This window comes from Choloepus didactylus, chromosome 7, assembly GCF_015220235.1.
Source record: "Choloepus didactylus isolate mChoDid1 chromosome 7, mChoDid1.pri, whole genome shotgun sequence".
In the NCBI taxonomy this organism is placed as follows: domain Eukaryota; kingdom Metazoa; phylum Chordata; class Mammalia; order Pilosa; family Megalonychidae; genus Choloepus; species Choloepus didactylus.
Genome location: NC_051313.1, coordinates 114,281,352 through 114,569,709, shown reverse-complemented (window position 1 = coordinate 114,569,709; position 288,358 = coordinate 114,281,352). Strand labels below are relative to the sequence as shown.

The 288,358-nt window shown below is 42.6% G+C and overlaps 5 protein-coding genes and 3 pseudogenes across 8 annotated transcripts in view; 5 read left to right on the top strand and 3 right to left on the bottom strand.

Annotated features, from left to right (window-relative positions):
- Positions 1–4,510, top strand: part of FGD2 (FYVE, RhoGEF and PH domain containing 2) — a 19,287-nt gene extending 14,777 nt beyond the window's left edge. Inside the window, exons 13-16 of the mRNA XM_037843524.1 lie at positions 34–165; positions 2,514–2,660; positions 3,661–3,807; positions 4,178–4,510. Of these exons, the coding sequence (XP_037699452.1) occupies positions 34–165; positions 2,514–2,660; positions 3,661–3,807; positions 4,178–4,390 (639 nt within the window). The 3' untranslated portion in view covers positions 4,391–4,510. The remainder of the gene's footprint in view (positions 1–33; positions 166–2,513; positions 2,661–3,660; positions 3,808–4,177) is intronic.
- Positions 4,511–108,485: 103,975 nt separating this feature from the next.
- On the top strand, positions 108,486–113,739 carry PIM1 (Pim-1 proto-oncogene, serine/threonine kinase). The gene is made up of 6 exons (XM_037844438.1): positions 108,486–108,954; positions 109,051–109,157; positions 109,248–109,298; positions 109,395–109,761; positions 111,288–111,464; positions 112,226–113,739. The coding sequence occupies exons 1-6, from the start codon at positions 108,873–108,875 to the stop codon at positions 112,381–112,383; spliced, it is 942 nt and encodes a 313-aa protein (XP_037700366.1). The 5' UTR covers positions 108,486–108,872; the 3' UTR covers positions 112,384–113,739.
- A 26,918-nt stretch (positions 113,740–140,657) lies between these two features.
- On the bottom strand, positions 140,658–141,338 carry LOC119539158 (transmembrane protein 217-like). Its single transcript, XM_037842394.1, has one exon. The coding sequence runs from the start codon at positions 141,336–141,338 to the stop codon at positions 140,781–140,783; it is 558 nt and encodes a 185-aa protein (XP_037698322.1). The 3' UTR covers positions 140,658–140,780.
- Positions 141,339–142,853: 1,515 nt separating this feature from the next.
- LOC119540446 lies at positions 142,854–143,409 on the top strand (annotated as a pseudogene).
- An 11,395-nt stretch (positions 143,410–154,804) lies between these two features.
- Positions 154,805–194,728, bottom strand: LOC119539866 (transmembrane protein 217-like). 3 transcript variants are annotated; one of them, XM_037843702.1, is made up of 4 exons: positions 194,645–194,728; positions 194,373–194,453; positions 193,431–193,556; positions 154,805–155,895 (listed from the first exon to the last, which is right to left on the bottom strand). In XM_037843702.1, exons 3-4 carry the CDS (start codon positions 193,489–193,491, stop codon positions 155,219–155,221), a joined length of 738 nt encoding a protein of 245 aa, XP_037699630.1. In that variant the 5' UTR covers positions 193,492–193,556; positions 194,373–194,453; positions 194,645–194,728; the 3' UTR covers positions 154,805–155,218. The 3 variants fall into 3 exon arrangements, with proteins under 3 accessions (XP_037699630.1, XP_037699631.1, XP_037699632.1); XM_037843703.1 differs by lacking the exon at positions 193,431–193,556; XM_037843704.1 differs by lacking the exons at positions 193,431–193,556; positions 194,373–194,453; positions 194,645–194,728 and adding an exon at positions 162,591–162,616.
- LOC119539867 lies at positions 172,844–173,450 on the bottom strand (annotated as a pseudogene).
- Positions 194,729–194,868: 140 nt separating the features above from the next.
- On the top strand, positions 194,869–277,741 carry TBC1D22B (TBC1 domain family member 22B). 2 transcript variants are annotated; one of them, XM_037843598.1, is made up of 13 exons: positions 194,869–195,054; positions 212,082–212,138; positions 220,759–221,066; positions 224,672–224,851; positions 225,418–225,488; positions 226,871–226,999; positions 228,384–228,449; positions 231,360–231,474; positions 257,464–257,570; positions 258,053–258,128; positions 260,434–260,561; positions 260,829–260,924; positions 275,745–277,741. In XM_037843598.1, exons 1-13 carry the CDS (start codon positions 194,999–195,001, stop codon positions 275,871–275,873), a joined length of 1,518 nt encoding a protein of 505 aa, XP_037699526.1. In that variant the 5' UTR covers positions 194,869–194,998; the 3' UTR covers positions 275,874–277,741. The 2 variants fall into 2 exon arrangements, with proteins under 2 accessions (XP_037699526.1, XP_037699527.1); XM_037843599.1 differs by lacking the exon at positions 220,759–221,066 and having other exon boundaries at positions 194,927–195,054.
- Positions 277,742–286,074: 8,333 nt separating this feature from the next.
- On the top strand, positions 286,075–286,812 carry LOC119540180 (annotated as a pseudogene).
- Positions 286,813–288,358: the final 1,546 nt, after the last annotated feature.

The window sequence follows — 288,358 nt, the reverse complement described above, 5'->3', positions numbered from 1 at the left end:
CAACCCCACAGCTCCACACCCCTCCTCCCACAGCTGCAGTCGGAGGAGCTGGGCCTCCGGGCGCCGCAGTGGGTCCGGGACAAGATGGTGACCATGTGCATGCGCTGCCAAGAGCCCTTCACCGCACTCACGCGCCGGCGCCACCACTGCCGGGCCTGCGGCTACGTGAGTGCCCCCCACGCCCCCAGTCCCTCGGGCCTCACCGGCCCAGTGCCTGTTCCGCACCCACCCCCCTGTCGTCCTCGCCTCTTCACTGACCCTACGAACGGTCCCGTCCAGCCCTTGGCAAGTCCTCGGACCTCGGGCACCTGGTCAGAGTCCCTGTAGAGGGGGGATGCAAAACCTGCCTCCAGAGTGGTTCTGGGGTCTCATCTGCTCCCCAGCCTCCTGCTCAGGCAGGCCTCACTCTCAGGGAGCCCGTCCCCAGCGTGCAGAGGAAGGAATGCGGAGCCCCACTCCCCGCTCTTCCTCAGTGCTGAACTTGGAGCTGTTTTCTGTTGACATCATAGCCCCCTTCACTTACTCTGCACACAGAGAAACCCTTTCCAACCTGTCTTTCACGGACTTACCAGGGGACAGGAGGGACGCAGCTGGGGCAGGTTGGGGCCGGTCAGGGAGGTGTCCCCTAAAGGTGTTAAATGGAAATCAGGACGCCAAGTTTCTAGGACTGGGGACACGCCTGTGATCAAATGTAAGTGATGAGTTACTCCCCAAAGCCTGGTGGAAAGGATCTGGCATTAGTTCCTGTCCTTGGCGATTCACACCTGTAAATAAGAGTTGAATCTATTTACATTTGTGACTTTGTAAGTAGTTCCTAAAAAATTATTTAAAATAGTTAAGAAACACAGTGAAGCACAATGAATAATACAACATCCATGTATCTACCTTTTCAATAATAGAACATTCTGACAACTGTATGAAATGTGTGATCCTTGATTTGGATCTTAGATAGAGAGGAAAAAAAACAACAAAAAACAGCTCAAAGGTCTTTATTGGGACCATTGGGGAAACTTGATTATGAGCCATATGTAGATAATAATACTGAATGCATGTTAAGTGTCCCAAGTATGATAATGACACTGTGGGTAGGTAGGAGAATGCCCTTGTTCTCAGAAGATGCTGGCTACGTATTTAAGGTGAATGTTATGATGACTGTAACTTAAACACTTCAGGAGAAAAAAGGTACATGTATATATAGAGAGGGAAAGCAAATGTGGCAAAAATGTTAACTATTGTTGAATATGGGTGGAGGGTGTCATTCTATTATTCTTTCAACTTATCTCTGGGCTTGAAAATTTTCAAAATAAAAAATTGGTAAAGGAGAAAATGAATATATTCTAATAACATAAAAAGCTTTAGAGCTTTAAATAAAAATCAAAGAGAGAGAGAGAATAAAATATTCCCAAAGTGATTGCAGCCCCCTGCGTAGGGCCTGTGGAGGTAAGCTTGCTCCCGGTTTTTGGGGTTTCACATACGCATGTATATCTTTGTTCTTTCTGAGTCAGCCTTTGGGTGGTTCAGGTGCCCAGTTTTCGTCTGTCCTGCCAGACCGGAATCCTGGTAAGGGTGGAGCAGGTCAGGCCTTCTCCTGCGGGTCCCTCCCAGGCCACGTGCTGGACTGGGCACCCAGACAAGCTCCCCAAAGGCAGGTTCTGGCTGACGAATAGCCCCCCTCCCTCCGTCTCTCTTCCCCTTGCCTCTCCCTATTTCCAGGCCCACACCGTGGACTCATTGTGACACTCCCAATCTTCCTCTCTCCACAGAGATGGAGGCTCCTCTCACACCTCTTTCACCCTGTCTCCCCAGTGTGACCCACATCGGCCTTCTTGGGGGGTTCTCCCATGTGGGCCAGGGGTGGAGTACATATGGCATGTCTTCCTAGCAAAAGCAACCAACCCACTATCTTTATGTTAGAACATATCTGACTATATGATGGAGTGGAATGCAAAATTTGCGTGAGTCTTAAAGCCAAACATTTCTTAAAGAAATGTCCTCTTTGTGAAGGACCAGGAGCTCCCAGTTAGCTGTGTGGCCCTTGGCAAAGCACTGACCCGACCTCACTGGGCTTCCCTTCCCTCTTGTTTACCCAGTGGGAATGTTGGGACAGACAGGTGAGATTACAGAGGGGAGAGCGCTTGGAGCAAGTCACGTGTTGAAGGCTAGCTCCTCCTCCGAATGTTACAGCCCCTGAGAATAAGGGCTGCCTTGTATGGGGCCTGATCTCTGATTCTTAAACTTCCTACAATGCAGGGTTATCATCTTATTCCCCGTTTCACAAAAGGAGAATCTGAAGGGGAGAGAAATTAAGACATTTATGGCGGGTGCCAGGTCTCAAAGCCTGGTCTGGGGGAGCCCCGAGCCTGAGCTCTCTCCCAGCACCCCATGGCCTCCAGGTGACCTCCACTGTTGTGCGGGACACGCCCGCTCTGCCTCCTCTCCTCTCCCGCAGCTTTCCCTTTCTTCCTGCCTTCCTGGGGTGCCTTCACGCCCACTCCCGGTCCGTCCTTCTGCAGGTGGTTTGTGCCAGGTGCTCCGACTACCGGGCTGAGCTGAAATACGACGACAACAGGCCCAACCGAGTCTGCCTCAAATGCTACACGTTCCTCACCGGAAACGTGCTCCCCGAGGACAAGGAGGACAAGAGGCACGGCATCCTGGAGGTGAGGGTGCTGTCCCCACAGCGTCATCCCTCTGTCTGTCTTTCCATCCATCTACCCATCCGATTCCTCCCTTCAGCAAAGCCATGCCGCACGGGTACCATGTGCTGGCACTGTCCTAGGTGCTGAGGAATGGGGTCCCTCCTGCTCCCTCCTTCTCTCTTCACGCTGCCCCTCCCTCTGGCCTCTGCCCCCAGCCCCGACAGCAAACAGGTGCAACTGTTGGCTGCAACCCCGTCGTCCAGGCCCGTCTGCCCCTCCTCTGTGTCGCCATCCAGCAAGAGCTCCGCCCCGATGGGCAGTTCCTGCTCACATTCCCACACCCTGCCCCGGGACAGAGCGGGTATCACCGATTCCATTTTACAGATGGGGAAACTGAGGCTCCAGGTCAGGGTTCCACTGGAAAGAGGCAGCCTGGAGACTCCATTCTAACTGCCAGGGACTTCAGGGACCAGTTGGTCTCACCCCTCACCCATGGGAGGCCCAGAGAAGTGACTTGCCTGAGGTCACACAGCCAGTTAGGAGCAGCTCTCTGTCCTCTGCTGCCCTCGGGGCCTCACCTCCCACCTCCCACCCCCGCTGCCAGTCAGCACCCATGGGGCACCAGCTGTGTTCAGCTTTGCTCCACAAGTATAAATCAGTTATCATCACCTGCTGCACTCCCTCGTTTAAGGCCAGGTTGACATCCCACTCTCCTGGGAGGTGAAAGAAGCCCTCAGCCTATTCCAGCCAAGCTCAGCTCCCAGGTTCAAGCTGCCCAACTTCTAATTCCCCCGTCTTTTCCAGGCCCAGCCCCTGCCCAAGCTCCCTTGACCACATCACCTGCTCCTGGAGACAGGAGACAGTCAGCCCCTTCTCAGGACCTCTCTGAGCCTCAGGGACAGATAACCCCTCCTGGTAGGGTTGCTGCAAAGACTAGAAATAGGGATTGCCAACCCCTCAGACCAACACCCAACACAGTGGGTGCTCTGTTCCCTGACAGTCTCTCTCTCTCTGGTTTTAGAAAGGGTCCTTGGCAGGGTCTGAACACAGTCTGATGTGCAGCTTCCTGCAGCTCCTCGGGGATAAGTGGGGCAAGAGTGGCCCCCGGGGCTGGTGTGTGATCCCCCGGGACGACCCACTCGTGCTCTACGTCTACGCCGCCCCTCAGGTAGCACTGCCAGCCGCCCACCCAGGTGTTCGCCTTCCCATGGTGTGGGTGGGGGGGAGGTTGGGAGTGGGGGGTGATATCACTGGCTCCATATATCAGATCAGGAAACTGAGGCACAGTGAGGACATGACACCCATGAGTACCAGGGTTAGTGGTTTCAGAGCTGGGTCCAGGCTCTAGGCAACAACTGTTTTGCCCTCAGTGGTCAGCCAGTTTTTCCCTCCTCTTCCTCACTGCCTCCCACCAGCCCACCCCCCTTCATGAGTGTTTGGGGTACAGCTGTTACCTTCAAAATAGCTGTCTGAGACGGTGGGGCTAAAAGTGGGGCTAAAATGGGAGGCCAGCAGCCCATGCTCTTTCCCCCCTCCAGGACATGCGGGCTCACACCTCCATCCCCCTGCTGGGCTACCAGGTGACAGCTGGGCCCCCAGCAGACCCCCGGGTCTTCCACCTGCAACAGTCAGGCCAGCTCTACACCTTCAAGGCCGAGACAGAGGAGCTGAGGGGCCGCTGGGTGCAGGCCATGAAGCAGGCAGCCAGAGGCTGGAGCCCTGGGGACCTCCCCGGGGACCTGTCTGACTGAGGCACAGCAGGTCACCCCCCTGCCCACATCCCCTCACCATGCTGCCCACTCAGAGCCTGCTCCCGTGGCCTCCATGACCCCCCCCCCAAGCTATGTTTTCAAATAATCCATTTCCAGTCACCTGTGCTCAGACCATGTGTTCTGATTTGGAATTCAGAAAATACGGGTCCATTCCCATGGGGAGGGGGTGACCAAACATCCGTTTTTCCCAGGACTGAGAGAGTTCCTGGGATACAGGCTTTTCGGTGCTAAAACTGCAACAGTCCAAAGTAAAACTTCTCTCCTCGGGCGGTTCTCAACTGGGGCTGCTCGTTAGAATCACCTGGGGAACTTTAAAAAAAATACTGCTGCCCGTGCCCATTGCCAAAGATTCCTGATTTAACTGGTCTGGGATGGGATGATGGGCATTTGTGGGAGTCCCCGCATGAGTATAATGGGCAGCCCAAGTTAATCAGGTGAAGAAGAAAAAGTAAACTACCAGTGGTCAAGCACTATCAACTGCCAGGCATGATAATAATAATAGTAGTAAATAATAAACATCTAATAGGCCAGGCAGTGTTTTGGGTGTTTTCCGTGGATTATCTCATTTCACCCTCAGGAGTTAAAATCCAGATGAGGAAACCAAGGCTCAGAGAGGTTTAGTAATTGGCTCAAGGTCACACAGCTACTGGGTGCCAGAGCCAAGTTTTAGCTCAGTGAACTAAGTCAAAGCTTTTTCCTTTAGGCAGCAAAGCAATAGGGCAAGCAGAGAGGGGAGGAGTGGGAGAGGAAAAGGGAGGGGGGTTAGAGAATGAGGAAAAGGGGTCAGGGCTGAGACAGAAGGGAAAAGGTTAAGTGGCCCCATTTGGCCCCTACCTGGTGGGTGAGGCTGCTTTTCCATGATGGACCACCAGGGGGTGGCAGTGGCCAGCAGGCCTCATCCAGTGGCCCCAGCCTGGGCTCCGGGACCTCAGTGGTTCCCAGCAGGCCCAGCCACTGCTGGGCTCTGCCCTCCAAGGAGGGAAAACAGACGAGCTGTAGATTTTTGCCTCATTCCGTGCCCGGCAGTTTGCCTGCCCCAACCCAAGGTCGCCTCCCTCCTGTCAGGTGTTTTAAAAAGCCCAAGAAAACCTCCTTGCACAATGTGGGGAACAGTCTGGCCATGAGTTCAGTCCTTTGTTCATTCATTCAACAAATATTTATTGAGCACCTACTATGAGCGAAATCTGATTATTGTTCTGAGGATACAGCAGTGAACAGTGAACGAGACAGACAAAAATTAGCCCTCGTGGAGCTTATTTTCTTTTGGTGGAGACAATTAACAAAATAAGTAAGTGAAATATAGAGCATTTCAAGATAAATATGGCTTAAATATGGTGAAAGTCTCAAGTCCCAGGAAACCCCTTGGTTTGCAGGCAAATAGGGATAGTGGGTCACCCTGGCAGAAGAAAAAAACAAGAAAAGTAGAGGAAGAACGGGGAGGGGGGGTGTTTTTTGATGGAAAATCAAGGAAAACCTCACTGAGACGCCAATATTTGAAAAACAACCTCAAAGAAGTAAGGGAGGAGCCACACAGATATCTGGGGGAAGAGTGTCCAGGCAGAGGGAACCGCGTGTGCAAAAGCCCTGGGGCAGGAGTGTAAAGCCCAGCGAGTAGGTGAGTGTGGCTGGAGCAGAGTGAGCCCGAGGGGGGCCACAGAAGATGGCAGACTGTCTCTAGGGGTGTGGGTAGAGGGAGGCAGAGGTTGGAGGCCCTCAGGGGGCAATGTGTGAGGTGGGGGAGGGGAATCTGTGTTGTTTTAGAAGGCTCTTTCCTGCTGCTTTTTTGAAAACAGACTGAAAGGGGCTGAGGGTGGGAACCAGACCAGTTAAGAAGCTGCAGCAAAAACCCAGGCAAGAAGGCAAGAGAAGGTGATGGCTCAGACCAAGGTGTGGCGCTGAGGCGGTGGTGAGAAGGAATCGGATTCAGATTCTGGGTTTGTTTTGAAGGTAGAGTGGACAGGGTTTCCTAACAGAGTGAAGGTGGTGGGAGAGAAGGTGCGGAGCTGAAGATGGCCCCAGGGTCCCTGGTTGGAGCACATCGAGGAGGGAGCTGCCGCCAACCGAGACAAGAAGACTGTGGGAGCAGCAGGGCCATGAGCTGGGGTGCACCGGGAGCTGGGAACCGGCTGGGGTGAGGTGACGGCTCACAGCCTCATGGACGCATGGAGTCAGCTGACGGGCTTCTGAGTGTGGAGTTCAGGGAACAGCACCGGGCTGGGCACGGAAGTGGGGGTGCTGCCGTCCTAGAGATGGGATTTAAAGCCCTGGGCGGGACCAGATCCCGAGGGTGTGAGTGAGGCAGGAGAAGGAAGGGTCCAAGCGCTGAGCCCCACGGACCCTGACATTCTCGCGGCTCAGCCCCTTGACCTGCAGTTACAGTGCTGATAATTCATCCCAAGGACACAGCCAGGCCAGTGCGACAAGACACGTATCCAAGGGCACTCACCACACATTCTTTACAATAGCTCCCCAAATTGGAAACTACACACATACCCGTCAAAGGAGGACACGTTTGATAAACTTACGCCCATAAGAGGTAACTCATTAAATAAAGTCTGACATATCCGTGCAAGGGAGAACTATATGACCATTCGATGAGAAGGCTTAGATCTTCATGTGTTGACCTGGAAAGATATTGGTGGCATATGCAGTGAATAATAACCACAGAAGGAGCTAACATTTTTAAACACTCACTGTACTGAGCCCTTTATGAAGATTATTTTATTTAATTCTTAAAAACATGTATTATGGTCCTCATTTTATAGATGAGGAAACCCAGGCACCAGATATTCTAGTGGGGAAGACAATTAGCTGGCTTGTCGTCACATAACTTTGGGTAGAAGAGGCAGCTTTCCTGGTCACTGGGCTGTGGAATGTTCCAATCCTGCTTGCGTGAAGGTATTTTATATCTGCAAAATCTAAAGGGATATGCAACAAACTTTGAGTGGTTGTTTGACTTTCTTCTTTAGATGCGTCTGTGATGTTTGAATTTTTTCCTTCAATATCATCTATTACTTCTATAGTCACAGGAACAAAGAGGGCCTTTTCCATGTTAAGGGGAAAATAAAGGGAGGCTCACCTGCCCCCTCCTTCCCTGCAGGGTCACTGCTGCCTCAGCACCAGACGCCAGAGGCTGTGCATCCCGGAGGCCACTGCGAAATGCCGCCCAAGTGCTGACAGGAGGAGGTCACTTATTGCTCCAGGGACCAGTGTGGAGATGTGGAAACGTGCAGGAAGGGGGTTGTCAGAACTCACGGCCTCTTCTCCTGAGAGTTCCTGAGGTTCAGGCTTAGGGGTCTAAGTAACCAGGAGCCCTCACCCCCACCCTCTTCCCTGGCAGCATCTCACCCTGGATTTGCTCACCCAGTGACACTGTGGTCCCAGGTTTGGACAGTGCCAGGCAGTGAAGAATCTTAGACAGAGCCTCTAACTCTTCTTTCCGGAAGGCTGGAGGCCTCACCAGCAGGCCAGTGCAAGAGGCTCTGGAGGAGGCGAGCACCCGGAGTGGGGAGAGCTGGCATGTGCCCGGCGGGCACCGGAAGCATCTCCTGAGGGCTTCCCCCTGCACAGCTGCTTTCCCTCCTGGGAGGTCTCCATCGTGCAGCCACAAGGAGCTGGCCCTGCCATGAGCACCCTGAGGCTCTGGGAATGGGCTTTCTCCATTCATTTATTGATTTCTTTGTTTATTTCTTCCTGCGTTCATCATTGCTACCATTTATTGAGTGTTTACTATGTATGAACACTCTGCATGCATCATCTCATCTCATTTGGAAGCAGCCTTTTGACATCAGTTCATGTGTCCACATTTTACAGAAGAAGAGGGTGAAGCTAAATAAATAAATTGTCCGAGGTCACACAGCCTGTAGGTTATGAAGTCCAGATTCAAACCCGGGCCTGTCTGATCCTGAAGTCTGGCCGCAGCTAGTTCTGGGGGGCAGTATCTCCCATGGTTAGTGGGCCCAGGCTGCCATGCAGCTGGGCGCAGACCCCACCCAGCTCTGCCAGTTACTGCCTGTCATCTTAGGCAAGATTTGTCACGACTCTGTGCCGTGGTTTCTTGACCTGTCCAGGGGGGCTCACCATGGTCTAACCTCCTCGGGAGCTGCAGGTCAACTGAGTGCATGTGGGTTCAGTGCTCAGGACCGGGCTAGGCCCTGTCAGCACCAGTTAATTGTGTGCCACCTGCCTCCGTTCCCCGCACTGCAAACATTCACTGACTACCTGAGGATACAGACTTGAATAAATCATACTCTTGTCTTAGGGAGTGCAGAGTCTAGGCTACTAGAATCACCTGGGAAGCTTTTGGAACATTCCAGTGCCCGGGGCACTCCCCAGGCCCATTAAATCAGAATGCCCAGGCTGGGGCTGGGGCATCAACCTTTTCAAAGCTTCACCCTGGTGATGGGCAGCTTCCTCCGTCGGGGCAGGATGTTCTTAAACCCAGGACCCCTGGCTGTGGCCTCCAAACCTTTCCCCAGGGATTTAGCTTTAGCCTGAGTGGACTTATGGGAAGTGGCTTCGCTTTGGGGCTACATGAGGTGGTGGAGTGTCAGAAAAGGAAGCTGGGGCACACAACCATTTTTTTAGTTAGGTTCATTGAGGTATAATCCACATGTAGGAAAATCCACCCTTTTGTAGTTTTGACAAGTCATAGAGCAGTGCCAGCCCCATAAGTTCTGGGTTCTGCCCCTTTGCAGTCACTCACTACCCTTACCCCACCCCCACCCCAGCTCCCGGCAACTACCAATCTGTTCTCTGTCTCTATAGTTTTGCCTTTTCCAGAATGTCATATAAATGGAATCATAGCCTTTTGAGCCTGGTTTCTTTCACTTAGCATCATGTATTTGATATTTCCCATTTTGTTGCATGTATCAGTAATTTTCTCCTTTTCATTGCTGTGTAGTATTCTACTGCATGGCTGTATCTTGGATTGTTTATCCATTTATCAACTGAAGGACATTTTTTTTTTCCAATTTGGGATGATTATGAATAAAGCCACTTTAACTATTCCTGTTCAGGTTTCTGTGTGAACATAAATTTTCATTTCTCTGGGATAAATACCTAGAATTGTGTCAGTAGGTCATATGGGTCACTAGGTCATATGTAAGTGCATGAATAATTTTATAACTCTTTTGTTGAGTGGCTTTGCCATTTTGCATTCTCATCAGCAATATATGTGAGTTCCAGTTGCTCTGGACTTCATCTGCATTTGGTATGGTCATTTTTATATTGTTTTGTTGTGTTTAGTTTTAGAAATTCTGGTGGATGTGTAATAGACACAACCTTTTAAACGTTATGAATGTATCATAATAGCAAAAAAGTGGAAACAACCCAAATGTACGTCAGTTGATGGATGGATAAAGAAAATGCAGCTATATCCATACAATGGGGTATTATTCTGCCACACACAGATGCACAAGAATGAAGTTCTGATACATGCTACATGCTACAACTTTGTATTTAGTGAAAGAAGCCAGACCCACAAGGCCACATATTATATGATTCCGTTTATATGCTATGTCTACAATAGGCAAATCCATAGAAACAGAAAGTAGATTTGTGGTTGCAGGGGCTGGGGGGAGAGGGAAGTGGGGAGTGACTTCTAATGGGTATGGGCTTCCTTTTGGGGTGATGAAAATGTTCTGGAATTAGATTGTGGCAATGGTTGCCCAACTCTGTGAATGTACTAAAAACCACTGAGTTGTACACTTCAAAATGGCAAATTTTACGGTATGTGAATTGCATCACAATTTAAAAATGTTTATGAACATAAAGAAATAGGGGCTTTCCCTCTCTCTCTAAGCCCACTCGGCAGGTGAACACACTGCCCTTCCCCCTACGTGGGACGTGACTCCCAGGGATGTGAATCCCCCTGGCAAGGCGGGAAATGACTCCTGGAGATGAGCCTGAGCCCAGCACTGTGGGATTGAGAGGATCTTCTTGACCAAAAGGAAAAAGAGAGGTGAAGCAAAGTAGGGTTCCATGGCTGAGAGATTTCAAATGGAGTCGAGAGGCCACTCTGGAGGGTATTCCTATGCACCATATAGATATCACCTTTTAGTCTTTAGTGTGTTGGAATGGCTAGAGGGAAATACCTGAAGCTGTCAAACTGCAGCCCAGTGACCTTGATTCTTGAAGACGATTGTGTAACTATGTAGAGTGCATAGTATGACTGTGTGACCGTGAAAACCTTGTGGCTCGCACTCCCTTTATCCAGTGTGTGGACAGATGAGTAGAAAAATGGGGACAAAAATTAGATGAAGAATAGGGTGGGATGGAGGAGATGGAAAGATTTAGGTGTTTTTTTTTTTTGCTTTTATTTTTACTTTGGAGTAAGGAAAAGCTTCAAAAATTGATTCTGGTGATGAACACACAACTGTATGACGGTGCTGTGAATAATTGTACACTGTGGATGACTGTAGGGTGTGTGACTATATCTCAACTAAACTGTGTTTAAAAAAAGTAAATGAACAATGAGGGGAGGAGGGGAATGGGATGTTTTGGATGTTCTTTTTTTTTTTAATTTTTATTTTATTTTTTGGAGTAATGAAAATGTTCAAAGTTTGTGGTGATGAATGCACAACTATATGACAATACTGTGAACATCTAATTGTGATTATATCTCAATAAAATGGCATTAAAAAAAGAAACAGGGGCTTTAATAGTAAAGATTTTGCAAACTGGTGACCATTTAAGCACCTCCTATGTGCCAGGTAGTGTACTAACACTTTCCAAGTCCCAGGAGCAGAAGGGGTCCTGGGGGGGCACCCTCTCAGCGGTCCGGAAGGCCTGTGTTCGAATCCTGGCTCTGTTGCAGACTTGCTGTGGGGCACGTCACCCAATCTCTCTGACCTCCGTTTATTCACAGTAAATTGATAGCGCAATGCCTCCTTGCAGGACTGGGTGTGAAAACCAAATGAGATAATAGCTGGGAAAGCTCCTGGCCCTCAGTAGGTGTAGAATAGCTGGGAATTGTTACTGTCTATGCCCTTCATGTAGCTAGCTTCCTGGGATAATTCGTTCCCAGTTGCTTCCACCTTCACCGTATATTTGAAATTGATGCCCTGCCTCCTCGCTGCCCCTCACATCTCTCACATGCCACTACCCTACCAGCTGCTATTCCGGTGCCCACGCTTGCCCCCTAGGGGCCACTCTGCACGCAACAGCCCAAGGGGTTCTTTTTTTTATGCAATTTTATTGAGATATAGTCACATAACATACAGTCATTCAAAGCGTACAATCAGTTGTTCACAGGAGCATTATACATTTGTGAGTTCATCGCCAGAATCAATTTTTGAACATTTTCCTTACTCCAAAATAAAAATAAAAGCAAAAAAGAACACCTAAGTCTTTCCATCCCCTCCATCCCACCCTATTCTTCATCTAATTTTTGTCTCCATTTTTCCACTCATCTGTCCATACACTGGATAAAGGGAGTGCAAGCCACAAGGTTTTCACAATCACACTGTCACATTGTGCAAGCTACATAGTTATACAATTGTTTTCAAGAATCAAGGTCACTAGGTTGCAGTTCGACAGCTTCAGACATTTCCCTCTAGCCATTCCAACACACTAAAGACTAAAAAGTGGTATCTATATAGTGCATAAGAATGTCCTCCAGAGTGACCTCTCGACTCCATTTGAAATCTCTCAGCCACTGGAACCCTACTTTGCTTCATTTCTCTTCTGCATTTTGGTCAAGAAGATCCTCTCAATCCCACAGTGCTGGGTCCAGGCTCATCCCCAGGAATCATTTCCCGCGTTGCCAGAGGGAGTCATGTCCCACATAGAGGGGAGGGTAATGAGTTCACCTGCTGAGTGGGCTTAGAGAGAGAGGCCACATCTGAGCAATAAACGGGCTCTCTGGGGGGGACTCCTAGGCACAATTATAAATAGGCTCAGCCTCTCCCTTGCAGCAACTAGCCTCACAAGGGAAAGCCCAGAGGGGTTCTTTTAAATTTGAAACCCCGTCCAGTCCTATCATCCTGCAGACAACCTGCCAATGGCATCGGGGTTAGAACTCCACCTGATGTCATCTTTTGTATCTGGCCCCTGGCTGCCTCTCAGAGCTCAACTTTTCCGTTTCCCTGCCTCTCCTCTCTCCCTTAGCACACTCCCGCCTCAGGACCTTTGTACTTGCTATTCCTTCTCCTGGAACATTCTTCCCCCTAGAAATCCATGCAGCACGCCCCCTCACTTCACTCAGGTCTCTGCCTCAGTGTCCCTCTTCAGAGGTGTCCCTGTCCTCCCCATCGCACCCAGAGCACATTGCTTTGTAGAAATTACTACCCAACATTATACTGCATTATCTATTTTGTTTCTCCCTCAAACATCCTCCTTGCCACAGTGGACCCAACGAGAAGGAAGGGGGAGTTTGGGAGATTGGGTCCCTCCATATTAAGGCCAGGGACATTCTCTGCAGCCCATTTCTGCAGCCTCAGAACACATATGGTGCTCACAACAGGCCTACGAAGAGGTGTGGGCACTGAAAAACTGGGCAGCAAGGAGGCAGTAGGGAAGATTAGATGCCATGGGGCTCCCACCCCAAACTGCCCCCCAAAGTCAGGATGCTGAGTCCAGCTTGGGAGAAGGCCTCTGTAGAATCCAGTGAGCCTGGAGCATCGGGGGCAAGTAGAACCTCAGACCTTAAACATTCTCTCTCTCTCTCTCTCTGACGGTTTAGTGCTAAGCGCTTTGCTTCCATCATCCCATTTTCTCCCCACGACAGTCCCTGGTAACGAACAGCCCCAGACCCCCCTTCACAGATGGACCCTGAAACACACAGGGGCCAGCTGGGCACACCTCTTTCCAATCCCACATTTAGTGAGGTCACATTGGTGGCTTGAAATTGGCCAGGGTGGGGACATTGACAGCATGGAAGTTGGCAGACAACACTACAGATCAGCCCGTCTGATCCCTTGCTTTCACCGCTCCCCTCTGCAACAAAGAGCTGGTTGTTAAATGTTTACTAGCACACCACTGGACACGAGTCTGACGTTCTGAAGACACTAAGTAGAGTCGCCTCTGTTTACCTGTCCATGTCTTAAACTTACAACCAGACCAGAATCCCCTCGAGGGTAGCCAAGGTCCAGCCTCCTTCTCCCCTGCCTGTCCACATTCTCTGTCCACATTCTCAGCCCCGGCTGGATTTAGGCCTATGCAAGCAGTGAGCTCCTGCAGGTCACAAGCCGAGGTGGGGGTGAGAGCACCTTCCATGGGTGCACCTGGCCTGACCCTTAGCCCCGCTCTCACCCCTGCTGCGCAGGGACCAAACATTGACGTGCCAGAGCCACTCTTCTGAGTTTTTCTTCTCACCCTCTTTTCTCCATGTTTCTCTTATTTCTCATCTTTGCCATTTTGTTCCTGTCTCACTCTCTTATCTCTGAGAATAAAAGCACGAGTTATCTTTTGGTGAGCATTCACTATGTGCTTTCCAGGTGTTTGCTCATTTAATCCTCGTGCCAGCTCCCTTTTTTAAAAACTCGGTTTTATTGAGATATATTCACATACCATACAATCATTTCCATGGTGTACAATCAACTGTTCACAGTACCATCATATAGTTATGCATTCATCACCCCAATCCGTTTTTGAACATTTTCTTTACAATAGAAAGAATGAAAATAAGAATAAAAAACAACAGTAAAAAAGAACACCCAAATCATCCTACCCCCTCCCACCCTACTTTTCATTTATTTTTTGTCCCCATTTTTCTACCCATGTGTCCATACACTGGATAAAGGGAATATGATCCACAAGGTTTTCACAATCCACTGTCACCCCTTGTAAGCTTCATTGTTATACAATCATCTTTAAGAGTCAAGGATACTGGGTTGGAGTTTGGTAGTTTCAGGTATTTACTGCTAGCTATTCCAATATATTAAAACCTAAAAAGGTTATCTATATAGTACATGAGAATGCCCACCAGGGTGACTTCTCCACTCCATTTGAACTCTCTCAGCCACTGAAATTTTATTTCATTTCATTTTGCATCCCCCTTTTGGTCAAGAAGATGTTCTCAATCCCACGATGTCGGGTCCAGATGCATCCCCGGGAGTTGTATCCTGTGTTGCCAGGGAGATTTACACCCCTGGGAGTCGGGTCCCATGTAGGGGGGAGGGCAGTGAGATCTCCTGCCAGGATGTGCCAGCTCCATTTTACAGGTGAGTGCAGGGAGGCACGGAGAGGGTCCGCCACTGGCCTGAAGTCCTGCCCACGGCTGGTCAGTCAGGGAGCCGGAACGGGCTCCAGCTGCTCTGCCGCCTTTCTGGGAAGCAGCAAAAGCACATCCGACTTAGAATGCTACAACAGAGTCCCGGCTTTGTAACCTCCTCGTGACTTCACTTTCTAGGCCTCAGCTTCCTTCCTCATTCATAAAATGGGACAACCAGCATGTGCCCTGTCCACAACCAGGGGGGTTTCGAGGTCAAATGATAGAATGGATGTAAAAGGGCATTGAAAATGGTAAAATGCTCAGCAAATGAGTGGGTTGTTAGTATCTGGTTCTGTTTTCCAAGTTTTATTTTCTCTCTTGCCTCTCAATGTTCTTCCTTGCCTTTGACTGACTCAGAAGCAATTCTCAGCCTGCCTCTGTTTTTCTGAATGTGTGACGCCCAGCAAGCTCCCGGGGGCCGATGTGCTCGGTGAACCTCACTTCTGTTCTCCTGGTCACCGCTGGGTTCTTTTTTCCTTCTGCCTTTTGGGGACACTCAGCTCACCTGTCCCCTCCTCTCCCTGACTCAAGCCCAGCTCAGGGAGGGGCAGAATTCTCCCCAGCAGCCTTCTAACGCTAAACCAAGACCGGACACTTTTCACTTGACGGAGACTGGCTTGAGTAAACTTTTATTTTGTGGGGCAAAGCAATAAATGCTGGTCTGACTTTGTCTTTTTATAAAAATGATTTTTTATTTTACTTACTCTTTTCATCAAGACATCCCTTTTTTCTGAAGTGTAACTGACAATGAACTGCACAGATCTTAAGTGTGTAGCTTGATGATTTCCCATGTGTTTGCTCACGTAAACACCACTCAGACCAAGACACAGAACATTTCCAGCATCCCAGGGGGCTCCTTTGTGCGCCCTCCCAGTCACTACCTGCTCACAGTACTGATTTATTTTCAAATATGTAATACATTCACATGGTACAAAGTTCAAAGGTTCAAAGGGTAATCTGTGAAGAATCTCCCTCCCATCTTGTTATCTGACACTGACTTTTCCTCCTATGAGTCAATATTATTTGTTTCTTTCAAAGATAGGATATATGTGTGTGAGTGTATAATAGTTTATCTAATATGCATATGTATGTGTATATACAGATAATATGTATATATTCCCCTCCTCCTTTTTTAAACAAAAAGTACCTAACTATTCAGCTGTTCTGCACCTTAGTTTTTTCACTTAGCAGTATATCTGAGAGCACTAAAATCATTAGCAAATCATAATAATTAGCAAATCAATCTCTTCACCAAAAAGCTGCCCCTTACAAAAAAAACTTGATTTATAGAAATCCAGACTTTCATTACCAAACAATTCTATGCTCTAAGCACCAAGTCCCACTATATACAATTCAATTAAGAAAATGTGATTCATGTAAACGTTCGGCCGCTTTCCCAATAAACCATTCTGCAAGATTCTATCTTACTGGTTTTAGCATTTCTTTTTATAGCTCTTATCAATAACAACAGCATGGGTTTATATTCTCAATAATTCATGAGTGCTAAAGACATGTCTGAGACTCAAAAAAAAAGTGACTAAAATTTGGAGCATATGTTGTGGAGTGTCTCAAAGATCTAAATTACTGGCGCTTATTAGTTTGCGGTGAACAGAAGAGGAAAGAAATATTTTGCACTTGCAGATGTATTAAGCACTTTTCCTGGATCAAGAGAATCCATGGGTGTTGTGTAAACTTCCCCTGGGGGAAGGCAGGATGGCCTGGCCAGAGGACAGCTGGAGGGGCTGGGCTTGGCTGTGGCTTCCAGGAAGCAGACTGGGGCGGTCAGGAGCTGGAAGGCTAGAAGTGTGATCCAAATCAAAGTCCTCAGATGCATCAGCAAGGCCAAAGGGCAGCAACAGGGCCCTACACCGGAGGCACAGCCAAGAAGCAGGGCTTTGGAGCTGGACTGGCTGAGACTGGGGTTAGGAGAAAAGTTTGGAGGCACTGGGTGGCGGCCAGGAGTGAGGCCAAGTGTCACTGCTCCCCAGTGCACGTGTGGGCCGTGATGACCCAGCACGGGGGCGCCAAGTGTGGGCCTGGCACACGGTTCCTATGCAGAGTTGTTACGGCAATGGTCCCCGTGATTCACAGCCCTGTGACCATGGCTCTCTGCCATGTGACTGCCACTTCGGCTCTCACCTCCCTTGAATCTAGGTCGGCCTTGTTACTTGCCTTGGCAATAGAATGTGGAGCAATTCAGTAGAATGTGGAGCAAAACAGAGGCTGGGCTTCTGTTCTCCCTGCTCTTTCGGAATGTTTCTATTGTCATGTGATGAAGTCCCACATGAAAGACCAGGAGGAGAGAAAGACCCAGCTTCCTGGTCATTCTAGACCACCCAGCACCTAGTCAAGGGAGCGGTGAACTCAGGTAGCTTGCAAGTGGAGAACCAGCTGCCGTGTGCCATGAGGACGATCGAGTAGCCCTGTGGAGAGGCCCTCAGGCTATAGCCAGTGCCAGCCTGCCAGCCATGAGGGAGCAACCTTAGAAATAAATCCTCCAGGCCCAGATGAGGCTTCCGAAGACTGCAGGCAGCGTCTGCCGGCAGCCACAGAGACCCCAAGCGCCCAAGCGGGAGATGCCCAGCTGTCTCCTTCCCGAGTTCCTGACCAGAAATCACGAGAGAAAATAAAGTTCTATTGTTGTCTTGAGCCACTAAGTTTTGGGGGAATTTGTTATACAATCATACTTAATGCTGATACACAACCTACATGCCCATTAATAAAGGACCAGTTAAATGTATTACAGTATATCCACTTAAAAGAATATTATGCAGCTGTAAAAAAAAAAAAAAAACGTAGAAAGTTCTGTATGTGTGACATGGAAATCTCTCCAAGATAATTTGTTAAGTGAAAAACGAAGAGTATACAATACTTTACAGTGGAAACTACCATTTGTGGGTGGGGGGAAAGTATATATATACACATGCAGACATGTATACACACATATATATGCATACATAGATGAAGAGAACAATATATGCACAAAATCAAAATATCTCTGGGAAGAACATAAGACTCTTGGTAAAAGTGACTGCCCCTGGGGAGAGGAACTGGGTGACTTGGGGATGGGGGTGGGAAGATGCCTTTTGAATTTTGAACCATGTGAATATATTGTCTATTCAAAAATAAATTAATAAAAGTTAAAAGTTTCTCAATAGTGCTTTCTCATCCAACTCGGAAATTTCATTTCTAGGAATTTATTTTTAGTAAATAATCATGGCAAAGTTTTACCTGCAAGGATGTTATTGCAGCTTCATTTAATATCTCGAAAAAGGTAAAACAAGCCAATTATTTAACAATAGGAAATTTGCTGAATAGCTTTCGGCATTCTCATCCTCTGCCACCATCATAAACAGTGTTACACTATCGTTCAAGGCTCTGTGATGTGTTCACGATACAGACAGTGGTAAAGGGAGTTATGAAATGGTGTCATAACCTTATCTTCAAAAGAAATTTAATTATATACATATAGATTTACATGTAGATTAAGACGCATAAAGTGATAGAGATAGATACAGAAACCAGAATATTAACAGTGATTATCTCTGGGAAGTCTGTTGATTTCATTTTCTTCTTTTTCATCTGTTTTCTTCTTTTTCATCTATCTGAGCTTTCAACAATATGCATGTGCTACTTTTGTAAAAAGAAACCAGGAACACTAAAAGTTTTTTTTTTTTTTTTAAGGATTCATAGATGATCCTATAAATAGCAGCTCAGGGTTGAGAAATTGAAACTTTGTTAAAAGAAGACAGTTTTTCAGGGACTAAGTTTACCAGACCTACTTAGCTGGTTAGAGACAGCTCCCCATCCTGCTCTGAGAAATCCCAGCATTTCAACCGTTGACACTGACCTCTTCCCAGCCTGCTGGCTGGGGGGGCGCCACATCCGGCAGGGCCACCTGTCTGCAGGTGGTGCCTAAATTACTTCTGGTCACATGTGGTGGGCAGGAGAGGCTCCAGAATTTCTACAGAGGAAGGTGGTAATCACTGGGGAGTGGTCTTAGGACCAGTCTCCCAGCCGTATTTCTAAAGCCAGCACATTGTTTTTATGTACACTGTAGGTTTAAAAACCACCAAATTTCCTAGAGAGACTTTCATTGACACTTTACATTAGACTGAGAAAATGGCTGTTGTCCATGGCGATGACTAATATCACTATCTTTGGTGGTGGCGCTGTGGTTGTGGGGTGGATGGCACCCCCGGCCACCACTAGGCGTGCATGCCAGCCTCCCTGGCCCTCCCGGAACGCCGAGGTCTAGAAGTCATCCCGTCCCCCCCGCCGGCCTGAGGAGAACCCGGGCACGCGACTGCTTGTTGAGATTGCAGCCCTGAGTGGAGCTGCGGCCTGGCTTGGGAACTCAGCCTGGTCTAGCCGGCCCCTCCCAGGGTCCATTTGGGACCCGCTTTAGCCTGCCTGACACTCTTCACAGAGGGGGCATCCCCTGCCTCCCAGAATCTCCCCCATCTCTATCGCCAGACTGCCTTAAAGTTCACCCCCTCAAGCCCACCCCACCAGGTCTTGGAATACAGTTGCTCCTTTAGAATCACTGCCTCCTGTTCCCCCGGAACACAGACCAGGGCTGGGGTCAGCTCCTCGGAGGTCCTGAGCATCTCACTCTCAGAGAACACATCCCTCTGCATGCCAAATACCAAGGCACCTGCCTGCTGCACATCAAAAATAATTTACAGAAGCTACAGGGGTTGAGCTGCCATTGTCTAGTTTACATTTTGTAGACATTTACTAATTACATTCTTGCAATGTGCTTTTCTAATTTTGGAGCTAGTAACCATCCCCTCCCCACTGTAGCTGAGGTTTCCACCAGCTTTTGAATAGCTGGCTGACCCTGGGCACTACAGCTGTGCACTCAGCTATGGGTTATCCCCAGAGCCCCATTGCTTCCAGCTGCCTTCTATGGAGGTCCCAGCTGGGTGTGCCCGACATGGTGTGTGTGTGTGTGGGGGGGGGGTCAAAGCCCCCGGCATCCCGTCGCAATGCCCAATCCCTTTTCTATGCTGTAGGGTAGGAAGGGCAACACTTTCCCAAGCGGAGCTGACTTCCTCCTCCTCTCTAAACTTGCTCCGTGGCCAACTCACACTTTCTCTTGCTCCCAACAGATTCTCCGCCAGGCCAGAAAAGCCGAGGGCTGGAGGGCCCTTCGTTATCATAGAACCCAAACCCGATTACAGAAATAAGAAATTGAGTCCCAGAGAAGGAAGGGTCTCATTCAGGAATACCCATGCATTATCTATTTGAAAGCGGGACCCTGCCCTGGGTGGGCCAACTTTTTGAGATTGCTCAGGGAGAACCTGAAGCAGAGTGTCTTCACCCTTCTCTGATTACTGAGACTCCACAGGGCTGTTTTCATCACAAGGCGGTGGTTTTCTCCCCTCTTTGCTTTCTCCACAGCACCCTGCTGAGGCCTCAGGGAAGGCTAGAGCTCTGCCCCAGGGGTGTGCTGAGTTGCCAGCCAAAACACAGAACACCCAGTTAAATTAGCATTTCAGATAAACCACCAACAATTTTTTTTTTCAGTATAAGGATGTTCCGAATGTTGTTGTTTATGTGAAATGCAAATTTAACTGGGCTTCTGCATTTTTATTTACTCAGTCTGGCCATCCTCTGAGTGTCCCTTTTGCATGAGGCCTGCCTCCCTGCAGCTGTGAGTTCTCTTGACACCCCCCAACAGCATGAGTCACACAGCTGTGGACCTCTAGGCAAATTTTTTTCTGAAGGAACAGCGCCATGTCTGGGGAATCCCCCCCACTGTCCCCTTAACACCTGGGTTGGCAAAACAGAGATGAGATGATGAGAGTTTTCCAAGCCTGGCCCCCTCCCCCGGCCCCACCTCCACCTCCGTGCTGGGGAAGATGCCCTAACTCTGCCCTCTTGCTCTTCACCTGAGATGCACAGCTGGCCCTGAGAATCTCGGGGGTGTTAGAGACCAGACTCTCCCAGCCAACTCCTGAAGGTCTGATATACTTCCTTCCCAGCCTTTCTGAGAAGGGATCTACTGGGAAGAAAGGGCCCCCTGGGCTGTGAGCTTGCTTAATTTCTCTGACCCTTTTTCCTCATCTGTAAGATGGGGATAACGATTGTATCTTCATCATGGGGCCGTTGTGGGGATTATAGGAGGAAACCAATGCAGAATGGTTGGCACACAGTAAGCTCTTGTGATCAATGGTGGCCATTGTTTTGAGAACGTTAGGACGCTAGCTTTATCACCATGCTGTGTGTCTCAAGACGGCAGGTTGTCAGTTCTCCAGGCCCCCAAAGTTTGTCGTCTTCAAGAAGCCTTGGGTCTCCAAAATGGGCATGGTCCCTGGAACGGAATCTGCATTAACAATCTGTTCTTCCTTTGGGTTAATTTCAGTCACCCAGCAGAGCCCTGAGGAAGCAGGACTCAAAAGGGGTGGGCTTTAAGGGCCGAGGAAGCAAGTTTTCCACTGGGGATGCCCCAGAGGGAGGGCAGGCCACGCTTCATGTGTGTGTTGGGGATGAGGAGGTCGTGTGCCTGGAGGAGACAGAAAGGAGGGGGTGTGGGAAGGTGCCTGTAAAACACACACACCTCATTTCCTCTTCTGGACTGTCCATTACGTGGCCCAGCAAATGAGTTTTGGATGGAACTGAGGGGGGAAAGCCCCTAAGTCGAACCTCTCCCTTCCATTAACACCTGGTGGCTCTGCCAGGGGGCCCCAAGGTTGGGACACTCCACCTTCTTAGAAAGAAACTGAAAGCCCTTAGGAGAAACTCCACCACTTCCCCTTCCTCAGTAAGAGGAACTTGGAGTTGCCCTGACAGGAAAGTCTTGGTGGGGCTTCTCGGAAGCCACCGCCACTGCTGTGCTGGGGAAAACCGCAAGCCGGGGCGGTCAGGGGCCGGGCTGGTGGAGAACCAGCCATTGACAAAGTCGTGGCCTTCATCTAAGCTTATGGGCACAATTGGGAACGTACCAATATTTTTATCTTCAGCACCACCTGTCACCTCCTTTTGCTGCTCCCCTCAGATGCCCAGGGTTCCCTCCCCACTGTCCACAAGCCCCCAACCGGAATTGTTCTCATGTCAATGTTCTGGATCCCCCTTCTAAATTCACCACCCACCAAAACTTATTCACCCAGTTTCCCATCCCCTCACAGATGCACTGACCCACCCCCTGCACTGCCTCAGATGGGCTAGTAAGTTGAAGAGGGCATCTGCAGGGCACCCAGGGTGCTTGACTTAGCGCCTGCTGTTCACTTCATTCATTTCTGGACCACATATGGGCTTCTCTCTGGGGGTTGGGGTTGCCCTGCTCCATCCCGGACAGATCCGGGAGGAGACAGGGACAAATCACATCCAAGGCCCAGTCTCCGAGGGAGGGAAAGGGGACTGAGAGACCTGGATCCTTAGCTTTAGTACAAAAGTATCGGGATGGTGTGGCACCAGAATCTGACGATAGCACTCAGCTGCCATGGCCCCCCACTGCCTGTGGGCACTCTGCAGCCCTTGCCCCAGTCCTTCGCCAGCTCGGCCCATCTCTCCCTCCCAGGTCCTCCTCTGGGCTCTGCTCTGATGGGCCTCTGCCTCCTCCACCCAGTGATCTCCTGCTCACCCACTAAGACCCAGCTGAGGCATGGATTTCCTGGGAAAGTCTTTCCTGCTCCCAGCCCCAGTCCAGATGAGTGAGGGGCTGCCTCCCTGACCCTCCCCCGATGCATCCCTCCAGGACCCTCACCCATACCACCTCATGATTGCCTACTCCTTTGACTGCCACCTCGCCTGATGTCTCCCGGGTGGCAGTGGGATGGGCTTGGCATATCTCATTGAACATTTATTTGATGAGGAAATGAATGAATTAAAGTGCATTTAGTGCTATCCTCCAGGCTGTGTGGCTGGGGGCCCCACGTGCCCAGACATCCACGTGTGGAAATGCACGCCCGCGTGCAGCCGGAGGAGACACGTGCACGCCTCTCGTGGGGTCCCTGAGATGTGTGACTGGGGATGCGGTGCCTATGTTTGTCTGCGAGTCCCCAGTGCCGCCGAGGGCCTCCTTCTGGCCAGCAGGTGGCGCTGCACCCCTCCTCTGCGGTGCTCACCCGTCCCTGCTACCACTGGCTGTCAACGCTGCAAGGGCCTCAGCTCGCACAGACTGGGCCGCCCCACATCTCACGGAGGCAGCCGGGGCTGGCTGTGTCTCGTGGGGAGTCAGTCTGCTCTCCCGACTGGGCAGCCAGGCTCCGACACTGCCGTGCCCACATGCCAGTTCGGTCCCTGCCTGCGGCACTCTGTGCCCAGGGTCAGGCTAGACCCAACAACACGAGAGACCGAAGTCCAGGCAGCTGTAGAGCACGGAGGCTCAAAGCACAGGCTCAGCGACCCAGCTCTGCCTCTGGCCGCTGTGGGACCTTGGGCAAGTCCCTTAACCTCTCTGAGCTCATGGCCTTGTCTGTTAAATGGGAATCACAGCCATCGGTAAAATGAAATAATCACTGTAAAATATGGACCACACCGGGCTTTACCAACCAGCGGTTATTCTTAAACTTTAGCCTGGAGGGCTTGTTGAAACACAGATTGAGGGTCCCACCCCCAGAGGTCCTGCTTGGGTAAATCTTAGGATAGGGCCTGAGGATCTGCATTTCCAACAAGTTCCTGGGTGGTGCTGATGCTGCCAGCCCAGGGACCAAACTTTGAGAACTAGAGGATACAGGATGCTGATAGTTAGTCAAAGGCTATTCACAAGGCGAAAAAGCAGCAAATCTCCAGTAAGGAGGTGGTGGAGGCAAAGGAGGCAGTCGGGCAAACTCCAAGGGCTGTAGGAGGCCAGGGGTGAGTCGGTGGGGGGACACACCCCTCCCCCCATGCCCTGGGAGGTAGGGGGAGCAGGAGGGGAGCCTTCGCTCTCTCCTGGCATATCTGACAGCACAGCCCTGACCCACCCTGCTGCGGGGCCTGCAGTGGGGGAGGGGGGAAAATAGAACCCAGGGGCTGGCCAGGCACGGCCAGCAAGGGCTGGCCTTGCTCCATGTGGCTGCAGAGGAGTCGGTGGGTTCTCTGCTCCCTGCTGGACTTTAATACTAGATTTTAATCAAATTACCTTAAAGGCAAAACCTGCCCATCTCAAACGATTAACACAAGGCTGAAAAGTGCAAAGGAGGAGATAAAAACAGTGATCCAAAATCTAGCCTCTGTTGGTCTGTTTCCTTCCTTGTGCATGTCTGCCTCAGGTACAATATTGTATCCATTTGACATGTTGTCCTTTGCATTAAAACGCTAAGAAAACTGAATTTAAGAGCAGCATAATAATCCAGTATAAGGTACAAGGTTGTATCTGCCTGATTTCAATACTTCCCTATAGTTGAACTTACTGGTTGTTTGTTTAGTTATTCCATCTAACCCCGCAGGGAAGGTCTGGCTGCATCGAGTGCTGCCTGCATTTCAGGTGCAGACCCCAGGGGAACTTCCTAGAAAGAGACTCACTGGGTCAGAGGGTATGAAAGTTTTAAGACTCTTGATAGATATGGACAAACTGCTTTCCAAAAAGGTTATGCCAGCTGACAGGAGGGCGATGACAGCCGGCTCACCAAGCCTTGCTCGATCCATGCACAACTTCTAAGATGAAGTGGGGAGACCCAAGCTGCCCCAGTGAGGGCGGAAGGGCCAGCACTGTCCAACCTGCAATGCAAGCTGGGCAGCCGGGCAGGGCCGCTCCCACCCCATGCTCCAGGCAGAGGACACGGTGCCTAGGGCCAGGTATGGCCAGGGCAGAGCCATCCTCCAGCTCTTGGAGCCAGGGTCACTCTTGACCCCTCACTTTCTCTGGTCCCCCACGTCCAGTCTGTCTGTAAGTCCCATTGGCACTGCCTTCAGAACACACCCTGCATGCAGCTGCTCCTCACCCACCTGCCCCTGCCCTGAGCTACCAGTACCTCTTGCTTGGCTGATCTCAGTAGCCCCTTCGTGTTCTCCCTGCTGCTCCCCAACCCTTGCCCCGTTATAGTCTATTCTCCACACAGCAGTCAGAGAGATCCTTTTAAAAACCAGGTTGAATCAGGTCACTCCTCAGCTCAAAACCCTTCAAGGCTTCCATCTCACTAAGGGTAAAAGCAAAGACTTAGCATGACCTCAAAGCCTCTAGGACATGTGCCTCTCCCACCCCCGACATCATCTCCTACCACTTGCCCTCTTACCCGCTCAGTTCCCTGAGGTCCCCCAGAATGCCCAAGCACGTCCCTGCCTCAGGGCCTTTGCACCTGGTGATCCCTCTGCCCGGCACAGTATTTCCTCAGATACCCCTATGGCTTCTCTGCTCAAATGCTACCTCAAAAGCAACTGCAAGCACACATCACCCGCTTTGGAAAGGCCCTCCCTGACCTCCCTGTCTAAATAGCACCCTTCTTTCACAGTCACTCTTCATCTCCTTACTCTGCATTGTGTTCCTTCAGAGAACTGCTTGCCCCCTACATGACGTCTGGTATTTGTGGGTTTGGTTATTGTCAGCTTTCCCCCACCAGAAGAAAAGCTCCAGGAGGGCAGGACTCTGCCTGTTTTGCTCACTGCTGTATCCCCAGCCCCTGATGTATTGCCTGATTCACAGCTCTGTGAATCTCTGTTGAGTGAATAATTGAATGAAAGGCTGCACTGTCTAGGTATGTGTGTGCAATTTTCCCTTCTAGACCATACCTTACTATCTCTAGATCCCGAGCTTGCAGACAATGCCCGGCACATACTAAGTATCCACATGGTGTTTGCTGTACAGATGAATGCACCAACAGAGGAAGGAACGCGGGGAAGGGTATGGAAGAATGCTGCCCAGGAATTGGGAAACTGGAGCTCCAGACAAGCTTCTGCCACTCGCAGTCATCGAGGCTTTACACCAGTCACTCTGCCGCTCTGAACCTCGGTTTTGTCATTCATAAAATGGGCATGGTGATGCCTGTGCTGCTGACATCACAGGCCTGCTCTGTGGATTAAATGACAAATGTAGGTCAGCAAAGCACAAAGGCATCCCTGCTCAAGCTGCAGCTCCTCCACGAGGCTCTGCCCAGCACCTGCCTTCGTCAGACCCACCCCGCTGCTCCTTCTCTGAGGTTCCCCCCACTGCCGTGGACCCCCACATGAAGATGTGTGTGTCTATCAGAGCCCTGCTGGTCTTTCATGGGACGTTTACTCGCATGACTGTCTTCCCACCTGACTGCACGCTCAAGGGACCAACTTTGCATCTGCTCACCTGGCAGCCAGGAAACGCTTCAAAGATGTCTGATGACTGACCAACGAACACGTTCATTGAAAGCTATGGACATGGTACTGTGATATGAATAACTCAGGAGGAGATTTTGGACCTGGACGGAGGGCTGGGGTGAGGCAACCCAGCCCGTGGCTATTGGGGTTCTGGGGCAGGAGGGCCTGGGGGGCCTTGAGTGCCCGTCATGGCTTCCTCAGCATTCAGTTGCTTCAGACACATGCAGGTACGGCCGGCCTCAGGGTCAGACCCCACTGGGGCGAAGGAGAGCAGGTTCTTTGCCCACTCACAGGGTCTCCGGCCCCACCACACCCCTTATCCTCATTCTCCCAGCTGGGGGCAGTGAGAGACGCAGGGGCTGCCCTGCTATTCAGTGCCCACTGAGAGAAAGGGTGGCAAGTGCTGCTGATCCGCCCGAGTCTACCTGGGACAGGGCCTGCCGGCGTCCTCCCCAGACATCTGCCACATCTCCTGGGCGACGGGGGTGGGAGGGCAGAGGCCTGGCTCCCCACCTGCATTCCCTGCTCTGTGTACCCATGATCTCATCCGGGCCCTTAGCTGCCCACGGGGCAGGAGGCTTTACCCCCACTCAGTAGGTGAGGAAACGGAGGCTCACGGAGGCTGACACCCTGCCCTGGCTCGGGCGGGCCCTCCGGTGGGCCTGAGGCTCCAACGGGGCAGGTGGCACGTAAGTCACGGGGGTGAGCTCCACGTTGTCTGGTCTGGTTTAATAAGCCCCACCAATCCCACCCACACGCACGGTCGCCATAGCAAACCTCCCCAGGCCTGCCCGGGGGCACCCAGTGCGGCTCAGTGACCCAGACAGGGCAATCTGACAAACATGCCCTGCCCAGGAGGGGTGTGGGACAAAGCAAGCGAAACTCCTTTTAGGAAGGAAATCTTCTGGGAGCCAAGTTGAGAAACCAGAGACGTGCCAAGACCTGAGGGGGTTGGTGGGGAGCCCAGGTGAGTCGACTCAGTCCTCAGGAATGGGTGGGATCTCTAGGGGAGGCAGGTACTTCCTACTGCCCCAGCCCGGGGTCCTCTTCAGGCCTTACTGAGGTGTTTCCTGGCGACAGGCAGTGACCTGTCGGCCTGCGTGGGAAGCAGCTTGGCGTGGCCCTCACCATCTCATTAGTGGTGATTCACCCAGGACTCACCTGTCCCACTGCTGCCGGAACCAGCTCGGCCAGCGCCCTGGCGGGGCGGCAACTTCGTTCCCTCAGCTGTCTGTCCTCCAGAGTGGCCAGGACAGAGCCTACCTGGCACGCAACCAGGACTCTGAAAATACTCATTCAACCAACAGATATTCAGTGGGCATCTATGGTGTGGTGGCCGTATGCTAAGTGCTGGGGACACACGGTGAGCCGGTAGACCCAGATCCCTGCCTCCCGGACCTCATATTCTCATGGGGGAAGACAGACAGTAAACAAATAAATAAATGAATTGTATAAGCTCTCAAAGATGGTGAAAGCTGTGGAACAAAATAAGGCAGGGAAGATAATGAGATGGGGTTGTGATTTTAAATAGAGTGTGAGGGTGGACCTCTGAAAATGTGATATTGGGTAAAATCTGATGAAGGTGAAGATGAAGATGAAGGAGGGAACTGTTCAGATTAGGGAGAAAAGCTGTAGTAAGTGCAAAGGCCCTGGGCTAGGAGTGTGTGGGGAGTGTTCAAGGCTGGTGTCCGGTGTGGCTAGAGCAGAGTTGGCAGCAAAGGGGATAGAGGCAGAAGATAGGGTCAGAGAGGTAGGAGCGAGTGGGGGGGCAGGTTGTGAAGGTCTTGAAGACCTTTGTAAGAACTTTGGCTTTTACTCTGTTGAATTCTGCCTGGAGACCAGCTCTCCAGATGCCTTCTGCCCTGCTCAGGACCAGAGCTCAGAGAGCCAAGTTGAGGGTCAGGGGCGTTTTCACCAGGGATGCAACCTTCCGCCCAGTCTGGAAATATGTCTGCCGGGCAGGGGAGATGCCTGTGGAGGATGAGCAAAGAGCAAGGCCTGTTCAGGAAACAAGCACCAGCCTCGGGTGGGGGTGGGTGGCGGTGGGCGGAGAGGAAGAGAGGGGGGCTTCTTTATCCTGTAAAAGAAAGATGGGGCCAGTCAGAGAGCTTTTGCCAGCCCACCCAGCCTGTCCTTCCACTCCTCTGGGACCATGCCCACCCTATGCTCTGTGTAAACCTCTCTCTGTGCCGTTCCGTCCTGCCACTCCACTCCTGTGCCTGACAAACTCCCAGTCTTCCTTAGAGTCTTGGCTGAAAGGTCCTGATATCCATGAAGGGGTGCCTGAGTGCCCAGGGCTGGAGACCCTCCTATGTGCCTCATGGGCCCACCACATCCCCCATTGGAGCATTTTTTATTTGCATTATAACTCCCTGCTGAGGGGTTTCTCTTCTCCGTGAGATGACAAGACCAGCTGGGCTTGGACCATGTTGGGGTTAGCTCCCCTTTAATTCCTGAGCCTAGCACAAGGCCTGACACAGAGCAGTTGCTCAAGACAGATGAATGACTGACTGCAAGGCAAATGAATGATGAACAAATATTCACTAGGATGTGGATCCCTCAGAAGTTTCTGGTAGGGTCACAAGATCAGATTCTTGTTTTAGAAAGATGACCCTGACTCTAGTATGAGTGTTGGGGGTATTGGAGGAGGATGACCACCAAGCAGCTACTGCAACAGTCCAAGTAAGAGGTGAGGAAGAACAGAAGCAGGGTGCCGGCTACTAAGAGCTGTCTTGGAAGAGACAGCAACAGGACCTGGTGAGCGCTGGTCCTGGGGGCGGTGATGGCGAGGGAGTGGAGTGGAGGGTGGGATCCAACTTTCACTCTTTTATTTTGTGTCCTTCCTGATGGACAGACGACACCTCCTGAGACACAATAGAGCACAGCAGTTACAAGAGCAGGCTTTGGAGCCAGACCGTGGGTTCAAATTCCATCTCCACTAAATACTGTATGACATTGGGGCAGGTTTACTCAATTGCTCTGTGCCTCGGTTTCCCCATCTGTAAGGCAAGGATAATTAACTACCCACACCTGACAAGACTGTTGTTGGATTAGGTACTGCATTTCATAGATCCTAAAATTCACATTTGAATGTTTCTGAAACAAGGGTGTGTCTGAAAGTCAATGGTATGTCGTGGGTTAATGGACAGCCTACTTTCCGCTTGGTACATAAATAATGGTCCATCTACTGATTGAAGGAGACTTCAATCTGATGAAACACAGAAATACGTAGGACAGATCTGGCATGTCATAAAGGCAGAATTAATGTCAGTTTCATTATTACCGTCATTATTTGCTTTCTGGAGTGTTCTTCATCCCACAAGGTAACAAATGCCAAAGCAGAATAAAGAGACAAATGTTATCTGGAGCTAAAAGAGAAAAGAAGCTGATTCATAAATAGATACAAAAGTGAAAAAATTTTAGTAATTTCCCCCAAAACTAACCCTTCCTCTGAAAGATCCCCACAGAATCCTGCCAAAGTTCCAGGGAAAACACTGGAAATTCCTCCTTTAGGACAGGGACCAGAACTCCTGGCTCCCTGACCGGCAGGGGGAAGCAGGGCCTGTCCCTGGATGACTTGGGGGGTGTTCCCTGTGTCCTTGTGAGTTTCCCTGAGTCACCATTACTCACTGCCCGCAATCAGTGCTCTGCTACCTTCCGACCCGGAGACCGATACCCGGGGATTAAGGGCCGCCCTCGAACAAAAGTGCGATTATAGCGTGTTCCACGCAGGCCATAAAACATCTCCTGCTCAGGAGAGCAGGTTGACCCTTGCCAGCGTCTTATTTTTGGCCTCCCGGGTTGTGTGCCTGCCGACTGACTTGGCAAATCCTGGGCGACTTGCCTTGTTTTCTCTCCTCACTTAAATACATGTCTGGAAAAAGCCTCCACCCCCACAGACCCTGCTGTGTGTGGAAATGGTGACAGGCCTGGAGGAGGGAAAACCAGGCGGCTGGTTCGTGGGAGCCTCCCTCTCGCTCAGGGGGAGAAGAGCTGGCCGCGGGCAGAGGCTCTCAGGCCCCGCTGCTGGGGTCAGGCCCAGCGTGAAGAAGTGGGAGGTAGCAATGCTCTCCGGAGCTGATCCTGCTTTCTTCACGCTCAGCTGGGGCCCCCACACCATCTCTCCTTCTCTCCTGGTCTGTCTGTGTTGACAAGAAGCATCTCGGCCACCCTTGCCCTGCCATGCCCATGTACCAGTCTCTGGTGACTGGGGTGGAGGGTCAGGAGGGTTGGGAGCCTGGAGACACAGGAATCTGCCCACACACAGGCATCGTGCACTCACACACCTACCCACCCATTCTGGGTTCAGAGGAGGTGGAGACCATGATGGAAAGCAACTCTCCCCACCACCCCAGCCCCCCACAAACAACATTCCTGTCCCCTCAGGCTCTCAACTGAATGGAAGGCAGGACAGGTGTCCAAGAACACTTTTCCAGGGAAAACGAGGCACAGAGTGGTCAGTGGTGGGACTCTTGGCAGGCTCTTCGGACACGGCAACTGCCCTCTCTCCTGGCCCCTGGATGCCAGGCTGGCTTTCCTCCAGGACCACAGCTCAGCCTGATGGAGTCTTTAGCACCAAGAGCCAAACCTGCGGCAGATCTGTCTACTCACAGGTTCTATTGAGCCTCTCTCTGGGCTGCAACAGATGCAGGAGGTTTTCAAAGCCTTGGGAGACCCATCTCTGCTTCACAGAAGCCCCCATTTGCATGGGGTGATGGAACTGTCAAAAAGGAGTGCAGGGCTCCTCTCAACCCCAAAGGCCGTGGGAGTCCAGAAAAACAGCGGTGACACCAAGAGAGGATGGAGGCAATGGCCCCTCTCCATCGGCACCACTGTGGTTTGATATGAACCCTCTTTATTTTTTGTAAAGGGGCTTTGCAAATGCAGCTTCAAGCCTCTGCCTCCAACTCTCCCCACGCCAAGTCGGTGCTGAAATGAGCTGTTTCCTTGCCTGTCTCATCCATTAAAGTATGAATTCCTCAAGGCAGTGTGGTGTCTAATTCATTCTTAATTGCCTGCCCCCAGCACAGTGCTGGCACACAGTAGGCATGTCATCAGCATCTGTGGAATGGAAGCACGTGCTCAGTACTGCACAACACCTCACCGATGCCTGTGTCAACCTGAGGAGAAACAGGTGTTATCATTCCCATTTATCATCCCCATTTCAAAGATGAGCAGAATGAGGCCCAGGGAAGTTAACATCCTTAACTATGGTCCTACAGCTAATAAGTAGCAGATATGGGCTTTTACCAAGGTCCATCTAACCCAAGAGCCTTCACTCTTGACCACTATCCTATGCTGCATGCTTAGAAGGTGCTTAATGTAGTCCTGGACACACAGCAGGCCCTTGACCAGCAACTGTTGTGATAAACAATACTAATCTCACAACAACTCACTGATGTTGTATTTTTATTTCCATTTTCAAGATAAGGAAACTGAAGCTCAGAGAAATTAGTTAACTTGCCCAAGACCCCGGGATTAGAGAGTGGAGGAGCCAGGTGGGGTTTGAGCCCAAGTCCCACCTGACTTTACAAGCCATCCTCTGACCACTGCACACCTGCCTCCCTTCAGGAAGCACGGCCGACCTGCAGAGCTGGGCTCCTAACAGTTGGCTGATGTTCTCTTCCCAGAGGGCTGCACATCTGGGATTTTCTCCTTCTTTCCTCTTTCTCCCGGGTAGCACCTGAGCTACTGATCCAACTTCACAACCATAGGCATCCCACTGCCCGCCGCCTCTTTACTTTGGCCCTCCACGGCGCCTTGTGGCTCTTCCCCCAAAGTTGTTCAACAGAGCCAAAACAGCCCTGGCTTTGAACTTCGCAACAACAATTTCTTCACCAAGGTTAACCTTGGAGGAGATGTCAGGAACAAGAGAACAGCGGTGAGAAGCTTCTGAGTAGGGTGACTGGGCTGCAGTGGGGGTCTGGCCTGTTTCCTTGGTGCCATCCATCGGGCCAAAGCAAATATTGTGGCAGTCTTGGCCAGCCCTTGCGGCTCTTGTGTGCATCCCCCTGGGTCACAGGCCACGGGCCATGGGTGGACAGCTATGGGCAGGCCGAGGATGCTGGCATCCCCACCCAGCTTTGCTTGGCTCTCCAAGCATCACAAAGAAAACACAGTCCTTTGACTAAATGTAGGGTCAATCCCTTAATCAGGCTCATTAGTAAGCATTGCTGGAGAGGTGAGAAGAAATTATAATAGTTTTGCAAAAAGGAACCCTGTTGATTTGCTCACTTTGGAGGTATTTATAATCCTGACTGAGTTAGGCACTTTATATACATTATTTTCTTTAATTCTCACCGCAACCTAATGTGGTATGTGTCAGTTCTTTTCTTTTTCACAGTTGAGGAAACTGAGGCCTGGTGAAAGAAATTGACTTCCCTGCAGTTTCATGGACTTTAGTGAGGCAAAGAGCCCCAATTTGTACTCAAAGTTCATCTATCTCCAAATTGGGGACTCTTGCTGCCCCCTACCTGAGTGCCCCCTGATTTAAGCTCCCTGGCATTGAAAGAAAAAATAATTGAGTTTTAATGTTGCTGTTCCATGTCCCCAAGTCAAGCAAAAGTTCTTGGTGACAAGAATCATATGTGTCTTACAGTTCTTGAATTGCTGGGGGCATTTAGCACAGTGCTGGGCACACGTTGGCAAGTGGGTATTGAACACTTAAGAACTGGTCAGGTTTTTTTAAACTTCTCAAAGTGCCAGAATGGGTTTACACAGAAAATATCATTTAAGCACTTTCAGCTCACAAAGCATTTTCACATATATTGATCTATTTGCTCCCGATCAAGTCCCTGGATAAAAGGGATCATTATCATCTCCATTTTACAGATGAGGAATGCAAAGCTGGGAGGGACATATTCGAGGTCACACAGCTGGTATTATAATTATTGGAGACCTGATTCCATGGGGGTCTTAGAACACTGAGATCTGAGATTCTTTTGCAGGTGGCACTACAAAGTTGGGACCAGGAAACCTAGCTCACTCATGGTTCTCTGTTGATCTTGTGCTGTGCTCCCCTCCTGGCTGAGGGGGCAAGTCTTGACCCCCCACAGCCAAATAAACTCTGCATGTCCATGTGAGGCTGGAGGTGCCTTTGTTGAGATTGCAATTGCAACCCTGGGGTATTCAGCCAAGTACGGTTTGCCAGAGAGTGTCAGGCTGGGCATTCCTGGCCCCGGGAAAGAGCTGGTCAGAAGGTGTCAAGCCAGAGTCCAGCCAAGCGGGGAGGCCTGGCAGCTGGCACAGGACAGGCAGGCACAGATGGGGTCAAGCTTGGGAAGACAGCTAGGGAAGCCCTTGATGTCTAGATGAGCCGACAGGATCTGCCACCCAGGGGGTCGGAGATTTGGCCAGCGAGGCCCTATTGGGTGGGGTAGAGGAAAGAGGCTGCCTGCTCTCTGCCCTGTTTCCCACCCCATGCCAGTGTGGGCAGCTGCAAGCCCGTGGATTCTGGCCCTAGGTTTGAAGGTGGAAGTCTGCCTGCAAGTGGGGGCAGCAGCATGGTGAGGCTGGCACTGCCTCCCAGTGACCAACCACATCTCTCTACTCTTTTTGTCACGACATTTTTCCCTGATTAAAAAAGTATCTCGCGTTCACTATAGAAAAATTGAGGACTAATAACCCATGTAAGTACAAAATAAAAATCACCCATAATGCCCTCTTACTTTCCTACTATGTAAGGTATAAAAGTTAAAAAGCAAATGCTCTCATCTCCTGTTCCTAACCCCTTCCCTCTCCCTCATACACACAGGTTACCACTGGTGGCAGTTTGCTAAGTGATTATTAAAGCTCCTTTTCTCTTCTCCAAAGGAACGTGTTCCACTTTGCTACAGCTGCCATTATGCAAAATACCAGAAATGGAGCGGCCTCTGCAAAGGGGGTTTTCCTGGTTACAAATTTACAGTTCTGAGGCCACAAAAGTGTCCAAACCAAGGCACCAACAAGAGGAAACCCCCACTGAAGAGCAGCCAATGGCATCCGGAACACCCCTGTCACATGGCTGGTGTCCGCTGGTCCCAGGTTGTGTTTCAAAAAATGGCATTCTCCACCTTCTAGACCAAAAGGGGGGATGCAAAATGAAAAAAAAGTTTCATTGGCTGAGAGATTTCAAATGGAGTCAAGAGGTCACTCTGGTGGACATTCTTAGCACTATATAGACAACACTTTTTAGGTTTTAATGTATTAGAATAGCTAGAAGTAAATACCTGAAACTATCAAACTGCAACCCAGTAGCCTTGACTCTTGAAGACAATTGTGTAACAATGTAGCTTACAATGGGTGACAGTGTGATTGTGAAAATCTTGTGGATCACACTCCCTTTATGCAGTGTATGGATGGATGAGTAGAAAAATGGGGACAAAAACTAAATAAAAAATAGGGTGGGATGGGGGGGATGATTTGGGTGTTCTTTTATACTTTAATTTTTTTATTCTTATTCTTTCTGGTGTAAGGAAAATGTTCAAAAATAGATTGGGATGATGAATGCATAACTATATGATGGTACTGTGAACAGTTGATTGTACACCATGGATGATTGTATGGTATGGGTACAATCAATTGTTCATCCATGGTGTACAATCAACTGTTCACAGTACCATCATGGGAAGTGAAAATTCTCTAAGAGTTTTCTTCCTGAGGACACAGTTTGTTTTTTTTTTTAACGACATTTTAGGTAGGTTTTTTTCCCCCTCATTATGAAAGTAACACATTTGTGGTAGAAAATGTAGAAAAAAGAGAAAAGCATAAATAAGAAAATTTAAAAATAAACATGCTCATAAATAAAACTGAATTTAATTAAAAAAAATGGCATTCTCCAAAATGTCTCTGGGTTTCTCTTAGCTTATCATCTCCAAATGTCCTTCTGTCTGCATCTCCAAACATCAGCAAGTACCTCGGTCTCTCCCAAAGTCTCTCTCAGCTGCTCTTGAGGAGTTTTGTCCTCTCTTAGCTTCTCCAAAGCAAACTCTGGGCTAGCATCTCAAAGCATTAGCAAGGGTCTGGGTCTGGGTCTGGGTCTGGTCTAGCTCTTTTAAAGGACTCCAGTGCACTAATCAAGGCCCACGCTGAATGGGCAGGGCCATGCCTCCATGGAAAAAAATCTAATCACAGTATCACCTACAGTTGGGTGAGTCACATCTCCATGGAAACAGCCTAATCCAAATATCCCACAAGACTGGATTAAAACATGGCTTTGGGGGGTACATAATATATCCAAACTGGCACAGAAGGGTGTCGGGATTTTCCCAAGAAGGAAAACCAAAACTCTTCACTATAATGATTGAAAACATAGATGTCCACTTCTCTCTGATTCCCTTTAAATATGTTCATTGGTGGCAAGGTCCTCTGTCCCAGAAGTGTCCTGGCTCTGTCCACTCTGGGCTCTTCCACCTCCCCCACCTGTGGCCACCCTTACACCTTCCCACGAGCAAGGCCAGAGGAGGACTTTGGAGCATGATTCCAAGGCAGCTGGAAGGCTACGTTGCCTTCCAAATACCTCCCTATCGGATGGCTGATACCTGAAATCCCACCCTTAGAACATCATACCTATAACAGAAAACTTCATTTCCCTGAAAATACAACTCCTGCATGGCAAGTGAGAATCCTTTAAGAGTGAGCAATAATTTTCTTCCTGAGGACACGGTTTGGTTTTTTTTAATGACATTTATAGGTAGGTTGTTTCCCCCCTCATTATAAAAGTAACACATTTGTGGTAGAAAATGCAGAAAAAAACAAAAGCATAAATAAGAAAATTTAAAAATAAACGTGCTCAAAAAATTATCCAAACATAACTGCTACTAAGAATTTGATATAAAATCTTCTAGTCTTTTTCCTCTGAAAATCATATATAAATACATATACACATATACAAATTCATCTGCATACAGATTCATAAATGATACCAAAATGGCACTTCCCTTTATTATGATACCACGTCACTGATTTTCTTTGATTGCATAACCTTAAATGCGTACATGACGCACTACCACATAAATATACCCCAAGTTAGGCAACCAGTCCCCCCACTGTTGGACACATAAGCAGGTTCTAAGTTTTCTCTATTAAACCTGATACTGAATGAACATCCTTATACAGAAATGCTGAGAGCAGGCTTCGATCAAGGAACTGGGTAGCCCACACAGAAACACCAGGGTTAAGGGGCAGGGTGGGCAGCAGAGAGTGTCGTCACCAGGGAACCTGCAGATAACCTTCCCGGATTGCACAACGTGACCCGCGACCGCCAGCCCTCGCTAAGCAGCACTGAAGGATGACAAGCAGGTGCTGTTTGCTGGTCAGATTAGCTGCCTTAGCACTGGCCTCCCCCTATAGAAATAGCATGCATTCTGCAGTGGACCTTCTGGACTGCTCTCTCTGAGGGCAAGCTGTGCCCACAGCTCCCCCAGGCACTCCCTTGCTCTTCGGCGGCCCTGCTGTGGGGCATAGGAGCCCACACCCTGGCCACAACGTCTGGGCCAACGTTTGTCCCGACACAAAGGCAGCTATACAGAGGCTGGAGCTGTGGGAGGGACAGCCTGGCTTTAAAAGTCTGTCCAATGGGGAACTTCTATATTGGACAGTGACTCACCACAGCAGCTAGGCTCTCTCATGGGAGAGCTTGAAAATCAGATGACCATAGAGTGGAGGAAGGTGAGGGCTACATAAGAAGGAAGTGGGCAGGAACCATGGTTGGAGGCCAGGAGGTCACAGAAGCCATTAGGCAGAGAGAAGCCATAATTGGGCTGGGCCGGAGCATCCAAGGACTCCAAAATGAGGTTCTGGTCCTCCAGGAGGGTTGCTCTTTGCCTGCTGTGGACCCTCCCAGGCTTCCGGGCTAACCTGCACAGCCTTACAATAAAGCCCTTTTTCTGGAGGTAACCAGAGTGGGTATGCATTGCCTGCAGCCTGCAGAAGCCTCACTGCACACATGTAGATAGCACTTTACAGTTTCTATGGTACTTTCCCATGCCTTCTCCCATCACCACAACCCCTGGGAGGGAGAGGGGCTTAATCCCAGGTTACAGATGAGGAAAACGAGGTTCAGAGAGGATATAAGCCAGCTGGCAGGTCAGGGAGCCAAAACTCAGAGACAGGTTTGCTGACCCCATATCCAGGTCAAACTCACCAGATCACACAGCCTGCCTGTCCTCCCCTGTGCTGTGTACCGCTGACACTTACCTTGTCCATTGCAAAGTGAACTTGTCTCAGACTTCTTCATATGTTCCACCTAGTCCACTCCACTCCATAGTGTCTCAGGAGGGCTAGTCTCAGAGGTTTTCTTGTCCGTAGTGCCTTTGAACACATCGCAGGTGCTCAATAAGTGCTGATGTTTCCAAGTGCAGTCCCTCAAGATGCAGAGGCCACTCAACATCATTATTCATCAGGGAAATACAAATCAAAGCCATTGTGCGATGCCACTTCACACCCACTATCATTTTTTAAATGGAGAATATAAAGTGTAGCGAGAATTTGGAGAAATGGGAACTCATGAAACGTTGGTGGGAACATAAAATGGTGCAGCTGCTGTGGAAGATAATTGGTGGTTCCTCAGAAAGTTAGAATTGAATTACCACATGACCCAGTAATTCCACTCCTAGGTATACATCCAAAAGAATTGAAAACAGGGACTCAAACAGATGCTTGTATTCTAATGTCCGTAGCAGCATTATTCACAATAGCCAAAAGGTGGAACCAATCCAAGTGTCCAGCAACAGAGCAATGGATAAACAAAATGTGGTGTATCCATACAATGGGATATTATTCAGCCGTAAAAAGGAATGAAGTTCTGAAGCATGCGACAACATGGATGAACCTTAAAATCATTAGGCTAAGTGAAATAACCAGACTCAAAAGGACAAATATTGCATGATTCTACTTATATGAAGTATTTAGAATAAGCAAATCCATAGAGACAGAAAGTAGATTGGTGTTTACCAGGGATAGTGGTTGGAGGGGGTGGTGGAAAAGGGAATTATTGCTTCGTGGGTACAGAGTTGCTGTTTGGGGTGATGAAAAAAATTTGGAAATGGATCATGGTGATGGTAGCACAACATTATAAATGTAATTAATGCCATTAAATTGTACACTTGAGCAGGGTTAAAATGGCAAATTTTATGCTGTATATATTACCACAATAAAAAGTTTTGTTTGTTTTGTTTTTTATAAAAGCAGAGGTCCACATCCCACCTCCAAATGCTGAATAGGATTCTCTAAGGCTCTGAAAAGTTTCCCCAGGAAGCTGGTCACATTCTGTTTGAAAATCATAAATCTAAAGGATGTTTATCCAGCCCCCTCAACTCTCAAAAACACAGCCATGAACCAGGAAATAAGCAAAAATACATAAATGAGCAACCAAACTGAATCTCATAAATTCCATGCACAAGAGCTAAAGCAAGCTTGTCTCAAAGACATTATCCACACTCTGAACCTATATACTCTTACTTTACACATAATTCTAAAGAGCTTGGTCACCTGGTTTCTCAGCCTACAATTCATTGGAAGCATGCACAAAGAATAGCTGTAGAAGCTGAATGCTGGCAGTTTTATAATCAAGTTAATTAAGTTAAGTTAATTAAGTTATAAACGTAAGTAAATCCATATTCATAATGAAGGACTTGCATTATCAAGAAAAGGTTATAGTACGTACTGCAGGAAGATGTGTAATCCATTCTAGAAAGAGCTTCTAAAATGAGCTTTCTAAAAATCAGTTTGGGTGCTCAAAGGAGAGAGTTCCAGTTACCCAGAAAATTCACCTTGTGCTAAAAAAAGAGCTTAGCCCTCTCTTAAGTGCTCTGATATTACCAGTCCTGCCTGCAATGACTGCCTCATCACACTGCATTGAGAGGGGCCAAACCTCCAACTTGTGTGTAGCATAGTGGTTCACAGCAATGGACTCTGGAACAAGGCTTCCTGGGTTCAAATCCTGGCTCTGCCACTGTGAGCTATATGCACCAAAGCAAGTTTCTTAATCTCTCTGTTCTTGTTTCTTAGCAACTACCCTCAGATCAGACACACGGAGAACCCTTGTACATGAGATTTACAGGACCAAGTCTGATTCCAAGATCCTTGCCCCTTGAAGTGGGGGCCAGCTGCGCAAGGAACTTATTAGGAATGCAGAATAGCAGATGAGACTTATTAACTCAGAATCTGCCCTTTAGAAAGTGAGAAGCCCTCCATCAAATGAAATGAGGTGCTACTGTATACAGAATTCAATACAGAGAGCATCAGGAGGACAGGGAGCAGGGAGGTTGGATTCTGAGGAATGGAGAGGAGCTTGGTACAAAGGGGACAGAGTATGCGAGGCTTGGCACCCAGAAGGACCTAACCTGGGCACCTTCCCAGCTGTGTAAGCTTGGATCTTGGTATCCTCATCTGTGAAACGGAGAGGATAGCACTGTGTGGGGTTGTGAATAGGATGAGAGATAAGGACATAAAGTGTCTGCATAGGGTGGGATCTCAGCTGTCATTATTGGGGGCTCACAGCCCCTTGCCAAGATGGATTCGGGTTTTCAGAACTTTCCAGATTTCAGAAAGGTCACATGGTGCATGTGCTGACTACTACATAAAATCCTAGCAGGGTCTGGGGCAGTACCCTTAATTAAACCCAGAAAAGTCTGCAGTGAAAGTTTGAATTTTAATAGTCAGAGACATAATAAAGACTTTATATCCTCATGTCAGTTTGGGTCAAGACTGTGGCCAAACGCATTTCTACCATGAAAAATGTTTTTAGAGCTCTTGGATTTCAGAATTTCGGATAAGGGAGTATGAACCTGGATGACAGACAAACAGGAGGCAGTCTTTGGTGAGGATTGGTGGGGAGACACACCCGGGAGGCACAGCCAGCAGTTGTTTGCCTGTAGGCTGAGTCTACATGAAGTCTACAAAGGAGGGGACAGAAAAAGGGAAAGCAAACTGTTAGAGGCCTTAGTGACGGGAGTGACCCTGACACAACAGGCATAGGAAGTCCCCAAGGTTAGGGTCTGAGCAGGAGCATGACCTTATCAAAGACAGAGAGCAACCGATTTGTCAGGCATGCAAACAAACAGGAAGAGGGCATCCTGGAGTTACCCAATGCCCCTGGGCCCTACTTCTGTTTCCCAGCATGGGAGGAAGAACCGACTTACCCCTGCCCCACATGCACCACCCCCACCAAAAAACACACAGGGAAAAGGTTTTAATATTCTATCAGACTGTCAGGGACAGCCCATAGAGTCTTATCTGTTACACAGGCACATGCAAAACAGTAATAATATTAACAAAAAATAAGCAGAATAAGAGTTCTACAGTGTCCCAAGCATTATGCACATTTGTCTCTAATTCTTACAGCAGCCCTCTATTGTAGGAGTTGCCCAATAAATGAGTCTAAGGTCACAGGGTTGGTTCTTCTAATGCCAGTGCCTGAACGCCTTCTGTTAAATCACACGGCTGGGCAAGAGTTCACTCACAGGATGACTGAGGCCAACAAGAGAAAGGAATGAGTTGGAAGGCTGAGTCTGGGAGAGAAAGCACATTTGTAGTCTCAGAGACCCCTGGTTCAAACCTTGACTCTGCCGCCAACTGCATCCTTATGTTTGGATATATCTCTTGCATATTGCAGAGAGTTGAGATTTGTCCTTTATCCATTCTGACAATCTATTTTTTGTTTTTTTATTAAGGAAGTTGTAGGTTTACAGGAAAATCATGCATAAAATACAGAGTTCCAATATACCACCCTATTATTAACACATTGCTTTAGTGCGGTAAATTTGTTATAATTGATGAAACAATATTTTTAAGTCTACTATTAACTATACTCCATGGTTTACATAAGAGTTCATTGTTTCTGTTGTACAGTCCTCTGGTTTGTTTTGTTTTGTTTTCATTTTCATTCTAGTAACATACATACAACCTAAAATTTCCCCTTTTAACCACGTTCAAATATATGTCAGTGCTGTTAATTATGTTCACAATCTTTATCTTTTAACTAGAGCATTTAGTCCATTTATATTTAATGTAATTACAGATATATTTGGGATCAAATCTACTCCATGTTTTCTATTGGTCCCATCTGTTTTAAGTTCCTTTTTGTCTCCCCCCACCTTTCTTTGGATTAATTTTTTTGTCATTGCATTTTTCCTTCTGTTAGATAGGAAGTTATACATCTTTCTCTATTCAACCCTGCCCTCAATATTTGGGGGATTAAATAATGTAATATACATAGATGTGATAGTGTTTTGTATCACTAGTCTTCAATAACTTGGGGTGACAGCTTTGGAGTTAGCCTGGCTTGGAACCCTGGCTCTGGCATTTTCTGTTCGCTCCTGCCTAGCTCCTTTTCCTGAGTCTCAACATCCCTGTCTGTAAAATGTGGTTAAATGGAAGCCATCCCACAGCTTGTTGTGGTGCTTCAATGAGCTAAGGGATGCCAAGTGCCCTGCCCAGAGGTTGGCACAGAGAAGGGCCTCAATGAATGTTTGCCTTTCCCCTCTCTAGTCTTTGCATCTCTAGGTCCGGGAAAATTGTCCCTGGATGAAGGCTGCCCAAGAGCTGGGCTTGGCCATAGGAAACCTTCCCAGAAGGAGCCCTCTGGAATGAGATGTTCTCAGTGTGGAGCCAACCTATAGCAATCTCGGTGGACAGCACGGCCTCAGTGTGGAAAAGGGGAGGCTGTTGGGAAATTCTGCTGAAATGGACAAGGGGAACAGGTGTCCCAGTGGAGCCCAGGAAAGGGGGGAGGGTTGCCTAACAGCGTGTATGTCTCCAACCCTGCCCGGAAAGAGGGGCCTGATGGCCTCCCCTCCTGGGAGGCAGGTGTGTCCTCTCGGAGAGCACAGCAGTGACTCACCAGACTGCCACAGCTTGTTATAAATATCCCTCGAGACACCTAACTCCCTCGGCCCTGATTCTATATTAACACAAGCAGCACTCCATAATTCCATAATTAATTAGGTTTCCTAGGCACCTCAAGACTGGGAGAGGGTGTCCCAACCTGTTGTCACACATATTAGGAACCACAGGGCAGCTCTTGCCCCCACACTGTGAATCAATAAATCAGTTCCCTCTCTCTTATCTATTTACTTATTTACAAATCAGCCTTGGATGAGGTTTGTTGGTTTTGGGGGTTGTTTTTTTTAAAAAAACCTTTTTATCTTGAAGTACTTTCAAAATTAGAAAAATTATACAAACCCCACACAAAGAACTCCGCCATAACCCTAATGCCCCACGCCGATATCCAGCTACAATTGTAACATTTTCCGTATTTTCCGTCTCAGTCCATCTATCCATCTATCTGTCTGCCTATTTATCAGGTCATTTTCTGAACGCAAGTGTCAGTTGTATACAACATGCTCCTTGAAAATCTAACACTGTCATGTACAAGGATAGGAACATGGACATTCATTCAAGCAAGCACCTTAAGTGAAGTTCTCAAGTTTAATAAATTTAACATTGATATAAAGCTTACAGTCTATATTCCAATATTTTTCATAGGTCCCAATAATGTCCCTTTGAACCTTTTGTCCTCCCCTTGCTAGAGCCCATCCAGGATCATGTATTGCATTTAATTGTCATTGTCTTTTTAGTTGCGTTTTTGTTTTTAAAAAATGTATTGCAGGAAAATATATATAAAATATAAACTTTCCCATTTCAACCATTCCCAAGCATATCATTCAATGGGATTAATCACATTCACTATGTTGTGGTACACTCAACCACCTTCCATTACTAAACCTTTCCCATCTCCCCAAACAGAAGCCCTATGCTCATTATGCATTAACTCCCCATCTGCCCTGCCTGCCATCCCTGGCACCTGTGCTCTAATTTCTGTCTCTATGAGCTTGCATATTCCCCAATCTTTTCTTTGTAGTTACCATGGGGCTTAAATTTAACATCCTATAACAATCTCCTTTGCTTTGATACTAACTTAACTTCAATAGTACACACAAACTATGTTCCTATTCCCCTCTGTCCCCCACCTTTGTGTAGTTCTTGTCACAAATTACATGTTTCAACATTACTAATCCAAAACCACTGATTCATCATTACATTTTATGCATTTGCCTTTTAGATCCTGTAGGAAGTAAGAAGTGGAGTTACAAACTAAAAATACAATAGCACTGGCATTTATATTTACCCCTGTCATAAATTACCCTTACCCAGAGATCTTTATTTCTTGATGTCTTTGATCTATTTTCTATTGTCCTTTCTTTCAACCTGTAGAACTTGTCACTGGTGTAGTGGTGACAAACTTCCTCAGCTTTTGCTTATCTGGGAATGTCTGAATCTTTCTCTTATTTTTGAAAGACAATTTTGCTGGATGTAGATTTCTTGGTTGGCAGTTTTTTGCTTTCGGCACTTTCAATGTGTCATCCCACTGCCTTCTTGCCTCTGTGGTTTCTGATGAGAAATCCTGGAAGAATTTTTGAGAGGTGAGGCCCAGCCAAATGTCCCCTACTGGAATAATTCTGAAATGTCCAAGCTCTTTATTGAGCACCGGAAAAGTGGCTAGTGCAACTGAGGAGCTGAATTTTTATTTAATTTTAATTTAAATATAAAAACTGATTCTTAATTTAGTTACTGGAAAATTTTTAAATATGCTTACAACAACTTGGGTATGTGAATCTACTATTTCAACTGTAAAATTTGTGAATTCCAAGTACAGATCAAGTATTTCCAATGAAAATTTAGTGTCTGAATTGAGATGCACTCTGTATATGAAATTCACACCAGATTTCAGAGTTCATACGAAAAAAAGAATGCAAATAGGTCATTCATAATGTTTTTTATATTGCCATGACAATATATTGGATATAATGGGCTAAATGATGTATATTATTAATTAATTAATGTTTATCTAGTTCATTTCACTTTTTTAATGTGGCTACTAGAAAAGTTTAAATTATACATATGCTGGGAAAACTGGTGAATCTGAATAAAGACTGTGGTTTAGTTAATTGTATTATACCAATGTTAATTTCTTAGTTTTGACAAATGTATCATGGTTATGCAAGACGTTAACATTAGGGAGACGCTGGATGAGGCATGTACAGAACTCTGCTGTCTGTGCAGCTTTTCTATAAATCTAAAATTATTCCAAAAAGAAAAGTAAAAAAATCCACCCCACCCCACCCCCATTGCTTATGTAATTACATTATATTTCTATTGAGGAAATAAACAATTTTATTATTTTTCTACTACTGGGCTTAAAAGAGTTCTCTAAGAAGATGTCATCCTCATTTATTGATGACAAAACTGGGGCTGAAAGGGGTTTAAGTAGCTGGATTTTGGGCCCCATTGAATCCTGTTTGGTTTGAAGCTCCAGAACTTTCTGCAGTGTTCCCTTGGCTTCTACCTTAACCACTGGCTCCCACTAGATCTTTCTGCACAATTTTCTTTTTGTGCCCCCTTTGAAGGGCGCTGGAGTGGCTGTGGGGCCCACTGGTAAGGATGATGCCACCTGCTGCCACAGGCAGGGGTGGTGGGAGGGCAGGAGGTGAGGAGAGGGAGCCTGGAATCTGGCGGGATTCTGTGATAAATGGATACTGCTCTCCAGGTCGAACCCAGCTGAGGTCTAGGGCACTGGACAAAGGGGAAATGGTTAGGGCTGAACTCACAGAGGTTTTTACACTTTATTGATTAGTTGATTTGTTTTATCTCTGTCTTACTTTGGAAAGAAATTTAGGAGTATCTGCTGCTGTCTCAAGGTAAGAATTGGCAGGGCTGATAAAGCCTTAGATGCTGGGTCCCAAAAGAAACAAATAATGACACCACAGGGGCAGAGCCGGCCTGTCCCAGTGAAAGGAGAAGGCAGCAGAACCGTCTGTTTGCAACCTGCCTCATTTCAGCTCTTCCTTCTATCTTCAAACGTGACTATCTCCCTGCTGTAGAAAATCTGTGGCCACCCCAAGGCCAGGCAACCCCTGTTCCTGTCCATTTCTTTTTTGCAGCACATCCTGAAGCTGCCCACTCCTCCCCATCCTCACCGGCCCTCAGCCCTTCCCAAGGGCAAGAGCACTGTGCGCAGAGTCCACAGTGCCTGCCTCTCCTCCGGGCTTGTCCCTCAGCCTGGGAGGCCTCCGGTGGCCTCAGGCCCGCCTGCCCATGGATGGAGTGGGCTGCTCCGCCGGGCTCTGAGGGCACAGGGCCAGCCCCGCCAGCAGCGCACCGTCTGCGGCCTACTGCCGGCCGCCTTCCCACTTCCAGATGTCTCGGAAGAGCCCTGGCCGCCTCCAAGCATGCACGGGAGGCCCTGTCCTGACGTGCCCCTTTGCCTGTGCTGTCCCGCCGCGGCCTTCATCTCCCGGCGGCCAGATGTGGCGGCTTTGGTGCTGGCAGTCCCTAATGAGGTCCAGATGTGCAGCCTGTCCCAGGCTGGTGGCGGCTAGCAAGGGAGGGGGAGGCCCATGGAGGAAGCAGCCGGGCTGCAGCTGGACGCGGTGACGCTGGAGCAGGAATGCGCCGGGAAGGATTCCCACTGGAATGCGGCTCGGGGTGTCTCTGCCTAAATAAGGGCCTGGCCTCTTCTGGGAGCTGGAGGCTGCTCCTTTAGGTGCTGCCATGGCTGGAAGCCGACCTCACTTCCCTGGATCCTTAACAAATGGGATTTTCTTCTTTCTTTCTTTTTTTTTTCCCACTAATTATAAAATTAATCCACAGTAATGAAAGGAAATTTAGAAAACCGAAATTAAGCAAAAAGAAGGAAATAGAGAAAGAAGGGGAAAAATCACCTATAATCCTGCCACTGCAACTACTATTAAAGGTTGGGGGTGCATCCTGACAGACTTTTTTCAAATATGTGTGTTTGTCAGTTTAAATTGTGCTGCAAAGACTCTCATAACCTGCATTTGTCACTCAACTCGTTCTATTAAAGTCTGCTACATTGGTGTTTCCCAAATTGGTTTCCACAGAACACATGAGCCGTTTTGCTATTACTTGGGGAGTCCCGCCCTCACACGTTTGGGATGTATTGGTTTACACTATCTTCTGTGAGCTTCTCTCCTGTAGGACTTCTCAGAGTCTTTAATTGATTAACATGTGTGCTGAATCAGCACGAGGGTCCAGGTTGTTTCCTAAACACACTTCCCTATGAAATCCCTTTAGGGAACGTCTTGAGCATGTGGGTCTGTGGAACATCCTATAGGAAATGCAGTTCTCTGGTGTTGTTGGTCATGGCTGCATAGAAGCCAATTGCATGTTTAGACCATAATTTATTTAAGCATCCCTCAGCGGGTGTTATGGTTGTCTCCAATTTACTGCTATGACAAATAACTCGGTGACAGGCATTCTTGTCCTTCCGTCTTTGTGACACAGAAACATTCCAAGAAGTAGGACTGGTGCTTATGTTAAACATTATTCTTAAATCCCGGGTTCTGGGGTCCCAGTGGCTCTTCCCCTAGCAGCTCATCCAGCCCTTACATGGCAGAAGAGGGATCCACTCCACCACAAAAGGGACGTTAGAGAGGATGGGAGTGGAGTCTGCGAGTCTTTAGCTTATGCCTCTGAGTGCTTGTGCCACCTTGGACCTTGGGGGTTGCAGTGAAAAATACTTTTCTGGGGCTATTATAAATAACACCCTAATGAGCATCCACAAACAACTATTATTTTCCAAAGAACCACTGCAGTCAAAGAGGAAATCACATGTAGGGTAGAGAGAACCCTTTACTGACTGGGTCACCCAGGTGGCCATCTAGCCCTGTAGCAGCCCCAGGTACCCACCAGCTGGACTGAAGCTGTACCACCTCTAATGCACTGTCAATTAAATGAGGGCTCCTTGTTTGAATGCGGATACAGTAAGCACATCATAGGCACTGTTCAGACTTGTACAAGCCTTACCATGTACATCTTCTTCCACATCATTCTTTTCGATCCACCCAACACCCCATGAGGTAGGGAGTAGTGGACTTAATGAATTTATTCCACAGATGAGGAAATTGAGGCTCATGGCAGGACCCCCAGGCACACCACTCCATGCCTCTGATGTACCCATCACCTTGCTGTCACTTGGAGAGCTGGAGGCTGCTGTTGGTAAAGGTCTCCTTCCTTCCTTTACTTTGGGCTTCGTCAACTTGGGACATAGGGCCCCAGAGTTTTAAAGAGCCAAAAGGTCGGTCTGGAGCCTGAGCCCTGCACTGCGAGACCACTTCTGATTGGCTGAGTATTTTCTTTGAGAGTGGGGGTTGATGGAAAGGGAACCGGTTAGAAAGGAGCAATATGGGGGACCCCAAATAGATGCCTCAGGCAGGGAGCAGGTCTTATTCATCTTTGCATCCCCAGTACCTGGTGCATAGTAGGTGCTTCACAAAGGTTCCAAACTGAAGACATACCCTCCACCCATACCCACTCCAGGAAAATCTCCTTCGGGCTCCGCCCTGCGTGGGGGCTTGTGTGTGTTCTCTTCTTTGCTCCCCTCATGCTCACCCTAACCCTAACTTCTCCTCTTCCCTCATCCTTCTCAACACCCTAAACCTCTCCCAGTTTTTGCTTCTTCTTGATCCCCTCTCTCCCCCATCAATCACTGAAACATCAGAGCCTCATGTCCTTAGAAACCCAGGTCTACAGTTGAGGGGATCCAGCCAAGTATTGCTTTGATCTTCATGGGCACCTTCTAGCTGTGTTTCTTAGCCTTATTTGCAAAGCAGATTTCTTTTGAAGATCTAAGCAAAATGCTCATATGCACACACAGAGATATGCCTTCAGTGACAGGGGTAAGTGCGGCCCCCCTGGAAAGCCCTGGTCAAGTGAGCCTGTTCCTGGTAGTCCCAGCTCAGCACACACTCCCGTGGGGACAGCTGGTTTCTATAATCCTCTATCTGCAGAGGACCCTCATGCTACCGGTAAGTTTGCCTTCAACAGAGCTGCTGGCTTGTTGGGAACTACAGGGTCCAGTATCCCTCATTCGCAACTTCCAAATCCCAAAACCTTTGAAAACTAAGTTTTATCATAACTCATTTGACTGCAAAACCTGACCTGATGTGAACTCTTTTGGCAGCAAATTCTGACCTCAACTGACATGCAGCTATTTACAGCCTTTATTTACACCATTTTGTGTCTGAATATTCATAGACTGCTCAGAAATATTTATGTGTTTACCAGGCGCTGCCCCAGACCCTGCCGGGGGTATTTTATAATACTGTCTACTCACCATGTCACCTTTCTAAACTATGAGGAATTCTGAATTCTGGATCCCATCTGGTCCCCAGGGTTTCAGGTAAAGGATTGTGGCTCTCTATTTATAAAATTTCTTCTAAAACTTGAGTGAAAGGAGCCAGACACCAAGAGTGCATTCAGTATGATTCCATTTATATGAAGTTCATGAACAGGCAAAAGTGATTGATGGTGGTAGAAGTCAGAATAGCAGTTACATGTGGGGAAGGGAATTGGCTGAGCGGGTACATGAGGACACTCATTTAGGGAGTTGGAAATGCTCCAAATCCTGATCTGGGTGGAAGCTATATGGATGTTCATGCATGTAAAAATTCATCAAACTGTGCATTAAAGGTGAATGCACTTTGCTACATGTATTATCCTAAAATAAGAGTGAAAATAAAATTCATGGTACTCTGTTATCTCAAAGTAAGCCATAAGAAGCTGCTCCCCATGGCACCCCATCTCACCCTGTGATATCTTTGAATGTCCCAACAAAGTTTAAATTAAAATCATCTTAATATCAGTTTGGCTGTCCTTTAATCCCAAGAAACTGGTTTAAGATTGAGTCAGATCTGGTGAACATTTTAAAACTGATTTGGACTCAAAAGGAATCCATCCCTGGAGCGAATCTTGCCTTTGAAAGTTCTGTATGAAAGCACTCAAGCCCAGCCTCCCCGCAGCAGCAGCCTTTCCATTCACAGCACCCATCAGGAAGGATGTTTCCAGGTCCTGCCACCTCCAACATGGCTGCTCAAAGGATGCCAGCTGGTGGTGAGCAGAGACCCAAGCCTGGCTTCCTACCCAGGGTGCTGCAAGTCATAACTTGTACCCAGCAAACAATATCCTTTAATTGCATCTGATTAGCTGGAATTTGGAATTTGTATCCTGAGAAGAAAAGGGCACAGGGGAGTCCTTGATTAAACAGGCCAGATAACCACATACTGCTAAGAGCCGGAGAGCCTCTTTCCTGTAGCTCTCTGGTTGCTCAACGTCTGATTGCACGTGGCCTTGTCCTTTGACACTCACTCTCACACCATCCCCACCTCTGCTTTCCCTCCCATTTCCTGTCTGGGGCCCATGGCTCAGCCCCACTGAGGCCTTGCTTCTCTATAATCCTCCACTCTTGATGCATTCAGCCCACATGCCCACCACCTTCCCCAGTCTCCGGATGGAGGACACTGGTCTAATGGCCTTTGGCTGTCCTCAGCTGCCTCAAATCCTTGTAGGAACAAGTCAGGGTGTAAACAGAGAAACAAACAAACCTGGCTGGGCTTTTTCATCATCTTCCTAGAGCAGCACAGTCCAAAAGAACTCCCTGCACTGATGGAAACATTCTACGTTTGTTTTGTCTAATATGGTAGCCACATGCAGCTGTATGTGGCTACTGAGCCCACGACATGTGGCTAAGTGTGATTAAGGAACTGAATTTTCAATTTTTTTTTAACTTTAAATAAAATTTAAATGCCACCTGTATTGGCTAATGGCTGCCACATTGGACAGAGTTGCTCTAGAGAGAGGAAAGGCCTGGGGCCCTAACAATCCTTTCCCCTGGGCTGGCCACCTCATATCTCAGGAAGGTGTCTCTGCCTTCTCCTTAAAGTGCCCAACCTTGTCTCTCCACCCCCCAGATCTGCCTTCTTCCAGAATGATAACTGGGAGCATTTGTTGACCCCCTACAATGTATCAGACGTTTTGCAAACATAACTCAGAGATTCTGGGCCACCTCAAGGCCAATCTCAGCATTCAGAAGAAGCCCAGGATTCCAACATGCTTGGAAAGTAACACAGTAGGCCTTTTCTAAAAACCTCCTGAAGAAGCACAAGGGGAAAATACATCACACAACACACAGGAGGCTTCTTGTCTCCTCCCCAAGTCCCACTCCACACAGCTGCTTGGCCTCCCGGCGCATTCCCCATCTTCTCTCTGGCCCCTTCACCCTTTCTTATTTAAAGAAACTTGACCCACTCTGAGCTCCTGCTTCACCTCACCTGCAACAGCATCCCAACAGGCCAGCCGCCAAAGCATCCTTCCTCCTTGGCAGGGGGCAGAAAATACAAGTGACAAATGCTCAGCAGGTGATTGTTTTTCTTTCATCCCTGTTACACAGGGTGAGTATTATCCCCAGTTTACAGATGAGGAAACTGAGGCACAGAGCAGTTAAGGGTGCACTGCTAGTGAACGAAGAAATCGCCACACAAGCCCTCCGACCATGAGGGGGCTTTCTGACCTTTCTCACCAAATGTACCTATGTTCTGTATTGTTCATTCCCACACTCTGATGGTAAACCTGCTGCTAATGGCTGACTGGTAAACCCATCCATGTCCATTTAACATGCTGGCTACAGAGTTCCTGGGTTACACCTCCCCAAGAAACTGCTCATGCTAACAAGTTGACAAGGCTTGGCCCAAAGAATGACTCAGTAAGGATTTCAAATCCTAATTTCTCGATGTGGACGTCAAGGCTCACCATTGCATGCTTAGCCTCCTCCCCTGTAACCTCTGGTTCCAAGCGTGTCTTCCCTCAAGGGAACCTGCTCTCCAACTCATCCTGGACTCATCCATCCATCCGGCCCATAGGCCAGGCCTTCTCCAGTGCTGAACAGACTGTGGCACTCTTAATCTCACCCCCACGCGCCTCTAACATCTTCTGTATTAGCCGTAGATTAACCGGCACCACTTTAAAATGTAGGGCTAACGTCATTGCCGCCAATCCAATGTGGATCAACTCAAGGGGCTGTTTTTGATATGGCCCATTTCAATGTTTGTATTAAAAGAGCCAATAAAAGTATGTAGGTCTGCTAATCAAATATGGAGATGTAATCAGACAAGAGGACTGGCACATACAAAACAAAGATTTTAAAATACTGTGGCAGGTGAGATGAAACTATCAAACCAGTTTCTCTTTGTTGAGTGCTTCGATGGACCTAGCATTGTGCTAAGTTTGTTTCCTTTATATATCATTTATTTGTCACACCTCTATGAGATCAGAAATATTGACCCCACTTCATGGAAGAGGAAACCAAGACTTGGGCTAATTAACTTACCCTGAGCTTCCAGTCAAAGAACCCGATTCCCGAGTTCATGCTCTTTCCACCACACTGGGCCACCTCCTGCTCCATTCACCAACAAAACGAACATCGAAGGAGTAAACGACCTGGATACAAGTCACATTACAGTTGGGGGAGGGAGGCCTGGTTTCTCAGCATTCATGACATCAAGGTCTTGGAATTTCTGTTGAACTTAAAGGACTGTCATACAACTCTGGAAAAGGTTGCATGACCTTGGGCTCCATCCATTGGAGTATGGTGACAAAATCAAAGGAGCTAATTGTCCTACTGGGCACCACACCAGTTGGTGACATCCAGAGAATGTAGCCAGTTCCAGTCATCATGTTGTCTAAAACAGCTTTCTTGGAATGTACCTGATATACAGTAAACTACACATTTTAAGTGTGCAATTTGATAAGTTTTGACATATGTACACACCTGTGACACCATCACGACAATCGTGTGAACATATCCATCACCCCCCAGTTTCCTCGTGCCCCTTGAGAATCCCTTCTTCCCACCCCTCCCTGCCTTCACTAAGCAACCACTAATGTACTTTCTGTCACTGTAGATTAGTTTGTATTTTCTAGAATCTTATGAGAAAGGTCTACACTGTGGATATTATTATTTTTCATCTGGTCTCTTTTACTCAGAATAATTATCCTGAGGCTCATCATTGTTGTTGAGTGTATCAATAAGTCCTTTTATTGCTGAGTAATATTCCATTGTATGGATATCCATTCACTGTTGATGGACAGCTTTGAGTTATTTTCAGATTTTGGCTGTTACAAATAAAGCTGCTATGAATACTTGTCTTTGAATGGGCATATGTTTTCATTTTCCTTGGGTAAATATTTTGGAATGGAATGGCAAGGTCATATTATATATGCTTAATTTTTTAAGAAACTGTCAAACTGCCTGTACATTTCACACTCCCCACCGACAGCGACTGAGGGTTTCAGTAGCTCTCCATCCTCAATAACACTTGGTATGGTCAGCCTTTTAAATCTTAACCATTCTAATAGGTGCACAGCGGTCAGACATCGCTTTGTAGAAGGATCATCTACAAATCAAAAGTGAGTGAAAAAAAACACTGGAAGTGGGGAAGATCTGAAATCAGGACCCATGGGAAATGGGGGCATTTGGCTTGGAGAAAGGTGGTTATCCTAAATATCTGAAAGAGGGATTAAATGTCTGTGTTTAGAAAACTGCACTAGGACCCAGAGGGAAAAGTCATTGCGAAGCAAACTTGGCTTCATCAAAGGACCTTCTGATATGGCCTCTCAAAGACAGAATGAGCTTTTGAGGACGTGAGAGCCTTGACACTGGAAGTGTTCAAGTAGCAGAATTTGGAAGGCTCCCTCTCAGGGACAGTTCATTAAATTCCATTCACACTGACTGCACCAGCTATGCCCTGCCATGGGCCGGGGGTGAGAAGATACAAAAGGAAATGTTATCATGCCTTTGTTTAAATTATTACAGTATCCTGTGATTAGGGCTCTGCAAAGGTCTGTACAAGGTGATGGGAGGTGGGGCTGCCTAGAGGACGTGACCTTGTAGCTGGGTCTCAGCAGTCCACTAGGAACCTATGAAAGAATTCCTGAGCAGGGTGGGGGTCTGCACCAAATGACCTGCCAGTTTCTAGGATTCTAAAATTAAACTGAATATAATAGAATGTAAAAGTCCATCAGCAGGGACCACGCTATGTAAACTGAGGTTATCCTCAGCTAAATATACAGCTAGTGTTTAGCTGAAAAGCAATGCAAGATGTTCTTTATGTATTGATTTAGAATGATCTCCAAGATACATTGTTAAGGGAAAAAAGCAAGGCCTAGAATACTGTGGTGGGATACCATATGAATTTTTTTTAAAGGGAGTGTGGGTAAGAATTCACACACACACACATGCACATATACACACAGATGCTTTTATTTGCAGATCTCTTGTCTCCAGGCCACATAAGAAACTGGTAACATTAGACTGTCTGTGGGAAGGGAAGTAAGTGGCTGGGAGAGGAGTGTAGGAAAGAAACTACTTCCCCTATATCCTTCTGCACCCTTAGAATTTTAACTATGTAAGTGGATTACCTATTAAAAATGAAATTAAAATAAAATTGAAAACACCTAGCATTTGTAAAGAAATGAAAGCAGCTAAGACGATTTCCTTCGCTTTCTCCTGTGGGTTTTCTCCCTCCATCCAATCAGGCTTGGGGTCCTTGCCTTCCCTTCAGGTGCAGCCTCCCAAGGGAACTTCCTTCTTGTTCTTTCCTTCCCCCTAAACATGCAGCATCTAGACCAGTGTTTCCCAAACATTCATGCACATGTGCATCTGTTTGTTATCTTGTGAAAAAGCAGATTCTGATTCAGTCCTCTGGGGTGGGTCCCAAGATTTTGCATTTCTAACCACTCCCAGTTTGATAGGGATACGGCTGGTCCGCGGACCACCTTTTGAGTAGCAAGGGTCTAGGGCTCTGTACACTCCACCATGAGGCTTACAGGTTAAGTGTTGACAGAGCTTGAGGAACAGGCCTGGTCTAGAGAGGGGGAGGAGGACGTGATGGTGGAGATTCTGGTAGAGAGTTAGGCACACCCATCCCTGATCGGCTCTGAGCCTCTCGGCACTGCCAACAGAACTGGGACCACTGCCCGTTGGCCCCGGCTTCCATTCCCACCTACCACTGTTTGGGCTGGACTGCAGGCACATTCCCCCGGCTGCCTCCATTGAAGGAAAACTCAGACAGAGGGTGGGACAAAGCGCCACCTCCGAAGGAGCTGGCAGGGATCACATAGCATGTTACAGGGGAATGCGCCGCACCTGAAAGAGGCACGCCTTCCCTATTTCTAATGGGCTGATGGTGTCCTGTGGGCCACCCCCTCTCTCATGCCCCCCCTGAAAATCCAGAAGCCAGACGAAAACGAAACCAGACAGTGTTTGACACAGCCTTTTTCCCTGAGAGAAAAGCAGATGCCTTGGATCCAGGTATGGTGAGACCATCTGCTCCCTGGAAGAAAGCTGCTGGCTCTCCAGCGCAGGCTCCCCCACCGCCCAGGATGGAAACTGACCTGGGAACCTGGAAGTCAGGCAGCCAAACACCCCACCGCACCCTTTGCCCCAGGCAACGGGGTAGCTTTCCAGGCCACACACATGGGTTTCCCTGATGAGGCATTTTTCTCTAGGACGAAACCCTGCTCTAGGCCACTGCCAGAGAGAAATGAGCCGTGGTGTGGGTTCTGAAGGGAAACCGGTGGGCACAGCCCCTCAGGGCTGACAGAACCCTGGTTGGAGCAGATTGGGGTGCACAGTGAACCCCAGGAGGAGGGCCGGGAAAGGAGCCCTGCCCTCCCACATCTTTCCCACCCGCTACCTAAGACCCTGCCTGAAATTGTACCATGCAGGTTCATTCCTTTGAGATGAGAAATTGTGTCTCTTAAAATGCTCCCACCCACAGAAGAGATAATACATTAAGCTATTATCAGTCACCTACACCCTAATGTGAATTAGTTGATCAGTCCTGGGATGTTACACCTGGAATGGGCCTAGTCCAACACCCTCTATTTACAAGCCTAGATGGGGGAGTGACTGTCTCAAGCTCAGGCTACAGAAAGGTGACCATGTCAAGGGTGGGAAGAGGCATTAGGGATGGATGGTGAACAGGTGATGAGGCGATGGGGGACACCCCAATATAATCAAGGGGAGGAGGAGGTGCCTACAAGCTTGGGCTTTACAGACTAACTCAGAGTTGTACCAAATTCTCCCCAGGAGAGAAGGTGCAGGGCAGAGTTACAGCAGCTCCCCACCCCACCCCACCCTTGAGTGTGAAATGCCTTTGAATCTTCTGTTTTATCTTACAGTTCATTCAAATGTGACATTCTACTCCATAATATATCCTGGTTTGTTTTCACATCAAAATAACAGTGGACTTGATTTAGGGATTTATTTTCCACTAACCAGTAGGCTGAGATCAAAGTTTGTGTTTCTGGGGAGGGGACCTGGATGGCTGGGGCAGGGGTGAGGAGCTTCTCTCTGTAGGCTCTCTTGTACCTTTTTAAATTTGGTGCCAGGTGCAAATATTGCCTAGTAGAAAAATTAATAAAACTGAAGCTTAAAAAGTTTGGTTGGTGGAGGTATGGAGCAACAGGCCTGCATGTAGGGCAATTGTAGCAGCTATCAAAATGTTACATACGCTCACCTTTTACCCAGCAATGTCTAGTCCAGGAATCTAGCCCACGCCAGAGGGAAATGACAACCATGCATTTTCATTGCTACATGATTTACGCCGACACTGAGAGGTTAACCCTGGGCATCTAGCCCTCTTTGAAGACCTCACCATCTCTTTGAAGAAAGACCAGAAGCTAGATCTCTTACTTTCCAGTCTGGAGATCTCCCACCACCTCTTAAAGAAGCTCTCAGAATATCATAGTAAAAATAACAATGGCTTGATTTGTGCTGGGCATTGTTACATAGACTAAACTCCCTTGATTCTCCCAACCACCTCATGAATTGGCTACTGTTATCGTCAGCCGTGTGTGATAGCTGAGGACACAAGGGGCAAGGAAGCGCTGGCCTTGTCCAAGGTCACACAGCTAGGAAGTGTGTGATTCCATCCAGAGTCCTGGCTTTGAACCACTTCACAACAAAGACTCTCTCTGTACAACAGCACCTACTGTATTAGCTACCATTTACTCAGCAACTTACTTGCTACACCTTTGTGCTAGTTACTTTGTGGGGCCCTCTGTGAGGTCTTTTATAAGCCTGGTCCTGTGTTGAGTGCAGGCAGTGGAGGGAGTGGGGGTGTCACTGAGGGAGTTGAAGAGAGGACAGAAGAAATGGTCCCTGCCCTTAAGAAACTGACAACATGTGTAAGAAGGTGACAACGGATCTTTCCATTTGTGCAACACTTGACAGTTTTCAAAGCCCTTTTATTATCGCACATAATCTTCTTGACAATCTTGCCAAATAATTTTCATGATCTTTGCTCTAGGCTGAAGAAACCAAAGCTCTCCAAGTGGCATGGGGCTGCCCCCAAAGATCATCCAACCAGCCAGAGAAGGAGCTGAAAGTTGAACTTAGGTCTTGTGACTCTGGGTTTGCCAAAGGGGAATTACATGCTGGCTAGACCGCCCAATGCAACGGTTTCCAACCTTCCCCGGCACGCGGACTCCTTCTTACCTTTGGAAAGTGCTGCAAAACTGTAAACGAGAAGAGCTGTATTTTGGGCTTTGGTCAATGGAGAAAATTCACAGTGAAGAGAAATGACTAGGGTTTTGGCACAGTTGAAAAGGAGCAACACGGTTAGGCACCAGACATTACTTATACAGCCAGCAGACAATATTTGGTGTGCAAACAGATACATAGACTGCTCCCAATAACTCTGTAGCCCACGGGCAGGTAACTAACTGAGACCACACTGCTAGAGAATTCAGGAAAGGGGGCATCTCCAAAGTCTGTCCCCCTGACCAGGGCAGCTATCAGAATGTTACATACGCTCACCAGGGCACAGGGGGAAAGCTTAAATTCAGTGGGGTTGGTGAAAAAAGTGGAGTGACTGGGAGCAAAGGAGTTTGGCAGAGGGAGATAGGTCCATGGGGAGGCTCAAAGAATGTGTAGGTATATATACAGATATATTTCTTTTTAGGGAAGGGTTGATTGTATATGGCCAAGGACACTTGAGTAGCAGAGGTAGAGAGGACCTGGAGAAGGGACTGGAGGGGAGATAATACAGGTCCAAACCCCCTATCTGAAACCTTTGGGGTCAGATGTGTTTTGCAATTCCAAGTTTTTCAGATATTTATGCAATGCCTATACCATACATTTTGTAATGCCCCTAGCAGTATCTGGGACAGCATCCCCAAATTAAGCACATTAATATTTCTGCATTGAAAGATATGAATAATCACACTAGGTGGGAATAAATAAAGACTGTATATAGTGTCACATAAGTTCAGGTCAGATTTTATCCCCAGTTGTTTTGTTTTCAGAGCTTTTAGGCTTTGGGGTTATAGATAAGGGATATGTGTACTTAAAATTAAATAGATATCATTTTTGGAGGGCTTGCTATGTGCCCTGCACTGTTCTAGATCTAGATGCATTATCTCATTAATCTTATGGCAATGTTGTGAGGTTGTTATCTTCATCTAACTGTCGAGAAGCTTGGAGAGCGTCAGTGACTTGCCCAAGGTCACTCAGCCAATCAGCTTCAGGGCTAGCACAGATCCCAAGTCCCTGTAACTCCAAAGCCAGTGTTCTACCCTTCACCTGAGGAGAAGCCCATTTTGCCAACTTTTCAATTTTATTTGGTCATTCACTCTTCATCACTGAAATTACCCTTCTAGGGACAACGAGATCATCTGAAGTCCGAGGCTGTGGCAGTCGGTTCTTCCTTACTATTTTTTTAATTCAATTTATTGAGATATATTCATATACCATACAAACATCCAAAGTATACAATCAGTTGTTCACAGTACCATCTTACAGTTGTGCATTCAACACCCCAATCTATTTTTTGAACATTTTCCTTGTACCAGAAAAAGTGAAAATAAGAATAAAAAACAAAAGTAAAAAAGAACACCCAAATTATTCCCCCCCCCACCACTCTATTTTTCATTTAGTTTTTGTCCCCATTTTTCTACTCATCCATCCATAAACTGGATAAAGGGAGTGTGATCCACAAGGCTTTCACAATCACACAGTCACCCCTTGTAAGCTACATTGCTATACAATCATCTTCAAGAGTCAAGGCTACTGGGTTGCAGTTTGATAGTTTCAAGTATTTACTTCTAACTATTCCAATACATTAAAATCTAAAAAGGGTTATCTATATAGTGCATAAAAATGCCCACCAGAGTGACCTCTCGACTCCATTTGGCATCTCTCAGCCACTGAAACTTTATTGCGTTTCATTTCGCATCCCCCTTTCGGTCGAGAAGATGTTCTCAATCCCGTGATGTTGGGTCCAGATTCATCCCAGGGAGTCATATCCTGCGTTGCCAGAGAGATTTATACCTCTAGGAGTCAGGTCCCACGTAGTGGGGAGGGCAGTGAGTTCACCTGCAGAGTTGGCTTAGCTGGAGGGAGAGGGCTACATCTGAGCAACAAAGAGGTACTCTGGGGGAGACTCTTAGGCACAATTATAATCAGGTTTAGCCTCTCTTTTGCAGTGACAAGCTTCATAAGGGCAAGCCCCTTGATAGAGGGCTCAGCACATCAAACTGCCAGTCCTCAATGTTTGTGAGAACATCAGCAACAATCCGGGTGAGGAAGCCCAACACCTCTGCATTTTTCCCCAGCTCCTCAGGGGGGCCCTGCACAGATATTTTTATTCTCTGTCCAAATTACTTTGGGATGTGTCGCTATTTCACACTAAACTATGCAAACCTACCAGGTCTCACTTCCTATTAAAAGTTCCATGTAATTATGATATTTGGACAAACCGTAAGAGTTAAATTGTTTAGGAAACATGGATCCTGCACCAACTAAACATCTCTACCCTTGGTCTCACATGGAATTTGAAGTTGTAAAATGCAGTCAGTATTGTCCTTTACCCTTTGGCCCAATTTGCCCTAGTCCTAACCACATCTGTTTCATTCATATCTTTAGTTGAAGTCTGGACTCTTTTTCAGCTTTTTTAACAGTTGCTGTATGTGCTAATACTGACATTCATATCTGCCAAGTTCTAGCTCTGAGTTTCAAGTGTCACACAGATGCCCAAAGTTCCAGGGATCCATCAGGTTATACACAAAGGGATCAGCATCTCGGAATCTGGAGACAGCCATTACAATTCAGGAATAGATGTGACTGCTTCCTTATTATCTTATAAGGTATTTTGAGTGTCTGCCTTCCTGGTCCCCTGCATCATACTGTTCCCCTATGCACCCAGGTTCCAGCTGTATGGAACAGGCAGTCATTCCATACCCTGGGTCCTGGGAGCTCAGGTTGAGTGGAAGCTCCATGCCTGATGATCACTTACCTTTCTAGAATTGGCTCAATGTGGTGTGGTGCCGCGGTTAAGCTCATGCAAGTTAGAATGCAGTGGCCTAGGTGGACATCCCAGCCCTGCAGCTTACCAGCTGTACAATCCTGCAAGACATTAAACCTCAGGGCTTCAGTTTCCTCACCTGTAAAATGGAGGTCATAAAACACCTGCCTCCTAGGGGTGTTTTGAGGATTATATGAATGAGCTTACGTGAACTACTGAGAAAGGAACCACCTTGAGTAAGCACATAATATTGTTCCTGTGAAAAAGCCTTATGTCCCCACCTACTCCCTCCTCTACCCTGCACACCTGTCTTTCAGAGCTTTTGTCCACTATTTGTTTATATGTTTCTTTTTGTTAAACTGTGAATGTCTTTTGGAGAGCTATCGCGCCTTATTCATTTCACTGCCCCCAGCACTCAGCACAGTGCCTGGCACAGTGATAAATGTTGAATGAATGATTAACGAATGAATGAATGAATGAAAGGGTTCTGCTCACAAAAGCTTATAGCTTCATTATGGAGAAGGTCATCAATGTGAAAAGTTTAACAACATGATCCTCACCTTCAAAAGCCATATCATAAAGTCCTACTTCCCATAAAGCTCTGGGGAAGGAGATTTGCAAAATCCCTGAGGAGCAGACAGTATGAGCTGGGTGATGGTATGTGCCGATGTGAAAAACAGCTGTAGAACAAGGCTGTGACACATGCCAACTGAGGAACAGTGTTACTTGCAGTCCAGAGCTGGGAGAGAGCAGAACAATAAGGGATAAGTCACAAATGTGCCTGTCATCCTTGCCCAGGGTAAAATAGGACTGTTGGGTAATGATAGGAATGATGTGACAAGGCAGGATGAGCCATGTGCATGCTTCTGAGTGTGGAAACAGCAATGGGTGTGGGGTTCAGAGGAGGCAGAGGGAGGGATGGCTTTCTGCTGGGGGTCAAAGCAAGCTTGGTAAGTCAATGGGATCCAGTGCTTACACTGGCTGAGAATGCCCAGTGTTCAGAGATGACTTCCACCTTCCCTGTGCCCCATGGCTCTCAAGAAGACCTCTGATCTCCCACTGGACTGTGAGCTCTTCCGAGCTGGGTTTCTTATCTTTTCTGTGACTATACAAGTAATGTGTTTTCAATGCAGAAAACTAAGACAATACAGGGAACCAAAGAGAAAAAAACATTAAAATCATTATAAGCCCATCTTCCAAAAAAACACTCTTAATATTTTGGTTCCTGCCCACACACCATCCATCCACCTATCCAGTCATCCACCCACCTACCCACCCTTCCACTCACCCACCCTTCCACCCGTCCATCCACCCACCCATACACTCATCCACCCACTTATACACTCACCCACCCACCCTTCCACTCACCCACCCACTCATAATCCTATCAGTGAATGTTCTTAGTTTCAAACAGTAGAATCCACTCAAACAGAAAAGGAACTTATTAAAAGATATTAGGAGGGGCACAGAACCCTGGAGGGAAGACAGGCACAGAGACTCAAGTACTCAGGAATGATGCCCAGTTCACTCTGAGGTTCCTCTCTGGCAAAGCCACCATTGCGGCTACCTCTTGGTACAAACTCTGCATCTTCTCTTATCCCTCCAACCCCTTCAACGGTGTTGGACCCTGGGTCCCAGAACAACCCTCCTGTGCTCTGAAGGGCCTCCTCCACCCCATTCCCCAGGATGCTGTCTTCCAAATCAAAATCTCATGTGGGTACATCTAACTGGTGCAACCTCGGTCACATGCCTGCGTCTTAGCTGCAAGGGAATCTAAGAAAGCAGATTTCTGGCTTTTAGCTAGAGGAAGTGGGATTTACGATGTGGGAAAAGTCCACAAACATAGGAAAGCTGATCAAAAGATGCCAATGCCCCTAAGGCATGACAAATGTCCCCTATGCTATCCTTATTTTTTTTTTTCTCCTTACATATATGGATTGATATCATGCAACCGTCCTCTGAACCCCCAGTGTTTAGCGCAGTACCTGGCACACAGTAGGAACTCAATGCGTGAGGAAGGAAAGGGAAAGGAAGGAAAGGGGGTTGTATGTTTATATGCTTGCCTCACAAAGCCAGGCTGAATGAAGACTGGATGTTTGAATACATGGGATTCCCAAGGCCTCTTACGACTTATGAAGGGGGCTGCCTCGCCCAGCAAGGGAGCACAAAGCTGCCCTCCCACCCCCATCCCTCACACATCCTCATGCAGTACCCCTGACCACTGGTGCACAGCATCTGGACCTCATGAAGTGTTCAGTGTGTCCTCAATCACTTTCTCTGTAGCCTGTTAGCGTAATGTCCCTCAGGCTGTCATTGAACCTCAGCCCCTCCCAGTCCCAGAAGAGCTTTGAGAGTTTTGGTCTCTGAAGGCCAATCCAAAACAGTTGCTCCAAAGGCAACATCCGAAGCCTCCCAGAGTGACTGCCAACAAAGGTCCCTTGCACCTAAATTCAAGCAAATCTGTTAAAATCTCAATCTGGTTCTTCATGGTCAAGGCAGGCTGTCCATGGGACGATTAAAACATGGGCCCTGCCGTTTAAAAATTTATAATGCAGTTTAATTGGGGGAGACAAGATAAACACATTTGAATGGCAAGTGTGCCAAATGATGTAGCAAAAAGTAAATGCTCCCAGGGTTCAGAGAAGGCCAGGTTGGCAAAGGCTGGGCGTGATCAGGGAAGGCTTCCGAGAAGAGGAGGTGGTGAGGGGTAAGGGAGCTAGGGTTTTGGCTTGGGAATCAGAGCAAACCTGGTTTCTTTCCTGACCTTTCCAAGCCAGGTCAAATCCTCTTATCTTAAATTTCTATAGATCACATACTCTTCCTTATCATGGCTGAATGTCATTTGGATGGTTATCTGATCAATGTCTGCCTTCTCCCTCCACAGTGAACTTGCCATTGTGTCCCAGGAAGATGCTGTGCTGGGTGGGCAGAGGCTGGATGAGGAACAGGTCAGGGTGCGGCTGCAGAGAGGGGAAGCTGGGAGCCACCACAAAGACAGCCTGCAGCCTTCCCCACCCCCACCCCCAGGGCGGAGCAGCTGATGTTTCTGGAGTGTTCCAATGCAATTAGCAAACCTCACCCCCACCCCCCACCCCCGCCCCGCAACAAAACACACCCACACACGCGTAACCCTGGTGGGACCCGAGCCACCACTCCCTTCCCCGAGGTGAAGCCTCAGTGGGGCGGGGGTACCGAAGAGGCCTGAACATCCTGACCCGGCTCTTCGTGGCAGCACGGCTGGCTCGCCGTTACTGAGCCGTTACCGAGAAGCTGCTATGACAGCGCCCGTTTCTAGGCGACTGTTTTGGGGAATGGTCTGTTTTGGCAACCATAGGGCCCCTGGGTAAGGGGGGGTGGGGTGGGGGCGGCCCGCAGGCGCCACGTCATTTGCATAGCAACGTGCGGCGCGCTGTTCGGCGGCAGGCTGCAGCCCCAGGCCCGCCCCGCGGCTCCGGCGCTGCGAGCTGTCACTGCGTCTCAGCCTTATCGCCCCAGTCATACCTCCCAGGGAGGTGGAGGCTGCACGCTGAGCTGGGCATTTCCGGAAAGGCTGGTGCCCTAGGGAAGTGGGGAAATGATGCTTGGGGACAAAACACAGAAATGGGGGAGGGAGGATGAAATATAATGTTTTTCACACCGGAATTAAAGTCACATGGTTTGGTAGCGTCAAAATGCATTTTGGACAACAGGGTTGGCTCACAAAATGTTTATTTGGGTGAACCTTCAGCTAAGCCCTAGGAGGGACTCAGAAAATGTCTGTTCAGTCATTAAATTGCAAGTGTATGTGTGAATTTGGAAATGGGTACGCCTGTAAAAAAAATATTTACTTAGAAAAATCAGGCAGTGATATTCCTAGGAAATATTTTCAAATACTTGCAGGGGGAAGTTGGTGATGTGGTATTATCTGAATTTGTTGGAAGAAATAGAGAGGGAAAATAAATTACTATCTAGATAGATAGTTCCCGGAGGCCATCCGCTCTCTTGCACAGGCCCACCCCACCCCAACCACACACACCAGCTGAGTCCGTGATGCCAACTGAGATACCAGGGCTGGAACAGGACTGACTTTAACTGCCCAAGGACACATGCCCTGGGCTGGAACCCGAGAAGGGGGTTGGGCAGGGGCAGGTCACCCCAGCTGAGCGATCACATTTCCCTGGCAGCTGTCCAAGGGGCAGCTCCCAGCTGCACCTGTTTGTGGGGTGATTTGCTTTTATCAGTATTGACACAGCAGCCGGGCCAGGGAATAGCACAGTAATAAATAAATGAGAGAGAGAGGAGGGGAAAAAAAAAAGGCTGGAGCCACTGAGGCGAGGCAAAAATGCTGAGGTCTTTTTTTGCTTGTTGTATGTCAGCGCGTTCAATCCGGCTTCCCCACCCCCAAAATCTCTAAGGATCACGGAGCAGGCTTGGCATGGGAGCTCTGGGTCTTAAAGAGATAGAATTGCAGAGCCGGAAGCACCTTGAGATCCATTTGTGCTAGGCGTCCCTCACCAAGTGATCTCAAGGTTACCTGCTACCCTCACCTGGCACTTAGGGTTTGTCAGGAATCTCAGCAGGAAGGGAGTTCCCTCCACCAAGTTTCAGCATCAGGGAGGCTATATGGAGTAGCGATTAAAATGCAGGTTTTGGGAGTTAGTCAAACCTAGGGTGAAATTCTGGCTCTAACTGCGTGATTCGGGGTACTTTAATCACTCTGAGCCAAAATTCCTCCCCAGAAAAATGGAAAGAATAATACTATCTATTGTTGCAAGAATATAAGAGATGATGTACGCAAAGCTCAGAATCACGCTGGGCATAAAGTGGCTCCACAGCATATGTTCATTTATTATTATCCATCAGTATCCCTTCAGAGTTTGTTTGAGGCTTCAGAGAAAATGAAAAAAAGAAAAAAAATCTGGGGAATCTGATCTGTTCCAGAAATGGGAGAAGGGAAGCAAGAGCCTGACTGATAATTCTTTGTCCCCGCAACAGGGCCACATGTGCCCTCTTGGCTTCTGCAGCCTTGTTTTCAATCTTCCAGGGGCTGCAAGCAGACTCACCTTGGCTCCAGTATAGTCTGGTACGGCAAACAAGCCTGTTCATCAGAAACCACCTAACTAAGCACAGAGATAAACTACATTTGCAAAAATTATTAGCAATGAGCTACTACCAAGTTTCAGACACAGAGGTGGCCAGCATGGCCCAAGAACTTGAGTTCGGCTGTCAGACCACTGGGCTCCACCCCCAGCCCTGATACCTGCTAGCCATGTGACTTTAACAGGTTATTTAACCCCCATAAGTCTCACTTTCCTTATCTGTAAAATAGGGATAATAATACCTTCTAAGTTTGTTGTGAGGATCTCACGCAGGTAAAGCAGATAGTGAGAGCCTGACATAGGGAAAGGGTTCAATCATCATAGCGCTTGTGATCACGACCGTTACTGTGCCATATTCATCTCTGTGTCTCCTGATCTTCTATCGAAGCCTGGCATTTGGTAGAGAACAGTAATGTTTGGTGAATGAATGAATGGCAAGGCCCCTGCCCTCAAGAAGTTAAAATCTACCCAGGAAATATAAGACATAGACTTGTCTATGCCCCTCACACGTAGGAGACAGCAGAGGGTTAAAAGCCATTCTGCCAGTCCCCAAGCCCCAGAGGCAGACAGTCCCTTTGATCCCTCAGTTCAGTTTCATCTATCCAGGATGCTTTCAAGAGAGGAAAACAGGAAGTATCCCTGATAGCCCAGCTTGCTTTGTTTTTTTCTTTCTTTTTTTTTTTTTAATGATGGGGGTGGGGAGAGGATGGTCCTTTGGGTCATATTTTGCCAGGAAACAGCCTCCTTCCTTTCAAATGCCGGGGCTTCCAAAGGGGCAGATAAATAGCTTCTTACTCAATGTGGAGAGAAAAATGTGGTCCAGAAGCTGCAAGGTTGACAGGTTGGGATTCCTCAGTGGACCATGTTACTATAATAGACTGCACGATGTTTCAGAGCATGTGGTCCTTTTCATCCGTCCGTCCACTCACTCGCGCACTGTTGACTGAGCGCCTCCATGTGTCTGGCCCTGGGCTGGACCCTGAGGATATGGCTCAGCATCCAGTATTCAGGGCATGAACAGACCAAAGAGGCAAAAGACAGAGAATTCAGAGGAGACGGGCTGAACAAGGCAAAGTGAGAACATTGTAAAGGGAAGACTCCGCAGCAGGTGTGAGAAAGCAGTTGTAGGAAAGAGAAACTGAAGAGAACAAAAGCAAGAACTTGGAGAAGAATAAGTATACAGGAAAAAGAAAGCAAACTTAGAGAATTTGTGGCCAGGACAATAAAAGCCTCGAACTCGAATAGCTGAACCCTGAGTACATGCAGGAGAAGGTCATAAGCTCCAGTGACACTGGAGGATGACAAGTGTGGAGTGGACAGAGAAGGGAAGGAGAGTAAGAGCTTAAGATCTGACACTTAACCTTGCCAGCCCTGAGAAGAGAGCATCTGTCAGCCCTCAACCTGCTAAACACACACTTAAATATGTTTAATTATTTAATAAATTCAGTTATACATTTGTCCAAGATGAACACGAGGGAACTTTCTGTCCAGGGAGGCAGAAATACTCTGCATGGTGATAGACATACAGGTTATACAGGGCAGAGCCATTTATTAAAATTAAACAGTTAAGATTTCCCCCAAAAAGAGAACTAGACAAAAGAACTATCAAGTGAGGGAAGGGTGGTAGTGGTAGACAAGAAACAAGAAATGATGATGATTGTTGAATTTGGATGATGAGGTACCTGGTGTGTGGGGGGTGTCATTATATTGTTCTGTTTACATTGAATTTGAAGTTTTCCATAATAAATTTTTTAATTGTCGATAATGTGTCACGATTATCCTCAACAAATCCCTTTTGAGTTATCAGGAAGAGAGTTAAGAGTTGTCATCTAATCCAGTCTTCCTGTTATAGATGAGGAAATTGCAGTGCCTCTTGAATCTTCCAAGGTATTCTCAGATATCAAATGGCCGAATTGACACAAGATTGTCAGGCTGGAGCCCTTTTGACCTTTTCAACTCTCCCCTACTTGTGGCTTGTCAAATCTGTGCTGGTCTTTGGCCAAAGATGGGATTTGTCCCTACCGTGGACTGCCTTCCCAATCCACAAGCACAGGTCTTGATATGCAAACTATGGGGGTGTGGATGGGGGATGTCTCTGAGCTACAAACCACTTTGCTTCCCACTGTTTGGGTTCTGAAAGGTAATCCTGACCTTGTAGAGGTTCATTTAGGTCCCCTAGTTTCTGCTTCCAAAGGTAGAAAAGAAAACCCACACAATTAAACAAAGATTTCCAGGAGCTGAAACTAAAGGCGGGAAGAGAGCTCCAGCTCCTGGGCTAACAGACGTTTTGCCTCAGGGCAGGTGATTCACCTCTCTAGCCTCGGTTTCCTCATTTGTAATAGGGGTTGAAATGTTCAGTTATATTTACCTTACAGGGCTCTTGGGAAGATCTCAAGAGGCGCTGGGTGAGAAAACACATAGAAAAGTAGAAAAAGATGTGAGGTAGCGTCACCACAGAGAGAGAGAGGAAGTGCAAGGGAGGTGAAGTAGGAGGGCAGTGAGCCTTCTACAAGATTCTTAAATACTGCCTTCTGGGCTGTGCCTTGGAGGAAAATCAACCTTGGGGGAATGGGGCAGATGGCATTTATTGATGTCTTGCACTGATATAGACATTGTATTTTGCATTTTATACATAATCTCAAATTGACTCCTCCTGTAACCTTTGTAGGGAGGTACCATTATTTTGCTCAGAGGCACAGAGACGATTAAGCAACTTGTCCAAGATTGTACAGCAGATAAGGGGCAGAGCTAGGACTCAAACTCAGGTCATCCTGAGAGTGAAGCCCATGCCCTCCCCCAGGACCTCTCATGTGAAAGGTGAGGGTGCTGAGGAGGCAGCACTGCTGCATTCAACTCATAGTCAGGAGGGCTGGCTGGAATTCCAGCTCAACTGCTTATTAGGCATGTGACCTTGGCCAAGTCACATAATCCCTTGGAGCCTTGGTCTCTTCAGCTGCAAAATGGTGGTGATAAAACCTGCTCCCATCTTAGTCCCAGGGAGGATGTGAGGATCCTAGGAAATCACTGGATAGGCAAGAGCTTTGAAATAGCTGCAAGGGGCTACAGAAATGAAGAGCTCATGGTTATTTCTCTAGAGAAACATTTCCTGGATTATCTCATTGTGACATTCTAGCTCTTAACCTTACCCTCAACCTTCCCTCCACACCCTGACTGGTAGAAGACCGGAATCTGGACTTTGTAGATCTCTTCTAATAGTGTTTTGGTGGAAAGGGGAAAAGAAATGTCACAAACTGTACCAGCTTAAGAATTCCCAAAACATATTAGAGCATTGGCTTAAGTTTCAACCCTAGGCAGGAATTTCAGCAAGGGCCCCTTTCTGCTGTTTGTTGTAAAACAAACAGGCTTTCAGCTACTTGGGCAGGATTTAACTAGCGATCAGCCCTAGAGATAAGTGGATCACGCTCAACAAGCTCACATGGGAGTAATTTGTACCCAAGAGTTGTTTATAATTTATATTTTCAAATCCACAGTCAGGGAGCTATCTTTGCAGTGACATAGTCTCCCTCATACTCTACACCCCCCTTCTTCCCATGACTGAGATAACTGAGAAACTGGATGAATAATTGGGAGACTGAGTAGTGGTCATGAAATCATGGTCAAATGTGTGAATAGCTTATTCTTATTATAAGGCTGTAAAATTTGAGAACAGGACCCCTTTCATTTATCTGTTTTGTATATTCCCTCACCCTACACACCTCTAGCACTTGGCACAGTGCCTCACACAATTCAAAAGCACAGAGAATGTTTACAAAATAAATGGAATTGGGGGAAAAAGAATACAGTGATTTTACAAGTTTCCTAGAGGTCAAGACAGAGCCTGGGACCAGCATGTTTGTGTCTCTCTACCATGGCCCCTCTCTCCTGGGAGCTCACTGACCACTTCTCATGCTGCATTCAACTCTAGCTAAGCTTAGGGTGACTGTATCTCCAAACCTGAAATTGGGGAACAAGGCCTGACAGAATATTTGAAACCAGGAACCTATAGACCATGAGGATCTACAACCTTCTGTTTTCACTTGGGTTTACAATATCCTCCCCTTCAGCATCTTGATAGATTTTCTCAACAGTTCGCCAGTTTACAGCTTTCCTTACAGAGATTAAGGTGACTCCTAAAACATCTAGGGATATCCCTTTAACTCATCAGTAAATCTTCAAATTCACTAATCCCATGATCTGTTGACCCTATTCTGAAGTTTGCCCATTTCTCCAGTTCCCTCTTCTAATGTCCTTCCTGGAGTTTACATGACTAGCCACCCACTAACCAGAGCACAGATGGGATAAGTGACAATATGGTAAGAAGTGTGTCCATGAGGAAAGCCACAATGTGCTGGGCAGGGCAGTTAAGAGCCTTGAATTGTAATTCCAACTCTACCTCTAGTCAATGGTATGTCCTTGGGCAAGTCACTTCTCTCTGGGTCTCATCTGTAAAATGGAAGAGAATAGTGGAGGGTAAAGACTCAATGATTTTTTGCGGTTCAAGCATTCAATGACTCATGGGATGTAAGAATGTGCCCACAGATTCTGCTTTCTCTCCTGCTACCAAGGATAAACTGCCCATGCTCCTATCTTAGGCAAACACCTTTACTTGCATACAAGATCCCGGCCTCTCACGCCAGCCACTCCTCCTCCTCTCTCTTGTATCATCTATTTTTCCCTCTTGGCTGAATCATTTCTCATCAACATATAAATATGCTGCAATTTCTCCCATCTAAAAAAAGTCTCAAGGTGTTCGTAACAGGGTGGTATACGGGAATCCTGTCTTTTATGCATGATTGTTCTGTAAACTCTCAACCTCTCCAATAAAAATAAAAAGTTTCTCTTGACCCTACTCGCCCTCCAGCTTCTACGCCATTTCTCTACTCCCCTTCATAGCAAAACTCCTCCAAATAATCGCTTATACTTGCTTCCATTTCATTCTCTCTTGAACCCATTTCAATCACTCCACAACTCCACTCAAACTGGTTTTTAAAGAGCACCAGCTCCCTCCATTGTGGTGAGACCACAAGGTTCAATCTTCATCTTAGTTGACTGCTCAGCAAAGATCAGCTAATCATTCCTTCTTCCTTGAAACACTTTTTTTCTCTTGGTTTCCAAGACACTACATTCTCCTGGTTATTCCCTAAAGGTCACCTTTGCTGGGCTCTCCTTATTTACTTCACCTCTAAAGTCTGGAGGGTCCCAGGACTGAATCCTTGGATCTGTTCTCAATCTTCAACACTTTGTTGGTGATCTCACTCAGTCTCCTGGTGTTAAATGCCATCTATCTTACCCTAGGTTCCCCTAGAAGCAGAACCTCAAAAAAAAAAAAAAGCTTTATTCAGGTAGTTGATATGGGAATGAAATTCTAGGGAGCAGAAACGAGGGCTGGGGAAGTCAAACAGAGTAGAAAGGAAAACCAACTTAAGGATGCATCATTGAGCTGATCACCACTATGGACAACTGATGCTTGACCCCACAGAACCTTCTAAGGAGATTCAGAATTGTCCACTGAGGAATGAATGAGAGAAGCATTTATCCACTAGCTTCCGTTTTTCCATTGACTAAAGGTGGCTCCATGGGCATCAACTCCCCCACAGTTCTGAGTTATACATCTGGCAGTGCTGAATGGGTTCTCATGGGTGTCTTATATCTGCCCTAGGGCAGGAATCAAGAGGTACAAAGAGTGGGCAGAGGAGACACACTGTCAATTCATACTGTCAGTTTATACCATTGCACATCTGGTCAAGGCCTATATAACATCAACTGGAGGAAGAGAGGGATCAAGAGAATTTAGAGAGATGCTTAAGAGGTGTCTGCTTCATCACCTATACCATGATGATGCTTACATTTCTATCTCCCACCTAGACCACCTGCCCCCCAGATTGCAGACTTATATATCCAACTGCCTACTGTACATTTCTACTCAAATTTCTCCTCAAAACCTGCTCCTCACATAGTCTACCCCATCTTAGCCAATGGTATTGCCATCCTCCCAAATGTTCTCTCCTTGGAGACATCCTTGAGTCCATTCCACTTACAACCTACCAGTAAATTATGCTGGCTTTACCTTCACACTATTTCAAAAATCGACCACTTCTAGCCCCCTTTACTCCCAACACCCTTGTTCAAGCCATACCAGCATCCCTTATCCTCTGGATTACTGCAGTTACCTCCTAATTGGTTCCTTGTTTACTCACTTATCCTATTATAGTTCATTCTCCTCTAGTAGCTAGTGATCCTTTTAAAACCTAAGTCAGATAATGTCACTCCTCAGCACTTCCTTTCCCCCCTCCTCGCTTTATATTTTCCCACAGCGCTTATCAACAACTGACATATATTTTACTTATTTACTTTGTTTGTTGTCTGTCTCCTTCTACTAGAATAGGGCAAGGATTTTTGTCTATTTTATCCCTATTTTATCTCCAGTTCCTTGACAGTGCCTGGTGCCTAGTGGGAGCACAGTAAATATTTGTCAACTAGAGCCCTTCTTGCTCAAGCCCCCGTGTTTAACAGATTAGGAAACTGTAGCCCAGAGATATTACCGGGCTTATTATATTGTCAAGGACTTCTTGATGTATCTACAGCTCTCCATTTTCAGCAATATTAGTTGTTAGTGATTATTATGGATGTTGGTCATCTAATCAGCCTGAATGATAGTTTGTAGTGAGGCTAAATGCCATGAAATCACAAGAGAACAATTCCAAAGCAAAGTACACTTAAGTAATCCATGATCACAAGGTATAAAGGGAGCAAGTAAAAACCGATGGAATTTAAGGTGAGGAAAGTCTCTTGAGGGTATTGAGGGAAGTGCCTTTGGGATCCCTGTTTCAGATGTGGGACTAGCAAGCATGAAGATAAAATCACTAGCCCCTTACATGTGCCCTTTTGTGCCCATCATCCCAGTGGAGTGGAATGGCCAGAGTGGGATGACTTTAGATTTGACTCGGGGCAGGGAGGAGTAGAGGGTGGGGGTGGAGAAGTGGGGCAGGGAGCTGAGTTCCACTCAGCCATGTTCTAACTGTGTGACTTGAGCAAGTTACTTAACCTCTTTCAATCTTGTTTTCTTCATCTACAAAATGAGGAAGATGATACCCACCACATGAAGTCATGAGGATTACATGAACTAAAGTGAAAGTACTTAGGAGAGTGACATAGACAAGTGATAAATACTACTAGAGTTATTATTCTGGTTCTTTGATCATATCAGAGAACTATGTGGTGATAAATACCTGGGCCAATCAAGAGAAAGTTGTGAATGGCACCACGGGTTGTCCTGAGGAACAGTGAGATGCAAGGGTTAGATAATGGAGGACACCGAATGCCAAGCTGGAGTCTTGGCACTGTAAAGTTCCTAAAGACCTGGACCTGGGGACAGACAGAATATAGAGTGCTTTAGGAAGACTCATTGTTGGTGGCATGTAGATCTGTGATGAGACAGAACCTGAAGGCCAGAGCCCAATGGGAAGAACAGCCTGCGAACACCAGGCCTCTCCGCCAGGTCTCTGGTCCCTGCACATCTCGCCATCAGTGCTCCTTCCTTGACTTGCTGTAAGACCTGTTCACGGGCCATTTCCCTGCAAGGCCCTTGAGGGCAGGGACAGGGATATAGTCATGTCTGTATCCTCAGAGCCTGGCACAAGGACTGGCATAGTAGGGCTTTGTGAGTGCTTGCTGAAGCCTTATAACCTAGGGTGACATCTGTGGCAATAATTCCAGCATGTGATAATGAGAACCTGGGTGGGACTGTGGCAGTGAGAATGGGCAGGGTCAATCATAGAAATCCTTGAGGCGGAGGCCAAAAGTATTGCAATGATTCTTTTTATGTGAAGTCAAGAAGACATGTAGCCCAGTCAGAGAAGAAAAATATGGGTCTAAGTCCCAGGTCTGCTCCCACCTTTGGGTCCTTTGGTAATTTTTAATCATTGTGATCAAATGTGGTGTGCAAGACAGGGATGGGGGAGATTATATATGGGGTAGCAGCTGGAAAAGCACGCTGGGCATTTAAAAGCTTTGAATCCAGACTCTGCCCCCAGTAGCCAGTGGAGACTGGGCATGTCATTTGCCCCCTCTGAAGCTCAGTTTTATCTAGGAAGAGGGGATAATAAAGGGCTAATAATGTGGGCTCACCTTCCAGGGTAGTCGAAAAGATCAGATAGATTGCAGATATTCAAATGCTTTGAAAACCATAAGTGTTTCTAAAGTGTAAGGCAGCACTATTAATATAGGTGCAATTAATTACCATTCTTTTCTATTCTTCGTTTAAAATTATGAGGGGACTGGATTTAAAGGCTCAGCTAAGTTGTTTCACAAACATTTATATAGGTTTTGATTTTCTTTCTCCATAAGAAAGGGAAACATGATGTGGGTAAGGTTTTCCAGCTTTAGGTAAAGGCACAAGATCAGTGACCAGTCTACAGCTCCTGGGTGATGGAGAGAGAGCATGAAAACAGAACATCCGAGTGCTGCCCTTCAGTCCTGCAACACCCTTGTGAATTTCCCACCTCTTCCGAAAAGCCCTCCTTCCCTCTCCTGCTGGCATTAGAGCACTGCCACAATGTGTCCCCAATCCCCCACCCCACCCCTCAATCAGGGACTACGTATGACAAAATAAGGTTGCCTATCTGAATACTGAATTAAAATATTAAATTTATATTAAACTATAAAATCAACCACATCATGGAGATATGAAAAGACATCCTTTTAAGGAGACTTAGTGGCTCCGGAGCCTACAAAACTTGACTGCATGTTATTTGAGGGCATTTTGGCATCACCAGGGAGCTTGTTAAAAAGGCACACTCTTGGGCCTCCACCCCAGACCGCTGAATCAGTTTTAACAAAATCCCCAGGTGATTCCTGTGCAGATTAAAGTCATAAAGCATCCTTTAAATGAAAACCAAAGATCCAAGGTAAAATCAGGGAAAAGGGGGAGTTGGTACAAAGATTGAAGTTGACAGTACATATGTGAGCACTCTCAGGGCATAGAGAAGGGAGTCCTGGCCAATAGACATGGAAGATTAAGGTCCCATGGGCAAGGCCACCCCCACTGTGGAGGTGAGTCTGGCTGTCCAGCCTGGTGCTCTTAAGCTTTCAGGTCATCTGACCATTCCTTGTAATGAATCCGTGCTCCCCAATGTTCCAGTTACCACTTGGCTTCTCCTTATAGAACACAATGTGCTCGGCATATGGACACAAAGATTCAAGTCCACATGACAGATGGCTTCTCTCTTTGTAAATTAAACATTTGACACCCTTACTTTATAAACTAATCAAACAAAATCAGGCAAAATCAGGTGAGAGCCCAATTTTGGAGCACGATAAATTAACCAGGGTTATAAATGCCACATTAGACACCCCTGTTCTGAGATAGCCCAACAGGCTTTTTTCATCTAACCATCCCTCATCTCCATCCTCCCTCTAAATTTGAACATTTAGACATTTCACATATTTTGACTCACCTGTCCCTCTAACTTTTGCCTTATAGATTTGACTTGCAAGCAACTTGAGGGCAGTCAAGATCCTCAACTGAAAACACACTGTTGAAAGGATCAATTGCTTGACAGGAACTTAAACAAAAAAAGGAAAGGAAGTGCCTGCAATTAATAAAAACCATGATTTCTTATCTGGGGAGTGCTTCACTGAGGTTTTCATACCAAAAAAATACAGGAAGCAAATCAAATGTTGACCAATAAGAGGGTGGTTAAGTGAATTATGAAACAAATGCTCAACATAATGCAATGCAGCTATAGTCCACAAATATTATGTGTTATCTAGAAAATATTAATGATATACATTCACTAACAAAGTCCCAGCCGGAAGCAGAAGGCACACCCAAATTAGAATATTTGAGGAGCGTTTAATAAAGGGACTTTTAACAAAGGTATGGGCAGAGTTTGGAAAACAAACAGAGCAGAGAGGAGCTGTTTCCCTGTCTCAGCAAGACCCAAAAGAACAAGGGGAGCCTTACTGGAATATGATGAGGGAACCCCATGACAGGGACGGTGGCCTTTGATGGGAGGACTCAGCTAGTCTGCCAGTGATCTGGAAGGCAGGGAGAAGAGGAAGAAATACTCCTCAAGTTCCTCTCCCACTGGGACTTACTGCAGGGGCTTCCCATTGGTCAAACCCAACCTAAAGCCAGAGGAGGGCAAGGGAACACACAGCAGCCTCCTGGAGCACAGAGCTGGTGAAGGCAGTTGGTGAGAAAATCTGCAGGGGCAAATAGAACATATGCAACACTACTAATTTACTAAAAAAAAGTGGGATACAAAATTGTAGGTGAGCCACAGAGATGTTAAAAATATATATATATATACCTCATACATTGAAAATAGTTTTGTAAAATGATGGAGATGCTGTGGGAAACAGTTTGGCAGCTCCTCAAAAAGTTAAACAGAATTACTTTATGACCCAGCAATTTCACTCCTAAGATATACCTAAAAGAATTAAAAACAGGGACTCAGATATTTGTACACCAATGTTCATAGCAGCATTATTCACAATAGCTAGAAGGTGGAAAAAAACAATTATCCATCAACAGATGAATAGATAAACAAAATGTGGTATATTCAAACAACTTAATACTAGTCAGCCTTAAAAAAGAATGTATTTTACCAAAAATTCAAAGAAAACACCAGTCTTCTCAAACTCTTCCAAAAAAATTGAAGAGAAGGGAAAAAGTCCTAATTCTATGGGGCCAACATCACCCTAATATGAAAGACAGATAGAGACATCACAAGTGAGAATTATGAACCAACATCCCATATGAATAGATGCAATTATCTTTAACAAAATACTTGCTAACCGAATCCAATAGCACGTTAAAATCCATGATCAACTGGATTTTATCCCAGGTGTGCAAGGACGGATAAACATAAGAGAATCAATTAATGTAATACATCACATTAACAAAATGAAGGGGGGAAAAAACACATGATTTTCTCAATTAATGCAGAAAAGGCATTTGACAAAATTCAGCATCATTTCTTAATAAAAACAGTTAGAAAAGTAGGAATAGAAGGAAACTTCCTCAACTTGATAAAGAGCATATATGAAAAACCCACAGCTAACATCATACTCAATGGTGAAACACTAAAAGCTTTCTGTCTAAGATTTATAATAAGATAAGGATGCCCACTGACACCACTGTTATTCAACATTGTACTGTAAGTTCTAGCTAGAGCAGTTAAGCAAGAAAAAGAAATAAAAGGCATCCAAATTGGAAGAGAAGAAGTAAAAATTTCACTATTTGCAGATGACATGATCCTATACGTAGAAAGTCCAAAAAAAATCTACAACACAGCTACTAGAGCTAATAAATGAATTCAGCAAGTGGCAGGGTACAAAATCAACACTGAAAAATCAATAGTGTTTTTATACACTAGTAATGAGCAATCTGAGGAGGAATTTTTAAAAAGCAACTAAAAGAATCAAATATCTAGGAATAAATTTAACCAAGGATATAAAGGATTTATACATGAAAAACTACAAAACTTTGCTAAAAGAAATCAAAGAAGATCTAAATAAATGGAAGGATATTCTGTACTTATGGATTGGAAGACTAAATATTGTCAAGAAGTCAATTCTACCCAAACTGAATTATCAATTTGTGTTGGTTTGGATGTTATGTCCCCTACAAAAGTCATGATCTTTTAATCCAGTCTTGTTGGGTGGAACGTCTTGATTGCGTGTTTCCATGGAGATGTGACTAACCCAACTGTGGGTGATACCTTCGATTAAATTATTTCCATGGAGGCATGAATTCTGCCTGCTCAGGGTGGGTCTTGATTGGCACAGTGGAGTACTTAAGAGAACTCAAGAGCTGACACAGATGCTTGCTGATGCTTGGAGATGCAGCAGAAAGACTGGAGATGCTAAGCTAAGAGATGAAGCCCAGAGTTTGCCCTGGAGAAGCTAAGAAAGGACCCCCAGATGCTTGGAGAGAAACGTGCTGGGAGAAAGAAGCAAGGACATAGAGGGGCTGAGAGAGAGGAGCTAAGACAGATGCACAGAAGCATTTTGGAGAAAGCCATTTTGAACACAACTTGGGAGCAAAGGACCAGTAGACGCTAGCCACATGCCTTCCAAGCTGACACAGGTGTTCTGCATGCCATCAGCCTTTCTTCAGTGAAAGTATCCTCTTGTTGATGCCTTAGTTTGGACACTTTTATGGGCACAGAACAGTAAATGTGTAAGCTAATAAATCCCCTTTATAAAAGCTAATCCATTTCTGGTATTTTGCATTATGGCAGCTCTAGCAAACCAGAACACAATTCAACACAATCCCAATAAAAATTCTAACAGCCTACTTTGCAGAAATGAAAAAGTCAATTATCAAATTTACTTGGAAGGGTAAGGGGCCCCAAATAGCCAAAAACATCTTGAAAAAGAACAAAGTTGGAGGACTCACACTTCCTGATGTTAAATCTTATTACAAAGCTACAGTAGTCAAAACAGCACATACTGGCACAAGGATAGATATATAGACTGTTTCAGTTTACTAATGCACCATTACGCAAAATACCAGAAATGGATTGGCTTTTGTAAAGGCAGTTTATTTGGTTATAGAGTTACAGTCTTAAGGCCATAAAGTGTCCAAGGTAAGGCATCAACAATAGGTTACCTTCACCGGAGAAAGGCCATTGGCATGCAGAAAACCTCTGTTAGCTAGGAAGGCACATGGCTGACATCTGCTTGCTCCCAGGTTGCATTTCAAAGTGACGTTCTCCAAAATGTCAGTGTCAGCTTTCAATGTCTCTCTAAGCTGCTCTCCAAAATGTCACTCTTAGCTGCTCTGAGGTCCTTCTGTTTGTCAGCTCTTTATATGGCTCCAGTGATTTAATTAAGACCCCATCCTGAATGGGTGGGGTAACACCTCCATAGAAATTATCCAATCAAAGTTCTTGCCCACAGTTGACTGAGTCACATCTCCATGGAAACATTCAATCAATAGGTTCCAACCTATTACACTAATACGTCTGCCCCCATAAGATTGCATCAAAGAACATGGCGTTTTGAGGGACATGACGTATCCAAACCGGCACATAGACCATGGAATAGAATTGAGAGTTCAGAAATAGACCCTCACATCTATGGCCAATTGATTTTTGACACGACTGCCAAGTCCACTCAATTGAGAAAGAATAGTCTCCAACAAATAGTGCTGGGAGAGTGAGATATCCATAGCAAAAGAATGAAGAAGGACCCCTATCTCACACCATATAAAAAAATTAACTCAAAATGGATCAAAGACCTAAATATAAGAACCAGGACCATAAAACTACTAGAAGAAAATATAGGGAAGCATCTTCAGGACCCTGTGTTAAGCAGTGATTTCTCAGACTTTACATCCTAAGCATGAGCAACAAAAGAAAAAAAAATAAATTGGACCTCAAATTTTAAAACTTTTGTGCATCAAAGGACTTTATCACAAAAGTGAAAAGACAACCTATTCAATGGGAGAAAATATTTGGAAACCATATATCCAATAAGGGTTTCATATCCAGAATATATAAAGAAATCCTACAACTCAACAATAAAAAAGACCAATAACCCAATTTTAAAATGGGCAAAAGACTTGAAAAGAAATTTCTCCAAAGAGTATGTACAAATGGCTAAAAAGCACATGAAAAAGTGCTCAACATCACTAGCTATTAGGAAAATGTAAATCAAAACCATAACGAGATACCATTTCACACCCACTAGAATGGCTACTATTAAAAAAAAAAACAGAAAACTGTAAGTATTGGAGAGGATATGGAGAAAAAGGAACACTCATTCTTTGCTGGTGGGAATGTAAAATGGTGCAGCTGCTGTGGAAGACAGTTTAGCAGCTCCTCAGAAAGCTAAGTATAGAATTATCATATGGCTCAACAAATCTGGCTTCTGTGTACCCCAAAGAATTGAAAGCAGGGATCCAAACAGATATTTTCACACAAATGTTCTTAGTGGCATTATTTACAATTGCCAGAAGATAAAAGCAACCCAAGTGTCCATCAACCGATGAATGGATAAACAAAATGTGATATATACATACAAAGGAATATTATTGAGTCATAAAAAGGAATGAAGTCCTGATACATCTGAGAACCTGGATGAAATTCGAAGACATTATGCTGAGTAAAATAAGCCAAACACTAAAGAACAAATATTGTATGATCTCACTGATATGAACTAATTAAAATGAGCAAATTCATAGAGTTAGAATCTAGAATACAGGTTACCAGGGGCTGCTGGGTTGGGGTTAGGGAATGGGAGTTAATGCTTACTTTGTACAGAATTTCTATTTAGGTTGAGTGTAAAGTTTTGGAAATAGATGGTAGTGATGATAGCACAATACTGTGAGTGTAACTAAAGAGCACTGAATTATATATGTGAATGTGGTTAAAAGGGGGAAATTTTAGGTCATATATATGTTACTAGAATGAAAATTAAAAGATAAAACATAGGACTATACAACACAGTGAACCCTACTATAAATGATGGACTAGGGTTAATAATACAATTATAAAAATGTTCTTTCATGAATTATAACAAATGTACCACACTAATGCAAGGTATTAATAATAGGGTGGTATATTGAAAAAAATACACCCTAATGTAAACTATGGATTATGGTTAATAATACAATTTTAATATTCTTTCATCAGCTGTAACAAGGGTACCACACTAATGCAAAGTGTTACAAAAGGGCAAGGGATATATGAAAGCACTATATTTTTTACATGATTTTACTATATACCTACAACTTCTCTAATAAAAAAAAAAATTAATGGAATAAGTGGGCATCCATGTCTTGTTCCTTATCTTGGGGGGAAAGTGTTTGTGATGGTTAAGTTCATGTGCCAACTTGACTAGGTTATGATGTCCAATTGTTTGGTCAAGCAAGCACTAGCCTGATCGTTACAGTGAGGATATTTCGTGGATTTAAATCCTGAGTAAGTTGATTGTATCTATGACTGATTACATCTGCAATCAACTGAGGAGAATGCCTTCAACAACAACAAAACAAAATACTAATAAACTGACTCCAACTGTACAATTAAAAGATATATGCCATGTTCAAGTGGGATTTATCCCAGAAATGCAAGAGTGGTTCAATATAAGAAAATCAATCAATGTAATATACCACATGATAGAATGAAGGGGGACAAAAAACACATGATCATTTCAATTGATGCAGAAAAGGCATATGACAAAATCCAGCATGCTTTCTTGATAAAAACACTCAGAAAACTAGGAATAGAAGGGAATTTCCCCAAAAATCATGTTTATCAAAAGGGCATATATGAGAAACCCACAACTAACATCATACTCAATGATAAAAGACTGAAAGCTTTCCCCCTAAGATCAGGAATAAGACAAGTATGCCCACTATCACTACTGTTATTCAGCATTGTAGTAGAAATGAAAGCCAGAGCAATTAGGCAAGAAAAACAAATAAAAGGCATCCAAATTGGAAAAGAAGAAGTAAAACTCTCTTTATTCAGAGATGACATGATCCTATATAGAGAAAATCCTATCGGTTGAGTGCAAAGTTTTGGAAATAGATGGTGGTGATGGTAGCACAATATTGTGAGTGTAATAATCTACAACAAAGCACTAGAGCTAACAGATGAATTTAGCAAAGTGGTGAGGTACAAGATAAAAAATCAGTGGTGTTTCTATACACCAGCAAAAAACAATCAAAAAACAAAGTCAAGAAAACATTCCATTTGCAACAGCAACTAAAAGAATCAAATGTCTAGGAATAAATTTAAGCAAGGATGTAAAGGTCTTGATGGAGAAACTATAAATCATTACTGAAAGAAATTAAAGAAGACCTAAATCAATGGAAATAAATTCTGTGTTCATGGATTAGAAGACATAATATCATTAAAATATTGTGATGGTTTGAGGCTGTATGAAAACATGTTCTTAAACCTAATCCATTACTGTGGGTGTAAACCCAATGTAAGTAGGATCTTTTGACAGGCTACTTCAGTTAAGGTGTGACTCACCTCATTTGGGATGGGACTTAATCCTATTACGGGGGTCCTTTATAAAGGAATGGAAGGGGGGGGAGAGAGAGAGAGGGAGAAAGTCACTGAAGCAAGAAGCTGAGAGCAACAAATTTGTACAGAATTTGTACAAAATCTGGAAGAGAAGGGAGAGACCAGCAGACGCTACCTTGTGCCTTGTCATGCGGCAGAGGAACTAAGGCTCACTGGCAGCCAGTCTTTGGCAAGACAGCATTGCCTTGATGATGTCTTGATTTGGACATTTTCCTGGACTCTAACCATGAGCAAATAAATTGCTATTATTTAAGCCGAACCATTTCATATTATCTGCTTTGAGCAGCCTAGGAAACTAAAACAGATGTCAATGCTACTGAAAGCAATTTGCAGACTTAAAGAAATACCAATTAAAATTCCAGCAGCCTCCTTCAAAGAAATGGAAAAGTTAATCATCAAATCCATATGGAAGGGTAAGTGACCCTAAATAGCCAAAAACATCTTGAAAAAGAAAAACAAAGTTAGAGGACTCACACTTTCCAATTTTGAAACTCATTACAAAACTACAGTAATCAAAACAATTTGCCACTGACATGAGGACAAACATATAGATCGATGGAACAAAATTCAGAGTTTAGGAATAAATCCACACATTATAGCCAAACGATTTTGACAAGGGTGCCAAATCCATTCAATGGTTGAAGAATAGCTTCTTAAACAAATGGTGCTGAGGAAAACTGGATATCCACATGCAAAAGAATGAAATTGGGCACCTACCTCACACCATATGCAAAAAAAATTAACTTAGAATGGATCAACAACCTAAATATAAAGTTAAAACCATAAAGCTCCTAGAAGAAAACATAAGGGAAAATCTTGAGGACTTTGTATTTGGAAATAGATTCTTAGATATAACACCAAAAGGATAAGCAACAAAAGAAAAAACAGATAAATTGGACTTCATCAAAATTAAAAACTTTTGTGCATCAAAGGACATGATCAAGAAAGTCAAAAGACAACCAACAGAATGGAAGACAATATTTGAACACAATATAGCTAGTAAGGGTTTAATACCCAGAATATATAAAGAACTCCTACAACTCAAAAACAAAAAGATAAACAATCCAATTAAAAAATGGAGACTATTGGGGACCTAGAGATAAACAGCAGCTAGTGAAGGGGGAATGATAATCTAATAAGAACAGACAAGATATTGAGGGCAATCTTAATGATATGGGAATGCTCAGATGTGACCATGGTTCATTAATTTTCTTTTGGTATGGTAGGAGTATATTTAGAAGGAATGAAGTTATTTCAGGATATTTATTTTTCCCATTGCTTTACTTTGTTTTGTTTGGAAATTTTTTTTTTTTAATTTGATAAATAAAGTTTTAAAAAAATGGAGAAATGCCTTGAATACACATTTCTCCAAAAAAGATATACAAATGGTCAATAAGCATATAAAAAGATGCTCAACATCAATTAGCCATTAATTAGGGAAATCCAAATGAAAACCACAATGAGATATCACTTCACAGCTACTAGAATGGCTATTAGGAGAAAAAAAAAGCAGAAAATAACAAGTGTTGGTGAAGATGTAGAGAAATTGGAACGATTGTACACTGTTAGTGGGAATGTAAAATTGTGTAGCCATTGTGGAAAACAGATTTGTGGTTCCACAAAAACTTAAACATAGAATGACCACATGACCCAACAATTCCACTCTTATATATATATACCCAAAAGAATTGTAAGCAGGGATTTGGACAGACATTTGTATACTAAGGTTCGCAGAAGCATTTTTCACAATAGCCAAAAGGTGGAAGCAACCCAATGTCCATCAGCAGATGAAATGGATAAACAAAATGTGGTATATACATCTGATGAAATGAAGTTCTGATACATGCCACTACATGGATGAACCTTGAAGAAAACATCAGTGGGATCATTAAAACATAATGGGTTTCTGTTTGGGTGATGGGAAAGTTCTGGTAATGACCTTTGGTGAGCACAGCACAACATTGTGAATGTGATTAATCCCACTGGGTTTTTGCTTAGGAGTGACTGAGATGGGAAGGATTTATGTTTTATTATATATGTCTTCACAATTTATAAAAAAAGAGAGAGACTAAAGAGGCAATGGCAATTAAATGCAATACATGATCCTGGACTGGATCTAGTAATGGAAGAGAAAATGCCCAAAAAGACATTACTGGGATATATGAAAAAATTGGAATATACACTATAGGCTTTATATCAATGTTAAATTTCTTGAACTTGGTAACTGTACTTAAGGTGGTTACATAATATCCTTGTTCTTAGAAAATGTACATGAAAGTATTAGTTGTTCAAGGAGCATGAGGTATACAACCTACTCTAAAATACTTAGAAAATAGATAAATGGATAGATCGATCGATCCATACATGTCTGACTAGCTAGAATGATATGGCAAACGTAGCAAAATGGTAAATTTGGTGGATCTGGTTATATGTGGGGGTGATACTAGAGTTCTCTGTATAGGTTTGGCAAATCTGTTATAAGTTTGAAATTATTTCAAAATAAAGTTTTTTTTTAAAAAAAAGGAATGTCGTTCTGATACACATAGCAACACGGCTGAAGCTTGAAATCATTATGCTAAGTGAAATAAGCCAGACACAAAAGAACAAATATTTACGATTCCACTTACATATCTAGAATAGGCAGAAAGTAGACTAGAGGCTACCAGGGGCTGGGAGTAGGGGGATGGGGGATAATTGCTTAATGGGTACAGAGTTTCTGTTTGAGACTATGACAAGGTTTTGATAATGGACGACGGTGATGGTAGCACAACATTGTGAATGTAATTAATGCCACTGAATTGTAGCCTTAAAATGGTTAAAATGGTAAATGTTATGTTACCATGGTAAAATAAAAAAAAAAATTATACACATGTCTGAAAAGTTTGAAGGGAAATCCACCCAAAAGGCAATCACTATAGTATGAAGGTGTTGGGGATTGGGATGAGAATTTTTGTGAGTTGGAGAGAACTTTACTTTCAATTGTTGATAATGGGGTTTTGGTGACTTTTCCAATACAATCTATCACTGAGGCAAGCAGAAGAGTAGCGGGGAAGGAGGGGAGCAGCAGAAAGCTTCCCCTCTCCTTATCCCAAGACAGCCCCTCGAGGCACCTTCTGGTATCCCTCCAATCACTTCATTTTACAAAAAGGAGAAATGAATTGTTCAAAGCAGGTGAGAGTTGGGAGGAAACCTGGCCTCCCCCACCCCCACCCCAAGGATTTCCTCTCCTTTCATTCTCTGTGGCTACATCACCCTTCTCCCCTCCACTCCCCCCACCCCCCACCCCTTTTACTCTTCTGCTGCAAATTCCAAGAGCTACTCCGATTAGAAGCCGCTAAACAGTCTCACACCCTTAATCTCACAGTCTGAATGATAAATCCTGCAGGGCAGCTCATTCCATTCAAGCCCTTCACACCCTCCGTTGAGTGGCTGGGTGGTCTCTTCCACTGAAGCGGGGGCAGCTTGCCCTTCCTTCCACTTAGCATTCCCCCAGGAGTCTCGGACTTCCCGGGAACCAGGCATTCGCCTCAGAACAATATCCAGATAGGACACGGCCCTCCCTCCCCACCCCTTTTCAGGGCCAGACCATAAAATAAAGCCGCGTGGGCCTTGCACCCCTGGACAGAATCTTTTGTCTCAGTTGGAAACAGCCTGAAAAGATGAAAGAGGCTTCCACCCTGACCTCTTCACCTCTTGTTATCTTGTGCCCACTCCTCTTAGACTCTCTGAAGCAGACAGCAGCATTTTCCCATGGTCACTGAGGTTAACAATGTCTTAGCAGCCAACGGGGAGAGGAATGTGAGGAATGTACCTGCCTAAGGGGCGATTATTTTCATCAAGGACAGGCTGAAATGGATAATGAGGTCAAAAACAAACGCCATCTCTTTCTCAAAGGACTCTCTAAAGAGAGGCTATTAGATATAGTTCATTAGTTGCTGGGGGTGGGGGGCGGGGTGGTTAGAGAGCTACTTTTTAGACTGCTGCCTGAAGATAGATGGAGGGGAGGCATTTTGCCAAGCTTAGATTCTTCTCCAAGTCAGTAGGGGGCTAAGTTTAGACTCAAATTCAAGCTTTTAGATATCTGGGTTCCATTCAGGTCCAGGCAACAAGCATCTCCCAGCCCCCTGCCCACACCCACATGTGTATACACACACACACACATACACACACACACGCACACTTATTTAAAGATTTAAAGACCCATTCCAATAAATACCCTAACTTTACTAACATTGTCTCGGGGCAAATGCCTTAAGCAGTGGTGGTGGCACAATAAACTCATTGGAGTATGTGTTGTTTCTTCTTTGATTTTAATTTTCTCGTGGACATAAACAGCAACCAACTTCAGGCTTGGCTCACCTTGTGCAGAATCCTGTGCTGGAACACTATGGGCAGATAGAGAAGGCCAAAGTAGAGTGGCTGGCCTCTCAAAGATTCCCATCGGTCAGGAGGGGGCCTGGGCATGCACAGGCACACACTTGAGAAAAAAGCACATCCCTCCAAAGTAAAAAACAATCTACAAAGAAAAGAGACAAGAAGGCGAACCTGGGAACATAGAGAGCAGTGATCAAGACCAGAGACTCTTCCTATCCTGGACTGGTAGGGAGGTTAGAACCTCTCTACGCCTCAGTTTCTCTACCTGTAAAATGGTGTTAATACCTAGCTCATTGGGTGGTTGAATTCAATAAGGAGATGTGAGAAAAGCACTTAACAGAGTGCCTGGCACACAATAAATTCCATAAACGTTAGCTTTGATGATGGTGATGAGGTGGACTGATGGCTGCAAAAGTTGTTCTTTACATAAAAAGACAATCCAGCTCTCTCCAAAGAACATGTGGGATCTCCAAGTTCCCTAATCAGGCTGTGCTCACTCAGTCCTTTGTACCTTTGCTCCAGCTCCTCTCGGGGTTTGGAATGTACTCTCCCCTCCTCCTATCTCAAGACTCAGCTCAAAGGACACCTTCCTAGTGAGGCTTTCCCAGATCAGTCCTTCACCCTCAGCCCAGGCAGAACGAATTCCTCCCTCCATTAAGGGTCCAAAGCTCTATGATAGCATTTCTCACATTGTGTAATCATGGCTTGCTTCTATGTTGGTCTCCAGAGTTAGAATATTAACTTGAATATAAGTTTTGAGATCCCCAGTGTCCAACAGAGTCCCAGATCTAACCTGCCCATATGGGTGCACAGTAAATATTTGTGGAGGAAATGAACAAAGGGATGGCTTGTCCCTGAGGGTACCTGCATGGCTTCACACCAAATCCCGACCCACCTAGCCTCTCAACCCTCCTATCTGAGAAGAATCGCCACTCCTGGTAGATCCCTGGAACCTGATACAGGGTATTCCACTTTCAGCTGCTGCCTTCACTCCACTCTGTGTGACCTGCTGACCAGCTGGAGGTGTCACAAGGAATACAACTCAGTGTGGCCAAAATATTTTTTAGTACCCAAACTATAGCATTCAGTTATAGGACTCTACTCAAACTGTTACTCTAGGAAATTGCTGCAAATCAATGTTTAATGCAGTTTCTCAATACGAACAACTCAGTGGGCATGCACCTTCTTCAGCCACTAGGAAGCTCAGAGGGACCAAATGATAACTGAGCGCTTTGAATTTTTGCCCAGTGGTCATGAAAGAGTCAAACAATCCAGATTCTTCTCTCCACTCTGAGAGACCAATACGGAGTAGTCCTTGTGATATGAGGGGTCAAATTCAGGGAGGCAGTTCGTGGAATAGGACGAAATCATTGGGTTCTCATAGGAGCAAAGCCAATGACCTCAGATTCATTAGCATGTTATATACAACTGAACTAATCAGCCAGAGCTTCAGAGCTGCAGGAGAGGCAGTGTAAGGCAGTGATTAAGGACAGAGCTTGGTCGCCAGCCAGATTTGAGTGACATTAGGGACTCATCACTTATTAGCTATGGGATTTTGCAAGTATGTAAATCTCTGAGCCTTGGTTTCTTCATCTATACAATGGGATAATAACCTAATTTAGAGGATGGCAGTAGGATGATTAAATGTGATCACGTAAAGTACTTAGTACCTGGCACATAGTGAGTGATTCCTCAACAAATGTAGGGGAAAGCTATAGATAGACAAACTGGAATAATAATGGCCCAATAAACAAGCAGAAATTAGGGAATATACACATCTTTGGTTGGGAACGGAGGGGAAAAGGGTGGATGGCTGCTCCAGGAAGAATGGAACTTAGAAGGACAAAGAGAGAGACTGAAATGAAGAGACTGGCAGAGGTGAGATCATATGTCTGTGAGTTATGAGTTTCTCAAATGGCTCCCACCTTCTTTGCCCTATATTGTGCCCTGTCCAGGGCTCTGATCTACTAGGATCCTCTGGGAAAATTGGAAGAGTCACTCAATTTTGTTTTTGTATTTTAAGATCTGGAGGGATATCTTAGAGATCATTAAATCAAATTTAGGCCCAGAGAGAAGAAGTAACTTGCTCAAGGTCATAGGTTCTAATCCTGCCCCTGAAACTAAATGGCTGTGGGTCTTTGGGCAAGTTCCTTTCCCTCTCTGAGTCCATGGCTTCCTCCTCTATAAAATAAGGGCCTTGGAGTATTTAGTTATTTAAGTTCTCTTTCAAGTCTGACCTTTGCTTATGAAAATAATGGTTCCTTCTACACCCTCAAGCAGATCATTCCTCCCTCCATAAACATACATAAAAGTCAAGAAAATATGTTCGGATATCTCCGAACTTAGTTTAAACTTAAGTTCACTTAAGTTTAAACTAAGTGCTAGTTTGTACCACGGGTTAAGACCAGAAGAGAGAGAGTGGTCAGTGGAGGTGACTGCCAGAGGAAGCAGGTGGCTGTGGGTGTGGCTGCCCTGTGTGAACAGCCCCTGTGCTCTGTCCCTGCAGGGCTTGCTCCCGCTGGCAGCACAGTGGGGATAAGTAAGGCCAGAGATCGCACCTTACATGGCCATCCCAGCGGCCATCCCCGCAGACACCCGGAATCCCATGGATTACGCATACTTCTGGAGAACTTGGAGCAAGTGCACGTCACCTCCCGGCAGCCACAAGTTTGCCTGGGCTGCTGCAGCCTCCGTCTTGTGACTGAGGAATTTTTAAATGGAAGCGCTGAGCTCACAAAGAAGAAAATGTCTCCCTGATGTCACGCAGTTGCTGCCAATTCATCAGCATCAAGCAAAAGGCCAGAGAGGGGGAAGCCACTGCTCTAGGGTCCTAAGGCTGCTCCCTCAGATGGCGCTTCCCTTCCAGCAGGCTTCCTGCCAGCCATCCAGGCCAGCCCTGGAAGCCGAGGACTGTTTGCATTTCCAGGGCACACACGGAGGCAGTCATAACATCACTTAGCTGCTTCTGCCTTCTTTTGCAGGCAGTAACCAATTCATCCTCCCAATCCTCTCCTGCCACCAATCTGTTTTGTAGGCAATTTCTTGGCACCTTGCAATCAGTCTCTTCCCACAAATCTTCCCTCTTTCCCTCAAGACAAAGGTGTTCAAAACTTGCTGTGGTTCATGGTTTTATCCTAACATGGGGCAGCAATAATTTAATTGCAAGATCTAGAGATTCGACATAAATGTATCGGATTCTATAAACATATCTTGAGCCTACAGGCAATTGCCAGGCACTATGCTAGGCATTTTTACTTCTTCACAACTACCTTATTCCTTCCACTGGGACATCAGCTTTCCAGATGCTTCAGATGGGAAACCTTGGAGAATCACAGTGGTTGAGTCTCCCCATACCTTTGCCCCTCAAATACAGGCTATGAAAGTGTCCTGAGATTTTTCTTCTGTTTCTCATACATGCTTCTCCATTTCCATTTCCACTGGGTACACCACCTCAGTCCTGTCTATCACTTGTACCACGGCAGTAGCTTATTCACAACTCTCCCTGCCTCCAGCTTTATCTTCCTCTGATCTATCTCATGCAACTAATAGCTTCATCTTCCTCAAAAGTCCCCTTCATCACTTTTGCCTCCTCCCAACTCCAAACCCTTCAATAGTTCCTCCCCAAATTTCATTCAAGCTCTTCCATAATCCTGCCCAAATTCTCCATAGTGAAACACATGCATAGAGCCCTGCGTCACTCACAACGGGGATTTCGGGGTTGGAGGGGGGGGGTGCGTCCCAGTGTGCCAGTCTGACCAGAGGTGTGTGTACCCAGGGTGGCCTGGTGCAATGTGGCTGGGGAAAAAATCTGAATCATAGTCAATGAGGGCAGCCAAATTCCTATCTGGCAAATCAGGGCAGTCTGAAGGGTGAGGCCAAGCTGTAAACAGAATGAGTAATGAGGTCAGAAGCTGGTGGGGACCAGAATCATGTCTAGATGCAGTTCAAGGAAATGGAAACAGAACTGAAGCTGCGAATTGAATTATAAGAAGGTATTGGAGACCTGCTGTGCTGCTCTACATGGGGATGGGGGTGGGAGGAGCAGCCCGCAAACTCTCCCTCCCCTCTGGCTTCCTGAAACACTATGTATCAAATACCATTTGATTTTTCATTTGTGTGTAAAATCCCATGTCTCCCCTGTTGCCCATGGTTAATGCCCCTCACATGTCCCTTGGCACAGTTGATTGATTTATCCAAGGCTGCACAGTAGACGATGTAGGAAAAAGTGCTGTACCCACCTAATAGGGGATATGCTAGGGAAAAGAGCTTAAGTTCAGGTTCATAGCTTGGCAAATTGTTTAACACCTCCAGGTCTCGGATTGCTCATTGTAACGTGAGGATAATAATAACAGTACTTTGTAATAGAGTTATGTAATAATAACACTATGAAGAGGATTAGCCAAGCAAATATTTGTAAAATGCTTAGAACAGTGCTTGGCACATAGTAAATGCTGTATAAGTGTTAGTTAAATAAAAATAAAGTGCCCAGCTGGTAAATAGGGCCAGAACTCAAAAGTCAGTTCTAATTTTAACATTCAAGACCTTAGATCCCCCACCACTAAGGTCAACAGCAGGCTATGATTGGCTAGGCTATCTGCAGGACTTTGAAAAATGAATTTTCATTTCAACTAAGAATAAATAAACAAGCTATTGGCTTATTTTACTTGGGCACACAGGAAATATCACTTGAGTTACTACCCATACCTGTTCTTAGGAAACCACTAAGAAATCCTGAAGAACCAGTTAAAATACAATATCTTCCCCAAATTTAATAGACCTCACAAATGCCTTCAGTCAATCTTAGAAAATGACCGTGGGTGTCAAAAAGGACCAGGATTAGGAAAGCCCAGTGGAGTCCAGTAAGGTTCAGGCTACGGTTCACCTTGGAAGGCTAACTGACAGGAGACAACACAAAAAGGACATATTATACTTATTTTTCTTAAAACTGTTATGGGGAAATGGGGTGTTTGAAAAGAAGAGGGAAAATGTGAGTATGATAAAAATGGGCTCAGTACATTGTTATAGCTCAGTAGCAACTCAAAGAAGATGGTGCAAAAGTCTGTTTGCTCTAGTAATCTATCAAACAGAAATCTTTATTAAGTGACCCTCTCACGTGACTGCAATATGGCACTAATAGATATTTGAAAATGGTGACCCTGAGATACTGCAAAATCCTAAACAACTTTGTGAAACAAGAAAAAAAAGATTAAATGAAGCTTGGTATGGTTTGTGACAAGTGTATTTTGTGTATTCTAATTTTTCAAAAACCAGCAATATTTTTGTTACCTACAGTAGGTGATGATTTATATGCTATTTAATAAGTTTCTACCTACCATAATGTTAGAACAATATATCACTTGATTACATTGGTCTTTGGGTTTAATAAATATTCCCTTCTGTAAACATGCCACTAGCTTAGTTCCATTTCCCACACACTATCCTTTATAGCAGAGCAGGATTTCATTTTAGGTCCAAACTTGACCCAGAAGGTCTTCCACTATTTTTAATCTTCCCTTAAAAAAGCGGGGTTTACCAGGCCTTAGGAAACACTTAATCAGCCTTGCAGAAGTTTCACACTTCTGTTTCACGCTCTGGTTAAGGTGTTTAGGGTGGGCGCTCTCTTTGTCATAACAGAAAACGAAGGACATGTGCCTTGGTAGAATTTAAAAAATAATCGTATCTCTGGGGAGGCAAGGTCCTTAGGGAGCAGAGCAGGCTACAATTGAGTGGTGTGGAGCACGTGGGTTAACTAAAACAGAAACAGATCCCGCCAGGACTGCCCCAGGGACGCCAGAGACACAAAGCAGATCTCTGTGCCCGCAAGGGCCCTGGATCACTCACCCACATTGGAGTTTCTCCCGCCTTTTCTAATTACCTTCCCATTCCTTTCACTCCCCTTCTCAGCCCGCGAGTTCGGGGCTCTGCATACCACAGGGGTCAGACGCAAATAAAATCCATACATGGGCTCCATTCTCGGATCACAGAATTTTGTTAATAACTCAGACTGGAGATGGCTCCAGTTCCCACCTCCCTTCCCCACCACGAAAAGACTTTGCTTGAAAACACCAGTCACTTAGTAACACCCTCAATCAGTCGCCTTTGGGCTATTATTCATTACCGACTAACCTTAAACCAAATTCATCTTCACAGGCCTCCCCCCAGAAGAGAGGAAATTCCACAGCTCTGATGTGATGTGAAACGTGATCTGCACGCCCCAGCACTCTTTCTTATTCTCCCCAGCTAGGTCCCAAACTGGGTTTCCCTGGCCCCTCTAGGAGCTGCCTTCTCTCACCCCCTCTCGTTACCCACCCCCACCCCCCACCCCCACTCCTTTCCCTCTCTATTTTATACACTGTAACCTGATAGGCTGGAAATGCAGCTTCTTTCATCTTCCATTTCCCACATCCTGAAAGTCTGGAGAGAAGGAGCCCACCCAGATAAAAGAATTCCAAATATGTGCATACCCCTCCCCCTATAACTCCATTCACAAAGCAGATTACAAATGGCCTGAGGCTCCAGGGAGGCCTTCCTCCCACCCCCCACCCCCAAGCCCCAAAGAGTTTACTCATTCCACATCTTCACCCCTCACGGGCACTAGAGCTTAAGTCCAACATTCCCAGAACCAAAAATTAACTTTTCCCTGGACTCTGAACCTAAGAAAGATTTCAAATCTTACTCTGAATGGGACTGCAATGGCTAGGAGAAGCTAAGAGAATCTGCCTAACATTCATCTTTTCCTTCTGTAGCATTTCTAGATAAGAGGGCTCAAGGAAAATATGTCACTGGATCAGGGGAAAAAGATATAAATGTAACGTGATGTTTCAAGGAGACATGCTCATGTCTTTGGGAAAGATCACAGGCTGTTCTAACCCAGAGAAATTTCTTTCCAAAGAAATTGTTTCAAAGCCAGAGTTAAAAAATGCTTTATCTGAGGGAGATGGGGAGAGAATGGATGTGTGTGTGTACATGTGTGACTGTGTTTATGTGGGTGAAATATTCACATCCTATTATATTCTTCACTACCTGGAAATTAGTGATTACAAAACAATCCCCTGGGTCAACTCTTAGCCCCCCTGGCCTGAGTTCTGTCACTGAAAGGGAAATAGAGGACACGGACAGTCTCTCTGACCTCAATCTCAAAGGTTAGGAAGTATCCCCCAAGGATCCATTTTCATTAGGGTTGATTAACTATCTTATCTGTCTTTCAAGGAGGGTGTGAAAGCTGTTTTGAATCTGTACCAGCTCTGGGATAATCAATTCCATGAGTTTTACTAGCCACTGTGTGAAACAATTCCCAGAATCAAGGATTGCTCCCCAGTTCTGATATTAAGGAGTTTATTTAATAGATTACTAATCCGTATTGTCTTTGCAACTACCTTCTGCAATGCACTCCAAAAATAGATAAAACTCTGGGCACATGTTAGTGCATTAGGTCATGCATGCAGTAGGCCTAATTATTGACCACGAAGTCTTATGGAATTCAAGAATTCAAGAGGCTAGACCTGGAAGATGTAGTAATGATGATAAGAAATAACAGACTGTAGCAGAACAGCCACATGGCAACTCTGCAGATCAGTGGTATGCTGCTGAGGAGAAATCTGTACTGTAGCTCAGCTCCAGGATTGCTCCATGTTTTGTAATCACCATGTAAGTGTAGCCTGTTCCCGGTATCCAGTGGCTCCTACATAGGTTCAGCATCATTAGAAAACAGCAGCACAAAGCGGTGTGATCAATGCCTGCAAATACTGAACAAGTATTAATTTCTCTGGGCCTCAGTTTCCTTATCTGTAAAATAGAAAGGTTATCCTAACCCTTGCTATTCAAAGTGTGATCCCCAGACCAGCAGTGTGGGTATCACCTGGGAGATAGCTAGAAACAGAATCTCAAGCCCCACTCCAACATACTAATCAGGATCTGAATTTTAACAAGCTCCCCTGATGATTCATGTGCACATTACAATTTGAGAGGCTCAGGCCTAGACTCAGGATCTCAAAGTTCCTCTTTCTAGTTCTGCATCTGATCTCACACACTCGTTTCCAAGGAAGTTTTTCTTCTCTGATGAATGGTTTTCCTTTCTTATGCCTCCAATCTGGGCACACAGTTTCCTCTACCAAGGAATCCAGATTTTAGTAGACATGGGATTGAACAGGGGGGCTTGTTTAAAATACAGATTCTCAAATCCCTTCAAGACAAACATTAAGACCAGGGTGGGGCCAGAGAATCTGCATTTCCTAAACTTCCCCCAGGTGATTCTACAAGGGTATGGTCCCTAGATTACATTTTTTTTCCCTAGCTTTTTATTATGGAAAATTGCAAACATAGAAAAGTAGACAAAATAGTAATAAAGAGCCCTCAAGTTTCAACACCCAGCTTCAACAGTTATCAACTGAAGGCCAATTTTGTTTCACTCAGATTATATTTTTGAAAAACTTTTGCTTCTAGACCCTTGGAATCTTCCTGCTTCCCTTCACCTAATTCCTTCCAGTCCTTAAGGCTGTTTGCTCTCCTTGAGGGCAAGGGTTGTGTCATAATGTCTTTGAATCCCCAGCACCTAACACTGTCCCTGACACGTAAAATAATAAATTAACAAGAACTTTAAAATAAAACAAATTATCATCTGCCTGGATGGTTTAAACTGGAGGTAGATGGGATTGGTTCTCAAGGTCATTTTTAATTCTTTGCCTGTGATTCAATTAGAGAAACAAAGGCATCAAATGCATCTTACCAAGTAGAAGAATTAGAAAAAAGGCTCCAGATGTCCTGGTTTACACCCCCTTCCTTCTGGTCTTGACATCTTATAAATCTTATAAAAGATTTGGAGGATATGTAGAGAGTAGGTAGGAAAATACCTCTAGGGAATAAGGATATCATCTCATGGCCTTTATTTTATTCTTTAACCTGGTAATAAATCTCATAAAGCTTCTGTGGCATTCAGAATATTCTGTACATGGTAAGGTCTTCCCACAGTTGTGAAAGGAATTCAAGTTTACTAAGTGACAGAGTGCTGAAATCCCAAAGGCACAGTCTTGTCCTTTTCAGCTATTTACTAATTATAATGCCTAAATCTTAGTACTTGGGTGGGTATGCTAAATAATAGGAGGGAGGGTATGGGAAGGCAGAACTGAAGCTGAGAAAAGAACTCTGCAGTTCCAAAACTCAGCACAACAATCAAGGGATAAAGTGGTAATTAGGCCTGATTATCATGCAAGGCAGTCCTGGTTAAATTGGAATGTAGCCGGAGACGAAAGGCAGGATGGAGAGTTTGCTATGCTGGAGACATGCTTTGATGTCTGCAGGGAAGGTTGTGTTTCATTCAACTATTCAACCAACCAAAAAATGTTGCAAGAGCAATAGGAAATCTTCTAAAATGCAGCATACAGCAAGCAGAAGAGGAGAGTAAGTGGCTGGGTCTGAGTTCTCCTTTTGAATGTGTATGTGTGTGCGTGCGTGCATGTATTTATATGCTCCATTTCTCAGATTTACTGCTCCAGCCTCTTGGATCCTTCAGGAGACAGGAAAAGAGAGAAGAAAGAGCACACATACCAACTATTAACTTACCATCCTTGGTTTAACAGATTCTTATGACAAGGAAAAATGTGTCTAAGCTTGGGGCAGACTTTTTACCTGCTGTGTGGAGAAAGCAAAAGAAATAGAGGTAAATTACTCTGTGTCCCTGAAAGGCCCAGAACTACAATAACAGATGCTGATGGAGCCATCTGTGACTGCCAGCTACCACAGCTTTTATACCAACCAATGTAGGTTGAAGAAAGTGAGCCAAGAAAGTAGGTTAATCTCCCAGAGAAACACAAAATAGGTAGCAAGAAGCATTTTTGCACTTTTCATTATTTAATTGCTTCGAACAGATTCTGTGAAACTCAAGGAATTCCTTTTGTGTCCTTATCTTAACTCTCAACCTTTCAGTGATCTCGCCTGTTCTAATATTATTTTTATATCCGAGGTCTCCCTCGGATATAAAAATAACTATTAGCTCTCCCCAAACCAACCCACAACTTTCATTTCCACAACAACTATTAGCTCTCCCCAAACCAACCCACAACTTTCATTTCCATGCAAGGGATTTTCGGTGCAACTGATGTTGGGGGTCAATCAACTACCTTCTAAAATCACTGTCAGAAAAACAAGAGGTTTGTAGTAAGATTCCATCTAATTATTTACCTCTTCTCAGGGTGCTTAGTACATACACCATGGGAAGTGGGGTGTAGAATCTTAAAACTTCATGAAAATACATAAATCTTACATAGGATACCAAATGCTATTTCTATCCCTTAAAGATCACCAAAGTAAGACCCACTCACCCCTGTTACACCATCCAGGCACATTTTTCTTTTCTTTTCTTTTAACAAAAGGAATGAAGCAAGTTTTTGATCAGGCTATCCTGAAGGAATTAAAAGAATTTATTATATATCCAACACACTATTCTTGGTTTTACCTCAACTTTTTTCATGTATTTACCATGGACCATCTACAGAATCGGCTAGTTTTGCTGTGATTTCTTCTTGTTAGCATGATTTACTCTTAAGACCTGTATAAAATAATAATGGCATGTATTTGCCATAAAGGAAAGAGTCCATGGAATAACTACAAATGCAAACCTTCTGTTCTATTGCATCTATCACTACTGACATTTCTACCATATTTCAGAAATTGTGAGTGAAGAATGATGCTTTTATGTAATAGGCTGTTCCTTTTTTCCCCAATGTCACTTGATTTAGAAGAAACTATACTTAATCCCTCAGTAAAATTCCCTGAAATTACTCTTGTAGTGTGCGACATGAATTTAGAATAAATAAATTGCACAAGACTGAAAATACCATTTTGGCTATCTTATTTTATATAATCAGTTGAAAATGAATTGTGGAGTTTTGTTTTTACTGAGCTTCAAAAAAAAAAAAAAAAAAGGAGAGAGAAAAAAAGTCTTAGCAGCTGTGCATTTTTTAAATAATAAGAAAATAGCATTCCCCAGAATTTCCAGTAAAACCCATAAGATTTAGGCAGTTCATTCCTAAAGTATGTGTGGGATGCTGGGAGCTCCCTGGTTTTTCCAGGCAACCCTACCCCCCTTCCCCCACCACAAGAAAAAAAAAAAATCTACAAAAAAACAAAAGCAGATGGGCTGCATCAGAACGAATCAAACTCCCCAGGGGCCAGAGCTCTCTGCTCTAAATGCTAATAGAGTGAGTAATCAGAAACCTACATTTGGTAAATTATTTATCTTATCTCTGGAACTCAGCAAAGCATCGAAGACGGCGACTTCTGTAGAAGATGCTGTTGGTCAAGAACTCCAGCTGGAATTTGTACTTTTACTAGAAAAGGGAAAAGTTCAGAGACCAGTGCATCTCATGAAGCAATAATTTTTTAAATGACTAAAGGCAAAGCCAGGGAAAACTGACGTCACAGTTCCATGGAACAGGTCTGGTTCATGTTTTGTCTAATGGGCCTTACGTTCCAACGGTATTAGGGTAATGACAAAGCAAACCAATAGACGATACGGATCCCTGAAGATTTGAGAATAGGTTCCTGCACTCCCCATCTCCAACCTTCCCTTGCAAAGGACTGCTAGAGTAACTGGCAGCAGTGAGTCTGCAACTTGAGTGTCCTGCATCAGAATCACCTACAGGGTTTGTTAAATACAGATTGCTGCATCACACCCTCAGAATTTCTGATTCTATAGGCTTTCTAGGGTGGGGCCTGCTAATCTGCATTTCAAACAAATTCCTGATGGGCGATAATGTTCTGGTTCAGGCACCACACTTTAAGAACCATGGCCAAGAGGGAGAAGGTGGGGTCTTTCTATAGTCTGGTTTGGTTATTGTAGAACCTAGACACCCACCCTTGAGATAAGAGATGGATATTTGGAAGTTTAAGGGCTTTGGGATTTTGACAATGGAGTTGGCCCTAGTAACTAATCATATCACTTTTACCTATTTTACAAAATATATTAATTTGATAAATCAATTCCATCCATAATTAACATGATACTTATAGACTTACAGCACAATGTTGTGAATGTAATTAATACAGCTGAATTATATATTTGAAAGTAAAGTGGAAAATTTAATGTTGTATATATGTTACCACAATAAAAATTAAAAAAAAAAAATCCTTCCATGGCTTCTACCACCTTTCAGAGAAAACACACACTCCTCAGAATGGCACATGTAGCTCTTTATGATTGCCTATAGTCACCTGTTCAGTTGGATTCCTCTCCCCTCTCCTTTCACCCCAAGGGCCATAATGAGCAACAAGGTAAAAACCCTGTGATAATATGAATTTCAGATGTAACAAAAATTGACAATTAGTCTTCCATCAAGCATCCACCCTTGTTCTCAAATGGAGACCCCTTTGGAGAGGGCTTTGCGGGGGAGTGGTGACTGGGAAGTGACTGCCACATGATCCTTTGGACTTTCGGTGGGTGTTCAACTGTGTACATAATGAATTTCACTATCTTTACTTTGTATGCTTTTTGCGATAACAGAGACTCAACTGGAAAATACTGTTTTCCTTCAAACTCACAACAAAGCAATGTTTCCGGGGGTTTTGTGCGTACAGAGTTTTGGGACCCTTACTTGCTGTGATATGATGAGTTTTTTGCCTCTAAGGGTCTGCACATGCTGTTCCGTCTTCCTGATATTTACGTTTCCCTATTGTGTCCTTGCACTGGTTGATTCCTCAATTGTTACTCATGTTTTGAGTCCCACAGCAAGAGCTACCTCCTCTCTGAAGATTTCCCTGGCTCTGGAGATCAAGTTGAGAGGTTGCCATAGTCCTTTTTGCTTACCTTATCCTAACAAAGTATCATTCTATAGAATAAGGGTTTGACTGTGTCAGAGATGTTCATTAAATGTGAAGAAATGAGCCAAATGGGAGAAGCAGTGCATAAGCAGAGAGATGGGAAATGCCGGATTTACTCTGGGGACAGCAAATTGTATCCTGCTCTTCTCCTCTCTTCCTACTCAAAGGAAGAGAAAGACATGTCATTTTGAGCAGAAGACAGAAGAGCTGGGCCTTAGTTTCCGTCTCTATAAAACTGGGATAATGACAGTACCTGCCTCATGGAATGGCTGGGGATGGGAGGACGTGTTTTAAGGCACTTTTAGCCCTGTGCTTGACACAATAAGGGCTCAATACATGTTAGCCATTATTTTCTGTATTAGATTAATTCCATGCTTTGGGGGAGAGTCAAATGGCTTACTAGGTGATTTTTTCAAAGATTACCTTGATGGAAACAAACCTATCAACCAAATTTAGAACAAAATTGTCTGAAAGTTTAGATGGTACTTGACAAAATTGTATAGAGAAAACCCTGGGGGGCCTTCAGAGACTAAAGAGAGAGAGAGAGAGAGAGAGAGAGAGAGAGAGAGAGAGAGAGAGAGAGAGAGAGAGAAGGGAGGAAGGAAGGAAGGAAGGAAGGAAGGAAGGAAGGAAGGAAGGAAGGAAGGAAGGAAGGAAAGAAAGACAAGAAAAGAAACGAAACGAAAATAATCTATGTCTTCTTAAATTTCCTCTTTATCTTTTGAAATTTGAAACCCCCACCAAGGCAGTTGACCCAGGTAAGCAATCAAGCACCTAGTTCATTACCTTCAACCCAAGACAAAATAAAGCCCACCTGCCCTAAACTGGCCCCTATAAGATGGACAAACCCTGGTCCAATCAATAGGAGTCAAACTAATTTCCTTGGTCTACAAAATTCCTTTGCCATCCCTAGATCCCAGACTCTACTTGAGTTCTGGCTTCTTTTGCTGCAGGAAAACTTTGGTGTCCGGAATAAAATGTCATAATCTGCATACTTGACTCCAATTTGTCTTTCATGTACTTTAGGAATTTCACGTACTTTAGGAATTTATGTTTTATTGATGAGTCTAACAGTTGAGCAGCATTGACTGGGACCTCCTGGGACTGAGACCACAAAGGTTGGGGGGGGGATATGATCTCTAATTTTCTAATTCTCTAATGAAGAGTTCTCCAGAGGGCACAATTAAGAACAAATGAAGGAAAGAAACAATGAAACTGATTTTAATTTAACATTAAAAAGCTTCCTAACAGGTACAGCTGTAAGGGACAGGCTGTCTTGTGAGGTAATAAACTCCTTTTTATTAGAAGTAATTGGGGTCTGGACAATCAATAAGGATGTTCTAAGATCCTCAGCTGTAAGTTTTGTGATTCTGAAATACCAAAGGCTGTTAGGCACCTGTTTCAACTTTGAACTTGGGAGTTCCAAGAGTTGGCTTCCAATCCCAGATTTGCCGTTTGACTGTAGGCTGGTTACTTAACCTATTTTTGGCTGTTTCCATGTCTGAAATGGGGATAACCCCTACTTTCCTCAGTATTGGAGGACTGGATCTTTTCACCAGTAAAGCTTAGCTGCATGTTACAGTTCCCTTCTCACCATTTGCATGCCCCAGCTCACTCATGTTAGTTAATCAAGACACTAACTATTTGGCCATCCCGAGAAGTTTGTAAGTTGTTAAAACTTTTGCATTGCTTTCAGAGTTCTTTTGTAGCAAATCACAGGAGCCTTAAATGATGTTTTCTGATTTTAATTATATTTCACTTCTACACAATTCTAGATAAAGAAGGGTCTCCCTTAAGCCCAGGGAATGTGTGTGTATTGGGTGGGTTCCAGAGTAAATGGCCTTTTCCTTTAAGTGACATAAATAGTCCAGTAACTGCTTCCAGGCTCTGTTAAGAAGAGAACAGACCTATTTCCTCTCGTGTCCCCTGAGTGCTGATAACTGGATGCCAAGGTGTTGGCCAGATCATGTGGGATAGGCAGCTGTCTACATGGTGTAATTTGAGGGGTTTGAGGAAATCCCCCTGCTTAAAATATCTTCCCCCAATGGCCCTGACACATGCCTGAAGCATATTACTTACTCTTCAGAGCAAGGTGCTGCTAAAATGCAATTGTTATCCAGGAGCAGACTCATTCAGCCATTACATTCAATACCTCAGTTCAATTTATCAGATCAGTTGGCTGAGTAGATGGTCCCAAAGATAAGAAGGCCCAACACAAGTTTTAAAGAGGAAAGCTGATCCTAAAGGGTCAGAAGTACAGGGAACTGCACCACTCAGGTGAGGGGCTGTGAGGATGATCAGAACAGTTTAAGGGCTGGGCCAAAAGGCAAGAGAAGGGACATGTAGAATGTGGGTTGGAGAGGCTCTGAAAACAATTCCAGGACTTCCCTATTTCTAATATTACTGAAAGGAAGATAATTTTTTAAATAACAAGTTTTTCCTTTTGGGCTGTTTTCTGGGGTTATTTCTCCAAAATGGAATTCCCAGGTCAAAATTGCTGTGTAAGTACATTTGGGTTGAAATGTCCTTGTATAATTTGGCTATTCATCCTTGTAGAAGGCCATTCTTCTTTCCTTCAACCAAAAGTTCTTGAGCTCAAAGTAAGGGTCAGGTGCCATATCAGGCTCTTCCTCCCCAGACAAGCCAGCTATGCCTACTTTTAAACAATATAATTACTAATCAATTTGAGACAAGTCAACTATTCTTGGGTGTTATACTACATCCCTGGCACTCTTAATTTTTATTTTTTCCTGAAATTGTTATTTTGACTTTTATTCCTCTTGACCCTTCGTTTCATTTCTCTGGGAAGAGATTTTATCCATCTTTTATATAGCCTTTAAAAAAAATCACCATAGTACTATATGTTTGTTGAACTGAATCAAGCATTACAGTAAAATTTTGCAGAAATCCCATCTCCCAGATAGGTCCAATAAGAATAATTTAGTTAATTATCATTTTTAAGTCACCATATATTGAATGCCTATGATATACTTGCCAATTATTGAACTACATCTCAGAAGGAGCTATTATTAGCCCCAAATTACAGATGTGGAAACTGAATCTTTAGACAGGCTAAGATTACACAACTCCCAAATTGCGAGTCAGGATTCAAACCCAGCTCTGTCTGACTCCAAAACCTGTGCTCATGTTTAGCATGAAAGAGTAATCTCTTAAATAAACCCTTTAATGGTTAGCAGCTAAAGACTATTAGAATCATCTAAAAATAAGACTGTCTTGTCATAAGGCTTAGATGGAAGTTCCTGTACTTCAGAGCCAATATTTTTGTAAAATTTCTTATAAATTGCACCTAGAAGTGCTAAACAGTACATAAAGAGTGTTGGATAACAGGATGCTATGGTCATCCTGCCTCGTCATGTTCACTCCTACAGTTCAGTAATAGAAATACATATTGAACTTCCAGGTTCACGGCTTGTTCACTGCCTTTAAGGAGCTCACAATCTCTCTGGAGAGTCATTTAGATAGACCAAGGGATCTCAAACTCAAGGAGACATCAGAGTCACCCTAACAAAGATCACTGGGCCCCACCCCCCCAGAGTGTCTAACTCTGTAGATCTGAGGTAGGCCTGAGAATTTACATTTCTAACAAATTTCCAGGTGCTGCTGGTCCAGAGACCACACACTTTCAGAACTACTGAGCTAGACATATTAAGATCAGGTGTGAAGTGTATGACTGAGGTGGCACAGGTGCGCTGAGAGCACAGAGGAGGGGCCATTTTCTGTTTTCATGCTAAAGCAGCTGAGGAGACAACTGGGAAAGTCCCTTTGCATCTAAAATTCCCCAGGAAAGTTAGAACGTCTAAACCTTGACCTTGTAAACATATTACAGTAAGAAACATGCATTGCCTATACCATTAATTTGCCACTTGGCAAATCCTAACTCTCATTATTAATTTTATACACGTAACAGAATAGAAAGAGCCTGGTATAGCAACCTTGATTTGGAAATGCCATGGGAACTTTGGCAAATCACTTCTCTAAGATTTAGTTTTGGTCAACTATAAATTAAAGAGATTAGATGAGGTGATCTTTAATTTCCTTCTAACTCTAAATCTTTATGATTCTATATCTCTCATCTTATCAGGGTAAAAAGATCTTTAAGGAAGAACTCGGACCATATCTTCTGCTTCTATGTATCTTCATAGTACTTAGCACAAGACCTGGAACATAGTAACTGTTCAGCAAATGCTTACTGATTAATTGGCCGAATCAGTCAGTATCACTGCAAGACACAGCGATTCCTGTTTCATGGCTATAAAGACTGTAGCTTTCCCTCATACTAAGGTTAATCCTTACCCTACATGCTTAGAGCCATTCTTCTTTGCCACCACTCACCCATTCTGCTAACTCTTAACATTGTTCCAATCCCCCTTGGGCACAATATTGAAGGAAATTATCCACTGACTCTATTGTCTTTCCATTCATTACCTTGCTTCCTGATTCTATTTAATCTGGCTCGTAGCCCTTCTGTACTCTGTGTGTAACCTCTAACACATGAAGAGCTACCCCATACATTGTCCATCTTTTAAAACCAGCATATGCTCCATGAATTAGGGCTTGTGCCTCTCTTACCAGTTATTTACCTTCCTGGCTATAATAATAATAAAGAAGATTAAAGAAAAAATATAAATATTTTTGCCATATAAACATATATAACATATTTTATATAAAAATATGTATGTCCTATATATGGCATATAAAGTGATTAATTAGGGCGGTGCTTAGCCTATAGTAAATGCTCAACTAATATTACACATTATTATTTTTTAAAATAATTTAAACTCTCCAAGACTGTCTTGGGAATCTGGCAATCTTAATTTATTAAAGTGTTTTTCTGAAAAAGGCAAAATTTGTTTTGAAGTCCATATTTTTAAAAGTGCAAACAGCCATCTGTCTTTTCATTACAGTATATAACAAAAGTGGCAGAGGTAGAGATTGAGGCAGGGGAAATTCACGGGCTTTCAGATGTTGTTCTCATTCGGGTTTACTTCAATGCAGTTTATTAAGTAACTGTTTAGCACCTCCCAAAGGGAGCTATGTGGTCTTAAAAAATTTACAGTATGGTCTCTGGGCTTGAGGAGTTTATGATCTCAATGGGGGAAATATGGGGAATTAGGAAACTAGAGTTCTTTCTTGGTGGGCACTCAATTACTGCTTGGTGTGGTTAAAGATGATGCTATGGAAGTAAACACTAAGATAACAAAAGAATATGATTGTGTTAAGTTACTAGTACAAATAATAATTGCTGTGAGTTTAAAAACTATTGGTGGGATGGTCAGGGAAAGCTGCAAGAAGTCCAAATGGCCTGGAGTTGATCTGAAAGGGCAGACTGAATTTGGGGATATGTATGTCCTTTGGGGAAAATATGTAATCTATGTTGTCTTTATGGTTCTGCACCAGAGGACTGGCTTTTTGCCAACATAACTCCTGTTCCTAAGAATGATTTCAGAGGTAGCTCTGATCATTGCCTATGATAAGTTTGACTTCCGCATTGAGTAAGTGGGTTGTCTCTCTAATAAAGTAGCATCACTGAACACAGAGGCAAGATCAAGCTATCCAGGGAAAGGTAAAACCGTTTCTATAAAGTAGACCTCACAGCTCTCTACTTCTCCAAAGTTTATTAAGAAGATAAATAAGCCTGTGAACAAGAGGACATCAGTGAACAAAACTGGATTTACATAATCAAAGAGTCTTTGAGAAAGTTACACATCGAAGACCAGAAAAAATGGTTCCATACCTGTGGTATGGTTGTTTTAGATTTGGCTGTGGTGAGCTGTCCATGTTTGTTTTAGCAACACCAAAAAAAGGGAACTAAAACAGAATTGGAAAAGAGGAAGTATGTATTGAAACATAAGTTTCTCCAAATTATTGAGTATATTTTATCCAGTTGTGTTGATGCCTATGTTGTCATTTGAATCTTGAATACCCACCCTGTGTTAACCACAGAGCAATCTTAATGTCCCAAAACTATCAGCTTCAAAAGATGATTCGAATAGAGAATCTTCCTAGTTTCTTCTTCAATAAAGATTGAATTAAAGTCTACCATCTTTTTCATGTCTTTCTTTCACCTTTTGCATCATATCAGGAGGTCCTACTGATTCTCTCTCTGGCTTTCTGCTTTTGATTTATTTAAAGAAACTTCTAGTCATTCATTTCACATGTATTGGGGAACACAAAGAACATAACAATGACTTTATTCACCCTATTCCCTATTGCTCCTTTCTACCTATACAAATTTTACTCATTCTTTAAGATCACCTTGAGTTCTACATCCTCCACAGAGCATTCCCTGACCTCTTCAACATCCTCTGAACTCTGCCCCTGTGGATGCTACCTCAGTTAGCACGTAATCATAGAATACCTTGTTAGAACTCTTAAACTCATCTTGTGTTCCTCGGAAAAGCAGAATGGCACAGTGGGTAGGAGATGGCTGTGCCACTGATTAGCTATGTAGCCTTTGGCAAGTTACTTCTTGTTTCTTTATCTGTAAAAAGGTGAAGACAGTAAAACTGCCTGTGTTAAAGGAATTATATGAGGATCCAGATAAAGTGCTTAAAATAATGCCTAGCACATCACTGGTGCTCACTGTTGTCTGCTATTACAGGGTCTCTTTTGCCCCTTATACCCAACCCATTTTCAGTACTCAGGCTTGTGTTCAACGAAAAGATGATGGCTTCTGCCCTCAATGTGTTTATAATCTAGTTGTAGACACAAAACAAATACAGAAAAATTATAACATAAGGAAGTTTGTTATTGACAATAATAAACAAATAATAAATTATTATTATATAATAAATGTTTTCATTACCATCTTTGAAGTTCCATGAATGTTCCAAGATATTCCATGAAATCTTTTGGGGCTAAATTTTTTCTTTTACCTAGGTGCACTTTGTGAGCTTTTCAAATATCGCATTAGTAATTTTATACTAGTTTTTAAAAGATGGCAGACAATCCCCTCACCAACTCCAGATATCTTCTTTCTGTCTCTCATACCCACAGTTAAACATGCAGGGTTTTTGTTCGTATGCCTGATCTTTTTTAATCTGAGGCAGACATTTTCCTAGTCTTCTAATAAGGTATTTTATAACAGTGTCCAGGCTTCCTGTAGCCTTTATACTCTCTAAGCTTTTCCTTTTTGTTTTTACCTATCTAACAATTCTCAGGAACTATAAAACCTTTGTGTATAGTTCCTTTAATAAATATTTATTTGTATTCATATTGTGAGCACAGAATGTGTAAAATTCCAAAAATAAATTTAGGTTGCTTATATTTCCTTGAAAATTTTAAATATACTTTACTGGAAAATAAAAATCCTACCCTTCTCCAGTCTCGCTGGGGAAACTGAAAACTGGCTAAAAGAGACTTACAAACTTGAAATAAATGTCACACCTTAACAAAGACAAGAGCCAGTCCTATCTTGACTGCATGGATTCCCTGACAATCCTAAACTTGGGACAACCTGGATTTCCCAGCTGTCTACCACTACCACAATTATTACAACTTAAAAAGGAGGCTTTATGGCAGTCTTTTTAATTTAGACTGTTTTCAAGTCTTACAGTTTACAGTGGATATTCACATGTATCCCACCCATACAATATATATATGAAATTATAATTTTTCTAAGTAATTTTACAACTGCTGAGGTAATTGGAGAAATCTTAAGGTATAGGAAAAAGGGTTGCAGGTGGCTTTCTGCAAAATTTCTTTTCTTTTTTACTTCAACAAACATTGAGAGAATAAAAAATAATGAAAGTGAATTTTTCAAAATTAAACTTTAAACTTTAAAAATATAGTAATTATTTTTTTTAGGAGAGAAATAAATGCAGACTCAAATTATTGGCAAGGTTTAATTGCAAACCGGAAAAACAGCTAGACAATTCTAGTTATATAAGTACACGGACCAAATTCAGAGGTACTTAAAAAAAAAAGGCATCCCTTTCAAACTTACTTCTAAACCTCTGGGAGACTGTAGAAGCTGCTGAAGTCATTCCCGTTGATAATTACTTGATTAAATCCCTATCAGGTGAAATAGGGAAACCACCTAGGATTAATTTAGATATTGTTCAAATTAACATTAACAAATTCTCCCTTTTCCTGAGAATTGTTAACATAATTATGGCCTTCATCTTTGCAAAAACACTTGTTGTTCAATTATTAAGGTAATTTTTCTGATTTTTTGTTAGATTATTTGAGACAGCACAGGTAACTCTTTTCATTATTAAAACTATACTTTGATAACTTAAAACATCAATTTCCTACCCACTTTTAATGTACAACATACCTGAACACTTAATAATTATCTGTAAAAGCAGTTTTAAATAAATAAAAGCTCTTTGTTAAGCAAGGTCCATCTTTTGTAATTTCCAGCCATGAAGTACCCACCATATAAAGTAGACATTAACGTTAATCACTTTAGCTCTGATTAAATATTTAGCCCTACAAAGATCTAAAGTCAGTGAAAAAGTAAGGTTGAATTTGATTTAATGTGTACCACTATTTCTAATCACATGCTCTTCTAAGATACTTAAAATCAAAATATTTATCCAGCATTTCACCTTTTGACCCCTTCAAGGTGCAAGACCATCTCCAAATTCTTCCTTTCCATCATCACTGTTAATAATCATAATTCACATTATTGTCATCATAGCTAGTATTTATCAGTTGGGCTATGTGCTTTACATGCAGAATTTTTATTTGCTCCTTACAACAGCCTTAAGAGGTAGGTGCTATTATTATCTCCATTCAGATCTAAAGCTTAGAAAGGTTAAGTAACTGACCAATGTCACATAACTAGTAGGTGACAGAGCCCAGATTCGAAATCAGGCAAACAGTTTAAACCCCTTGTCCCTAACCCCTACTTTATTTTATCTAAGCCTGTTTAATGCACTTAAATTTGGTGTAAATTGACTTTAATCAGGACATTTTCCTTGGGACCCATTATGAATGAAAAGTTTTGTGGTCTTCCCCTTCATCAACAAATGTTAGATAATGAAGTATGCATTCTAGGTCTTTCCAAGGTAGGCTAACCCAACAAGTCCTAAACAGTGGAAAAGTTAATTAACAAAAAGAGACCAGAAGAAAACACATGGTTATCAGATGAGTGGGGTGGACAGTGAAGCCTGGAATTTGTTCAGTAGTCTGAGGTGGAACTACGATTCTAACCTGAAGAGTGGAAAGGCTCTGAATAAAAAAGGAGGGAACTCCCAAAAGAAGTCGATTGTCTCAGAAAAGGCAGAAAATCTGGAAAACGCTAGGAGAGTGGGAACAACTGGGAATGGACCAGTTTGCCTAGAAGTGAAGGCTTGAGAAAGGAACGGAAGGGTAGAGAGGATGCGGGTGAAGGGCACAAACATTTACTAATCACTCAGTGCTAAGGATAGTTTTAGACTCTGATAAGAGGAAAGCTTTGAATACTCAGGAGTCAAATTTAGGTCATTTCTGCTCCTCCTTTCTCTAGTGTATGACCCTGTGTCATCCTACTTATGTTTCATTTTCCGGTCTGTAAAAAAGGAATTTCTCGTTCCCTTGGGTTTTCTCCTAGTCATCAAAAATGAATGAGTTAGGCCACAGAACACAAACAAAAGGAAAATATGTAATATTTTAGAAGATAAATTCATAAAAGTTGTTAAATATCTGGGCAGCTTTACACAACAAGCACTGTGGAAAACTTTTAATGAAACATTTAAGTTATTAATGACAACAGCTATGCAGATCCTCAAACACCCTTTTTCCTTTAAATGGTATGAACTTTGAAAAAATTAAAATGGAACGTAGCTAGCTTTCAATTACTGAGTCCAGTACAAGTCAATTTATAGGCTACATGAATTTTAATTTACTAACTTCACATGTCGCTATCAACTCGACATGAAGTTAAAAAGGACAAAGTATGAATTGGTCAGTTTGCCGTGTTGTTTCCGTCGGGGGAGTACGTGTGGGGATTTCCTTTGGGTCAGCAAGACTGGAGTCAGCCAAAAATTGCCGGTATTACCTGACTGGTAATAATAGGCTGATAAAAAGGTGAATATAACGTGAAAACGCTGATTAAGTCAATCGTACCCTTCCACCCTCGTTATGATCAGGCATTTTCCTCTTCTCGCCCTCACAGAAGGGGCTGTGACAGCATCTGGCATCATAATACTAACATTTGTTTCGTGCTTTCCTATTTACGGAGCACTTTCACACACATCACTTCTTAGGAATCAGGATTCACTGGTAGCTTTCTGCATTTTTAAAATAAAAGTATGCTTGAGAATTTGGGGCTGATCTTTTCACCGGCTGTAACAACCAAGATCTGTTTAAGTCCACTCCAGAATCAGCGGAGTTCTCCCCCAGTTTATTTCCAGGCCCGAGACACCTCCACTCCCTCTGAGAAACCGCCGTGACTCACATATTGCAAATCTTCGCCCCCTACGCGCCCCCCCAACACACCCAACCCCCCGAGAAGCCCCAACCGGCGCTGCGGCGCATTGTCAATCCGCCCGACAAGACTTGGAGGTCTCGGGTCTGAGTCACACAGAAAGACCACCCTCGTCGGCTTCCCCACACACAGTCCCTCACAGCCTGGCGTACCCGCCGCCCGGCTTCCCCGCCTGACAACACCAACGCCCGTCATAGCCGCGCAACTTGTTATGCTCCAGCTAGAGCCCTTGACCCAAAAACCTCCGCGAAACGTAGAGCGGCAGAGCCGGCCCCGGGCGGCCTTTGATGGCTTTGTTATTGTTTGGGTTTGAATCGATACGCCCCTCCCCATCCTTCCTCCCCCGCGGCCAGGCACCCAGCTCCCGCCTCCCCTCACGCCTCGCGCCCCTCCCCCTCCATTTTGGCGCCTTTTCCTTCCCGCCACGTCGTGGCGGCGTAGAGATCATTCTGACCGAGCGAGCGGGGCGGGGAGGGGGCGGGGCGCGGGCGGGGCGCGTCGTTTTATGCAGATCAGCCGGCCTCTGGTTGGCTGGAGATGCGCCGGCGGGGGTGGGGCCGGGGCGCGGCGAAGGAGCGCGCGGGGCGGGGGCTGAGGGGAGTTGCCCCATCCCGCCGCTTCCCCACCCCCTCTCCTCCCTCCGCCCGCCCGGCAGCCCCGCTCCCCGCCTCGGCCTCCCGGAGAGGCCCCGCCCCATCCCCGCCCGCCCTCGCGCCCCCCCGCCGGCGCGCTCCGCCCCTTTACTCCTGGCGGCGGGGCGAGCCGGGCGTCTGCTGCAGCGGCCGCGGTGGCGGAGGAGGCCCAAGAGGACTCGGCGGCAGCGGCGGTGGCGGCGGCGGGACCGGCGGCAGCAGAAGCGGCAGCTACGAGACCCCTGTCCCGCGGCCCAGAGCGCTCTGCCCCACAAGCCCCCCGAGCCGCCCTCCGCGCAGCCTGACCCCGCCGGCGCGCCCTCCCGCCGCCAGCCCCGGCAGCGCCCCCAGTCGTCCTCAGACTCGCCCTCGGCCTTCCGCGCCCGCCGCAGCCGCAACGCCACCCGCAGCCACAGCCCCAGGAGTAGGCATATCCACCAGCACAACCCCAGCCCCGGCTCCTCCTGCTGCTCCTCCAGGCACGGTCCCTACGCCGAAACCCTGGAGGTTGGGATGCTCTTGTCCAAAATCAACTCGCTTGCCCACCTGCGCGCCGCGCCCTGCAACGACCTGCACGCCACCAAGCTGGCGCCCGGTGAGCGCCCCCCCCGGCCCGGGGTTGGTGGGCTGGGGGGTCTGAGGCGCGCGGGCCGGCACTGAGTCCCCTGTCCCCTGTATCTCCCTCTCCTAGGCAAGGAGAAGGAACCCCTGGAGTCGCAATACCAGGTGGGCCCGCTACTGGGCAGCGGCGGCTTCGGCTCTGTGTACTCCGGCATTCGTGTCGCCGACAACTTGCCGGTGAGTGGGGGGTGGGGGGCGTGCGGGAGGCGCCAGGGCTTGCTTTGATCCCGGCGAGGGGACCTAACAGGGACTCTTTGGGGCTTCCAGGTGGCCATCAAGCACGTGGAGAAGGACCGGATTTCCGACTGGGGAGAACTGGTAAGTGTCCTGGAAGGAGCGACCCCCGGGAGGGGTGGGGTGGGAGACGCATCCCTCAATTCACCCCGCCTAACGCGACCCTCATTACCCCTGCAGCCCAATGGCACCCGAGTGCCCATGGAAGTGGTCCTGCTGAAGAAGGTGAGCTCGGGCTTCCCCGGCGTCATTAGGCTCTTGGACTGGTTCGAGAGGCCTGACAGTTTCGTCCTGGTCCTGGAGAGGCCCGAGCCGGTGCAAGACCTCTTCGACTTTATCACGGAAAGGGGGGCCCTGCAGGAGGAGCTGGCCCGCAGCTTCTTCTGGCAGGTGCTGGAGGCCGTGCGGCACTGCCACAACTGTGGGGTGCTCCACCGCGACATCAAGGACGAGAACATCCTCATCGACCTCAATCGCGGCGAGCTCAAGCTCATCGACTTCGGGTCGGGGGCTCTGCTCAAGGACACCGTCTACACGGACTTCGATGGTGAGCCAGGCCCCCGGGAGGGAGCTGCCCAGGTGACTCGGCCGAGCCCGGAGGCCCCCGCCAGCCGCCCTCCTCCCTCTCCGGCCCTTTGTAAAGGTCATCGGGCACCCTGGCTCGATGCTAGGAGGGGTGGGGCGAAGGAGAGCTTCCCAGCGTAGTAAGGCCCGGATTTCAAGCCAGCTGAACCTGTAATGTTTCTAGCAGGATTTGATTTTTTAAGTGGAGTTCAGTGGGTTCCCAGTTTCCCCGATAAATAAGAGGTTATGGGCAATCGGCTGTAGCCCAGATTTTTGAAGTATGACCTAGTTTCCCCGCCTATAAAAGGATGGGAGGAGAGAGCGGGAGAGATGAAAATCGATGCCGGTTTTGTGATTTTTGTTTTGTTTTATAAGGAAGTAAGTTTACTGTGGTAGTTTTTAGAGCTACAGTTCCCCTCCCTCCCCCTTTCATACAGGGAGGGATAAGGAACATAAACAGGAGTTTCACTAAATAATTAATTTTGTTAATTTTTTTCTGGGGGGTGGTTGCGGGGTAAGGGAGTCGGTAACGAATGTTGTGAAATACGATCTGTTGATGCTTTGAAAATTAGTTGGGTGTCTACAGAGAATGCAAACCTACCGTAGGGAGGGGCTTAGAGCGGGTTCTTTAAGAAAAGAAGGAATGAAGAGCTTTGAGATCAAAGTAAAGGAGGGTGGGTCATCCTCTGAGCGGCTTAACCTAACAAACGACAGCCTTTCAAAACTTGTGACTTGGGCTTGTGGCTTGTGTTTCTTTGCCCTTGGAGGACGCTGGGTTGGGCTGCATTTTTTGTATTTAACAGTTAATGGCTGGCTGTGTCCTCCCATGTTTTTTCCTTCCAGTCTTTGCTGCCCCCTGGTGAGCATCAGAGGGATGGCCCCCCCCTTATTTTTTTACAACCCAAAGTTTGTAAACAGGAATCACGTGGTCTGAAACCAGCCTTGCCGCACAGTCTACCTTTCCAGTTTGGGGAAGAAAGGGTGTGGGTGTCTGGGTGGGGAGGAAGGCCTCCCAGAGGGCTCCCTGTGTTGTGCAAGTGTCCTTGCCTGGGTGATATCTGATATGAGAACCTCTCCCTGGCTCCTGGGCAACATTTAATGTAGTTTGAGTATAGTGTGTGGCATACTTCCCGTAATTGTGCAGACATAGATTCATTCATTCTTCTGTGGGTGGTCCCACCACATACAGTATTCACGATTTGGGTCTGCAGGAAGCCCTGTTTGTTTCTTGGAGCAGTCTGTAAAGAGTTTTGGTTTATGGTCGGGGCTGGTAGAGAGGTGGGTAATGCTTTGGGTTGGAGAGATGCCAACCACTCCCCTTTTAGCCCAGGAAAGATAAAATGGAGTTTAACCAGTTCTTGAAGGAAGAGGTTAGTGCCCCCCCACCCCCACCCCATGAAGAAGCTGTAGGTCTACAGAAAAGGGAGAGTTATTTAGCATACCACTCAGTTGCTTTGTATTTATTTTTGCTGAAAGCATGTTTTCCCTCCTTATTCCTCTGGCTGGCAGGGACCCGAGTGTATAGTCCTCCAGAGTGGATCCGCTACCACCGCTACCATGGCAGGTCGGCAGCCGTCTGGTCCCTGGGGATCCTGCTGTACGACATGGTCTGTGGAGATATTCCTTTTGAGCACGATGAGGAGATCATCAGGGGACAAGTATTGTTCCGGCAGAGGGTCTCTTCAGGTAACTTCTAGGAGCTCCTTTGAGGAGAAACCCAAACATTCACAAGGCTGTGACTCTTGGGTACAGTCCTTCAGTTCTGGAGAGCTTCACTGGGTGTGCTGTGACCTTTGGGTTAGCAGAGTCCTAGGCCAATGATTTATACTTGAGCTGGCCCTAGGAATCACGTGGGTTGCTTCAGAGCTTTTCTTGGGAGGCTGGAGGAAGAACGTGTGTGAGTGGTTTCTCTTGAGTTTATTATAATCTTTTTAAAGTACCGACAGAGACTTGATTCCTCAATTCTCTGTTTTGCCAGAAAGTAAAAAGTTGAGGGTGCTTTTCAGCTTTCCCCTTAAGGCAATAGCTCTAAATATTGCGGTTCCAGTGACCTCATTGTGGGTGGTGTTCGTGTTTGTAAGTTGGAAGGTGAATTGAGTCACCTCATCACGCTCAGTGGTGTCTCATCAAAATCCCTTGTCATCACCTTTCCTATTTCTGGTGAGTGGGTGGGTGGGTGTTGTGGGAAAGGCCCCAGCTATTGAAGTTTGAAAACCACAGGTTTAAGAGAGGAGCCTTGGTTTAGCTGAGAGCAGACTGGAGGATCCAAGTATTAGTTCAATACCTTCCCATTGGAGAGTACCCAGCACATAGCTGATGTTCTGGAAAGTGTGTGGCTTCCTTGAAACCCCAGACATGTGGGTCCTGGAAAGCAAATTGCAGATTCCTTTTTATTGCAAAAACATAGTTGAGTCATTTCTAACCTCTGTCTATCCTGCTTTCTGCAGAGTGTCAGCATCTCATTAGATGGTGCTTGGCCCTGAGACCATCAGATCGGCCATCCTTTGAAGAAATCCAGAACCACCCATGGATGCAAGATGTCCTCCTGCCTCAAGAAACTGCTGAGATCCATCTCCACAGCCTGTCACCAGAGCCCAGCAAATAGCAGCTTTTCTGGCAGGTTCTCCTCTCCCTGTCAGATGCTTGAGGGAGGGGAGGTTTCCATCTCCAGCTTCCCAAGTACCAGTGATACTTCTCGCCAAGCAGGACAGTGCTTGATACAGGAACAACATTTACAACTCATTCCAGACCCCAGGCCCCTGGAGGCTGCCCCCCGACACTGGGGGGAGAGACTCCACTCCAGGCGTCCTAGACCTCAACTCCCATAGATGCCCTCCCCTTCTCATAGGTATCCAGCTTTGCTGGATTTCTGCAAAATCCCTAGGGTGGGGGGTGGGGGTGGGTCAGAACCCTGTCATGGAACTGTTCCCTTCATCATGAGTTCTGCTGAATGCCATGATGGGTCGGGTAGGGGGGAAACAGGTTGGGATGGGATAGGACTAAGCACCATTTTAAGTCCCTGTCACCTCTTCCGACTCTTCTGAGTGCCTTCTGTGGGGACTCCGGCTGTGCTGGGAGAAATACTTGAACTTGCCTCTTTACCTGCTGCTTCTCCAAAAATCTGCCTGGGTTTGGTTCCCTCTTTCTCACCCCACCCCCCCCACCACTCCCATCCCTTTTTCCTTTATATGAAAGGTGCCATGGAAGAGGCTACAGGGCCAAACGCTGAGCCACCTGCCCTTTTTCTGCCTCCTTTAGTAAAACTCCCAGTGAACTGGTCTTCCTTTTTGGTTTTTACTTAACTGTTTCAAAGCCAAGACCTCACACACAAATGCACAAACAATGCAAATCAACAGAAAAGCTGTAAATGTGTGTACAGTTGGCATGGTAGTGTACAAAGAATTGTAGTTGATCTAATTTTTCTTCATTTTGCCTTTAAGTTATTTTACCTGTTTTTTTTTTTTTTTCTTTTTCTTTTTTTTTGGACAGATGCGCATTCTAACCTGGAGGTCAATGTTATGTATTTATTTATTTATTTATTTGGTTCCCTTCCTGCTCCAAGCTTCCACGGCTGCTGCCCTAGTTTTCTTTCCTCCTTTCCTCCTCTGACTTGGGGACCTTTTGGGGAGGGCTGCGACGCTTGCTCTGGTCATGGGGTGACAGGACTCAGGCGGGACAGCTGCTGCAGTTCCCTGACTGCTGTGGGGCCCCTCACCCACTTACCCAAGTGGGTCTGGGTTCTGTGGGTGATGGGGGAAGGGCGTTGCTGACTTGTGTGTAGAGGATAGAGATATAAAAAGCAGTTCTGGGTGGTGTGCCTTCCAGATCCTCTCTGGGGCTGTTTTGAGCAGCATGTAGCCTGCTGGTTTTATGAGTGAAATACTGTACAGGGGAATAAAAGAGATCTTATTTTTTTTTCTTTTATACTTGGCGTTTTTTGAATAAAAACCTTTTGTCTTAACTTGTGGCTTCTAAGTGTTGTCCATGCAGAGGCTTGCTAGCATGTGTTTGGTGAGCACCTGGTAAGTGCCAAAACCCTGCTTTAGGAGAAAGGAAACTTTTTCCTCAAGTCTGATTTCCTTCAACAGGAATCCTGGGATGGTCACCTTTCTGAAATTAAGGTATGGTCAAGGGGTAGGGCCAATATTGTGTGGACAAGCTTTGTTGTGAGAGGCCCAATGAAATCCGCACCTCCATTCCTGACCAAATTCTAGAGCTTTGCTGTCTAATACAAAACAGCCCTATTTAGTTTCTTAGTGGCGCTACCTACATTTCAAGTGTTCAGTAACCACTTGTGGCCAGTACCTTATTGGACAGTTACAGATGGAACATTTCCATCATCATAAAAGGTTCTATTGGGCAGTGCTTCCCCTCAGATACCAAACATACCCCTACTTACTAAACAACTGAAACTTTAAAAAATTGCTCCTGTTAGTAAAGTGTACCCTAGATAGATGTTAAGCTTACTGAAAAACTTACTTGAATTACTTTCATTAGCTCCTGATTCAAGTTACCTTCATTTCATCATTTGCAATAGTAGATGGATGGAAATGTGCATTTTCATCCCAAAGCAGGGCTTCCCCCCACCCCCTTCAATGTGCTTGAGAAAGTACTTGTCCTGGGAGGAGGTGAAATGTTAGCTCTGCCATTTCCTTAATGCTTGTTCTTGGATAATTAGTATTTTCAGTCTGTGGTTTCTTTGTAGGAATCTGTTTAAGCCCGTTGTCCATTTTATGAGTTAGTTTAAACCCTGAATCCACTTTGCACATATGGTTTGAATATGCCCTGATATACTGAAAACAGGAGTACGTGTGACTGTCAATTTGTATATTAAGTATTATTGAGTGTTGGCTTCTTGTATCTCTATAAACATCAACAATTCTAATGTTCTTGCCTCCCTGGGGGTCATCCTACCCCTCTCCCGTGCATGCGCAGCCTTTGGACACTGGCCCACATTCTCTTGTCAAGTTTGAGGGTCCAGGCCACAATGCCTCTCACTCAGGTTCAGTTCTGAGGTTTGTCTACCTTTGAACTTTGACAGGATCCCACACCCTAGCTCAGCCCCAAGTGGCTGTAGAGGAGGAAGGAAGGATTTCTTGGTTCTGTGGGGCTGACTTTCTGAGGTTCCCCTTTTCTTTGCCCCCACCCCCCATTCCCAACCTCTTAAAGAGTCTGAGGATTGCATGCCTCATCCTTTCCAGTAAAGTTGACACTTGAACAATTAAAATTGCTCCAAGCTAATAATGAAATCTGGCAAAGCCCCACCTATCCCCCTGGAGATGGATTTCTGGTAGTTTCCCCATCCTCTGTTGAAACAGGGTGCTGGAAGAACGTGTCTCTGAAGAAATATATATTATGCTCCTATTGGGTACAAGGTATTAGGGGGTGTATGAGAGGGTAAAAAGTAATATGTTCTCATGGGCAGTTTAAAATCTATCATGGAAGAGAAGTCAGATAATATGGCAGTATGAGATCAATGCCTTGGCCACAAGAACATAGAAGAGGGGGCGGGGAGGCCCTGGTTAGGAGCATCGGCTTGGGCATCAGATTCTACCCCCGTTATCCTAGATTCCTTGGGCAAGTTACGTCTTCTGAGACTAATCTCTAAATTAGGGATACTCCTTGATAGGGTTGTCAGAAGGATTGAATTAAATAACAGATGTACATGGAAACAAATACTAGCTCCTGCTTATGGAGGCATATGTATGTATCTCAAGTACAGGGCGACAAATTCCCAGCAACAAGACTGGTTGTTACCTCAGGGAGGAAGGGAGGTTTTGATTTGGGCTGGCATATTTGCACAAAGTCCTTGGTAATGCTTCATAAACTGGAAGAGGAGGACTATGACGTTAGTATTGTTTAGAGTTGTTGGTTTGTCTTAATATTTCATGATACATTTTAAAAAGTAATGGACAATTATGAGCTTATGTAGGAGGCAGCAGATGGAGTTATCACTGCCCTTGGCAGAGGTAATCTGGAAGGCTTCAAAGAGGAGGCAGCATTTCAGCTGGACTTTGAGGATAAGCCTCAGTTTGTTCGCCTGTAAAGTCAGGCAGTGAGCATGCAGATAGAGTGGGGAAATCCAGAGGGGCTAATTATTTTTTTTTCTCTGCTAGATCAGGGACCAGTAAACTACAGTCGGCTAATCAAATCTGGCCTGCTGCCTGTTTTTGTACAGCCTATGAGTTAAGGTTTTACATTTTTAAATGGTTGAAAACAGATTAAATGAAGAATAATATTTCATGACGTGAAAATTATATATGAAATTCAAATTTCAGTGACTATAAATAAAGTTTATATGGAACACAGCCATGCTCTTTCATTTACATATTATCTAAGGCTGCTTCTGTGCTACAATGTAGAGTTGAGTAGTGCAACAGAGACTAGATGGCCAGCAAAAGTTGAAAATATTTACTATTATATCTGGCCCTTTATAGAAAAAGTTTGCCAACACCTGATCTAGGCCGTGATCTCACTAATCCATCTTCATCTTTCTAAACCCTTAGCCTAGAGGCAGGCACATAATAGGTCCTCAGTGGTAATAGCTAACACCCATTGGGAAACTTTTGGGAGCCTAGCACCGTGCTGCATGCTTTGAATGTATTAATTTATTTAACCTTACTACTCTGTAAGGTAGGTGCTATTATTCCCATGTTACAGGAGCAGAACAGTTCAGTATCTCACCTCAAAGGTCACACACCTAAGAAATGATCAGTTCAGAATTTGGACCCAGGCAGCCCAACCTCACTAGCATTCTGCTATGCTGCTCAATAAACTTTTGTGTGGATTCATCATCTCAAGGTTCTTTTAGGGCCCAGGATCTGGAGGTCAGGGCACTTCTCCAGACTCCAGAGAGTCAGGTAAGTGGTTCTTCTGTACTGTGGAAATATTCACTACTGGGCTCCTGTGAGCTACTACTCTTCACTCGGGCCTGGGTGGGGAGGAAGGGTTGGAGGCGGTAAAGGGAGGGGTGGGGAGGTCAGGGGTAGGGCGGGGCACATTTCTTGTAAATGTTGCTCAGCTCCTTCAACTGCTCGGCTGGTTCTTGGAAACCCTCACCACAAAGGACCTATCAAGAACACTGTTAAAGCAGATATGGCCTCATCCCCCAGTTCATTTCCTGCCCTGCCTTGCTCTACTAACCCCGATTGCCAAGAGCAAGTTTGCAATGACCCCTCAGCATAGCTGTGGGAGGAAGTACAAAAATAAGCAGAAGGAAGGTCAAGCTGAGATGCCAGTCTTCATTTATTATTTTATTTATTGTCACAGGACATCTGATGCACAGAACTGAATTTATCATAATCCTTGGTTCATGATATATTCTCATCATTGGCCCAAGCATGGTCTATTATTTCATTGTATTTTACTATATTGGATGGGGAATCTACCACTCGAGTCAAGAATCAGAGCATTAACAAATTCATCCATCTGTACAATCCCCTCTTAGTCCGTGTCCTATCCACCCCCCCAAATGAAACCCGCAATCTTAAATTTTGTGTTTAGTACTCTCTTTAAAAAGGTTCTTATTTATTTATATCTATAAGATAGATGATAAAGACTGGGACTGTATAACATGGCAAAAACTGGAGTGGCCAATGACTGTTACTAAATATACAAATATAAAAATGTTTTTGCATGTGGGAAAGCAAATGAATGTCAACCATGTAGAAATTTGAAAAAGGGATGGTATTCAGGAAAAAACATAATCAAAGCAAACTGGAGTCTATGGTCAACAGTAACATTGTAATATACCTCCATTAATTGTAACAAAGGCAATACGCCAATGCTAAATGTATATGAGAAGGGGATATAGGGGAGTAATATGGGATTCTTGGTAGTGGTGTTATTTGCTGTCCTCAGTAGTATATTGTATTGTATGACATGTTATTTTTCTTTTTATCATTTTTTCTTATTGCTAAAAAAAAAAAACAATTTTGCTTGTAGTAATCAGTATGTTCAAATGCTGATTGTGGTGATAAATGTACAACTTTATGATGATACCATGAACAACTGATTGTACACTGTGGATAAATGTATGGTATGTGAATATTACTCTATAAAATTGTAGGAAAATATATATATAGGAGTAAAAGTGTTGGAGAAAACATGGTGAGAGGGATGATGCCTCACCAATATGGACTAACTACAATGTGTAAACTCAGAATTGAATCTTAGAACATAGCCTAACGTGGACACAATAATTGTAATAGTCCCTAGATTGTAAGCTCTTACAGCAGTTAACTCTATCCTTGAATTGTAAGGCCTATCTCTAAACTTTGAGATGCTGATCCCCTAGCGTAGGTTGTCACAAACATTGGGACTGGCGGTTTGATGTGCTGAGCCCTCAAGCATGGGACTTGCCCTTATGAAGCTCATTACCACAAAGGAGAGTCTAAAGTTGTATGTAATGGTGCCTAAGAGTCTCCCCCTGAGTACCTCTTTGTTGCTCAGATGTGGCCCTCTCTCTCTCTAACTGAGCCATCTCGACAGGTGAACTCACTGCCCTCCCCCCTACGTGGGACCCGACCCCCAGGGGTGTAAATCTCTCTGGCAACGCAGAGTATGACTCCCGGGGATGAATGTGGACCCGGCATTGTGGGACTGAGAGTATCTTCTTGACCAAAAGGCGGATGCAAAATGAGACAAAATAGTTTCAGTGGCTGAGAGATTCCAAATGGAGTCGAGAGGTCACTCTGGTGGACATTCTTATGCACTATATAGATAACACCTCTTAGGCTTTAATGTATTGGAATAGCTAGAAGTAAATACCTGAAACTACCAAACTCCAACCCAGCAGTCTGGACTCCTGAAGACAATTATATAATAATGTAGATTACAAGGGGTGACAGTGTGATTGTGAAGACCTTGTGGATCACACCCCCTTTATCTAGTATATGGATGAGTGGAGGAATGGGGATAAAAACTAAAGGACAAATGGGGTGGGATGGGGGGATGATTTGGGTGTTTTTTTTCACTTTTATTTTTTATTCTTGTTCTGGTTCTTTCTGATGTAAGGAAAATGTTCATAGATAGATTGTGGTGATGAATGCATAACTATGTTATACTGTGGACAGTGGATTGTATATCATGGATGATTATATGGTGTGTGAATGTATTTCAATAAAACTGAATTTAATAAAAAAAAAGTTTTTATTTTATATGCATGTGTCCCTAAATTATGTACTATTTAGTTTTAGCTCTTGAACTTTATAAAAAGTGTGTCCCACATAAAATTACCATATAAATTGGCAATTCCACTCTTAGATATATACCCCTGTTTCACCCAGGAGTCAAACAGATACTTATGCACCAATGTTCACAGCAGCTTTATTCACAACAGCCCCAAGATGGAAATAACCCAAGTGCCTATTGACAGATGAGTGGATAAATAAAATGTAATATATACATGTAACGGAATATTACACAGCCATAAAAAGGAATGAAGTGCTGATATATGCTACCATCATGGATGAACCTTGAAAACATGCTAAGTGAAATAAGCCAGGCACAAAAGGACAAATATTGTGTGATTTCACTTATCTGAAATATCTAGAGTAAGCAAATGCAAATTCACAGAAACAGAAAGTAGATTAGAGGTTACCAGAGGCTGTGGGGAGGGAGAATGGGGAATTATTGCTTAATGGGTACAGAGTTTCTGTTTCGGGTGATGAAAATGTTTTGATAATGGATACTGGTGATGGTAGCACAACATTTTAAATGTAATTAATGCCACTGAGTTGTATACTTAAAAATGATTAAAATGGCAAATCTGATGTTATATATATGTTGTCATAATTAAAAAAATTTTAAGGGGATCATGTGTATATAGTTATATGGAACTTCTTTTCACTCAATGTTATAAAGATTCATGTGTGTTGAAACATGTAGTTATTCACTCCAGGATATTCCCCAGGATGGGTAGGCATTAGGGTTGTGGCCAGTGGAGGCCAGTCTTTAGGTGATCCCTGGCTTCAGTTGCTTGGGAGATCAGCATCCACAGTTCAGCCACAGGTCACCCACCCAATACCTGAGGGTGACAGGAGGCAATGACCATGTGGCCATTCCATCATCCAGGGAGCACCTATTAAGCAACCAGCTGGGAGAACTCTCTTTTCATGTATGAGTAGACAGGAGGGCTTTTCTCATCTGTCCCCTCCTGGTTCAAAATTTTGCCAGAAAATAGACAAATGTCACAGCAAGCAAAGATGTGATGTTGTCTGGACTCTCGTTGAGACAGATTTGGCAGTGCCTGTGGTGTGAGACCTGTAGCATGACAGAGTGAATATGTTTATTTGTGTGTGTGTGTTTGTTGTGTGTGTCCCTGTGCATAGACACTCTTTCCTGGAGATACTACCTGCCTCACCCCACCTGGACCAAAGACCCCATGTCCTGGCTGCCTCCTTTTCCTGCCTCAGCCCTGATTCTCTCCTCTCCCTCATTCCCTTTTCTTCAATAATCATCTTCCCAACTTCCCACCCAGACCCCTTCTCCTAACACCACCCACCCAATTCTCTTCATTCCCCTTCCCCAGCTCCTTCTCCAGATGGTCCATCCCAAGGTAACTTTGAGATCTCCTCCTTATTTGACTTATCTGCAACTTCCTAAAACTGTTGGCCCCTCCCTCCTCCTCCAAAGTCCTTCCTGGTTTCATGACCCATGGTTTGCCTTGGACTTCTTCTCTGCCACCTGGGCCCAGTCTCTTCTCCCTCTCCTTGCCCGTTCACGTTGGGTGTTCTCTCCTTTCCTGGCCCTCCAAGCCCTCTGGGTCCATCAGGATTCTGGTAGGAAACAGATGGCACACTCAAATTGGGTAAAGTGAGGAGAGTGAAAAAAGAACTATTGCGAGGCTAAGCTTCCTAAAATTATGCCTAAGAGGCACCTCCAGAGAACCTCTTTTTGTTAGTCAGGCATGGCCTTTCTCTCTCTAAGCCCGACTCGGCAGGTACACGGATTAACCTCCCTCTTACATGGGACATGACTCGCAGTGGCGTGAATCTCACTGGCGACGTGGAACATGACTTCCAGGAATGAGCCTGGCCCTGGCATCAAGGGATTGAAAATGCCTACTTGACCAAAAGGGGGGAAAGAAAGGTAACAAAAGGTTGCAGCAGCTAAGAGATTTCAAATAGAGTCGAGAGGCTATCCTGGATTTTAACTCTTATGCAAGCTCCAGCTAAATATCCCAAATGGCCACAGTATGCGAAGCCCTAACGAAAAGTAGTCCCGAAATACGTAAGTCCCTTCCTGAGAGTCTATAAAAGATTCACTCGCTAAGTTTTATCTCTCAGATACTTAAATCCACCAGAGGGTTCCTATGCCAGACAAGTCCTAAAACCCAGAGGCAACAGCCTCTTTAAGAACAGCAACCAGATGCAGCCCCTTCTCCATATTGTCAACACCCCCTTTCATTATGAACAAGTTAAGGTGGTCACTGCCTAGACGAAGATCAAGAAAGTGATTAAATGAGAGGTAGGGATAGCAATATACAAGATAGGATTTAACAAAGGTTTAGGAATACTGAACCTTTATATAAATATATGTTTTTTAGATGCTAGAGTATTAGAATAGCTAGAAGGAAATAACTGAAATGGTGGAACTGTAACCCATAAAATTCTTTGAAATGTGCTCTATAGCTACTTGTAAAATTGTACTTTGAAAGTTAATCACCTTTCTGTATGTATATTTCACAATAAGAAACTAACTGAAATTGTAGAAGTGTGACCATTACATTCTTTGAAATTTGCTCTCTAACTACTTGTTAAATCATACTCCGAGAGTTATCACTGTTATGTATATATGTTAAATTTCACAATAAAAAATGTATTTTAAAAAGGAGGACTATTTACAAAGATGCGGGGTAGCGTGTTGGGAAACCACAAGTGGGCAGTGTTGTGCTCAGGTCCAGCCGCAGTGGGAGCACCACCGCGACCTGAAGGGCTGGAGGAGGAAGCTTGGATTGGCACAGAGAGTCACCGAGGCCCTGTGCAGAAGGCTGCCTTGGAGAAGCCTGCTTGACAAGAACTGTGGCCTTCATTTGAGAGAAGCTGCCGTCCTGTAGTAACCCCACGTTTGGGGGGATGGAGGGCAGGAGAAAGAAATACCCTGACCCCTCTCTTCCCACCCTTGGCTCTATTACCAGTGCCTGCCATTGGCTGAACCCAACTGGAAGCCAGAAAGCGGGGAGGCTGGGGGACGCCGTCCGCGTGGGGCATCCTCTGCAGCGCAGAGCAGATGGTGAAGGGTAGGCAGGTGGTACCGAGAGGCCCCGCACAATTGCTGCATGATTGCACCCACTCTCCTAGTTGGGTGATCATCTTCTCCATGATTCCCACAGCTCCTGCATAGACCCCTCTCCTGCAGGCCCGGGGAGCCAGTGCCTTCCATGACCACCTCCTGGTGTCTCCCAGGGACTCAGTAGCTGATATCGCTAGGGTGTCTGGAGGAAAAGCACTGGGACATCCCCAATCCCTGAATCGCCCCAGGTCATCTCTCAGGGGCACTCACGAAGTTCCTGAGAGACAGGTGCCCACATATTTTCTATTTGAAAATAGTTTTTTTCCCAGCTTATGAAAAAGATGCATGCTTTTTTCTAAAAATAATGGTAGAAAGTGAATTAAAGTTATGTGATGTAATCCTACCACTCCAGAAATACTTTTAGCATGTCCAGACTTTTTGCACTATGTATATATGTGTGTCTATATGTATAATTTTATAAAAAAGACCCCATATCTTTGGTAACCTGTCCCCCCCACCCCATTTAGCAAATGTACTCTTGAAATATTTCATTTCAAGAACTATGGATAAACAATCATTTTGATATGGCCATAGTATGGATGTACATAATTTTATTAATTTCCAATTTTCCACCATTATATATGAAATTCTATTACTAGATAGGACTTTGGGTAGGAATTAATTGTTGCCTATATCAATACCCATTATCCTTTCCCTCCTTAGGAACAGAATTTCTAATTTTTAGCTAGTCACATGGCCTTCCTTAAGAATAAAGACCAAATCCCCCAGATTCCCATACACTTAGCTATGGACCCTGACAAAGTTATAGCCAATGAAATGTAAGCAAAAATGTTGTGGGGCAGATTCCAGGAAAATTGCTTAGAAGACATCTGGTGTGTTTGTTCAAACACCACAATTGCATGGAACTTTGAATAGGAAGTGAAATACAGTAGGTTAGTATAGGCTGGAGTGAAATAGTGACACATCCCAGAGTAATTTGGGCAGATAATAAAAAATATATTTACAGCCTCCCCCTCCCCAGCCCCGAGGATCTGAGGGAAGGTGCGGATGTGTTGGACATCCTCACCTGGACTGGTGTTGATGTTGTCACAAACATTGGGACTGGCGGTTTGATGTGCTGAGCCCTCGAGCATGGGACTTGCCCTTATGAAGCTCATTACCACAAAGGAGAGTCTAAACTTGCATGTAATGGTGCCTAAGAGTCTCCCCCTGAGTACCTCTTTGTTGCTCAGATGTGGCCCTCTCTCTCTCTAACTGAGCCATCTCGACAGGTGAACTCGCTGCCCTCCCCTCTACGTGGGACCCGACCCCCAGGGGTGTAAATCTCCCTGGCAACGCAGAATATGACTCCCGGGGATGAATGTGGACCCGGCATCGTGGGACTGAGAGCATCTTCTTGACCAAGAGGGGGATGCAAAATGAGACAAAATAGTTTCAGTGGCCGAGAGATTCCAAATGGAGTCGAGAGGTCACTCTGGTGGACATTCTTATGCACTATATAGATAACACCTCTTAGGTTTTAATGTATTGGAATAGCTAGAAGTAAATACCTGAAACTACCAAACTCCAACCCAGCAGTCTGGACTCCTGAAGACAATTATAGAATAATGTAGATTACAAGGGGTGACAGTGTGATTGTGAAGACCTTGTGGATCACACCCCCTTTATCTAGTGTGTGGATGAGTAGAAAAATGGGGATAAAAACTAAAGGACAAATGGGATGGGATGGGGGGATGATTTGGGTGTTCTTTTTTCACCTTTATTTTTTATTCTTGTTCTGTTTCTTTCTGATGTAAGGAAAATGTTCAGAGATAGATAGTGGTGATGAACGCATAACTATGTTATCATACTGTAGACAGTGGATTGTATACCATGGATGATTGTATGGTGCGTGAATGTATTTCAATAAAACTGAATTTAATAAAAAAAAAATACAGCAAAAAAAAAAAAAAAAAAGATATCTGGTGTGCCCCCTTCACCCCTAAAGCAAAAAAGGGGCTATTATAAGAAGGGAATGGTGGGGGGTGCTGGGATAGGGAAACATGCTGAGTAGACAAAAGGGAAAAGCTCCCTCAGGCTCTACATTCATCCAAGACCTCATCACCATCATCTTATATTGTGGCAAACTTTTAATATTTCATCAGAAAAACTCTTTCCATTTAAATTAGTGATTTTTTAAAAATAAAAATGTGTGGTATCTTTATATTTTCATTGTATCTTGATGATCTGGCTCTGTCCTTTCATAACACATCTCTAATTTTATAATACATGTCAGGTAGAAAGTGAGATTTGATATCAAGCCAATTTGTATTTATTTACATCAGTGCATGGGGGAAATTATACACTAATAAGGATAATCTAAAGTGAAAGATAATTTAAAATATACATTTGGTGGCCAATAAGCACATGAAAAGATGATCAACATCATTAGCCATTAGGAAAATACAAATAAAAACCATAATAAGACACCACTTCATACCCACTAACATGGCTATTATTAAAAAGACGGAAAACAGCAAGAGAAATACGGACTCTTGTACATTGCTGGTGGGAATGTAAAATGGTGCAGCCGCTGTGGAAAACAGTTTGGTGGCCCCTCAGGAAGTTAAACATAGAACTACTACATGACCCAGCAATCAACTTCTTGGTATATACCCAAAGGAATTGAAAGCAGGGACTTGAACTATTTGTACACCAATATCCACAACAGCATTATTCACAATAGTCAAAAGGTGAAAACAACTCAAATATCTGTCAGCAGATGAATGGGTAAACAAATTGTAATAAACACACACAATGCAATATTATTCAGTTGTAGAAAGATGAAGTTGACGTGCTACAACATGGATGAACCCTGAAGACATCATGTTGAGTTAAATAATTCAGACACAAAAGGACAGATATTGCATGATTTTGCTTATATGAAATATCTAGAATATGCAAATTCATAGAGACAGAAGTAGATTACAGGTTTCCAGGGGTTTGGAGGTGGGAAATGAAGAGTTAATGCTTAATGGGTACAGAGTTTTTGTTTGAGGTGATGAAAAAGTTTTGGTAATGGGTGGCGATGATGGTAGCACATTGTGAATGAATTAATACTACTAAATTGTACACTTAGAAAAAAAGTTCATGAGGCTCTGGAATGTATTCCCTAATCCATTTTCACTGAAGGGGAAAGGAAGGGAATGGATATGTATTTCTAAAATTAACTTCATTGAGGGATAATTTACAAAACATAAATAGCACCCTGTTTTAAGTGCATGGCTTGATGTGTTTTGAAAAATATACACACCCATGTAACCACTACTTTAATAATCAAGATATAGAATATTTCCATTACCATCGTTCCCTAAAAAGCTCTGTTGGCCCTTTGCAGCCAATCTCCCCATCCTACCCACACTGACCCCGGGCAAACACTGATCTATTTCTGTCACTATAGATTAGTTTTGCCTCTTCTAGAATTTCATTTAAATGATGTCATATGACACATGTTCTTTTTGAGGAATGAGCATTTTATTGGGTGTCTAGCATATGACACTTTACGAGTATATAATCATTTCCCTTTTAGAAATGAGAAAACCATGACTCAGAAATTGTGTAATTTACCAAGATCATAGCTAGTATAATGGCTGAGAGGAATTCTGACTAAGTGTATCTGTCTCCAAACTTGGGGTCTTTCCTTGCACACCACATTGCCATTTGGTCTTATGGAGACTTCAAAAGATGAGTACTTCAGGGGCAGAAGTAAGGTCAAGGCTTACAGCTTGTGAAAGTGCGAGAGTAAGACCCGTGGAGCAACTGGAAAACAGGCAAGAGGGCACATAATAAAATGTTAAATCAAACGTAACCAAGCACCAAAAATGTGTTCTCTGCCTCATACTGGAGGCTTCAGAAAAGAAGGTCATGGTGGGTGTCATGGCAGGTTTGTAACAGGGCAGGATTCATCTATTGCCCTAGGCATTCATTTCAGACCATATCATGAAGCTGGGTTGGGAAAATCTGATTCAAACGGGGCCAGGTCTCAGGCCTTCTTCCTTCCAGTCTGGTTAAACCCACGGTTGCAATCTGAGGTTTTGAAAATGGTAATTTAATAAGGTAAACACAGACTTAGTTCCTAAATCCCAGAATCGTAGCACTGGGGACGCTTCAAGGAGTTTAAGGACAAGTACAAAGAAGAAAGGACAGTCCTCTAGTTCATACAGGGTCATGTTTCAAAAGTTTGTGTATCAGTTGTTTGAAATTCAACACATCTTCTCACAGAAACCGCATGGCAAATGGAGGCTGTGTTCTCAGATCTGCCCTCAGATGCTGAATTAACACATAGGCTAACGCAAGAGTTAACACACTCATAATACTATACAACTGCTATGAAAACAATACTGTGGCAATTCTAGTACTCAGACAAAACAGTGGATTGTGGACTCAGACATCTTGAGCAGTTGTCTAGACTTCTCTCCCATCGGGTGCAGGAATCAGCATCCTGTCTTAGCCGAGTCCATTCTCCTTGACAGAAAATTCTTCCTTGTTGCAAGTTGAAGTTTCTCTTCTGCTACCTTCCCTCTGTTGGTCCTAGTTCCACTGTTTGACTCTACATGAATCTGATCACACTGCCTTGCGACAAGTCTTCAGATAGTTAAGACGCCTGTCTTGTTCCCCTGAAGTGCCTTCACTCCCAACCAAAGGGTCTCCCTTTCTTCAACTATTTGATGTATGATCTGATTTCCAGACCCTCTCACCCAGGGGTGTGTTGGAGTGGGTTCACTTGCAAGTGTCAAATGTTAAATATTCAGGAGTTTTATGAGTTGGTTGACATCATGCTGATAGCCATGGCAGGGGAACTTATAGTATGGTAATCAGGAAATCCTACAAATTAGGGCTTTTTTTTTTTCCTGGAAAGCCAGTTATTAAACATTTACCAGCATACCTCTGCCTTCACCATACTAGCCACCATCAAATATGTGCTTGTTTGTCTTCTTGAAACAGGGTACCCATAATCTACCTCAGTAATCGAGACAGGGTTTAAACAGAAGAAATAAAGTAGGTATAAAACCCCTACTTACCTTTAAAAAAAATTGTGGTGACATATATACCACATAAAATTTCCCATTTTAATCACTTTCAAGCATACAATTGGGTGGTATTAATTACATTCACAGCGTTATGCTACCATCACCACCTTCCATTATCAAGACTTTTCCATTACCTTTAGATGGGAAACTCTACACCCATTAAGCACTGATCTCAAATTCTCCCTCCATCCCTCCCCCTTCCCCTGCTCACCTCACTCCCAGAACCTGTAATCTACTTTCTGTCTCTATGAATTTGCATATTTTAATTATTTCATACAAGATAAATCATACAATATCTGTGCTTTTGTTTCTGGATTATTTCACTCAACGTGATGTCTTCAAGGTTCATCCATGTAGTAGAATGTTCATTCTTTTTAATGACTGAATATATTCCAGTATATGCATATACCCCATTTTGTTTATCTTTTCAAACTAAACATCAACTCCCCATTCTCTTACCCCAATCTATTCACTGGTCACCTATATTCTAGATTCTAATTCTATGAGTTTGCTTATTTTAATTAGCTCATGTCAGTAATCTCTTACAATATGTGTTCTCTTGTGTCTGTTTTATTTCACTCAGCATAACATCCTTAAAGTTCATTCATGTTGTCACAAGCATCAGGACTTCATTCCTTTTTAAAACTGTGTAATATTCCAATATTCCATTCATATGGAAATATGTCTTTTTCTTGTTCAATTGTATTCTGACTTTTATAGGAATTAAAGAGTAGAGTTGTATATTAAGGATACAATGCTATTGGGTTTTGCATTTACCCTTTTAGTTACCCTTACTGATAGTCATTTCTTCACATGACTCCAAGCCACTCTCTCCTGTCTTTTCCTTTCAACTTGCCAAACTCCCTATAGTAATTCTTATAATGCAGGTCTTTTGTTGGTGAACTCCTTCAGTTTCTGTTTGTCTATGAATGTATTAAACTCTCCCTCATTTCTGAGGGACAATTTTGCTGGATAAAGAATTTTTGGTGGTGTTTTTTCTCTTTCAGTACCTTAAATATATCATACCACTGCCTTCTTGCCTGCATGGTTTCTGATGAGAAATCAGAATTCAGTCTTATTGAGGATCCCTTGTGTTCTAGTTTGCTAATGCTGCTTCACTGGAGGATGGCCAGTGGTGTCTGGAAAACCTCTGTTAGCTGGGAAGGCACGTGGCTGGTGTCTGCTCCAGAGTTCTGGTTTCAAAATGGCTTTCTCCCAGGACATTCCTCTCTAGGCTCAGCTTCTCTTCAAAATGTCACTCTCAGTTGCTCTTGGGGCGTTTGTCCTCTCTTAGCTTCTCCAGAGCAAAATTCTGCTTTCAAAGGCCGTCTCCAAAATGTCTCTGTAAACTGCAGTTCCTCTCTCAGCTCCTGTGCATTCTTCAAAGTGTCCCTCTTGGCTATAGCAAGCTCGCTCCTTCTGTCTGAGCTTATATAGTGCTCCAGTAAACTAATCAAGGCCCGTGCTGAATGGGCGGGACCACACCTCCATGGAAACTATCCAATCAGTTATCACCCACAGTTGGGTGGGGCACATTTCCATGGAAACAACCTAATCCAAACATTCCAACTTAATTTCCACTAATATGTCTGCCCCACAAGATTGCATCAAAGAATATGGCTTTTTCTGGGGGACACAATACATTCAAACTGGCACACCTTGTATGTGATGAATCGTTTTTCACTTGCTGCTTTCAGAATTCTCTCTTTATCTTTGGCACTTGACATTCTGATTAGTATGTGTCTCAGAGTAGGTCTATTAGAATTTATTCTGTTTGGAGTACGTTGCACTTCTTGGATATGTATATTTATGTCTTTCATAAGAGTTGGGAAAATTTCAGCCATTATTTCTTCAAATATTCTTTCTGCCCCTTTTCCCTTCTCTTCTCCTTCTGGGACACTGATGATGCATATGTTTGTGTTCTTTTTGCTGCCACTCAACTGCCTGAGACTCTGCTCAATTTTTTCTATTCTTTTCTCTATCTGTTCTTCTGACTGTATTTCAATTGTCCCATCTTCTAGTTTGCTGCTTCTTTTCTCTGCATTTTCAAATCTGCAGTTGTATACCTTTAGTATATTTTTTATCTCTTCTAGTGTGCCTTTCATTCCCATAAGTTCTGTTAAGTTTCTGTTTATAGCTTCAAGTTCTTCTTTATTCTTACACAGTGTAATCTTGATATCTTTTACGTCTTTATGTATATATTCCATCATCTCCTTGATTTGATTTAAGAGATTTATTTGAACTTCTGTAATTAGTTGTTTCAAACACTGCATCTCCACTGAAGTTATCATCTGTTCCCTTGACTGAGCTATTTCTTCCTGTTTCTTAGTATGACACATAATTTTTTTTCTTCTGCTGTCTAGGCATCTGATTATCTTTATGAGTTAACTCTGAACGTCAGTTTTTCCCTCTTATCTAGGGTTTTATTGTTGACTGACTTTGTGTTAGACTCTTCTTTGACACTTGGTCCAACTTATTCTAGACCTTTAGAGTAGCCTGTGTTTAACTGATCAGATTTTCTCAGCTCTTCTTCATCTGATTCTTTCCCTGGATAGTGCTAAAACTTTTAAGATTGTACTTTTTGTGTAATTGTTTCACCTCCAGGATAAATCTTCCTTTCCTCTATTCCTTCCCCAGAAATCTTAATCTGTTCTGTTTCTGATTGTGTAGAATATTCTCCCTAGTTCCTTTGATTTGTTTAAATTCTCTCCTTCACTCAGTTCCCCGTTTTCCTCACACTTTTCAGTTCTGGGCCCTCCTGTCTTAGCAGCAATTCAGTTTAAACACCACCACCACCACCCCTTCCTCTCTCTCTTTTCTCTCTCCCTCTCTCTCCCTCCCTCTCTCTCTCTCTCTCTCTCTCTCTCTCTCTCTCTCTCTCTCTCTCTCGGCAAGACCTTACTGCCCATGGTTTTTGCCTCTTAGGGTATCCTGCCCTGAAGAGCTAGATGGGGTGAATCCAGAAAGGCAGGTCACTCTGGAAAAGTCTGTTTTGGGTTAAGGTGGTCCAGCCAACAGAAACTGGATTGAGTGAGGGCGCAACACTTCTCACCAGTCTTTCTACTGTGGTCTCCTCCCCGCTACCCCCACCAAGGGTCCTTTGGTATGCAGCACTCCTCAGCGGCTTGTGTTCCGCTCTGGGTCTCTGTGGACTTGGGTTCCTGTGCCTGGAGAGGCACTCACGCTGCTGTGAGTGCCTCTAAAGTCCATGTCCCCCATGCGAGGTGGAGGGATCTGGGCCACTGCCTCTGAGCAACTCTCAGGCTGCATGGGACTGAGTGAGGTGGAGAGGGAAGAGGACTGGCAGTCTGGGAGAAAGTTTCCTATCTAATATTTTTCTTTTTCTTTGATTCAGCATCTGTGGAGTCCTTCTTCAGTCTCTACTGTCCTCCAGAGTTCTAAGCAAGTGGGAATTTTTCTTTTATTTGCTGAATCTCTGGGAAGGTTTTTTCCAGGGGATGTCTTAAATTGCCATGTTGATGATGTCCTCTAGAGGATTTTTAATGTGAGCTGCTCCTGTGCTTTCTCTGGCGCCACCACTTTCGCAACGATGCAGCTGCTTACTTATCTTCTTGATCAACACGACTCCAGTCGCAAGAAAGATGACTGTGCCCTGCAACCAGCTCTTACCAGCAGACGTGAGTGCACAAAGAGGATGCCACCACTTCTACCCCATCCTTTTTTACTTTCTTTCTGGCACAAGGTGCTCCAGGCTCATCATGTATTTTTCCTGCCCATCCCTGGAAACAATCACTTCTCTAAGGAACCTTGACTCCTTTTATTGAAACATTGTATTTAGAAACCAAGCCTGAGCTCTGGATGTGCTCATTGTAACTGGGTGTCATTGCTTCTATGCCCTCTCAGTGACCACGGCTAGGAAATATATGTATATTTATTAACTCAGGCATACGCACAAATCTGTATTTATTTATGTATTTTTTTAAACTTTTTATTTTGAAATACTTTCAAATTTACAGGATAGTTATAAAAATAATACAAATCCCATAAAGAAAACTCCAACATATCCTATCCATTCCCCAGATGTTCAGATCCATAAATTTTAATATTTTGCCACATTTACCATATCATCCTATTTATCTATTATCTATGTATTTATGTATGTATGTATCTATCTATCTACCTACCTACCTATCATCTATTTTCCGAATACTTGAGTGTAGGTGGTATACATCATGCTCCTTGGACCCTCAATACTTCCATATACATTTCCTAAGAACAAGGGTATTCACTTCTTTTTATTTTTAAATTCAATTTTATTAAGATATATTCACATACCATACAATCACCCAAAGTATACAATAAATTGTTCACAGTACCATCATATAGTTGTGCATTCATCACAATTAATTTTTGAACATTTTTATTACTGCAAAAAATAACACCACAAATGCCAAGAATCCCATACCCATCCCTTATAACCCCTCTTTTAGACATTTAGCTTTAGTATATTGTCTTTGTTACAATTAATGGAAGCATATTACTTGTTACTGTAAACTATAGACTCTAGTTTGCATTGATTTTTTTTCCCCAATACCATCCCATTTTCAACACCTTGCAAGGCTGACATTCATTTATTCTCCCTCATGTAAAAACATTCTTATATTTGTACATTTAATCACAATCATTGACCACTTCAGGTTTCACTAAATTATACGGTCCCAGTCTTTATCTTCTATCTTTCTTCTGGTGTCATATATATTGCTAACCTTCCTCTTTCAGCCATACTCACAGTCATCTTTGTTCAGTGTACTTAACAATATTGTGCTACCAATATTGTGATATCCATTTCTGGATCTATACAATCAATCCTCTTGAACATTCTATACTCCTTCAGCATCAAATGCCTGATCTCTACCTTCTTTCTATCTCCTGATATCTTTATTTCTACACTCTTCTGAGATCTCTCTCCCATCTTTTCCTATATGTCTGTAGCACTCCCTTTACTATTTCTTGTAGAGGAGGTCTCCTGTTCACGAACTCTCTCAGTGTCTGTTTATCAGTAAATATTTTTAAACTCTTCTGATTTTTGAAGGACAGTTTTGGCAGATACAGGATTCTTGGTTGGCAGTTTTTCTCTTTCAGTATCTTGAATATATCATACCACTGCCTTCTCACCTCCATGGTTTCTGCTGAGAGATCTGCACTTAGTCTTATCGAGCTTCCCTTGTATGTGATGGATTGCTTTTCTCTTGCTGCTTTCAGAATTCTCTGTCTTTGACATCTGAAATCTGAGCAACAGAAAGGTACTCACTGGGAGACTCTTAGCACAATTACAAGCAGGTTTAGCCTCTCCTTTGCAGTGATGAGTTTCATAAGGGAAAGCCCCAAGATAGAGGGCTTGGGATACTAAACCATCAGTCCTCAATGTTTGTCTCAGTGCTTTTTATACAGGCTTTGCTCATAGTAGCACTCAATAAATGGTGACTTTAATTGGCAGGTCACTAAAAATGACTGTCCTTCTTAACTACAGCCACAAGAGGGACCCTGGAAATCAAAGCCAGTGTCACTTCCATGCCTGGCTAGCCTGTGGGAATTATAATAAAGGGCAGGTCAATAACCTACCTGAGGAAAGACATCCAGAGGAAAACAAGCCTGGCACATCTACTCAAATCCTTTGAGCAATTCAACAAGCATGGCAAAAAAAGGGAAACTTGTGGCTTTGTTTATGGAGTCTGCCAACAATTCTTTGGCCAAGATGAACTACCCTGAGGTGAGGGGAAACACTTTTTTGTGAGTAAGGGGTTGGCTCTGCCCTGGGAAACAGAGGTAGAATTAGAAGGGAACTTCTCTATTAAATGGTGGGGTCTCCAAGTGTGAGAGCTGGAGCCACCCAGCCCCCATGGAACTCAGGGACATATTTGAAGCAAAATGGAATTGAACACAGGGAACTGGTCCTTCAAAATCTTTGGAAGGATAAGAGAGACCTCATGCCAGGTGTTTGGGAATGACCTCTGGAATAACCCTGCTGAACGGGCCCACCAGGAGAGCTGTGGCCACTGCCCCCATCAGGAAGGTGAGGATCAAGAGGCTGCCATGGGAACTGTTGATTTCCAGAACACACCACCACAGCAGCAATCCAGGGGCCAGGGAGGCACAGCTGCCCACAAAGATAGTGATTGGACCCTGGAACATGGCTGCAGAGAAATGCGGTGACTCCATGACCTTGTGTGCCAGCAGCAAAGTCAAAGACAGTGGGAGGATGGCCTCTGACTCACTTCTGCCTTCCCAAGTTCACTGCCCATGTCCAGCCTCCAGGACTGTAGCTGCAAGGGATTCTGGAACGTGTGCTTTAGCTTTCCATTCTGAAGCACAGGAAGGTACATGAGAGGGGATGCGAGGGGGTTTGGCCCCATGGATCTGCCGTATCCTCCACGATCACTCACTGTGCTCCAGTCACTGGCTTTCTGACTGTTCTTTGAACACACCAAACTTGTTCCACCTTGGGACCTTTGGACTAGCTATTCCCACTGCTTGGAATGCCCTTCCCACAGATCTCAGTCCTGTCAAAGATCACCTCCCTGGAGAGACATTCCTTGTCCAAAGACCTCCTGACTGACCCTACCCATTGGGTCTCAGGCCTGTTCCTGAGCTAATAACTCACAAGAGGATGGAATTATTAGGACTGGCTTAGTCTCACCTATTATACTACGTTTCTTATTTTCTTCATTGCACCTATCACTAGATGAAGTTATATATACATTAGTTTCATGAGAGCAGGAATTTTAGCTGTTTTCTTCACCCCTGTAGCTCCAAAATCTAGAATGGGGCCTCGTGTAAAGTGCAAGCTTGATAAACTGTTAAATGGACCACTGAGAAATAGAAATAAGCTAACATGTTGGACTTACCTCTCTCACCTGGTTTATCACATAATATTGTAGTTACTTCCTTACATGCTCCTTCGATTCAGGGACAAGTCTGCCTTTTGTTTTTTTATTTTTGCTTTACTTCTTAGCACATGCCTGACATATAGTTGACATGCCACGCATTTTGATGAATGAACGAATGAAGGCATGACAGCATGCGTTTAGGGAGCATAGGTGTATTCCAGGATAGTTGGTTGGGTGTCAGATATTGCACAAAAGTGATTAAATGCAGCATAAAATAAAATCAATCAAGTCAGAAAATATAAAAGATCCTTCTTGGAGGCTTGAGGGTGGGGCAGGCAGGGTTGGACTGAGGTCAGGGTGGCAGCAGGAAGCTTAGCCTGTGCAGAGGAAGACCCAGGGAGCTGGGAAAATCCTTGAAGAGAAGGAAAAGGAGCTGCAGAGTATGTATTTGCATGACTGATAGAACCTCTGGTTGCTTGGGCACTTTCTACAACTACTTTCTCCCAATCCCCCTGAAAAGGATCTTTTATTTCCTCTAAAACTCTGAGAAGCAGACTGACTTCAAAGTTCCATACTCTATCAGAACACTCATAAAATGCAGCTTGTCTGAGTCATTATGTTGGGGTGAGAGAAAATCCCCTTTCAAATGGGAAGCATCCCAGTGTTTCCCTTCTGGGATATATTTCTGAACGGGAAAGGCAGCCTTAGTAGGAGGCAGAAGGAGATTTTAGAAAAACATAAAGCCTGAAAAATATTTAACCTTTTTATAGCTTTAACACATGCTATTTCTGACAATCACCAAATAATTATTTAACTTAGTCTTTTACATGTATACTCACACAAACACAAACACACATACACATATGCACATAAAATCACACAAATACACACATGCACAAACATACACACATAAAACCGTTGTTTATGAAACAAAATGAATATGGTCAGAAGGCATTTTAAAAACCTATTTCCCAGGAAAGAAAAGCATTATTTGTAGGGAAAAAAATGTTAAGCATTTAAACAAGTTCCTATTTTACTAAACCTGGTGAGAGAATGAACCAGAAGGGCAAAGAAGCTGAGGTGGGCATCACTGAGCACCTTTGCCATGTGATAGTTTGTCTGGAGAGTCAGGGGCTTGGCCTTCGTCTCCTCAGCAGCCTCGCCCAGGGCCTGGATCCCAAGGGTCTTCATAACATTTTCTGGGTGGGCAAATTGGTGGAAAAAGGCAAAGCATCAGCCCATGGGAAGGGACCAAGGGTCAGAAGATTCCAAAGAAAGGCAAACAGAGGGCTTCGAAGGCCAACAGTCACAGCAGTACATGTGGGGAGCGTCAGGGGAAAGGTAGCAAGGGAAACGGAGTCGAAAGGCTGTGAGGAAAACACCAGTAAAACATATGAAGAATTTACGGCTCTTGAAAACACTGGGGAAAAGCCAAGCCAGAATGATGTTTGTCCTCCGTGGGACATGGCTGTTAGAAGAAACCTGGAATTATAAGTGGCAGCAGTCAGGTGGGCAAGAAACTCAGAAGTACTCAGTAGCCGTTCCCCTAACAGCAAGAGCCTTCCCGGAGAGGCCAGCAAAGGCTGTGAGAAATCAGAGGCTCTCTTCTCTCTGGGGAAGATCTGTGCTGGCTTGCTGCCCTGCACAGAGCCCCTTCCTTCACCCTGGCATAGAAATGACTGATAAGAGCTTGTGGCTTTACTCTCCCAGGGGTATCTGCACCTTCTAAGGTCCCACCCTCTCTTCTCCTCTCCTCCCATCTCGGGGCTAAATCATACTCTCTTCTAGGATTGGGCTTAAATGTCTCCTCTTCCAGGAAGACTTCCCTGATCTGCCATCTTCTAAGAATGAGTTGGGGACACCTCCTGTGGTCCTCAGTTCTTTCCCCAACACCTATCATTCTCGAAGCAAATGGCCTGAGTGACCTGGCCCTTCTCCAGGCTGGGACCCCCTTGGCATGTAGGTCGTGTCTTGCTTCCCAGGTATTCCCCAGTTCCTAGCTCAGGGCCTTCGACACAGTAGATATCCACTAAATACTGGGAAGGAAGGGAGGCCAGAGGCTCATAATCTGGGGGTGTCAGGGATGGGTGACAGCTCTTATATAAGAAAAGCTTGTTTTAGTCTTGGTGAGATGCAGCTGAGAGACGAGGTTGTTTTTCTAGTGTCAGAAACTGGAGCAAGGGAAAAGGATGGGGAAAGAGGAAAAGAACAAGGAAGCTGAAATCTTATCTTTGTGGATATCTTCCCACCTGCAAACTATCTAAATTCTTCACCAGAGACTCCAGAAGTGAGAGAACAAAGAATTAGGAAGAGAAGGTGAAGAAAGCAGGTGCAAGGCACTAGGAAGAACTGGCCCCTCAGTAGCCTGGCCACCTATCCACCACTTGGAAAACAAGGAACGATGAGCCATTCTGTTCTGCTGAGGGTCTGTGTCCATTCATTCCACAAATATTTATTGAGCACCAACTATGTGCTGGGCATTGTTCTAGCTGCTAGGAAAAAATCAGCAATGAAGAAAACGGTGCTCACATTTTATGGTTGGGGGAGGTAATTATACATGTGATAAGTAGATGATAAAATGCATTATCGAAACAATAAAGCAGGATAAGTGGATGGGGTCGGGAGTGGCTGTTTTACATAAGTTGGTAGGGAAGGCCCCGCTGGTAAGATGACTTTTGAGCAGAGACCTGAAGGAAGCAAGAGGGGAAGTCAGTCGATATCTGGAGTAAGAACATTCCAGGCCAGAGAACCGGCAAGTGCAAAGGCCCTGAGGCCAGGGTGTGATGAGCATCTAAGAGAAAAGGCAAGGATGCCAGCGTGGCTGGACAACGTGGTTAGCACGGAGATCGGAGAGGGGACAGGGAATGGGATCACCCAGCAACTGGTGTGCTGCGATGAGGACTTGGGATCTTCACTCTGAGTGTGGTGGGAGCTCTGACGGGTGACCAGTAGAGGGTGAAGGAGGGGTGTGACCTGGTTTAAGTTTCAGCAGGATCCCTCTGGCTGCTGGGTGAAGAGCCCATAGAAGGAACAAGGGTGGTGTCGGAGAAACCACTTAGGAGGCTGCTACTGCACCAGATGGTGGTGGCTCGGACCAGGATGGTGGCAGAGGAGGTGATGAGAAGTGGTTGGATTCTGGATCTGTTTTGAAGGTGGAGCTAATAGGATAAGGGTGAGAGAGAAAGAGAGGACCCACTGATGACTCCTGGGTTTTTGGCCTGAACGACTGGAAGGATGGAGGTGGGAAAGACTGGGGGTTAGGGCAGGTTATGGGAAAAATTCACAAGTGCAGACTGGGACCCATTTTGAGACGGCTATTAGACACAGAAGTAGAGATGTTCGGTGCAGTTGTTGCCTACTGCCGTTTAGCAAGTTACCCCAAACCTTAGCAGTTTAAAATAGCACACATTGATCATTACAGTTTCTGTGGGTCAGAAATCCAGGCACAGCTTACCTGGGTCCTCAGATTCAAGGCTGCAGTCAGGGTGTGGCCAGGGCTCCACTTCCGAGCTCACTCAGGTGGCTGTTGGCAGGAGTCAGGGCCTCGTGGGCGGTTGCCTGGCAACGTCAGTTCCTTGCCATGTGAGCCTCTCCCTAGGGCAGCTGGCAACGTGGCTTCCCTCGGAAAAAGTGAGGCAGAGAGCCCGGGAGCATGAGAAAGCACGGGCAACACTGGACAGTGCCTTTTTGCTAACCTGACATCCATCACTTTGGCCATGTTCTGTTTGTTAGGAGAGGCACACGAGGTCCAGCTGGCCTTCAAAGGGAGGTGATTACACTGGGCGTGAATATCAGGATGCAGATCTGGTAGACACTGTGTTAGAGGCCACCTACCACATCAAGTTAGCAATTAGAGAAACAAAGCCAGAGTTCAAGTGAGACATCCAGGCTGGAGATACACATATGGGGGTTATCACTGATGGGCTGGACAAGATGGGATGGGAGTGGTTGAGACAGAAGAGGAGACCGAGGACTGGGCCCTGGGGCACTCCAATGTTTGGAAGTCAGAAAGATGAGGAGCAGGTGGGGACGGAGAGAGTGCTGGCTGGTCCTGGTGTCGCGCACCCAGGAGAGAAACCTGTGTGCGGGAGAGGGAGGGGTCAGCTGGTCAAAAGCTACTGAGAAGTCAGGTAAGAACCGACCACTCCAATGAGCAGTGTGGAGATCACTGGCGACCTTGACAAGTGATCTTGACAAGAGCAGTCACGGTGGAGCGGTGAGGGTGAAAGCCTGACCTCAGCGGGTTCTAGAGAGAACAGGAGGCAGTTAAGTGGAGGCAGGGGCAAGCAATGCTTTGGGGAGCACACGTTGTCTGTGAGTGTCTTAAACCTTCCCTCATCAGGTAGCTTTTAGTTGAGCTGATTCTTGGAAACTGCTTCTCCCTCCACCTCTTCAACACACAGGTCTCCTGTCCCCACAACCTTCGCCTCCCTGTCCTCCCCAGCATCCACAGTGACCTGTGAAATCTACCCGTTTCATTTGTTGTTTGTTTCCGGTACGGAGCCACAACCAGACAAGGCACGCTTGTGAGAGGAGGGTTGGGACACACACCATGAATCCCCAGTCACCAGCCTGAAGCTCTCTAAATCCCAAATCAGCCGCCCCCAGAGGTTCTGGCATAGAAGGCAAACAGCACTGATAAACAAAAGCCTATCACTGGCTGCCATCCTGTGGTCATTTTGGGAACTGGCCTAGATCCAAATCTGTCCCTCCCAGGGTGATGGGAATAATTCAGTGGATTGTTAGAATAGAACCAGGAACTTGGTAAGTGCTTGATAAAAGTGAACTATTGTCATTATGCTCATGGTTTGGAGGGGTGTGGCCAAAGCAAAAAGTGTCCCTTTAGCTTCACTTTCAACGTTTTTTGAGGAAAAAGGAACCATCTTAAAAGGGGTCCCTCCTTTTTATCTCGATAAAGTAAGAGTGCCTCAGGGAGCCAAGTAAGACTTTCATGAATGAAGTCAGATGATCTATATTCAAGTCCTGCTTTTGCTACTATGTGACATTGATCATGGCACTTAAGCCTCCTGAACTTCAGTTTCATCAAACTGTATAATGGGAATATTAGGATTGAAACTGCACAAGGTGCTGAATGCAAAGAGCTCTCTGTGAAAAAGGAGGCTTCCTCCATTATTTGATAGTCATGTGTGTCGGTTTGGCTTTATTATGTCCCCCAGAAAAAGCCATGTTTTTAATGCTATCTTGTGGGCGCAGATGTATTAGTGTTGATTAAGTTGGAACCTTTGGATTAGTCTGTGTCCATGGAGATGTGACCCACTAACTGTAGGTGATAACTCTGATAAGATAATTTCCATGGAGGCATAGCCCAGCTACTCAGCCTGGGTTTTGATTGGTTTACTAGAGCCCTATATAAGAGCTCAGGCAGAAGGGGCTCGATGTTGCAGCTGAGACAGACATTTTGAAGACGGCTGTCGAAAGCAGACTTTCAGGAGTTCAGAGTCTGCCTGGGAGAAACTAAAAGAACACTCCCAGATGCCTAGAGAGAAACGTCCTGGGAGAAAGCCATTTAGAAACCAGAACTCCAGAGCAGATGCCAGCCACATGCCTTCCCAGCTAACAGAGGTTTTCGGGACGCCATTGGCCATCCTCCAGTGAAGGTACCCTATTGTTGATGCCTTACCTTGAACACTTTATGGCCTCAAGACTGTAATTTGTAACCAAATAAACCCCTTTTATAAAAGCCAATCCGTTTCTGTTGTTTTGCAAAACTGGAACATCATGGTATACCAGTTCTCAATGTTGAGGGTGTGTTTTTTTTTTAATGGTGGTTCTCAACTGGGGGCAATTTTGCACCTCAGAGGACACTTGACAATGGTTGTCACAACTGGAGGAGGGGGTGCATCCAGTGAGGAGAGGCCGGGGATGCTGCTAAACATTCTGCAGTGCCCAGGATGGCCCTCACGCTGTACAGACTTCTCCAATACAAGATGTCAATAGTGCTGAAGTTCATGTTAAAGTTGATGGATCGGGGTATTGGGGGAGGGGGGTGAGGGTATGCTGTGTATGGGGTTTGTATTGTTTTTGCAACTGTTCGGTAACTTTGAATTTATTTCAAAATAAAATAAAAAAAAATAGTGCTGAAGTTAAAAAATCCTAGAGCTTTCTGAAATGGGAAACTCTTCTTGCCATTTTATGATGAACCAACACAAAGAACAGCTTTCTGAAAAGGATGAGGGAAGCAGAATGACGCATGTGCCTGGAAAGGGGGTCTTCCTATGATTACCGGGAGGAGTAAAATGAGCCTCCAGATTACTGTGCATTCCAATATTCTAGCCAGGAGCCCAGCTAACATGTGGCTATTGAAATTGAAATTGAAATGAACTAAAATGGAATAAAATTTAAAATTTGGTTCCTGGGTCACAATAGCCTTATACCAAGTGCTCAATAGACATATGTTGCGAGTGGACAGTGTAGATATAGAACATTTCTATCAGCACGGAAGGTTCTATTGGACAGCACTGTTCCAAAAGACTGAGCAGAAGCATGCATCTGTGGGGCCATCCACAAGAGAAAAATTAGATACTAAGGCTGTGCAGAGAGGAGGGGACAATGAAAGACAAGAACACGCACCAACACGAACATTAAAGTAAGCATAGACAGTATATAATTAAATGCTAAAACAAGTCACACGCATGCACAATAATTTATCCATGCAGCCCCCACCCCCATCCCTGCCCTCAGAATCACTCCTCTGTGCAGAAAACTCAAGAACTCGAAAAGGCAAGCATCATCAACAGAAGACCAGCAGGGAAAGGAGGTCCCCGTGGTCGGGGACTGCTGCCCTCTCTCTCTCTCCTTCCTGGCATGGTTCAGTTGGGCTTGCGGTACAATGTTCCCAGCCCGACTGGGGACCACGAGTCGACGGTACTGACGGAGGCGCGCCTGTGGCTGACTGGCTTGCCTGCAATCTTACGATCCTTGTAAAGACAGTATGCATGCTTAGCAATGTAGGGTAGACTGCAGAAGTGCAGGATCATGCGGGAGATTTGGAAGATCAAGTTCAGGTAACTCAGCTCCTTGAATTGTTCTTTGGTGGTCCTGTTGATGAGCAGGACCATGGAGAAGCTGATGATCTCATAGGTGAAAATCCACATGGCATAGATCATCAGCCCCAGGTAGATGTTCATGTGGATGCAATAGAGCAGGAGGCAGCTGACCATGATGGTGATAATGGAGAGGCAGGTGCTGATCTTCTCCCTCCTAGCCATGAGCCAGAAGACTAGCCCGGGCTTGACTTCTGTGTAGATGTTGAACCGGTCTTCCTCGTAGCCAAAGAACGTAATCTGGTTCAGGTCAAAGATGAGGAATTGGATGGTGTTGAGGACAGAGAAGACGCCCACCATGAAGGAGTACATTCTGGCATTCATTTTATAATTGTTTTACCAGAGTCTCTCCTGCAGAAAAAATAATCGTGAGGGCACATGACAAGATGGCAGAGCTAGCCCTAGACAAATTCCCCAACCCACAATGTAAATGAGGATGCTAAGAGTAATAATGGTATATGGACAGGCATTGGACTGGAAGTCCAGGCACAGGGGGTCTGGTCTGTGCTCTGACCTAATTAGCTGTAGGTAACCATGTCATTGTGAAATGAGGGCATCACTGGCCTGGGATATTCCTAAGGTGGCTTCTAGCTCTGCTGTTCTGTGCTGCTCAGCTAATTGCTGACTTTGCATATATTGAATTAAGAGGTTTGTGGGAATTAGGAAGCTCCTGGATCTGGGACATTGATGGAGTCAGTTCTGGGATCCCCTGCAGGGAATTTGTTTCTCTGAAGTCAGAAACCAAGATGGCCTCTAAAGGGTTTGGAATCATCTCCAAACGACTTCTCCCTCCCTATCCCCTGCCTTCCTTCCAAACCCTTAGAAATGGTGTTTCATTGCTTTGCTCCCTTGTTCTGCACAAGACCTGTGCCAAGTCACAGGGTTTGGCCAGTGGCAAGTGGAATGGGGGAAGGTTTATGGATTCAAAATTTACTATCTTTTCTTCCAGAGCTCAGATGCGTTAACAAGAAGCCACAGTTGTGTGGACGAGGGAGGACCCACGAGACAAACCTCTGTCTGTAACCTGGTTTAGGTGTGAACTCTAGAGGCAAATCTATCTAGGGTGAAGATGCCTAGAGCTCCAGCAGCCTCCGATGATGATGATGTCTGTGTGTGTGTGTGTGTGTGTGTGTGCACATTCCCAGGACAACCATCCTTCCAGCCAGGATTGCCTTCTTACTGGCTTCCAGTTCAGAGGACTCCAGAGCAAACCTCCATCCTCTTTGCTCACTACACTGGCAAGCTATGGCCAAATTTATGTTGTAAATATATGTTGCATATATTTTACCTCAATAAATTATTTTAAAAAATTAAAAAACCCACAATGAGATACCACTATACATCTATTAGAATGGCTAAAATGAAAATTTATTTGCTGGTGAGGATATGGAAGGACTGGAACTCTCATAGATAGCTGATGGGAATGTAAAATGGTACAGCCACTCTGGGAAAGAGCTTGGCAGTATCTTAAAATTTTTAAGTGGTGATTGTCTAAGATAAACGAAAGCGTATGTCCATACAAAGACTTAGGCACAAATGTTTATAGTGTTCTTGTCCATATTCGCCAAAAACTACAGACCGTCCACATGTCCTTCAGTGAGTGGAGAAGCTGATGATCTCATAGGTGAAAATCCACATGGCATAGATCATCAGCCCCAGGTAGATGTTTATGTGGATGCAATAGAGCACTTCCATGCCATTAGAATGCTACTCAGCAATAAAGAAGACTGAGCTGAGAAAAGCATCCACTGAGAAGGCTCTGGCCACTGTCCTCGCCCCCCTCCCCTCGCCCTCCACCACACCACAAACGTAATAGCTCTTCAAGTCTGCGATAAAAAAATGGCCTCCAATAAAACTACATTGCAAAAAATTGGGAAAGAAGCAGCAAGGAAAGAGTAAAAATGCTGAAGAGGCAGAGCCTGAAGAATTTGTGGTGGAAAAAGTACAGGATCAACATGAAGTGAATGGCAAGGTGGAGTATTTCCTGAAGTAGAAGGGATTTACAGATGCCGACGATACTTGGGAGCCTGAAGAAAATTTAGATTGCCCCCCAGAGTTAACTGAATCATTTCTTAATTCCCAAAAAGCTGGTAAAGAAAAACGTGGTACAAAAAGAAAATCTTTATCTGACAGTGAATCTGATGACAGCAAGTCAAAGAAGAAAAGAGATGCCGCTGACAAACCAAGGGGCTTTGCTAGAGGGCTTGGACCTGAACGCACAATTGGTGCCACAGGCAGCAGTGGGGAATTAATGTTTCTCATGAAATGGGAAGAGTCAGATGAGGCAGACTTGGTGCTGGCATAAGAGGCAAGTACAAAGTGTCCTAAAATTCTAATTGCTTTTTATGAAGAGAGACTAACTTGGCATTCTTGTCCAAAAGATGAAGCTCAATAATTGTTTGCATTGCCTTTTTTTTTTTTTTAATCATCATTTTATTGAGATATATTCACATACCACGCAGTCATACAAAACAAATTGTACTTTCGATTGTTTACAGTACCATTACATAGTTGTACATTCATCACCCAAATCAATCCCTGACTCCTTCATTAGCACACACACAAAAATAACAAGAATAATAATTAGAGTGAAAAAGAGCAATTGAAGTAAAAAAGAACACTGGGTACCTTTGTCTGTTTGTTTCCTTCCCCTACTTTCTACACATCCATCCATAAACCAGACAAAGTGGAGTTTGGTCCTTATGGCATTCCCAATCCCATTGTCACCCCTCATAAGCTACATTTTTATACAACTGTCTTCGAGATTCATGGGTTCTGGGTTGTAGTTTAATAGTTTCAGGTATCCACCACCAGCTACCCCAATTCTTTAGAACCTAAAAAAGGTTGTCTAAAGTGTGCGTAAGAGTGCCCACCAGAGTGATCTCTCGGCTCGTTTTGGAATCTCTCTGCCACTGAAGCTTATTTCATTTCCTTTCACATCCCCCTTTTGGTCAAGAAGATGTTCTCCATCCCACGATGCCGGGTCTACATTCCTCTCCGGGAGTCATATTCCACGTTGCCAGGGAGATTCACTCCCCTGGGTGTCTGGTCCCACGTAGGGGGGAGGGCAGTGATTTCACCTTTCAAGTTGGCTTAGCCAGACAGAGAGGGCCACATCTGAGCAACAAAGAGGCACTCAGGAGGAGACTCTTAGGCACAAATATAGGGAGGCCTAGCCTCTCCTTTGCAGCAACCGTCTTCCCAAGGGTAAAACTTATGGTAGAGGGCTCAACCCATCAAACCACCAGTCCCCTATGTCTGTGGTCATGTTAGCAACCATGGAGGTGGGGTAGGCGAATACCCCTGCATTCTCCACAGGCTCCTCAAGGGGGCACTACATCTTTTTTTTTTTTTTTCCTTGTTTGTCTTTTTTCTTTTTTCTTTTTTTTTTTTTTTAGCTTTCCGTTCTTTTTTAAATCAACTGTATGAAAAAAAAAGTTAAAAAGAAAACAAACATACAATAAAAGAACATTTCAAAGAGACCATAACAAGGGAGTAAGAAAAAGACAACTAACCTAAGATAACTGCTTAACTTCCAACATGTTCCTACTTTACCCCAAGAAAGTTACATAATATAGCAACATTTCAGTGAACTTGTTCCTACTACATCCATCAGAAATTAACAGACCGTAGTCATTTCTGGGCATCCCCAGAACGTTAAATAGCTTATCTGTTCTTCTTGGATTATTGTTCCCCCTTCCTTAATTGCTCTCTACTGCTAGTTCCCCTACATTCTACATTATAAACCATTTGTTTTACATTTTTCAAAGTTCACATTAGTGGTAGCATATAATATTTCTCTTTTTGTGCCTGGCTTATTTCGCTCAGCATTATGTCTTCAAGGTTCATCCATGTTGTCATATGTTTCACCAGATCGTTCCTTCTTACTGCCGCGTAGTATTCCATCGTGTGTATATACCACGTTTTATTTATCCACTCATCTGTTGAAGGACATTTGGGTTGTTTCCATCTCTTGGCAATTGTGAATAATGCTGCTATGAACATTGGCGTGCAGATATCTGTTCGTGTCACTGCTTTCCGATCTTCCGGGTATATACCGAGAAGTGCAATTGCTGGATCGAATGGTAGCTCTATATCTAGTTTTCTAAGGAACTGCCAGACTGACTTCCAGAGTGGCTGAACCATTATACAGTCCCACCAACAATGAATAAGAGTTCCAATTTCTCCACATCCCCTCTAGCATTTGTAGTTTCCTGTTTGTTTAATGGCAGCCATTCTAACCGGTGTTAGATGGTATCTCATTGTGGTTTTAATTTGCATCTCTCTAATAGCTAGTGAAGCTGAACATTTTTTCATGTGTTTCTTGGCCATTTGTATTTCCTCTTCAGAGAACTGTCTTTTCATATCTTTTGCCCATTTTATAATTGGGCTGTCTGTACTATTGTCATTGAGTTGTAGGATTTCTTTGTATATGCAAGATATCAGTCTTTTGTCAGATACATGGTTTCCAAAAATTTTTTCCCATTGAGTTGGCTGCCTCTTTACCTTTTTGAGAAATTCCTTTGAGGTGCAGAAACTTCTAAGCTTGAGGAGTTCCCATTTATCTATTTTCTCTTTTGTTGCTTGTGCTTTGGGTGTAAACTCTAGGAAGTGGCCTCCTAATACAAGGTCTTGAAGATGTTTTCCTACATTATCTTCTAGGAGTTTTATGGTACTTTCTTTTATATTGAGATCTTTGGTCCATTTTGAGTTAATTTTTGTGTAGGGGGTGAGGTAGGGGTCCTCTTTCATTCTTTTGGATATGGATATCCAACTCTCCCAGCCCCATTTGTTGAAAAGACCATTATGGCTCAGTTCAGTGACTTTGGGGGCCTTATCAAAGATCAGTCGGCCATAGATCTGAGGGTCTATCTCTGAATTCTCAATTCGATTCCATTGATCTATATGTCTATCTTTGTGCCAGTACCATGCTGTTTTGGCAACTGTGGCTTTATAATAAGCTTCAAAGTCAGGGAGTGTAAGTCCTCCCACTTCGTTTTTCTTTTTTAGAGTGTCTTTAGCAATTCGAGGCATCTTCCCTTTCCAAATAAATTTGATAACTAGCTTTTCCAAGTCTGCAAAGTAGGTTGTTGGAATTTTGATTGGGATTGCATTGAATCTGTAGATGAGTTTGGGTAGAATTGACATCTTAATGACATTTAGCCTTCCTATCCATGAACATGGAATATTTTTCCATCTTTTAAGGTCCCCTTCTATTTCTTTTAGTAGAGTTATTAGTTTTCTTTGTATAGGTCTTTTACATCTTTGGTTAAGTTTATTCCTAGGTACTTGATTTTTTTAGTTGCTATTGAAAATGGTATCTTTTTCTTGAGTGTCTCTTCCGTTTGTTCATTTCTAGCATATAGAAACATTACTGACTTATGTGCATTAATCTTGTATCCCGCTACTTTGCTAAATTTGTTTATTAGCTCTAGTAGGTGTATCGTTGATTTCTCAGGGTTTTCTAGATATAAGATCATATCATCTGCAAACAATGACAGTTTTACTTCTTCTTTTCCAATTTGGATGCCTTGTATTTCTTTGTCTTGCCGGATTGCCCTGGCTAGCACTTCCAGCACAATGTTGAATAACAGTGGTGACAGCGGGCATCCTTGTCTTGTTCCTGATCTTAGAGGGAAGGCTTTCAGTCTCTCACCATTGAGCACTATGCTGGCTGTGGGTTTTTCATATATGCTCTTTATCATGTTGAGGAAGTTTCCTTCAATTCCTACCTTTTGAAGTGTTTTTATCAAAAAGGGATGTTGGATTTTGTCAAATGCTTTTTCAGCATCTATTGAGATGATCAATTGATTTTTCCCTTTCGAGTTTTTAATGTGTTGTAATACATTGATTGTTTTTCTTATGTTGAACCATCCTTGCATGCCTGGAATGAACCCCACTTGGTCATGGTGTATGATTTTTTTAATGTGTCTTTGGATTCGATTTGCAAGTATTTTGTTGAGGATTTTTGCATCTATATTCATTAGGGAGATTGGCCGGTAGTTTTCCTTTTTTGTAGCATCTTTGCCTGGTTTTGGTATTAGATTGATGTTAGCTTCATAAAATGAGTTAGGTAGTGTTCCATTTTTTTCAATGTTTTGAAAGAGTTTGAGTAGGATTGGTGTCAGTTCTTTCTGGAAAGTTTGGTAGAATTCCCCTGTGAAGCCATCTGGCCCTGGGCATTTATTTGTGGGAAGATTTTTGATGACTGATTGGATCTCTTTGCTTGTGATGGGTTGGTTGAGGTCTTCTATTTCTTCTCTGGTCAGTCTAGGTTGTTCATATGTTTCCAGGAAATTGTCCATTTCTTCTACATTATCCAGTTTGTTGCCATACAGTTGTTCATAATATCCTCTTATAATTTTTTTAATTTCTTCAGGATCTGCAGTTATGTCACCTTTTTCATTCATTATTTTGTTTATATGGGTCTTCTCTCTTTTTGATTTTGTCAGTCTAGCTAGGGGCTTGTCAATCTTGTTGATCTTCTCAAAGAACCAACTTTTGGTGATATTTATCCTCTCTATTGTTTTTTTGTTCTCTATGTCATTTATTTCTGCTTTAATCCTTGTTATTTCTTTTCTTGTACTTGGTTTAGGATTGGTTTGCTGTTCATTTTCTAGCTTCTTCAGTTGATCCATTAGTTCTTTGATTTTGGCTCTTTCTTCCTTTTTAATATATGCGTTTAGTGCTATAAATTTCCCCCTTAGCACTGCTTTTGCTGCATCCCATAGGTTTGGGTATGTTGTGTTGTCATTTTCATTCGTCTCTATATATTTAGCAATTTCTCTTGCTATTTCTTCTTTAACCCACTGATTGTTTAGGAGTGTGTTGTTTAACCTCCAGGTATTTGTGAATTTTCTAAGTCTCTGATGGTTATTGACTTCTAATTGTATTCCATTGTGGTCAGAGAATGTGCTTTGAATAATTTCAATCTTTTTAAATTTATTGAGGCTTGTTTTATGTCCCAGCATATGATCTATTCTGGAGATAGTTCCGTGAGCACTAGAAAAGTATGTGTATCCTGGTGATTTGGGATGTAATGTCCTGTAGATGTCTGTTAAATCTAATTCATTTATCAGATTGTTTAGGTTTTCAATTTCCTTATTGGTCTTCTGTCTGGTTGATCTATCTATAGGAGAGAGTGATGTGTTGAAGTCTCCCACAATTATTGTGGAAACATCAATTGCTTCCTTTAGTTTTGCCAGTGTTTCTCTCATGTATTTTGTGGCACCTTGATTGGGTGCATAGACATTTACGATTGTTATTTCTTCTTGCTGAATTGCCCCTTTTATTAGTATGTAGTGGCCTTCTTTGTCTCTCAAAACATCCCTGCATTTGAAGTCTATTTTATCTGAGATTAATATTGCTACACCTGCTTTCTTTTGGCTGTAGCTTGCATGAAATATTTTTTTCCATCCTTTCACTTTCAGTTTCTTTGTGTCCCTGTGTCTAAGATGAGTCTCTTGTATGCAACATATTGATGGTTCATTTTTTTTGATCCATTCTGCGAATCTATATCTTTTAATTGGGGAGTTTAATCCATTTACATTCAACGTTAAAACCGTGAAGGCATTTCTTGAATCGGCCATCTTATCCTTTGGTTTATGTTTGCCATATTTTTCCCTCTCTCTATTAATATCCTTTATTGTACCCATACCGAATCTCTTTAGTACTGAACCTTTCTCCAAGTCTCTCTGTCCTGTCTTTGTTTCTCTGTCTGTAGGGCTCCCTTTAGTATCTCCAGTAGGGCAGGTCTCTTGTTAGCAAATTCTCTCAGCATTTCTTTGTCTGTGAAAAATTTAAGCTCTCCCTCAAATTTGAAGGAGAGCTTTGCTGGATAAAGTATTCTTGGCTGGAAATTCCTCTCACTCAGAATTTTAAATATATCGTGCCACTGCCTTCTTGCCTCCATGGTGGCTGCTGAGTAGTCACTACTTAGTCTTATGCTGTTTCCTTTGTATGTGGTGGATTGCTTTTCTCTTGCTGCTTTCAGAACTTGCTCCTTCTCTTCTATGTTTGACAGTGTGATCAGTATATGTCTCGGAGTGAGTTTTTTTGGATTTATTCTATTTGGAGTTCGCTGAGCATTTATGATTTGTGTATTTATGTTGTTTAGAAGATTTGGGAAGTTTTCCCCAACAATTTCTTTGAATACTCTTCCTAGACCTTTACCCTTTTCTTCCCCTTCTGGGACACCAATGAGTCTTATATTCGGACGTTTCATATTATCTATCATATCCCTGAGGTCCATTTCGAGTTTTTCAATTTTTTTCCCCATTCTTTCTTTTATGCTTTCATTTTCCATTCTGTCATCTTCCAGGTCACTGATTCGTTGTTCAACTTCCTCTAGTCTTGTACTATGAGTGTCCAGAATCTTTTTAATTTGGTCAACAGTTTCTTTAATTTCCATAAGATCATCCATTTTTTTATTTAGTCTTGCAATGTCTTCTTTATGCTCTTCTAGGGTCTTCTTGATTTCCTTCATATCCCGTACTATGGTCTCATTGTTCATCTTTAGTTCTTTGAGTAGCTGCTCTAGGTGCTGTGTCTCTTCTGGTCTTTTGATTTGGGTGCTTGGGCTTGGGTTATCCATATCGTCTGGTTTTTTCATATGCTTTATAATTTTCTGTTGTTTTTGGCCTCGTGGCATTTGCTGAACTTGATAGGGTTCTTTTAGGGTTTGTAGACCTATTGAAGTCCTTATCTCTAATTTATCAGATCTATAGCTTCGTGGAGTACACTTTCTCTAACTAACCAGCAGGTGGCGTCCACGAGCCACCTGTTCTCCACAAGCCAGATCTCCCCTGCTTAGCCTTTTTGGTGAGTGGGGGAGTGAGTCTTGTGGGGCCCAATTGGTGTACCAAGCTTGCGTGTGTAGTTGGTGTTGCCTGCCCTGTATGTGGGGCGTGTTTCTGGGCAGTCGGGGAGGGGGGGTGGCCCTAACAATCAAATCTCCCTGATGATCCTAGAGTTTTAAAGCTGCTGCAATAGTCTAATCCTTCAGTTCAGTCCTGCCACAGTTTGTCTCTGCCACTGACCCACAAGTCTTTGGTATTGGCGTATGGCTCCTGAGACTTGCAAGTGGGCCCCTCTTCCAGGCTGTGCACCCCGGGTCCTCTGTTGAGGGATGACTGTGCTATGTCACAGGTGAGTGCCGTCCCCCCAGGGCAGTTCTGGGCTGCTGGGCTGTGTAGGGAGGCTCCCAGTCTGCTGAAATGATGGCTGAATGGGGCTTTGTTAATTCACACTGCTCCACCTTCCCAGCTCTGGGACATTCAGCTGAGGTTGCAGGGAAGGCTAATGTCCACGCCCAGTTTTGTGGTGTGTGCCTGTTATTTGAAGCACTTCCGTCACACTGGGTTGTCTGGGGCAGCTCTGGGCTATGGGGCTGGCGATGGGCAGGAGTGTTTCCTGTCCACCAGGATGGTGGCTGTGAGGGGACACCCCCCTTTTCTTGGGAAGTTGTGGTGTTTAGTGAATTTTCTCAGCCACTGGATTATTGCCTTTTGTCTCAGAGCTCTCTTAGTTCTGCTCTTGACTTGACATGCCCAAATTGCAATTCTTTGAAGCTTTCTGTATTGGGCTTCTTAGAGTAATTGTTTTAGAAAAAGAAAAAAGGATTTAAAAAAAAAAAAAAAAAAAAAAAACAAACAAAATAAAACGGCCCTCCTCAGAGATCTAATGGGTTATTGAAATGCTAATAGACAAAGCAACCAGGGCCATTAAGGAAAGGTCCACAGGGCAGAGAGATCAGCTTTTCTTCGGGATTTGCATATGCGCCTCAAGGCCTGAGCTCCGCCCTTCCCCTTTCTGTGTTTACCAGAACTCCAAAAATCCTCTGCTTTTATTTTGGAGTTTTTCGTGTTGTTTTTTTTCTATGCCTGTCTCCTCTCTGCTGGGCTGGCTGCTCTCAGAGTCTCTGGTGTCTGGTCTCAGTCTATCTATGGTTGGAGTTTGAATCAGTAGAATGAGTTTCCGATAAGAGCAGCCACTGCAGTTCTCCCTTCTCCTTCCCGGAGCTGACAGCCCCTCCTCCCCCGGGACTGAGCCTGGCAGGGAGGGGCGCGGGTCCCCTGGTCGCAAAAACTTACAGATTTCGCTGATCTCAGCAGTTCCACGTTTTCATGAGTGTTGTATGAAGTATGCCCAAAGACAGATTGCTCTGTGGTGTCCAGTCCACACAGTTCCTGGCTTTTTACCTACTTTCCTGGAGGAGTAACTAAAACTTACAGCTCACCAGTCTGCCATCTTGCCCCGCCTCCTGCATTGCCTTTTATACATAATTTATATATATGAATAAAATCTGGGTCTTGGTTTTTTTATTTATTAGTGTGAAGAATAACTACTTTTCTGGTTTGCTAAAGCTGCCATTATACAAAATATCAGAAATGGACTGTCTTTTATAAAGGGGATTTATTAGGTTACAAATTTACAGTTCTAAGGCCATAAAAATATCCAAACTAAGGTATCAACAAGAGGATACCTTCACTGAAGAACAGCTGATGGCGTCCAGAACACCTCTGTCAGCTGGGAAGGCACGTGGCTGGCATCTGCTGGTCCTTTGCTCCCAGGTTGCGTTTCACATGGCTTTCTCCAAAATGTCTCTGGGCTTCTGTCTCTCTCAGTTTCTCTTAGCTTTCTACTTGGTTCTTGCAGGTTGTTTCTCTCTAAGCATCTGGGAGTCCTCTCTTAGCTTCTCTGGGGCAAACTCTGGGCTTCATCTCCAAACATATTTCTGTCTGCATCTTCCAGCATCTCCAGGTGTCTGGGTCTGTGTTGGCACTTAGTTTCTCCCGGGAGCAAACTCTGGATTACACATCTTAGCCTGTCTCCAAAATGTCTTCCTCAGCTTCTTTCAAGGACTCTAGTGATCTAATTAAGACCCACCCTGAATGGGCGGAGTAACACCTCCATGGAGATGATCTAACTAAACTAACCTACAGTTGGGTGCATCACTTCTCCATGGAAACAACCTAATCAAAAGACACCGCCCTAATCAAAAGACTAGTAAGTCTGTCTCCATAAGATTGTGTTAAAAAACATGGCTTTTAACTCGGCGGGTGAACTCACTGCCCTCCCCACTACGTGGGATCTGACTCCCGGGGATGAGATCTCCAGGGGTGTAAATCTCCCTGGCAACGTGGGATGTGATTCCTGGGGATGAATCTAGACTGGACACTGTGGGATTGAGAACATCTTCTTGTCCAAAACGGGGATGTGAAATGAAACTAAACAAAATTCTATGGCTGAGAGATTCCAAATGAAGTCAAGAGGTCACTCTGGTGCGCACTCTTATGCACTATATAGATAACACTCTTTAGGTTTTAGTGCAGTGAAACAGCTAAAAATAAATACCTGAAACTATCAAACTACAACCCAGTAGCCTTGACTCTTGAAGATGATTGCATAGTACTACAGCTTACAAGAGGTGACGGTGTGATTGTGAAAGCTCTGTGGATCGCAGTCCTTTTATCCAGTGTATGGATGGATGAGTAGAACAATGGCGACAAAAGACTAAATGAAAGATGGGGGGGAGAGGGGATGATTTGGGTGTTCTTTTTTACTTTTATTTTTTATTCTTTTTTTCACCTTTTCTGGTACAAGGAAAATGTTCAGAAAATAGATTGGGGTGATGAATGCACAACTATATGGTAGTACTGTGAACAGCTGATTGTGCACTTTGGATGATTGTATGGTATGTGAATATGTCTCTATAAAAATGAATTAAAACAAACAAACAAACCAAAAAACCACATGGCTTTTGTGGGGGACATAATAGATTCAAACCAGTACAACTATATTCTAACGGAAATCAAGTTTGATATGTTTATTTTGTAGTGGTGGTATTGGGGGAGTTGTTAAAGCTTTTTTTTGGGGGGGTTGTTTTTTTTTCCCCCATCAATATCACTGGTTACTTTGAACAAATAAAAGCTTTCGGTAGTTGCTTCACCGATCAGAAAAGAACATTTGATACCATAGTTTATTATTTCCTCTGCATTAAAGAAGAGCTTTTCTAAATGTGGGGGAAAATTTCCATAGTTATTACTGAATCAGAACTTGTGTTTAACACAAAAATTCCTAAGGACCATTCTGACCATTCCGGGTTTTGTTTATTTGTGTGTATACATAAATACATATGTAAGTTTTATTATTATCATTTTTTGTTATTATTTTTTACATTCACCAAAAACAAAACCATTCAAAAACGTCATTTTGCTACCATGGATAAGTCCATGGTACTTCTGGGATGCCATCATTCTATGCAAACCAAGAAATCACTTCTAGTTAAACTGAAAATTTTCCTGAAGTTATAAACTTTCTGATCAAATAGATGATTCACTAATTAATTTGGCAATTTAAATACAATACAAATTATTTAAATTGCGTAATTTAAAGCAGCCAGATCAAAATCCATGTCTATATCTATAATAATATAGATGCAAAATATTTGCAAAGCTCTGAAAGGAAAATCTATCACAACCAACAATCTCCCCACCCAGGTGAGAAAAGAAGGTAAATACTGTGTTTTCATTAGCCAGTCAAGGCTTGGTTAAATGAGCATTTAAAGATTCCTTCTAGAGAGCCATTCCGTTATGGAAAGTTGAAATTCCTGTGCTGTATTGACTAAAAAGTTCATGAGTCACAGAAACCTGATCAGATGGTTAGAGATGTTGCCGTTTAGGACCTGTTGGCGCAAATTGGTTAATACTTTTGTGATATAAACTATTGACCTGAATGTTTTTTCTTTACCCTCAACACATTCCTTACATGTAGGCTCAATCTTTTCAGTATTTGACTTACTGGTTAAGCAGAAGCCGGGAAAAACAATAACTTCATAGTAATCAGAATGTTATCCAACTGTATATCTTTACTTTATTGTAAATACTGGTGAACAGTGGTCAATAAATAGTTTTATATTCCTTTGAAAAAAAGTCATCTATTGAGAGATGCAACCACATGGAGGAGTCTCAAAAGCATTACACTGAATGAAAGAAGCCAGATCAAAAATATTGTACATACTGTATGACTCCATTTATATAAAATTCTAGAAAATGCAAATTAAACTATAGGGGCACAAAGCAAATCAGTGCCTGGTGATGGGGGTGGCTGGAGGGGCAGGAGGGCAGGAGTAATGAGGAAACTTTTGGGGTGATATGTCTACGTGCTCATTAACTTGATTGTGGTGATGTTTCCAAGGGTATATACATATGTCAAAACTTATCACATTATACACTTTTAAAATGTACATTTCATTGTATGACTGTTATATACCTCAATAAAGCTATTCACCACCAACAGCAGAAAAAAAAACCTCAACATAATGTCTAACATTTGTAGGAGAAGTTTTCTTAGTTGTCTTTCATCCCAACTTAAAGTACTTCTGATTGTTTTGGGACCTAAACAAAAAGGGAAGTTTGTAGATCTCTGATAGAGTGCAGTTATGTATTGTCTTACATGGGGTTGGTTTAGGGATTCACAAACAGTAATTCAGTCTCTTCCACTAAACTATAAAATCCTCAAGGTCAGGCCTATCTTATACTTTTTTTTGTATCCCCAACAGCCTCCAGCACCGTGAAAGGAAAGTTTAACAAATACTTTTTGATCAACCAAGTGCCATTTGTACTCCTTGACAAATTGGGGAAGACAGAAACTCCAGACAAAAATTGAAAAATGATTTTTCTCTATTTTTATTCTTTTTCTTATTTGGAATAAAGTATAGAGAACATAGAGGAAAAATCATAGCATGAACCTACTCCAAAGCACAAACAGGATCTTTTGTGCTACTGAAATTTGAGATATAAGTACTGATTTACCAATCCCAGGGTTAGAGAGCTGTGGGTTGAAGGCTACTGAGGACATACCAAGATGAAAGGGATTGCTATGCCGCAGTTCAGCTTCTTTTCCTTCTCTCGCCCTCTTTATTTTCACCAATAAGTTGGTATCGACCAGAAAAGGAAGGATGAACTCAAGGAAGGCTTGATAAATAATAATGTCCTTTAACTAAGCACCCTCAACAAGCAGGCTGTTCCAGATGTGATTAGAACCACATTTTCTCTCCATATTCCTCTGAAAGAGTGGCAACAGGGCCTCTACATGCTGAACTGTTCCGGGAAAAGGGAAAGAAAGAAATGGAAATAGAGCTACCATGAGAACCTGGGAGGCCTGCCTCTTGGGGGGGGGGGGAGGGGAGAAAAGGGCCAACATTATTCATTATAGTGGTGGGAAAAGCTGGTTATCTTTGATTTCCGCCGCGGGAACTCTCCACTGCCCATAGAAATGCGTCTGTTGTAGGTAAGTATATTGCCCTGGCTTTGACTTTTGTAGATACTGTGAGCATAGGTGATGACAAAGAACATCCAGAAACAGTGCAAGAGAACACGGGTCACCAAGCCAAACCAGCGCATCACTCTGACCTCAATGATGCTGGAGTCATTGTTGGTGACGACTTGAATGATAATGCTTATAAATTCAAAGAGAGGGATCCAGATGGCATAGATCACCAGGCCCTTGTATTTCTGGGCATACACGGAGTACAGAAGGAAGAAGCTGACAATCAAGGTGATTATGGATGAAATGACGAGAATTTTCAGGCTCCAGCAGCTGGGGCGCGGAGTCATCTTGTAAGTTACGGTATAGTTTTGCGGACTGATACTGGTGCAAGTGCCATTCTTTATTTGCTTTTCTTCAAAGGTGATGTACAGGTCGGTGGAAATGATGCTGAAGACCGCTGACAGCACGCTGCCTGTTTTGGCGGTCATGCCACACCACTGCTGCTGTCTCATGCTGAGACCGTGTGTGAAGGCAGACAAAACGAGGAGGTGTTCTGGTTCCTTACAAGGTGGTGAATTAGCAAGGATTCTGCCTCTTCCCCAAATCCACTCTGGGGAAACAATAGAGAGAAAGATGGGAACCAGGAAATAACCTTGGGAAGACAGAAGACTGTTCAAAATTGATGGGTGGGGGAGGGGAGGAAGACTGTTCTAGTTGGTCTGGGGTGGAGGCTGGGCATAGGTTCTTTCAGTGATTCCAGCGTGATGCCAGGCCTGAGAACCACTGCTCTAATTTATCCACTCACTGCTATTAACCCAGGCATCAGTATTTTCAAAACTTTGTAGTGATTTTAATACGTAGCTAGTGTTTGAGAACACTGAGTTAGAAAAAGGTGGTTTAAGTTCTGCTCTTACTTCTATAAACACAACTGCTTCGTGGTGGTGGAAACTGACTGCACTTGCCCAGATCTTGAGTGCAGGTATCTCAGGAAAAAAACTCAGGGCAGCACAATAGCTCTGCTGGGGCAGGAGTTGATGAAAACTTAGGAAGTTGGAAAAAAACTACTTAAGAAGTTAGGGAAACGACATCAACAAGAACAACTAACAACAAGAATTACAAAAAAGTAAAAAGAAGGAAAAAAGAAATAGAAGAGTAGAAATCAAGGAAATGGGAGATAAAAGATAGAGGGACTTCTGATTAGTTAGGTTAGTTGGGCTAACTTGCTGCTAAAAACAACTAAAAATACTGGACAAGATACTTTAAAAAATTTCTCTTGAAAGCACAGAATTGCTTCTGGGGGGGAAGTAGAAGGTCAAAGTCTATAGGAGAGCAGGAATTAGGAGAGGTGAGCAAGCATGGAAGTCAATATTGCCCAGAGGGCATTTGCAGATCTGGGCAAACTTGACTTTCATTATGACAACCCTGCAGGATTAGGCAGAATGAAATAACAGCTCAGAGATCACCAAGGTGGGTTGTCTGTTAGGAGGCCTTCTCTCTTTTAATGATGGCCCTCCAAAGGGCTATGACTTTAGGGTAAAGGTGAACCAGAAGTAAACCTACCCCCACATCTTTTTTCCTGAAGACTCTAAGAAAAGTTGACTTGGTACCATGCTGGGCAGATGGGAGAAAACTCTCCTTGAGACACTGAAACCATAAGCTGGCCTTTTTGTATCTTTGTAGCTTAAATTACATGAAGTATTATTACAAACAAACTTTTAAGTCTTGAGTCTAGTTTAAAGTGGTCCTGAACCAAAGTGTCCCTAAAAACCTGGCAGAAGCAAACTCAAATCTTCTCTGGAGGAATGTACCTTTAAACTGTTCCTCAAAGAATTACCCACAGTAATTTTTTCAGGGACAATAATCATTAATAGTAAAAACTAACCAAGCTGTGAGAACCAGCAGATAAAAACAGACAGCAGAAACAGAACTGCAAAACACCAGATTATGAAACAATTTTGATTACTACATTTAAATAAATAAAAGATAGGTTGAAAATACATGTAGAAATAGGAAACCATAGAAAATAACCCATGGGAATGTAAAATGGTGCAGCCACTGTGGAAGACAGTTTGGCAGTTCCTCAGGAATCTACATACAGAATTACTATATGACCCAGCAATCCCACTGCTAGGTATATACCCGGAAGAACTGAAAGCAGGGGCTCAAACAGATATTGGCACTTCACACATTCATAGTGTCATTATTCACAATTGCCAAAAGATGGAAGCAACCCATGTGTCCATGAACTGATAAATGGATAAACAAAATGTGGTAAATACATATGATGGAATATTATTCAGCTGTAAGAAGGAATGAAGTCCTGATGCATGCAACAACATGGATGCAACTTGAGGACATTATGCTGAGTGAAATAAGCCAGATACAAAAGGACAAATATTGTATGACCTCATACAATATTTAAATAATTATATTTAAATAATTATAATAAGCAAAGTCAAATAGTTAGAATCTAGAATTTAGGTTACCAGGGGACAGGCTGACATAGAGAATGGGGAGCTGATGCTTAATTTGTACAGAATTTCTATTTAGGTTGATTCTAAAGGTTTGGAAATGGATGGTGGTGATGGTAGCACATTATTGTGAGTGTAATCAACAGCGCTATATTATGTATGTGAATGTGGTTGAAAGAGGAAGTTTTAGGTCATGTATGTTACTACAATGAAAGTTAGAAGATAAAACATAGGACTGTATAACACATTAAACCCTGCTGTGGACGATCGACTGGCATTAATAATACAAGTATAAGACTGCTCTTTCATGAATTATCATAAATGTACAATACTACCACAGGGTGTTAATAATAGGATGATATGGGGGGAAATACACCTATTGTAAACTATGTACTGTAGTTAGCAATATCATTTTAATATTCTTTCATCAATTATAATAAAGGTACCATGGTAATGCAAAATGTCAATATAGGACATGCTGTATTTTTATATGATTTTTCTGTAAATTTACAATATCTCTAATTAAAATAATAATAATAGTAATAATAATAAAAATAATAAATAAAACCACGCAGGAAAAAATATCAGCCTGCTTTGAGCCCAGAAATTAATGGAATTGAAAAATTTTTCAAAATGGTTATAGGTAGAACAAAAAAGGCTGACCTAAGGAGCAATGTTCAGAGGTGGCCTAATTACTGAGAACTGCAAAGGATGAACTGTAAGCTTTCTCAAAGGTTTCTTCCTGGTCTTCTTTCCTTGAGGTCAAAGTCTTTTGGACTCAGCAGTAATTAGAGAATAGCAGTCTGCCTCTCTGGGATTAAAATGGAGGTCCTTAGGTTAAGAAATTTGATTACAAGTTTTGGTAATAGATGTGGTGATGGTAGTTCAACAATGGGAATGTAATTAACACCACTGAACTGTATATATTTGAAAGTGGTCAAAACAGGAAATGTTATGCTGTATTTATGTTACTACAATAAAAATTAAAAGCAACAACAAAAACAACATAGAACCATAGAACACAAATAGTGAACCTCAAGGTAAACTATGTATGGACTTCAGTTAAATGGTTCATCAATTATAACAAATATTCCACACTAATGCATATACGTTTGTGTGTGGGGTGGGGGTGGGGGGATATGAAAATTTTGTACCATATGCATAATTTTTCTGTAAAGCTACAACTGCTCTAAAAAACAATGTCTATTAAGAAAAAATAACCCAGCAGATTTGAAAGAGAACCAAATAGAATTTATAGAGGTGAAAAATTCAATACTTGAAATTTAAAATTCAGTGGAAATTTTGGTATTTGGAAGCAGACTGGACAGAGATGAAGGGAAAATTAGTTAACTAGAAGATAAATCAGGATATATTATCCACAACATAAGACAGAAAGGCAAAAATATGGGGAAATATGGGCAAGAAGTTAAGAAACATGAAGGTTATGATAATATGGTCTGAATACACTTAAAGCTCCTGAAATAAAGAATGGGGCAGTATATTTGAAGAGATAATAGCTGTGGATTTGCACAACTGAAAAATGATACCAACCCACTGATTCAAGAAACCTAACTAATCATTAATAGGATAAATAAAAGGAAATCTGCACCTATAAATAAGGTGGTGAAAATGCTGAATGCAAAATACTAAAAGCAGCCAAGGGAAAAGACAGATTCCAGTCAAAAGAGTAACATTTAGACTTCTAAAATGTGATGGTTAAGTTCATGTGTTAAATTGGCTAGGTTATTGTGTTCAGTTTTTTGGTCAAGCAAGCACTGGCCTGATTGTTACTGTGAGGGTATTTCGTGGATTTATATTATTACTCAGTTGATTGCGTCTATGGCTTATTAAGTCTACAATCAACAAAGGAGATTGCCTTCAACAATGAGAGAAATCTCATCCAATTAGTTGAAGGCCTTTAAGGGAGAACTGATGATTTCAGCAGTCAGAAAGAATTCTATCTCTACTTCAGCCAACTATCTTCTCCAGGGGAATTCATCAAAACATTCATTGGTTCCCAACTTGTGGGCTGCCTGATGGAATTCAGATATGCCAATCCTTACATTAATGTGAGCCCATTCCTATAATAAATATCATAATATTTACATATATCTATATCTGTCTGCTTTCAATGTGCTGAAAGAAAATAACTGCCAACCTAGGACTCTAGAGCCAACTAAAATATGTTTCAAAATTGAGAGCATACAGTATGATAATATTGTCATGAAATTTAAAAACAACTAAAATGAAATAATATATTTTTTGGCCATATATACATACATACATGTATATATTTAAAAAGTAAGGGAATTAGTAAACACAGTTTGGGATGGTGGTTACGTCTGAAGGGCGGGAGTAAGGGCTAGGGAAGGGGCATATGGATAAATGTGAGTTATTGTTAGTCTTCTAAATCTTGGGTTGAATGAGGGATTTACAAGTGTTCATTATATTATTAACAAACAAACAAACAACAGGGTAGTGTGAAACCCCAATATATCCCAGGGTAATCCGAGCAAAGAATAAAAATTATTTGCAAAGCCACCTTGAGGGCCTGGGGAGAAATGTGGAAACATTAAACTTCCCCACCTGGGGAATTCCTGATATTTTCGCAAGCATTGGGGAATACCATTGTAGTAGGCCAAGTCCTCAATCTTGGGGCTTGCCCTTATGATGCTTGTTGCTGCAAAGGAGAGGCTAAGCCTACTTATTATGGTGCCTAAGTCACCCCCAGAGAACCTTTTTTGTTGCTAAGATGGGGAGTCTCTCTCTAAGCCCACTCAGCAGGTAAACACACTGCCCTCTCTGCTATGTGGGACATGACTCCCAGGGGTATAAATATCACTGGTAACATGGGACATGACTCCCAGGGATGAGCCTGGACCCAGCATCATGGGATTGAGAAAGCCTTTCTAACCAAAAGGGGGAAGAGAAATTAAAATAAAATTTCAGTGGCTGAGAGATCTCAAATGGAGTTGAGAGGTCATTCTGGAGGTTATTCTTATGCATTATATAGATATCTCTTTTTAGTTTTTAGTGTACTGGATATTAGAAGGAAATACCTGAAACTGTTGAACTGCAATCCACTATCCTTGATTCTTGAAGACAATCATATAACTATATAGCTTACACAGTGTGACCACGTGATTGTGAAAACCTTGTACTTCACACTCCCTTTATCCAGTGTATGGACAAATGAGTAGAAAAAAGGGGGACAAAAAGTATATGAATAATGGAGTGGGGAAGGAAGAGATGTTTTGGGTGTTCCTTTTTACTTTTATTTTTATTCTTATTCTTGTTTTTTGGAGTAATGAAAATTGTCAAAAAATTGATTGTGGTGATGAATGCACAACTATGTGATGATACAGTGAACAATTGATTGTATACTTTGGATGATGTATGGTATATGAATATATCTCAATAAAATTGCATTTAAAAAACAAACATGCCCCAAATAGCTAATACCATCCTGAAAAGAAGAACAAAGTTTATGAACTCACACTTCCCTAATTCAACTTTTATTAAAGCTACAGTAATCAAAACAGTATGGGACTGGCACAGGGACAGACAATATACACCACTGTAATAGAATTGAGAGTTCAAAAACAAACCCATACATCTATAGCCAACTGATTTTTCACAAGGGTGCCAAGTCTACTCAGCAGGGAAAGAAGAGTCTCTTCAACAAACAGTGCTGGGAAAACTGGATATCCACATGCAAAGGAATGAAAGTGGACCCCGACCTCACACCATATACAAGAATCAACTCAAAATGCAACAAGACTTAAATATAAGCGCTAAAACCATAAAACTCCTAGAAGAAAACAGAGGACTAACTTCAGGACTTTTTTTTTTTTTATTCATTTTATTGAGATATATTCACATACCATGCAGTCATACAAAACAAATCATACATTCGATTGTTCACAGTACCATTACATAGTTGTGCATTCATCACCACAATCAATCCCTGACACCTTCATTACCACACGCACAAAAATAACAAGAATATTAATTAAAGTGAAAAAGAGCAATTAAAGTAAAAAAGAACACTGGGTGCCTTTGTTTGTTTTTGCTTGTTTGTTTCCTTCCCCCATTTTTCTACTCATCCATCCATAAAGTAGACAAAGGGGAGTATGGTCCTTATGGCTTCAGGACTTTTTTTTAGGCTATGGATTATTAGACTTTATATGAGCAACAAAAGAAAAAATAGGTGAATTGAACCTCATCAAAATTAAAGAGCATTATCAAAAGAGTGAAAAGAGAGCCTACAGAATGGGAGAAAATATTTAAAAACCATACATCTAATAAGAGCTTAATATCCAGACTCTCTAAAGAACTCCTACAAGTCAACAACCCCAAAAGCCAGAAACCTAATTAAAATATGGGCCAAGAATTTGAGTAGACATTTCTTCAAAGAAAATATGTACAAATGGCCAATAAGCACATGAAATGATGCTCAACATCATTAGGCATTAGGAAAATGCAAATCGAAATCATAATAATATACCACTTTATACTCACTAGAATGGCTATTATTAAAAAAATCAGAAAATAACAAGTATTAGTGAGGATGCAGAGTAACAGGAACCCTCATGCATCATTGGTGGGAATGTAAAATGGTGCAGCCATTGTTCTTGGTTCCTCAGAAAATTGAATACAGAATTACCATATGACCACGAAATCCCACTTCTAGGTATATATCCAAAAAAATTGAAAGCATAGACTCAAACAGATATATACACACCAATGTTCACAGTAGTGTTATTCACAATAGCCAAAAGATGGAAGCAACCTAAGTGTCCATGGATAAGCAAAATGTGATATATATACTTACATGGAATATTATTGAGCCATAAAATGGAATGAAGTCCTGATACAAGCTACAACACAGATGAACCTGCAAGACATCATGTTAAGTGAAATAGGCCAGACACAAAAGGACATATATTGTATGATCTCACTTATATGAAATAACTAGAATGTACAAATTCATAGAGATAGAAAGTAGATTACAGGTAACCAGGGGTGGGGGCAAGGAATGGAGAACCAATGCTTAATGGGCACAGAGTTTTTGTCTGAGGTGATGGAAAAGTTTTTGCAATGGATGGCAGTGATGGTAGCAGAACACTGTGGAATTAATACCAGTGATTGTATTCTTGAAAGTCGTTAAAACTGGAAATTTCATGTTGTACGTATGTTACCACAATAACAATTTAAAAAACAAATTAGTAAAGAAAAGAATAAAAGTGTGTCATGCATTTATTAATGATGACAATTTTTATGACCGAGGACCAATTCAGTCTATCTGAGTATCCTAACAACAACAACAACAAAAATAGGGTGGAAAACACGTAATATACTCTCATACCAAAGGTCCCCGCAGCAAAATTGGCCCATTGGCCCTGCTGTATCCACTGCCTCCAACCTACCTAAAGCAGACAGCAGACTTTTTCTGTTCCCTAAGACCTCTTAAAAATATTTGGTTTCCCAAATATTTGGTCTATATCTGGTAAGGAAATGGTCTACCAACATCCATTTTCCCCTTCTTCTATTTGGTAATAGATCCTTCCAAAGTTTACATGGGCACATGGCCACACAGCTAACAACTACATTCCCCAGCATTCCTTGCAGCTTCATGTGGTCATGTGACTTGGTTCTGACCAATGGGGTGTGAGTGGAAGGGTCCTGTTCCCCTTTACAGGGCTGTTAAGATTAGGCCTGCTCTCACCACGCCCTTTCCTGCTTTCCAGTTCTCCTCATGATCAGAACCCATTTTTGATCAGACTTGAAAGCCCTTGCTGAAGACGGTAGACTACCCTATCAGCAATGGATCACTGTTACTTGAGAGAAAATACTCTTACTATAAATAAGCCACTGTCTTTTGGAGTTTCTTCTTTACAACGGTTTAGCCTGTACTATAATATGTTACTTAAACTTCATTGCACCTAAATCCAGTGAGGACTAGTGATCCACTGGGATCTAGCACTTCCCTTGACTTTGCTCTTTTGTTTTATCCAGCAGATTCTCCCTGTCTATGTGTTTATCTCACTGAATCTAGGGTTCTGTTCACTACCCCCTCGTAAAGCCATGTCTCTTTAACTTCAGAGTCACTATTGTCTTTACAAGTAAGGTGGTTATAAATTGTGTATTGTCTTGTGCCATCTTTTATATTGTTTTAAGTTGCCATTTAAATGTTTTATGTGTCCATGTCTTTGTTTCTTAGGCTTGCCATAACAAAGTTCCACAAACTGAGTGGTTTAAAACAATAGAAATGTATTCTCATAGTTCTGGGGCTGGAAGTCCAAAATCAAAGTGTAGGCAGGGCCCTGCTCCCTCCAAAGGCTCTAAGGAAAAACCCTTCCTTGCCTTCTAGCTCCTGGTGGTTGCTAGTCATCCTTGGCATTCCCTGGTTGTGGCAGCCTAACTCCATCTCTATCTCTGTCTTCACATGGCCTTCTGCCCCCATCTCCTCTGTGTCTCCAAACCTCACTTTTTATAAGGTTGCCATTCATTGGATTTAGGACCCACCCTAACCCAGTGTGGCCTCATTTTAACTTGATTACATCTGCAAAGTCCCTATTTCTGAATGAGGTCACATTCACGGGTTCCGGGTGGACAGGAATTTGAGGGGGACACTAGTCAAACCAGTACAACTTATAATAATCATCTTCGTGGCCACCAATGAGGATATTGAGAGAAAACTTAAGCAATTCTGCCTCAACTGTGCATTTGGTTAGTGGCAAAATTAGAATTTGAACTCACATCTGTTTGACTCCAAAACCAATCTCAACACTCAACCCACTTGTGCCTTGTTTGCCCGAGATTTGTGAGCTCACTGAGCCCAGAAACTCCATTCATCCTAAAGCTCATAACAAAAAGCCTTGACTAGAGCAGGACCTTGATGAATCTTGGCTATTGCCACCCGCCTCACTGCTCATCCTAGTCATCAGTCCTCAGGAACTCTTAGGGCCATGTTCCTCAGGCCTTCCTTTTCTCCCTCTCCTAGCTTTTCTTCTTTCTTCCCTTCCTTCTCTTTTTTCAGCCCTCCTGTACAGCAAAACTACTTAGTGTGTACTTTTGATTGCTCTAAGAGAAGACAATGGTCTTTAACCTGGGAAATTAGAACAGAACAGGAAATATAGGGAGCAAAAAATCTCAACATGGTCATCAAACATGTTGGATCAAGATAATCTTTTAAAGAAATTTGAATTTAAATCTTCTGAGGCCACTGTCCTGTTAAAAACAACTGTACAAATATACTATACACACACACTTTTTAGGACTATATTGAGATGCAATAAAACTATATAAAAAGGAATGTAAGGGAATGATGAACTCAGGATTCTGGATAATGGTCACTTCAGGTCAGGGGTGGCAGTGAAGTAGGTCAGTGAATTCACAGTCAGATGTGAATTGCTGACAAGATCCTAGTTTTTATTTCTGATGAAGGATTTGAGTGTGCCTATTACATTATTAAAAATAACTGATATTTAAAAAGTAAATAAAAGAGCCACACATGGAACAATGAGGAATATGTCATGAACTGAGGATTATGATGAATTCAATTGTGAGCATATGGGATACAACAAAAAAATTCTAAAATAAAACAAAGGATAATAACAACATTTACCTCATAAAGTTGCTGTAAGTATTAAATGAGTTAATATAATTGAAAAACTCAAGAACAGTACCTGGCACATAGTTAGCATTATATTTGTAAGCATTTTTGCTATTGTTATTTCTACTTTCTATCAAGGGTAACTACTATTTATTATGCATGTAAAACAACTATTTATTTAACTTTGTTGTAGCAGACACCATTAGCTTCCTCCCCAATACTCATTTCTTCCTTTTTGGCTAACAGAAGTCTGCTTTTGTTCAGGATGGCAATGAGCCCAGATCTAGGAAAAATATTTGCTCTTCCAGCCTCCTTTGTATCAAGGGTGTCCATGGGACACAGTTCTAGCAAATGACATACAAGTCAAAATCTGCTGGAGGCTCTAGGAAGGCTTTACCTTTTCCTGATTAAAGACAGTGATATGGCTGATGTCATCCTTATTTCTTCCCTTTCTTTGTCTGGAATGTGGTTGTGATGGCTGGAGCCTCAGCAGCCATCTTATTACTGCAAGGCAAAGGCATGAAGACAAAGGCAAACATGCTAGGATTTCAAAAATGGAAGAGAGAAAGACTCTTATTTTACTTTTTGCATTTCTTATTTACCTCTGAGGTTGAGTATTCTTCTTAGAGTTGATATGTGATAAAAAAAATTTATGTCTAACTATATCTTTTAATGAGCAGAAAATAAAAATTCAAAGTGATATGAAAGCATGAAGCATAATTTAATTAGTAGTATCTTTCTCTCAGTGGTACCTAAACTGCTGATGCATCTGTAGTTGATGGAATCTTAGATTTACTCAATTATGGTGAAAACTGTGAGATGCTTGATGTCTAAGCCTCATAGTCCCACGGTTCACAGCCTCAAAGGCTGGGGCTTAGAAATCAGTCCCAGCCAGGCATCCATGTAGCCAGCCCATGAGACATTCTGCCACCTCAAGGTGCTGGGAGACAGTCAATACAGAATCTGCCACCTCTCCATTCCCCCAAGGGTAGAGAAATTTCACTTGCTGTAGACACCTGGAAACCTTTCCCTTCTCTTTCAGCTTTTCAAACCAACACCACCCAACCACCCACCAACTCACACAATCTAGAATTCTGCTTTCAAATGCCAAGATTTTCCAAAACAAAGGGACGGGTAATACCCTTGAATCTACAAAGAGGAAATGCCCGTCATACTTTGGTGGTGACATCAGCCAACAAGCAGGGAAAACACCTCAGTTCTGACAATACAACACACTGCTGCATACAAAGTCCTCATAACCTGACTCCTACCCACCTTTCCAGGTGCATCTCAGAGCATTATTTCTCATAATGCTCATTTTCCTAACTGTCTTTTCTCTCTTTCTCCACCTAGCTCATCCCTACTCATTTCTCAGGGTCATTTAGATCCTCAAAAAGTTGTCAGGACTCTAGGTTGACATCCATAATTCTCTTGGTCTTTCTTCCCTGGTCATAAGCTGACTGCCACAGTGCTTTGCACCAGTATCCCAAACAGGGGTGTGCCACTGAGCTCTCTTCTGCATTTGTCGCTTTCAGAGGAAGCAAAACATTTCCCAGAAACCCCCAGCAGTCTTCCCTCAGGGCTCATACTCAGTTCTGAGTCATATGGCCACCATAGCTGCAGGGAAGGCTGGGAAAGGAAGTTTCTGGCAAAACTGAATGGGATTGCCATAACTGGTTTAGACAAATCATGATTTATACCAGGATTGGGAATATGGTTCCCACTTCCTACCAAAAAAATGAGTCACCTTAGTAAGGAATAAGGAAGGAAATGGCTAATGAAGTCTACCATATAGATCTTGTTCCATTAATTATTCCTTCTTCATTGACATGGCAGAGACTACTACTATCTATTTGCTCCTTCTCACACAGAAACAGAAATTTGAGCTATGTGCATAGTTGGCCAGAATCAAGTTTACATTTCCCAACCTCCCTTGCAGCTGGGTTTGGCCATGTAACCAGTTCTGAGAATGACATAAAAGGAGCAGGTATTAAGATGACAGGTCATGTCCTCCCTTTCCACCATCCCAATGGCTGAAATGTGAATGTGGTGGTGAGCCATCTGGCACCAATTGAACAAGATGATGAAGCAACAAGAGAGAAGGAGCCAAGGCCCCTGAAGATTTCACAGAGCAGAACTGTTGCCGCAGCTTAGGCTTTCCCATGAGAGACACTAAACCTCTCTCTTGTTCAAAGCACTGTTATTTTGTAGGTATACTTATATACTAACAAATACAACTGCCTTCAATTCTCTGCCTGTAGCCATGCTAACGTCTCTCCCACCTCAAATAATCTCTCCCTTGACCCTGTGCTTCTTTCTTTTTTTATATATATATATTTTTTTCTGTATTTTTTTATCTTCATTTTATTGAGATATATTCACATACCACGCAGTCATACAAAACAAATCGTACATTCGATTGTTCACAGTACCATTACATAGTTGTACATTCATCACCTAAATCAATCCCTGACACCTTCATTAGCACACACAAAAAAATAACAATAATAATAATTAAAGTGAAAAAGAGCAATTGAAGTAAAAAAGAACACTGGGTACCTTTGTCTGTTTGTTTGTTTGTTTCTTTCCCCTATTTTTCTACTCATCCATCCATAAACTAGACAAAGTGGAGTGTGGTCCTTGTGGCTTTCCCAATCCCATTGTCACCCCTCATAAGCTACATTTTTATACAATTGTCTTCAAGATTCATGGGTTCTGGGTTGTAGTTTGATAGTTTCAGGTATCCACCACCGGCTACCCCAATTCTTTAGAACATAAAAAGGGTTGTCTAAATTGTGAGTAAGAGTGAACACCAGAGTGACCTCTCGGCTCCTTTTGGAATCTCTCTGCCACTGAAGCTTATTTCATTTCCTTTCACATCCCCCTTTTGGTCAAGAAGATGTTCTCTGTCCCACGATGCTGGGTCTACATTCCTCCCCGGAAGTCATATTCCACGTTGCCAGGGAGATTCACTCCCCTGGGTGTCTGATCCCACGGAGCAGGGAGGGCAGTGATTTCACCTTTCAAGTTGGCTTAGCTAGAGAGAGAGGGCCACATCTGAGCAACAAAGGGGCAGTCGGGAGGAAGCTCTTAGGCACAATTATAGGGAGGCCTAGCCTCTCCTTTGCAGCAACAGTCTTCCCAAGGGCAAGTCCTGTGGTAGAGAGCTCAACTCATCAAACCACCAGTCCCCTATGTCTGTGGTCATGTTAGCAACCATCGAGGTGGGGCTTCTTTCTAATTTACATTCAGCCTTTCTCCATGTTAGAGCAATCAACAGACGCCAACTCTTGGTTGATTTAAGCAGTTAAGGCACAGATTGTGGACTAATGTAGAAGGCTGGAGAATCATTTCTATCAGTTGTCTACTGCCACAACCATATTACATAATAAATAACCACAAAACTTCAGTGGCAGAGACTAAGGAGGCATGACAACTAAATGCAAGGTAGGATCTGTAACTGGGTGATCCTGGACTAGAAAAAGGGTATTTGTAGGACAATTGGTAAAATTCAATCAAGGTCATTAGATTAGTTAACAGTATTATATCAAAGTTAATTCTTGGTTTTGATACTTATATTCTTGTTATATAAGATGTTATTAGGGAAATGTGCATGAAGGATACAATTTTGGCAACTTTTTGGTAAGTCTAAAATTTCAAAATAAACATCGAAATAAAAGCACACACACACACAAAACAAACCTCAGTGGCATAAAACAGTGAATTTATATTTAGTGCAAAATCTGTGGGGTTGGATCAACTGAACTGGAGCTGGCTTGGCTGAACTTAGCTGAACTAATTCAAGTGTCTGGGGTCAACTGTGGGTTGGCCAGACAGCTCTGTTGATTTTGGCTGAGCTAATTCATATCTCTAAGGCTCAACTGGCAGTTGGCTAATCTAGGATGGCCTCACCTGGGAAAACTCAGGGAGACTTGGCTTAGTTCCACATGTCTCTCATCACCCAGCTAGCTGGCTCAGACATGTTCTAATGGCAATGGCAGATGGCAACAGGGAGAGCAAGCCCAGTCACACAAGCAAATTTTCAATCCTTTGCTTGTGTCGTTTGCCAACATCTCATTGATCAAAGCAAGTCACACGAATGAGTCCAGAGGCAGAACGGAAGGGTCCTACAAAAAAACATGGATGCAGGGAGGGGTGAAGAATTGAGGCTTTTGATGCAATCAGTCTACCACACCATGTTCGGAAGATTTACATAGAGGGTGGTAGTGAGTTTCACACAGATCTGGGCCGCTACTACTGCCACTGATGGGCATTTGATACCATAGTTACACCGAAAGACTGTAATCGAGAAGTTAGGATTTAAGGACTGATGATGATTACTAAATCATTATATAGATATTCCTTTGTACTTTCTGGGAAAGGGGAAATACCTGAAACCTGAACTATAATCCAGCTGCCTTGATCTCTGATAATGATTGTATAGCCTTTATCTTGTGCCCTTGTGCTTGTGAAAACCTTGTGACTAACCTTCACTTGTACCCATTTATTCAGTTTTTCGACTCTAAAGTCTTATGATCACTAAAGACAGACCCTAATGTTTATTAATGAAGAGTCTTGGGTCAGCCCAGAACTAACCCACTCCAAGTCCAACGTTACCTTGATAAACGAAGCTGGATCTAACCAAAATGGGCATGCTTGACATGTGCAGTAGCTTCGACTTTAACGTACAAGTCACCTTTACCTAATTATAATACTAAAAATCATGCCCATCATCATATTAAGGCCGCCATTTTCTTACATATGTTCTGTGACTAAGCACGTAATCAATCTGTGCATATTCAACAATTAGATCACTTCTAGTTACATAATCTGGGGCCACTGAACTCATTATCCTAAAAGCTGTCCATCAATTGATACTATAAAACTATCAGATTTATTGCAGGATGGGGAGACAGATTTTGGACTGATAGGCCATCTGTTCTCCTGCTTTGTGCCTAGCAATAAAACTCTTTCTCTCTTTGAAATTCCGGTGTCTCAGGAACTGGTCATTTGAGCACATCAGGCAGAAGAATCCACTGCCTTGATCCAGTAACAAAATCTTCTAGTCCAGACCCTGGATATTGCTGGTGCCACAGCTGTTTCCCCAAACTCCAGACAGAGTTTTTACTGCCATGACTGGCACTGCCCACAGTGAGAATGCATTCCTTTGTTTCTGCTTTGTATCACAAATTCCTCCTGATTCAAAGTCTGGGGTGGATGTGAATTATTAGCAGAGCCTACAACATGTGTCCACAACTTAGTTCACAAAGAAGGGTGAGAAAGTAGGTAGCCGGCATTTTCAGCTAAAATACTGGAAGGTAGGCTCTACTACTCATAAAGATTCATGGAATGAGGAATTCTCCAGATGTGGAAAAGGGGTTCATATTGTGGGCAGCTAAAAAACCACAAGAAAATAGGTATCCATTAGTCTCACTCCCTTCACAGTTAAGTTTCTTGCAAGAATACACTCAGCTCACTTTTCTCTTCCACTTCTCCACTTCATTCCTGTATTAGTCAGCTATTGCCATGCAAAAATCCAGTGGCTTATAATCACAAGCATCTCTTTATCTCATTTATGGGTCTGCGGTTAGCTGGGGTGACTTTGCTTTAGGTTTGGCTCCAGGCTTCAGTTTGGGCTTTCGTCTGCTCCACTGTCTCTCATCTTCCTTGAACAAGCAGCTCCCCAGACCTGGGGAGCTGCTTGTTCTTCTCATGGTGAATGTCAGGAGTGCAAGGGTGGAAACATCTGATACCTCGTAAGGCACACTGTCACTTTTGTCCATATTCCATTAGCCAAAAGAGTCTAGCAGGGAAATAAACCTCCAGCAATGTCATGCGGCAAGAGGGTGTGGAGAACTGAGAACAATAATCCAATCTACCACAATCTTCATCTGGCTTTTGACCCTTCTGTGCCATTAGGGTCAACAGTAACCCCCACAATTGCCAATCCAACACATATTTCTCAGAGGATGGGGAGGCGGGCAGCGGCCAGATGGTGCAGGATCTTCTAGGTCATATTTAGGAGTTTGGATTTCATTCTAAGTGTAGCAGAAGCCATTTAATGGTTAGATATGTGACCAAAGTTATCTTTCTACAATGCATGTCTCTGATTAAACTTTCAATGACTGTCCCATCTCCTAGAGGAAAAGGTTATGCCATCCTGATATGGCATTAGAAGCGCTCCATGATAGGTCCCTGCCCCAATGTCTCCTGTCACTGCACCCTATTATTTGCATGCTTTGCCCTTACAATGTAGAGCTACTTATGATTTATTTTAGCTTGGGTTCTCCCAGAAGTTGATGCTGAGACAAGGATTTGAGTGCAAATAGTTTACTTGGGAGTTGATGGAAACACCAATGGGGAAGGGGTGGAAGTGATACAGGGAAGGAAAGCAGCTAATAAATGGTGTGCTATTAAGTCAACTACCAAAGGAGCTTAAACCTGCAGAGAAAAAGAAAAAGAAAAAACAAAACAAAACAGAACTCTGGGACACCTACACCACAGAATTATCCCACGTGATGGGTGAGGGAGCTGGTGTGTTTATACATCAACTCCGGAGAGTCATTGATGAAGGGCTGCCCTAGAAGGTGTTAAATTCCTAGGCACTTACAGTATGTGATGAGTGTGTGTGGGAAGCATGGCTTTCTGCAGCTCTTGGGAGTTGGGGTGAAGAGCCTTCAAGCAAAGAGATGCACTGAACCTAGTAAATGGTTGAGAAATCTTAGTGAGGCATCTCTTACATGGTTTCTCAAATGCAACTTCGCTTGTGGAAGCTCCATAGATCCACAGATGTTATTCATTCTGCCTAGGATGCTTTTCCCTCACTGTTTACCTGGTAAACTCCTACTCATCCTGCAAGAGCTTCTCCAGCTTCCCAAGCAGAGCAGACCATGCCACATTCTGTGTTTTCTTAGGACATGTACACATCTCTATTTTCATCACTTGTCACACTGCCTTACTTCCTAGCCTGACTCCCCTATGAGACTATGCATTTGTTGAGGACAGGGACTGTAAACAACTCTTAATATAGTTTCATGCCTGGAATATGGTAGATGGTCAATAACAACTAGCTGGATGAATGGATTAATTTATATATATATATATTTTAGGAGCTCTTTGGACTTTCTTTTATTAAGCTAAAATAGTGGTGCATTTAGGATTTACATTATTGTACTCTCCAATACAAAGTTTATAGGGTGTGTTAAAGTATACAGTACACCATTTTCATACATGTGCAACATTGGTGGATGAAGAATGTCTCTTAAGCAGTAATACTGGATGTAGCCTCTGGTTTTACCAGTTGCATTCTCTAGGACTATTATATAAGTAAAAATCTCTCCTGTGAAACTGGAGATTAGAATGTGCAAACAGACATAGTAGCTTTCATTTGCCTCTTAAAGGGTACCACCATAGGGAAGTCCATTTAAGATGTTGGCAGGTGTAACAAAATTGGAATGCTGGCACTGTTGAATTGGGCAACAGTTCTTCAGACCTGGCTCAGAGCTACAATGCATTTAGTACATTAAAGCAGCTGACATGATGTCTTTTTGTGGGCCTTCCCAGGCACTGGAGTTTTTCTGTTAATTTGCCATACTAGGTCATAAAAGATCTCATTAACATTTATTTTTGATTTTGCAGAAGATTCTAAGGATGCACGGTTGTTCCATTATTTTGCTAGATTTTGACCCTGCTCCTTTCCCACACTTCTTCCGTCCTACAAGTCACACTTATTACCAACCAGAATCATTGGAACATCATCTGTGTCTTTTACTTGAAGAATCTGTTCTCTCAGATCTTGTAAATCATTAAATGTGGACTGTGCAATGATGGAATAAACTAATGCAAAGCCTTGTCCATTTTTCATATACAAATTCCTCATTGTGTAAATTGTTCCGTTCCTGCAGTATCCAAGATTTTGAGCATAAGCTGTTGTGCATCTACCTCAACTTGCTTTCTATAAGAATCTTCTATTGTTGGATCATATTTTTCAACAAAAATTCCTTGAACGAACTGCACGGTCAGAGCAGACTTTCCAACACCTCCTGAGCCAAGAACAACTAGCTTATACTCATGCATGGTGCAAAGTTGTCAAAATCTAGTACCTCTAGTACCTCTAGCGCTGTCACCGGTTTCGCGCGGCCACCGTCTCCCTCCGCCTCGCGCTCCCGCAGAGTGGCTGCTCCTGGCGCCACAGCTGTACAGTCGCTCCCGCCGCCGCTCCGGCTGGTTACCTGGATTAATTCGTATTTACAGAGTCTGGCAATGATCTGGTGCTGTGCTGCATTAAACTGAGGCCAACCTGAGGCAAAGTCATAACAGTTTTTATGCTACTTTTTCACCTTTAAGGAAGTCCTTTCCTTCCTTCCTTCATTCTGTCTCTCAACCCTAATATCAAAATGTGTTCCGGGTAATTCTTTTGTATCAAAGGAGCACTAGATCAAGAGAAAAGAACCCTGGGTTCCTATTTATCTTTGCCACTTACTAGCTGGGGGTACTTGGGCAAGTCTCTTCCTCTCTCTGAACATCAGTCTCCTCATCTGTAAAATGATTTCAAATGTCCCTGCCAATTGTATATATACACGCTCATATATGCATCAGACACCTACATATGTATAAGTGTTTATAAAGCTGAAATAAAAATTTTGCAAAACAGTACCTATCCCTAATACATGCTACACACTGCAATCTTTCCTATTCCTGTCTATTTAATTACATTAAAGGTCCCAAGCTTTAAATTTATTTTAGCTGCCTAATAGTTGACTAATTGTAATTTGAAAAAGATTGCTCTAGAGAAAATGTTGCACCTGATAATGTGTAAAAGAATCTTGACAGCAGCACTGTTCAAAATAAACAACTGGAAACAACTGAGGAATATTCACATGGTGGAACACTACGTAGCCATTAAAGTGAATAAACTACAGCTCCATGTATTAATAAAATGTTGAGTGAAAAAAGCCAGTTGCTGAAGCATACATACAGTGTGATACTATTTATAAAGTTTCAAACATGAAAAACATGTTGTTTATGGATAATTGAATATATAGTACAAGTTTACCACATGCATGGGAATGCTAACACAAAACTCAGGAGAGTGTTTTCTACTGGAGAGAGGGAAGGGAATGGGATCAGGAGGAATAAAATGGAGATTTTAATTGTATCTTAAGGTTTTTTTGTTTCTTAGTCTGGGTTATGGGTATATGTGTATATATTATCTGTCTTTTATTGTTTATTGCAGGGGTTGGCAAATTTCCACCTGTGAAATCTGGCATGCTGTCTGTTTTTCTATGGGCTATGAGCTAAGAACGGTCTTTACATTTTAAAATTGTTGAAAGAAAATGGAAAGAAGAGCAGCATTTCATGCTGTAGACAAATTAAATGAAATTCAAATTTCAATGCCCATAAATACAGTTTATGGCAACACGGCCATGCTCATTCATTTACGTATTATCTATGGTTGTTTTCACGCTACAGTGGCAGAGTTGAGTAGTTGCAGCAGAGATCGCAGAGCCTGCAGAACCTAACATATTTACTATCTGGTCCGTTATAAAAATGCATGCCAACCCCTGGTTCATTGCATGACTGATAAATTTCATAATAATAAAACTATGGCAGCATTAAAAAAAACTCCAAAATTAAAAGGTCTCTAATTCTACCATCTAACGAAAATTGCTTAATTTCCCATGTTTTCTTCCAGTCTTTGACCACACATTTTAATGCACTTTTATTGAAATCAAGCAATGGTATTTTGCATTCTACTTTCTCCTCTGTGTACATCATTCATAAACCTTTTCCATGTGCTATGTAGCTTCCAACACTTTTTAAAAAATATTATTAGAGAAGTTATAGCTTTACAGAAAAAATCATGCATTAGAGTTCCCATATACTGCCTTATTATTAACACCTTGTATTAGTGTCCTTCATTTGTTACAATTCATGATTTCCACACTTTTTCATGGCATAATGTGTTCATCAAGTTTATAAACCACACACCATAATTTGTGTAACTACCACCTCATGTTTAAACCTTCATATTGTTTTCATTTCCTCCTCATTTATCTTTGGTTACAAGGCAAAGAACTGTGTGCACAGGGCATCTCCCCCTCCTTTTGACTTAATTTCTTAGAATAAATTCCTACTTACAAAATACCTAATCTTCCTTCCACCCCCCCACCTCTAAAACTCTAATCACTCCCTCTTCCTCTCTTTATTCCAATAACCTCTTGCTTCTTCATTCTTTTTTTAAAATCATACTTTTTAATTGTAGAATATAACATATATACATAAAAGTGCTAACTTTCCAAGTGCAATTTAACAAGTAGTTAGAGATTTCAAAGAATGTTATGGGCTACAGTTCCATAATTTCAGTTAGTTCCTTATTGTAAAATATAACATATATATGGGAAGGTGTTAACTTTCAAATTATAATTTAATAAGTAGCTATAGAGAAAATTTCAAAGAATGCTGTGGGTTAAAGTTCCACCATTTCAATTCTTTCCTTCTAGCTATTCTAGTACCCTAGCAACTCAGAAAAATAAAATTATATAAATATTCAGTATTCATAATCCTTTGTTAAATTCCATCTTGTCTGTTGCTAGCCCTTTTTCTAGTTTAATCACTTTCCCTATCTTCAGGGATGTCTAGGCAGTGACCACCCTAATCTGTTCATGTTGAAAAGGGATGTCAATTTATGAGCAAAGGGGACATATCTAGTTGATGTTTTCTCAAGGGGACTTTGATCTTGGGGTCTGTTTCAAAAAAAACAAAAACAAAAACAAAACCCACATTTTGTTTATCCACTCATCTGTTGAAGGACACTTGGATTGTTTCCATTTCTTGGAAACTGTGAACAATGCAGCTATGAACATCAGTGTACAAATGTCTGTTCATGTCACTGCTTTCAGATCTTCTGGGTATATACCAGGAAGTGAAAGTGCCAGATCGTAGGGTAATTCAATATCTAGTTTTCTGAGAAATCAACAAACTGTCTTCCACAGCAGCTGTACCATTTTACATTCCCACCAGCAATGAATAGGAGCTCCAATTTCTCTACCTCCTCTCCAGCACCTATCGTTTCCTGTTTGTTTAAATGCAGCCATTCTTATTGGTGTGAGATTGTATCTTACTGTGGTTTAGCTAGTGAAGATGAAGATTTTTTTCATGTGTTTTTTAGTCATTTGTATTTCCTCTTTGGAAAAATACCTTTTCACATCTTTTGCCCATTTTATAATTGGGCTGTTTGTACTTCTGTTATTGAGACGTAGCATTTCTTCATTTAGGCAGGAAATTAGTCTCTTATCAGATCCGTGGTTTCCAAATATTTTCTCCCATTGAGTTGGCCATCTCTTCACCTTTTTGACAAAGTTTTTTGAGGCACAGAAGCTTTTGATTTTGAGGAGTTCCCGTTTATCTATTTTTTCTTTTGTTTCTTGTGCTTTGGGTGTAAGGTGTAAGAAGGTACCTCCCATTACTAGGTCCTGAAGATGTTTCCCTACATTATCTTCTAAGAGTTTTACTGTGCTCTCTCTTTTTTTTTTTTAATTTTATTTTGAAATAAATTCAAACTTACAGGAACAGTTGTGAAAACAATACAAACCTCATACACAGAACTCCAGCATACCCCGACCTCCCTCCCCCGATACCCTGATCCACCAACTTTAACATCCTGTCATACCACCATTTCTTTTTTTCCCTCCCTCCCTATCATCCATCATCTATTGCTCTGTCTTCTGAACATATGAGAGCAAGCTGCACACATCCTTGAAGGAAAGTATATTTCACACATACATTTCCCATGAACAAGAGCATTCTTTTATGCATCCCGTTAAGCGCAGCTAAGAAGTTCAAGAAATTCAACATTGACACAAAGCTTACATTCTATATTTCCTTTTTTTTTCCTTATGTCCCAACTGTGTCCCTTTGAGCCTCCTCTCCTTCATCCTCAGATCCCATCCAGGATCATCCTTGGCATTTAATTGTCATTATCTATTTAGACTGTCTTTTTTTTTTTTTTTTTCACTTGTGTAAACATATATACAGCCTAAATCTTCCCATTCGAACCCCTCTCTAGCATTCCATTAGTGGGATTAATCACATTTAGAATGTTGCAATGCCATTACCTTCCCACCATCCATTACTAGAAATTTCCCTTCACCCCAAACAGAAACCCTACACTCATTTCTTAACTCCCCATTGCCCCTTCCCCCACTTCTCGTAACCCATACTCTACTTTTCATCTCTATGGTCATATTCTCTGACACAAATTTTCTTTGTGTTTACTATGGGGCTTAAATTTGACCTCTTAAATCTATAACAATCTTGCTTTTCTTTGATACCAACTTAACTTCAATAGGACACATAAACTATGTTCCTATACTCCTCCATTCCCCCACCTTTATGTAGTTCTTGTCAAAAATTACATATTTAACACTAAGTCCAAAACCACTGATTTATCATTACCATTTATGTATTTTATTTTTTTATTTTTCTTTTTTTATCATCATTTTATTGAGATATATTCACATACCACGCAGTCATACAAAACAAATTGTGCTTTCGATTGTTTACAGTACCATTACATAGTTGTACATTCATCACCTAAATCAATCCCTGACACCTTCATTAGCACACACACAAAAATAACAAGAATAATAATTAGAGTGAAAAAGAGCAATTGAAGTAAAAAAGAACACTAGGTACCTTTGTCTGTTTGTTTGCTTCCCCTACTTTTCTACACATCCATCCATAAACTAGACAAAGTGGAGTTTGGTCCTTATGGCATTCCCAATCCCACTGTCACCCCTCATAAGCTACATTTTTATACAACTGTCTTCGAGATTCATGGGTTCTGGGTTGTAGTTTAATAGTTTCAGATATCCACCACCAGCTACTCCAATTCTTTAGAACCTAAAAAAGGTTGTCTAAAGTGTGCGTAAGAGTGCCCACCAGAGTGATCTCTCGGCTCGTTTTGGAATCTCTCTGCCACTGAAGCTTATTTCATTTCCTTTCACATCCCCCTTTTGGTCAAGAAGATGTTCTCCATCCCACGATGCCGGGTCTACATTCCTCCCCGGGAGTCATATTCCACGTTGCCAGGGAGATTCACTTCCCTGGGTGTCTGATCCCACGTAGTGGGGAGGGCAGTGATTTCACCTTTCAAGTTGGCTTAGCCAGAGAGAGAGGGCCACATCTGAGCAACAAAGAGGCATTCAGGAGGAGACTCTTAGGCACAAATACAGGGAGGCCTAGCCTCTCCTTTGCAGCAACCGTCTTCCCAAGGGTAAAACTTATGGTAGAGGGCTCAACCCATCAAACCACCAGTCCCCTATGTCTGTGGTCATGTTAGCAACCATGGAGGTGGGGTAGGCGAATACCCCTGCATTCTCCACAGGCTCCTCAAGGGGGCACTACATCTTTTTTTTTTTTTTTTCCTTGTTTGTCTTTTTTCTTTTTTTTTTTTTTTTAACTTTCCCTTCTTTTTTCAAATCAACTGTATCAAAAAAAAAAGTTAAAAAGAAAACAAACATACAATAAAAAAAACATTTCAAACAGACCATAGCAAGGGAGTAAGAAAAAGACAACTAACCTAAGATAACTGCTTAACTTCCAACATGTTCCTACTTTACCCCAAGAAAGTTACATAATATAGCAACATTTCAGTGAACTTGTTCCTACTACATCCATCAGAAATTAACAGACCATAGTCATTTCTGGGCATCCCCAGAACGTTAAATAGCTTATCTGTTCTTCTTGGATTATTGTTCCCCCTTCCTTAATTGCTCTCTACTGCTAGTTCCCCTACATTCTACATTATAAACCATTTGTTTTACATTTTTCAAAGTTCACATTAGTGGTAGCATATAATATTTCTCTTTTTGTGCCTGGCTTATTTCGCTCAGCATTATGTCTTCAAGGTTCATCCATGTTGTCATATGTTTCACCAGATCGTTCCTTCTTACTGCCGCGTAGTATTCCATCGTGTGTATATACCACATTTTATTTATCCACTCATCTGTTGAAGGACATTTGGGTTGTTTCCATCTCTTGGCAATTATGAATAATGCTGCTATGAACATTGGCGTGCAGATATCTGTTCGTGTCACTGCTTTCCGATCTTCCGGGTATATACTGAGAAGTGCGATCGCTGGATCGAATGGTAGCTCTATATCTAGTTTTCTAAGGAACTGCCAGACTGACTTCCAGAGTGGCTGAACCATTATACAGTCCCACCAACAATGAATAAGAGTTCCAATTTCTCCACATCCCCTCCAGCATTTGTAGTTTCCTGTTTGTTTAATGGCAGCCATTCTAACCGGTGTTAGATGGTATCTCATTGTGGTCTTAATTTGCATCTCTCTAATAGCTAGTGAAGCTGAACATTTTTTCATGTGTTTCTTGGCCATTTGTATTTCCTCTTCAGAGAACTGTCTTTTCATATCTTTTGCCCATTTTATATTTGGGCTGTCTGTACTATTGTCATTGAGTTGTAGGATTTCTTTGTATATGCAAGATATCAGTCTTTTGTCAGATACATGGTTTCCAAAAATTTTTTCCCATTGAGTTGGCTGCCTCTTTACCTTTTTGAGAAATTCCTTTGAGGTGCAGAAACTTCTAAGCTTGAGGAGTTCCCATTTATCTATTTTCTCTTTTGTTGCTTGTGCTTTGGGTGTAAAGTCTAGGAAGTGGCCTCCTAATACAAGGTCTTGAAGATGTTTTCCTACATTATCTTCTAGGAGTTTTATGGTACTTTCTTTTATATTGAGATCTTTGGTCCATTTTGAGTTAATTTTTGTGTAGGGGGTGAGGTAGGGGTCCTCTTTCATTTTTTTGGATATGGATATCCAACTCTCCCAGCCCCATTTGTTGAAAAGTCCATTATGGCTCAGTTCGGTGACTTTAGGGGCCTTATCAAAGATCAGTCGGCCATAGATCTGAGGGTCTATCTCTGAATTCTCAATTCGATTCCATTGATCTATATGTCTATCTTTGTGCCAGTACCATGCTGTTTTGGCAACTGTGGCTTTATAATAAGCTTCAAAGTCAGGGAGTGTAAGTCCTCCCACTTCGTTTTTCTTTTTTAGAGTGTCTTTAGCAATTCGAGGCATCTTCCCTTTCCAAATAAATTTGATAACTAGCTTTTCCAAGTCTGCAAAGTAGGTTGTTGGAATTTTGATTGGGATTGCATTGAATCTGTAGATGAGTTTGGGTAGAATTGACATCTTAATGACATTTAGCCTTCCTATCCATGAACATGGAATATTTTTCCATCTTTTAAGGTCCCCTTCTATTTCTTTTAGTAGAGTTATGTAGTTTTCTTTGTATAGGTCTTTTACATCTTTGGTTAAGTTTATTCCTAGGTACTTGATTTTTTTAGTTGCTATTGAAAATGGTATCTTTTTCTTGAGTGTCTCTTCAGTTTGTTCATTTCTAGCATATAGAAACATTACTGACTTATGTGCATTAATCTTGTATCCCGCTACTTTGCTAAATTTGTTTATTAGCTCTAGTAGGTGTATCGTTGATTTCTCAGGGTTTTCTAGATATAAGATCATATCATCTGCAAACAATGACAGTTTTACTTCTTCTTTTCCAATTTGGATGCCTTTTATTTCTTTGTCTTGCCGGATTGCCCTGGCTAGCACTTCCAGCACAATGTTGAATAACAGTGGTGACAGCGGGCATCCTTGTCTTGTTCCTGATCTTAGAGTGAAGGCTTTCAGTCTCTCACCATTGAGTACTATGCTGGCTGTGGGTTTTTCATATATGCTCTTTATCATGTTGAGGAAGTTTCCTTCAATTCCTACCTTTTGAAGTGTTTTTATCAAAAAGGGATGTTGGATTTTGTCAAATGCTTTTTCAGCATCTATTGAGATGATCAATTGATTTTTCCCCTTTGAGTTTTTAATGTGTTGTAATACATTGATTGTTTTTCTTCTGTTGAACCATCCTTGCATGCCTGGAATGAACCCCACTTGGTCATGGTGTATGATTTTTTTAATGTGTCTTTGGATTCGATTTGCAAGTATTTTGTTGAGGATTTTTGCATCTATATTCATTAGGGAGATTGGCCGGTAGTTTTCCTTTTTTGTAGCATCTTTGCCTGGTTTTGGTATTAGATTGATGTTAGCTTCATAAAATGAGTTAGGTAGTGTTCCATTTTTTTCAATGTTTTGAAAGAGTTTGAGTAGGATTGGTGTCAGTTCTTTCTGGAAAGTTTGGTAGAATTCCCCTGTGAAGCCATCTGGCCCTGGGCATTTATTTGTGGGAAGATTTTTGATGACTGATTGGATCTCTTTGCTTGTGATGGGTTGGTTGAGGTCTTCTATTTCTTCTCTGGTCAGTCTAGGTTGTTCATATGTTTCCAGGAAATTGTCCATTTCTTCTACATTATCCAGTTTGTTGCCATACAGTTGTTCATAATATCCTCTTATAATTTTTTTAATTTCTTCAGGATCTGCAGTTATGTCACCTTTTTCATTCATTATTTTGTTTATATGGGTCTTCTCTCTTTTTGATTTTGTCAGTCTAGCTAGGGGCTTGTCAATCTTGTTGATCTTCTCAAAGAACCAACTTTTGGTGATATTTATCCTTTCTATTGTTTTTTTGTTCTCTATGTCATTTATTTCTGCTTTAATCCTTGTTATTTCTTTTCTTGTACTTGGTTTAGGATTGGTTTGCTGTTCATTTTCTAGCTTCTTCAGTTGATCCATTAGTTCTTTGATTTTGGCTCTTTCTTCCTTTTTAATATATGCGTTTAGTGCTATAAATTTCCCCCTTAGCACTGCTTTTGCTGCATCCCATAGGTTTTGGTATGTTGTGTTCTCATTTTCATTCGTCTCTATATATTTAGCAATTTCTCTTGCTATTTCTTCTTTAACCCACTGATTGTTTAGGAGTGTGTTGTTTAACCTCCAGGTATTTGTGAATTTTCTAAGTCTCTGATGGTTATTGACTTCTAATTGTATTCCATTGTGGTCAGAGAATGTGCTTTGAATAATTTCAATCTTTTTAAATTTATTGAGGCTTGTTTTATGTCCCAGCATATGATCTATTCTGGAGAAAGTTCCGTGAGCACTAGAAAAGTATGTGTATCCTGGTGATTTGGGATGTAATGTCCTGTAGATGTCTGTTAAATCTAATTCATTTATCAGATTGTTTAGGTTTTCAATTTCCTTATTGGTCTTCTGTCTGGTTGATCTATCTATAGGAGAGAGTGATGTGTTGAAGTCTCCCACAATTATTGTGGAAACATCAATTGCTTCCTTTAGTTTTGCCAATGTTTCTCTCATGTATTTTGTGGCACCTTGATTGGGTGCATAGACATTTACGATTGTTATTTCTTCTTGCTGAATTGCCCCTTTTATTAGTATGTAGTGGCCTTCTTTGTCTCTCAAAACATCCCTGCATTTGAAGTCTATTTTATCTGAGATTAATATTGCTACACCTGCTTTCTTTTGGCTGTAGCTTGCATGAAATATTTTTTTCCATCCTTTCACTTTCAGTTTCTTTGTGTCCCTGTGTCTAAGATGAGTCTCTTGTATGCAACATATTGATGGTTCATTTTTTTTTGATCCATTCTGCGAATCTATATCTTTTAATTGGGGAGTTTAATCCATTTACATTCAACGTTAAAACCGTGAAGGCATTTCTTGAATCGGCCATCTTATCCTTTGGATTATGTTTGCCATATTTTTCCCTCTCTCTATTAATATCCTTTATTGTACCCATACCGAATCTCTTTAGTACTGAACCTTTCTCCAAGTCTCTCTGTCCTGTCTTTGTTTCTCTGTCTGTAGGGCTCCCTTTAGTATCTCCAGTAGGGCAGGTCTCTTGTTAGCAAATTCTCTCAGCATTTCTTTGTCTGTGAAAAATTTAAGCTCTCCCTCAAATTTGAAGGAGAGCTTTGCTGGATAAAGTATTCTTGGCTGGAAATTCCTCTCACTCAGAATTTTAAATATATCGTGCCACTGCCTTCTCGCCTCCATGGTGGCTGCTGAGTAGTCACTACTTAGTCTTATGCTGTTTCCTTTGTATGTGGTGAATTGCTTTTCTCTTGCTGCTTTCAGAACTTGCTCCTTCTCTTCTATGTTTGACAGTGTGATCAGTATATGTCTCGGAGTGGGTTTTTTTGGATTTATTCTATTTGGAGTTCGCTGAGCATTTATGATTTGTGTATTTATGTTGTTTAGAAGATTTGGGAAGTTTTCCCCAACAATTTCTTTGAATACTCTTCCTAGACCTTTACCCTTTTCTTCCCCTTCTGGGACACCAATGAGTCTTATATTCGGACGTTTCATATTATCTATCATATCCCTGAGGTCCATTTCGAGTTTTTCAATTTTTTTCCCCATTCTTTCTTTTATGCTTTCATTTTCCATTCTGTCATCTTCCAGGTCACTGATTCGTTGTTCAACTTCCTCTAGTCTTGTACTATGAGTGTCCAGAATCTTTTTAATTTGGTCAACAGTTTCTTTAATTTCCATAAGATCATCCATTTTTTTATTTAGTCTTGCAATGTCTTCTTTATGCTCTTCTAGGGTCTTCTTGATTTCCTTCATATCCCGTACTATGGTCTCATTGTTCATCTTTAGTTCTTTGAGTAGCTGCTCTAGGTGTGTCTCTTCTGGTCTTTTGATTTGGGTGCTTGGGCTTGGGTTATCCATATCGTCTGGTTTTTTCATATGCTTTATAATTTTCTGTTGTTTTTGGCCTCGTGGCATTTGCTGAACTTGATAGGGTTCTTTTAGGGTTTGTAGACCAGTTGAAGTCCTTATCTCTAATTTATCAGATCTACAGCTTCGTGGAGTACACTTTCTCTAACTAACCAGCAGGTGGCGTCCACGAGCCACCTGTTCTCCACAAGCCAGATCTCCCCTGCTTAGCCTTTTTGGTGAGTGGGGGAGTGAGTCTTGTGGGGCCCAATTGGTGTACCAAGCTTGCGTGTGTAGTTGGTGTTGCCTGCCCTGTATGTGGGGCGTGTTTCTGGGCAGTCGGGGACGGGGGGTGGCCCTAACAATCAAATCTCCCTGGTGATCCTAGAGTTTTAAAGCTACTGCAATAGTCTAATCCTTCAGTTCAGTCCTGCCACAGTTTGTCTCTGCCACTGACACACAAGTCTTTGGTATTGGCGTATGGCTCCTGAGACTTGCAAGTGGGCCCCTCTTCCAGGCTGTGCACCCCGGGTCCTCTGTTGAGGGATGACTGTGCTATGTCACAGGTGAGTGCCGTCCCCCCAGGGCAGTTCTGGGCTGCTGGGCTGTGTTGGGAGGCTCCCAGTCTGCTCAAATGATGGCTGAATGGGGCTCTGTTAATTCACACTGCTCCCCCTTCCCAGCTCTGGGACATTCAGCTGAGGTTGCAGGGAAGGCCAATGTCCACGCCCAGTTTTGTGGTGTGTGCCTGTTATTTGAAGCACTTCCGTCACACTGGGTTGTCTGGGGCAGCTCTGGGCTATGGGGCTGGCGATGGGCAGGAGTGTTTCCTGTCCACCAGGATGGTGGCTGTGAGCGGACACCCCCCTTTTCTTGGGAAGTTGTGTTGTTTAGTGAATTTTCTCAGCCACTGGATTATTGCCTTTTGTCTCAGAGCTCTCTTAGTTCTGCTCTTGACTTGACGTGCCCAAATTTCAATTCTTTGAAGCTTTCTGTATTGAGCTTCTTAGAGTAATTGTTTTAGAAAAAGCAAAAAGGATTTAAAAAAAAAAAAAAAAAAAAACGGCCCTCCTCAGAGATCTAATGGGTTATTGAAATGCTAATAGACAAAGCAACCAGGGCCATTAAGGAAAGGTGCACAGGGCAGAGAGATCAGCCTTGCTTCGGGATTTGCATATGCGCCTCAAGGCCTGATCTCCGCCCTTCCCCTTTCTGTGTTCACCAGAACTCCAAAAATCCTCTGCTTTTATTTTGGAGTTTTTCGTGTTGTTTTTTTTCTATGCCTGTCTCCTCTCTGCTGGGCTGGCTGCTCTCAGAGTCTCTGGTGTCTGGTCTCAGTCTATCTATGGTTGGAGTTTGAATCAGTAGAATGAGTTTCCGATAAGAGCAGCCACTGCAATTCTCCCTTCTCCTTCCTGGAGCTGACAGCCCCTCCTCCCCCGGGACTGAGTCTGGCAGGGAGGGGCGCGGGTCCCCTGGCCACAAAAACTTACAGATTTCGCTGATCTCAGCAGTTCCACGTTTTCATGAGTGTTGTATGAAGTATGCCCAAAGACAGATTGCTCTGTGGTGTCCAGTCCACGCAGTTCCTGGCTTTTTACCTACTTTCCTGGAGGAGTAACTAAAACATACAGCTCACCAGTCTGCCATCTTGCCCCGCCTCCCATTTATGTATTTTAGATCCTGTAGGAAGTAAATAGTGGCATTACAAATCAAAAATACAGTAGTATTGGTATTTATATTTACCATGTAATCTTTACTAGAAATCTTTATTTCTTCATGTGGTTTCAGTCAATTGTTCAGTGTCCCTTCCTTTCAGCCTGCTCAATTCCCTTTAGCATTTCTTATAGGACTGATCTACTGGTGATGAAGTCCCTCAGCTTTTGATTATCCGGGAATGTTTTCATCTCCCCTTCATTTTTACCCTCCAGGTGTCTGTGAATTTTCTAAGTCTCTGATGGTTATTGACTTCTATCTGTATTCCATTGTGTTCAGAGAATGTGCTTTGAATAAATTCAATTTTTAAAAAAAATTTATTGAGGCTTGTTTTATGTCCCAGCATATGGTCTATTCTGGAGAAAGATCCATGATCACTAGAGAAGAATGTATGTCCTGGTGATTTGAGATGTAATGTTCTATATATGTCTGTTAAATTTCTCTCTCTCTCTCTCTCCTTTCTTTGTTTCTCTGTCAGTAGGGCTCCCTTTATTATCTGAAGTAGGGCAGATCTTTTATTAGCAAAATCTCTCAGCATTTGTTTGTCTGTGAAAAATTTAAGCCCTCCCTCAAATTGGAAGGAGAGCTTTGCTGGATAAAGTATTCTTGGTGGGAAATTTTTCTCTCTCAGAATTTTAAATATGTTGTGCCACTGCTTTCTCACCTCCATGGTGACTGCTGAGTAGTCACTACTTAGTCTTATGTTCTTTCCTTTGTATGTGGTGAATTGCTTTTCTCTTGCTGCTTTCAGAACTTGCTCCTTCTCTTCAGTATTTGAGAGTCTGATCAGAATATGTCTTGGAGTGGATTTATTTGGATTTATTCTATTTGGAGTTCGCTGGGCATTTATGCTTTGTGTATTTATAGTGTGTAGCAAGTTTGGGAAGTTTTCCCCAACAATTTCTTTGAATACTCTTTCTAGACCTTTACCCTTCTCTTCCCCTTCTGGGACACCAATAAGTCATAAATTTGGACGTTTTATTTTATCTATCATATCCCTGAGATCCATTTTTATTTTTTTCCATTTTTTCCCCATTCTTTCTTTTGTTCTTTCATTTTCCATTCTGTGGTCCTTGAGGATGCTGAGTCATTGTTCAGCTTCCTCTAATCTTGTATTATGAGTATCCAGAATCTTTTAAATTTGGCCAACAGTTTCTTTTATTTCCATAAGATCATCTATTTTTTTTATTTACTCTTGCAATTTCTTCTTTATGCTCTTCTAGGGTCTTCTTTATGTCCTTTATATCCTGTGCCATGCTCTTCTTCATGTCCTTTATATCCTGTGCCATGCTATCATTGTTTGTCTTTAGTTCTTTGATTAATTGCGCCAAGTACTGTGTGTCTTCTGATCTTTTGATTTGGGTGTTTGGGTTTGGGTTCTGTGTCCGTTTGAATGTATTATGTCCCCCAAACACCATTATCTTTGATGTAATCTTGTGTGGGCAGGCCTATCAGTGTTAATTAGATTGTAATTCTTTGAGTGTTTCCATGGAATGTGCCCCACCCAACTGTGGGTGATAACTCTGATGAGATAATTTCCGTGGAGGCATGGTCCCACCCATTCAGGGTAGGCCTTGATCAGTGGAGCCATATAAATGAACTGACAAGCAGAAGGAACTCAGTGCAGCTGAGAGTGAACTTTTGACGAGGAGCTACAGCCAAAAGGAACACTTTGAAGAAAGCACAAGAGTTGTAGATGAAAGACAGTTTGAAGACGGCTGTTGAAAGCAGAGTCTTGCTCCGGAGAAGCTAAGAGAGGACAAATACCCCAAGTGCAACTAAGAATAACATTTTTGAGGAACTGCAGCCTAGAGAGGAACGTCCTGGGAGAAAGCCATTTTGAAACCAGAACTTTGGGGCAGATGCCAGCCATGTGCCTTCCCAGCTAACAGAGGTTTTCCAGATACCATTGGCCATCCTCCAGTGAAGGTACCTGATTGCTGATGTGTTACCTTGGACACTTTATGGCCTTAAGACTGTAACTGTTTAACCAAATAAACCCCCTTTTATAAAAGCCAATCCATCTCTGGTGTTTTGCATTCTGGCAGCATTAGCAAACTAGAACAGGTTCTCCATATCATCTGGTTTTATCATATGCTTTAAAATTTTCTGTTGTTTTTGGCCTCTTGGCATTTGCTTTACTTGATTGGGTTCTTTCAGGATATAAAAAATACCAATCTCTAATTTGTCAGATCTACAGCTTGGTGGTGTACACTTTCTCTAACTAACCAGCAGATGGCGTCTGTGAGTCACCTAGTTCCCTCAAGTCAGTTCTCCCCAGCTTTGTCTTTGTGGTGTGTGGGGACCTGATTCTTGTGGGGTTCAATTGGTACACCAAGTTTGGGTGTGTTGTTGGTGCTGTCTGTCCTGAATGTGGGGCATGTGTCTGTGTGGTTAGGGAGGCAGGGCAGCTTTAATAATCAAACCTCCCAGGTGTTCCCGGAGACTTAAGGCTGTTGCAAGAGTCTAAGCCTTCATTTCAGTCTTGCCAAAGATTGTCTCTGCCGCTGACCCACAAGTCCTTGGTATTGGCATAGGGTCCCTGGGATTTCCGAGCAGGTCCCCCTTGTCAGCCATGCTCTTCCAGAACCTCTGCTGAGAGAAGGCTGTGCCATGTCACAAGTGCGCGCCGGCCCTCCAGGGAACCTCTGGGCCGCCGGGCCATGCAGGGGCATTCCCAGCCTGATGTAAAGATAGTTGAATGGGGTGTGTTAGTTTCCCCCTTTTCGCACAGCTCCACCTTCCCAGCTCTGGGAGAATTAGCTGTGGGTGCCCTAAAGGCCACTGCCCATGGCTGATATTGTGGTGTGTGCATGGTGCTGCTGGGACCCTTGGCGTGGCTCTGGGCTGTGGCTCCGGCCCCAGGCAGGAGCGTCCCCAGCCCACTGAGGAGATGGCTGCAAGGGGTGTGGTTTCTTTCTCCTTTGGCTCCCCTCTGCCCCCCGTCCCTGACACAATCAGCAGCAGGTGTGGGAAGGGCTATCTTCCATGCCAGACCCCGAGGCATTGGCACAGCACGCTCCTTCTGTGCATCACTGTACGGTTCTCACCACCATGTCTGCAGCTGGTCCCGGGTTTTTTTTCTGAAAAGAACTAGTCCATCTTCAAACACCAACTCATGGTTTCCCCACACCACAGCACAGCCACCGGACTTTCAGCTGGCTCACTCACTCATTTCAGAATGCAGACTCCCAGTTTCACCAAATGCACAGTCCCTGTGAATTTAGCAGACCTTGTCTGGCTGGTGCATTGCTGGAACTGGTGTTCTGGGTCACTTTCTGGCTTTTATCTAGTATTTTTCATGGAGGTGTTTTTTTTGCCCTGTCTCACCTAGCTGCCATCTTAGGTTCTCCCCCTGTGCTGTGTCTTATATTGAGGTCTTTGATCCACTTTGAGTTAATTTTTGAATAGGGTGGAGGCAGGGGTCCTCTTCCATTATTTTGGTTATGGATATCCAGTTCTCCCAGCCTCATTCGTTGAAGAGACTGTTCTGCTCCAGTTCCATGGATTTGGAGGCTATACCAGTTTGGCTATATTATGCCCCCCAAGAAAAAGTCATGATCTTTTAATCCAGTCTTGTGGGATGTTCTAGTTTGCTAATGCTGCCAGAATGCAAAACACCAGAAATGGACTGGCTTTTTTAAAAGGGGGTTTATTTGGTTACACAGTTACAGTCTTAAGGCCCTAAAGTGTCCATCAACAAAGGGTACCTTCACTGGAGAAAGGCCATTGGCATCTGGAAAACTTCTGTTAGCGGGGAAGGCATGTGGCTGGCATCTCCTTGCTTCTAGGTTGCGTTTCAAAATTGCATTCTCCAAAATGTCTGCATCAGTTTCCAATGGCTGTCTTCAAAATGTCTGTCTCAGGTCCAGCTAACTGTGAGCTCCTTCTGTCTGAGCTTATATAGCGCTCCAGTAAACTAAACTAAAGGCCCACGCTGAATGGACGGGGGCCACACCTCCATGGAAATTATCCAGTCAGAGTTATCACCTACAGTTGGGTGGGTCACATCTCCATGGACACTGAACCAATAAGTTCCAACCCAATCCACACTAATACATCTACCCCCACAAGAATGTGGGTAATACCTTTGATTAGATTATTTCCAAGGAGATGTAGAGGTGTAGACCCCACTCATTCAGGGGGGGTCTTGACTGGATCACTGGAGTCCTATAAAAGAGTTCACAAACAGAAGGACCACAGAGCAGCTGAGAGCGGCTGCTGCTTAGAGAGACATTTTGGAGTTGGCCTTTGAAAGCAGATTTTTGCTGATGCTTGGGAGATGATAGCCCAGAGTACGCTCCAGAGAATATAAGAGAGGACAAAACATCCCAAGAGCAACATTTTGAAGAATGCATAGGAGCTGAGAGAGGAGCTGGAACACAACCTGGGATCAGCAGATGCCAGTCATGTGCCTTCCCAGCTAACAGAGGTTTTCTGGACATCATTGGCCTTCCTTTGATGAAGGTATATTCCTGCTGATACCTTAGTTTGGACATTTTCATGGCCTTCAGACTGTAAATTTGTAAGCAATAAACTCCCTTTATAAAAGCCAATCCATTTCTGGTAGTTTGCATAACGGCAGCTCTAGCAAACTGGAACAAGGACCTCATCAAAAATCAGTCAACCATAGATCTGAGGATCTGTTTCTGAACTCCCAGTTCGATTCTTCGCTCTTTTGTGTATCCGTTTGCCTTCTCCAATATAACTGATTTCTCTCATTTGGCTCTTTCTAGTTGTTTGGGTACCAAAAGAGCTCTCTTGTTCTGAAATCCCAGCTTGACCTCACCATTCCTTTGTTGGTACAATATTCTATGGTGCATTATGAGGGTTGTTTCTTGCCTAATTTCTTTTTTTTTTTTTTTTTAATGTTCATATAACTTTTTTTTTTTATTAAATTCAGTTTTATTGAAATACATTCACACACCATACAATCATCCATGGTATGCAATCCACTGTCCACAGTATGATAACATAGTTATGCGTTCATCACCACAATCTATCTCTGAACATTTTCCTTACATCAGAAAGAACCAGAACAAGAATAAAAAGTAAACGTGAAAAAAGAACACCCAAATCGTCCCCCCATTCCACCCCATTTGTCCTTTAGTTTTTATCTCCATTTTTCTACTCATCCATACACTAGATAAAGGGGGTGTGATCCACAAGGTCTTCACAATCACACTGTCATCCCTTGTAATCTACATTATTCTATAATTGTCTTCAGGAGTCCAGACTGCTGGGTTGGAGTTTGGTAGTTTCAGGTATTTACTTCTAGCTATTCCAATACATTAAAGCTTAAGAGGTGTTATCTATATAGTGCATAAGAATGTCCACCAGAGTGACCTCTCGACTCCATTTGAAATCTCTCGGCCACTGAAACTATTTCGTCTCATTTTGCATCCCCCTTTTGGTCAAGAAGATACTCTCAGTCCCACGATGCCGGGTCCACATTCATCCCCAGGAGTCATATTCTGCATTGCCAGGGAGATTTACATTGCCTAATTTCTTAACCCTTCCTCTCATTGCAGTGTCTACATCCTTCTGCTTCACTGCTTTACTGAGGTTCAAGTCTGTCAGCACTCTTTATCACTAAGTCCAAAGACTTGTTTTTCCTCTTTTTCCCCTTCCTCATGGAGCCTCTGCTCTTAAGTGACCTCTCTACTGTTCTTCAGACCTTTCTCTTTCTTTTCCTGCATGTCCCTACTCAGGTCTTACCTCTTCCATAAAACTTTCCCTAAGGGTTGGGACATGCCACCTCTTTTTAGTCCACATTCAACCCCTGCATATGTCATTCCCTTAACTCTACTTTGCTCCATTCTAAATTGTTTTAGTCTCCTTATGAATGAAGAGGAATTTAAGGAGGGAACTAAGCAATGTGGAGAGTCCTTGACTTAGTTTCAAAATAATTAAACCCTTTAGACAAATTCAAGGATCACAGCATTATTAACAGACGATCTACAAATTGAAGTCCACAGTCCAGCAGCATCACCTGAGAATTTTGGTGAAATGAAGAATTGTTGGCTCCACCCCAGACCTGCTGAATCAGAATCCAACGTTTAACAAGATCCCCAGGTGATGTGTAGGTACATTAAATTAAGAGAAGCATTGGTCTAGTGAACTATATATGCCTGCCACCAAGAACCTCCATCAAAAAGGCTCAAAAGATACCTGGGGAACATTAAATCAGTGAGTTTCACCTCTAGTTGGGCAAAGTTTGGTGTGAATTTGGCTGCCACAGGGGATGGAGACAGATAACAACCCCTTGGACAGACAGTATGGATTTGATTCCTGTGTTGGTAGTGGTCTCCCTTCCTTATCACTCCAGGTACATTCCTCTGAAGCTGTAAAAGAGTTTGAAAAGAACAGTTATTCCTAAGAGAGGAAGGCTGTTCTTCAAACAAGGGTTTAGCCAAGCTTATAGAATCTTTGATAAAGTGGACACATCCTACTAGGGGTTAGGCAACATGCTTTCTCTCATCATTCCCAACCAAAAATGTGTATGAACAACACAGAACCAGAAAGACATGAATTGTTTATACTCTTCACTCTCTCACTCAGTAAATATTTATTAAGCACCCACTGTGTGCCAAACATTACTCTATGTGCTGGGGATACAGCAGGGAACAAAACAATGTCCTTGCTTAAAGCAGTTACATTCTAGTGGGAGGAGACAGACCACAAGCAAGTACATAATATGGCAAGTAGTAGTAAATGCTATAAAGAAATATAGAGTGGGTGCTATTTAAGGTGGATGGTCAGGGAAAGGCTTTCCAAGGTTATGACATTCAGGAATATACTGGAATGAAATGAAGAAGGAGGCCATCAAGATATCTGGGGGAAGAGAATTCCAAGCAGAGACAGCAGCCAAGCCTCAAAGGGCTTGAGGCAGAAACAGCAAAAGGGCCAGTGCAAGCAGAAGAAGCAAGGAAGAGAGTGGAATGAGATGAGACTAGGGAGATCGGTGGAGCCAAATCATGTAGGCTCTTTAAGGATCTTGGATTTTATGCCATGAGTGATGGGAACCACTGCAAGGTTTAGAGCAGAGGTGTGACATCATCTGACCTATGTTAAGAGGCTCTCTGTGGCTATTGCATGGAAAATAGATTGTAGAGGGGCAATGGTGGAAGCAGAGAGGCCTTATAGGAGGCTGCTATAATGGTCCAAGTAAAGATGTAGTTGGTTTAATGTAGGATGGTCATGGTGGTGGTGGTGAGAAAGGGTCCAAAAATTCTTGACTTCCCTTCCAAAAACTAGTTAAAAAGTTATGTCACCAGGAGACAGGGGCGAATTTTTTTTGGTCTTGGATAGGAAACTGGCTTAGATATAGAAAACAGCATAAGAATAATAGGGCTTCTCTGGGTTGAACAATGTTAACAGGATCCCTTGTGAATCAGTGTTATTTAACATTTCATAAACAATTAAGAAAAAGGAATACTTTGAGACAGATTTAAGCACACAAATTATATTCTGCTTTCTGCATAGTGAAATGTCAAGTCAATAGGGACATCTTCTGGAATATTTCTAAAACAAAGTGAGGATGCTGGTGCCTTGCCATGTGGACAAGTGTTTGGCAGCGTACATAGGGAAAGACAATTCAGATAATATATTTAATGCCATGAACTCTGAACAGCCAGTTATCACCAGGGAAAGGGATCTAGAAGTTGCTTAGATTATTCTGCCAGGACGTTACCTCTTCTAAAGTCCAAAAAGGCCAGCAAAGTTTCTGGATGTCTGGTATAAAGAGAAAACATCAGCTTCAACAGAAGTTCTCAGGACACCCATTTTGGAGTCAGTGTGCAGTGCTGGTCACTGAATCCTAAGAAGAAGAGCCAGAGAAAGGCAACCAAAGTGATTTAAAAGACAGAGGAGCTTTTGTTTAATGGATTATATGCCCATAAAGGTACTGAGAGAAGATAAGATGAAAGTCTGTAAAGGCATGAAAGACTTGGAGAGAGTAAAAATAGCCCTTTTCATACAATCCCATAATTCTAAAATTAGGGGACAAAAGAAGTTTGACAATGGGGGGAAGTCTGTGTAGAAAGAGGCCATTGAGAGCACATAAAAGAAGGTCCTTTTTTAGACAGGAGGTCCTTAAGTATACTCCAATATGTACTCCACGTGTATATTCCAATTCCAGTTCTACATGTGGTAACAGCAAGGGGTGGTTGGGTGGACAACCAGCCCACCTCAACAATCTGGTCAAAAACTACTCTGGACTTCCCTCAATCACGTAAATCACTATGGCATACAACCACAAAAACTCAAAAAGAGCAAAACCACCAAGAAGACATTCAAAAGATTAAATCTCATTCTAAGTCAAAATTAGATTGAAAATAAATTCAAGGGTGGATAATTTATAATATACTAATAAGGGAAATTAAGGATGTTTGGGGTTATATTCTTAATCTTTGTGATTCACATCACAGAGGGATACCATGTCCTCATATGTCCTGGATGGATAAAATAAGAATATTCCCTAAACACTTTTTTAGCATCTGGGTTCTCATAGTCAAAAAGTGAGAATCAATGATTGAAACAGGGATTAGATCATTTGAATTTCACCCACAGCCAATTCCTTTCACAGTATTCAGTTAACAGAGGCCAGCGAGCTGATGAAACAACCGTTACTCACGTGTTGAACAGTTATAACACTCGGTTATTGGATCCGTACTGACCCTCCTTTACAGATAAATAAGCGAGGTCCAAACGGAACCTGGAAGGGGAGGTGTTAAAAATGGGCCGTAATCAACACATGAGCCCTTGACTTTTAGGTCGAAGATTTATATATACATACAGATCACGCTCTTTCCTAAAAAAATTCGACTTAAGAGCACAAGAGTCCTCATCCCCTACCCCTCTAAGAAAACGGAACCCTTCATCCTTCCCATAGGTCCCTTTCTTTACCTGCTTCTCTTCCTCTCCAGGAGGTAGGAACTTTCAGCCCCGCCTTCTTGCCTGTTCAAGCTCCGCCTTCCCAGTTCACCTGTGTGCCCGGCCCATGACGTTACTGGCCGGCTTCAGGGGCTTGCAGGATTCAGACTCCCGATTGGTCCGCCCGTCCACGGCCTGAGCAGCCCACCAATGGTAGCGGCCCTGGGTGGAGGGGTGCCCACATCCAAGATGGCGCCCCCAGGAGCTGGGTGCGGGTGACCCGCGACGGGGAAGCGGCCTGGGTTGGCCCTCCGGTTGCGGGGTCTGGGGGCGTCTGGCCCGGTCCCCCAACTGGCCCGCCTACAACGCCTACCCCGGGCCACAGCAATGGCCGCCGAGAACAGCAAGCAGTTTTGGAAGAGGAGCGCCAAGCTGCCGGGGAGGTAAGCCCAGGACCCTGAGAGGGAGAGGGGATTGAACCAATCCCCTCCAGATGCTAAGCCCTAAATCCCGCGGGCCTGGGGCGCCATGGAGCCGGGAAGGCTGGTTGGGGGAACCCGCGCTGGGTGGGGTGGGGTGGGGGGCGGCGGAGGCTGTCTGCTGGCGGCAGGTCAGCTGTCAGGCAGGGGAGCTGGGAAACGCTGAGTGTGGGAGCAGACGGGGTCTGGGGGCAGAGGTCTCTGAAGGGGCTGCCCTCAGGGCAGACTGGGTCGTAAGAGGAAATGGAGTTTGGTGAGTAGCCAGTGTCGGTCCTGGGTTCGGAGGACTATACGCAGAGCTGCTCCCCACTTTGAACAGAATTCCCTTTTGGGGGTCGCCACCTTGCACAGGTGGTTGCTTGCATGAGGATAGTCCCTTCCCTATTCCCCCAGTACGGCACGTATGAATCTTTCTCCTGGACTCTTTTTTTTTTTTTTTTTTTTTTGGCTTTTATAAAAAGGGGGTTTATTTGACTATACAGTTACAGTCTTAAGGTACTGGACTCTTAAATGGTTCCGATAGGAGCTTGGGCTGCCTACGGGGGACAGAAAAAAAAAAGGAAAATTCTCACACCTGACCTTACTTTATCTCGAGTTGGCCCTTTCCCGTGGGGAATTATTACAAGGTGACCCCAGAATCGAGGCTATTTCTTTAGCATTTTACAAGGATTTGTCCAGTGCTTACAGACCAACCCCTTCCCCGCATGGTAATATTCGTGTGCAAATGTACTAAATCTAAATTCTTTCATTCTTCAATTTTGTTGAAGAGCAGGCCTTCTAAACTACTTTTTTTTTTTTTTTCTTTTTTGTGTATGCTGAGACTCTTTGACAATTGTCCATCCATCAATCTGATGTTGGCTTACAGTTAAATTTGTTTTAGGTGGAGTCCTGAGAAATGTAAGGAGGAGTGTGTGTTTCTGTCTTTTTTGCCAGCCAGGGCCTACTTGGTGACTAACTTCGTGTTTGGTTATGCCCCACATGCTATCTTTCCTAATTGGTTTAGGTCTTTTCCTTACGGAATAATTCGTTGAATATGTGACTTTTTAGCAAGAGAGAGAAATGAGGGCCAGTGGATCTTATCAGACCTATGGCAAATAGGATGGGAATCAGCTTTTAGTAATATATTAATAAAATAACTCAAGAGAATGGAAAGATAGCTTCAGATTAAAATGCTTTGGAATTACAGTGTTAATATTAGTGCTAAAGATGTTTGATGTTTTTAGATAAGCACAGCTTCCTGCCAACTGATTCCTTTTCCTTCCTGATCTAGTGAACGCTCCAGTTGTGCTAACTTCTGTTCTCTGGGGTTTTCCATAGTGAGATCATTAAAATTTGGCATCCTAAGCTAATAATCAGAATCAATGGGAAAACCGTTAAAGCAGGAAGGAGCATATGAACTATGGGACATAGCATGGTCTTTTGTGCCTACTGACTGCTGGTTGCTATTAACGATCTTTTGTTTTCCGTATTTCCTCTTTTGGACTAGAGGAACAGTAACTTTTTGAAAGCACAGTTTTTATGAGGTAGGAAGAGGAGTCTTTATTCAGTTTCCTCAAGTTTCTGGCTTCCTTTTTCATCCTGAAGAAGAATATAGAGGGATAGAGAATAGAAACCATTTGATTTCAAAAAGACCTGTAATACTGTTTGGACTCTTTTATGTACCTGTGTGACCAAAGACAAATACTTTAATCTCTCTAGACCTCAGTTTCCTTGAAATGAGGATAACAGTAGCTTCCTCAGAGTTATTGTGAGAACTAAATGAAATACTGTATTTGTAACGAATCTAGGACAGAGTTTATTTACCATATTATAGTTGCTTAATAAATAGTAACACTATTGTTAATATTAGAGCAAGTAAACATTTAAAACCATGTTTCTCAGGTTCTTACCTAGTACTAGTCATTTGTCTTCACTGTTTATTCTTAAGGCATTAAAATGTTGCCATACTTCATAATTTTTGATGCCTTGCTTGTTGAGGAGAAACATTGTTCAGCTCTGAGTTTTTGGCATGGAAGCCCCAGGAACCCCTGGTTATGGGAGAAAATTAAGGTTCCTTTAGATAGAAAGGTGCTTTGATTTAAGGTAAATGCTAGGGCATTTTCTCAAAATAAAACTTTTGCATCTGTGCTCTTTCAGTTTCTGTGAAGAAAAACTTTCTCCTATGTGGGGGAATGACACAAATGGCTGTGTCCTAAGATCATGACAACCTAGAAGTGAAACTAGTTTACTCTGCAAATTGAAATGTAAAAAATCCAAGTGATGGCAGGGTACTTTGAATTTCTTTGATCATGGTCTAGAGACCTTAATGAGAACAATAGGAATTTATTTAGTAAAAATAACCTAGGTTCACAATTAAATGCCCTTAAAAAAATAACAACTTCATTTAGATGTAATTCACATGCCATAATATTTACCCTTTTCAAGTGTACAATTCTTTGCTTTTTTTAGTATATTCATAGAGCTGGGCAACCATCACCACTAATTTCAGAACATTTCCATCACCCCAGAAAGAAACCCATACCCATTAGCAAGCACGTCCCTTTCTCCCCTCCCTCTAGCCCCTGACAACCACTAATCTGTTTTCTATTTCTATGGATTTGCTTATTCTGGCCATTTCATATAAATGGAATAATATAATAATACACGTGGCCTTTTGTGACTGGCTTCTTTTACTAAGCATAATGCTTTTAAGGTTCTTGCATATTGTAGCATGTATCAGTACTTCTTTCCTTTTTAAGGCTGAATAATATTTCATTGTATGGATATGCTACATTTTGTTTTAGTACATTTATATTATTTAGTACATTTAGTGTACATTTATCACTTGATGGGCATTTGGGTTGTTTCCATTTTTTGGCTATTATGAATAATGCTGGTATGAACATTCATGTGCAGGTTTTTTGTGGCTGTATTTTTTCTCTTCTTTAGGGTATATACTTTGGAGTCGAATTGCTGGGTCATATTATAACTGCAAGGAGTTAAACATCCTTCTGAGTTCTCTCTGTTATGCACAAGAGCCCCAGGTACTTGGTACATCAAATAGTCTTTGTATAGATGCCTAGGAAGGTGGGAGGCAGTGTATACCATTGTAATTAAGAGTTAAGACTCCTGAATCTGATTTCCTGTGTGCAAATCCCAGCATTGCCACTTTCTAGCTATGTGACTTTGGGCATGTTAACTTCTCTGTGTCTCAGTTTCCTCATCTGTAAAACGGGGACAATGAGAGTATCTATCCCATAAAGTTGTTAGGAGGATAAAATGAGATAATGCATACAATGTACTTAGAAGCCAATACTATTGGCTATTATTATGATAATGATAATTATGTTTATTATAATACTTCCAATTTTTATTTATTTCCCCCCTTGCTCTGGATTCTGAAACTGGAATTGAAAAACTTTGATCAGTGGTCTATCTGGATCCCACAGTGAGCCTTGGGTGAAAAAATAAACCACCCATTGTTAATCAGGCAGAGGGTTTGTGGAGGCACAAAGAAGTCTAATGCTGGAAAGATGTGGCTATCAGGTATTCATTAGTGATGAGGAGTATGATTCTGAGCAGTGGTTCTCAAACTTTAGCGCTCATGCATCATGTGGAGGGCTTGTTAAAACATAGATCGCCAGGTGTCCCACTCCAAGAGTTTCTGATTCAGTAGGTCTGGGGTGCGGCCCAAGAAGTTGAATTCCTAATAAGGTATCCAAATAATGCTGATGCTGCTAGTTTGGGGGCTGTACTTTGAGAATCACTGAGAAAAAAGCCCTGAGTTAGTTTGAAGGAAACCTGGGTTCCAGTGGAGGCCTTTGTCACATGGATCTTGAACGATCAACGCATTGCCACTTGGCTGCATCTCAAACTTACCATGTCCAAACAGAAGTTTTGGTATCCATATCTGCCCACCCCTGTAAAGCTGTTCTTGTCACCTCACTTAATGGTCCCACCATTCACCAAGTTCCTCAGGCCCAAAATCCTAATGTCTGATTTTTCTTGTTTCCTTACTGCTACATCCAATTCATCAGCAAGTCCTGTTGGCTTATCAAAACAAAATATATCCCACATCTTAGTAGTTCCATTTCCACTCCTACCGCCTGGGATCAAACTGAGCCCTCTCCTGCCTGGACTGCTCCTGTAGCTTCATAATTGGTCTTCCTGCTTCTCTTCTTGCCCCTTTATAGTAGTCTTATTATTGTTAGAATAGATCCAAGCTGTCTGAGTCTTCTAGGCTCTTTGTGGTTGGAAAGATCAACCAAGTTAAGGACATTGATCTTTATCCTAAGAGCAGTGGGATGCCATGAGAAGGTTGATGGTGGTGGTGGTGGTGATGCAATCAGATCTGAGATTTGCATTTATAAACATATCATTCTTGTTATCCTGAAGAGAATGGTTCGGAGGAGTGTTTCTTAACAAAGATGGGAGGTGGGGACACCTAGTTGTTATTTTGGGTAGGCTGATTCTGGACTTTAACATCCCTGGGCCCTGCTCACTAAATGCTAGGAATGTTCACCACTTACAGGGACAAACACCCTCCCACTTCCACGTTTCCAAACACTCCAGCCTCACCCTTCAACTCCCAGTGGGGGTCAGAGTGAGTGTAGGAGACTACTGCAATCAGTAGTGGGAAGTGTGATGATGCCTTGGACTATGGCAATGGCAGTGGAAATGAAGAGTAGTGATCAAGTTTGAGAAGATCAACATGACTTGGTAAATCAAGGGAGAAGGTGCCAAGGAGGTGTCACTCCCAGGTTTCTGGGGTAGGTGGCCAGGTAGCTGGTAGTGTTGTATCTTGAGAGAAAAAGCCAAGTTTTAGGGCAAAGTAATTAAATACTCTATGCTCGATTTCCTTACCTATGAAATGAGAGGTTTAGATTAAGTGATCTCTAAGGCTCTTACCAATTCTGAAGTTGAGTATTGAGTTTAAATTTTCCAACTCCAACTTAAATCAGTGGATATTTCTCTTTTGCTTTGTTAGTTACACCAGGCATGATTGATTGACAGGAGTAGATTTTTTTTTTTTTTTTTTTTTTTGGCTGAAGGTAGGCTTTTCTATTATGTGCCTTAAATATTAGCTTTGGAAAGCAGTGAATTGCTGGCCCCACTGAATGTCTGAATGTCACAGAATTATAGTTAGAACTCAAATCTAAGGCTACTGCAGGTAAGGAAACTTTCCCAGAGAGGGAAAGTGACTTGCCTCAAATCACACAGCAGATTTCTTCATTTCTGGTCCAGTGCTCTTTCTGCTACTGCCTCCAGCTACCCTCAGCCTCTGCTAAGATTAAGGCACCCTCTGTTGCAGCATCCCTTCCAGTCCAGGGTTGTGACACTTGAAGTGAAAAGATATGGATGAGACTTGGAATAAGAGAGACAAATGTGAGCTAAAGCCTGGCTTATTCCCCACATTCTTTTCTTTTTTTTTTGGTTTTTTTTTTTTGGTTTTTTTTTTTTTTTGGTTTACAGAAATCAGGCAGAAAGTACAAATTCCTGTATATTCCTGTTTCACATGAATAGTTTTCCCTATTATTAACATTTTGCATGAATGTGGTACCTTTGTTACAACTGCCGAAACAATATTATTATAATTATAATATTAACTATAGTTTATAGTTTATATTAGGGTTCATTCTTTGTCTTGTATTGTTCCACAGTTTTTTTGTTTTTGTGTTTAATTCTGGTAACTTAAATGCAACCAAAAATTTCCCATTTCATCTGCCTTCAAGTATATAGTTTAGTGGCGTTAATTACAGGCACAAAGTGCCTCCATCATCATCATCCATTGCCAAAACTTTTCCATCACCTCAAACAGAAAGTTCTTACCAATTAAGCATTAACTCCCCATTCCACATTCCCACCTGGCCTTTGGTAACCTGGCTTTATGAATTTGCATATTCTACTTATTTCATATAAGTGAGATCATGTAATATTTGTTCTTTTGTGTCTGACTTATTTCACTGAACATTATGTCTTTGAGGTTTATCCATTTTGTAGCATAAATCAGAACTTCATTCCTTTTTCCAGCCAAATAATATTCCATTATATACCATTTATATATATATATATATATATATATATATATATATATATATATACACACACACACACACATACACACCACATTTTATTTATCCTTTCATCTTTCATCTATTGATAGAAACTTGGGTTGCTTCCACCTTTTGGCAATTGTGAATAATGCCACTATGAATATTGGTATGCAAATATCTGTTCAACTCCCTGCTTTCAATTCTTTTGGGTCTATACATAGAAGTGGGATTGCCAAGTCATATAGTCATTCTGTACTTAAATTTCTGAGAAATCGCCAAACTGTTTCCCCCCACATTCTTATTTACATTCCTTCTGGAAAGGGTCTCTGTCCTTTTGAAACAAAAATGTTTATTATTAAAGTCAAGGAAATCTTACCTGCATTAAATTTATAAAGACGTCTAATCACTTGAATTACTTAGAGCTCATTGATTTTTAACTAAAATTTCCTCTGTCATTTGGTCATTTTTCATAATATTAATGAATCTTAGTACATTACAACCTATTCTTGGCTTGGGAATACTTTACTAATAAAGTAAGTGACTGTAATTTACTAAATTACCACTAAAACACCATAGATTCCCAGTCTGGAAGTCTTCCACTGAGTGAGTGTATGAACCTAAATCAGTTGCCAACATGTTTGGCTTTGAGTTGGATAGCTCTATTCCCATATTTGCTTTAGCTCCTTTATCAGCACTAAATAAACCTGCTAATTTTTTTCCTACCAAAGTTTTTGCACTGTTCTAACTATGTAAAGCAGCTATGCCAATACATTCTATGGTGTTGATATTATTAAAGAGAATGACTGGGAGGTTGACCAGGATATTTACTCCCTTTGGTCTCAGCTGCAACACATCCTGTGGCATTTCTGTTCTTTGCACATATCCATATCTGAGTTGCAGTGTGTTTGCCTCTAATTTTTAGGTCTAGCTCTAGGAGGGTCGGCTTAAGCAGAGGTGTGGATTCTATATAGAGTCCCAATCTTCATTCAGTGAGTATTGTTAAGTGCCTGCTGGTATGTGTTGAGTTCTGCCAGGTGGTGAGGGGACCATAGAAAAAGACATGGCAAGACCACTGTTTATAGAAGCCGAAAATTTAGTTGGCACTGTGGCTTCTCCTGGGTGAGGAAGCTGTGTGTTATTGACTTTCCAGTTTCCCACTAAACATATGTTACTTTTGTAATCAGAAAAACTTAAAAGTAGAGCTGGGTGAAAACACATTGTTTCATGAAAAAAAGAAGATGTAGAATGATATGTCCAATATGCCATCTTTTATGTAAAGTTTAAAAACATTAAAAAAATTATAGTTGGGGATACATGAATATATACTAAAAGTAAAAAGAGGGACTGATTCATACCAACTTCAGGATAGTGGTTACCTCTTGGGGAGGGAGAAGAATGGGACTTGGTGGGGCTGCAACTGGGAGTTCAATAGTCTCTCTAGCATTTTTATTTCCATAAAAGAGTGACATATGGTAACATTTGTTAAATTGAGTGATGGGTTCATGAATGCTTGTTATATTATTCTCTGTACTTTTGTGTTTGAAAATGTCAATCAAAATGCTTTTTACATCCAATTCCAAAACTTATTACAAAGCTACAGTAATCAAAACAGTGTGGTCCTGGCATAGGATAAACATATAAACTAATGAAATAGAATTGAGAGTTCAGAAATAAACCCATTTGTCTTTGAGCCAATTGATTTTCATCAAGGATGCCAAGTTCACTCAATGGGGAAAGAAGAGTCTCTTCAACAAATGGTGCTGGGAAAACTGGATTTCCACATGCAAAAGAATGAAATTGGACCCCTGCCTCACACCACGTACAACCATTAACTCAAAATGCATCAAGATCTAGATATAAGAGCTAAAACCATACAACTTCTAGAAGAAGATACAAGGGAAAATCTTTAGGACCTGGTATTTGGCAGTAGATTCTTAGGTATAACACCAGAAGCACAAGGAACAAAAGAAAACAGATAATTTGGACTTCATCAAAATAGAAAATATTTGTGCATCAAAGGACATTATCAAGAAAGTTAAAAGACAGTCTATAGAATGGGAGAAAATAATTGCAAGTCATTTATCTGATAAGGGTTTACTATCCAGAATCTATAAAGCAGTCCTGCAATTCAACAACAAAAAGACAAACAACCCAATTAAAAATAGGCAAAGGACTTGAATAGACATTTCTCCAAAGAAGATATACAAATGGCTAATAAGCACATGAAAAGATGCTCAACATCATTAGCCATTAGGGAGATGTAAATCACAGCCACAATGAGATATTTCTTCACACACACTAGAATAACTGTTATTTAAAAAATGGGAAACAAATGTTGGGAGAATGCGGAGAAATTGGAACTGTAGTGCATTGTTGATGAGAATGTGAAGTAGTGCAGCCATTGTGGAAAGTAGTTTGGTGGTTCATCAGAAAGTCAAGCATAGGACTACCACAGACCTAGCAATACCACTTCTTGGTATATACCCAAAAGAATTTGGAAGTAGAGACTCGAACAGATATTTGTACGCCAGTGTTTATAGTGGTATTAATCACAATAGCCAAAAGGTGGAAACAAGAATGTCCATCAGCAGATGAATGGATAAACAAAATGTAACATATACATACATGGAATATTATTCAGTTGTTAAAAGGAATGAAGTTCCTTTCAACATTGATGAATCTTGAAGACATTATGTGAGTGAAGTAAGCCAGACACAAAAACACAAATATTGCATGATCTCACTTCTATGAAATATCTAGAATAGGCAAATTCATAGAGACACATAGTAGGTTACAGGTTACCAGGGGCCAGGGGGTGAAGGAAATGGGGAGTTACTGTTGAATATGTGCAGTTTCTCTTTGGGGTGATGAAAAAGTTTGAGGAATGGATGTTGGTGATGGTAGCATAATATTGGGAATTTAATTAATACCACCAAATTATACACTTGAAAGTGGTTAAAATGGAGAATTTTGAGTTATTCATATGTTATTACAATAAAAAGTTTAAAAAGAGTAATTTCCCAAAACAAAAGTTATACACAAAATTGCCTTATGTTTTGGTTTCCTGGCTACTGAAACAAATACCATACAATGGGTTGGCTTAGCAACATGAATTTTTTGGCTCACGGATTCAGATTCTAGAAGGCTTGCTTCTTCCTGAGCTTGGTGTCTTCTGGCTGACTCTGGGGTTCCTTGGCTTTTCTGTCACATGGCAATGCACATGGCAGTATCTTCTTACTCTTCTGGGTTCCATTGCCTGCCAGCTTTTGGCTGCTCCCTGTGGCTTTTTCTTTGTGTCCAATTTCCTTTGCTTATACTGACTTTAGTTATGTTGGATTAAGGCCCACCCTCATTCAGTTTGGGCAGACATTAACAAATAACATCTTCAAAGGTCCTATTTAAAAATGGGTTAACTCAGGATCAGAGGTTGGGACCTGAACATGCCTTTTGTAAGGAACATGATTCAATTCCCAACAACCTAACAGTCCCACTTCTAGGTATATACCCAAAAGAATTGAAAGCAGGGACTTGAACAGCTATTTGTACACCAGTGTTCATAGCAGCATTATTCACAATTGCCAAAAAGTAGAAATAACCCAAGTGTCTGTCAACAAATGAATAAACAAAATGTGGTATATACATAGAATATTATTCAACTGTAAATAGGAATGAATTTCTGATGCATGCTTCGACATGGTTGAACCTTGAAAACATCATGTTGAATGACTTAAGCCAGACAGAAAAGGACAAATATTATATGACTTCACTTATATGAACTTACTAGAATATATATGCAAATTCTTAGAAACAGAAAGTAGATTACAGGGGTGGAGTGGTAGAGAAAGGGAGTTAATGCCTAATGGGTACAGAATTTCTGTTTTGGGTGATGAAGTTTTGGTAATGAATAGTGGTGGTGATAGCACAACATTGTGAATATTATTCATGCCACTGAATTGTACACTTAAAATTGGTTTAAAGGGCAAATATTTTGTTATATATATGTTACCACAATAAAAATAAAAAGTTTTTTACACTGTGTAAGAGTAAATGTGTTTTTAATTTGTGTTGAAGAGCTCAGACATATAGCCATGAACTTATAAGTAATATTTAAAGTAACATTTATGATTTGGAGGCAGAGTAAGTCATATAATATATACAGTTTGACATCATTTATGTAAAGTTTTAAAATATGAGCAAAACAATATTAGATATTGTTTAGGGATACATACATAAAAAATAAAAACATAAAAATAAAAATGAGAGTGAAAAATGCCAGATTCAATAGAGTGGCTTCCCAGGAAGGGAGGGAGGAGTGTGCCAGGGGTTTCAACTCCATAATATATTATTCCTTAAGCTGGATGGTGGCTACCTGGGTGTGCATTATACTATGATTTCTACCATATATCTAAAATAATTCATTTAAAAAAAAGTAATTTAAGTCCTGATTATGTGTTTTAGGGCATCAGAGAGGGCAGCAATTAGTGAATGCTAGGGTAGGGTCAGGGGATGTCTCTTGGGGGATGTAGAATTTGAAGGAAATGTTGTAGGATGAATACAATTTTGAAATGAGATGCGGATGAGCATTCAAGTAGGGAGAAGAGCCCAATTTAGTAACGAGCGTATGTTTGGAGGGCAAAGCGGAGACCGGCTTGCTTCCGAGTTGGGTTTGGGTCTGGGACGAGTGCGAGTAGTACAGGCTCATAGGTGAATTATAAATGCCTGGAAATTGAGCAGCTCAATCTCTGGGCTGTTTCAGCCTATCTTCATTTAGACTCTGTGATCATTTTGGTTTCTTCTCCTTTTCTAACTTTTTGCCTGTGTTTTTTGAGGTACAGTAAACTGATTCATTATACAACAGATAATCACGGTTTAGCTTAAGGATTTGTTGACACATTCAATTTGAGCTCGATACCTTTGCAGATGAAGTGCATCATTTATCTTGACCTTTCCGCCTGTTCCAATACATTGGGCTCTCTCTTAAAAAAATAGTCTACAGTGATATTAAGATCCTTTTTCTGGATGGTAGTTAATGGACTCTGGCTCTTGAGCCTGCACAGTTAGGTTTGCTTTTTTCTTGCAGGGATTATTTTGACTCTCCACTCTCTTATTTTTCTCTCAGTCACCTAACCAGCTCACTGAGGTCTTCCTGCAGAGTTTATCATCCTGATTTTTATATTGTACTACAAAGAGGATGTACAGACTTGGAGAATTCAAGTCTACTCCTCTTAAAGTACTTACAAGCACTAAAATACAAACCAATGGCCCTTTTGGTTTTTTGTTTTTGCATTTTAATTTTTGTTTTGTCTAAGCTCCTCCTCTCTCTAAGCCCACTTTCCCTTTTCCCTTCAACTTCTCTTATTTTTTTTCTCCCTCTACCTGGGAAACTGTTTAAGCAAATTAAAGTAGTATTGTTTGCTTTCCAGAGTTTGTATTTCTGTAGCAGTTTACCTAATGGTTTGTTTACAGATTGCTTCATGCCTTCCAGAGAGGTTTAGGGAGTAAAGATTCTTACAGCTAAAAAGGTAGAAACAATATCCAACTAAAGATCGTCTACAAGAAGATTCACTTTGAAATCTCAGTAGAAAGCAGTGTGAAAATGATTGAATTGGTTACATTTTTATTTAAAAGCATCATTAGGATCACATCTGTTATGTCAAACAAGGTACTTGATAAACTTTTTCTCTTTTCCAAGTATTGGGTAAGGATTAAATTACAAAAATGAGAGGGAGGAAGAAGACCCACATTTCTTGGTCTCTGTATGTGAGGTAGTGTTCTGATGTTTCCATATCTACCTGGCTACCTGATTACCATTAAATGCATATTACCACCCGCTAGAAATTGTGCTAAAGGGCTTTTTACACATTACCCATTTAAATCTCCCAACCGCCTTATGATTGTTTAATTTTTTTTTTTTTTTTTGAAAGGTGATACATGTACATGGTACCAAATCAGGAAGGTACCAAAAAGTTGCAGTGAAAACTGTCTCCCTGCCATTCTTTCCTCCAGGCATCTGGTTGCTCTTCCTGGAGGCAAACCACTGCTGCTGGTATCCTGATATCTTTTCAGAGATAGAGCGCTAGTCATATATAAGTATGTTTATGTATTTTAAAGAGTTTTACAAAAATGATGGTACTTTATCATACAATTTGATACAGTTGTTCAATTAATGTCTTAGAGTTCATTTCACATCGGTGGATATATAAAACTGCTCTATTCTTTTTAACAGATTTACTATGATATATTTAACCAGTCTGCTGTTGATAATAGTCCTTTTTCTTTTAATAGGTAATTTCAGCCCCATTTGCATTTACTAGAATGACTGATATGTTTGATCTTTCAATATTTTCTTTAAAAAAATTCACTGTATAGCCTACATTTGCTTTGGAGTGTGCGTGTATATATTCTGACAATTTGGAAGATTTAACTTTTCATTCTAGTGATCTCATTTATAACATTTCTTCAGACAATGTCTTGTTGACTACATATAATGAAAAATGAAATTAGTAGTTATATTTCCTGCCCCCTTCTTCCCCACCTGCTTTTAGATGATTATATTATTTCTCTTTATTTTATATCTTTAATCATACTTATGACTATTTCTTGAGCCATCAGCTTTAAAATGAAAGATTTTTTTTTTAGCTCTCTCAGTAAAAGATGAGGGAATCAACATACTTATTTTTTTACATTTTCCTCCTTCACATTTCAATATTTGCCAGTTAAATCATTTTTACATTCTCTTCTGCAACCAGAAAGCTTCTAATTTGAAACTTAGTCCTAAAGTTAAATCAGTTAAATGCTCTCCACCAGTCCTTTTCCATGGCTTCTCCATTTATCTCTTGTTTAGTTGAAGTTTGTCCTCTAGTGGCTACTTCAGGATGGAGTCAAGAAAATCATATTCCCCGAGTTCTTACATGTTGAAAAATATTTTCTGTCACCTTTATAACTTGAAAAACAGTTTGGCTTAATATCTAATTACTATCAGGTTTACTTTCTTTAAAAAAATTGTGAAATAGTACACTCAGAAAAGTGTGGAGTGGTGTGAATTGATAAGTAATCATAAAGTGAACACTTGTATAACCACCACTAAAGCCACCAGCACCCAGAAACCCCAACCCTCTTGTGCCCCTTCTCTGTCATACCTCCCCCTCACCCAGCTAACAGCCATCCTTTTATGTTAATCACTTCCTTGCTTTCTTTATAATGTTACACTAAATATGTATCCATAAGCAATAGAAATCATTTTTGCCTGTTTCTACATGTATATAAATAGAATCATACATTGTTTACTCTTTATACTTTTGTTGTTGTTGTTCATAGCAACTTTATTCATAATAGCCCCAAACTGGAAACAGATATTTATTGGGTGGATGGTTAAGCAATCTATGGTACATCCAAACCATGGAATAGTACTTAACAATAAAAAAGAAAGAACTATTGATACATGCAACAACTTGAAAGAATCTCCAGAGAATTATGCTTAATTTTTTAAAAAGGCACTCTCAAAAGATTGCATACTGTGTAATTCCATTTATATACAATATTCTAGAAATGAAAAAATTATAGAAATGGTGAACAGATTTGTGGTTGCCAGAGGTTAAGGATGGGGCAGAGTGGGAGCTAGGAGTGGTAGGGTAGGAGGGAAGTGGGTGTGGTTATAACAGAGCAATACAAGGGATCCTTGGGGTGATGGAAATATTTTATATTTTGACTGTGGTTGTTGATACCCCAACTTATGCATGTGATAAAATTGCATAGAACTATACACATACACACACACACACACACACACACACATTAAAAGTAAAACTGGAGAAATCTAAACAAGACGGTTGGATTGAATTAAGGTCAAATCCTGGTTGTGATATTGTACTACAGTTTTATAAGATGTTACCAAGGGGGAAGCTGGGCATCTCTCCGTATTATTTCTGCATGCAAATGTATAATTATCTCAAAATACAAAGTTGCATGAAGCACATGTGGGCTTCCCACTCTGCTTGACCCTTGTCATGTTGGCTCAACATTTTGGCCAGTGGGCTTCTACAGAAAGTTGCAGATCCATTGATGGAGGAGTGAGAATGGCTAGCCTCAGCTGCCAACTGGGTGTCAACTGCATGTGCTCTGCCACAGCACATCTCCAGAGTCACCGTGGCACTTGTAGTATTTTTGTCATAAATAGTTGAAATCAACTCCATCCTTTAGCTGCATGCAAGGCTGCTGCAGAATAATGGACTTGACTTTAGAGTCAAAGAATCATGGAGGCAAAGAAAATGGGACAAATACTGGAACATACCAAGACACACTTATTGAGTACTTAGTGTATAGCAGGGTCTAGGCAAGATAGAATCAGGGTAATTGCCCTCCAGGGCAATTTCTCTTTACAAAAAGTTTGGGAGGGAAACACAGGATTGGATTCATGTGTCAAAGGCTCTTTGGGCTTTTTTCATGGAGCAGAAGTTGGCAAGAGACTCCCCACATCACAGCCCCTGGAGACGGATTAAGACAAGGATGTTGTGAAGGGCACAATCCATGTCTGGCACCCAAGGGGCACCTGGATGTTTTTCTAGCAGGTGTAGCATAAATGCATCTCATGCAGGACAGCAACTCTCACCAGCTAATAAATTCTTTTAATCATCAGCAACAAATGCCAGTACCATTGACTGTAAACTCTGTGTCCAGATCAACAAGCTTAAGAATCTTGACTGCCTACCCTAACCCGGTAGTTTGGGCTTCAGGGTTAGGGCTCACACAAGGCAAGCAGAGAGTTCTCAGGAGCTGGGAGGGACAAGTGGCAGCATCCTGGAGGACTGGGAATAGGAGCGTTGAGAGTGGCAGCACAGCAGGAGACGGAGAACGGCACCTGCTCATGGCAGCCTGGAGGGTGCAGGCTTGGGGTGCAGACCGTCAGCATGCATGGGTTCCTCACTGGGGCAAAGGAGAGGCACCTCCCCATCATCCTGAACAGGGTGGATATCAGTTGGATGGAGAGGCAACGTAGAATACAAAGGGATTACAGAGAGGCCAGCTTGCCCGTCATCCTGAACAGGGCGGATATCAGTCGCATGGGGAGGCAACATGGAATAAAAAGGGAGCACAGGCAGTCCAGTTTGACCTAAAGAGCTGCCATCACTGAACTTGAATCTGCAAATAACTGATTTCTTGTCCTGTGTATTCGGAAGGCCATGTCCTCGAACCACCACTGTGTATTCTCCTACACAAGCAGCAGAAGGCTCCAAAGATTTAAGTTCAATACAGCTGTTTTCTGCAAGCCGGTCAGTGATGCTTTGCAGGACCCCGAATCCTCCAGTCACTCCAAACGCATTGTCCTTGCTTATCCGCAGGTAAGATTTCCAGCTTGATTATTCCTTTCACCAATGGAACACTAGCGCCAACAACACCATATGAACAAACTAAGTAGGAAGCACAAAGGGCTCGGTTGATGGGGGCAACTCTGTATGGCGTGGGTATAAAAGACTATGATCAACCACAGCTGGAAGTCCTGGTGGGCAAGGCATGGGCAGCTCCCTGGGAGACACGAGCACCAGCCATCCAGCTCCTGCCGCTTTGCAGCAGACCCCTGGCGTGAGAAGGGCCTCAGCCCAGGGCCCACTTTGCAGACAAGGAGACTGAGCCATTGTGGAAAAGGCGGCTTCAATGGTGAAATCTTATAACATTTCAAGAAGAAATTAAAGAAAATTTAAAGGACCTGGTCCGGGGCAGCAGCTGCAGCACTTCCCTCAGGCAGTAGTACATGGCTGCGGGTGGAGGGGCCGCAGAGCAGAAGAGGTGCATGCAGGCCGCGGGTGAGGCGAGCGTGGAGACCTGTGGCCGAGGGAGGAAGAGCCGGGTGCAGGCGGCCCTTTTAAGCAGCAGCTTCCTGCCTCCCCGGCTGTCCTCTCCCCTCACGGCCCTGGCCGCCTAACGAGAAAAACGGACTTCGGGAGCGCAGCCCAACGACGCCAGGGAATGGCAGCGCGTGGCTGGCGCGCCCGATGCCTCCGCCTTCGCCGCCTAACGCAGAGAATGGACATTGGGGGCCGCAGCCCAACGATGCCCAGTATTCTGTTTATACTTTGCTTGTTTTGTGCAACAGGACGTTTGTGAGATCCATCCACAATTTTTATCTGCAGCTCTGGTTCACTTGTTTATATTGCTCTGTCATGATGCATATATATATATATATATATATATATATATATATATATATATATATATATAAAATGTATATATATAATGTAAACATGTTACAATTTATTTCTCTATTCACTGTTGAGGGATATTTTGCATTGTTTCTGATTTGGGGCTAATAGGAATCATGATGCTAGGAATGATTTTTATACATGTCTCCTGATAAACAGGTATGTATTTCTCGTAAGATATATACTTGAGAGTGAAAATACTGTGACTTAGGGTATGTATAGTTCATTCTTCCTAGATATAGCCAAACTGTTTTCCAAAGTGATTACCCTTTTACTAGCAGTGTGTGAGGATTCCTTAGGTCACTCTTTCCTTGAGGATTTTGTATGTGTTGTTTCACTGTCTTCTAGCCCAATGATCATTTGAGGTAGGTGATATTCGCATTTTACAGATGAGAAGACAGGCTCAAAGTGGTCAAGTAACTTGGCACAAGGTTTATAGTAGTACTGGATTCTAGAACTGGCATTTGAACTCTGTTCTTTCCAACTCTAAAACCTATGATTTTTTCCTGACTCCTTTATTCTAGAAAGGACTTCCTGACAATCAGGTGTGTAAGGTACTGAAACTTCACCAGGGAAATGAACATTCTTAAAGACTTTTTTTTTGTTTAAAGAGTAGACTCCTGTCTTTTGCGGATAGATTGGATATAGTCCTTTTTGGAGATATCTACTTCTCAAAGTCCCTTCTAATTTTGTGATGTAGTGGTACTCATTGAACATATTTAGCTTCCTGGCAATTTATTTCTTCCTTTTTTCTTGCTTTTAGCATCCAGCCTGTGTATGGAGCACAGCACCCTCCTCTGGACCCTCAGCTCACCAAAAAGTAAGTCAAGACCTTTTTCCCTTCATACATGTACTTCTTTCATTCTCCTTACTCCCTCCTCTGATATATGTAAGATTTGGTGTTGGAGTTTCTGTTCTGAGCAAAAGATCTTTATTGATTAATTGTGGTCTCTGAAACCGGATTTTTGATAACCCTCTTTTAGCAGATCTGGTTCCTGAGGCTCATTGCTTCTAAATGTAGATAGGTCTGCCACCTTCTTTCACTGTGAGAACTAGGGCAGATAGAATATAGCTGTAGGGCTGACATTCTTCATGTCTTCTTTCTCTTTGACATCCTCAAGGAAACCTGGGCACACAGTAGATTTAAAAGGTACTTGGAGGCTATTTCTCCAGTAAAACTCAAATTATTTCCAAATATGAGACCCTAGTTAAATCAAAGATGTCTGGGTGTGTATTCACACCCCAGTTTTCATTTTGTTTTGACTTTATTTGAAAGCCCATCACTCAGCCATAGTGAATTTAAATGAGTCAAGAAGTGGGTCTCTTTCTCAGATTCTGTAAGAACTTTGGCCTCTAACCTCTTGGTATACTTAATCTTAAGATATGTGTTTTTAGGAAAATGATAGTTTGTAGTGAAAGAAGTATGATTTGGGATTCAGAGGAGACTTAGGTTTTCATCTTCCTGGAGTCTGTGTAATAATATCCATCCTTTCTTCACAGTCAACGGGGAAGTAAAGACAATGTACATTAAAGAATTTAGAGTACCTAGAAAAATGCTGTTATATATACATTACCAATTTTAATGTTTCTTATAACTTAGATGACTGTGTGGCAAACTTACTGTAATTCTTCTGACTCGTTTTGTGAGTTTGTGTTTCATTTGGCCAGTAAGGTACAGTTTTCTGAATTACTATGGAAGCATAACCACTGTTCTTTTCTGTAAGATGGCCCATTTGTATGTTGGAAACCCCTGGAGTGTATGCCCCTGAGGATAGGGACTTTGTTTTGCTCACCACTCTACCCTTAGAACCTAGAAGAGTATGGCATTTTGGAGTGAGGAATGAAGCTATCTCATTTACTTAGACAGTGGGCTTTTCTTTAATGGTCTTCAGTTTCCACCTTGTATTAGCTCTTATACTTAAGGTACAGCATATTTTCTGCGATATTTATATGATATTTCCATTAAATGTAATGAATTCTACTATTTCCTTGGTTTGATCAAGAACAAACTATCTGGTTTATTGGCTAGTATTATTGATTACCTATCCAACAGTCTTCCCTGTCCCTGCTTCTTTTTTGCTTAAAACCATAATTTTATTCAGATATTTAGCAAGTAGCAGTGTACTTATGGCAAATATCAGAATTGGTTTGAAACTTTTATAATAATTTCTTGATAATCTCAGTGACTGGTCTAGGGTAGACTTGTGACCTGGTTCTGGCCAGTGGGATGTAAAAGAAAGTCTCCTGAGGGGGCTTCTCAGATTTCTTTTTTGATCACAAAGACATCATTTTGTGATAGCCTGTTACTGCTTTCACTCACCTGTTTCCTGCTTTTGAATGTGGTAGTGTGAAAATGAGATGCTGAAGGCTGTAGCAGCTAACTTGTAACCCTGAAGGAAAGGCCAAGAGAATTGCAGACACACCAGCCCAGTGCCCTGAAATCATGGTCTTTACTATTTGTTCCAGTTTGCTAAAGCCATTGGAATGCAAAAATGCCAGAAATAGATTGACTTTTATAAAGGGGATTTATTAGCTTACAAATTTACAGTTCTAAGGCCATGAAAGTGTCCAAACTAAGGCATCAACAAGAGGATACCTTCACTGAGGAAAGGCCAATGGTGTCTGGAACACCTCTCATAGCTGGGAAGGCACATGACCAGCATCTGCTGGTCCTCTGTGCCCGGGTTGTGTTGCTTTCAGCTTCTGATTCCAGTGACCTTCTCTTTAAGCATCTGTAGGTTTTCACTTAGCTTCTCCAGGGCAAACTCTGGGCTTCATGCCTTAGCTTAGCAACTCCAAAAGTCTGGTTTCAATGGCTGTCTCCAAAATGTCTCTCTCAAGGACTCCAGTAAAGTAATGAAGACCCACCTTGAATGGGTGGGGTCACACCTTATGGAAATGATCTAATCAGAAGTTCTCACCCACAATTAGATGGGTCACATTTTCATGGAAACATCCTAATCAAAAGATGCCACCCACAATAGGTCTGCCCCCACAAGGTTGCATTAAAGGAAAATGGCTTTTGTCGGGGTACATAATAGATTCAAACCAGCACACTATTTAAGCATCATTGTTGAACATTTTGTTACTTATAGCCAAAATTATTCCTGTTGCAGCCAGGATTTGTTGATTGGCAATAGATTCATTACAGCACATTTCATTATAGCCTTTGATAAACACGTGGCTAACTTACAAATCTGTCTGTCCTCCTGTGCATGTTGATATCATCTGTAGACACCAAGGCACCAGTTTATGTTTGGGTCAATGATGCCATATCTTCTCTGCACCTATCATCAACTGAGTTTTTCCTTATTCTGTATTTAGAACAGGTCTTAGGGAATATCAACATATTCCAAACTGCCTAGACAAACTTTGTACACTTTTCTTTTCTCATTTATTAATGATGTAAAACCATCAATGTTTTCACTGATCATTCAGCAGGATTGCAATCATATTTTCAATAGATAATCACTTAGCTTTGCAATTTGGGAGAAATGTAATTGTCGCTGTCATTAATTGCTTCCCTTTTTTGTGCCAGTGGTGGTGTAGTACTAATACTCCACAACATAGGACAGCATCTAGGTCTGCACCAGACTGTTTTGCAGTTCCAGATTGTTACTATAAAACATTTATCACCCTTATTTGAGTACCTTTATTGGGACATTTTTATTACTTTCCCCGCACCATGATTATCGTTCTACTCAGACCATCGTTAATTGCTGTGTAGTTAATCCCAGTCACAGTGGAAGCCTTTACATTGGGTCTTCGATTATCTAAACTGCATGAGCCCAGTAAGTCATTCCCTGTCCATGTATGTTGACTTCAATGTGCCAAATTATTACCATTAGTGATAATATTGCCTGCAGTAAATTTTATAGCTCAGATAAAACTAGTCTTAGTGTGCAGTAGCTCTACTGGCCACTTGATAGTATGAGAAGCTTCTAAATTTATTGTTCTCTGAATTGATACTAAAGTATGATAAGTCCTAGTTCTGAGTCATAAAATTAGTTCACATGAAGCCATACTAGTTACTGAGATGACTGGATTTATTTGAATGTTACTAAATTTCTCCTTTTTCTTCACATCCCTTACCAGTGTCGAACATTTTTCTAAATAAATATGTGTCATATTTATTTTAAGTGGAACAGATCAGTGAAACAGAATATAGTATTATCAAATTGCAGAATGAATGCTCTTTTGTGTCCCTAGCCAGTATAAAAAAGAATAGTCAGTATTTTTTGCAAAGTATCCTCAGGTGTTTATGTTACCATTTAGCAAGTTACTGTATACCAAACAACTAAGTCTTTCTCAGATGTGCCATTTTTTATGTTTTTGAGAGTTTTTAGTGTCATCTGCACTTCTTTAGTCCCTTTTTCTTTGCCACTTACTAGCTCCATAATTTAGGGCATATTATTTAATCTCTCTAAGCCTTGGTTTTTTCATCCATAAAATAGAGGTAATAAGACTCCCCTTTCAGAGTGTTTGTGAGGATTAAGTGAGTTATCTTTAGAAAGTGCTTTCTAAACTATAATAATTTAGCATGCAATTGTAAGGAGGTATGGTGACGATGTCTGTCAGCTGCCAGTTTAGCTGTAACTTTGATATAGTTCTTTTTAAATAAACCTGGTTAAATTTCAAGCCATGCTGTGTCATTCTTTGTACCTTGAGTTAGGTATAAATTAGTTGCGACCATGTTGAAATGAGGCAGCCTACAAATTGAAGGCACCTTTAACTAGAATTACCTAGATTAACTTTTGACTCTGATTACTGGAGTTAAAAAGAAGAAAGGCATTTCTCCTACAAGGACCACGTCCCTAGATGTGGCTTCTTCCCATGCCAGCTATTGAAGTCTGACACACACAGTGCATTGTGAGTAGACAGGAAGTTTTTCCTACAAGATGAGAGAGATTGGGGCTATCAGCCATGTATACTTAGGGAAAATTATAGCTGCGGTGTGTGCCTCAGTTTTCTTGGCAACTTCCCCTCCCGAGTTATAGATCCTTCTAGGCCTCAACTCTCTTCTTTTTAATCAGTTTTGGTAGGTATAGTAGTTAGAGCATGCAGGCTCTGGAGTCAGGTAGACCTGGATTTAAGCCCAGGCACAACTACCTGCTCAGGGGGTGAACTTGGCCAAATGACCTAACCTCAGTAAGCCTCAATTTCCTCATCTCTAAGTGGGAAAAATAACAGTACCATGTAGACTTGTTAATGAGCATTGTAGACTTGTAGACTTGTTGATGAGCATTACATGAGAAAATGTATATATATATGTAAAAGTTAACACAGGGTCTGGCTCCTGGTAAGTAGTCAATAAATGTTAACTAATATATATAGGTATGTATGTATGAATTTATGTATCTACTCCAGACAGAACAAAGTTAATAAACATGGAAATGTTTTAAAGCCTTAAATCTTCCTGCCATTGTCCCTGGTCTATAGATTTTTCTGCTTTCTTCCAGAGATAACCCAAAGTACCTTTTCACTCTGCACTCTCCTGTTTTTTGTGGGTAGTCTCACTAACCTTGTTCTGTCTTCGGACTCCCACCCTCTTCCAGATGATACCAATCCCTTCTTCCATGAAGAGCTTTTTCTTCAGGAAAGAGCCAACTTTTTCAATTAGCTGGTAGTGTTTTGAATTTTGTGGAGCACATGTCCCTAAAATAATTCCTGGCAGCCTCAAGGTGATCTGTGTTGAATCTCATGTCTTTCTGTCACAGGGAACGATGGCCTTTCCTCCCTTCTCTCCTGGTCACTGTATTGGAATGTGTCTCCTTCCAATTTCCATTTGGCAAAAAGTTTCTTCATTTGAGTCAATTCCAAGTCTTAATCTACCTCAGTTCTGCTGAATCTTCATTTGCTTCAAAAATATAATGAAATATTTCAAATGCCTAAAAAGGTGTAAACAAAAATATAACAAGCACCCGTGTTCCCACCACTCAGTGGCTATACCTCCTTCCTTTGTACAGGAAGCTCAGCGTCTGTTAGAACTTGACCTATAGCATGGCCCATCTCTTGTCTGTAGTGTTTTCATCCAGTTGGGGATGTGCAAATGCTTCACCAGTGTTTGACCATCAGCATCCAGTCAACTGTTTGTCCTGAGTTAAAATTCATCACCAAGGTATTTAGAAAACATCAACCAGAAAAAAAAAGCAGTAGTTAACCTTGGGATCCAAAGAGTAAACTAACTACTTGATATTGCTCTACTGGATTCATCATTTACAATCTTGAATACTTGTGGCCTCCAAGAAGAAGAAGAAAAAAATAGTCATTTATTCCTGTGCAGTATTTTACAGATGGCAGATCTTTCTTATAGATCTGACCATTTGTTCTTGACAGCGAAACTTCTGAGGTGAGTACTGCAGGTAGTGGTCCCCGATCCCCTTTGGCAGAGGAGAAACAGCACAGTGAATGAGTCCAGAATGTGCAGTATCAGCATGTCTGCGGATAAGTAATTTGCCTTCTATCCCATAGATGGATTTTTGACATAGGCAGATATTTGTACTGCATGACCTCAGCTTTATTTTCTTTGATTTGGTCTCTTGTTCATTTCTGAGTATTCATTCAAGAGGTCTATGAGTACTCTTGTTTTGGGGATTCACAAAGACAACAAAGCACTTCTAAAAACAAATTTTTCCTCCAATTAATAAAAGTAGTATGCTCTTTTGTAGAACATTTGAATAATCCAGAAATGTATAAAAATGAAATTAAATGTCACCTACAATTCCACAGCCCAGAGATAAGCACTGGTAACATTTTGATGTCTTTTCTACATATATACATTAAAAGAAAAAAATCGTAAGAAATGTACAATATTGGGTCCTGTTTTCACTTACTTTATTGAGATTATTCTCTCATGGTATTAAATAACCTTCAAAGACAAGATTTTTTAATTGCAGTATAACATTTCATCTGGTGGCTGAACCATAATTTATTGAATTATTTCCAATTTCTAGATATTTAGATTGTTTGCAGTTTTTAACCAAAATAACCATTGTAAACCAGTTTAGATAGTCTTTGTCTGCATCTCTGAGTATTTTCATGTGGTTAGAGATTATGAACTCTTTTAAGGCAGTTTGTATGTTATCTGATTGTTTCCCAGAAGGGATTATACAGCATACACCCTGTTACAGTTTGCTAATGCTGCCATTATGCAAAATACCGGAAATGGATTGGCTTTTGTAAAGGGGGTTTATTTGGTTACAGAGTAACAGTCTTAAGGCCATTAAGTGTCCAAGGTAAGGCATCAATAGGATGTCTTCACTGAAGGATGGCCATTGGCGTCCGGAAAACCTCTGTTAGCTCCGAAGCCATGTGGCTGACGTCCACTTGCTCCCCAGGTTGCATTTCAAAACAGTGTTCTCCATAATATTGCTCTTGGGGTGTTTTATCCTCTTAGCTAAAGCTCTTCTTCAAAATGTCACGCTCAGTTGCTCTCCAAAATGTCACTCACAGCTGCACTGAGTTCCTTCTGTTTGTCAGCTTTTTGTATGGCTCTAGTGATTTAATTCAGACCCACCCTGAATGGGTGGGGTAACACCTCCATGGAAATTATCCAATCAAAGGAGTCCAACCTAATCAATGCTAGTACGTCTGCCCCCACAAGATTGCATCAAAGAATATGGCTTTTTCTGGGGTACATAATATATACAAGCCAGCACACCCCCCCACCAGCAGTACAGGACAGCTGGTCTTGCTGTATACCCTGGTGAGCACTGAAGGCTATAACTTTATAAATCTTTGCTAATTAATGAGTGGAAAATGGCCTCTTGTTTCCATCACATTTGAACTGCTGCATCCTTGTAATCTTATGTTTTCTTGTATTTTGTGTGATTTTTTTTTCCTTTACTCTGTGCGAGGTTGTCTTACCCTTTTTTGGTGTTAATAGGGACATTCTGATGAGTCGCATGAATTATCAGACTTTATTTATCGATGTTAATAATCGCTGTCTTAAAAAGTAATAATAACCATCTTTTACATTACATATATTGGACCTATCTATGGACTGTTAGCAGGCCAAGCACCTCTACCCAAGGGGTGGAAACGTCTCCTGGAGATGGGGAAACTTGAGCACCTTCTCTTAACAGAGCCTTATTTTCACTCAGGAGTTTCTGTGACTTTCTGGGGAGAAACAATGAAGCATTTTAATGATGTTTTTATCCTCTTGCATTCCAGTTCCCAAGTACTGTAAACTTACACAAGGCTATACCCTCTGCTTCCCTATTTGGGGTATGAGGGGTGCTGGATAGGACCATGTTAGAAATGTCCAAACCAGATAGTCCTCTGGAACCAGAATAAGGGCTCCCAGACCCTAAGTGGGACAGGGGTCTTGGGACATTAAGAGGAAAGATTCAGGGAAGTAGGAATGGCCTACATGATTCTTAGGACTAGGCCCTCTGTCCTCTGTGGGTTAATCTAGTGTTTCCTAAATGTCAGTTGTGTGCCATTTTTATGATTTTTTGTCATATTCTGTACTATTGTTTACCAAAGTCACTAAATTTTATTTACTCAAATTGATTTATCTTAAAAATAAATTTCTATAGATGGAAAACCAATATTTGCCATGAGTAGAAAGTAACCTTAAAAATAAACAGTGCAAAACAAAACAATCTTATCAAATTCTAAGCCAGAGCCTATTGCTTGCAAATATGTAGATCCTGAGGCTGACCTCACTTTGTTAAAAAAAAATAGAGTCCTAACAACAGAGTAGCACCGAACTGAGACTTTTTCTTCTTTTCCACAAGGCTAGCAGAAGGGATGTAATAACAGAATGAAAAGGTGAACAACTTTTTCACTTTGGGACACAATCTTTAGTGTTTCATATGTGAACTACCTAAAATTATCTCCTGTCCTACCCACAGTGTATATCCTACTCTAAGCCGTAAACTAGGTTATGTTGCCATAACAAATTAACCCTGAAATCTTAGTGGATTAACAAACAAAGGTTTGTTCTTGTTCATGATGCTTGTACAAGATGGGGTGGGGTAGGGTTGGAGGGCCAGTTCTGCTTCACATAATCCCTAAGTGACCTGGGCTAAGGAAGCCTCCACCATCTGGAACCTCGCCCATAACCATGGCAAAAGGGAGTTTATAGATAACTCATTCCTGCTCTTTTACACTTTGACCTGGAACTGATTAATTCACTCCTCAGCCCATTGGCCAAAACTGATCATATCATCTTGTCTAAGTACAAGGGAGCTGGGAAATAATAGAGAAACGTTTGGAATATTTGGCGAACATTGCTGTCTCTGCTATGTAGGACTGGTTCAGATGCATATGAGGAATGGTTATGGGTGTTTTGTTGGAAGAAGGTAATGATTGTGTATGGGGTTGTTTGTAATATTAATTGCAAATTAATGTTTGTATATTAATTAATATTAAGCAAATAAAGGTGGTCAGATGTGTTAGACCATTCCTTGGTAATGGTGTCTCCTTTCTCAAAGCTTCATTAAAGAACGGTCAAAAGTCAATGCAGTTCCTCTGAAGAATAAGAAGGCCTCCAGTTTTCATGAGTTTGCCCGGAATACCAGTGATGCTTGGGACATTGGTGATGATGAGGAAGAGGACTTTTCCTCACCTTCTTTCCAAACTCTGAACTCAAAGGTTGCTTTGGCAACTGCAGCCCAGGTCCTAGAAAACCACAGCAAGCTGAGGGTGAAACCAGAACGGTCCCAGTCAACAACATCCGAAATTCCTGCCAGCTACAAGGTCATAAAGTCTAGCAGTGATGCCCAGCTGTCCAGAAACTCCAGTAAGTCCATCCTACTCCCCTCTGTAACCTCAACCTTCTCAGCAACCACATTTTAAATAAAAAAGATTTTCCTTTAGGGAATAATGCAGATCTTCTGCGTGGTGAAAAATAAGCAAGCTCAAGCCTGAGGTGTGACATCAGTGAGCCAAATCGGTCATAAGATGTGGTGGCCCCTCCCACCTTGATGGCTGCTTAGCCCTGCTGTCTGGTTCTTCTCTGCCTGACACCCACATGTTGCCTGCCATCCTCTTCCTTTTCTGTTCTTTTCCCTGTGGTGGAATCCAAAATTTTTGTGGTTTGATTGCTTCACGTTGCTTTAAGCCTGATCAGGTTTAAGAATATGAGCTAATGTATTTAAAGTTGCTTGTGGCTAAATTTCACAAACGTTTGGCATTGTTAATTGGCCTCCTCTGCCCCCGGGGAACAGCCACCAGCATAAAGTTATCTTTTTTCTGTTCCTGAGGGACTGACATGTGACATGTGCCTGATCCATGCCTGAAGGGACTGGGTCACAGCTCCCTGAGCTCCAAAGGCGCCCATCAGGTTGGGTAGGGTGGGAGGTGATGCTGATTCTGTTTCTTTTCAGGAAACTTCTCGGTAATCAGTTGGGATGATGGTGGTTTTGTAAGATGTTTGGAGATTCTTAGTGTACTCTTTTAAGCATCCATTGCTGTGTTTAACGTTGCCATAAGGGGTTTTATGAAAGTCAGTTATTCTGAGCTGGAGAGGGAAGTGCCATCATTCTAGTGAAAGTTTGAAAGGCTGTCTGGTAAAGGGTGAAAAGAGAGTAGAAGAATGTCAGAGCCCTGTAGTGTGTCCTGGCTTATATTCTGAGAGAACTTCTTTTATAGTTTCACACTAAGCATGCAGTCATGCAATTAGGCTGGAGGCCATTAAAATCATTCCATGGAATATCTAGCAGTAAATACCTGAAACTATCAAACTACAACCCAGAACCCATGAATCTTGAAGACGATTATATAAAAATGTAGTTTATGAGGGGTGACAGTGTGATTGGGAAAGCCATATGGACCACACTCCCCTTTTCCAGTATATGGATGAAGGAGTAGAAAAATGGGGGAAAAAAAAAATTACTCCAGTCATTTTACATTGCTGATTCGGCCCCAGCTTGAACCTTCATTGCCATTCCCAGGCGCATTCAGTGTTGACTGACCAGGGGGCCACAGATGAGAATGTGAAAAGTGTCTAGGTACCGCAATTGAAGGTTCCCGGGGTTCCCAATGTAAGGGAGTCCCCTCCGTGATCCCTAATGAATCGCCCCTGTGCAACTAGGACCTCCCAGAACTTTCCTCTTATGGAGGCTGTCTCCTCTGAGCATTGCTCTGTTTATAAGATTGGAGACACACATCTGTCTCAGCTTTGCTGTGTGTGGTCTGACTTTTCTAGGCCCTTCTAGTTGTGACGATTGGTTAGTATTCACTGTTTACTTCTTGTTGTGACTACCACTTTTTAAGACCCAGATACGTGAAAAATATGAAATAGTCATGAAAGGACAGGCAAAATTAAAAACTAAGTTTTGTTTGGTGTAGTAAAATAGAGTTTTTGAGTCAGACAAGTGAAATATACTCTTACTTGCAAATTACTTAACCTTTCTGAGACAAAGTTTCCTCATCTGTGAAATAGTAATAAATTCCTACCATGTGTTGTAAGGATGAAATGAGAGATCCTGTGTAAAAGTGACTGGCACAATTCTTTATACATAGTAAGCACTCAATAAATGTTAGCCTTGTGCTGCTCATCTCTCTGACCCACCACCTGATTTAGAAATGTCTGAATCCAGACATAGAGTTCAGCTTGAGTCTTTGTTCCTGTCATTTTGGTCAAATCCTGGCAGAATTAAAAACTGGTTCATTTTTTGGGGAAACATAGATGCACAGAGGAACTGCAACCACTCAAAGTGGGATTGCCTTAGGCCAGAGTCACCCCCAGGGTGCAGGACACTGGTGGGCCAAGAACAGGTTAGAGTTGTGCCATGCATTTTTTTTTTTTAAACTACCTTTTTTTTTTTAAATTTCTTTTTCAGTTATATATTCTTAAACAGGGTTGTGTTTCATTATGACATTCAGGCAATGTTGACTTTATTAGTGTTGACAGAAAAGAAGCATATAAATGCAAAATATTGTTGGCTTAACCTGAACATACCTGCATTACCAGTTTGTGTTGCCAAAAGACTTATTCCTTGGCATTAATATGGAGCACTGAAAAATATTGCCAAAAAGCAAATGTCTACACACTGGTCTTTGCAGTATAAGGAATTCAAATCATATAAACACTGTACAGTCCAAAAAACCCTATTGAGAATAAAACTAAATAGGCTTATGATAAGAAATATGGATATCACATTTATTTACAAATATCATAGACACACAAATTTGGTCAAATATTGTGAAGAAAAAAGAAGTGGTTTCACGTTATAATGGCCAAAACAACCGTCTCCCTTGCTCAAAGCAATAAAAATAAAAACTCATTATGTAACTCCTGTAGTTTAAGATATCATGACAGTATCCAATAGATAGAATGGAAACGACCAAATTATACAGCAAATGTTTTCTAGGTTGAGTGTAGGTCTTCAAAATCAAAAATTTGAAAAGATCATAGGATTAACACAACAATGATAAACAATGTCTAAAATTCTGGTGTTCAAATGAGTGCCCTAATTCATCAAAAATAATGCCCTGAACTTTTGGCTAATAAGAAAAATAAATTACAAAGTACAATGAAATCCCTGTAAATGCAATAAAGAAGTAAAAAATATGAGTTTATTTACTTTAATACACATTCTAAATGTTACCTTGAGACAATTAAAATAAATAAGCATGCCTGGAGGCACGCACTTAAAGACGAAGAAGGGACTGCATGGAAGGAGTAAGTGACAAGTTTGTAAATGTAAGATGAGTATGAGATTCGATCAATATAATTATCTTTCTAGCCAGTCTTTTTTGTTTTAACTCTTCTTGAAAATTCTGGCTATTACAATGTGACAAAAGTACACCTGTGTCTTTATGGCTTAAAACAAAGCACACTTGAAAAGTGGAATGGGTTTCCTTTTATATAGAACCATTACTTTGTTCATGTGCAGTGTGCCAGGGGTTTTAACCCTCTCCACCCTTAGGACAGTCAGGTGGGGTCTGGGACTACTAGAGAATGGCCACCTCCTTTTATTGCAGTGTTATTTACAGTGTCATCGTTTTTTATGTGCTCTGTGACATGGAAAGGGAAGCACTACCTTAGACTACATTGCCATTGACTTCACTATTAGGTGCCAAGAAAAGTTCTAGATTGGGGTAGAAAAAAGCATTTGATTTTCCTCTGGAGTTGCCAAAAAAGTTTTCAAAGCTGCTGCCGCATATGGAGTCTATTAGCACATCAAGTGCCTTGGTATTTATGGCAAAAAGGCAGCTCATCCTTTGGGCAGACAAGCGAAGCCCAGGCTAGGTTTTCGCCCCCTTGCCTCTCAGCTGGGCACCTTCAGCAGTGTAAAAATCCTGCAACTGTAGACCCAGTGCTGAACGGTTATGTTTAAGGTTTCTCAGAATCTGTGCTCTTCACACCACTGGATATCTCTCTCTTTCAAATTATCTCAGGTGACACATGCCTGAGGAACCCTCTCCACAAACAGCAGTCACTCCCTCTCCGACCTATCATCCCCCTTGTTGCCCGGATCTCGGACCAGAATGCTTCTGGGGCTCCGCCGATGACCGTCCGGGAGAAAACCCGCCTAGAAAAATTCCGTCAGCTTCTCTCCAGCCACAACACTGACTTAGGTGAGTCCTTGTGAGCCCCACCTCTTGGTTACTGGAATTCTTAGAAACCTGGAAGCTATTGCTTTTTATTCTTGCTTCTTTTACTTTTCCAGCATCTCCTGATCTGATGCCCATTGCAGTGACATACAGGTATTAAGTCAGAAGTATGTTACTAGAGATTAGGGACCAAATTAGGTGGGACTGGTTTCTGTGGCCTGTAGACCATAGTACAACTATTCTGGCTTTGGTCTCCTTTGCCTCAGTGCGATTCTTACTGAAATTCACTTCCACTGACGTTTATATTCCCCTTTAACTTTAGTCTCTGAACTGACGGGATCGCTACTGCAGAGCTGTGTCCTTGGCACTTGGCTTCTTTGGGCTGTTGTTTTGGCTCTTTCCCTGTGCTTGTCAGTAGCAGGGTGGTGGTGGTGGTGCTGGTGGTGCTGGTGGTGCTGGTGGTGGTGGTGATGGTGATCATGGTCATCGTCTTTCTTGAATGATGGGAGGCTTCAGGCAGTGCTGGTTGAGATTTGTTTTAGAGCTTTTGTGGGAAAAGCTAATCTAGTGAGGTTGTTATCTGTTTGCAGATGAGCTGAGGAAGTGTAGCTGGCCAGGGGTTCCCAGGGAGGTTCGTCCTGTAACCTGGAGACTCCTGTCGGTGAGTTCTATCCACTGTGTAGAGAAGTGTGAGCCTCACACAGCACTTCTTGCCTGATGAGGTTAGTCTGGTCACATTTGTCTTACTCCATAGACTTCTCTAATCGTACTGGATATGACAGAACTATTGGGCTATAGTCCTATATCTGTGCATAAAGAAACATTCTTGAGTTTATTCCCAAACATGTAGAATGGAAATATTTTCTTATTCCACACAAGTAGAAGAGCACAAAGCTAGCTGCTATAATCACAAGCTCACTTTCTCAACAGAGAGAGGAAGAATATAGTGAGTCAGGGTGACCCCACCTCTTGCTTGGGCAAGCTCCCGCATTCCCTGTGCTTCACTCTTTTTCAGGAGGAATCACTAGAGTAGTTGAAACCCACTTTGAAGCTGTGAGGAGTTGATAAATGGGCCTTCATTGGAAGCCTGCAGTAGTCTCACAATCACCCAGTACAGAGCATTGTGATAGGGACACTTGGATTTCCTGAACCTATAAAATTCATTCATTTATTTATCTAATGTTTATTAAAAGCCTGCTGTTGGCCAGGCATGGTGCCCAGGTGCTGTGAGGGTATAAAAAAACGAATATGCCACCGCAATCCCTGCTCTCCAGGTATCCACCATGGAATGCATTATGTAAATGTCTGCAAGAGGGAAGAACTCTCTCCTAACTGCCTTTCCCCACCCGATCTTGCAGCCATTTACTCTTTGCCTCTCAGAGTAGATTTGGTGAGAACAAAGGTGAACAGGAGATGTAAGAATTGAGAGTGGGATCTAGACCAGGGATAAGAATGAAAGTTAACCTTTCATTGACCTTTGGCTAGGAGGGAGGCTGCTGCCAGAAGTTCTTTGGGTGTTACAACTGCTATGTCACAGATTCCATTCAGCTTCCCAAGCCTCCAATTCTGAATCTTACAGTGGAAAAGAATGTGTAACCGGCCCAATTTACTTGGCCCACCACTGAGCTGCACCAGAGAGGTTGCCAGAGCCCTGTGATTCTCAAAAGTATAGCCCTGCACACACACAGCTCTCTGAGGCCATGACTTGGGTCCAGCTCCCTCCCACTGACCTACATTTCCTACTCAACTGTGCCAGCTCTGGGAGCTCTGGAATGCTCACCAGCAGCACAAGCTCTCAGCACAGTGCACGGCCAAAGGTGTAAATAACCCTGGGAAAGCTGGCCTTGTTACATCTGCTCACATGTGGATCTCATTGAATGCGAAGGTCAAACACTGGGTGGCCAAAACCAAAAAGGGATTTATCCTTGTTCTCCTGGGAGTTTCCTTCCATTCCTTTGATAATTTCCAAGCCACTGCTCAGACTAAAATAAAAATTTATCCAACCAATGTCTGTCCCCATCTGACTGACAGTCCTGTCTGTAGGGCTATCTTCCAGCAAACACTGAGAGGAGGAAATTGACCCTGCAGCGGAAGCGGGAGGAGTATTTTGGCTTCATTGAGCAGTATTATGACTCTCGAAATGAGGAGCATCACCAGGATACCTACAGACAGGTACAGTCATCACCTTTTGCCTCTTCTTTCTTTCCTTAGTATAGTCATAATCTTTAGGTATGTCTCCTGGTAATGTTATCAGCATATAGGATTTCTAAGTCTTCAGACCAAGGCACACTAGGTTAGGAATTAATTTTTTTTCCCAGAAGTGCTTCTCCTCTTTCCATTCAGCAGCTCTAATTTTAGCCATTTTAAGTAGATAGATTTTTTAGCATTGGTCAGTGGCTGTGCTTCTCAAAATTTAATGTGCATACAAATCACTTAGGATCTTGATAAAATCAAGGGATCATGTTACAGTGTAGATTTTGATTCAGTAGGTCTGGAGTGAGGCCTGCACTTGACAAGCTCCCAAGTGATGTTGATGCTGCTGGTTCATAGACCACACATGCAGTAGTAAAGATTATAGGACATGAGATGAAAGAGAAGTTCACTCACAAGTGGTCCAGTCCCCCTTTAGATTGTGACATCAGTGTGTCCTCTGGCAGCTGTGGTGCCTATTCAGCACACATGTCTGTGTCTGCAGGAGCCGTAGCCATCAGCAGCCTTGGCAGGGAGTTTTCCATCTTCACCCGTAGTGGTCCCCACAGTCAGAGGAGAGGTCTGCTGGGAGCATCATACATTGAGGGAGGAGAAGAGTAAGTAGTCTGTTGATTGCACAAGGTGAAAAAGACCAGGACAGCAGCTGTCTACAACTGGGGTTATGTTACTTTGAACCCCATGATTGAAGTAGCCTCTGCTGCTGCTGATACAGTCCTTAGGATTGTTAGACTGGGCAATGGGAAATCCCTGAAGGCCTCTCCCCTGAGGCCAGAGCTAAGCATGCACAGTGCTAATGGTAGTGACCTCTTTGGTAATAGAAGTAAGAACTTCTGGCTCCAGTTGCTGAACACCAACTCCCCTTAGTCCTTCCCTATTCCTTGCATGTCATGATTTCATGAGCAGGTCCTTCTCTGGTACCCTATCCTGGCTCATTATTGTGGCCATCAGAGGTCTGTAGTTCTTGGGCACTGTTGATAAATAAGATTCTGAAAGAGGGGTACACATTTTGACCATACCTGTTAAATAAATGCCAGCCCAGAGTGAAACACAGACTTTACAGCAATAGGAAAAACCATTTGATTCTCTCATGGTTTTTGACTTAAGTGGTTTATTTAGGGGAGGTTTCCTCACTGTTCAGTAAGCGATGAAGACACATTCCAAAAGGACAGGTAGGTTTAACTAGACTATTTTTTGTGTCTGTCATTTCTTTCTACAGATAAGTTGTACACTAACACTTAATCTACTCCCTTGATTTCCAGTGTTTTAAGAAAATAACTTCTCAAAATTGCTTGTCAAAAGAACAAACTGGCATGTGTGTTTTTATACATGACTTCTCTTTTTTCAGATTCACATTGACATTCCAAGGACAAATCCTCTCATTCCGTTGTTCCAGCAACCACTTGTACAGGAGGTGAGGGACGTACTTCACATTCTCTGCCCCCCCCCGCCCCCCCATACCTCTGTGGCACCTGGTCTGCATGGATGAATGCTATCACGGGCAGGTCTGCAACTCATCAGGATAGTACCTTAGGTTCATATACAGAGATTTGGCCTTTTTAGAGCACTTTTCCATGCATTTTCATTTGATCTTCACCACAAACCTGTAACCTGAGTAGGGCTTAGAGGGGTTAAGGGACTTGCTCAGCATCTTAAGGCTAGCTGGAAACAGAGTGAAGACTAGAACCCACATCTTAGAATTCCTCTTCTTGTGTTTGCTCTATTTTATCAAGGTGGAAGTAGTGATACTTTGAGACCTAAGGAGTTAGCGAAGCACGAGGAGTATCTCAGTGAAACTAGCTCCTCTTCAGTGACAAACCTTTGTCAAGTTCAGCGGTCCTGGGAGGGTAGTGGAGGTAGAGCCAGTCAATCATAGATGGCAGTTCTTCCCACTCCTGTGGCAAAGCATGACTGCCACCTTTTCTCTCACCTCCTCCCTGATGATACCAGGCCTAACCTCTTGGTTCACCCGCTAACTATACCATGAGTTTGAGGATTTGATTCTGTGGTATTGCTTTCTAATTGTTTATAATGTGTAAGTCTTGTGTCCGATGCTGGATCTATACACTCCCTGAAACAGAATTTCCTTCGCAGCTTTATAGTAGGACACTGGATGTGAGAGCTCTTTGAATTGAGCGTTGAGTTAGCCTTAGCCTTGGCTGATCTTTCTTTTCTCAAATTCCCAGCTATAGGAGTCCGCAGGATTCAGTTTATTTGATTTCCTATCCCCAGCCAATGTCTGGGTTGCATCCTGATCTATAAAGTAACTTCTTGTATGTAATGTCTGTCACTGTTCTAGTCAAGCAGAGTTAGAACTGAATCTATATTTTAATATAGATCTTTCTTCTCAGCAGGAAGAGTGTGGTGGGTAGCAGAGAAGGCATTTCCTTTCTAAATCCTTCAGTGACCAAAAAATACTTGAGAAAAAGGTATCAGAACTAAGATGTTCTGATATTTTACTCCTGAAAATAGAGATATAGTATGTACAAAATGAGAGCATGGTGGCCTGGATTAATGACATCTATAGCAAATGTTTTCTCAGCCATTTGTGTTGCTCTCCTTTCCTTATCTCAGTTTTGTCTCAGAGTGGTCAGATACTGAAAAGATAAAGGGCAAGAAGTATCTGCCCCTGCTTGAAAACAGCTAGTACCTTATAAACTTTGTGCATTAACAAACTTCCTTTGTCCCACAGTTTTTTGTTGTTGTTGTTGTTGTTGTTGTTTTTAAATGCAATTTTATTGAGATATATTTACACACCATATAATCCATCCAAAGTATACAATCAGTTGGCTCATAGTATCATCATATAGTTGTGCATTCATCACCACAATCAGTTTTAGAACATTTTCATTATTCCAAAATAAAGAAAAAAAATTAAAAAGAACACCCAAAACATCCCACACCCCTTATCCCCTCTTATTATTTATATATATATTTGTCTTTATTTTATTACTCCTCTGTCCACACACTGGATAAAGGGAGTGTCAGTCACAAGGTTTTCACAATCACATGGTCCCATGATATAAGTATATAGTTATACAGTCATCATCAAGAATCAAGTCTACTGGATTACAGTTCAACAGATTCATGTATTTCCTTCTAGCTATTCTAATACGCTAGAAACTAAAAAGGAACATTTATATAATGCGTAAGAATAACCTCCAGAATGACCTCTCAACTCTATTTGAAATCTCTCAGCTACTGTAACTTTATTTTGCTTCATTTCTTTTCCCCCTTTTGGTTAAGAAGGCTTTCTCAATCCCATGATGCCAGGGCCAGGCTTGTCCTGGGAATCCTGTCCCAAGTTGCCAGGGAGACTTATACCCCTGGGAGTCATGTCCCACCTAGTGGGGAGGGTATGAGTTTATTTGCAGAATTGGCTGAGAGAGAGAGAGGACAGATCTGAGCAACAAAAGGGGTTCTCTGGGGGTGACTCTTAGGCATAATTATAAGTAGGCTTAGCTTCTCCTTTGCAGGAATAAGTTACATAAGGGCAAGCCCCAAGATCGAGGTCTTGACTTATTAAATTGGGTGTCCCTAATGCTTGTGAGAATATCAGAAATTCCCCAGGTGGGGAAGTTTAATAGTTCTCCCCAGTCCCTCAAGGGGACTTTGCAAATACTTTTTTATTTTCTGCCCAAAATACTCTGGGATGTATTGAGATATTACATTTACCTGTACAGAATAAAAAGCTCTCAGGTTCCATGTAATTATGTTGTTTAAATAAACTGACCATACAGGTTAAATTAGATAGTGTACTACAGAAAATATAAATTTTGTAGCAAATAAACGTCTCTTAAGTAAAGTTAAAACTCAGGAATAATGTGACTTCTGTAAGAGCTTACAATCGAGGAACCTTAACAATAAGCCTTATTGGACATTCTGTACTCCTGCATCATCAATTGCCAGTCTCTGCCCTGTTCTATTCACTGATAACCTATGCTCTTGAATTCAGTTCTCAGTATTTGCTCATTATAGTTAGTTTATATTAGTGAGGCCTTACAATATTAGTCCTTTTGTTTCTGGCTTTTTTCACCCAACATAATGTCCTCAAGGTTCATTCACCTAGTTGCTTGCCTCACAGCTTCATTCCTTCTTGCAGCCCCTCAATATTCCATTGTATGTCTACACCACAGCTCGCCCTTCCAGTTCACCCATTGATGTACCCTTAGGCCACCTCTATCCATTGCAAATGTCCCGTAGTTTTAAAAAAATTTTCCTAAAAATGTTGCACCAACCCTGAGATAAATTGCGAGATAGGTAATGGAAGGGGAGTATATCCCCATGGTTTAACACATGTCTTCTTTCTTTCTCAATTTCCTAGATCTTCGAAAGAATTCTATTTATTTGGGCCATCCGACACCCTGCCAGTGGGTATGTCCAGGGAATTAATGACCTGGTCACTCCGTTCTTTGTCGTCTTCCTCTCAGAATATGTGGGTAAGAAGCACGAGTACCAAATTGAACAAGCTGTTGCTCTTTCTTATCTGTGATGTTTGTTTTCTCCCAAGAGTGCAGTCAGCAAACGTCTTCCTAAAAAAGAGACAGTGTCTTTAGAACACACAGTTAAACCTGTTTTAACAGCAGTGGCAGCTTGGAATTTATCTCTTGAGTTGGTCACAGGTCTCACCTAAAAAGTCCTGCTTTGTCACAAGAAGGACCAAATTGATATAGTTATGTTCTGCCATTTAAAGGGTTATTTTGGAATTATTTTGAACTTGTCTCAAACATAGGCCCTCATCCGTGAAAGCCGGAATTTTAGATTGTACATCAGGCCTTCACACGTCAGTTCACATGCTGTATCTTAGAAGCACAGTGGGGACATGTAGAGGAGGAAAGGTTGTGGCACCAGGATCCAGCTCACAAGGGAGGTAATGGACTTGGTCAAGGAGAGCTCCAGGACCTCGATTTCTCCTATTCCATCTTCACCTCCTGTTCCACTGGAGTCCTTGCCACTTTGGATGGGGTGATTAGATTTCATGATGGCAGGTGTTCTTTTGGTCCCAGCCCCCTTCTCCAGCCAAGTTATGCAGACAGCCTTAAAAGGAGTTGAGAATCCTCTGTTTTTCTTTTTTGGTTTCCTCCATCACTGTGCTCGGAGAGTCACAGGAAAACTCATCGGTCATGGTCCAAGGCTTTGGTTCTCTTAGTCAGATAAAGAGAAATTCATTTAGGAATCAAAACATTGAAAGGGACCTTGGAAAATCATCCCTTCTAATCCCTTCATTTCATGGATGAGCTATGAGATATCCCTGTCTCCTTATTAATGGCAGAGTTAGAACTAGAGCCCTTATCTTTAGACCCTGGTTTGGTGGGATAAGTGTGGTATTTGGAAGAACCTGTGGCAGGGGCATGAAAACTGAAAGAGAGTAGAGCTCCTTGGAGAGGGAGGGCATAAGAAATATCTCACTTGTTCCATCCTATTCAGGTTTCCTAATGGGACTCAAAGAGATTGTGTTTGCAGTCTTTCATTGAGGCAGTCTCAAAAAGTTAAGGCAACTGAATGACACTATCCGTTTTCCCCTTAAGTAGCAGCAACCAGAGTAGGACTGGGAGTAAGGGTGGAAGGTCACTCTTACTCTGTCAGGTGACCCTAAACAACAGGCAAGACCAGTCAAAATTCTGCTACCAGAAGCATAAAAATTAAGCTCTTTTTAGAGGGCTTCCCCCCCGCCCCCATGTTATTAGGTCAACTTTTGGAGGCAGCTGAATTCTACTGTGTTATTTAACTTTATTTAGAGAGCCTATAAATTGAGCTATTGGGATTTAGGGGTTGTTTCTTGCAATAGCAGTTTTTTAAAATGGTACTAAAGGATGAGCCTACAAAATTATTAATCCACTTGAGGTCTCGATGTTGGCGTGAAGTCTTGGTAATAGTATTGTGCCATTTAAAAATATTCCTTAGCAGCTGCACTTCTCATTGTATATTTAGATAATTTGTTAGCTGCCAAATTTCTACCAAGTTTTGCTTTACTTTCTACTGGTGCCCAGCCCCATCCGTCCTGGCGACCACTGTGCTTTTCTTGATAATGATTCATTCTAATCCTGGCAGCTGGTTGATGAGCCTCACCTGGCCAGTGAAATTCTTACTGACCCAGGGCTTCTCTGCCCTTCCTAGAGATTAGTCTTGACAAGGTTGCACTCATTTTCACCCCTGCAACAGACTTCAGATTGTTGCTCTGATTGTCGATTGCTCTGATTGTTGCACAGATTGTTGGTTCCTCCTCCTAGACCTAGGAAGTGGGGCCCATTCACTTCAAAAAACAAACTTTTGATTGTGCAAATTTCAAACATATGTAAAAGTAGAAAGAATAATACAACAGATACCCATTATCCAGCTTCAACAATACCAACTCATGGCCAATCTCTTTTTAAACAACTTTATTGAGACATTATTCACATTATATAAAATACACACACACTCTCTTTTTTTCCCAAAGAAACACTCCCTTTTTTCCTCCCCCAACCCCTGGTAACCTCTAATCCACTTTCTTTTTCTTTTTTTTTCAAACAGTTATGTTCACACACCATACAATCCTGCCCAAGTGTATAGTCAGTGGCTCTCAGTATAATTACATAGTTATGCATTCACCACCACAATCAATTTGAGAACATTCTCATTGCTCTGAAAAAAAAAAAAGTTCCATCCTTCTTATACTCCATTATTGACACTTAGCTTTGGTGTAGTACCTTTGTTACAATTGATGAAAGAATATTACAGTGTTACCGTTAGCTTAGTTTGCATTAATTGTATGTTTCCCATGTTACCCTGTTATTAACACCTTGTAATGGTGATGTACATATGTGCTAGTTCATGTAAGAACTTTCTTATGTTTGTACATTTAACTACAGTCATCATTCACAACAGGTTTCACTGCGTTATATAGTCCCATGTTTTATCCTCTATCTTTCCTTCTAGTGATATACACGACCCTAGACTTCCTCTTTCAACCATTCTCACACTTAGATTGTTAATTACACTGACAGTATCTAATCCATTTCTATCTCTGACTTTGCTTTCTAGCCGTCTTTTTTAAGTGATACCATACAGTATTGTCCTTATGTGCCTTACTTATTTCACTGGGCATAGTATTTTCAGGGTTCTTCCATGTTGCAGCATGTCTCATAACTTCATTCTTTCTTTTGGCTGAATAATATTCCATTGCATGTATGTACCACATTTTATTTATCCATTTGTTGATGGACACTTGGTTGTTTCTATCTTTTGGCTCTTATTTTATTTTTGTTTTTCTACAAACCTTTGTGTTGAGGGCTGCAGCAAGGGAGCTGCTCTGTTATGTACAAAACCTCAACACAGAAGCAGGTCATCTAGGAGTTTAGCACCAGCTTCCCCATGAATGTGCAGTGTGTGACGAGTGAGAAGGCAGCCCCCTTTCCATCTGTGCCATGTCTCAGGACTAGAGACTCTCTGCACCAGAACCCGGTCCCAGTACGTGGGACAGCTTGTGGGTGGAGTCGAGGGACTAGCTATCCGAGGCCAACGGTTTGAATTGGGGTCCAAATCAGGTCCACATGTTACTGTTGGTTGATATGTCTTTTAAGCCTCTTTTGCTCTCTAGGTTTCCCTTCATCTCGTTTTCCCTTAGGAATTTGTAACTTCAGCCCTCATTTTTCTGACTTTCAACCTCTAGGGCCCTGTTACGCCAATTAAAGCATTTTACCATTTGCAAAATATTTTGATGTACCTAATTTCATTTAGTGGGCTCCAGTATCTCTGGTATCAACCCATTTTACAGGTGAGAAATGCAAAGCTCAGAGGTTTAATGGGTTTTCTAAACTCAAACTCTATATACGACTTGGTGGTATCCTGACTTAAATCCATGTCTTTGGACTTTTAATGACTCCCTGTACTTCATTCTCTGCTCCAAGGCAGGCAGCACATTTGTTATTGTTTGCTTGCTTTAAAAAAAAAAAATTACAGTAAGAGTACATGTTCATTAAAAAATCAAAACAATATAGAAGTGTTAGTCCTCCCGACATCTGAGGGATAACTACTGTTAACCTTTTGTGTGTATTTTTCCAGACTTTCTCCTGTGTACAAATAGACCTGCATATATTGCTTTTCTTTTTGTGTTCTGAAAAATGGGTTATTTTTTCTATACTTTTCTACGTCTTGCTTGTTGTCATTAAAAAATGTCATGGCCAGTTTTCCAAGTCTGGACATATAGATCTACCTTGTCATTTTAAATAATTGCATATATTTCCATAGTAAGACTTTTCTATAGTTTATTTAATTATTCTTCTAAGGAGGGACATTTAGGTTGTCTATAATTTTTAGCTTTTATAAATAACACTGCAATGACTATCCTTGTACGTTTGTGCTAAAACACATATATTTCTCTGAAAGAGAGTCTTAGAAGTGAAACTGCTAGTCCCAAGAGCAGGCCAAAGAGGGTCTACCAAATTTATAGTCCAAAAAATGTATACCGGTTTGCGCTCCACCACTAATGTGTGGGTGCCCTTTTCCTCATATCCTTAGCAAAACTAGATATTTTAGTCTATTCAAGTTTCACCAATCTGATAACTAAACCATGGTTTGTGTTTCAGTTTTGGTTTCCCCTTGCTCATCAGCTAAGTTATTTATCTTTTCTTACGTGTCTTAGATTTGTTTCTTTTTTAGTCTACTTTGTTAGATTTTTTACCCATTTTTTTTCTATTGAGTTATTGGGCTTATTGTTTTGTACAAGCCTTTATTTGGCATGTGTTAAAAATATTTGGTTGAACCATTTGAAATTGCTAATGTTCAACCATTTTTGACCCACAAAATGGTAATTTCATATTGTTCAACCTAATTTTTCTCCCAGATCATTGTTTTCTTTTAACTTTGTTTATTGTGTCTCCTTTTATAGAATTTATTAATTTCTATGTAGACAAATGTATCCATTTGACAAGTATTTATTAAGGAACTACTATGTGCCAGGGGAGTGACTAGAAGACAGATATGGACTCTGACCTCGTGCAGCCTCTGGTTTAGTGGGGAGGCACACAAGCAAGTAAACAAGTGATTACAAACTGATGAGGACTTCAGAGGAAACATCTGCCTCATGTTTTTTTTGTTCTGTTTTGTTTTGTTTTGTTTTGATTGAGACTGTTCACAAACCATACAATTATCCAAAGATCCAAAGTGTACAATCAGTTGCCCACGGTACCATCGTACAGCTGTGCATCTATCACCACAATTAATTTTTTTTCAATTTTTAGAACATTTTAATTACTCCAGAAAACAAATAAAAACAAAAAAAGGAAACTCCAATCCTCCCATACCCCTAACCACCCCCCTCCATTACTGATTCATAGTACTGGTATAGTATATTTGTTACTGTTGATGTAAGAATGTTAAAATACTACTAACTGTAGTAGTATATTTGTTACTGTTGATGTAAGAATGTTAAAATACTACTTACTGTAGTATATAGTTTGCAATAGGTATATATTTTTTTCTATTTGCCTCTCTGTTATTAACTTCTAGTTATAGTGTCATGGGCATTGTCCACCACAAGGTTCACTGTTTTGTACAGTCCCATCTTTTAACCTCCAGCTTTCTTTCTGATGACATACGTGACTCTGAACTTACCCTTTCCACCACATTCATGGACCATTCAGCACTGTTAGTTATTCTCACAATGTGCTACCATCACCTCTGTCCACTTCCAAACTTTTAAGTTCTCCCTAGTTAAACATTCTGCTCATAATAAGGAACCGATCCCCATTCTTTAGCCCCGTTCTATATCCTGGTAACTTACATTTCATGTCTATGAATTTACATATTGTAACAGGTTCATATCAGTGAGACCCTGCAGTATTTGTCCTTTATGTGTTTGTCTTATTTCACTCAATATAGTGCCCTCAAGTTTTCTTCATCAACCCATTTTTTTAAGATGGTTTCGTTCACACACCATACATTCCAACCTAAGTAAACAATCGATAGTTCTCTGTATAGTCATGTATTTATGTATTCATCACCATCACCACTATCTATATAAGGACATCTTCATTTCTTCCACAAAAAAGGAGGAAGAGTCAAAGAAGCTAGAGAGACAAAAGAAAAAAAAAAAAGAAAGAGAAAAGAAAAGAAAAAAAAAAATCATGACAGCTAGGAAGTGACAGAAAGAAAGATAGCATTAAACCAAAGTAGAATAAAGTCAGGCAACATCACCAGTGCCAAGACTCCCTGCCATACCCCTCCCCTGTGTCCACCCCCACATTTGTATTTAGCTTTGATATATTGCCTTTGTTACATTAAAGGAAGCATAATACAATGTTCCTGTTAATTATAGTCTCTAGTTTGCATTGATTGTATTTTTCCCCCAATCCCATCTTATTTTTAACATCTTGTAATGTTGACATTCATTTGTTCTCCCTCATGAAAAAGCATATTTGTACCTTTTATCACAATCATTGAACACCCTAGGTTTCACTGAGTTATACAGTCCTAGTCTTTATCTTTCCTCTTTCCTTCTGATGTCCCACATGCTCCTAACCTTCCTCTTTCAACCATACTCACAGTCATCTTTGTTCAGTGTACTTACATTACTGTGCTACTATCTCCCAAAATTGTGTTCCAAACCTCTCACTCCTGTCTTTTCCTTTCTGTCTGTAGTGCTCCCTTTAGTGTTTCCTGTAGAGCAGGTATCTTGTTCACAAACTGTCATTGTCTGTTTGTCAGAGAATATTTTAAGCTCTCCCTCATATTTGAAGGACAGTTTTGCTGGATATAGGATTTTTGGTTGATAGTTTTTCTCTTTCAGTATCTTAAATATATCACACCACTTCCTTCTTGCCTCCATGGTTTCTGTTGAGAAATCCACACATCATCTTATCAAACTTCCTTTGTATGTGATGGATTGCTTTTCTCTTGCTGCTTTCAGGACTCTCTTTTTATCTTTGATGTTTGATAATTTGATTATTAAGTGTCTTGGCCTAGGCCTATTCAGATCTATTCTCTTTGGGGTATGCTGCACTTCTTGGATCTGTTATTTTATGTCTTTCATAAGAGATGGGAAATTTTCATTGATTATTTCCTCTATTATTGCTTCTGCCCCTTTTCCCTTCTCTTCTCCTTCTGGGATGCCCATGACACATACATTCCTGCATTTCATGTTGTCACTCGATTCCCGGAGACCTTGCTCATATTTTTCCATTCTTTTCTCTACCTGTTCTAATATGTGTAGGCTTTCAGGTATCTTGCTCTCCAGTTCCTGAGTGTTTTCTTCTGCCTCTTGAGATCTGCTGTTGTATGTCTCCATTGTGTCTTTTATCTCTTGTGTTGCACCTTTCATTTCCGTAGATTCTGCCAGTTGTTTCTTCAAACTTTCGATTTCTACCTTATGTACGCCCAGTGTTTTCATTATATGCTTCATCTCTTTTGCCATATCTTCCCTAAACTTTTTGAATTGATTTAGCATTAGTTGTTTCAATTCCTATATCTCAGTTGAAGTGTAAGTTTGTTCCTCTGACTGGACCATAACTTTGTTTTTCTTAGTGTAGGTTGTATTTTTCTTTTGTCTAGGCATCTGATCTCCTTGGTTACCCCAATCAGGTTTTCCCGGACCAGAACAGGCTCAGATCCCAGAAGGAGGCAATAGTATCTGGTCTTAGAAGATTGATACTCCCTGTGAGGCCTCAAGCCACTGTGCTTTTCTGCCCATCAAGTGGTGCCTGTCAGCCTGTCACTTAAGACTGCTGTAAGGAGGTGTGGCCTGTGGCTGTTTTCCCCCAGGCTCTGGGGTCAGGTTCTTAATGGAAGACAGGTAGTAGAGCTTGGCACCACCTCTTTCCTTGTAGGGAAAATACACCCCCTAGAGAGAAATCATTTGAATTTGAGTAGTCTCTCTGCCTCTGCTGTCTCCACCTTTGTCTGGGTCAGAGCGCTGGGAACTTAAAATGGCTGAGGCTTTCTCCACTGAGCTGGAAAAGGGACAGAAAGCCCCCTTTCAGAGCCAGTCTACAGCCACCCTCAGTTTCACCCATCGGCCAGAGACCGCACCTGGTCCTCTGGGCTCCCCCTCCCTCCCAGAGAGGTCCTCCACTCTCTAAGGCCAGTTATCACCAAAAGCCTCTGTCTGTTTGTTGGGGATTCGTAGCTTGTATTGAGCAGTCAACATTTGTTAATTAAAACCTCAGTTGGAACTGGGCTGGGGTATATTCACTCATTCAGAGAATGCTGCTCTCTATCACAGCAAGGCTTTGCAGTTTGGGCTGCCGTGGGGGAGGGGCTCCCAGCTCGGGTCTGCAATTTTTTACTTACAGATTTTATGCTGGGATCTCAGGCATTCCTCCCAATCCAGGCTGGTGTATGATATATGGACAGTCATGTTTGTCCCCCAGCAGTTATTCTAGATTATTTACTAGTTTTTTCTGGTTGTGTATTAGTTGTTCCAGCGGGACTAACTAGCTTCCACTCCTCTCTATGCCGCCATCTTCCCCTCTCTCTCCCTCTCATGGTTTTTGAATTTGGTATCTTGCTTAGGAAATCTTCCTTCCCCATTCCAAAATTATAAAAATATGCCTCAATATTTTCTAATACTCTCATGATTTTGTTTTACATTTAGCTTTTTAAATTCCATTAATAATTTATTTTCCCTTATGGTTAATTACTATTCCAAATGGATAGCTAATTGCTTCAACACCATTTATAAATACTCCCTTCTTTCTTCACTGATAAGTCTCTCTTCATAATATCCTAAATTCCTTCCTATACATAGTTCTACTCCTTTATTCTGTCCTTGTCTCTATTGCTGTGTGAGTTTGAACTTTATAATGTGTTTTATTATTATTCCAGGCTCAGTCTCTTCCGTCATCCTTTTTAAAAACTTGTTTTGGCTTGTCTTCCAGATGAACTTTAGAATCAATTTGCAAAATTCTGAAGGTAGGGGAACGCTTAAGGATTTTGATAGAAGTTACAATACATTGATAAATTAAGTTTTGTGAGGGTTTTTTTCCTTTTGTTTTGTTTTGTAGCAGCTTTATTGATATTGTTTGGTTTGCTAAAGCTGCTGTTATGCAAAATACCAGAAATGGATTGGCTTTTATAAAGGGGATTTATTAGGTTACAATGTTATAGTTCTGAGGCCATAAAAGTGTCCAAACTAAGGCATCAACAAGCGGATACCTTCACTGTCAGCTGGGAAGGCATGTGGTTGGTGTCTGCTGGTCCTTTGCTCCTGGGTTGTGTTTCAAATGGCTTCCTCCAAAATGTTTCTGGGCATCTGTCTTAGCTCCTTTCTCTCGGTTCCTGTGCATCCTTCTTCTTTCTCCCAGGGTGTTTCTCTCTAAGCGTCTGGGGGTCTTCTGTTAGCTTCTCCAGGGCAAACTCTGGACTTCCTCTCCTAGCGCAGCATCTCCAAACATCCTTCTGCTGCATCTCCAAGCGTCTCCAAGCATCAGTGTCTGTATTGGCTCTTGAGCTCTCTTAAGTACTCTAGTGAACCAATCAAGACCTACCCTAAATGGGTGGATAGCACCTCCATGGAAATATCTAATCAAAAGGTCTCATCCACAGTTGGGTGAGTCACATCTCCATGGAAACACTCAATCAAAATTTCCACCCTAATCTAAAGACTAATAAGTCTGCCCCTACAAGATTGTGTTAAAGAACGTGGCTTTTCTGGGGGACATAATATATCCAAACCATCAGCACAGATATAATTCATGTATCATACAATTAACCTATTTGAAGCGTACAATTCAGTAGTTTTTAGGATATTCACAGAGTTTAGAACCATCACCACAGTTTTTTTTTTTAATTGAAAGTTCTTTACTTACAATTCAGCTATCAATCTGAGATTAATTCACTCTACTCTTTGATACCACAATCAGTTTTAGAACATTTTCGTCATCCCCCAAAGAAACCCTGTAGCCTTTGGCCATCATCCTTCAACCTCCCCACCAATTTTCATCCCCCACTCCCACCTCCCTGTCCTTTCTAGGCAACCACTAATCTACTTTCTGTTCCTATGGATTTCCGTTTTCTGGACATTTTGTATAACCAGAATCATGTAGAACATGGGCTTTTTTGCCTGGCTTCTTTAACTGGTGTGATATTTTCAAGGTTCATCCATATTTTGTAGCATGTGTGAGTATTTTGGTCCTTTTTATGTCCAAATAATTTTCCATTGTGTGGATGTATGTGTATATATATATATATATATATATATATACCACATTTTGTTTATCTCTTTTGTTTATCTGTTCATCAGTCAATGAATATAAATTAAGTTTTAAAGGAACGGGACATACAGATTCCTCCCTAGCCTCAAGGACTTTCTTTAACATAGATACAACATTGTTTGTGGCTTTCAAGAATAATTGTCTTGTCTGCATGTTCATACTTCCTTTTTCTCCTTCCCTAATGGTGCCGTATCCTGATAAGGCAGCTACTGTAAAAGGCTTTTTGCTATGACCCATTGATGTGACTCTCCCTACTGCAGGAGGCCTCCGGATCCTCCCCCAGTGAACGAATCAGGTAGTAGTTACCCTTTTGACCCTAGGCAGGTCTCACCAGACAGCCTTGCCCCATCATCCATCTCACTGAACCATAGCGTGGGGGATCTACTGTGGTAAAGCTATGGGATCCACAAGCCACTGGCATTGTTTGACCTCTCTCATATCTCCCTTGCTGTCTATTCTCTACCACCCCTATCATTTTTACAAATTGGTACCTGCTTCATGCTCTGTGTCATGTTTGTTGTAAAATAGTTGAAAACAGGGATATTCAATACCTTTCCTTTGAGTTGATAGAGAAGTCTATAGCTGGTTTGGCTCCAGGCAGCTTCTTTATCTGCTGAAGCCAGCTGCTCCTATAGAAGTAGGTCTTCTGTGGATAAACCAGCTGTTTCTGGGTCGAGTGGTGACAGTTCTACAGGGTCACCCATGGGGAGATATAGTCTCTGAACTGATTCCTGAGAGAGTGGTATACACCTCTAGGCTCTGGCCTCCAAGATCTTTTGGGCTTATGTAGATATTATAGAATATATTAATGTCCAGTATAATTAATAGTTTGGTCATCATCAAAGCAAACTGCTTGAGAGCAACTATTTAAGTGATGCATGTGAGGAAATCATATAGAAGAATAGGGCCCATCACCCACATGACATGATATGACTTAACTTTCAAAAGAAGAGTGGTGCTTGATTATTTCTTTCAGTGCAAAATGAAACACCAGGAAATCAAGTAACTCTTCCTCTTCTCCTCTGCATGAAGCAATAAGTAGGATTTTAATTTCAAATTTTACTTAGAAGAATGATGACAGTGGAATTGCCAGAAGGGAAGACCTTCCCAGACCTCTGGTTCATGTGTCTAGTTCGTTCTGGGACATTTCCACTTGGATATGTCATAGATGATCAGTTAGGATTAGCTTGGCTGCTTGTGACAGGAAACCCCAAATAATAGTGCCTTAAGCAAGATAGAAACACACATTAGAAGTTCAGAGGTAAGTAGCCTGGGGTTTATATGGTACACTAAGTTGTCAGGGATCCAGCCTTCTCTCTCTCGTTCCACCGTCCTCAACATGTGCTTTCCTTCTCATGATGTAAAATAGTTGTTTATGCTCCATTCATCACATCTACATCCAGCCAGCAAGGAGGAAAAAAGAAGAAAGGCATATTTCTCCCATTTGAGGATACCTCCCAAAGCTGTACATGATTCTGGAGCTTGGATCTCTTTTGTCTGAATTTAGTCTTAAGGCCACACGTAGTTGCAAGTGAGGCTCGAAAAGTCTTTATTCCAGGTGGCCAGTAATCTATCACCAAGAAGGACAGGGGAAAACAGTTATTTGTGAATAGCTAGCAGTCTTTCAGCCTTTGCTATCCCTAGGCTCCTCAAACTCAGTGTGTCCAAAATGGACTGCTTTCTCCTCCATTCCCAGCCACACTTTTCTCTCAGTTGGCAGCATCTCTTGTCACTTAAGTCAGAAATGCTAAGGATTATTCATGATTCTTTTCTCTCACTCCATCATATCCAGTCAATTACAAAGCTCTAATGATTTTATGTCTTAAGATCATCTTGAATCTGTTTCTTCCTCCCCATTCCTCCTATGACAACCATGGTTTAGGCCAGATTACTGAAACGGACAAGCATGTTTTCCAACTCTGGTTTTATCCCCTTCAAACCCATTTTCCATACCATTCAAATACGGATTTGCCTGTGCAGCTTCTCTATTTAAAATACTTCAGTAGCCTCCCGTCACCAACAGGATGAAACATCCACATTCTCTCACTTGGCCTGCAAGACTTCATGATCTGCTCCCTACTTCACTTCTTAAACTCAGCAAACTGAAATTGATGTTTTAAATCTAAAGCCTTGCCCTACACTCTTTTTATCTGCTGGGTTAATCCTTGTGTATCCTTTAAGAGTCCCCTTTTTCTTGGAAGCCTGCCCCGAGGCTCTACCCACACCCACTCAAAAAGTACTTTTGCCTTATGACCTTGTGCATTTGTTTTTAGCATTTTACCATTCTGATCATCGTTTTTGTTTCCCTGCTGCCCTCTCTGCTATCAGACTGTATGAGTCTTTAAGGCCAGAAACTATTTTAAGTATCTTTATATTCATAGTGCGTTCATTTTAGCATCCAAAATAGGCATTCCACACATGTCTAGAGGAACCAGAGAATTAAAATGTCAAGATAACTGCAAGATATTCAAGAAATAGTACAGCTTTGCTGGACTTGGCCACTTGAGAGCAGTGAATCACAGTGTTCTGATATTGTGTTGAGTCAGCCAAAAGTTCAGGCTCTTCAAAGGGATGGAATTGAAGTACCACCATTTATTCATTCAGCAAATTTATTGAACACTTGTGCTGTGCCAGGCACTACTCTAGGCACTGAGAATACAGCCATAGACAAAGTAGACAAAAATCCCTGCCATCTACTTCTAAGTATTAAAAAAAATAAAAGCATATACCCCCCAAAAGACTTATACAAAAATATTTGTAGAATCTTTATTCATATACACAAAAATTGGAAACAATCCAAATACCATTAACAGGAGAACATATATTCATACAGTGGAATAGTACTAAGCAGTAAAAAGGATTGACTACTGATAACAACCATTTGCTGAACAAAAAGAAGCCAGATTTCAAAAAGAAAAAAAACAAAGTGCATATTGTATGATTACATTTACATTTAAATAGAGTTCAAAATTAGGAAAAACTCATCTTTGGCAATAGAAATCAGAGCAATGGTTGCCTCTGGTTTGGACTGACTGGGAAGGGGCATGAGAAAACTTCTGGGATAATGGAAATAGTCTCTGTTTGGATTGGAATGTTTTTCTTTACACATGTGTATGCATGTGTCAAAACTCATAGATCTGTGCACATATGTGCAATTTACTGAATATAAATTATATCTTTAAAATCCCTCATAGAACTTAAATTTTGGTGGGCAGAAACAGACAATAAATTGAAAAAGTAAGTAAAGCATTTGTTGGACTGTGAGAAGCGCTATGGAGAAAAGCAAAGCAGGAAAGGAGGACAGAGATGTGTTGTGCTGGCAAGGGAGGGAAAGGGGAGGTAGGTTGTAGTTTTAAGCAGGGAAGTGAGCCAAGGTCACACTGAGATGATGTTTGAGCAAAGGCCTGAAGGAGGTGAGGGGGTGATCTTTGCAGTTAATTTTTGATAGTTAACACTGAGATTTTTAGAGAACAGGAGTTACTATTTGTCAAGTGACCGTCCCCCTTACCCAGGTACCGTGGACTCAGTTGCCATGCCTTGCTTCTGAGCTGTTGTATCATCCAAGTGCATGCTCCTCAGCTCCTTGGAGACATCGTTCTCCATCCCACACTGATTCTTTGCACATGATATCCGCTTTGCCAACCTGGTCTTCCCTGTCTGGGCAGATGTTGAGACCAAAGATGAAGCGGGACAAATTTCCATAGTGACAGTGGGATTTCATTATTGTCCCGAGAGGATGTTCATTTTTTTTGGTTTTTTAAAAAAACGTAAAGTTTGTGTTAAAGTATGATGTGCATTTAGAAAAGTGTGTGTATCATACATGTACAGCTCAATGAATTTTCCCAAAATGAACATACCTGTGTAACCAGCACCCAGATCAAGACATGGAACATTTCCAGCACTCCAGAAGTCCCCTTGTGTTCCCTCCCAGTCCTTCCCCACATCCCCCCAACCTTCCCCACTCCCTCCAGTAATGGTAACTACTTTGCTAACTTCTAACACCTAGATAGGTTTTGCCTGTTTTAAACTTTATATAAATTGTATCATATAGTAAAGATATTCCATTTTCCATTTTGATGCCATTTGGTGTTGAGGGAATTGGGGAGTGGGACTGATGCTGAATTTTTTTTTTTTTTAATTCAGTTTTATTGAAATATATTCACAAACCATACAGTCATCCATGGTATACAATCAACTGTTCACAGTATGATCATATAGTTATGCGTTCATCACCACAATCTATTTCTGAACATTTTCCTTACATCAGAAAGAATCAGAATAAGAATAAAAAATAAAAGTGAAAAGAGAATACCCAAACCATCCCCCCATCCCACCCTATTTGTCATTTAGTTTTTACTCCCATTTTTCTACTGATTTTTTTTCAATTTTTTAACTTTGTTTATCAAAAAATTAAAAACAAACAGACAAACAACAACCAAAAAAACCCCACAACATTTCAAACAAAGCAATGGATTAAGGAAAACAAATAACCTAAAATACCTACTTTGCTTCCAATATGTTCCTACCATACCCCAAGAAAATTAATAAACCATGTCCAAACAGAGGAGTAAGAAAAACAAATAATCTAAAATAACTACATTGCTTCCAACATGTTCCTACCATACCCCAAGAAAATTAACAACCCCTAAGAAAACAAAGGAATAAGAGAAAAAAAAAACCTAAAATAACTCTATTGCTTCCAACATGATCTTACTATATCCAAGAAAGTTTACAAACCATAATCATTCCTGAGCATTCCCATAACATTGAGATTACCCTCCATAGTTTATCTGTTCTTATTAGATTATCATTCCCCCTCCACTAATTGGTATCTCTAGGTCCCCTACATTCTACAGTATAAAACATTGTACATTTTTCACAGAATTCACATTAGTGGTAACATACAATATCTCTCTTTTTGTGCCTGGCTTATTTTGCTCAGCATTATGTCTTTTTTTTTTTTTAATCTTCATTTTATTGACATATATTCATATACCACGCAGTCATACAAAACAAATCGTACTTTCGATTGTTCACAGTACCATTACATAGTTGTACATTCATCACCCAAATCAATCCCTGACACCTTCATTAGCACACACACAAGAATAACAAGAATAATAATTAGAGTGAAAAAGAGCAATTGAAGTAAAAAAGAACACTGGGTACCTTTGTCTGTTTGTTTCCTTCCCCTATTTTTCTACTCATCCATCCATAAACTAGACAAAGTGGAGTGTGGTCCTTATGGCTTTCCCAATCCCCTTGTCACCCCTCATAAGCTACATTATTATACAACTGTCTTCGAGATTCATGGGTTCTGGGTTGTAGTTTGATAGTTTCAGGTATCCACCACCAGCTACCCCAATTCTTTAGAACCTAAAAAGGGTTGTCTAAAGTGTGCGTAAGAGTGCCCACCAGAGTGACCTCTCGGCTCCTTTTGGAATCTCTCTGCCACTGAAGCTTATTTCATTTCCTTTCACATCCCCCTTTTGGTCAAGAAGATGTTCTCCGTCCCACGATGCCAGGTCTACATTCCTCCCCGGGAGTCATATTCCACGTTGCCAGGGAGATTCACTCCCCTGGGTGTCTGATCCCACGTAGGGGGGAGGGCAGTGATTTCACCTTTCAAGTTGGCTTAGCTAGAGAGACAGGGCCACATCTGAGCAACAAAGAGGCATTCGGGAGGAGGCTCTTAGGCACAACCATAGGGAGGCCTAGCCTCTCCTTTGCAGCAACCGTCTTCCCAAGGGTAAAACCTGTGGTAGAGAGCTCAACCCATCAAACCACCAGTCCCCTATGTCTGTGGTCATGTTAGCAACCATGGAGGTGGGGTAGGCGAATACCCCTGCATTCTCCGCAGGCTCCTCAAGGGGGCACTGCACTGCATCTTTTTTTTTTCCTTTTTTTTTTTTTTTAACTTTCCCTTCTTTTTTAAATCAACTGTATGAAAAAAAAGTTAAAAAGAAAACAAACATACAATAAAAGAACATTTTAAAGAGACCATAACAAGGGAGTAAGAAAAAGACAACTAACCTAAGATAACTGCTTAACTTCCAACATGTTCCTACTTTACCCCAAGAAAGTTACCTAATATAGCAACATTTCTGTGAACTTGCTCCTACTATATCCATCAGAAATTAACAGACCATAGTCATTCCTGGGCATCCCCAGAACGTTAAATAGCTTATCTGTTCTTCTTGGATTATTGTTCCCCCTTCCTTAATTGCTCTCTATTGCTAGTTCCCCTACATTCTACATTATAAGCCATTTGTTTTATATTTTTCAAAGTTCACATTAGTGGTAGCATATAATATTTCTCTTTTTGTGCCTGGCTTATTTTGCTTAGCATTATGTCTTCAAGGTTCATCCATGTTGTCATATGTTTCACGAGATCGTTCCTTTTTACTGCCGCGTAGTATTCCATCGTGTGTATATACCACATTTTATTTATCCACTCATCTGTTGAAGGACATTTGGGTTGTTTCCATCTCTTGGCAATTGTGAATAATGCTGCTATGAACATTGGCGTGCAGATATCTGTTCGTGTCACTGCTTTCCGATCTTCCGGGTATATACCGAGAAGTGCAATCGCTGGGTCGAATGGTAACTCTATATCTAGTTTTCTAAGGAACTGCCAGACTGACTTCCAGAGTGGCTGAACCATTATACAGTCCCACCAACAGTGAATAAGAGTTCCAATTTCTCCACATCCCCTCCAGCATTTGTAGTTTCCTGTTTGTTTAATGGCAGCCATTCTAACCGGTGTTAGATGGTATCTCATTGTGGTCTTAATTTGCATCTCTCTAATAGCTAGTGAAGCTGAACATTTTTTCATGTGTTTCTTGGCCATTTGTATTTCCTCTTCAGAGAACTGTCTTTTCATATCTTTTGCCCATTTTATAATTGGGCCGACTGTACTATTGTCATTGAGTTGTAGGATTTCTTTATATATGCAAGATATCAGTCTTTTGTCAGATACATGGTTTCCAAAAATTTTTTCCCATTGAGTTGGCTGCCTCTTTACCTTTTTGAGAAATTCCTTTGAGGTGCAGAAACTTCTAAGCTTGAGGAGTTCCCATTTATCTATTTTCTCTTTTGTTGCTTGTGCTTTGGGTGTAAAGTCTAGGAAGTGGCCGCCTACTACAAGGTCTTGAAGATGTTTTCCTACGTTATCTTCTAGGAGTTTTATGGTACTTTCTTTTATATTGAGATCTTTGGTCCATTTTGAGTTAATTTTTGTGTAGGGGGTGAGGTAGGGGTCCTCTTTCATTCTTTTGGATATGGATATCCAACTCTCCCAGCCCCATTTGTTGAAAAGACCATTGTGACTCAGTTCAGTGACTTTGGGGGCCTTATCAAAGATCAGTCGGCCATAGATCTGAGGGTCTATCTCCGAATTCTCAATTCGATTCCATTGATCTATATGTCTATCTTTGTGCCAGTACCATGCTGTTTTGGCAACTGTGGCTTTATAATAAGCTTCAAAGTCAGGGAGTGTAAGTCCTCCCACTTCGTTTTTCTTTTTTAGAGTGTCTTTAGCAATTCGAGGCATCTTCCCTTTCCAAATAAATTTGATAACTAGCTTTTCCAAGTCTGCAAAGTAGGTTGTTGGAATTTTGATTGGGATTGCATTGAATCTGTAGATGAGTTTGGGTAGAATTGACATCTTAATGACATTTAGCCTTCCTATCCATGAACATGGAATATTTTTCCATCTTTTAAGGTCCCCTTCTATTTCTTTTAGTAGAGTTATGTAGTTTTCTTTGTATAGGTCTTTTACATCTTTGGTTAAGTTTATTCCTAGGTACTTGATTTTTTTAGTTGCTATTGAAAATGGTATCTTTTTCTTGAGTGTCTCTTCAGTTTGTTCATTTCTAGCATATAGAAACATTACTGACTTATGTGCATTAATCTTGTATCCCGCTACTTTGCTAAATTTGTTTATTAGCTCTAGTAGCTGTATCGTCGATTTCTCAGGGTTTTCTAGATATAAGATCATATCATCTGCAAACAATGACAGTTTTACTTCTTCTTTTCCAATTTGGATGCCTTTTATTTCTTTGTCTTGCCGGATTGCCCTGGCTAGCACTTCCAGCACAATGTTGAATAACAGTGGTGACAGCGGGCATCCTTGTCTTGTTCCTGATCTTAGAGGGAAGGCTTTCAGTCTCTCTCCATTGAGTACTATGCTGGCTGTGGGTTTTTCATATATGCTCTTTATCATGTTGAGGAAGTTTCCTTCAATTCCTACCTTTTGAAGTGTTTTTATCAAAAAAGGGATGTTGGATTTTGTCAAATGCTTTTTCAGCATCTATTGAGATGATCAATTGATTTTTCCCTTTTGACTTGTTAATGTGTTGTAGTACATTGATTGATTTTCTTATGTTGAACCATCCTTGCATGCCTGGAATAAACCCCACTTGGTCATGGTGTATGATTTTCTTAATGTGTCTTTGGATTCGATTTGCAAGTATTTTGTTGAGGATTTTTGCATCTTTATTCATTAGGGAGATTGGCCGGTAGTTTTCCTTTTTTGTAACATCTTTGCCTGGTTTTGGTATTAGATTGATGTTAGCTTCATAAAATGAGTTAGGTAGTGTTCCATTTTCTTCAATGTTTTGAAAGAGTTTGAGTAAGATTGGTGTCAGTTCTTTCTGGAAAGTTTGGTAGAATTCCCCTGTGAAGCCATCTGGCCCTGGGCATTTATTTGTGGGAAGATTTTTGATGACTGATTGGATCTCTTGCTTGTGATGGGTTGGTTGAGGTCTTCTATTTCTTCTCTGGTCAGTCTAGGTTGTTCATATGTTTCCAAGAAATTGTCCATTTCCTCTACATTATCCAGTTTGTTGCCGTACAGTTGTTCATAGTATCCTCTTATAATTTTTTTAATTTCTTCAGGATCTGCAGTTATGTCACCTTTTTCATTCATTATTTTGTTTATATGGGTCTTCTCTCTTTTTGATTTTGTCAGTCTAGCTAGGGGCTTGTCAATCTTGTTGATCTTCTCAAAGAACCAACTTTTGGTGATATTTATCCTCTCTATTGTTTTTTTTGTTCTCTATGTCATTTATTTCTGCTTTAATCCTTGTTATTTCTTTTCTTCTACTTGGTTTAGGATTGGTTTGCTGTTCATTTTCTAGCTTCTTCGGTTGATCCATTAGTTCTTTGATTTTGGCTCTTTCTTCCTTTTTAATATATGCGTTTAGTGCTATAACTTTCCCCCTTAGCACTGCTTTTGCTGCATCCCATAGGTTTTGGTATGTTGTGTTCTCATTTTCATTCGTCTCTATATATTTAGCAATTTCTCTTGCTATTTCTTCTTTAACCCACTGATTGTTTAGGAGTGTGTTGTTTAACCTCCAGGTATTTGTGAATTTTCTAAGTCTCTGATGGTTATTGACTTCTAATTGTATTCCATTGTGGTCAGAGAATGTGCTTTGAATAATTTCAATCTTTTTAAATTTATTGAGGCTTGTTTTATGTCCCAGCATATGATCTATTCTGGAGAAAGTTCCATGAGCACTAGAAAAGTATGTGTATCCTGGTGATTTGGGATGTAATGTCCTGTATATGTCTGTTCAATCTAATTCATTTATCAGATTGTTTAGGTTTTCAATTTCCTTATTGGTCTTCTGTCTGGTTGATCTATCTATAGGAGAGAGTGATGTGTTGAAGTCTCCCACAATTATTGTGGAAACATCAATTGCTTCCTTTAGTTTTGCCAGTGTTTCTCTCATGTATTTTGTGGCACCTTGATTGGGTGCATAGACATTTACGATTGTTATTTCTTCTTGCTGAATTGCCCCTTTTATTAGTACATAGTGGCCTTCTTTGTCTCTCAAAACATCCCTGCATTTGAAGTCTATTTTATCTGAGATTAATATTGCTACACCTGCTTTCTTTTGGCTGTAGCTTGCATGAAATATTTTTTTCCATCCTTTCACTTTCAGTTTCTTTGTGTCCCTGTGTCTAAGATGAGTCTCTTGTATGCAACATATTGATGGTTCATTTTTTTTTGATCCATTCTGCGAATCTATATCTTTTAATTGGGGAGTTTAATCCATTTACATTCAACGTTATAACCGTGAAGGCATTTCTTGAATCAGCCATCTTATCCTTTGGTTTATGTTTGTCATATTTTTCCCCTCTGTCTATTAATATCCTTTATTGTACCCATACCGAATCTCTTTAGTACTGAACCTTTCTCCAAGTCTCTCTGTCCTGTCTTTGTTTCTCTGTCTGTAGGGCTCCCTTGAGTATCTCCAGTAGGGCAGGTCTCTTGTTAGATGCTGAATTTTTAACTCCCACTCTTATTTGGGACTCTAATCCTTTCCTCAAGGTGCCTCTTGGCCCTGTCTTCATAGATGAAGCTGCCTCATGTCTGATAGACAATTGAAGAATATTTGGGATTCTTCCCATTAGACATATGTGTGGAGACAGCCTAGCTACAGTCCTGAGCTAAGCTGCTTTGGAGAGCAGTGTGTGCGTTTGGCGGGGGGGAGGGGGTTATCCGGTGCAGGATTTCTCATCGTTATAGGAGGTAAGTCCTAAAAGGGCAAGTTGTGGTCTGTCATCTCTGGGACTGTGAGACCTGGCCTGTTCTGTCCCTGGTAGTGAGTGAGTCAGCTCTTCCTCTCTCTCTCGTCTGATCTGGAAACAAGTAAGAACTTGTAACAGAGTAGAAGTTGCGTAGCCAACAAGTTCAAGTTATTTGAATCTGGGTGAGCAGCCAGTCTGTGGGCAGCTGACATTGGCATTGCTTGCTCTGGACTGCCCAGAGCCTATTCACATCCACAGTGCCGTGGTGGCACACTACTTACCTCTCTGGGTGGCCTTTGAGGGTTAAGTGTGTGCTGGCCCTAGCCCTTCCTTTGTCTCCATAATCTGAAGATTCATAGTTTGGGTTTATATAATCTGAGGTCCTACAGCCAGTACTAAGAGACTAGTTAATCAGCGGCCACTAAAGTTTGCTAAATAAAAGTTAATATAGTACAGTAATCTAAGGAACCTAGGGAGAATAGACAAAATGCAGTGGTGTGAATTTTAGCCAGGATATTGTGACACATGCACCCTCAGTTACCTCCTGCTGAGCAGTGAGTTCATTTATTTACATTTGCCTTAGTCACTGCTCTGATGGACGGCACGGTGTCCAGAAGGATTCTGTGGTCAGCTGCTTCTCTGCATCTTCAAATCAGCACATCTTCTCTGACACAGTTTGGAACATGGTCCCCATGAAACAGAACCACCTCCCTATAGGTCTCTGTCACAGCCTCAGAAATGTCTTCTTTCTGACCTTCTTCTGGAGGGACTGTCCTCTCCTCAGAGACCAACTCTCCTCCCCTTCCTTTCTCTGCCAGGTGGCTTGACTTCCTCCAGTTTAGCTGGGCAGCCACTCTGCCCTCTCTGTAGTAACTAAAGGTTTGTGGTAGTGTCAGTACCTCAGCAACTGCCATCGAGTCTTTACTTACCTGAAAATGCCAGATAACACCCAACAATATGTTTGTATACCACTTTAACCACTTAAAATGTATTATATGAGGTGACCAGACGAGCTTCTTGACACTTTTCTTCAAACTGTTTTCTTGTCTTTGAAGTTCTTTAGACATATGGCCAAAAAGACTTATGTTTTTCCTTTTATCTGTTTACTTTTTATGATCAGCAAATATGCAGGGTATTCTAGCAAGTCCAGTTTTTTTTTTTTTTAAAAAGGCATGAATCAGGTCAGCCAGAAGCTTTGGAAAATAGGAAGGCTGTCTGTAGCCTGATGCCTTGACTCCTCTCATTCCTGCCAGTTAGGCTGAATCTTGGGACCCAGTAGATCACGAAACCTAGAAATTGCCCTAGAAGCACAGATTCCTGGGAAACTCCTAGAGCAGTGAGTCAACAAGTTATTCTTGTCAGTTTAAGCAAACCCCATTCTTCTCAAAGCTTTTGGGGAGTTGTTGAGCCTACATTAAGCTGATTTCAGGCCCAGAACCCAGAGTTCTCAGAAAAATAAACAGTTGACTGGAGCCACTGCTCAAGTACATTTTATCAGCTGATAAATGGGCATGTTCTTGTCAAGTCTGGAGTGAGCAGTTTGATTTTTATAAAGAGCTTTTGATTTTCCTTTTTGGGATACGTTGCCCCTTAAAATAGCCATAAAATATCCCTTAAAATCTCATTCCCTCCAGCCTGAGTCTTGGCTGCTGCATGCTCCTAATGACAACCAAGGACTCTGTTCTCACTGGAGACCACATTGCTGGCATGGTTTCCCATTTCGGCTTCAATTATATGTTGAATTTCCTCAAATGGGACGTTTAATGATCCTTCTGAACAGATTGTTTATGCTGAATGAAGCCCTTCAGAGAGCATTTGGTCCTTTTCACTGCCGCTTTTTGCTGGTGCACTCAGCTCACAGTTTTTGACTGAATGTGTTAATTTCATCCTCCCAGCAGACAGAAAAATACAAGTAAACTCTCCCTCCCACTCTCTGAAATGCTGGTGAGTCATCTCACTGTCTTTGAAAGCAAAGGGCTAGTGGGCAGAGCAAGTTAAGAGCAGAATATGGGGGAAATAACAGCCCCAACTCAGGGCCCCCAAATAAGGTTCAGCATCTCGTCTGTGGTCTTTTGCTCCCCGAACAGCTAAAGGTTTGGAATTGATACAGTTACTGAGAGTACCATCTTACCAACTTATCACCTCGTTTTTAAATCAGATTTTCTACTTTCTGAAAGATCTCCACACACTACAGACACAGTTTCCTCCTTTAGACCAAAGGTGGGAATGGAAAGCTTTGAAAATGATCTTATTTTTAAGGTACATTTTGAGATGGCAGGCGTATCAGTTAGGATTAGGTTTGACTGTGAATAACAGAGACCCCAAATGACAGTGACTTAAAAAAAAAGATAGAAGTTATTTGTTCCTTGTGTAATAACAACAGCAACAATAATAATAGCTAGCATTTACATACTGCTTATTTTATGCCAGGCACTTTGATGGCACTTTTCAAATATTAACTCATTTAATCCTTACAATACCCCATGACATTGGTACAAATATTTCCATCTTAAAAGATGAGGAACTGAGGCCAGAAGGTAAAGTCATTTGTCCAAAGTCACATAGCTAGTGAGTGGGGGAGCCAGGATTTAAGCTATGCAGTCTGGCCTCAGAATCTCTGCTCTTAACTGCAAAAACAGAAAAAAATCCCACAAGTCTCAGGCTGATATGACAGCCCTGCTCTACATTGTCCTCATGGACCTAGGCTCTTTCTACCTTGTTGCTCTGCCGTGTGTGGTTTCCATTCCAAGTTTCATTCCCACTGCAATGTTCTGGAATCGTAGAATGCCTAAGTTGGAAAAGACTCTTCAAATTATCATGGAGAGCTGGAACTTCATTTGGGGAATTTGCAAGAGGAGTGGGTGTGGTTTTTATCTTGAGCTCCTTGTGGGTTTTATTTTTTCCCTACAACCCAGTTTTCCTAAAGAGGGAACAGGACAGGTTAGTGTGAGCAGCCGGGTGTATGAGGTGCACACCTTCCTTGTGCACTGTTGTAAGGTTGGTCCTGGAGAGCCATCTGGCGGTACCGTTGAGTTAGGTTTGCCTGAACCTGTGATCCTGAGCTGGGGTCAAAGGAGACAATCCCCTGGGCATTGTCTGTGGTAGTGGGAGTTGGAGGCCACCTGGGCATCCATCCCTGGGGAAAGGATGAGTAAACTGTGGTGGAGGCACACCGTGGAGCAATGTGATTTTGCAATTGGACCTTTTTATGTTATCTGAATCTTTATAGTTTCTGAAAGTTTGGTGTTATATAAAATCTTTTTATTCTTTTTTGGTGATATAAAGGCACATGTAGTCAATTATAGCTCTTTTTTTCCTAAAATAATGTGCTTTTTTTCTTACTAAAAATTAAGCTTATTTGTAGAAAGTTTGAAAAGTCTAGTAAAGCTTAAGGAAAATAAAAATCCTTTATTCCACCACCTAGAGATAAACACTATAAACCTTGTGATATATTTTGTCTTTCCTCTGTAAAGGCATACATAAATATTGTATGTAAAGTAGTTGAGATGATACCATAAATAATTTCGTGCCTTGCTTTTCCTCCTTAATACTGTGACATACTTTCCCATGCCATTACACATTCCTAATAAACTTAATTTAAAATAACTGTCTTGTGCCTACTGTATGTCAGGGTCCATCATTAGCACTTTAGATATATTAACTATGGAGATATTCGAGTCGGGCTTTTAGGTTATTTCCAGAGTCACAGCTTTTCTGACAAAACACCCCACCCTCCACAAAAAGTTTTTTTTACAGCTCTTGATGTCCATAAAGAAAAAAAATTACTCTTTAAATGGGATAAGAATCTAAGGGAAGTTACACATTGTCACCAGGAGGTTTGGTTATAGATCTTAGTAATTATTCTCATAAATGAAAGGGCTAGTGTTTGCTAAAGCTGCCAAAATGCAATATATCAGAAAGGGATTGGCTTTTACAATTGGGGTTTATTAGTTCACCAATTTACAGTTCTAAGGCCATGCAAATGTCCAAATTAAGACATCAGGAGGTAGATACCGTCTCTGAGGAAAGGCCGATGGCATCTGGAGTTCCTCTGTCACATGGCCAGAGTCTGCTGGGCCTCTTTTGGGCTTAGCTTCTGGTTTCTGTTGCTTTCTCCAAAATGTCTCTGGGCTTCTTGTCTTAGCTTCTCTCTCTTACCTCCTGTGTGTCTTTGCTTATTTCTTCCAGGGCATTTCTAAGTGTCTGGGGGTCGTCTCTTAGCTTCTCTGGGGCAAACTGTGGATTTCATCTCTTAACTTTTCTCCTGGTTCTGGTTTCAAAGGCTGTCTCCAAAATGTCTTTGGGCGTTTTCTCTCTAAGCATTTCTGAACTTTCTTCAAAATGTCTCTACCTTTTACCCTCTCATAGAGGATGCCAGTAAACTAATTAAGACCTACCTTGAATGGGTCGGGTCACATCTCCCTAATCAAAAGGTCCCACCCACAATAGGTCTGCCCTCACAAGACTGGATTAAAAGAACATGGCCTTTTATGGGGTACATAGTAGATTCAAACCAGCACAGCTGGATTCTGAATACATTTTTGTTAGATATTTGTGTCTTTCTACAACACAAGGGACTGTAAAACATTCTGTTTTCAAAATTAGGCTTGTGGATCTAAGTTGGAAAGCTACTTTTGGCACAGAACTCAAGGGCCTCAACATTTCCATGTGTGGCTTCTGATAGGCATACAGTGGCCTGCAGGTTGAAGTGTCCTGTCTTGTTGGGCAAGGAGAGCCTTTCTTACTACTTCTATGTCTCTGTAAACAAGGGCTAAGAGGAAAACATCCTGTGGCCTTTTCCTTCTTCAGGTTTCTTGAGGGCTCCTTATGTTCTTCCCACTTGGATCTCAGACCTGACAACTTAATAGTCCTGTTACTTGGTGTGAGCTGTCCTTGAGAAGCTGATAGTTAGTTCTCTTTAAAAGAGCTCCATGGCTAAATTAGTTTAGGAAATGCTGGATAAACAAAGTTAAGCAGATTTATTTAATGCAGAATTTCTTGTAACTTCTTGGATCCCTTTGTATGCTCTGCTCTTGTGACTCTCCAAGATAAAGATATCTTATGGCAGCATTCCTCAACCATTTGTCTATGGAACCCTTTTTCTTGAGTATCCTATAGGATTAATATTCTGCAGAATCTGTCTTGGGAACTACAAGTTGGTGCAATTAAATCCTAGAAGCATCCACAGGCTTGGATCATCTTCCTTCACATGTGTATTTTCACTTCTGAGTGGTGAGGCAGTGGGTCTGCCTAATCAGAATTTGGGGATTCCTTCTTTAAAATGAACTATGGTGGCTATCTGATCCCAGCTATTCCCACCACATGTAACAGTGCTAGACAGCTCACTAAATTTCTGAAACCAAAGAATTTTTCCAGACTATCTTCAGGGAACTGAGTATGCTCGTTGAACGTGAGGCCTGAAGTAACTTTTTCTAAAACCGAGTGAACAAATGCATAGGAAAGGAAAGATACACTGGACCCAGTGGGGGATTGGTGTGAGAAATGGCTTGTTCAGAACTTCCCTGGGATACATTTGCCCACCTGACGAAGTAAAGAGAGGGGTGGGCCACCATTCCCTGGTGACAGGTTAGCTCAATTCCCCTTTGACCTTTAGGACCCCATTGAAGACACTAGACTCTGTCTTTCTCTCTCCGTTTTTTAGATAAGACCTCTGGACTTTCTTCACCTTTTGTTTTACAGAAGAGGATGTGGAGAACTTTGACGTGACCAACTTGTCTCAGGACATGCTACGAAGCATTGAAGCCGATAGCTTTTGGTGCATGAGCAAGCTGCTGGATGGAATCCAGGTGAGCTGGTCCTGTCCTTGTGGAGTTATCTGGGTCCTGGGGCTCCTTGCACACCTTTGGTTTCCTTATTGCTCTTCTGCATCAGGCAGGGCCACCCACCAGCATGGCTTCTTTTCTCTTCCTTTTTGGTCTATCCATCTCTATTTCACTAGCTTTACAGCTTTCAAAAGCAATGAATGGTCTAATATTCCCTGGAGTCTAAGGAAATCTCCATGTTGCCCCGGTGTTATCATCAGAGTATGCCATCTCCTTTTAGCTGTGTATCCCAAGCCATGTGGGTTTGCCTCTACAACGCAGAGCTCTATTAGGCTTTCCCCATGCTCTAATGTTCTGTAGATTCCTTTGTTTTCTAAACACTGTTACTGGCCATAGGCACCAGCTTTGGAAATACGGCTTGTGCTTTTAAATGTATTTCAGTGAACTTGAGGGTGGAAGCACACGTGTTTAGAGCCCCTGTTAATCCTGGGCTGTGTCATTTACAGGATAACTACACCTTTGCACAGCCAGGGATCCAGAAGAAGGTCAAGGCACTAGAGGAGCTTGTCAGCCGGATTGATGGTAGGTTCAGAGGAGGAGGAATTCTGTAGCAATATCACAGTATGATTCTGAGCCAGTTATACTTGTGGGTCCTCTCTCAGCCCCCTCCTGGTCTTGACACTTCCCAACTCACTCACCACTATTAGCAGCACCAGCCTCCTTCCACATAACAGGAAGGTAGGATGACAGAACTCTGCCATTATCCGAAATCCTTCTTTCCCCTTAGTGTTCTATCCATTCTTCATTCAGAATCTATCCTCAAATTCACCTCTTCTTCCTCATTTCCCTAGTCACAGTTCTGGTCCAGCCATCCCTAGATTTTTGTAACTTCCCCCTAGAGGAGCTTGCCTCCTCCATACACTTTTTCTCTTCCAAACCACCTATCACATAACTGCCAGGCTCATCTTTCCAAAGCACCATGCTGGTCACATCCCTCTTCTGCAGCTCTCCACTGCTTTCAGCATCACGTATGCAGTCTGACCTTGTACTTCATGTGTTGATGTAACTCAGGACTTGTGGGCTTGACTTTGCTTTCAAGACCTTGCAGACTTGAGGAAGGGTCTTCAAATCTGGCTGATACTTCAGCCGGACTTTCCACAACTCCCGTGATTTTTTGGGGCTGGGGGAATTGAGATGTGGCTTTTTCTGAAGCAGAAGTTTTTTAAGGAACAGGAGCCATCACAGTAATTCCTTGGCTCTGGCCTGGAATCATGGATTGCTAGAACTAAAAGGGATGCTGAGAAGCCCTCTGTTGACTGATGAAGAAACTGGGGTCCAAGAAGAGAAAACAGAATTAAGTTTCACTAAGAACACGTAGAATTCTAACAGCAATGTCTTATGTGAAATGAGATCTCTAGCACCAATTAAGTTGTAGTAGCTTCTTCATGCCTCCACCAGTTACCACACCAACTAGTAAGTCTCATTTCCTATTTTCCCAGTCATGGATTTTCTGCTTCACCTAGGCATGGCTCTTTGTGTTCCCATACAGAAGTTGTATATCTTTCTTTCTCCTTTCCAAGGTTCTCTTTTCATGAAAACTATTACTGATTTTTTCCACTTACTCCAGCTTCCTTGTACGACTTAGGATTGCAGTCTTCTCAGCTCATGTGCTTATTCACAGTTGCTTTGTATGCATTGTGTCTGCCTTATCACCCTGACCCAGCTGTCAGCCTTGGCAGGGCCCGCGGTGGGGCCCACGTCCAGGCCTCTCTCACCCCTCACCCGGAGCCTGGCATGGGACATGTGCTGCCCGCAGCAGGAGTTCTAAGCTGACTGATAGAGGCCTGGAATCAGCTGTGTCCCAGAGAGGAGAGGCTGTGGGTTTTGCCCCTTTCCGCCCTTCTGTTTTTTTTCCCCTGCCCTTACAAATACCTGATAAATACAGTAATACCTACTCAGTACAAATTTTAAACAATTCAGAAAAACACAAAATAAAAAGCAAAAATTCTCCCCCCTCCTCAAATCCTAAGCCTCAGAAACAACCACTGTTAATTATTCTTCCAGAAATTTTATTAGATTTTGCCAGGTGCTGTTGTAAGCACTTGTATTTTCTCATCTTGTCCTCCAAACCCTCTGAGTATGAATGATTACCCTCATTTTATAGATTAGGAAACTGAGGAGGATAATTATTTTTTAAAAAAACAAAGCCAAATCCTATTAAGCATTATTTGAAGGGCTGTCATGTGGAATAGGGAACAGGTTTGTTTTGGGTTGCTCCAGTATTACCACACTAACACCAAGGGTGGGAGGGAGTAAAAAGGCAGCTAGTTTCTATTTAATATGGAAAAGCACTGACAAATCACTTAATACATCAGTGGAAGAAGCTGCCCTTGAGTGGAGTCAGTGAGACTCCTTCACTGGCAGTGTTTAAGTACCTGCTGGCTGACCATCTGTCAAGGATGCTGAAGAGGAATTCCTCACCGGTGGGAGCGTGGCCAAAGTGACCGCCAAGGTTCTTTTCCATGCTGGTTCTTTCTCTGATGAATAATGAGGTCAAGCAGCCAAGTGAACCTTATGCCTCCTGCTTTATGTCTAGAGCAGCCCCGTGAAGAAGAGAGGCAACTAGAACATCACAATGGGATGTTAAAATACTTCTATTACGTGCTGGCTGAGCTAAGTGCTGTGTGTATGTTTGCTGTGGAGCATTGTGTGAGATGGTGGAATCAAACAGAAATGCAATCAGATGCCCATTTGCTCCCTCTATGTCCGGCTTCCCCAGGGGATGTGGATGATAAGAAATGGAAACTGCCTTTTTGGCTCATGTGACTCTTTCAGGGTCCAGTCCCCTAGGTTGTGCCCACGGGGCCAATGGCACTTCCTGTTTCAGAGCAGGTACATAATCACTTCAGGAGGTACGAGGTCGAATACCTACAGTTTGCCTTTCGCTGGATGAACAATCTTCTTATGCGGGAACTTCCCCTTCGCTGCACCATCCGCCTGTGGGACACATACCAGGTATGAAGAGATCCCCTGCCCTCTCCATGCCAGGCTGTCTCTGAGGCGCCCAGCTTCCTGAGAAGTCCCCTTACCTCCTTTCTACATCTATGTCTGCCTTAGCCTTATGGGCAGGTCCTCTGCTTAAGTTTCTAAGGCCTCTCTTCGCCCAGCCATAAAATGAGTGTTGTGCTACTTTCCCACCTTTCAGAACAATTGGAGTTGAGAACACCAAAGCCAGCTCCTTGTCAGGGCTCAGAGACCTAACTCTGTTATTTTCCTTCCCAGTCTGAACCAGAAGGATTCTCCCACTTCCATCTCTACGTGTGTGCCGCCTTCTTGATCAAGTGGAGGAAAGAGATCTTGGATGAGGAGGACTTTCAGGTGAGTGGCCAAGAGCTTAGCCTAGCCTAGGAATGAGCCTCAGAGTGGGAGTTAATGCATTAATGGGCTGCAGAAAAAAGTGTGTCCCAGAGCAGGTAGCTGGCTGAGAAGAGGAACTGACTCTGTGGGAGAAAGGGTGTTCGAAAAGGCTGCCCCTCCCAGTTGGCAGGAAATCATTGGGGCCCAGAGTTCTTACAGTATGAAAAGGGCTTTTGTGGCAGAAAGGCTGCAGGGTGGCTAGGCAGGCCTAGGAGACCTTTTCATTCATTGACTGACAAGTATTTATTGGGCGCCTGCCACATGTAGGCACTATTGAAAGCATAGGACATCTCAAGAAATGAAACAAAGATCTCTGTTCTCACAAAGCTGACATCCTGGGTGGGAGGAAACATACAATAAGCAAGAACATAGCAAATAAGTAAATAAAGAAGGATGTTAGAAGGTGATAATGAGATATGAAAAAGAAAAGATAGAGCAGAATAAATGGAATTATTAGGTGGCAGGGAAGGGACAAGTTACAATTTCAAATTTTGTAATAGGCTTACCAAGAAGGTGGCATTTGAGCTAAGGCATTAGGAAGGTGAGAGAGCAAATCTTGTGGACATCTGGGGGAAGAGTGTCCATGCAGAAGGATTAGCCCCTTAAGAGGCCTTAAGACAGCAGCATGCCTGGGCTAGTCAGACAACCAAGACGGAGGCCAATGTGGCTGAGAGCAGAACAACCTAGAGGAAGAGTAGTAAGAGGTGAGATCAGAGAAGTCTAGAGGGACCCAGATCCCAGAGGACCTTGTGGGTCACTCTGAGGACTCTGGCTTTTGCTCTGAATAAAGGGGGAGCCATGGGAGGGTTTCAAGCAGAGGAGTGATGCGATCTAACCTGTTTCAAAAGGTTCACTTTGGCTTCTATGTAGATTGTAGGTATAGGAAAGGGTAGAAGCAGGGAGCCCACCCAGGAGGTTACTGTAGTCCTCCAGGTAGGAGATGAGGGTGGTTTGGACCAGGTGGTGGCAGTGAAAGTGTGAGAAGTAGTCAGATTTGGATATAGTTTGAAAGTAAAGCCCACAGGATTTCCTGATAAATTGGATGTAGAATATGACAGGAGGGATGACTCAGGATGACTGTGCAGTTTATGGTGAAGGTTGTAGGAGGAGCAGGTTTATGGGAGAAGATCAGGAGTTCAGTTTTAGGCATGTTGAATATGCGATGTCATTAGACCTCCAAATGGAGACATCAAGTAGGCAATTAATTCTTATGAGCCTGCAGTTCGAAAGGGAGAGGTCTGGACTGGATATATAAATTTAGGAGCCCTTGGCTAGATGGTGCTTAAAGTCAGGACGCTGGATGAGATGCCTAAGAAAGTGAGAATGGACAGAGAAGAAGGAGAAGAGGGCCAGCATCTGAGCCCCAGCACACTTCTTCACTAAGAGGTCAGGGAGAGGAGGCACAAAGGAGGCTGAGGTGGAGTAACCATGAGAATGCAGGGTCCTGGAGGCTTGAGAAGCTTCAAAGACTCACTGTGGAGGAGTACCAGGCAGCTGCTCCAGGAGGCCCAAGTGCTGGGGAAAACGAGAATTGAGGAGAAGAGTTACCAGACTCTGCAGTCTGCAGAGAGAAAGGCCTGAAGGTTGTTCATGGTCCCTACCTTTGAGGAAAGGGGAGGACTTCTGTTTTTCTGCTTTGTACATTTCTGAACTGGTTGGTTGTTTGGTTTGGTTTGGTTTTTAATGGGCATATATTTCTCTTTAAAGCAGAGGAAAAAGCAAGAGAAGGTTGAATATTCTTCTAAGCTTTAATGATGTAGGTGTTTTTAAGAGGGACAACATCTCCTTGTGATGCCCGCACAGCACTGTTCTGTACTTGAGGTTAGGTGATTATAGAACAGAAGCCCATGCAGCCGAGATGGAAAGACAGGACCCAACTTGCCCAAGTGAGGGCTTTGGAAGAAAAAGGAAAGCGCGGATGAGGTAACTTCCATGAGCAGATGCTAGGTGTGGTGCCGAGGTTGCGGGCTGCTGATTAAGATCTGTGGCTTCTGGCAGCGAGCAACATATGTGATGTCCTAAGATAAATGAGGACACAGGGCTGGAATGGCTGTATGCCGGGGTGAGCTATCAATTTTGATAATGTGGTTGAGGTGGAACAGGATATCGAAAGCATGAAGTCTAATTGAGTTATCATGAGCCAGGCTCAGAGAACCTTGTCATCTGTGATAAAAGTGCTTCCTAGATTAGCTGAGCAAGGTGGAGGTGATTCCTGGAATGGCTTTTAGCAATTCACAATATTGACAGCATTTAGCACAGTCCTCTATGACTTTAAAGCATGTTAGACATAGAGATCTTCTTTAGTGGGTAGCATATTTGATTTTCTGATGGGTTTGAGGTCTTTCTGCAATAACTCACAGAATAACATAGGGGATTTGTGTCTGCTGCTGTGTTAACACCTCAGTTAATCCCACTTATGGAGGTGTCTCACCTCTTTCTTCCAGACAAAATGGAATGGGTGATTAGATAATATGCAAAGTTCCTCCCACTGCCATGGTTCTATAATGTTCTATGAATAATAAAAGAAAAAGTATGCCTGGCTGTGTTGGGGTGGAGAGGCAATATCCTTTAGGAGACAGAAGCTTGACACAGGTATAAGGAACAAGGCCACAAGAGCACTGTGTAAAATGAGATATTGGACATGACCTCTGCAGACAAAGAAGTCCTCTACATCTTAACCACTAAAGGATGTTTGTAATTGAATCACTGCAAAGGAAGCTTTGTAAATGAATACGGGTATCCTAGACAGCCAAACAGGCCCAGCCTGCGAGAGGGAACCTAGGGCTAAAAGCTGCACTCAGTGGCTCAAAGACAAACCGGTGAAGTAGCTGCAGATATAGAAGTGGGAGTTGTGGCAGTTTCAGCAGACCAGCCATTTGTCACCCTCTTTAAGGGTGCAGCAAAGAAGAGCCAGGTTAAGGTGAGCCAGTGGAAGGGTATTCAAAGGGAAAGCAGCCACCTTCCAATACTACAGTGGTTAAGCCACAGTCTCTGGAGCTGGCCTGCGTGGGGCCAAGTCCCAGGGCTGACATTTTTCTACCTATGCAATCCTGAGAAAGTAACTTGGCCTTCTATGCCTCATTTTTCTCCTCTGTAAAATGGGAATAATAATATCTACCTCCTAGGGCTGTTAGGAGGATTAAACAGATTTATACATGTGGAGCAGTTTGAACAGTGTATTTGGCACAGAGCCTCAAAACAGTGAGCTTTTTATCATTATTAATATTATTACTACCTGCAATATAGTCCTGAAACTGGGAAGCAAAGTGAGGACAGAGCTTCAGGAACCCAAGGCTCTAATTACATGCTTTTAATTTACTGAGAAAACCATACTGGACGAATCCTGTGTAAAACTGCAGAACTGGATGAACAAACTGGGCTGGAGTGGAGGTGACAGAGTATGCAGGGGCAAAGGGCAGTGCCCCAACCTTGGGAAGAGCCCCCCAGAAGGAAGGGCACCTGCTTCTCCCTGGCCAGGCAGCTGTTTGGGGTCAACACCGGGGAGAAGGCACCAAACACAGACACCCGAGGGTCACATTAAGAGGTTCCCTTTCCAAGACCTCTGAGAAGGGACCTGAGGGCACATCTGTGCGCAGACACTTGGGGATAGAGTATTTCAACAGCCGGCTCCTCCCAAGGCTGTTGAAATGAGAGCTTCTGGCAGAGTGGGCCAAGTCTTTCATGGTGGAGGAGCCCTTGGTAATGCTAGCCTTCAGTCTATGCATGTGAAATAATAATGATAATAACCTTAGGTTGAAACGTGAAATTGTTATATTTTTATAGGTCAATATAAAAACATTGTTCAAATATAATGTTCAAATATTTCATAAGGTTCAATCTAATAATAGCTAATCCTTAGCACTTTTCACATGTCAGACACTATTCTAAATGTTTATCTCTGCTAATTCATTTAATCCTTGCAACAATCCTGTGGGGTAGGGCCTCATTTTATAGCGAAAGAAACTGAGTCAGTGTGATTTAGTAACTTGGCCAGGGTCACACAGGGAGACCCAGAATCCATGCTCCAAATCACTGTACTGGGTCGCCTCTACCTCAGAGCTCAGCCAGGCTGGAGCGCTTGAGCCAAACTCAGGCTGTAGCTGCTCCCAGGCAAGGACCTGCTCACTCCTGTCAACACTGCCCCTTCCCTGCCCCACCCCCAGCCCCTCTCACAGTCGATTGCTAGCAGGTTTTTTTCTTAGCAAACATGTTTTAAAACTGAAAAAGAATTACTCCAAGGTCCTTCTTTCAGACTCCAATGAGTCTAACCCCCGGGTTTTTTCCTTCCACTGCCGGAAGGCTCTGTGACATCCTGATTCCAGCTCACAGGTGGCTAGAAACCGTACCCCACGTATCTCTGTGGGAAGGAGAGGCGCTGATGATCACTGTGATTGACTGCAGGGAGCTCCCAGAGACTTATGCAGGTGGCTGTTTGTGAAACCCTGGAGCCACTGCCTCTGGCCCTGAGAGAGACGTCAGGCTTCAGCGTGTGCATGGAGGGCACACAAAGGGCGACAGTTGAGACTTAGGAGGGGCTTGGGAAAGGAAGGAATCCCCTCAAACCTAGTTGTCAAAATTTTTTTGCCCTTTTTTTTAATCTTGAAATTATTTTACCCTTAAAGAAAAGTTGCAAAAATATTAGAGTTCCCATATGCCCCCACGTATATTCACTTAATATTACATCTTCATAACCACGGTACAATTAATGAAACCAAGAAATTCTCATTGATGCAATACTATTAATTAATCTACAGCCCTTATTTGAAATTTACTAGCTTTCCCATTAATGTCCCTTTGCTGGGCTGGGATCCAATCCAGGATCCCAGTGTGGGACAGTTCCTCAGTCTTTCTTTGTCTTTCATGACAGAAAAATTTCAACTTTTGAAGAGCCCTGCTTAGTTGTTTTGTGGAATGTTCCTTAATTTGGGGTTGTCTGATATTTTATCATGATCAAATTTAGGTCATGCGTTCAGGGGAAGAATACCACGGAAGGGATGTGCCATTCTCGGTGCATCCTATCAGAAGATACCTGACCTGTGTGCCTCTACTGCAGACCTTGATCACTTGGTTAAGTTGGGGTCCACCACATTTCTCCACTACAAAGTTACTATTTTTCTCTGGGTAATTCATAAGTATTTAATCAGGATACTTTGATACTATGCAAATTACTTGTTTCTCATCATTCTTTTGCCCTCTAATTTTAACATCCACTAATGGTTCTTGCCTTCAACAGTCATTACTGTGGTATTTGCCTAATGGTAATTTTCTATTTTCTTCATTCCTTCTATATTTATTAATTGGTATTCTGCTGTAAGAAAGAGCTGTCCCTTCCCCCCGTTTTTTTTTTTTTTTCCTTATTCAATCACTTATTTATATCAATATAGATGCATGTATTTATTTTAGATGCATTTATTTTATGTGTTATCGAACACAATCATTCTTTATTTTGCTGCTCAAATTGTCCCAGCTTTTGCCCTTGGGAGCTCCTTCAAGTTGACTTTGTGTCTTTTTGGCATGTTCCCTCTTCTAGTTTGCTAATGCTGCCAGAATGCAAAATACCAGAAATGGATTGGCTTTTATAAAGGGGGGTTATTTGGTTACAAAGTTACAGTCTTAAGGCCATAAAGCATCCAAAGTAAGGCATCAACAGTAGGGTACCTTCACTGGAGAAAGGTCATTGGCATCCAGAAAAACCTCTGTTAGCTGGGAAGGCATGTGGCTGGCATCTGCTTGTTCCCAGGTTGAGTTTCAAAATGGCGTTCTCCAAAGCATCAGCTTTCAATGGCAATCTTCAAAATGTCTGTCTAGTCTGCAGCTTCTCTCCAAAATGTCACTCTTAGCTGCTCTGAGGTCCTTCTGTCAGTGAACTCCTTTATACGACTCCAGTGATCCAATTAACACCCACCCTGAATGGGTGGGGTGACATCTCCATGGAAATTATCCAATCAGACATTTCACTTACAGTTGATAGAGTCATATCTCCATGGAAACACTCAAAGGATTTCAATCTAATCAACACTAATACGGCTGCCCCCACAAAATTGCCTCAAAGATAATGCCGTTTGGGGGGACATAATACATCCAAACTGACATACTCCCCAACCCCATCATCTTTTCAGCACTTCCTTACTTTCTGGCACACATGAGGTGTTCCAGGCTTATATTGTATTTTTGTTATCCCTTTCCTGGGTAAGCCAGGTTTTTGCCACTAAAAATACTTAAAGATGTCATAGTAACTCTGGGAATAAGATTGTAGGAAAGCATTTGTCTGAAGTTCAAGAGCAGGCAAAACTAATTGATGGTGATGGAAGTCAGGCAGGTCAGTGGTTTTGGGGGAGGCAGTACTGATTGGAGAAGAACATAAACCTTCTTAGGCACATAAGTGTTCTCTGTCTTGATCTGGGTGGTCACATGGGGTGTATATATATAAAAAGTCACCAAGCTGTGCACTTAAGATTTGTGTACAAGTCATGCTGCATTTAAAAAGTTAAAAAAAAAATTACAGGAGAGCTTTTGATAGGAGAAGGGCACATCAGTTTGTCATGAAGCCACCATAGGAAGGTTGGAAGGAAAGCAAATGGTTGAGGAAAATGAAACAACATGAAAATCCACCCACCAAATAGACAGTTGACTGTGTGAAGTTATCCAAATCAAATCAGATAAATGCTTTTTTTTTCTCACATGGGAAGGCTCAAGAGTAAAGGAATGTATTTAAGTCTTGGCACCAAGCAAGGATCTTTACGTTATTGGTATCTTGGAGGCTTGAAGGTAGAACGGTGAGCACTGAGATTCGGGACTGCTGAGTCACAGAACCAGTTGGATGTAGGGGTGATGGCTGTAAGAGATTGTATGGCATTGAGTGTCTTAGACTCAGGGGTAGTAAAGGTGGGAAGCCTTGCTGGTAAAAGTAAGTTGTAGTCATGGTCAAATAGAAAGATGTCTGCCCAGGACTTAAACACCCTAACGCATAACCAGCAGGGCCAACATGTAAGTCGTGCACTGCCAAGGGAGTGGGTGGGGGCTTTTCTCACCAAGCTGGGAGCCTGAAGAGGGCCATATCTGCCCAGAGGCCAGGGCTGTCTGGGCTAACAGTAGGAGACCTGTTGAGGCCTCATGTTGCCACTGTGGATCCTAGAAGAAAGAGGAAATAAAGGGGACTCTCTGGGCAACTAGCTGGAGCAAATGAGAGCTGAAAGGTCTGTTGTCCTCACTCTGTAAGGCCCAAACAAAGAGCAGACCCCTTCTCAGTGCTTGCCTCTGGCCCACACTTTGCAGGGTGTAACCTTCCTTATGGCAAGGTAGAGGAGAGGACACTGTAGCCATGGCCAGCTATGCAAAGATATGTGGAAGGCTTTTCCTGGCAGAGGAAATATTCAGAGCAAAGGCCTGCATGGGTATGCGGTAAAGGTGTTGGGGGAGGTAAGAGGCAGAGAGAAGACAATGTGGCTGCAGTGTCATAAGATGAGGGGAGAGTGGCAAGAGCTGATTTTTGAGAAGACCACTGGAAAAAAATTGGGTTTTATTCTAAAACATTGAAACTGTTACCCTCTTGTTGCATCAACAGCCGCAGCCCTAAACCTGGCCTAGTAATGTCAAAAGACTTGACCTGCACTGTTAGCTCTTTGGGGATGGAGTAAGGAGGGATGCTTTGGTCCTGCTCTGGAAGGCCAGCAGAGTGAACTAGGCAGTCTCAGCGTATACTTTCCATTGTTAAATAACAAAATCATAGCAGCAAGAGTAGACTTTCACCAGCCACCTTCTGCCCAAGGCTAAAGTTGGAATGTTAAATGAGACTAGAAGAGCCACAGAATTTGGTCACTGGAAAACATTTTTTTGTTCTTAATACCCATTACACCATCAAGGCAGGTCATGGGTGTCAGACTTTGGGCAAGACAAATAACTTCTTTCCAAAGCAGGTTAATATAAGACCCAGGAGGACAGGAAATAGTTAAGTGAGTTCTGTGAGCAAAGAACTGCATGGCAGGCCCTTTGTGGGATAGTGCAGCCCCATGGCACTGGTTACAACTAGAACACAGATGAGTTGCCAGAAGGGAGAAGTGAAACACCTCCAAAAATCAGAACTTCAGCATGCATTTTGAAGAGCATGAGCTATGTCAAATTGTGGGCACACAGAAAATGAGACTAAAATAACCCACAGGAGGCCCCAGAACTTTTGACTTTAACCTAACGTATCTAGGAAAAGTGTGCAAAAGTGTGTGCCCCAAGGCAGAGAGAACCTAAGCAAATGCCTGTTCACCCTATAGTCTAAAAAGTGGTAGAAGGAAAATCAACATCTGTGAGACAGCCCAGAACATGGGAAACCACCAAGACTTTGGGGCAGGTGCCAACAAGGCCTTGGATGGCTCAGAACTGATTTTGAGAAGTACCATGGGGTACTCCAAAGGCCAATAATAATAAGTTCCTTTAAATATGTAAAAGAGGAAAAGGGCAAGAGAGTCATGGGATCAGCTGAAGACTCTAAACCAAATATCAGGTGGTCTCAGAATTCTTTGCTTCTACCTTTACAGAAGAAAACCTTGGAAAGTTTCCCACTCTGAAAGTGTCTTTTGTAGGAGACAGGTCAGAGTTGTTAAATGAAATAGTGCTAAGCCCGTAAACTATTCCAGGCCTAAATAACAAACTACATGTAAATAAATCCCTTGAACCAGATGGCATCCACCCACCACTTCTGCAGGAGCTCAAGGGGAACTGTGGAGTGTTGCCCAAGCGCAGACCCTGCTTTCACAGACAGTTGGTGAATTGCCAGTTTCAATCCTGCCCATAAGAAGGATTTGGCAGGAACTCTGGGGACTGAAGACCTTCTAACCAAAGCAAGCTGGTATGAGAAAGGGCATGATAACTACACAAGTAAACAAAACAAGCTGTTGAGGGGAACTTCACGTGGTTTCCTTTGGGGAATAAGCTTTCCTAATGCACTAGAATGCTTTGAAGCAGGGGAAACCAATGAATAAAGGTTTGATTTTCACAAAGTTTATATCCAAGGATATGTTATTGAACAGTTATGTTGGGACTAGGGGAAATGTTTTTCTGCCTCACTGATTCTCAATACAAGGGATTTTTTTAAAGTACTTATTTGACTAAGGAAGAATTTTTATATGCCCAAATACACTTTACATTTGGAAAGAATGTTCCAATATTGCAAAAGTGATTGTACGTGCAGTATCTTATTTAATAGTATATATTTTATATGACCTCCTAAGTTCTTTTGCTGTTAATTATTATCACCTGTCCTATCTTTTTACTTGGCCCATATTGCTGAGTAATACAGGACAAGCAGTATATAGTACAGTAGGTATGAGGACAGGCTCTTGAGGCAGATTGTCTGGATTTGGATCCCAGCCTAGCCCTGCTCATGATCTTGGGCAAGTTTCTTAACCTCTGTGGCTCAAAGTGCCTCAATGTCCTCATCTGTAAGAGGGAGATAATAGCACCTACCTCATAGGTTGATGCGAGGATTAAATGAGTTAATACATAGCATGCAGAAAGCCTTTAGAGCCCCATCTGGTGTGTAATAAGATGTGTGTAGTATTGATAAATGATGGCTGCCATTACAGTTATTATCCTTGATGTTCTCCCTCTTCCTCCTCAGCTCTTCCATCTGCTGTACATAACGTAATGGATTTTCCCTGCTCCTTTCCTTATCCAAGTCTCTTTCCTTATTACTTTCTACCTCTTCTCCTTTCTTCCCCTTCACACATGGCTCACATTCCTTCTCCTTTGGGATTTGTAGATTCTCAGGAGGTACCTGGCCATGCCCATTTCTGCCATTGCAGCCAATTTCAGATTTTCTTCTATAAAGGGCCATTGTCCCCTTTTCATTAGTTGGGAACCCCTCCTTGGCCTGCCCTTCCTCTCTGCTGCTTGCCCTACAGACTGTCTATTCCTCCCACTGTAGTATTTCATCTGCCTGTATGTCATGCTTAGTGCCCCCGTGAGCTGGCTTTGTAACAATCTTCAGTCTTTCCATGCCCCAGCAGTGTCTCTTCTCTACCCCTAGATAAAAGCATGCAATTTGAGATTAATACCTTTCTTCCTTAGCCATGATTATTTATTTTCTATTTTATTCATTTCCCAAATTTATCAACACATTGGGCAAAGTTTCCCCTTGTTGCAGCACTGCTATGGGGCTGCAGTTCCTCGGCATAGCCACCAGGGGGCAGAATGGTTCCTTACAGTGAGGCCTCAGTGCCCATCAGGGAGATGGGGAGAATAACTTGGACAGGTGTAGTTACTTGGAGGTTTCTGGTAAGGCTAGAAGAATAAGAAATCAAAGATGGATTCCATCCCAGCAAAAAATATTCTGTTCTGAGAGATCACACCTTTTTTGGTTGTTTTTATTTGTTTTCAATTATACAAGTATATTTAAAAATTATAAAATGCAAATAAGCAAAAGGAAAAAAAAGTAATCAGGTACCTGACTCTTACCATGATCACGTTGATATATTTCCTTTCAGACATTTCACCATACAAATCTACATGAGGAAGTACATAGTATATGTATATAACCATTTAAGGAACCATTTTGTTTTGTACCTCTTGTTTTGCAGCATGCTTTTTATCACTTTACAAATTATAGTGAATGCTCTATGATGTCAAAAAGTATAGATCTACACACTCCCTTTAGTATATGGATGGATGAGTAGAAAAATGGGGACAAAAACTCAATGAAAAATAGGGTGGGATGGGGGGAATGATTTGGGTGTTCTTTTTTACTTTTATTTTTTACTCTTATTCTGATTCTTTCTGATGTAAGGAGAATGTTCAGAAATAGACTGGTGATGAATGCGTAACTATATGATGGTACTGTGAACAGTTGATTGTACACCATGGATGATTGTATGGTATGTGAATATATTTCAATAAAACTGAATTTAATTAAAAAAAAAAAAAGTATAGATCGAGGTGTGACATGAGGGAGGGATACCAGCCAAGGAACCTTAAGGATTACAGACATTTCTAATCACTCCAGCCTCCTCTCCTTTTAAAACTTAGACAAGCTGGAAAAAATAATTTTGGGAGTTCCTTGTTGGCCAGAAGATGTAGGCTCCCTTGCACCCATACAACCAAGGTTATTGACACAGTCCTCTGAAATAACTTCTGCTTTTTAAAAAAGACAAGAGGGAAGAGGGGCCTGCCCCATCAAGAGGGCAGAGTGAGATGCCTCAGAGCTCCGTCCCCCAACAGAAGCTTTATGCAACCAGCAAGAACTGGAAGAAACATCTTTCTCGAAGCTCCAGAAAACAGTTAAAGGACTGCAGTAACAGGGCAAGTGCTCTTTCAAGAAAAAGGCTAGTAAAAAGTGGTAGGCTCTCGTGGGGTCCTGGTTGACACCCTTCTCACCCCTCCCTGGCTTGGTGTGGAGCTGGCCTGTGCTTCTATTGCGGACTTCTGGTCCCAGTGCTAGAGGGAGCACTATACCCTCACGCACATACTGGGAACATGTGTGTCTGGCCCAGGCTGTCTGCTTGTGGCCTGAGGAGCTCACCATCCCAGAACTTGCCCTGTGTATAGAAAGCAGCTCACAGAGTACTCCAGAACACTGTGGGAGAGCAGTCAAGTCCAGCTGCCTGGGGCAGGATACTGCTGGCTGTAGGACTGGGAGGAATCTGTTTCCTAGGGAAGAGGGGACTTCAGAATCATGTAAACAGAGGAATTCCTAGCGCCACAAGCACATGCCCAAGACAAGACACACATGCAGAAAGGATCAGGGTAGCTCCTATACTTTGGCTTGGAACTATTCTTCAGATTCACTGTATGAATAAGCCCTGAAGGAGAGCAGTCTCACAGGTAAATCTGCAAAGACTGGAAAAGGTGTTTTCTTTTATTCCTCTTCTCCCCTCTTCTCCTCCTCTTCCCCCTCCCCCTCTTCCATTTCCTCCTCCACCTCTCCTTTCTCTCCTCTTCCATTTTTTGTTAGCTCCTGGCATTCAAGAAAAGCTCTGTCATAACACTATCTGGATATAAGCTTAGCAGACTCCTCAGAGTCTAAATTCTAGCGATAACACATTAAAATACCAAAATGTCCAGGTTTCAACAAAAGGTTACAAAACATAAAAAGAAGCAATGGCCTAGGCAAAGGAGAAGATTAAACCATTAGTGATGACCAGAACTGAGACATACCAGAAAAAAGACCTTTAAAAATGGTCGTAACTGCTCAAAGAGCTCAAGGAAAATCTGGTCAAAGAACCAAAGGAAATCAGGAAATAAGAGATGAACATAAAGAGAATATCAATAAAGAGATGGAAATTATGAAAAGGAACCAAACAGAGCTGAAGACCACAGTAATAGAAATTTAAAACTCCCTACAGGGGTCAACAGCAGGTTGGAGCTGGCAGAAGAGAGAATCAGAGAACTTGAAAGTAAGAGTTGTAATCTTTCAGTCTGAGGACCAGAAACAAGGAAGTACGAAGAAAAGTGAATAGAGTCTGAAGAACCTGTGGGACATCATCAAGTGTACCAACAGATGCATTGTGGGATCCAAGAAGGAGAAGAAAGAGAGGGGCAGAGAGAATATTCAAAGAAATAATGGCTGAAAACTCCCCAATTTTAACAAAAGACATAAATATTTTCATCCAAAACACTCAACACACTCCAAAAAGGATAAACCCAAATAAATCCACACTGTAGCATATTTTAATCAAACTGTCAAATGACAAAGATAAAGAGAGAATTCTGAAAGCTGCAAGAGAGAAGCAACGTGTCATATATAAGGAAACCTCAATAAGATTAAGTGGCAGTTTTTCATCAGGATCCATGGAGGCAAGAAGTCAGTGGGAAGACAAATTTAAAGTGCTGGTAGCAAAAAATTGCCACCCAAGAATTCTGTATCTGGCAAAATTGTCTTTCAAAAATGAGGGAGAGATTAAGACATTCCCAGATAGACAAAAGATAATGGAGTTTTTCACCTCTAGACCAGCCCTTTGAGAAATGCTAAAGAGAGCTCTGCAAGTTGAAAGGAAAGGACAGTAGACAATAGATTAAAGCCACATGAAGAAATAAAGATCTCAGGTGAGGGTAACAACATGGGTAATTATAAATGCCAATACTATAGTATTTTCTGTTTGTAACTTCACTTCTTACTTCCTACAGGATCTAAAAAGCAAATGCATACAATGTATCATATTGTTGTTCTGTCATCTTCAACACACTAATCTTATGTTCTAAGATGACTGCCTCTACTCTTCCATTCCTATCTGTCTTTAAGTCAGTGGGAAGGGGAGAAGGAGAAGTTAGGGAAGGACCCAAAAGTTGCACCTGTCATTTCCATTCACATCCCATTTTACAGAACATACATAGCGCTAATGGGCCATGGGCAACTTTGTCCCAGCTAAACTTCTGTTACTGCAGGAAGAAATCTTGTAAAATATGTGTAAGAGCTCTACACTGGAAACTACAAAATATTGCTGGAGTGCTCAGATCAGCTAAAGGCAGGGTTTAAAAAGTAATCATAGCACATGGGCAGACTGCTGGCATTCTGTGCATTATCTATTTACGTCACTCACTCCTCTTTCTAGGTGGTTGTTTTCCTTTCTTCTTACTGAGTTGTAGGCATTCCTTAGTGATTGTGGATATTAACCTTTGAGCTTTTATAGTTATTACAAATATTTTGTTTCTTGTATTTTAACTCTGCTTTTGGTGTTTTCTTGGCATACTGAGGTTTCAAAATTGCATGTAATCAAACCTGTCAATCTCTTACGGCTTCTGGGTTTTGTGTCTTGCTACTTACTTTCATAGCCAGGAAAATAAAAATAATACCCAGTTCAGAAAGAGAGATAGAGAATGAACATGAAGCAGCAGCAACTAAATTACAGAGATAACCTAAATGCGCACATTCGCTTTTGATTCTAATATCCTTTTTATCAGCTATAGCCATAGAGCTGTTTGAGGGAACAAAGTCAAGTGGACTTGGGCTTTGAAAACTGAATAGGATTTAGATAGGTGGGAGAGAAAAAAGGTGGTGTTCCAGGTGAAAGAAAGCATAAATTGAGCCATGGAGGCAAAGTAAATTTGGCTGAGAATGGACCTGGCTGGATGAGGCATGCACCTTGGTAGCAGCAGGAAATAAGGTGGGCAGGCAGGTTGAGGACAGTCTTTGGAGAGCAAGGCAGAGGATAAATACGGTGATTACAAGTGAACTTTGGGATTAGGAGAAAGAAGTCAAATGCAAAAGAATATGTCCTACAGTCTTATTAATAAAGGTAAAAAAATTTAAAAAAAGGTGGGAAGACAAATATCTAACAAAGGGAATGGTTGAATAAATTAAGGTATAGCCACATGATGGAGTACTAACATTGAGAATTACCAGTTTTGAAGGCCGTGTGGAAAAACATGAAAATTATAGTTAAAAAAAAAAGTGATAAAAAAGCATATAAAATCATAATTATAATTACAACTATTTAAAGAAATATGCTTGTGAAAAAAGATTGAGAAGGAATACTGCAAAATCAAGAGAGGTATATTTAGATAGTGAGTGATTATTTTTCTTTGAAAAATCGTTTATTGTTTTCATTCTCTACTTAGAATATTTTCTAAGAGGCAGGTTTTAGTGGATCAGAGAATCAGAAAAGGCTTTCAAGGCTTCCTGAAGGTGAACTAGGGGCCGGGGGCTGTGTGCTGCTTGGGAGCAGGGGGCCGGGCTGGCTCTTGAGAACGTGTGCTCCAGGAAGAAGGGGTCCTGTTCCAAGCCTTGAAAGAGAAGGCCTGCTGCTGGTCCCTTGGTCTGCAGCCTGGGAATGATAAAAGTCTTCTCTTGTATTCCAGGGTCTCCTCATGCTGCTACAGAACCTACCTACAATACACTGGGGCAACGAAGAGATTGGGCTGCTTCTCGCTGAGGCATATAGACTCAAGTACATGTTTGCTGATGCCCCCAATCACTACCGCCGATAGGTGCTGCCTCCCCACGGGGACCCAGACTGCCCCATCTCTGATGGCAATCTGATCACTGTGGCCACTGTGCAAGCTGTGGACCCTGGCCAGGAACCACTCCTGCTGTAAAAAGCTCACACCCGCCACCCAGGTCTTAACTTTCTGGTGTGCCTGTCCACCACTCCATGTCTCTGGGTGCATCTCTTGGACCACTGTCAGTATTTCATGCCATGTGGATGGGCCCAGCTCTGGGAGAGGACAGAAAAGGAGGTACAGGGTTGTCTGCCCCTTTAAAAGAAACCGGACAAAAGAAGGGGAAGACTCAGGGTCTCAACTCACATTGCCCCTACATGGACTGGCTGTCTCACCTCCCCAACCCAACTGATATGTTGCTCTTCGTGAAATAGTTTGATTTGATCGCAGGTCAAAACGCCTTATGTTTAAGACTCCTGGCCCCTCTCCCTCTCCCGTTTTCTAGCCCTTCTCCTTCTGCCCTAGACTGAGCCAGTGAGGAGCAGCTTTTCAAGACCACTGCTCTCAGGTGGAGGAGGTACTGAGGCTTTTAACTCTGGGAAGAGACCTACACCCAAGGGCTAGGAATTTTATTTTTCCCTTCCCCACCAGATATCTGTATGTGTGTGTGTGTGAGAGTGTGTATGCATACACACCCATCAGCATTTAGGTACATGTCTGAATGTCTGTCTCCAGACTGGCCTGACTAGAACCATCCGGGAAGGGCCTCAGTCACCAGGTATACAAGCATCCCTTGAGAAGGATCAGGGCAGGGGGGAGGAGAGGCTTTTTAGCTCTCCGAACCCTTTTCCATGTTGACCCACTCCAAGATATTATGTGTAAATTGTGTTATTATGTATATGGGTAAGGATGTACAAATATATGTCCTCTTTGTAGCAGATATGATTTTATATTTATAATGTGCATCACCATGTGAAAGCATTCTAGGTCACTGGCACAGATGAAGTTGCCAGGCAAGCGGCTTCAGTGACCCAGGCTGGTTTCAAGTGCCCTCCTGTGAGGGAAATGGGATGGTCATCTGCGTGAGTGAGTGTAGCTGAGCAGATGGCACTGCTTTTAAAACCAGTGGCAGCTATCCCAAGCATCAGTATCCCAGTTTTTCTCTCCTCCCCTTTCTCCCCACTCCTCCTTGGGCCTTTCTGGAGCATCTTCCCTGCTCCCTCCCCCTCTTCAGCAGAAAAGGATGTGAAGACACAACTCCCTTCCCTTCACCCCTAGCAGCCTCCCAGAGAGGGGACTGCAGAGACAGAAGCCCCTTCTGCATGATTTAGCCCCTGCCTTTTCCCCAGAATCTGGGGAGGACTTTTATTTTTTATATTTTTTAATCAGCATTTTATTCAGGACAGAAGTTAGGACTGACTAGTCAGTGCCAAGGAAAGGAAAGGGGTTTCCAGTGTGTCCCTGGTGTTTTGGGCTCTTCTCAGTATTCACACTGTCACCATCATACTCACACAGCACATGAGACTTGCGACCCATGTTTGATTTTTGGTATTTGTTAGTGGGGGGGGGGGGTGGCAAGCAGCTGTCATCCTCTTAGGAAGCCAAGCCGTGTTCCCAGTGGGTGACACCTTGAGCCTCATTGCCAGCTAAGCCACACCATGCCAGTATATGTTAAGTTTGTCATCTGGAACTGTTTCTCAGGCATTCTTCCTAACCCTTTTCCTTTTCCCCTTTTGTGTGCCTCAATAGTTTCCTTCACTGAGTGAGAGGATTTGTGACCCTCCCTCAACCAGACTAATTAAAGAAAGACACTTGTGTTCCCAAGTGGTGGTTTTATTTTTTTAGTTTTTATGTTTGTATGGGAAATTGTGGATAAAGTGAAAGAATTGTAAATAAATAGTGTATTTCCTCCTCTATCTGCTCATTTTTCTCCCATGGATTTGTGTAACCTGGAATCAAAGGAGCCTCCTTTCCTTTCCTTGCTGATACTGGTTAGTATGTGACACAAGCCTTCTCTAGGGCAAGCAGGGGACTAACAGATCAAAAGGCATTCTCAGAGGAAGGATGTCAGCAAACATTCACTGAGCACTACTCTCTGAAAGATACTGTGAGAACTACAAAAATGGATGACTTGGTTCCTAATAGCTGACATTTATAGAGCACCTTGTGATGTGCTGAGCACTATGATCAGCACTTTACATGGATTACTTCATTTACTCCAAAGGGGTATATGATCTAATGGAAATTAGAAAAGGGACTGGGATTTCATTGCTGGACAAAAGCCTAGAAATGGCTAGTTCAACACCCCCCATTGTTCACAGATGAAACCCCACTCAAGGCGAAGGAAGGAGGTATCAGGTTCAGGACAAGAATACAGGTTTCCTGGCTTGTCTGTTAAGTGTTTTTCCCACAAAACGTGTAGAACTGAAATGTGTCCAGAGTCTGGCCCTGCATTTAGAATCTTCTTTAAGGTTTCTTGATTGTTTGGTGGTGGTGGTTTTTCTCCTGGCAACCTTACTGTGAAATGTCTCAAGAAAGGTTGTTGACTGCACTTTTCATCTACAAAGGATTCATTGGAATGGTTTCTCCATCCAGTAGCTCCTTTCTTGGATTAATCTTAAAATGTTTCTTAGTTTCAGTCATTAGTAACTATGTAAGGATTAAATTCAGCTGCAAGTATCCAAAACCAAAAATAACAATGGTTTACACAAGATGGAATTTACTTTTCCCCTCACTAAAAGTCTAAAAGTAGGCAGCCCAGGGTTGCTATGATGGCTCTGTTTACAAAGTCCTTAGGAACCAGGACTCCTTCCCTGGGTCTTCATGGCCCAAAATGGCAGCTAGCACTCCAACTATTACATCCACTTCCCAAGCAACTGGATGGAATAAGGAAGGGGCAAAGAAAGAATGAAGGAGACATGCCAACAGTCTCAAGGAAAGTTCAGGAAGCTGCCCCACAATTCTTGCACTTACGACTCATAGGCCAGAACTTGGTCCCATGGTTGGTCACAGCTAGTTGCGAGGAAGGGTGAGGGATTTAGTCTATTCCTGGCCCCCATATTCCTGGCTTAAAAGCAGGATTCTGTTACACTAGGAAAAGAGGAGAGAAGATATTAGGATTCAAGTAGCAATCTCTACCATAAGAACTTCTGAAAATAAGTTGAAAATAGAAACCAGAGTTTCCATGACCATTAGGGAAATCTGACTTCGAAATTCAAGTGACTGTTCACAATTAAATTTAGAAGTTAACCTTTGTTAAGTTGATATTTGGACTGAGGCCATTAATTGTTTCTGGGGTTGATAGAGAAAATAACTAACCTGAACTAGTCTTCATCCAAAAATTCAGCTTTTCATTTATGCAGGAAGCCAAGCATTTCCTGAAATGTTTGCTCATGTCTAAAGAATTGATAAAACCTTTCAAACTAATACTGGCATACACTGACCTGTAGGTTACACAATGTTTCTGCAGTCTAAATCTCTACAGTTCTACTTAAATCAGCCCTACCTTTGTTTTTACTCATCTGTGCAGAAATAGTGGTCCAGATTCCTCAAATAGTGACCTCATTTAGTTCCAGAGGCAAGAGCCTCTTGTTGAAAACATTGCTTGTCGTGGATTGGACTTGCCATGTCAAATGGTGTGGAAAGCTTTGAGGATTTGGAGACAGAAACTAAGCCTCAGTAACAGTCCCTCTTATCTTTCTACCAGATTTCCAACACTCACTTCCTGGTCAGAGACAGTTTTAGAAACTGCCTTGGATATCAAAGAGGTGATTTTAGACTCGTGGGATGAAACAAATGAGATTCACACAGAATCAGAGAATATAAAAGCATATTCCCATGAGACCAGAATCTTCTGAACCCATGCCAGCTTATATGGTTAATTGCACCACATCCACAGCTATGGCAAATCAAAGCATCCCCTGAGGAAAAGCATCCCCTTATTTTGGCAAAGGCCAAATTAGAATTCTTAGACGCAGGGAGAACCCCTGTTCAGTTTGGTTCTGCAGGTGGTGTATGAGTTGTGACTTCTGGGTAGGGAGTGTGATAGCCCCTGTCTGAAGTAATAACTGTGATGGGGAATCTGGAAGCCAGACCCTGTGGACTCACTAGTTTCACTGTAAAGACAAGCTTATCTCAGCCAAGCTTATGTCACCAATGACCCCACTATACCTATCCCACCCCATTCAGCTATCCGAGAGAGGAAAACCCAGGCTTCTCTTCAAACCACTGGTCCCCAAACTTCCTTTCCATCCTTTTACTTTTAGCCTATGTATCTCTGTATATTTAATGTGGATTTCTTATAGATAGGATATAGTTGGCTCTTATTTTCTAATCCACTCTGACACTGTATTCTTTAATTGCTTCATTTTGACCATTTATAATTAATATTATTTATATGGTTGGGTTTAGGTTTATCATTTTATTTGTTTTCTGTTTGCTACTTTTGTTCTTTTGTTCCTTTCTCACCTCTTTCCTGCCTTCTTTTAGATTGTGTGACTATCTTTTAGTATTTCATTTTAATTTATCTGTTGACTTTGGCTATATCTCTGTATTTTTTTTAGGCGGTTTCTCTAAGGATTACAATATACATACCTAACTGTTCACAGTCTACTTATGGTAAATATTTTATGACTTCAAGTAAACTGTAGAAGCTTTGTGTTATAGTTGCCAATGAGTTAACATGTACATACAATGAAAACCCCATCAGACACTGTTACAATTTTTGCTCTCAAGTTTCCCTCTGGTATTGCTAATTCCAACCTGAAGAACTTCCTCTAGTACTTCTTTTAGAACAGGTCTGCTACCAATGAATTCTTAGTTTTTCTTCATCTGAGAATGTCTTTATTTTGCCTTCATTCCTGAAGACGTTTTCTTGGACTATAGTTATTTCATCACTTTAAAGCTGTAACAGTCTTCTTGTTTCCATAGTTTCTGATAAGAAACCAATAGTCATTGATATCATTGCTCTATATTTAATTCATCATTTTTCTCAGGCTGCTTTTAAGATTTTTTTCAGAAACTTGATTTGTGTCTGGGTGTGTGTGTCTGTTGTTTATTTTTTAAATTTGTTTTGTGTTTATCCTGTTTAGGGTTCACTGAGCTTCTTGAAGCAATTTTATGTCTTTCCCCAAATTTGAGAAGCTTTCAGCTATTATTTCTTCAAATATTTTTTTCTGCACCAATCTCTTACACCTCTTCTGGAACTCCAGTGATATGAACGGTGCACCCACCTACAGGCACCGAGGCTTTGTTCACTCTTTTTTTCAGTCTTTTTAAAAATTTTCTCTTCAGATTGGATTTTTCCTCTTGATCTGTCTTCAAGTGCATTGACTGCTTCTGTCGTCTCCATTCCGCTATTAAACCCATTCTATGAATTTTTGTTTCAGATACTGTTTTTTGTTTCTAAAATTCCCATTTGGTTCTTTCTGTAGTTTCTATTTCTCTGCCGAGAGCATTCATCTTTCCCTTCATTTAAATGTGTTTACCTTTACCTCATGGAGCATAGTTTTGTTTGTTTGTTTGTTTTTGTTTTTTTGTTAGATTAAAGCCTGTTTATTTTTGCCTTGCAGTTCTTTTTATGGAGCATAGTTATAATACCTGTTTTTAAGTCTTTGTCTGATAATTCTAACATCTGGGTCATCTTGGGGTTGGCATCTTTTGATTGTCCTTTCCATGAAAATTGGTCATGTTTTCCCCCTTCTCTAAATGTCAAGTAATTTTCCCCCTTCTCTAAATGTCAAGTAATTTTGGATTATATACTGGGCATTTCAAATATTATGTTGTGAGACTCTGGATCTTGTTAAATCTTCTAGAGGATGGCTCAGCAAACTACAGCCTGCTAGCCAAATCCAGCCCTCTATTTTTGTAAATAAAAGTTTTATTGGAATACACCCATGCCTATTCATTTACATATAGTCCATGGCTACATTGACACTATAGTGACAGAGTTGAATAGTGGTAATAGAAACTGTATGGCCTGCAAATCCTAAAATATTTGCTATCTGGTCCTTTACAGAAAAGGTTTGCCAACCTCTGTTCTAGAAAATGTTGATTTTGTTTAGTTTAGTTTAGTTTTGACAGGCAATCAACACAGTCAGGTTCAGACTGCAAGTTCTGTTTCATCTTTTGTGGACTGTGGCTCCAATGTCAGTTCAGTTTTTCAGAGGCTTTACAAAACATGTGCTGGTTCATACACAGAGTGAGGACACCCCTTTCTCCAGATCACTCCTCTCTGGGATTCCTCATACACTTGCTGGCTCACAGGAGCTCTTTTTCCTAGTCCATTAGCCAGAATGGCAGTTTCTCTTGAAATTTTAGCCACCCTGCTACTGCTGCCTCTGCTCCACAACTGAGGCCTGCCTTTAGGACACGTCCAGGAGAGAGAGAGAAAAAAAACAACTTTTTAAAGGGATTCTCCTCATACTCTCTGGGTTTGGAGGGACCCTTTTCCCCAATCCTCTACTCAGAAAGTTGGGGTTTATCTCAGCGTTTTTGCTGCCTGTATTACTGTGCCAGTTTGGATATATTATGTCCCCCAGAAAAGCCATGTTCTTTAATGCAATCTTATGGAGGCAGACTTATTAGCCTTTTGATAGGGGTGGAAACTTTTGATTAAATTATTTCCATGGAGGTGTGGATCCCTCCCACTCAGGGTGGGTCTTGATTGGTTCACTGGAGTACTTAAGAGAACTCAAGAGCTGATACAGCTGCTGACACTTGAGATGCTTGGAGATGCAGCAGAAGGACATTTGGAGATGCTGAGCTAAGAGATGAAGCCCAGAGTTTGCCCCAGAGAAGCTAAGAGAGGACCCCCAGATGCTTCGAGAGAAACACCCTGGGAGAAAGAAGCAGAGAGCTGAGAGACGCTAAGAGAGACAGAAGCCCAGAGACGTTTTGGAGAAAGCCATTTTGAATACAACCTGAGAGCAAAGAAACAGCAGACGCCAGCCACGTGCCTTCCCAGCTGACAGAGGTGTTCTGGATGCCATCGGCCTTTCTTCACTGCAGGTATCCTCTTGATGCCTTAGTTTGGATGTTTCATGGCCTTTGAACTATAAATTTGTAACCTAATAAACCTCCATTATAAAAGCCGATCCATTTCTGGTATTTTGCATAACAGCAGCTCTAGCAAACTGGAACAACTACTGTGCAGCTCCCCAACTTGGGCCTACTTTCACATCAAAGCTTTGAGAGAAAAGAGGAAAAAATTAAAGGAAACTCATTACTTACATATTGCTTCTTCACGCTTTGACTCCCCTTCCCAGTTCTCTTGCTTGTTTACTTTTCAGAGTCCTCAGGTATTTTGTCCAGAGTTTTAAGTTATAATCAGTGAGAGGGAAAGAGGCGTCAGTGGGCTTACTCCATCTTCTCTGGCACCAGAAATTCTCCAAACTTTTACGATCATAAGCTACAGTAAAAAAAATACATTCTATGTTAAGGCCAAAAAATACACACACGTAAAAAACTTACCCTTATTGTGAGTGATGGCCCCTGATCTATACTATTATATTCTGTTTTTTAAAATGCTGGTCAATACTCATTACTCACTGTTAACCTGAGTATTAAAAAACACTGCCCTAAACATTATTACTGAAATGGGAGGGCAAGACTGCTACTACCTGAATCAAACTTAAGCACATTTCAACAAGTCCTAAAAAATACATACCAGAGCTGATGCTATAAATGTGTGAGTCAAAAAATATCATGAGAATGCATTATAACTTTGGATTGTAGAACTTAAGTTTCTCCATGTGAGAAACTCCTCCCCACCCCCTTCTCCTCTTCCCCAACCCTGGACAAAGGTGAACTGAGTTAGAGATCTTAGTGATTTTTGTAGTCCAAAAATCAACTTCATCACCCCAAGACTAAATTTTATATGAGGCAGTTGATAGTATGTATTACTTGCAAAATAAGCCGCCTGAAGCCAACTTTGCAGCTTCGGAGAAGAGAGAGAGGAACACAAGTTGGTAATTATTGATGCCTGGCTCCCACTGCCTTTTTTCACTCCCTCTTGCCTCCTTCCTTTTTTTCCTTCCTCTCTTCCCCTCCTTAATAACATCAGATGGGTAATAAATCTTTGAACTGGAATCTGATCCTTGGCAAGACTTAGCTGCTTAAAGGAACAATGAAAAATAGGAGTCTCAACATTTTGTTGGGGTTCCAACAAAAATAGGGTGAGGTGGTTGCCTGCAATACTCATTTTAAGGATCTCCAAAACAGCCCCTTTGATTACTGATTACAGATACTTCTAGAATATAATAAAGTTGATTAAAGGTGTCAGAAATACCTTATGATGTGATACTTAAAACCCTATGTTTTGGATGGTTTCTATGCTGTGTGAATATTGCAGAAGGGGGATGAATCAGTAAAAGGGCAGAGTGAATGAGAATATGGGGCACACACATGGCACACACATGGGCTGGCTCATCCCATCTGGGAGTTCACCCCCCTACAGTTGCCCTGAATTACTCCAAGGGAATCCATCTATGTACTCCTTGCCCACACCACTCCCAAGATGCCTGAATGTAGCTATCTATTGAAAAGTTGGTCTGTGATCTCAAGATGAGAGAGAACTAAGGGAGAAACATGGGACTTCACTTGAGGTGCTCCATCAAGACCCCTTTCTTCTCTGCTCAGTCTTTCAGAAACATGATGAAAACATTCCATATCACCCTTACTGAACCTCACACAGAGGATCCACTGTTCAAATCAACTGGCAGAGCTGCGCCCCCAAAGTGGTTCAGTCCTTGCTCACAGAGGCAACTATTTGGTTTAGACATTTAAAAAACCCATCTTGCTGACTCTCCATTCTCCCACAATAGTAGCTAACAATTACTGAGTACTTACAATGTATCAGTCATAACTATATTACAGGAATTAACCAAATTAATCCTCATAACAACTCTATAAGTTAGGTGCTATCACTATCATCACTGTCATCTGACAAATGGAGAAAATGAGATTTAGAGAAGTAAAATAACTTGTCCAAGTTCTCATATCTAATAAGTAGCAAGGGTAGGATTTGAACCCAGTCAGCCCGGCCACTACAATACTACAGTAGCCTCCAGTTTTCACTAATGAAGTAAGTAAAGGTTGGCCTTACATAAATGTCACGGAGTGGGACAAATGTGATCACTGGTACTCCACCCTTTCAATCCATCTCCAGAGAGATAAGAAGAAAGGGAAAGAGAGAGGCAGCTAACTGTCCACCAAAATTCATGCTCTCCTTTCCTCAATATGGAGTTGTTTTGGGGAACTGGCTTATCAATCAGGCAGTACATTTCTCAACCTCCTTTGGATCTAAGTGGGATCATGTGACCAGTTATCTTCAATAAAACATAAACCGAAGGGTGTGCGTGAATTTGTGGATGAGGCGTTAAGAAGCAGGCATGCCTTTTCCATTCTCTTCTTCTTTTTGATTTCTGGATGCAGAGGACTGCAAGCCCTGGGTAGTAGAGAAGCCACAGGATGAGAGCAGCCTGAGCTCCTGAATGACTTAATGGAAGGCTGTCTCCCGACGAGGAGTGCTGCACTGAACAATTATGGGAGTAAGAAATAAACTTCTCTGTTAAGCCACTAAAATTTGGGGTTTGTGTGTTACAGCAGCTAGCATTACTCTAACTACTATATAGAGCTGCTCCCACACTCTTCCTGTTGCAGTTCTTTATTGCTGCATAACAAACCACTCCACAACTAAGTAGCTTAAAATAACCACTAAATTATGCACACAGACTCTATGATGAAGTTAGGAACTCAGTAAGGGCCCAAAAGTGATGGCTTGGATATACTCCATGATAACTGGGGCCTCAGCTGGAAAGACTCAAAAGTTGGGGGTGATTAACTGGCAGGGAGGTGGTATCATCTGGGGCAATTTCACTGCCATGTCTGGCAGTTCACGGTGGGTGTCAGTAGAGACTGTTGGCCAGAACAGCTGCGTGTGACCTCTCCGTGTGCCCTCTTTCTCTAATTCTTCATGGATAGTGATTGGCTTCCAAGAGTGGGCATCACCAAATGATCAGGTGGGAGCTTTATCAATCTATGGAGTCACATTCTGCTTGGAGTCACAGGCCCACCTAGATTCAAGGGGAAAGATTATGGAGTACAACTTGAAATGTCTTATTGTCACACTGTAAGAGTACATGGGGCTGCCTCCTTCTTCTGCCGCTCCTGGTGCTGCTTGTGTGCTTGTACTGCATGGACCTGCTACCTCCTTTGTGAAGAGGTAGCTGAGGAGACTCCAGCTCTCGCCATGGCCGACGAAAAACCCGAGCAAGGAGTGAAGACTGACAACAACGATCATATTAATTTGCAGGTGGCAGGGCATGATGTTTCTGTGATGCAGTTTAAGATTAAGAGGCATACACCACTTAGTAAACTAATGAAAGCCTATTGTGAATGACAGGTTTGTCAATGAGACAGATCAGATTCCGATTTGACAGGCAGCCAATCAATGAAACAGACACACCTGCACAGCTGGAAATGGAGACTGAAGATACAACGGTTGTCTTCCAGCAGCAGACAGGAGACGTCTATTAACAAGGGTCTTAACTCCAGAACTCTGTTCCTACAGACCAGGAATACAATCTCAATTAGAAAAACCGCAATTTGGTTCCACCACATCCTGACTACTACAGTATAGTTTTCTCTGTTCTTTCATTTTACCCTTCCCTGTTCCTTTATTGTACATAACGTAGCTACTGTATGTGCACAAGCATATTGCTGTTTTTTTTCTTTACTAAATGGCCAATGGTATGTTTTGATCAACATCAAATGGAGATGGGATGGGGAAAAATCTGGTTCTGTGAAAATACCCTCTTTTTCCATTAGTGGCATGCTCATCCAACTCTTAACTTTATAGCACAGTAAGTTATTTTGCTCTCAGTATTTAACAAAAACCAATGACATGAAAAATCCTTGCATGCCTTGTTCGATTGGAGAATTTTAATGTTTTTCATTTATCATTGTAAAACCAAGGACAATTTTATAAATTTTGTACACAGCTGTTACATGTAAGGCAATCTGTCTTTAAATAGGGATAAATTACTCTAAAGGAAATCAATGTTAATAGTTTTCCCCATCAAGTCAAGTGTCTTGTTTAAATAAACTTGTTTGTTTTGTTTTTGTTTTTGTTTTTTTAAAAAAAGTGTGTGGGATGGGAGATCTTGTAGTCATCTTGGACAACATAACCTGCCACACTTCCTTCCATATCTCTCTTCATTCCTTTTCCTTTCTTCTTCTTGCCCTGTGCTTCTTCCCCTTCCTGTCCTTTTCCTTTCCCCGCCTACCAACCCCTCCCACAGCCAGCTCTTTCTAGCATTCCTCAATTCTGTTCAATTAACACTAAGTGAGTACATAAATAATGTGACAGGTGTCAGAACACAGATATAGGTAACACCTTCCTTCCTCTTCTGCACCCCACTCTCCGTTTCCCCTCCATCGCTCCCTCTCAATAGGGGTATAAGGCAGCGTTTCTCAACATCAGCGCTATTGACATCTGGGCTGGATACTTCTTGTTGTGGGGATTGCCTTTGATTTATAGGATGTTTAGCAGCATCCCTGGCCCCTGCTCATGAGATGCCAGTAGCAACCCCCCAAGTCATGACAATAAAAAATGTCCCCAGACATTGCCAAATGTCCCCTGGGGGCAGAATCATCCCCAGTTGAGAACCATTTATACAAGGAAATACATATGGGGAGTTAGATTTAATAAAATCCCCAAATCTTAGAAGGAATTCTTCTCCAAACTGTTTTGATCACGGACTCTTAGCAACAAAACAATCTCTGGGCATGCATCCCCAGTATCTGTATTTATTCATATAAAATCTTCACATATTTCCTATGTTGTTCTTTTATGTAATAATAAAATACTCACAAAAGTGGATATTTTTTAAAGGACAGGATATTATAAATCTGATATTTTCTTTCCACAAGCAAATAGATCATCTTGGGCATTCCTTGATGTCTGTCCATTCCATCTTAGAGACCACTGCTAGATTGTAATGGACACAACCTTTGGGGCTAGATAGACCCACCTTCACAGCCCTGGCTTCAGTTCCCTGCACTACTATTTGTCAATTGAGTTATGTTCATTCATTCAGTAAAATACCAGGAATACAATGAAAAACAAGACACAACTCTCAAGGAGTTCATGGTAATGAGACTTCAAACAACCCATTAGTCTCAGGTTCATTGGAGGTAAAATGAGGATAATTATGTCTTGCAGGATGGTAGTGAAGATTAATTAAGATAATGTTTGTAAAGCATATAATATACTCAAAAGCGGTACCTGCTAATTCATTGCAGGGCTATTTGTAACAGCAAAAGATGGAAAAGACCCCAATTGTATATCAATAAGGGATTGGTTGAATAAACAATGGTACATCCACTCAATGGAGTAGTATACAGCTGGAAAGAGGAAGGAGGAATATATGTATATACCACTATGGAATGATTTCCAGGATATATTGTTAAATAAAAGAAACAAGTTGCAGGGAGTGGGGGAAGTTTGAATAGGTGAAGCACAGGGGATTTTT

Coding starts and splice junctions, on each gene's coding strand:
- PIM1 (XM_037844438.1), top strand. CDS start 108,873: ATGCTCTTGTCCAAAATCAACTCGCTTGCCCACCTGCGCGCCGCGCCC. Junction 109,158..109,247: donor GTGTCGCCGACAACTTGCCG/GTGAGTGGGGGG, acceptor TGGGGCTTCCAG/GTGGCCATCAAGCACGTGGA. Junction 109,762..111,287: donor CGTCTACACGGACTTCGATG/GTGAGCCAGGCC, acceptor TCTGGCTGGCAG/GGACCCGAGTGTATAGTCCT.
- LOC119539158 (XM_037842394.1), bottom strand. CDS start 141,338: ATGAATGCCAGAATGTACTCCTTCATGGTGGGCGTCTTCTCTGTCCTC.
- LOC119539866 (XM_037843702.1), bottom strand. CDS start 193,491: ATGTTTTCTCTTTATACCAGACATCCAGAAACTTTGCTGGCCTTTTTG. Junction 155,896..193,430: donor CTTTTTGGACTTTAGAAGAG/GTAACGTCCTGG, acceptor TTGTTTCCCCAG/AGTGGATTTGGGGAAGAGGC.
- TBC1D22B (XM_037843598.1), top strand. CDS start 194,999: ATGGCCGCCGAGAACAGCAAGCAGTTTTGGAAGAGGAGCGCCAAGCTG. Junction 212,139..220,758: donor GACCCTCAGCTCACCAAAAA/GTAAGTCAAGAC, acceptor CCTTTCTCAAAG/CTTCATTAAAGAACGGTCAA. Junction 227,000..228,383: donor ACCAGGATACCTACAGACAG/GTACAGTCATCA, acceptor CTCTTTTTTCAG/ATTCACATTGACATTCCAAG.